The sequence below is a fragment of the Vidua chalybeata genome, chromosome 6 (genome assembly GCF_026979565.1).
Source record: "Vidua chalybeata isolate OUT-0048 chromosome 6, bVidCha1 merged haplotype, whole genome shotgun sequence".
Lineage (NCBI taxonomy): Eukaryota > Metazoa > Chordata > Aves > Passeriformes > Viduidae > Vidua > Vidua chalybeata.
In genome coordinates, this window is record NC_071535.1 from 50,756,106 (window position 1) to 50,959,814 (window position 203,709).

General features: G+C 38.2%; 1 protein-coding gene and 1 long non-coding RNA gene across 7 annotated transcripts; one reads left to right on the top strand and one right to left on the bottom strand.

The window, feature by feature from the left end:
* The first annotated feature begins 8,916 nt into the window (after window positions 1-8,916).
* LOC128789732 (uncharacterized) lies at window positions 8,917-32,057 on the top strand. 2 transcript variants are annotated; one of them, XR_008431503.1, is made up of 6 exons: window positions 8,917-9,114; window positions 10,125-10,221; window positions 11,272-11,437; window positions 13,203-13,281; window positions 25,105-25,327; window positions 31,690-32,057. It is a non-coding gene; the product is annotated as an uncharacterized LOC128789732 (long non-coding RNA). The 2 variants fall into 2 exon arrangements; XR_008431502.1 differs by lacking the exons at window positions 25,105-25,327; window positions 31,690-32,057 and adding an exon at window positions 15,692-15,767.
* Window positions 32,058-61,249: 29,192 nt separating this feature from the next.
* INSC (INSC spindle orientation adaptor protein) lies at window positions 61,250-187,425 on the bottom strand. 5 transcript variants are annotated; one of them, XM_053945834.1, is made up of 13 exons: window positions 187,262-187,425; window positions 147,277-147,370; window positions 116,523-116,868; window positions 115,954-116,006; window positions 114,259-114,382; window positions 111,936-112,049; window positions 106,587-106,712; window positions 78,241-78,412; window positions 75,873-76,051; window positions 65,576-65,642; window positions 63,899-64,054; window positions 63,180-63,256; window positions 61,250-61,839 (listed from the first exon to the last, which is right to left on the bottom strand). In XM_053945834.1, exons 2-13 carry the CDS (start codon window positions 147,327-147,329, stop codon window positions 61,711-61,713), a joined length of 1,596 nt encoding a protein of 531 aa, XP_053801809.1. In that variant the 5' UTR covers window positions 147,330-147,370; window positions 187,262-187,425; the 3' UTR covers window positions 61,250-61,710. The 5 variants fall into 5 exon arrangements, with proteins under 5 accessions (XP_053801809.1, XP_053801807.1, XP_053801810.1 ...); XM_053945832.1 differs by having other exon boundaries at window positions 61,784-62,729; XM_053945835.1 differs by lacking the exon at window positions 187,262-187,425 and adding an exon at window positions 118,252-118,503 and having other exon boundaries at window positions 61,784-62,729; window positions 147,277-147,359.
* Window positions 187,426-203,709: the final 16,284 nt, after the last annotated feature.

Here is a 203,709-nt window from a genome sequence, read left to right on the forward strand (position 1 = left end):
CATCCCACCTCCAGCTGAGTAAGAAAAGTCATTGAAGCACCCATGTAGTGACTCTTGAAGAATGCCACTAGCTGGACCCTGAACGGACAGCTCTTTAAGCCTGTTGGTGCAGCCAGGTTCCCACCCACTTCAGAGCACATCCAGGCAGTTCACATCTCAAAAAAAAAAAAAAAAATTAGAACATTATATTGTGAAAATAATCTGGAATCCTTTCAAGTAGACAGAAACAGATTTGCCAGCCTGAGAAGAAAGGACTATGCTACTCCTAAGGAGACCGGGAGCCTTGGCTGTCCCAGGGGAGAGCCTATCCCTGTGCCAGATGTGCTGCCAGAAGCAGGTGCAGCTGCCAGCTGCCAGCCATAACCACAGTGCACAGCATGTTCTGAACTTCTCTGGCAACATCAGGCAGCCAGAGCATTCTGGGGCCACCTGCCAGTGCCAGGGTGGCAGCAGGGCCGTTTGGTACCCACGCAACTGCTTCCTGCACTGTGGCAGTAGCCAGCCTAGATGCTATTCCTGGTGCAACTTTCCAGCCAAGCAGTCTGTAGCTGTAATGTGCAAACTGCAGGCATGTCAAACAAGTTCTCAAATTTGCCAACATAAGTAAGCATTAAAACTATGATGTGCATGAATTTGAGGTTTACTTTAAGGATACGTATATACATATAAATTCTTATTTATATTATTTTCCAGGTAAAATAATGGCAGTGTTTTCTTGTGGTTTAAGAGAAACATACCACTTTACCAAATGTTAAATAACAAAAGAACCTGCATGTATTGATCCTTCCTTTATTCCCTAGAGATATGAGTTATTGCAGTGTTTTGGGCCAACTGCAAAATATGTTTCCAGTCATTTGCCATTGAAAGCTTACAGTCTACTTTCTAGGACCCATAATAGTGCCTTTTTTCCTAAGGAAAATCATTAGAGATCTTCCTCATCTCCTTTGTGAAATCTGTGTGCTTCCGCTTCACTTCTCAATCGAATTTAACATGTACAGCTGTACTATTTTAGCAGTTGGTATCTTTACCAAACACGGGAAAAAAAATAAAAGTAATATATGATACTTGGTTTTAAACTAAGTTTAAGACATGAATAAAAATACTTTTTCTTCAAAGCTCAAAAAAGACCCCTTCATGACCACTCTTGGCAGATCACAGAAGATGGGACCTAAACATCTTCTAAACAAGAGGTTGCAGATGCCAACTTTATTTCTCAAGTGGCTTAACCAGACATATTAACTCAGATGGAACAAGAAAGAGATGCCTTCCTTGTCCCAACAAACATATTATCATGAGGAATGTGAATACTACGTGTTCAATGTTCTATGTGAAAGAATGAACAGCAAAAGCTTTCAAAATGTAGTCAGCTGTAAATGCATACTGTTCCTTGAACTTAAGATGTAAGCTCCCCTGGAAGTTGGTCTTTTAAAAAGTTAGAGAGCTACGTTTGAAAAATGAAGGAACAGCACATATAAAAATTCCATATTTTTAGAGCAAATACAAAAATTAATACACCATAATCTTGTTAAAATGAGATTTTTCAGTATACTTCTAGTTGTAGTAATTCAGTGTTTAAGGATGATCTGTCAATGCTTTAAATTCTGCATATTTCAAAAAACAAACATTGACTGGTCCCAGTTCTAACAGTTATCTTGAATTTCAATATATTTGTTATTTTTTCCAGAATCACATACTTTGAAAGCAGCATTCATTTCAAAAGTAACAAAGACACAAAACTCTAAATTCATGGTAGGAGAGAAAGGCTGGAAAGCATTAACTAAATACACAGATAAAATTTCGGAAATATATTCCAAATGAAATAAATTGTCTTTCCCACAGTAGTTATTCCAAAGCAAAATGGGGTTTGTTTCATGATAGAGCAGCCACACAGGGACAGCAATTAGGAAATGACATGCCACTTCACATTTTTTGCAAAATACCTTCAGCTCTTTATTCTAATCATGTAGATTAGACCTAGACCTTCCAGACTACACCTGGAAATAATGGAGAAACCTGTCTAGACTCACAGGGGTTTTGGGTTTGTTTTGTTTTTGGTTTTTTTTTTTTTTCCCCAATCAATATTTCTTAGAGGAGGACAATTTTGGCCAGATCTAGGTATAAAGAATTTTGGCCGCTTCCTAGGCTGGCAATCAGCTTGCACATCAAGGATGGCTGCTATCCCTGAACCTATTTTCTTTTCAGTCCTACAAGAGCCCCAGCAGGAACTCTGGGGTGGATCAGGAAACGTGGTCCTCCCACTGCAGCAAGACCTCTGCTGCCCTCATCCTTTCCATCAGTACAGAATCGGGGGGTCCAGCACCTCAGTGTCCCTGCCCAGCCCCTCTCTTTCTCATAGCAGGTCCTTGACCTGCACAGTAATTTCTGTTCCACACCCCTGAGCATCCCTGAGCTGCAGCTGAACACTGTTCTCCACGTGCAACTGCTGACTGTTCTGGGGAGTTCCTCACTGAGGAGCTTTGCAAGGGGGAACTTTTACAACAGGATCCAAGGACTCACTCTAACTATGTGCAACGTGTGAATTACTGCACTTGCCTCACTGAGGGTAAATAATGCAGATCTTTCTGAAGAAAAACACACAGCCCAGCTTAAGCTTTCCCTCCTTAGTTACACAGGCAGCCTGGAGTACATGAAAATAGGCCAGAGTCAAAGTGGACGGTAATAAAGTCAATGGCATTTTATCAGACACCATAGCTAGGGGCAGAATATGATCCAATGTGTACTTTTTGAATAGAATTCTTTTAGAAAGCACTTCAGAGAAATGAAACAAAACCAGTTTGTTTTCCTTGATAATATTCAGTCCATGCAGTACAACTCACAAGAGACCAATAAATGATTGTTACTGGAAACTTTGAAAAATCATGGCAAAAGAAAACATTTATGCAAGTTTATGGAGGCTTCTGAAGTATGGCTGATATGTTCAGGTCCAAAAAGTCTGTAAAGTATCAGGATATTACATAGAGTAATGCTGATGGTCTCTACTCTATTTATATTGAATGCAACTTAGTTTGCTTTTTGTATATAGGAAAGGTTAATTCTATACTGAACAATGTTTTGATTCCACTCTAGTGAATTTCTTATAGAAACACTAAAGATTACTTGGATTAATAACAAGAGTAATAAAAATAGTCCCCACTTTATAATACTAAGATAAACACATGAATTTGTAACGGGAAAACGTGATTTATGGAAAAGATGTAAAATTTAAATCCTGGCAATCAGGCTCAGGGAAAGTAAAAGTAGTCCTGAATGGTCACCCAAAACTGGTTTTAGCCCCTATATTTGCTTATAGCAGAAGTAATTTTCTTAGGCCATTTCTGGTTTAAACTTGCTACTGAAAATATTTAGATAATACTTAGGGTAGGGCTACAGCAAGATTTTAATTATAATGTGATGCCTCTCAGTGCAGCTTCTCAGGCATATTTGAGCCAAGTTTGCAAAGTTCATAAACCTTTTGATAAAACTGGGCCAAGTCTAGAGTGAACACAGATTGATTTATAGCATTGCATGTAAAAAGGAAGCACCTTGTTATCTTCAGAAAGTTCAAAAATGAAATAATAGTCTCAATATTATAAATGAGTGGGATGCCCTCTTGTGAAATAATTTACCATGTTCTGTCTATTCAACTTTGGAAAGAGCACAGAGAAAGACCTGGGCCAATGACAGGACTAAAAACCAGGCAAGAGTTAAGACTGCAGTCATAAAAATACATCTGCAGAAGGAGAGCTTGAAATATTAAAAATTTTGTTTTGAGTGGAAACACAGGAGGAAGCAGGAGGAAACATACTAGAGCTACTGCACTGAACACAGTCTGAGGGATTTCAGATGCTCCCATGTCCACTATCAGAGTATGAGAAATAAAGATTGCAAAAATACTCCTAAACTGCAACACTCTTTTAAACTGTAATTTCAAGTTGTTCTTTTTTATATTTTTTTTAAACAACATATTATAAATAACCTGTAGAATTCATTTTTACAATGAAAAAGTTTAGTTGGTATGGGAAAGTACAAGTGATTAGGTTGAAAATCTCAATTAACATAAACAACAATGATTAGCACAAAAACTGATTGGCTAAAGACATGAACCTGATTCAAGACAAAACAAAACTTACCTCTTGGACAGGTTGCCCTTTGTACCAAATAATACCAGTACTATTACGAATGTAAATTTTCCCATTATTAACTCAACATTTTTATTTCCTTATTATGTTACTAAATTTCCAATTGATTTAAAATTTTTAATTTAATTTTTCATTTTAATTTTTATTGACAAAGGATTGCTCTCAGGTTAATAATCTGCAAAGATACTGTGTGTTCTTCAGCACACAGGTTTCAGAGAGAGGCCTGCAGAACTTGAGAAGGCACTTCATTCATGATTACTAAGTATATCTCCTTGCTTTGGAGCCATCAATAACCTCTTTAAAAATAAAGATATCATAGGCAGATAATTCATTTCATTCTAGCAATAATTGATCTTTGTCACTACATACCACCAGAGCAGTCTGGATACCATCTAGGAGCTTCACTAAAGTATTTACATAAATCATTATCATGGAGCCCCTTTAGGCATTTGTTGGGTTTGAAGTAATTGAGATGCAAAAAATCCTCTTTGACTAATAGTCAAGAGACAGCAACTGACACCAATCAATGTCTGGAACTGAATCAGGTGGAACATATTTCTCCAGAAATCTGGGCAAATACAATCTGGGGACACATAAAGAAATCAGGAATGGCACTGGGAACATGGAAAAGAAGTAAGAATATGTTTGCTGAAAATATTACCAGGGAGTGTAAAATGTATGCGAGAATGCCAAAATAGTATAAATTAACCAGAGGAAGCCAGAAGAGATCAGAATTCAGTTTCTGTGCTCAAAGAAGCTTTTATTCTTTCTTCTCCATCTTCTTCTGATGCATCAGAGATTGGCCACAACTACAAAGAACATCTTAGGTAAAGGTGGACAGCTCTTAGATTCCACAGAATACTAATTTTCCTAGACACATAGCACAAGGTATAAAAACCAATAAACTAAAAGCCTCTGCTATTTAGAGAGTCACTTTAGATCATCAAACCATTTCTCTTCTCCTGATTCTAGATGTTAATCATGTGCTTTAGCCACTTTCCTGTCTGCTTCATTCACTGTGTGTGACACATTGTGTATTGGGTATGGAGAATGGGGGCACTCAGAGCAGAAGCAGCAAGAAACATTAAGGATTTGAATTGCATCTTGTACCAACATCCTTCCATTGAATACTCTTGCAGTGTAAAACAAGTATGCCTCAGGTTTAAGTATGAAGGCTAGAGCATTTAGGTTTACCAAGTATGAACCTGGAGCAGGTATCCTGCACAATACTTGCTTAGTGTTTGTGGCAATCTTTGACAAACACAACCTTGGGTTGTTGTTTCTGTAAAAGGTATTCCCTCCAGGTGCACAAAGCCCACAAAACATTTTTACCTTCCTCCCAGCACAGCAAGGAGTCAGCAACAATCTGAGATGAAAAAAAAAAAAAATAGGGAAGTATTTTTGAGACCTGTATATTTGGGTGTCTCATAAACCACTTGATTAGGAGAGGGTTGGACATCACACTGGCAGATAGTCAGTGAAGACATCAACATGTTGTAGGATCATCCCTCCACTTCAGAAGGGAAGCTCAGCTCACTGTCCTGGGCCACCTCTGGGGAAAGGACGAGCACCAAGCAGTTCTTGCTGTTGCTGGACTTCAAGATGCCAGGCCAGCCCATGGCATTTTTCAAACATTACTATATCAGTTCACATCTGTACAGCAGGTTATCAAGGGAGTTCAATGTGGCCACTGACTGTGAGTGCTGAGATTTGACTTGCAATTCTCTTTCTCTCCACCTGGCCTACCACAGTCTGTCAGCCAAGGAGGGAAGCCTCTCCTGAGAAGCAGTTCTTGGACAGCTCAGATGAACTCAAACTCACTGCAGGTTCCATGTGGCAGAAAGTTAACTCTGCTGGACAACTTGGAACTTGCAGAAATGGCTCAGATTGAAACATACCCAACAACTAAGCCCCACTTCTGTGCATGAACCCAGTAATGTGCCAAACCTCACATGTCTTGTGGGAGCAAGGGGAAGGCACTCAAATGATATTTTTTGGGAGGAGAGAAAAAAAGAAAGTGCAGCTACTTCTGTGATCAGCTTCAGATGACAAAGCTATTGTCACAAGAAGAAAAAAAGCTAGGGAGTTGTTTCTCTTCAAAATATTAAATTTAGATGAACCTTGACGTTTCTAGGTGAGAAACCAAAGTTTAGCTCCAGATAATAGTACATATGCTATGTATGTCACTAATGAAATATATAAAACTAAGACACATTAGTTAAGAGAGGCCCATTAGTCATTTGTGTGTTTAAAATACAGTTCCTGCTACTTGAACGTAGTTCCTCTGACTTGATGAAGTATATGCAGAGCACCATTGTGATTTTTCTACAGAACACTGTAGAGCTGGCATCGAGAAAATGCAAATACCACATAGTGCTGTGAGATCCAGATTCACAGAGTACTGTGGTAGCTGAATTGTTTGAAAAGACATACGGCATCCCAAGTGTAACAGATAGTTGAATCTCAAGGGGGAACCATTGTTCATTCATCTGGACCAAGTGACATTCTTTATGCAAGAATAATTCCTGATTAAAGGGTGAGTTTTAATGGAAACTAATTAGGCAACCTCTTTAGCCTGGGCATAATGATCAAATGAGCTGTCACACAGTACCTGATACAATGATCTCACTTGGTACAAGATTTTATTCCTTAGCAATTACACTCCCACGTTGCACTGCATGTGTTTATTGCCTGGAGCACACATGTCAAATTAAAGAGCAGCTTATGCACCTGATATTTAATTATTGCCTAGCACTACAGACAACCGGGAAATGTCAAAGTGAGCAGTCCTGCACTGGAGCAACTAAAACGGATATCTTCTCTGGCAAAGAAAAAAATAGAGATAAAATATGTATGGATGATTCAGTTGTCTTACAATTCACAGTTACAAAAAATGGCCTCCCCAATCTTAAATAATTTACCATCCTGCTCAATGCAGAGAATACTCCCTGAGCAGAAGGGTATGTGAAACAGGTTCGTCAACTCACATAATTATTTGTATTAGATGCATTTTTGCATGATTAGAGTGTTTAAAAGAAAATGTTGAAATTTGAGCTGGTTTATATCAACTTCAAATACCAAAGGGATCATTTATTTATTCAGGTATGGACTAATTCACAGGTGTTAAAAGAAACATTCATTTCTACAACTCTGTTATCCTGCAGTTAACTAAAAATCATCCTTAGCTTACTGGAAATTTTCCTAAATTCCTTCATAGTCAAATCACTTCCTTAATCCTAGCTGTAATAAGGCTGAAATGAAAAGCCATCAATACTAAAAGAGATGCAAGTGAAGGGTTTCCAGCAAATCAAGACAAGCTAATCAAAAAAGAAAGTTTTATGGCTGCAACAGAGGTGATGACAATAAGGTGAGGAAAAATCCATACCGCCCCAAGTTTTGAGCACAATTTTTAATAAAGGAAAAATGTGCACAATAAAAAAGAGTTTTTCTTAGCCATTGATCTGTAATGGAACACCCAAATAGAGATACGATGGCATCCTGTGGCTAAGAAAGTTGTGTGTGTGTGTGTATCTTGGACAATTCTACTGCCAATAAAGGAATCTAATTACCCTTAGTCTTAATTGCACAGTCTAATACTAAAAAGGCTTAATAAGAGTGCTTTTGTATTTACAAAACTGCACAGCTTGTGAAAGAACCCTCAAAACATTTGGCAGGAATCCCAGCTGAGGTATGACTGACTGGAACCTCTAATGACTACAACATGTAAACAAGCGTTTTGTTTCGACTGATAATCATTAACTTCCAGTGTCAGACTTATCCCACAAGGTTTTGTTCACTCCTTCACCAGGCTGCTTTACAAAGGCATCTGGTGCTAAGGGAAAGGGCAAGGCGAGCAGGTGGGGGGGGAAGAGGGAAGTGCAGAGTGCTATACAGTGTTGTCACTCTTAAACTAAAGTGGCAGTAGGCAAATGAAAGGGTCATGAGGTAAATGCTTCTAACAAGGAGCAAGCTGCTGTGATAATTCCCACCATTCTTTGATGGTCCCTCTTACTGTGTGACTTAGTGACATAACGTGCTAGACCTCCTGGTTATTTTATTGTATTTTATTTTTTAATGAAGAAAGGTCATTAGAAACAGAGCCTCTCTGAAATATTGTTTCACACCAAGGTAGCTTTCAAAATTAAACATGGGCAAAAAGAAAAAAAGTAAAATGGAAATTTGGTTTCCCTTACTACTGTAGTACTGGAACAATCTGCCTCCAAGTGCTGCATTAAAATAAAAGAGGAGCTGCTGAATACAAGTCCTATTAGGACAAATCTGGTTGCACACATAACAGAAGGGAAGCGTGTCAGAAATGACACAAACTGCCCTAGCTAGCTAAGCAACTGTCATTTTAAACATGAATTTCAGACATCCAGACCCTCAGCTAGACCAACTCTGCTAAAATGCAGACACCCTGAGAAGCCTAACCCGGACTTCTCATCATACACTTACTTTATTTTTAAAGTACTTCCCATTCAAATAATTTTATGTAGAAACACTGAACAAGTTGTAAAAAATTATGTCCATTATATATAGCATTTAGTAAAACTTTGCAGTCTATAAACAAAACATTGAATAGCCCATATTTACATTCTCAAGCCTTTCTTAGCCTGAGAAGTGCAGCTAATTTGGTAATTTTTAACCACAGGGCTATAGACAGCCAGTGGTTTCCAAAACAGCAGGAGTAGCTTGCAGCCTGCAGACCTAATACTTCTGTGGCTACCTGCGAGCAAAAGGTCGTTTGTAACACCCGTTTAACTGTCGGTGTCACGGAGGCTCCTTTCAAAGGTTTACACTTATTTCATGCCCTGCTAGGATGCTGCCTGTGAAGGAAGCATTTCCTGCTCAGCCTCAGTAGAGCTCCTCACAGGAGCTCTGTGAGGAGCAGGCTGCTCACAGCTCTCACCACTGCACCAAGAAATTGATGCGTGCATCTCTCCAGCAGTTCTGGTATATACCCCTGCAGAATCAGGTAGGAGCTGTGAAGCAGCCCAGCTAAATTTATTTTAAAAACACTTGGCAAAGCAAGTTTGCAATTGTTTAATTTTCATTATAACTGCTGCCTCACGAGATAATGAGCCCTCATAACAGTGTTTTATATAAAAGCACATTATGCCTTTACCCAGCGCACACAAATGGCCAGTGATTATTAACAATGTTAAAATGTCAGTAGAACCAAACCAGCAGAAAGCATGGATTTAGATGTCATAAAAGCTGCAAATGACTGTTACATTGTTTTAAGAAATCATCTTTAAAAGGCTCTTACAAACAGAGGAAAAGAAATATTTGCTATGCGGAATAAAAATTTATGATGAAATGTCAATCAAATTTGACTTCACGACAAGCATTAGGCACTAGAAGCAGCTAAGCTCATCACTGCTGCCACTTTTCAGTTTTAGGATTAGAGACAAAATGCTCCATAAATAATTGTTGATTTTACCTTTGGCTTGAATTTTTTTCCCTTGCCATTCCAGTATTTCAGTGTTTTGGAATGCTTTAAGAAAACATTCTCAAAATAAAACTTCAGAAAGTCCAAATCTACACATTTGCCACTGATTTAAAGTCAGGAAAAAAAAATCCAACATTTAAATGAAAGTCTAGTAAAGAGTACAAGGTCTAGACAGGATAATCACTATCTAAATTATCACAAATATTTTGGAGGCTTTTAGCCTCAAAATGTCACTCACAGCATCATCTCAGATACAAGTGGGTCTTATTCCCATTCACTGAGGTGAAAATTAGTGTGGTAAAGTCTGATTCACAAAGGATTTATGTTTGGCTGTTGTTGGTTATTTATGTCAATTCTTCAAAGTTATTCACATGAATTTAAACTCAGTAGGCTCTATTTAGGTTAGTTCAATTTTTAAATTAGAAAGAAAGAAGAATTGTGGTGTAGGGTTTTGGGGGTGTTTTTTAATTTGCTTTGGATTTGAAGTTTTTGTGGGGGAGTGGGGGTTTGCTTATTTATTTGTGTTTTTTAAGTTACCTCTACCTGGCAAAGAATATAGTATCATCCAGGATTTGTCAGAAGAATTACTGTGCTTGTCTCCATGTAACTCCAAAAGCTCTACAAATGCATGTAAGTTAAATAATTTTTAATTTTAGCTTGTTCAGTTGCCAGGCCACATGCTGCATTTCAATTCATACATTAACAAAAGGTGTTCAAGAGCAAATGAGTTGTGAATGTCAATGTTTTCCCCACTAAAGATATACTTCTATAAATATAAACCTACAACCTCTTTATTAAATGTGAACACAAACAGAAATGTGAAATCAAGTGTTTCAGACTTGCTCTATGTAATCTATTGCCAATAATATTCTTTTTTTCATTTCCAACTATTATTATTTTATCTTACGCAGACAGTAGCCTTTTCAAATGAGATATTCGATAAATATTTGTACATCCCTCTCACTAACCACAGGCCTAATTTCTTCTCCTCAGTTATTATAAACCAAATACTTTAGAAACTGATTTAGATAGCTCACAGAATAAATTGGTATGTCTGTATAATTAATATAATATAGATTTTTGAACCAGATAGATGGGAGATATTTCAAACATTGCTCTAAAATATTAATATTTCATTGCTTTCATTTGGCCTTCAATTGTGAGTTTAGTTTAAGGCAATAAATTAGTCTTCCTTGAACATGCATTAGATAGACATTGTTTCTCTAAAGCTGGAAATCTATCATTCATCTCCAGTCAGCTTTAACACTTAGAAGGTCTGTAATAAATACACACACAAGCAAGAAAAGCCTGAACATTAGCAGAGATGCTAAGAGGGCTATTAATTAAGCCACATTAGTACAATGTGATCAAAAACAAGGCATCAGTATCCTTAGGGCAAAAACACATTTCAGGTCAAATTTTACACACGTGCATATAGATATAGATATAGATGATATATAGATATAGATATAGATTAGATATAGATAGATATAGATAGATACCCCCACCAATAGGCACACATAAAGAAGTATATACCAGACAGACCCTTCCTTTATGCTAAATGTATTTAAAAAAAAAAAGCATCAAAGTAATTATTTGCACTGGCTGCTTCGTTTATTTGTACTGTGAATTATTTGAGATCAGATTTTAAAGCTCGTTTGATTTCTGGTCTTCTCAAAGCTCAAACCATCGTCTCGTACTGTATATACTGATGGCCTGGCACCACCCTATGGCAGCCGTCAGAAATGCAGACGGAAGCTCTTCCAGATGCATGGAGAGAAACTAGCAACACATAAACATATTAGAGAAAAGAAGCAGTGAGTGTTTTCTCAAAAACAATCAGCAGGTATTTATTCAAAACTAACTAGCTTCTCTTAAATATGCCTTAAAGTTGTTCAACAAGTGTGATTCTTGCTAAGAATTTAGTACTGCCTAAAATCCATAGCAAAGCAATTTTGTTAGTGAATGCTGCATTTGTTTGTTTGTTTGTTTGTTTGTTTTAATACCATTAAAAAAACACAGTTCTTGTGATATCAAAACTCATAACCAGATGGGAATTATTGTCAGGTCTGCTGCGACAGGAAGGCTGACCTACAGTGTGTAACTACAGAGTAAAGGGTAAAAGTTAATTAATTCTAGCAACTGGAGAAAGAGAAATAGGTGGCTTCAAAGCAGACAAGGAAAAAAAAGTCTTCAGTGATTTCCTAGCCAGAGCAAATTTATTCAATCCTTACTTGCTCCATGACATATATTATGGATAATTTAAAAAAGACACAACAAAATGCTAAATTCCTTCCCCCTGCAGAAAAAAACTCTATACACTGACTCCTCAATCAAATGTAAGAGGGTAAACAATGGCTCCTCCATTCCTCAGACAGAATAACAAACATTACTGCACTATCAGGAAAGCTGGCCATTCCCAAAAAGTGGTAAAGTCACAACTTCACCCCCAGACATCCTACTCAGTCACAACCTTTGTGCAACTCCAAATTAGATTTCCAGCACACAGAATTACAACAAAATGTAAAGGCAATATAAGAAGCCGAAAAAGCTTGTTCAAAAATCCTTTGAAACAAGTCAGGTTCTTTTTCTCAGAGAAGATTCTACTAAAATCCTTCTTGGTATTGCAAGTTTAAGCTGTCTTATGCTCTGGTGCATAGTTTGGTCTTCATTGCCTTCATTATAAAGGTTGAGCTTTATCAAGTGTGAAAATAATTTCCTGCCGCTCCCAGAAAATTATAAAAATTATAAAAGAGAGCAAATAGCATTTAGACTTACATTTTCTTTTTTTTTTTTTTTTTTTTGTTTTTTTTTGTTTTGTTTTGTTTTGTTTTTGTTGTTTGTTTGTGGATTTTGGGATTTTTTTTGGGGGGGTTGGTTTTTTTTTTTGGGGGGGGGGTTGTTTTTGTTTAAACACATACATAGGAAACTTGAAAAGGATGAACTGGTGAGGCATATTCTTTAATTGACAGATTGTTTTACAATAGGCTTTGCAGGAAACTGACTGTAACAAGCATCTCTAAATTTAAGACCTCCTGGATTTCACAAACAGAGAGCACCTGCAGGATTCCACAGAAACTAGCAGTGCTTTCACAGGAGAAATTAAGTCTCAAATGCCATCATAGACTAAAAATGCTGTGGCAGCGTTATCCAATTTCAGATAAACAGGATTTTTCAAATGTAAAATGAAGTGACTGGAATAACGTGTAAAATTTTCTTGCTACTGTGTTTAAAGAGATTTTTCAGGACATTTGAGTGCTGGAAAAGGAAATACTTATACAATATATTTTTTCTGCGGCTCAACACTGACAATTAAATCATAGATTCTTGACCACAACTCCCCATAAGGAGAGTGTTTTGCAAGGGAATTTAGAAAACCACAGAACACCTGTGTTCATGAGAGTAGCATTTGTGTTTCTAGAAAAGCTTTCTTAGGACAGAATCAGTTTTCCTCAACAAATTAAGACACAAACAGTGCTCCATAATGAGCAGATCCTACTACATGCCTTTCATAGATAGAATGGAGGTGCACATTCCTCTGGATGAAATGGCAGATCTGAACTATCTTGTATCTTACTCACAGAAACATTCTTTCTCTCTTTATTCTCTAGGCAATAAACACACTAATGACAGAGGTTCACAGAATTCACTGAGAAAAATGGAAAAGACACAGAACATGTTCTTCCTATGGTGAGTTTTAACTCAGAAGACATTATTTGACAGAAATTCCACAGCTTCAAAAGGAAAAGAAAACTAAACAGCAAGAGCAAAGCTTGCAACACTAAATATAATAGTACAATTTATATGTTATTTTCACAAGGATAAGCTGTTTTCTAAGGACAAGACAAAATAATCAACTCTATAGAAGCAGCTTGAGTAGTCTAAATATGTCCCAGTTAAATTTTTTAATGAAGCTGCAGAGTGAATGCAAATCTACAAGTCCCAGAGCTGGTGTAGCACCACATAATTTCTAAGTAGCAGAGCCTGAGAAGTCCCCTAGCAGCACACCACAGCTCCTGCTGAGGAACCAAGTACCCTTGTAACACATTAGGGTCCACACAGCAGCATCCAATCAGTCCCTTTAATCTGAGCAGTGCCTTTTTACTTTGTGAGGAACCTAAGTCTGCTGGGGGGGGTTGTACTGGAGGCTTTGGGATCTTAAAAGCAGCAACATTATCAATGCCAGCAAAGGCAAACCTCCAGGACCTTTTAGGGGGAGTCCTGAGAGGCCTGTAAAAACAGTGAGAGTGTCTCCCTTGCAGGGATACCAGTTATAAAGGATAAACCCCTCAGGCAGGTTTAACTGTAACAAACAGGGCAGGGAGAAAAACCCTCACAGGAAAAAGGGATGCTAAATTACAGAGGAACAGTAGCACATATGTTGTATTCATTCCAGGTCAGAGTTCACAAGGAATTATATCCTGGCAGAGCCTGAGTGCTTTTCAGCTACCATTGGGCCAAATCCTCCCGTCTTTCATGTTTTCTTAAAAAACAGCAAAACTGCCAGGGACTCCCAAATTATTTTTCCCTACTTAGAAGAATAGCTGGAGTGCTAAAATGAGAGGAAGATATGACAGAACTATTCTGGCTTAGTGACAGAGGTTTCTTGGCACATCTTCTTCCCCTTAAAAAGTAGGAAAGTCAGACACATATTAGAACAAGCCAACAGGAGAACAAACATTTCTCAAAAAAAATATCAAGGCAAAAGATTACTTGTTTCCCTGCTTGCTGGGAGGACAGCTTCCCTGGCTGCTGGAAGACTTGGAGACCTTGCACACTCCTTCCCTGGAAAGAGCTGTCCCTTCCCGCACCCTCCTGCTGCTGTCCTTCCAGGTGAGATCAGCAGCTCTGAACCCCAGCACACGGGGCTGACGGGAAAGCTGAAAGGCTTTCCTGGGGTTTTTGGCTCACGACCTCTAACTTTTTGGGATGATGCCAAAGTACAGCTCTTTCTGTGCTTGTTGGCTCAGCAGCCCTAACAGGGTGAACTAAAGCCCAGGCCTCTAAAGGACAATTACTCATTTATGCACATTGAACCTACAACCTTATAACAACCAGGACAAATACAGCACTTCAGGGTCAGACTCTGCTTTTGGGTAAACATGAGGCGAGTAACACAGAGTGCATGTCATTTAGATGGCTTTGAGCAAGTCCACAAAAAGCACGTGCTTGCACAGAGAAGGGAGCCTTACCCCCACTTGACACCACATAGCAAACATGGCTCTGTCGTGCTCTGTTTCTGCATGGAATTTGTTGCATCAAAAGGGAGAAATTTTCACTGCCAGCCAGAGCTCTCCAAGAGACACTCAGGTTCAGAGAACAGAGTTCATGCACTGACAGCCCGATGGCTCCTCGAAACCCCTCTGAAAAGGCTGCACAATAAATAGGGAGCACTTGGACCCAACATTTATGTGGTAATATAAAATATTAACTCCAGCCAGGGTGTGCAGACTTTGCCAAAGCTTGATTGGCGTTAGGTGATTTCGGCATCATTGCTAACAAAGATTTCAATAGAAATCTGGGTGACTGAAAATTAAGTGTAAAAAAATTATAGAGACTAGAATATCTACCTTCAAGTCCTTGTGCAGCAGAAGGGGTCAAGCAGGTAGCTGCTATTCTAAAGGCAAGGAGGTGAATTTAAAAGCAGCTTGAAAGCTTTGAATAAAGAAAATAGTGGTACAGAAAATACCATGAAACCTCACCTGGCTAACAGCTTGTTCTGAAAAGCAAAACCAAAGAAGGGAAAAAGTGTCAGAGGACATGGGAAACCAAGCAAAAAAAAAAAAAAGTAGCTGTAATTTCAGTTAATTTCTGTGTTCGTTATTCATTAAGTCTTTTGTCTACATCTACTGTTAAAAGGCTTTAATCTCTACACTTCAATTCCAAATCTCTATGAATGACAATTTAAGGCATTTTATTTACCCCACATTTTTAAAGATGTGGTAATTAAAATAATCTGTTTTACACTTATTAAAAATAAATTATTGCATATTTTAATGTTTTTCCTCCCTGCAACTTTTTCTTAATTAGTTATTTAAACTGCGTTGAAAATCCCAAGCCAATACATTTCAATATTCATTTTTCTATTTTAATTTTTCAGACAAGAAGAAAAGTTTCCCTCTTTAAGCTGAAAATTCAATTTAAAAAGCAGATTAAATACTCATGGTGTTATTTTACATCGTTCACAGAGAGCTTTCTTTTTCTTCAATATTTATTAATGACGACATTCTTGCATGTACACATTATCTTACATCTATTAGCATCTTTTATCTGGAAGGAACTTGGAGAGCTCTTACCAACAGACACTTTTGTAACTACGATGAGGGACTCATTCATTATTCGAACCCAAACCTCCCTGGAACACAAATCCTTTTACTGTTTAAAAGTCCTCAGCAAAGCTGTAAAAAGCAGCAAAGAGCACCTTAGTGAACATCAGCAGAACTAATGCAGCATAGACCCATTGAATTCTATTGAATCTTACCATAGAACTCACAAGGTAAATAAATCAAATACTGAGGCTGATTGGCGAACTGTTATTAGTTCTGTTGGATATCAGGCCTTGTATCCCTCAATAAAGGATTAGCAAACTGCATATTCCCCAATCAGAAATGGCTGCATATACTTTACATAATTTAGTAGCACATACCTTCAATCATGTTGCTGTTTTACCCTCTAAAGAGCACTGGATTACTTCAGTATTAGTAAATAATAACCAAAAATACAACCAAAATCTGGCTGCTGTCTCAGCCAAGACCCTCAGCAGATATCAGCATGTTCTATCTATACCATGGCCACACAGCAATGCTAGGGAGGAGGCTTCACAGGGATACACATACATATGTACATGGTTTAAATTTAATTGTAATTACAGACTTTGTGAAAACAAAGCTTCAGGGGAAGACAGAGGCTTAATTTCAGCTCAGTTGGAACTGAAGCAATCATTACACAGTGGGGATTGGTACAAAAAATGAACTCAGTAAGCTTATGCAGAAAATTACTGAGTTTAAAGGGTCCCTCTACATCTTAAAAAATAAAACAATTTTGCTCTTTGACTGTGTTTTTCTACCATGACATAGTATAAACCGACTTCTTCCAAAAGTGAGACACACACTGTGTTTGGCTGGAATAGAGTTAATTTTCTTCCATCTGTAGGCACAAATGCTGAATGTGTTTAATTTATTTTCTACAATGCAGAAATACATTTTTTTCATAATATCTGGTTTTCTGAGTAATGTGCTATTAGAACAGCCAGTGTGTCACCACCATGATATTGGTGGTGACTGAAATACTTCTAGTTTGGCCAGCCTGCTTCTAGTTTTTCAGGTAGATGCCCAGGCCAAATTTGGGGAGGAGGGAGGAGGGGAAGGTGAATGGAGTTGGTTTCGGGGTGGTTTTATATTGTTTGGTTTTGAATTTGATTTGGGATTTTTGCCTCTCCTATTCCACTGTTTTCCCTTGTGCAGACTGGTGTTTTATTCATATAGGAAGTAACAAGGTGAAGTATGAAAACATTGCCTTGGCACAAGGTGTTTCCCGACTACAAGCATCATTTTTACTGCCTGCACTGTCTAAAGCTTCCCTAATAAATATTGTCCTGCTTTTTCACAGTAATCATATAATGGGCAGTGTACACCACTCTCTCTTCATCTGGCTTAATCTCTTCAGTGTTTGACTGGTACAGTAGCTTTCCACATCAAATCCAGTTTAATTCAGGGCAAGATGCCACAACTAAAGATGAAACTTTTACATAATTGCTGTGAAGAACAATGCAGAGGTATGTAAATTCAAAGGTTTTGTCTTCCAATGTCTCCTTCCCAGTTTTCATAAAATTTTTTAGGTTGGAAAAGACCTTTAAGATCATTGAGTCCAACCATTAACTCAGCACTGTCAGAGCCACCATTAACCAAGTCCAAGGTGCCACATCTGCATGACTTTTAAATACCTTGAGAGGTGGTGAGCAGTGTCAGAAAGAAGCAGCAGTTTTCTCAAGTTCACTTTAGGAAGGAGAAGCAGAGACAATCCAGTACTTGCATGCACATCTATCTATAGCAATGCAAACTCCACATCAACCTGACACTCAACAGTTCAGCAACAGGAAAATTGGAGCTACACAGCTATGAATTGCAGCTGTTGGGGGTGAGGAGATTTCTTGTCTAGCCTCCCAGAAACTACTGCTATCACCTCCCATATCCTGATTAAGTAATCACAGCAATCCTCTTTGCTCATACTCTGAGCACACAGAATAAATGGCTTTCCTGGTGCCCAGGGCTAAGGTTTAAAGAGCAAGGCAAAAGAACCCTGATTAAGTTTTGTTCAACTTGGGATGCAGTATTCCATGTAATTTTCCAGACGTACACATTGTACTAAAGTGGAACAAAAGCGGAAATAAGAGATTTATAAATTTATTATATTGCCCAGTAAGTGATGTCTTCTCAGTCATCAACCTTATTTCCTCCTAAAAATGCATCAGATTCTTCTTCATTCCTGGGGGTTTTCTTTCTCTGTAGTTGAAGTTTGATGGTCAAGCCACAGGGAAATGATAGAGTACATTATAGCCATAAAAAATAATCTTAAAGTCCAACAGCCTGCCCAAGACATTTATTTTACTTCATATGTTCAACATGTTATTGCTGCTTTTGACTCCAAATTAACCCCCAATAATTTTGCAAATTATCTTTCTATCTGTCTCAAATGTAATACTTATAAGAGAATGGTAGCTAAAAAACTTGGGTTAGAACTGGACCAAAAGTTTCAGTCTGAATGCTGAAGATCTGGGTTTAAAGGTTTTGATATCTGCATTGTGACCAACTGTCTGCTCCAGTAATTTTGTGAATTTACAACTTTGAATGAGAGCAGAGATCTGCAGATTCCATTGCCAAATCAAAGCCAAATATATCAACTGTCAGCATAATGTCTTTATTCACAGAAAGGGGGGCACATTTGTGCACACAGATAGTCTATGCACTGCATGCAAACTCTCTTGCTATAGAAATTACATTGTTGCAAAGCAGAGCTAGGAAAGCTCTAGTATACTAAGGCTACATCCCTGTGGAAATACTGCATGAAAAGGCTTTTCATTTTTAAAGATAATTTTTTTTTTTTTTTTTTTTTTGTATAATTGAGTCACACTTTTCATGTAGCACTCAGCCTAGGGATGTCTGCAGGAGAAAAGAACAATATCTTACTAAATCCCTTTTAGGATCATTAAATTTAGATCACAAAACTCTCACAGGCATGCAATTCCAAACATGTCACAGAAACAAAAGGAACAACAACAAAAAATGACAAGCTTCTCTTACATTATTTTCCTTCTTTACAATGATGTTTAAGGTAGCAAAGTGTTAATGAATTCAGTACAATGTATCATGCATTGTGTTAGAACTTTTATATTGTTGAAAAATTGTCATATTTGGCTAGGCAGCTGCATGGAGAAAAAAGCTCTGACAATATCTAATTGAGTCTATTTTTACTGTCTTTCAGATAACATTGTTAAAATTATGTACTGTACATATTTCTTATTTTTAGTTTCATAGTCCCTCCCCCTCCCTCTTCACAGCCCCTCTCTGCAACAGTATTTTATTACTGCTTATAGGAATCCAGGTCATTTTCACAAAAAAAGAGTGAGTCCTATTCTGTAATATTGAACTGGGGCTACAAGCTGTTATGTAAATCACTATTAATAACAGAGTATTCAGGACATGTGCCTCTAAAAAGCTGGTCCTTCTTTAGAAGTCTGACTGGGACACAAAGGCTTCGAGCTCTGTCTCCTACTTTCCCATGTGCTTCCTGGGCATTTCTGAGCTGAACGTCTCATATCTCACTTGCACTTTTAAGTAAAATGGGAATAGCAGAATATTTCCTTTGCTTTTTTCTGCCTTTGGAAACAAAGTGCTTCAATGCAAAGCCTGCCTCTTCTGTGGATAGATTGTGTCAAATGCAACTGCTCCAACTCGCACACAAAATTTCTGGTATTTCCCTGGGATTCTTCCAGCACAACAACCTTTCATCTCTCATCTTTACCCAATCAGCTTATTCACTTGGGACTTTTCATGAGTTTCCCAAGCCCCCACAGCCTTGTAGGAAAATCAGGTAGGTAGGTTAGTCACACAGACAGAACAGTTTTCTTCAAGGATAGAGAATGTCTTGAGCCTCATCCTTTGCAGTAGCCTCGTTAAGAATGTGGCAGGACACTAAGCAGGGACCATCAGAAAGTCTTTTTAAGAGGAGTCAAATTGTCTAGGGCAGCACACACCAAGCAGCACTGATAAAGTCCAGGAGCAGAAAATTACTCCTCTGCACAGCCAGCCAAGAGGACTGGATCTTCAGCCTTTGCAAATGGAAATACCATAGCCTGCTTCCATGCAGGAGAACAGCACACCAAACTAGATAAAGCAAGCCAGCCAGGGGAAATAGCCTCAGGTCTCCACATAGAAATGCATTTGTTTAGAAATGCTACTGTTGAAGAGAAACTACTTTAAAAATATCCCACATATTAAAAACAACATAAAACTTCACACCAACATCATCCCATTCCCTACAATTGTTGTTTAAACATTATTTTATACCCAAATTTAAATATTATTATTTCTTGAACCCAAGGGCTCAAGAAACAGACTTTTGGGGATAAAACTCTTTATGAAAATTTCAACCAGCCATGATCCAAGAGAGCATTTTGCTATGTGTACAGTAGGGACACTATCAATAACTGGGCTTCACTAGGCTTTGGAGGAAAACATTCTACTGAGAAAAAAAAGAATTATTTCGGTGACAAGGTACAGGAGACGAAAGTAAGCAAACAGGACTTTCAAGATGGGAAAGAAAACTACATCACTAAAAAAACCCCAAAACCACCAAAAAACACTTCTCAGCTTCTTTGGTTAGCTCCTGTTAGCACCACCAAGATTTTCCCCAAAAACTTAGAGAAAAATATCTCCTCTTGAAATCTGAATGACATTGATTCATGTGGGTAAAATGAAACACTGAGCAAAAAGTCAAAATTCCAGAAACTGAAACTAGTACATTTAGTAGAAAAACTAAAATTTTCCTTTCTATTACTTTTTTCCCTCCCAGCAATAGAAACATTGAGTTTAGGATGAAAAGCAAGGTACCATTTTGCAGAAGACTGACAAAGTAAGATACATATTCTCTATACCTTTCCCTTGGCCCTTACCCTCCAATTCTGTCTCTATAAAAACATATTTTATTATTTTTCTGCATGACACCTCAGATTCTCATGATAGGAACCTAATACTGAGACATTGTTGTGAGTGATTTAAGCTTGTGTAAGCATTCAGGTGCCCACAGGGGCACTGATTATTAGAGAAACAGGAGTGAAAAAAAGGAATGAAAATGGAAAGCATGGCATTCTCAGGGAAGAATAGTTGGGATCTAATGAGGAGCTGTACCTGTGAAACCTAAAGGCCAGAACAGAATTGGCCATTCAGGGGGACTTACTCAAAATAGTTCTTAGAGCAGGTTTAACAGAAGAAGCGCTCCAAACCAATATAAAGTGCAGCTGCAGATACAAGTAACAAATGCATGAGTTAGTAGGACCTGCTTCTCTGTTACAGATGCCCAGAGGCTATGGTCAGACATCCAGGATATGAAAATGGATACACCTACACCATATAATCAAGACCATAATGCCCACAGCATTCACTTCCATTTAGCCTGCAGGCTTCTGAAAGTACAGGGAAAAGTCTGGTCGATTATGGGAACTGGTATTATACATGTATGGCCAAAGAGAGCAAAATTCTCTAATATGATAACACCACTTTTCATTTTTCATGAGTTTCCTGATTTACAGTGCATAAGATACTGGTTTGAACAGATGGGTTTATGAATCAATTGGCTTGTGCACAAACTTTTCTGTTATTAAAAAAAAAAAAAAAAATCAGTATAATTTTCATGTGTGGATCTACGCAAAGACTCAAAATGGAATGTCACCAACTTTTCAGGCTGAACTATAACAACCTTAATAAAGACTCTGCCCATGTACCTCTGCCAGTTCCCACCAGAGGTGAGGACTGGGTCTCACATGAAAAGTTCTTAAAAAAAAACCTAATTAAATCTGCTTGACTACTGCCACTTACTGTCTAGAGTTACTATGTGACTGCATATAAAATAACAACTGCTAATGACAAAAACCCAGAAATCTTAGTAAAGAAGGTTTAACTTTCTGAATGCAAGATGAACTGTAGTCTCATAATGATTGCTATGACATTTATTATTAATCACATATTTTTGGAAATAAATTACTATTTTGAGGGGGGGTTTTGTGCAACATTCAATCTAACCCTTACCTGTCTACTGTTCATACTCATGTTTGCAGTTTAACATGGGAAAACAAGTCTAATATGGTTATTTTCTGTTCAGTTCCAAGCTAGACAATGATAACCATATGTACAAACCTCCTGCAGAGACACAGAATATGAGAGTGCTACCTGGACTATCAGATCCTGGCCTCATAGGTGTACACTTCACATAAAGTCTTCCAGAAGAGGCTAAATCTCCATCTTGGAAACTGCACCTTTGGTCCATAGGGCTCGTGGCAGGCAGTTCTAATTTCCCACTGCTCTGATAGTTAGTTTAGTTCCTGACTTTTCAACCTGAATGTTCTCATGGCCAACTCATCCCGTTTGTTCCCGAGTGTTCAGTGTTCTTGAAGCTACACTTCCTCCAGCTAGTCTGCTTCCTCTGCTGTTCAATTTTTCTCCCTCTTCTTTCCTTCCTGTTTCCCTGCTGTCCTTGAGAGTTTCTTGGGTAAATTACTGTTTGCAAGGACCTACTTGACAACAAATTATTCATTTCCATTTTGCACAATTATGCAAGTAATTTATTTAAGGATCCTGTTGAATGTGTGTACATATAACACACACAATTGTTACTAGTTACTGAATTATCAAACAGCTCAACATGACACAAGCCAAAATAGAGACTTTATTTTTGTGTCAGTAAGAACACTTACACTAAAATGGGATTTTTTTTTTGTGTTAGTTCTGTTTATGGCACTCTGTCTTCAGGATGGTTTCTTACCACAGTGGAGTCACAGAAACAAAGACTCTTCTCTGAATTATCTCTACTTCTGGCAATTGTCAAAGAAAATACACTGAAATAACACACCATTCATTTGCTCCAGCAAGTGTCATGCAAGCAGCTCTTACTGCAGTTGCAGTCCTGGGCCAGTGCTCAGATCTGTGAATAAGTTCCTGACACAGGTGTCAGTCCCACATCATCCTTCATTTTGAGAACTACCTTTAATAAAATTAGCAGAGGCTGACTGTACATTCTTCTCTCTCTAAATACTGAAAAATCATTACAAGGAAACAAGGACATCCATAAAGTGGCAAAGGTTCAAAGAAGCATCTATAACAGGATGGAACCATTTCTCTATTGTTGTCCCTGCTTGTAACCCCGGAAACTAACTGGTAGGACATGATGTACTAGAAAGAAACTTAACTTTAAAACATCAGAAGCGAAGTTGAACTTCATTAGCCAATGTACAAGCCATCTTGAAAATATGGAAAAATTAAGCCCTGTGCATGGTTTGAGGCTTTATGAAATTTACACCCTTAATATTTAAAATTATGCAATTGCTTCAAGGCCTCCCTCTATCTCTTTTGGAAAGTCTAAAACAAAACTTTCATTAAAGGAGACTGCAAGCTTGCCTGTGGAGCCAAACAATTTCCTCGTATCCCATTTAAGAAAGCTCTTATTTTACAGGTCAGCTCTGCTTACCACCCATGCCCATTTTGTAAGACGTATAACTCATGCCAGCTAGACTAGTGGATGGGATGCAATAGAATAAAGAGATTATCCTGATAATTTGGGAGAAAGGAATTCATCTGACTGCTCCATCTGATTAGAAAAATGTATATTTACATTTTGAGATTTACTTAATTTCTTCCATTACAGATGTTTTTCCTTTCTCTGTTCTCTCTTCTGTTCACCTTCCTCTCTTCTCATGACTCTGTATTGTCCCCCTTCCTCCTTGACAGGTGCTGTCTCACTGGAGACACTCATTTGCCTGCACTTCTCTCTCTTTAAAGTGATTCCCACACAAGTGAGTCCTCCTTCCAGCAGCTTCTTGTTCCCACCATGTAAGGAAGGGCTTCCCACCCAATAACCACCTTTCATCACACACACAGCACAAAGAACCCCTCTGGATTTCACTCTGACGTTCTCCACACCAGGTGTCTGGATTTGCCCAGCACTGGGGTGTCCCATGCATTGTGAAGGTATCAGCAAGACTTCTTCTCCTACAGGCCAGGTCCTTCCCTGCCAGGATGGAGAGCAAGTATGTCACTGCTGCTTTGATTCACCACAGATTCCCCAGATATGGAGCCAGAAATACAGCCCAGTTGTGTTCTTTGACCAGAGGTCTTACGGCCCACAGAAGGGGCTCCCAAATCACCTTGTTCAGTAGGAGTTTTGGAGTGTATTTTTTAAAACTAGGATTTTTTTCCATGTAGGGCAGCCCAAGAAAGAGAAGGAAAAACCAACACCTTTCCATTGAACCCCAAATCTGCTCCACTGAAGTGAGAACATACTTCAGTCTCAGGCTATTATGTTTGATGCTCCTAGAGATCCTTGGCCAAATACAACTGTTTTGCCATTCTCCCTTCTCATATCCCCTCTTCTCAGCAGAAGACACTCTGTGTACTGGAGCTTACACAGAGTAAAACCCCTCTATGCTCGCTCTCTCCATCTGCATCCAGATGGAGTGGCTTTTGTCCCTTTCTGCTGCTTGAAAACAAAGCAAAGAATCTTCCCCATTTATTGATTTCTAGAACCCTAAAGGTTTTTGAAATAATGCCTTTGCCTTTCAAGCCAGAAGGATTGGAAGCCATGGCATAGGAAACTGGCAACAAAGAAAACATTTTTTTGAAAGCATTCACTCAGCAATTCAGAATCGATCTGCAGAGTGTGTTTCACTTGGGCTTGCTTTTCACAGCCATTAGAGCAAGAAAGCTTTTTTTGCATTCATGCCCTGCCAAAGGGCTGGGAGGCTGCAGGCTGTGGACTCCTGGACTGTGCACACTCCAGCTCGTAGGGCAGCCTGGCAGAGTTGGAGCGATTGCACAGAAAGGAGCCAAGGCCTGGGCGAGAAACCCACCCTGGTTAAAGGGGAGAAGTCTCAAAAAGGTCACATGTTAGGGAATTTCTGTAAATCAGGACCATACTCTCTCAGGTACAAAAAAAAAAACCAGGAAAAGGCAGAGGAACCTTTCCTTACATCACTTGTTGGCTTATACCGGGTACTTCAAACAAAAAAATTACAGCATGGAAACATACAACTGCCCCAGGGTAAGTAAGGGAATAACTATCTGTGTTTAACCTCTAGTCAAGGCCAGCTCAAATTGCTCTATCATGTCTACAGACATGCAATCAACCACAGAAAAGAAGCTATTGCAGAAAAGAAGTTATTTATCTCAATGATCTCTTGTAAACTTCACATTTTCTGTGTAATCTGAAAAGACTGCCAAAATACTGTTTATTTCTTTCCTAACACAGAGGCTGCTTCAATGGACCTTCCACAAGCAGAAGAAAAAACCAAGCAAGCAACCTTTTCCCTGGTCACAGAGCAGACAACTTCCTCACTTCTGGAACCCAGGACCCCAAACTTCCTTGACATATCTCCTGCACATTGAAACAAAACAGCACAGGAAGGAATAGCTGTTTAACCTCTCTCTCTACTGACAATAAGCACAACAAACATATGGGATGCATCTGTGTGGTGAGAAGAGCAAAGTCTTAATTTATTTAATGTTATCAGTGGCTGGAAGCATTCTGTGTCTTAAAGGTCCCCTAAAACTCAGGCTTTTGTTAAGAGTTTATTTTATCACCATGGAAAGAAATGCATTCAGAGATCTGCTGCCCTGAGACTTAGGAGAAGTGTCGGGTAACAATCATCTTTAGGAAATTTGAATCAAAAGGAGCTCAGAAGTACAGCTTCTCAGAATCCATTTCATTACTTAAATGTTTCTAGATAAAAAAAAAAAAAAGCTTGCAGATTTTAATTTTTTTAAAAAATAAATGTAACAGTCCAAGACTCCATGGCAGGAATATTTGACAGCACAATCTCTCATCTTTGCATTGAAGTCTTTATACCACACCCATGGCACATCAGAGACCTTCACCCTTAACAGCTGCCACTTTTTCAGTAACCAGTAATGAAAATACAAGAATATTGTAATAAAAATAAAAGATAATATAATAAGTGTGAAATATAATACAATAATATTGTAATAAACAAAAATCAAGCAATGCAATCACTGGAAAGACCCACTAAAGAGTTGAACATGTGAAATTTCATTGCAGCAACCAGTGTGGAGGCACCTGATCTTCAAGGTGGAATCCATACCCCTAAATTATACCTCTGGGTAATGACTAAGGAAAGTCAATTTTCTCAAAAAGACAATGTCATCTGTTTCCAAACAACTGTCATCTGTGCAGCTGCTGAAGCCATGGAAGGGTGTTTGCTCTCATTTTGCAGCTATTCCACTGTAAGGTGCCAGGAGATGGGGAGAGGCTTCCATCCATGGGGATCCCCTTTGCAGATGGGCTCATTACCCATCCTCAGCCACTATGGGAAATCCTTTCCTGATCCCAATCAGGTATCATTACAGCACACACACACACACACATATATATATACAAAAATCATATTGAGTGTGACATCTATGTATTCTGCTGCCTAATTTGTCATACAGATTCAAGTCAAGTCTCATGTAGTGTTTCTAAATATTCTCCATAGGTTTTTGGCATCCCATTCACACTATTACTTGGTATTTTTCTTTTAAGTTTGTTCCCTCTGTTGGCCTAAGAATCATTAATATGACAAATGAAAAACAAAAAGTAATTTCAAACAGGTTAATTTCTACATTTGCATCTACTCACAAAGCTTCCTCTTTTTACAGAAAAAAAAGTCATCATTAAAATTCCATGGAACAACCACAGTTATGAACTGTAATGGAATTTTAGATGTGCTGTTTCTCAGGAGAGTTGGTCTTAGGCCTAGACTTTGTTATCAGCTCTAGGAGAACAAACCAGAAACCAGTTAAACAAACCTGAATTCATGCTTTCTTTCTGACAAGTTGTGACTGTGCAGAAAGATCTTTTTAATGCTTTGGTGTTACCACCATAATTAAACATCACAGATGTTCACTCAGATTTACAGCAACACAAGTGTCATTTTCACCATGCCAAAAATACAATATTGTACTTCCTATTCATCTTCTGGCCACAGCATGACCACAAATGAAAAAGAAGAGAGGGAAAAAAAAAAAAAAAAACAAACAAAAAAACAAAAACCCATTGAGGGAATTGTCTCCTTGGGAAAAGGCTGGAATTTCAAGTCTTGGCACTATTTATGCATGCTGTGATTTCTTATGCACAGTCTCTATAGCATGAAAAAGCCTACATCAAATATGACCATCTTCTGAAGATTCTGTGTGGGTTTCGAAAAATCACTTTGCACATTCCAGTGCTCGTAGGTACCCACACTGAGTTATGAATAACTCCCAACATGTCTCAAAGCCAGCAAGCCTCTGGCACTACTTCAGGATATTCCTGGCAAGAGAGAGTTTTCTTACAGCCATCATATTAGACTCAGGTAACATTTTGGAAAAGGATATTCTACCTACTGAGCAATTTTTTTTTTTTTTTAGGAAGGGGTCACCCAAAGAACTCTTCTTTGTATATAGAGATATGCAAACAGATTTTTCATTCTGGTTTCCCCAGAAAACAAGGCTGATGCAATCACATTTGTTTATCTGTTTTTCAGCAAAGCTTCCCACATCAGCACATTTGCAAGTAGAACAAGTATCAAAGACATGTTGAGTGAAAACAGGCTGTCAATAGAAGGAAAAGTTCCAGGCTGGGCTTGTGCACTTACTGGTCCCTAGAAAAGTTTACACTCGGGAGACCAAAATAATTTTCTACTGTTGAAAAAAATATGGATGATAACCCTAGAGTAAAACCAGGAGATCCTTCCAAGCCATGGGAAAATGTCAGATTTCACTGTATGCAGTTCCACTGCAAACCAGTCCACAATTATTCTTGTACTCCTGAAATTATTTGGTTTTAGCTTTCATGTTGTTCTTTTGTATCAGAGTAGCTCAGCAATATTAGAGCTCAGAAATAGCCTGTTCTTGGTGTACTTGTGCATATCTGTGCATTTGCAAAGCTACTTCATTGCTTTGTTTTTTGTTTTTTTCCCCAGTTGGAAAGGGAATTTGCACCAGATCCACCAAGAAGCAATCTGGGCAGACAGGTCCTGTGCATCAAGCTCATTTATTACGCAGGCCTCTTAGGAGATAGCCCACATCTTCCAGCTCCTTTATGCATAAACATTTTCTCAAGATTTGTTTTTATAAAACATATTTCAGTGACACTACAAGTGGACAAAGCTCTCAGGCATAGGGTGTGATTACTGGGGAGTCCTGTGCAGGGCCACAAGTTGGGTTCAAACACCCTGATGGGTCCCTTCCAGCTCAGCATATTCTATGATTCTATGACTCTTCTTCTTTCTCGGGCAATGTGGTAAAATCAGTATGACCTGACTTCCAAAAAGCAAGGCCCAACACCAGTATTTTGCAGCATAGAGGAGACATAATCTAGAGCCTTAATTCACTCTTAAATCTAGTTTAGAACTCTGAAAATACATCTATATTTGCACTGTGTTCTCGTTTTGCAGATAAGTGATAAAAACTCAGTTTTCTTCATGCTTTCAGCTGACGGTAGGCAGATTTTACATGGTTTTCTTCATCTGATTCTTACTTTAAATATATATATATATATATCTATATATATCTATATATATACAGGAATGAATGAGAGCATTAGCCTCCACACATTCTGTACTTTATGCTATTTACTACTGGATAGCTCTGGAATATTTGCAGCTGGCTGTACTGTGTTTTGTACAATGTAGCTCTTTATCATGTTTTTTATCAAAGAACTGTGGTTTAGCACAGAATGAGGCAGAACTGCATTGAAGATGTAATGTGGTTCAGGTTACCAGATTGCGTTTTTGATGATTTGGTATTAAAGTGTTCAACATACACACAAAAAAAAAAAAAAAAAAAAATCAACATTTAAGAAATACAAGTGAGAAAAGTTCTAAAGAGAGACCGTATAAACTATACCATTATGGAGATTTTGCCTCACTTTCTATATTAAAACAAGTAGCTTTGAATCAATATGAGCAAATCTCCTTATTATTTTCTTTCTGAGGCAAATCTTACACTAAACTTTTGCTAGTAGAAAGTCAAGGGTGTGAGGACATGGGATTTGCAACCAGCACAGCTGTGCTGGCAAAAGGCCCTAACATAGATGTGGTTTTACTGGCGAAATTGAACTTTTGCCAGCATAGCTAATTTCTCTCTTGGGAGTTAGTTTTGCCAGTACAGCTGCGTCCAGATTCAGGATCAGTGACTTAGAGACATTTACAGAGCTGCCTTCCAAGCAAGGGCACGCTCAGTCTCAGCAGAACACTGGTTTGTCAGCACCTTGGGCTGGTATTGCAACCATGGCTGTCTAACAAGGAAACAACCAACCAAACGAAAGAGTTACCTGGCTCCTCCAATGCTGCCTCCAGGGCCATGAAGCTAACTCTTTTTTTCTTTCCTTTCTTTCTTGTCCTGACTCCTTTCTGTAGGGGTAACACAGAACACTAATCCTATTACCACCTCCCTCTCTGGCAACCTCAAGCACATCACCTTCTCCCCATTCCCTTAATTCTCCATGAAGCCTTTGTGTTTCTCAGCTCAGCTCAGCTCTGATTTCAGTTGATGCCTGTGATAAAAATTGCTATCAGCTGCAGCTCCATCACCTAGTTATGGTCTTTGCACAGCTGCCTGTCTCTCATCCTAAAGGACTCCTGCAGCATGGCGTTTCTTATATGCTGCTGAAAGTGCTGATCTACTACCACCTACACACCCTTATTCAGCTTTTCTGTCTTTCTCAAGCATTATTGCTTCCAGCTTGTAGTCCTCTTTCAAACTGGGATCTCTCCTTTTTCTGTGGGAAACAATTTTGGCTCCTGCATCAGATATCAGGCAGCACTGCTCCCCCTGCACATTTAACACAATATTCTGCTCTAGTCAGAGTGCAACTTTTGTAGTTGGATGATACGGAATATAATTTCCCCTGTGCATCTTCATCACTAAAAATCTGAAGAAGTTGCTCTACATCAGTGCCTGCAGAACAGCGTTTTGATTTTTCAATAAATCCTCTGTCCTTAACCTACAGTTGAAAAAAAAAAAAAATGGTACTATCCCTGCTGGTAAGGGAGAAAGGCCAAGTGTAAAGTAAGGGATTATTTTACACCAAAATAAGTAAAAAAAAAGTGGGAATATTCTGTTTTCTACCACTACTAAGATCAGACTTCAGTGAAAATGGGAAGCTGTCTCAAAAAAAGATTTCAGCATCTCAAGCAGTTGGCAGCAGGAAACAATGACATTAAAACATTGAATGTTTTTCCTTGAAATATTACTTTTAATGCTTCTATATTTAGCTGATTTAAACAACCACAAAATACACTACCTTTTAAAAAACTGTTGTGCTCTTTCTTGTGATTTAAACTGACCCATTTAAATATGTTATTTAACCTGAACTTTTGATAACCAGAGCAGTGTGAAACTATAATTCCTAGCATCCTTTGAGGAACACTTGCTTTTGGGTTTGGTTTCCTACACAAATACACAGGCAGCAATTAAATTCCAGCAGGGCACTTTGTTCTGTGTCACCCACCATTGAGAGTGGCATAGCCAGCATCTTTAAAGAGGCTCCCATACTCAGAAGCTTTAGAGTTGCTCTGCAAACATGCTCAAAGGTTGCTTTGTTATAGTCCCTCAGCACAGCAATCTAATGCCTTGGTTGCTGATGTCCTCAAATAAGCAAAAGCAACAAGTTGCATTGATAAAGAGTAAAAATATTGAGTGAGATTTGAATATATATCAAGTAGTTAATAAATGGCATTTCAGAATTTTTTTTTCCTCCTATCTCAGATATGTCATTGTGTCATTGCAGGTAATTTACAAAATTGTTCCTTAAGAGATCAAATTCAACTTCAGAAATCTCATCAAGAATTTCTGAGGAAATTATTTTCCTCAGAAATAAAGAATAAAATAAAGCATAAAAACATAAAGAAATAAAGAATAAAGTATAAAATAAAGACTAAAGTATAAAAGATAAAGAATTCAGCTCTGATGTCAAGCACCTTGCATCCTTTTTGGCACAGGGGTACAGAGATGACAGAATAGCGCTTGCCCTGACCTTGCAATTTTTATCACCATGACTAGGATAATCTCCCAGGAGACAAGCAATGTGTTTACACATCATCTGCATGTGAAATGGCAAGGAGAGCCAGCCCCTCAGTGAGGCTGTACTTATCCTGAAAGGCAGCTGGAGGCACCACTTTGCAAAGGGGATCCCCATGGATGGAAGCCTCTCCCCAGCTCCTGGGACCTCACAGTGGAATAGCTGCAGAATGAGAGCAAACACCCTTCCATGGCTTCAGCAGCTCCCTGCACAGATGACAGTTATTTTGAAGACTGTATTTTTTTGAGAAAATTGACTTTCCTTAGTCATTACCCAGAGGTATAATTTAGGGTTATGGATTCCACCTTGAAGATCAGGTGCCTACAAATTGATTGCTGCAATGAAATTTCACATGTCCAACTCTTTAGTGGGTCTTTCCAGTGATTGCATTGTTCAATTTTTGTTTATTACAATATTCATATATTACATCTGCCTCTTTCAAATTGCTGACATATAATTTTGACCTTAGCTCTGCCTTTCTGCAGTGTTTTTCAGAGAAGCCCCACAGTTATTTAATATCCAAACAAAAGCAGTAAACAAGCACAAGAAACAAGCTTGCAATGCTTCCAATTATTTGCTATTTAGTATTGGCATTGCAAAATTTTATTCCTTTTGGAGGTCATTAACTAATTTGCTAAACACACCATAGCCAGTTGGTTATCAATGAGGCTTATAGCACTTTTAGATGTTACAGCAAGCACATAAGACTACCACAGTGCACAGGTAAATCTGGCCTTTAAAATGTAAATCTATTTTCTTCTCCCTTTTTTTCAGAGAACATGCACAATGGAATTAGAACAAAGACAGTTCCCCTATCTGATTTTTCCAACTTTTTTTTTTTTTTTTTTTTTTTTTTTTTAATGCTAACAAGCAGTGCTTATGTAGCCTTGAAGACTTAAAAACCAAGGGAAACCATCCAAAAAATCTACCAGGAAAAAACACTGTGTGTTATGTGTATCTTGCCCTCCACACCCTGGAGCTCTTACAGCAAAATGTGATGCTGTATTTCCTTTAGCCCCAGGAAAAGGGCACTGAGAGAGTCACAGAGGTTCAACTTGGGAATCCTCCACTCAGAATTCTCCAGGTTACTGGCCTGGGCTGGGCTGTGAACAGCTTGGCTTTATCACACTTTCTTTTCTCGAGACTTCGTGAAGATGGAAGATGCACAACTGACACCAAGTAACAGTTATTCAGTGTTTTAAATGCTTTCAATTACGCATTGTCAAAACTATTTGAGGAAGTTAAACATATGCTACTGTTGTGTGATTTGGTTTGTTTTGTTGGGTGTTTTATTTTTTTTTTTATAGGGAAGTTTTCATTTCTATTAAGTGCAAAGAAATTAAGACACTGATTTATCAATTCTTAGATATCTATTTCTAACTTAAAGAAAAAAAAAAAAAATACTGCATGTCCAGAGAGGATATTCTGCCTTTTCAGGGGGTAAAATGAAAAGATGATTTCTAGCCTCAAGTTCACCAGTTCATCATTTTATGTTTTTTGGCCATGTGAAAATGCACACTTGATTACATATAGCTTGTCACAGGTAAGGACAGACCTGTATTTCAGACCAACAAATACCAAGAGATTTTTTTATAAATCTAGGACTTTTTACATGCATTTGTGAGAGATTCTCACACGAGACACACCCGCAATAGCAGCCATATATTCCCCAAGTATCTTAAAAGTACAGGCTGCAGATTAAATTTCTCCTGAGCTTTGCACTTCTCAGCTATTGTCAATTTGCATCACAAGCATAAAGTTATTTAATATACAAAAGCTTTAATGCTCTTTCCACATCATATAACAACACATGTTTATCTGAGTGCTAAATAAAAGCTTTCAGAACTTTAAAGTGACTTTATGAATTGTATGTACCATAAAATAAACATTAGAGTATAATAATATTCTGTAATTTGGAAAACAGCAACAGAAACCAGTAGAAGACAAAAGAACAAATGCTTGAATAATTTGCTGCATGTCAGAAACATTAAATTAATTTATGCAATAATGTAAGCACAGTGATGTTAAGGTAATATGGAGGACATAAATTATACATTATTATTGTCAGTTCTAGCACTTATCTTAGTGGTATGTCAAAATAAATCCTGATGTGTTAATATTTATAGAAATGAACAAGTGTTACAGCTCAGGGATTCATCTGTGATATTTTTATATATAATTTGCATTCGCATATATGGGTGTCATTGTCTTTTCTGTAATTTGAGAGGTAAGCATCATGCAATTCATTTCTAATGCATTTTACATTACCATGAAAGCACATTATGTTTCCTCCACTAACACTTTTCAAATAGATGGCCTGCAATGATTTAGAGATTGCACAAAACCACTCAGCAAATGGGTAACAATCTACCTGCGAAATCTGCAGTAACAATGGGTTACGGTGAGCAAAGTGCACCATTTGCTAATAACAGATTGTCTCTGTAGAATAAATACCTCCCAAAGTTCTTGCAGTGGCACATTTGCTAGGAATTAATATCTCCAAAGGATACATCCTTCCATTCTTTATATTTCACACAAATTGGGAGAATAATTCACCCTCCTCCCCGTAAAATATGAGAATCTGTGTTTACCCCCTTTTCATCCAGCAGATCAGTTTCTGGATGAAGATAACTGGACCCCACTTGACTTGGTGTTTGAAGTTGACAGGAGAAGTTTCCAGAAACAAAGTAAAGATTTCCCCCCCGGATTAAGTACAGTCCCATTTGTTGCTACCTCAGAAGCAAGAGGCACACATTCTTCCCTCAGCAAGAGACCTTGAGTAAGGCTGGTTAGGGGTTTTGGCCCTGGGCCACGACTTCTGGGTTCTGGGAACCATGCTTTGAACAAAAAGGTAGCTGTAGAGTTCATATACTGCTGAGTCTACAAGTAAAGCTACTGTTTCTAATTACCCAAGAACTTTTTGGTGTTTTCCAGAAAAGAAGTGTGAAAATACTTATGCTCCCTGATTCAGCAGTAAAACTCTTATTGTGAGCCTTAGGTTCATGTTCTGGTTATCCAAGGACTGCCATGTCAAAATTATTTGGCCAAGTCTGATGATCTTGCCTTTTCCCAATTGCCTCACACACAGCTGAAGTTTTTTCCAAAGTTCATCCATCAAGATTTTCAGTATGGAAGAATTTAAATTCAAATTTTTGTATTTTTATTATGGAGATGGCTATATTTAAGAAACTCAACAACTGTCCCCATTACCAACCCTTATGCTTCATCCTATCTTCTGAAAGAGCTTATCTGGAAAAGCAGCTTCATGTCTTTCTTTGTCCCTCCAAAGGTATTTCTAGGGTCTATCTACAAACCCATGAATATCAGTCTAAGGAGTAGTTTTGATGCCACCATAGGCACAGAAATCAGAGGACTGGAGAAACTTAAATAATAAGCCATAAAAACCCTGTAGGCTGTGGCCTTACACACAACCAAGCTCCACTGGGCACAGTATGAGCATACAAGAAGATTAGCATGAGTATGAGCTGCAAGAGAAAATATGGGGAAGTGTCAGAGAGCAGTTTCAGATCAACACACGCTAAAATCCACCTAATGTTTGAATCAAGAGAAGGGACTGCACAGCCATAAACTGGGAGTATAAATCATCCCTGTAAGCCTTTTGTCAGACATGGCAAATGGACAAAAAGGCCTGCTTGATCTCACCTTTTGACAGGAAACAAAAATAAAAGAATTCAATGACCACATTTTTGCAGAACCCATGTACAATTCAGGAGAGTGAAAAATGACACAAGAAGTACAATCTTTTCACATATGAAAACCATACCTGAAAGAATGCCATAGCAGTACAGGCAGCACACTGTATACACAGAAAATATGTAAGTAAAGCATAGTGTGTGGGTCGAATTTATCACTTGCCTTTTGTTTATAACATTTTATGCTCCACAGAAGTATAGGATTCTCTTCCATCACTGAAATGGAACTCGTGTCAGCACTCCAGTGAAATGAAATACTCTAAAAGGCTGCTTGACGGTTCTGGGAACAGAGAGGAAATAGTCTTGGGGTAAATGTGGGAAAAGCTTCTAAGCATGCAACTTTACAATAGCATTCAGTCTCTATGGGATATGTCTTCAGCTACTGTAAATATTATCACTTCACTGAAATCAGTGGAAGTGTAGCAATCGATATCAGCTGAGGATTTGTCCCACTGACTTCAAAGGACATACTTACAGTGCACACATTTAAAGGAAATGTATAAACCTTTCCAGCACTGGGGACTTCAATGTAAGCACTCCAAATCCTGAAATCCTTACTTAATATTCTAAACTACTTTTATTCAGAAAACTCTCATTGGAATCAATCAGGATAAGTAACAAACAGAGCACTAAAAGGTATTTTCAGACCAAGATAGTACATATAAGATTCTTGCATGTCAAAGCTCTTTAACAGAATAAGGTGCTTAGACTCATGTAAATTTGTACTCTGGAAATAAAGTATTCCTTATGTCTTGGGCTTACAAAAGAAGGGGATTTTTTTATTATTATTTATTATGATTTTCCCAGCGTAGCTGAAGCAGAGAAGAGAGACTGAAAGCAGGAGAGAAGTTGGAGGTAAGCATTTGTAGACAGTATGGATTTTAATGGACTCAGTATCAAAAGGGAAAAATATGAGCAACAGGGAAAAAAACTGATTTGTAAAACAGTAACTGTGTTTTGAAAACAGTATGCATTTTTCAACCTTATAAAACAGAAATTATGTCAAATATTTTATAGTATTCCATAAATTGTTCTTCTACTTTCCAACCAGATCTTATACATATAACCTTATAGATTTTATCTTTACTTTTAGTAGAACTTTAGGAAAACATAAGATAATGTTAAAGGTGTTTAGTGTGGGCCTTTCCTTCTTGAACACTCATAAATCCTGATAAGGGGAATGGAGGTTTTAAGTATAAGAGCATATTGTATATTCCCACTACTTTCTTACTACCTTGGTTTCAGACAGAGTTCTGCTTTATATATTTATATGAATTGTGCAAAGTTACCAGAAAATTCCAATAATGAGCATACAGAAAAACAGAGTAACTGGGACTTGCCAGACAGAAGGGAGGGAGGAAAAGGTCCAACTTATAGTGTGCTGCTAGCGCTAGAACTGCCTCTCTCTCCTAAATCTAAAGGACCCTTTACAAAATGGTCACTACAGCATATTTCATCTTGCTGCCTAGTGGAGTTTAAGTGGCAGCCTGATGCATGCTGCTTGTTTCTTAGGTTTCATTTCAGCTTGCTATCACTGCACTGCAATGTATTTTTTTGACTCATTTCTTCTCCCCTCTGCAATGTCTCTAGCTTTTTGGTTTTCACTGCTGCTTAATATGGCTTCCTTGTTGCCTCTGGCTCTGTCCATCCCACTGGTTCTCTATTTTGTCTTCCTTATCCTCCTAAACACTTTTTTTGTTACTTTCTCACATATGACTTTTCTTCTTGTTTATCAAACAAAGTGTGCATGCTAAAGTACCCCACAGTGTCCAACAGCACTCTTACTCAAAATCTAACAGGACACACCCTCAGCAGTGAGGAAACCAGTAGGGCCTCCCAGGCAAGGTTCCTGCATGGAGACAATCCTTAACTGGCATTAAGCTACTAAATCAATACATAAGCACTGGCTTTTCTTGACCATGGAATACAGAATATGTTTAGTGTAAATGTCCTGACTGTACAATCCTGGTGCAGTATCACTCCTGGAAGAATCTGCAGGCAGTCAGCCAGCCATGAGTTAGCACAGTCTGATGTTATCCTAAATTTTACTGGCTACCAGGAAAGAGCTATGTGATTTGGGATAGGCATACATGCACAAATCTGCTGCTGCTTCAGCAGTGCCAGCTTCTAAAAGCATTTACTTCTGCCTCCCTACACGCAGCCATCACAAATCTGTTCTTTAGTCTGATACAGTGCTCGATCTCCAGAAGAATTCTGTTCTTCTTTCTCTCCACAAAACAGAATACCATGGCTTTCTGTTCTCAAGCACAATTTTCACTACAACAACTTTTACATCTCTTCAGGGTCTCCTGACTGTTCTAGCTTGTCTAGACAAAAGCAGTTTAACACCACAGGGCAGAGAAGCACACGTGTGGCTAGAGAAGAGGATGAGAAGTCAGAAAAACCCAGAAAAAGGTCTAATAACCCAGCTACAAAACAAGCTCTCCTGTAGACAGTATCTACTGTAATACCAAATCTGTATTTAGTGAGTTCTAAAGTGACACATCCCTTTGTGAAGGAGAGCAACATTTCTCAATTTCACATTTATTTATACTCTTCTGCAATGTTCTCTACTCTCACCTGTGACTATGTTGAGAGAAATCAGTTTGCTATTGCTTCAGAGCCTCACAGTTACTTTTCTCTCCATTTTTTTTTGATCTCTCATAAATATGGAGCAGTCCTAACACCACTGGTAAAAAAAAAAAAAAATCAAAAATTAAAGCAGAAATACAAGTTCACACTGAGATTATTTTATACCAGCATGCTTAGTCATGTCACGTGCACCTGTAGCTCTCTCCTTTCCTGTCTTTCACAGGTATCAGGCTTTGATAGTAAACACACACTCCAGACTTTCCCAGGGTGGTATGGGATGGGAAGGGGGTGGTGACATAGCCTGTGGGTGCTGAGAGCAGCCAGGCAGGGTTGTGTGTGTCAGCACCAGCTGTTCTCTGCAAAGAATGCATCTTATCATGCTAAACAGGATGCATCTTTTCTGCATTTGGCTGGTAAAGCTTTGCAACTTTGTCAACCTTTTTAGCATTCAACAAATTCTTTTAAACATATGACTTTTAGTAAGTTAATCCATTCATTGTCTGGAACTGTGCAAAGTGACATAAAAGCACAATGAAGCCTAATTAAACTTGTTCTGTGAAAGCTAATTTGTCAAACCCAGAAGCATAGTTCATAGATAAATGCTAATATTTGAAAGTCAAATTAAAGTTGAAAAGGTTTGTAATAACAGTTAATTAACTCTTGTTTTGTTTTCCTCTCACAAACTTGAACCAGCTGAAATATTGCTCAGTTCATCTTTAACATTTTGGACCACAAAGATAAAATTCAAAGCTTTGAGATAAGCCTTTGATGTTGGTATTCTCTACAGATTATATATTATTTTAAGATCTCTTTGTTTAAAAATTCATTTTTATTATCCCTGCATGAAATGCATGGCAATTCCCCAAATAACTAACCATCAGGGCAATTAACATCTTCGATCGACACCATATTCCTGATAATTAATACAGACTTTGTACCTCCCCTGTGATAGCTGCAAGGGTTTGATTTTTCAGAGCAACTGTTCATTTACAGAATCAGTTTCATCCTAATGAAAATGGATTGTGAAACTTTAATGAACAAGACTTTGCTGTCATAATAATAAAGACTTTGAAACAACATGAAGACCTACATAACAAGCATCTCTCCATGCTTGTGTTGCTATTCTGTATCAAACCAATTAAGCCATACAATGAATATTAACACCAGCGTTTGTCTAAAGTGTGTGACATCAGGTAAGCTCACAAAAACGTGCATTATTTTGCTCTGACAACTTCTGGCATTATGGCTTAATAAACTTAAAGCATCTGTAGAGCAGGATGCTTTGGTCTGCCCTCCTCCCTTTGGTTTAACACGGGTAAACCAAAGTCTGGAAAATCAATTTACACAGATTGAGATTGTGTGTTTGCTGTGACAGGCAGAGGATTGCCTCTTCTGCTTGCTTCCAGCACCTTAGGAAGTACACACAAAAGCAAAAATGCTGTTTCTGGCATGCATCTAAGCACCTTTACCAGCGCCTTGCAGGATAAATAACTGAACTATTAACATGTAGGCTCTCCTGAGGAAGGAGTTTGCTGTTCCAACACTAATCTTGGATAGCCTTGCTGAGGATTCCCTGTTAGCAAAGGCTGAAGGGTTTTCAGCTAGCAGGTGACCCCACTGGAATGAGCCCATCAGCCTGTGGTTCATCTTGAAAACCAACCAACCAAGCAACCACCTGCTGTAAAAATAAAATAACTGGGGGGCAGAGAGGATTAATACTTTCATCTGCTGAACCAAGATGTCAGGGTTTCTTTCCAGCTCATCTGACCCCTGTGCAGGTCTCCCTGGAAAGCTCAGAAAGGAGTCTTATGCAGCCTCTAATATCTTGGTAAAAGGTCTTTCAAAGTTGTGATCTGAGCTATAATATGCTCATAGTTTTCCTTTGGCTAAATCCCCTTAAACATGGAAATAGCTGATAGTTCCCACTTTAAAAAAAATGGTGCACAGGAGAGAAGGGATAGAGTCATTAGTAAATAAATGAATGGGATGATTTTAAAAAAGAATAATTTGCTCAATCAAGAATAATTTGAGCAGCATCTAAGTAGTCATGGAAAATCATAAACTATTACCCTATATAGTGCTCTGTTGACTATTAAATGCCTCCTTTTTCACACCACTGGCCTGAATGAATAACTTGGCAGCACAAAATTAGCCAGGTGGCAAAATGTGCTTGTGTCAGCTATTGGCCAAACAAAACAGCAAAAAGCAAAGCTCATTTTGCAATGTCACATTAACTCCTTCAACACTGGGGGCACGTATTTCATATCTGCTGTTTGGAAGTACCTGGAAGCAGGCCAGGAGAGACCTGCTCACTCCCTGCAGCACAGGTGGCCCTGCTCTTGCTCCATTCGTTGCTGTTGCAGGTTGAGCTGATGTTTGTGGCTGTTTCCAGACGTGGCATTTGAGATTGAATGGAAAGGGCTCCTCTGTAACATCTGTGTCAGCTTAACATCCCAGCTTAGAAAAACTGTATTTTCAAATGCTTTTTACTAGAGGGGATTTTATGCACAACTTCCTTTACCTTTATTAGAGCCATCTCTTCACATTATCATAACACATACCGATATTTCTGTTTTCATACTGCCATTATTTCATGTTTGTCTTTAGCTTCCAAGTGACCTTCAGGAAACTGATGTAAACAGCATTAAGACAAGCAGTAGATGACCAAACTTAACTCTATTATGTTCCTAGTAGCTTCATTGGAATCACCTCAGGGATTAATCTGGAGTTTCACTTACACAGCATTACTAAAATATTATCTATGACAAAAGGACACTTATCTCATTGATGTCAGCAAGATCCTTTTGAGAGATTTCACAGAATTTATCAAGAGAAACCAATGACCTTTTTCATTCTAGAGGTTAATACAGGGGAACAAAACATATCATTTTATAATTAGCAGTCTTTCCCTGCTACAGAAACTCACCTTCCCACTGCACAGCTAATAGTAGATCCCTAAAGTTAAGACTGGGCCTGGTTTTTGTTAGCAGAGAATTTATTTAACCTTAGTATGTAATATTTCCCTGAAGTACCATGGAATCCATTAAGAAAATAAAGGCAGTATTTTATAATTAAGTTGCTGGTTTAATAATTTTTTTACATGAGACATGCTTTATTGATAAAACTGACCATGTCATTCACTGTGAACCCGAAGCAGAGAAGGGTGGGATATTGGCATCTGTATTTTTTACAAAGGATATTTATAGATTTTTTTTTGTCCACAACATATATATCTCATATTTCAGATTCATTTTATTTCCAAAAATTATAAACACATTGTACCTAGCCAAGGGTGATGTCCTGTTCTTATCCAGGCAGTCTCTTTTCCAGAGGGTTGTTTCACATGCCCTCGGAGAAAGACGTGTGAATATTTTCCATTAAAAACAGCAGTGGTGGGAGGAGGGAATCACCAGTACTGTAAGTTAATGAGATGGGGGGCTTTAAATACACTTAATAAACAGTCACTTAGGCTGAGCATAATAAGTCATGGAAATTTATAAACTATTACCCACTATAGTACTTCATTGACTATTAAACATCTATTTTTCACACCACAAGCCTGAGTGAATAGCTTGGCAGGAAAAAAAATTGGCCAGGTGGCAAAACGTGCTCAGTACAACCCATGTCAGATATTGGCCAAACAAAATAGTCCAATAGAGGCTGGTTTTCAAATGCTTTTTAACCCTTGGTAGCCTACAATGAAGATTTCTAGTAGCAAGCACACTTATTTTCCTGGAAAGAGTAATCTGTACAAGAACTGTACACTTCTTTTTCCAGTGTATTGTGGTTTTGCCTATCCTGGATACCTGTTCTCAGTACTGCCCCTCTGTGATCTCCAGTCCTGCTGACGGTCACAGCCTGGGGACAGAGGCACTCTCTGTCACCCAAGGTGTGAGGGTGCACCCAAGAGAAAGTTTTCCTTTCAGGCCTTTAACACTGGGCTTTGGATTGTGCTTCTAATTTCTCTGCTGTTTAATAACAAACTCCAAGCAGGACTGGGGGAATTTCCAGGCTAGTTAAACACATGAGCAAATGGACTTTTTCTGCTGTAGAAGCAAGTGTGGATTTAACCTGTGGATTTAAGACTGTGATGTGCCTGGAGTCACATGGGACAAGGAATGTCTGAGGAAATCTCTGAGCTTGGTTGCATTGCTGTATATTAGCTCTGCTGATCTTTGTGGAGGGATCAAAACCCTCCATTTTTAGAAATTTTCATCACACTTCAGCCACTCCAAGGCTGTTTAAGCATTTTGAGGTATCTCATGCCTGGCTGAAGAGCCCCTCTATAAAAGAGGGTAGAAGGCCTAAAGCTGGGGGCACATAGCACATTGGAAACTATTCAGTCTAGATGAAAAATGAGAGGTTTACACTGTGTCTGACCTTTCATCATCCTTTGTGACTTCAATTAGGCACAGCAGCAGAAAGGCAGCAACCTTGTTTTCCATTATGTCCTCAAATCTGTCAGAGTAGAAGATATAAGATTTTGATTCAGCTTCTAATGCATTTCATGTTCCTCATGTTTCTTCCTTTCTTCCATCTAACACTGTACTTTTGCCTTCAGTTTGCTCATCTCCTCTCTGATGAATTTTGGAAATATCTTACCAGATTACACAGAGAGACAGAATTATCTGTATTTCTTGCTGATACCACCCATCAGTACAAATCCAACTGTGCAGCACACGGAGGGTTACACTCCTGCCACAAGCTGACTTGAGAGTGTTCCTGTGTATAGGGCTAAAAAGCAGTGTCAGAAGAATGGCTCAGCCACCAATGTCCAGTCCCTAACAGATAATCCATTCACCTTTTGAGTTCCTACTGAATATGGCCTTCTAGAAATGTCCCCCTATCAAATATTGCTGGAGAGGTGGTAGAGACACATCTGAAAGCACATCTGAAGAAACTGTGTTAAGCAGTAATTATATTCTTGGGATAAAGGGCTATATGGGAGGGAAAAGAGAGCTTACAGTTGTTTTAGTGCCTGTTTGCATCAGTCTAGTTAAAAAAAAAAAGAGGGCCAATGTGGCAACACTGAACTGAGCCCAGCACACAGAACTAAATGAAACTGCTGAAGGAATGTGTGTAGGTAAATAAAAAAAATTTTAAAAATCCAATTACTGGCACTGGAATTAGGCCAGAACACCTTCACTAACACCTCTATTCATGAAAAAGGAAAAAAAAAGTTATCCTTAATGACCACAAATGATCACAGACTCTGTTTTACATCTCTTACAAAAGACAGCATATTCAGCAGCATTACATTCCCCAGAGCTAGATGGATAAAGGGGGAAATATGTCATTGATTTTTTTTTCCCCCCAGGAAACCCATGATACTGTTTGCGCTAATTTGAACAGTACAGAGATTTTCAAAAAGGGAATCAGTCTTGTTTAACCTGGAAGCTAACAGTATTGAAAACCTACCTTGTCTCACTGCTTTCATTTGCAGAGGCAATCAGGATCTGCTTCTTCTCAAGCTGTATTCATGAAAAGCCTCTTAACTCTTAGACTGTAACACTATTACCTGCAGCAGAAGGGAAACAGCCTCTCTCAAGGTTCCTTGCAACCTCATTCCAACAGGATGATGTCTGCACCGTCCCAAAGCCCACTGAAGTAGATGGATGGGGTTCTATGGGTCTCAGTGTGTTTTACATCCAGGTGTAGATACATGTAGAAAAGACTTCATATTTTTAATTTCTACTAATGAAGAACTGTCAATTTATATCCTTCCTTTCTCCATATATCTATTATTCAGTTCCTTGCTGCCTGAATTTTGGGTACACAAGAACAAGGACTCATTTCCTTTACTTACCCATCCTCTGCTCCACTGGAAACGAGGAATGAAGAATTAGGAGATCACTTTTTCCCTCACTCATTTGCCAGTCTCACTGGGATTCAATGTCTTGCAGGACAATTCTTGGCACTGTGTAATATTTTTCCCAATAATTTACTCATTCTATTGCCTACTAAAACCTCACCTTTGCTTTACATGGAAGTTACTGAATCAAAACTAAGAGAACGGCTCACATGTTTCTACATAAATTCCTTGGATTACTTGTTCAAAGAGATTGATATAATTCTGCTGTCAAACTTACAATTGGCTTAACCCAGCTTGGAGCCTGTAGTGTTGTTCCAACATGTTCTACTGGGAAAGTTTTCTCTTTCTGAAATTTTATTTTCCACTGCCAAAGCACGCAATGATCCAGTGCTCAGCTGTGGAAACATAATGAGTGAAAGGAGAATGCTCCTGAAATCTGAAGAACTTATTTCATATTCCTTTTCAAATTGGTTACTACTCTGAAACACTTCTTCCACTTTAATGGGCAATAAAAAATGGCCAAAATCCTGCTGTCCTTAGACCCTGGTTACATAAAGCAAAGCAGTATTCCAGCCTACATGTTGAAAGGATACACAAGCCTTACTTCCAAAGTAATTTTGCTTACGTGCTTGCAAGGCAAGAGTGTTACGGTACCATCATCATAAGGTTTGGTATTAAGTTTGTCCAGCCTGTTCTCATTTTTAGGCTCACCATTCTTGGGAACAAAATCCTACATCTGGCACCCTAGGCTGGCAGAAGAAGTAAGCATGAGGGCTTCTAGCTTAATTGCTGAGAGGGGTCATCTGCTGCTGCTATACCAGGGCTCCTGTGATGGATCTGAGCAAAATACTGGGGAATTTTTAGAGTGAAGCTCCACTGAACCTCTTCTAGGAAATGGTGCTCTGAAATGGAGGGGTTGCTTTGTATTTAGCTTTTTTATTAGCTTTTTCATTTCACCTTTTATCAAAAGAAATAATTAGTAGCACTGACCAGATATTATTAAATGGAATCATTTCTAACCCTGACCAGGTATTCCTGGTTCTGGCAACATGATCTTTTCCTTACTCTTTATTTACTGTTGTCTTGGAACTCACTGCATTCTGGATTTCATTTAACCAAAATTCAGAAGATTTATGCTCATCTATTATGTTTGTGGTGTTCCTTTTTTTTTTCCCCTTATTGTATGCCATTTGTGGCATCTACACTAATAGTTTCAGCTATGGAACAAATCCATAAGACACCACTGTAGATACAAACCATGTACCCAAATGAGTTGATTTTGGCACCCAGCATGCTGATGAAATTTATGCTTCATTAACAAATGCCTAATGTATATAATGCACATATTTTAGAATTGACCTCAACCTGGCCAGGGAGGCTGGCTGACCCCATGAAAATACAATTACCTAATGAGAGATTAGAGTTTTGCTTATTGTATTTACTATTTATAGGAAATTACTTTTTGTCTCTGTAGCTGCGTCAGCCTTCTTGCTTAAAGTGTATTTTAATGTTACTAGAGCTTGCAAGCTAAACTAGTGGAAAGACAGGGAAAGGCAGCACAATTTCCGTTCAGAAAAGAGTCAATGTTTCTCCAAAACCTTAGCAGGCTGGGTTTGCCACAAGATCAATGCAGCTGAACACTCCACCTGCAGAATGAGCTCACTGTCTGTGCATTACACCAGCCCTCTGCCAGTCCAAGTACTAAGGCTCCTGGGGTTGGTCTTGAACCTGCTACTCGCCACACTGGAGAGCTAAGCTTTGCTGCCAAGACACCAGGCCAGGTATTAAATGCATTCTTGTTCCTATTACTTTCCAGCACTCCAGAGGACCACATTAGAAACACCAGAAAACTTAATTGGAAAGCAAGGAGAATGCAGAATGCTTAAAGACCTTTTACAGACAGAAATATGGTCTTTAAAAAAACCCTACAAAACAAAAAACAACAACACATGGATTTAAGTATTCAGCTCACCCTTCCTTACAGAGGCATCAAAATGATAAATCCTATTTAAAGCAAACAAGAAAAAAAAGTTTCAGGATTAATTTCATCTTCATCACTGTATTAAATTTTGTGTGGTCTGCTCATTTCAGCATTGTAAAGCCTCCATCTTTTGGAGAAGGGGAATCTGTGGACACTGTAGCTCAAATCCCCAGGTGTCGGAGCCCTGGGCTATGGAACCCACCAAGGACCTCCAATTTGGTCTCACTCAGGATTTTGGATGGAGCATGTGCACCTTGTGAATTCCTTGGAAACCACAGTGAAGGGCAGAAGTGCTGCTTTTAATTATTTGGAGTAAAACTAGTGAACAGGAAAGTGAGGTCCCTATAAAAGTGATTTGGCAAGATGGTTTACCTTGGTTTTTATAGCTCTTGCAGGGGAGAAATGAAAAGCCCATTTGTGGTTTTCTAGTTGTGATTATTGGAGGTAAAAACTCAAGCACCTCAGGTTTATCATTGTATAGACTGCAGGCATGGGAAATAATGCACAGTAGAGTTTGACCACTATGTTAAGTAAAGCTTCTTGCACGTTTTCCTAGGATCAAGCTACCAAAAAGAAGCAATTCAAAGATTGTGACATGCCATGAGGAACTCAGAGGCACATAGGCATGAGGATACATTTTTTCAATATAGCAGATTTTTTAAAAACCTGTTTATCTGTTCATAGCAGATTGTTTAATTGTTTAAATTGTAATTTAGTGTTTCTGAATCAGAGTTAGTCTTCCATTTTTTTCACAAGAGAGTTGAAAGTAGCAGTTAGTTTGTTCCTTTTGTTCCCTTGTTACAAGGGATTTCCCTACTATCTGTGCTTCTCTCTTTCCCTACATTTCTCTAGCCAGAGAAGATAAAGAAGTAAAAAAAAGAAAAAAAAAAAAAAAGACAAAGAAGAAAATCCTTCCATTTGTAGTAATAAATCTTAAGAGGAGTATTTCTGTGCTACTTTAAGCTCTCCTAAACATGGCAGTCCCTTTGAATAAGCCACACAAGTCGGGGACTTAAGAGGAAGCAGTTACATAAATTTACATAACTCCCCTCTTAATAAGGGAACTGCATTGGTGTATCTCTTCCTAAACCCTGGGTATGGCAGGGGAGACACTACACTAAAAGTTACTTAGCATGCAAATAACAAACATTTGTGAAACCTATAAACCTTCTTCGAAATACACGTTAACTCCTCTAAACAGCAATTTCAAGTTCTCTATGCCTTGGTTTGGAAGGGTTTTCCACCTTGAACAAGAAATGATTAATGAACAGTAATTAATCAGATGGCTTTGACAGCTGCTACTTATGTTGAAGTTTGATATACAGCCCAGGTCTCTTACTGGTGGCTCCACAATAAGGTAATTGATGTGGATCCAGACTGAAAGGCAACTGTGTCTCATCCCAGTCCTGCCATGTCAGGCCTCAGTGCAGAGGGCAGCAGTAGCTTAGAGAGCCTGTCAATATTTTTGAGTAACTTACTTGAAATGTAAGCTGATAAAGTTTTGCTATTAACCCTAATATATCAACCAATTTTCATCTGGAGGAGAATAATGATTCTGCTTTCCCCATGAGTCAGCGAGGAGCAATGCCAAAGCTTGGGGTGCTTTCAGATTAGTGCAAGGAGAAAAAAGTATTGCAGCACAGCTGCTCTACACACTTGGAAAAACTTTACCATGGAGAGGAACATCTCTCAACAGGATTGATGCTCCTGTCTCCTTGGGTAAGTCAGAAAATACCAAGCAAGAATACCACAGGCACTTTGTTCTCAGACCTGACATTAGTGAGGTCTTTAGATCTAAAACAAGCAAACAAAAAAATCCCACAAAAAAAAAAGATCCCCAAAAAATGCAGAGTGTAAATATTGAAATGGTTAGAAAGTTATAAAAATGTGAAATCAAATGCAAAAGACACACAATGAGAAACACCAGAAGCTTTATCTGTGTCATTCAAAGATTTTGATTACAGCCCAGTCACACTTAGGGAAAGTTCTCCACTAACACAAGGTTCCCTGATGTAGCACGACAAGACCTCAAAGATGATTAACTCCAGCTTTTAGCTGAAAGAAACTCGCATAGGGTTTCTTTTTTTTTTTTTTTTTTTTGAGCATAGATCACCATCAATCACTGAAGCAATTTAAGAAAGTAATCAATTTACTGTTAACCCTACAGTAGTTCAGACAATCTAGGAAGATCCCTCTATACACAACTCAGGACATGCAGAACAGATGCAACTTATTGTCTTCAAGTGGCAAGGCAGACCAAAACATCCTAAAATATCCCTCCAAAATCCATGAAACCAAGCAAAACAAAATCAGTTTAAATCAGTGGAGTTGTGTACTTGATGCCCCTTAAAATATGAGAATCATTAAAGGAAAAAAAAGAAAACAACACAAAAACCCACACAGTCATTGGTTTTGTGTACTTGTGAAAAGAGACACTGAAAAATATTTACAGGGTTACGTGCTAGGCAAGGGACCTCCCATCCTATTCTGACTATTACAGTGTTTGGATGTTGACAAATAAATTACATTAATTGCATTCATTCCAGCAACCACTTAAACACCATTAGGGCTTATGCATACAATAACTGTGCCATTAGTCAAATCTGGATACCTCACTGCTGGTAATCAACATTCTGTCTTCTTCTAGTACAACTATCTTAATTTCTTTTTGCAAGCCTCCTTCAGAACCATTCAGCTTTTGAACATGAAATTAAGGACATTATCATTTTGCCTAATAACATTACATGGTGTTCTCTCAGAGTTACAGCCTACTGAGCTACTTGTAATTATGTGCAGTGAAAAGCTGAGGTTTGCTGACTATTCTACTATTCTTTTTCTTTTTTTTTTTTTTTTTTTTTGCCATGCTGCAAACACCTGCTGCAATACTGTCCTCGGATTACTGCTATAATTGTTGCTTTGCTTCTTTCTTAATCTGGGGGGAAGTAAGAATCCTCTTTTTTCCTATCCCTCTTCCAGAGGACTGAAAGCCTAGGCCAGGAGGAACATGAGATTCAAAGGACCAAATATTGGAAAAATATTTGTCTCTTGTATACACTTTGAAATAAAAAAAAAGTGGACAGTGGAGTGGGTGATTTCTTAAAATCTGTTATCCTTTCTTGCCCTTCAGCTGGCTATAGGAACTGCCACCACAGTCCTGGGATTAGGAAGATGATTCCTTGCCAAAGCTGCTTGTGCATCCTCTCCCAAGGGCTGATCCGGGGACATGTGGTCCCAGCAGTCCCAGAGTACCATCTCCAGGAGTTCCCAGCTTTGTCATCAGTGTAGCTGCTTCTGCACACAATGACCAGGGGACTATGAGCCTTCTTTAAAGAGTAGGCTCTTGGAAATTCACCAGTCCTGTATCAGTCCATAATCACAAGACTAAGCTGATTTATTTTTCATTTTTACACCAAAAACTCATCTATGCACTAGGGAGGAATTCCTTGATTACTTGAGTTAGAGAGCTCCTTTGTATAAATGTGGGAAAAAATTAAAAGGCAGGGTAGGAAGTTATAAAACTGATTATTCAGGTCAGAGAGATCTCTATTTTTATCATTTCATTAATATTTGTTTGTGTTTGATCAAGGCAATAAAGAAAGGGATGAGCACACTCAGCATAGCAAGAAACATTTGGGAGTGTGTCTTGCCCACAGCTTTAAGAGAAGCTCAGCAATAAATCAGCAGACCAGAAGAGATCAATCTTAGGGAAAACATCTCACTATCAGTTCAAACTCTTCATTCCACAGCCAACACCTGGCCAAGATTCCTAAATTCAGCATTGATAGAGCATTGCCTTAAATGTAACAGTTGTTCATTAAAATCAATTTCTTTCATTTATGTTCATTCTCCCCCCTCTTGTGGTTCATTATAAAATCACAATTGTTGCTTTCAGAAACGTTCCATAGTTGGGCTTTTGTGCAGAAAGGACAGAAAATGAGCCACAAAATCTAGCCAGGCAGTACAACTAATAAACTTAACAAAATGCAAATATAGTAAATAATGAGCTTGTTATTCAGGATAATTCTTACAGCTAATTTAAATGTTCTCTGTAATCTCCTATTGAAAGCAACTCTTGCCAGAAATGATATGGAGTCTATTTCAGACATATTTACCACAACTATTAATTGGATATTATGTGCTATTGTCTGAGGAAGATTTTAGTACTTGCACCCTCAATCATTTATTGTCTTACTAGCTTAACATAGGAGTATTTTTACTTTAATGCCTTCAGCCACATCTTCAGCTTGTATAGGTGCATGTAGTACTAAAATACTCTGAATATGTGCCAGAAGCTCTGCCAGCATCAGAGTGCAGGCAGCTTCTGGCATTTCTAACATACAGGTATGTTTCCCCAGCAATTAGCTGATCCACTAAAGTGTAATTATGAAAAGTACTAATTGGAAATATACAATAATTTGCCCCCACATTTTGGATACTGGAGGGTCTACAATAGGAGCAGATTTAAGCCTCAAAAATGGTTAGAAATGGATGTGGATATGCATACAGACTCAGGGAATCTCTTTTTAATTAAAAATGTGTTATTTTGGATAAATTTAGAAAACTTGGGAGCAGCAGGCCAACCAAATGAGACTGATATATTGATAGAAATGTGTCAATTTAGTAAATCAGAGACACAGTGCAGGAAAGTCAACACTTCCTAACAAAACTGGTTGATTAAAACTTATTACTAAAGTCAGAAAACAGTCATGTGAGCATTTCTCACCATAATGCTGACACCCAAACTAATCATAATGAGCAGCAGGTAAGTGAGATTGTCACTTGTGATCTCTTTAACCAGACAGTCTCAGAACCAGAGCACAGTGCAAACTGTGCAAAACAAACCCCATTACTGAGAAAGCTGTGGTGACTGGGATCTCCTTTGATTCCCAGGACCCAGCTGAAGGCTGAAAGAATAGAATATTAAGGGTAAGACTGGAGGTAAATGTGCATTTTGATGAGCAGCAAATGGTTCTCTTTTGTCATCACAGAAAGTTTCTCACAGATCTGACTATTTTTAACGAAAGAGTAGTGTGTATATATATATATAGATAGATAGATACACACACAGTACACACAAACCAATATTTAAAGCAGTTCTTAGTAAGACTAAAAAAGGGTGGTGGGACTTAACAGGAACAACATTCTCCATTTTGTCCGTGGCATTTCTTGTGTCTGTTACTCTAAATATTGCTGAGCAATCATTTAACATTGCCCACCAGAAATCACACCATTTATTTTGCCCATTGTATGCAAAGGTTTACAATGCAAAGAGCCCAGTAAAATAGAGAGTTTGTGAAACTCTGTGGACCAGCCCGTGAAGTACCAATGTACTTCAAACATTGTTAATTTGGCTTTTAGTCTAAGGTGAGTGGGAAAACTCCTGTTTCTCATTTTCAACAACTTTTAATTGCATTACACAATCACATCATACAATCAGGTCATAAACTTTATAAAGTCATAAGGTCTTTGAACTTTAAGGATTAAAATAAGGCATAGACTGAAGGGCATGGGACATGCAAATTGCAGTGGCACACAGATAACACTGGAAAACACCCCTTCAGGCCAATTTTACCTACACCTTCCTTGTCCCAGCAGAAATTATTTATTCACTGGTTCATAGCAGTAAAATTTTGGGAAACCCTGACCCTCATCCAAACCCAGCAAACCGGGACTTCTATATCAAGAGGGATAGCTTCCCCTTCTGCAATCTTATTCCCCTTCCCTTCCCTTTCCCAGGCTTTCTCTGGGGAGAGAAAGGGAGCACATCCAAAGCACTGCTGCTTCTGCAGGCCCAGTCCCAAGGTCCAAGCAACCTACATCAGGATGCAGGAAGAGCCTTCATGCTCTTATTGAGCATGCAGGACACATCACAATCTAGCCCCAAGAAATTAGGAGATTAAAGTTAGAACATGCTTTAAATGGATCTGAATGAATAATTTTTAATGAATGCATTTAATGATGGATGAGTTTCCTTCCTTCTTACCATGAAATGCGGGGAGTGGGTTGCAATTTCCTTCACATATTCCTTCCTCATTGAATTCTTTTTTAATTTCTTTTAAAGTAAGGAGCTGCTACTCCAAGCACAAACTCACTGTTCAATTGCAGTTACTCCCATAAATCACTTATAATATTGTTTCCATCCTCCAGTCTAATGAATGTAACTCATGAAATCAGACAGGCTTACAGAAAGCACATTAGAAATTCACTTTTCATAGTATTCCTGTGTGAGCTTAACATTTATTTTCTGCCAACAGTTATGAGATTAAAGTTTAATAACTGTGAGTGTGTGCAGGAAATGACACCAAAAGCAGCCTCAAGATGGCTGAAGATTTGCTTCCAAATTTGCACAAATATAAGTAGATATTGTTTCTGCATTATTCATCCAACTTTAGACCTAAACCAAATATGTCTCACTAGCAGCCTTGGAAACATATGATGAAGTGTTTTAAAATTCCAGTAGATGTCCCCACTTCTCCCCCAGCAAGTCCTTAAGTACATCTAAAAGCAGCTTTTGAAAACTCAGTTTGCACTTCATCATGAGTTGTGAAAGCACAGAGACTCCTTTTGCTTTGGGTTACATTGTGTTTTGACAGAAAAAGAATATATCCATTTTCCTCATCTGTGCCAATGAATTAATGAGCTTCTAGAACTGCCACTATTGCAAACCAAGGCACGTGCAGATCAGCTGCCAATTGTGATGCTGTTGCTAATACAAAACAGTAACTACTGTTGTATTGATTTTTTTGTTTTTCAGTTGATACTTCATAAATATCAAAGTTTTAAATGATACTTTGATTGTAACTATAACCCTGATTGTGACTACAGTTAGTTTTCCAGCGTTCATAACCATTCCCTGCAACATTTCATTTGCTTTTGTTTCCCAAGTTTCAACAAGCCCCAGTAGTGTCTCCTTCCTAAACATTTGGGTTCAATTCTTTTCAGCTTTTCCTTGCTGTTATCCTCTCCTCTCAGGAAAAATGAGGCCTCGTGCTTCAGTTCACCTGATTTTCATGGCTACATTTTTCTCCACTCCCAATGGGAACAGGACACCCACGAGGCCTTCTGACATCATGGAAGAAGGCTCATGCTTCTGATCAGTCACATCCAGACATTCATTCCCTTCTTCTTTGCACACTAAGTCTCTATGGAAGAAAATATCTTTAAATTAATATCAGATAAAACTCAATTCCAGGTAAAGTCTGCATCTTTGAGAAACAACATCAATGGATATTCATTTGCTTACACTGACCTTGACCCCTCACATCTGATAATTAATACACTTTCTTAATTAATAATTATTATTTTAAATTTAATAAATTAATAAATCCCTTTATATTTCTCTGCATCATGAAATAAAACAAACAAATTTACTCTGCTCTTTTAAAAGCAACTCAGATCCACAGGACATTGTAATGTGAAAAACCACATTAAGAAAACCTTATTCTGCTAGAGAAAAAACTCTTTAGTCTAAACTTAATTTTCTGAAGAGATTTTGATAATCTTTTTCTTTAGCGAAAAATTTTACATTTTCTAAAGAATATTAGAGGACAAAATTAGTTCTCAGCAGTTCCCTGGGCAAGAAAATGTTTTGTGTGACTTTTTTTTGTCACTTTAGCAGGTGGCCCCAAGGGAAGCTGACTTTCTGGCTACATTCACCCCTTAAGACTTGGAAGAGAGTTTGGATGCATAACAGTGTATAATGATCATATATTTCTGAGTTCAGCAGTGGTTTAAAGATTTCAGAAAGGTTCATTTGCAGGTCTCTAGATTACTTGCTCTCATTCAGATTTCACCCAGATTAAAACAGCCAAACTTACTAAAGACATTCCAGATGTAAGGAAAATTGGTTTTTAAGTATTTTAGGAAGCGAGATAAGATTTAAATGCATCCCTTAGACTTTTTAAAATGTCTTTATTCAGGGGATCAGGTCACCAGAACAAGTTAAAAAACTATCAAGCACTTTTAAAGAATATTTAAACCATTATTGTTGCAATTCCTTTCCCACCCAGCTGCAAAAGGGCCTCTAAATTACTCTATTGTCCATGGGATTTGTAGAATAGCAGCCAGAACTAACATGAAACTGAACAATAGCAACACTGTACTCCTTCTCAAGTAAAAGGAAAAATGTAGTCTATGGCAAAACCTTGGGCTGCTACATGACAATTGACTCCTTTTAGGAGATTCTCTAATTGCTTTCTAATTTTTAAAGAAACAAGCTTTCATGTTATACGTTTGAAATTTTTTCCTTGTTTGAAAATAAGTTAAATTTGAAGAGAGATTTTTTTGCTTGAACTGTTAAAAGCAGTTTATTGACAAGAGTATGTAAATGGAGGAGAATAATATGAGCAGCTCTTCCTGACAAAATTGATTAGATTTTCCAGAATAAGCTTCAGTATTACAAAAATAATGCTGTCTTCACACAGAAGAAACATATTAATTATGTGGTGAGTTTGACTGCAGTTTTCTTAGATTTCAGAAAAGCCTGTAACGAGTAAACAAATAGTAAGGAAGATGATTCTTCAGCAAGCGTTACAAATAAAGCAGAAAGAAAGAGGTATGCAGACAAAATCAGAATTATTCACAGGGTTGCAGCACTCAGCTGTCATGATGGGAACAGAGAGAAATTACCACTCAAGGCTTTTTGAAAAAGTAAACAAGCCTAGAGGATACTGAGTGAAGGCAGTGGACATCTGAACTCCACAGGGGCCATGGAGCACTCTCCAAATGATAAGGACGAAGCACCTTCAGCAAGATCTTTGTTTTCGCTTGTATTTCATACATTTCCTGCCCCTTGGCCTCCCACACAGAACACACCTTCAGTCTGCAGCACAGAACTACCATAGTGCTGCAAGTAAAACCAAACACGTGATGTTTGGTCATTTGCTTGGAAAAGTAGCCCCTGGGTGAAACTAGGTTTTTTTTTTTTCTGGTAATACTGTCATTTCTGAACTCAAGGTAAAACAGCACATAAGGCCTTTCTGAAATGTCATTAAAGAAAACAAATTCTAAGAACCTCTTTGGTAAAATCTTTTGCAAAAGTTTTTTTATGGTGTTTTTAATAGAAACGTTTCTAATTAAAAAAAAAAATCCAAATATTTAAGAAAGAATTTTTTCAATAAAAATATATCCATACTTCATTAGTGAAAGACACTCTACCTTAAAAGTACCTTCAAAATACTTAAAGCCTGAGATCCTGGTGTCAATAACACCTCTCTTCCAAAACCATATTTTAATGATTTAATTTCCAGCAGCCTTTTTGATTATTGGTCACACCAACTTGTAGCATTTAAATCTGAATTAAAACAGCTGCAATATTTTATTGATACACATAATGAGAAAAGTGAACAAATTAAAAAGTTAATCAAAGGATAAATGAAGAAGGCAGAACTTCTACTGAGTATGAGAAGCAACAAAAGGGGCTCTTAGATGAGCTTGCAAGCAACAGAAGTGCTGAAATAATTTTCTATAAATGAAAAAAAAAAGTTTGAAATCAGCTGTTTTTAGTGAATGAAAGCTGCAGCTGAACAGGTGTTGGACACAAAAGACATCTCTAGTACAGCCATGTCAGATTATTAACTGCAAAAAAGCTCCAAAGACATTTCCACACAAGGAATAGATAGGGTCACAAACAAAAAGAACCGTACTGGTACTATCAAAGGAATTGGTCTTTGTTTTAATATTTTTCCAAATAAATTCTCTTTAAGAGGCCTCAGATTAAAGGAACAATCTTAGAGACCTCAGTATCATACAAAAGGATGGAAAGGAACACTTCACTCCTGTATTTTTTAGCCTACATAGGCAAGAGAAACAAAAGATGAGAAGAGGAAAAACTCATGAACATTCATCTGGTCTTTGCAGCAGAATCCCAAAATTCTGTCTAAGTGCACTAGCCACTATGTTGGTAACTATAAGTATGATGCTTCAAAAAAAGAAAACTAGATAATATCTGAGGAGAAACAGCTGTGAGATGGTGATAACAGTGCAAGTGAGGAAACAGAAAATTTTAGCCAAGATGTTAGACCAAGAGATTGCCTTGATTAAGATATAAAACAGCAGTGACACAGCACCTGCAAATACCTTCTAAAAAATGTCACTGTCCAGTTTCACAGATGTTGGGTTTGAACTCTCAATAGCTTTCCCTTGTACTGAGCTAATCCTTCAGCTGCCATTCACTCTAAAGGGGAGCATTAATCTGTTGACATCAGCGGGAAAGGCCTAGAGAAAATTAGAGAGAAATGTAGTTTTGAACTACCACACATCTGTCATCAGCAACATTGATGGAAAGCATATTCTTGACTCAAGAAAGGGTTCCCAACATTTGCTAGCTCAAAGATTAAGCCACAGTAGCATAGCAACAGAGACTTCTATGCAAGGGTTTAGCAATGGTCTTGATAGTAAGCAACTTCCAAGCCAGCATGGGATAGCCTACACCACCTGGAAATAGTCCTCAATATTTGTCACTTACCTGTGATGTTGCTTTGTTTCAGGCTCTGCCTTGTAATGAAGTGTCCTTTCTTCTTCGTCCAGCTCAGCTCATTACTTTTGGGAAAGAAGGTGCACTGGGTTTGAATGGATTTGTGTTTGTTTTGTTTTCTGGTGAGGAGTAGCTTTCCTGGCATGAGCAATACTATTGATGCGCTCAGGACAATTTCACATATTGTCCAGGATAGCTCGCTTTGGAGTTCTTATTTAGTGTCTGTTTCTCTTCTCCCTTTTTTTCAAATACAAGATATTTTTCTGTAGTAATAAACCTATAATCTGATACCTTATCATGAGATCAATGAGTTGGTGCAGCTATTCCTTGTTTTAAAACACTGGCGAACAGAATTCATCAGTTAGCACATACCAAACAAGTCAATGATGTCTTTGTCATTTCAAAACAAGAATCTGATCTTGCAAAATCTTCTAGTTTGAGGGAAATTGTTCTTGATATGTAAAACAGCATGCAAAACCCGAGTTGAAAAAGTGCCTCCCCTTTGTCTCCAGACTGAGCCTGGAATTCATTTCCCCTGATTTCAACTAAGAGCCAGATGTCAAGGTGTTTAGACAGCTCCCTCAAAAAAATCATCAGCACCATTTTCCTATATTTCTCTCTGTGGCCTACAGAAAGGACCTAAATTGCTTGTCTGGACTGTATTTGCAGAACTGAACTTCTAACAGTTCACAATTCCCCCCTAGATAAAGCACATGACAATTTCTTCTACTGATAGGATAAACTTCTTAAATCATTGATTTGTGTTAATTGCTGCTCTGAAAAAAAAAGGTGTTTTTTTTTTTTCTTAGTTTCATATTGTAAGACTTTATTTCTATTTATTTGATATGTTAGACCTCTACACATCTAACTCTAGCAAGATTCTGGAAACCTTGGGTTACCTCTGGCTCTTCTTCAGTGCAAGCAAACTGACTTATAGAAGTCAGAAGTGGCATCAAATAAAACTCCCCTAGGTCATTTGGGCCCATAATTATTCTTTTGATGCAAGTGGAAACATACATATCTGTTTCTGGATCCTTTTAGATATACCTTCTTGATTTATCATAATCTTTGTCTCACCTGATAGGCATACATAACAGACAAAAATTGTTAGATTTATCCTTTCAGAACTATTCAAAAAAGGAGATTTTTACAATATGGGGTATTAAATATAAATAAATCAGACTAAGTAGATCACTTAGAAGACATATGCATTATTATATCACGTTCTAAATGTTGCAAGGAATGTAGACAAAAGCTTGCTAAAACCCAGAGGTAATCCAGAAAGCTTAAAGAGGGTATGAGCAGTGATTTGTAGCACAAGTGATCACAGCAGTGATAGATGACTGCGTTATACACACCTCCTTCTTCACATCATTTAAGCCTTTTAATCCTTTTAAATTTCTTTCCAAAGCAAATTAGCAGCATTACCTGCTACTCTTTTTTTGCCCCACTGGTTTCCCATAGGTTTCTTTGGGTTCTAGGCACACTTTAATTATTAAAAAGTCATCAATTGGCTATTGAAAATGAAAGAGGAAAATCTTTGATTTTCCAGCATTCAGGCTGTAGGTCTAGTGGGTTTCTTTTATTTCTCTGATTCAGTGATTATTTGGCTGACAACTGATCAATTCATAAACTCTAAGTCATCAGGTCTGCTTGCAAAAGTACCAAAACATGAAAGTATAAGCTGATATACCTATGCTTTCTCTCAGGCTTTTTGGAGGATATGTTGGTCCTTCCCCTTGTCCTAAGAACAATAAACATTTCTTTCTATTCTAGGTGATCCTTATTACATGTATTTAACAAGGTATTTTTGTTACTTAGTTTCTCAGGAAAAACCTTATCAATATAATAATTAGCAGAACCAGACTTTGGAATGTAACTCTCTTCTGTTAGGTAACTAGCTTAGACAAATATACTCCCAAGAGGAAGACATTTGTCACAGCTGGAAAAAGAAACTCAGATCCAAGAGCAAGCCAGAAAATAGAGATAAGGGTCTCCACAAAGAGCATAAGTATCTAGAATAGATGATCCTGTTTTTTTCTTGTTCCCAGTTCTTGAGCTTGTCAAGGGCTGAAATTATTCACCCACCTTCCCACCAGTTCTGCACTTCCAACTCCAATTAACAAATTCACTCTGGACCTTTTTTTCAATGCTTAATGCCATCTGTATTAAATTACAAGTCCTCCGGGCTTCACCCGGGTGCCCAGCCAGTCCGGGGGAAAACCCTCAGAGGACTGGTCCGCGGGGAGGATGTGGCGGGAACCCGGATAGCTCCACCGTAAGGACGAGAGGGCTCCGAAGTGGCTTTATTCCTAGAGGCTTTATTGTAGGAGAGTCGCAGGAACAGGAGGGGGAGACGAGGGACACAAGCTCTCTGGAAGGGAGCCAGCCCCGGAGCCCCAAGGGAAGGCGGGGCTGGGTATTAAGGGCAAAGGAATAGGAGTGGTTAGGGTACAAAACAATCAATGGATGATGGGTAAAGGGGGGAGACAGAGTGGGGTGACATACAGAGAACTAATCGGGGTACAGAGGAGGAGTGGTATTCTAACAGGGGCCAATGGGGGTAATAGAATAACTGAACTTTCTGGAACTGGGGAGTGTGCTAAACATTGATGGACAGCTCTTCTGGGGTGGAGAGCAGCAGGTGATTGGCAACCTTTTTCTAAACTGTTGCTGCCTCCCAAGGGAGAGCAGGAACCCCTCCCACAGCCATCTTCCCTCCCCTTAAGAATGAGAACACTGGTGAATAATTTACAGTGTCTAGAGTGCTTCTTTAAATACATTAAATTTAATATAAATTTAAACTGAAGATCAAAGCAGATTCCTCAAAATACAAAAGCCAAGGTTATTTTGACTGTTCATTGCTGTTATCTAAAAGGAGATGGTCAACAGAAAAATTTGTAACTAGCCATATGAGAGACCAGAATCAGTCTTGTACAAAGGCAGAACCCTACAAATGAAGTAATCTTTTTGGATATTAGCAGACAAACCCAAAAAATAGTTAAGGTATGCAATTTACAAAGACATTATTTTATCCTTTGTAAATACAAATACTATTTTAAACTGAAAAGGTCAAACAAGTAAAATTCCACATGTACCAAGTACACAATAAACAGAGAATAACCAAACTTTATTCTATGAATGAAATATCTGGGCCCTGAACATCTGTAAAAAATTTGAAACCAAAGCTGAAATTTGAAGACATTGTCCAAAGTTTCTGGAGTGTAAATCAAAATTACAAAGAATCCTGCAGCTCACTGCATGTTTGTTAAGCATTTCTAATCTCCTACAAAACTGAAAATGTTCAGAAGAATTTAAGTGAAACAACATTATTTCTAACAAGTTTGACATTCATTTTCCAGGAAGATTAAACCAATACCTAACCTATATTCAGGCACTGTAAGTCAATGAGTCCACATAAATGAGCTGATTTGTGAATGTATTACATATACTCTCCACTCTCACTCCTACCTATCTATGTATAGACACAGGGAGTGCAAGGATTAAGCCACCAGAATACTTATTTTAGTGAAAATTTCTTTATATTAAATATTGTATTTAATACTAAACTTGAAAGAAAAAATGCTTTTTCTGGCTTAAACTGTTCTTTTTTGTTTGTTTTGTTTAAAAGCTGAAGAGTCACTTTCAAAGCAAACATTTAGAATCAAGAATTCATTCAGAATCCAGAATTCGCATTCAGAAGTAATGAGAAAAATAAATCAATATTTATAATGACTTATTATTTCCAAGTAAATCAAGAAGTAAAATTAGAGGCATGTTTATTTTCCCATAAACTTTAGCATATACAAAAATAAAGTGCACAGCTCCAGGTGAAAAAATCAAAACCTAAAATGGTTTTGAGGACACTTAGGTGACAAGAGGTCTGCTGAAATGGCTTTTTCAAGATATATTTTCTGCTGCAAATATGACTTCCACCTAAACGTACTTTTCTTCAGTAATATAAACAGCCACATCTGTAATATGAACACATTTAAATGGAAAATATGGGCCTAGAATGAAGGACCCAAATTGCAGATTGAGAGTATATGTAGTAAATTCAATCAATGGGGATTCACATTCCTGTATTTGAGAGCAAATTAGTTGTTACCAACCTGCTCACTGAATATTTGATTGATCTGTTAGAAATTACATTAAGACATTATGAGTCATGATGGCATTTTCTTAATAGCTACTTCAGTTCATTATGCATGAGTGGAAAATTTCTTTAAATGAGATCTTAAATTTACCTATTATGTGATAAACCCTACTCCATCTAGAAACTCATATCTCTGGTGTTAGCTGAAGCTGACAGAATGAGGTTCTGTACAGAAATTCCATACAGAATTTGATGTGTTTTATCAGGGTTTTGCCAGGCTATAAGAATGATAACAACAAGATTTTATTTTTGATTCATTTTAAATGAAATTTATTAATTCATTGTTTATACCAAGAAATCCATGGCTCACACATGTATTTCTGCTTAGTGAGGAAACTGTTAAAGTCCATCACTAACACAATGTTATTAAAGCTTTACAGTACCATACATTTTAACAATCTTGGAAACTTAAGAAACTGTCTCAAAGTGAGCAAAAAAACACCAGAATTCATCTCTGTGCTTACTAGAACAATCTGATTCAAGACTTTCCTTTGAATAGCTGCTCATGACAGAGGTCATTGTATGTTTTGTAAGGTTTTAAAATTCAGTCAAGGTAGAGCTGATTATATGAAGAGCTCACAAGAAAGACATTAAGGCAGAGACTTCTTAACCCATACAATCAAGGGAGAAAAAAGTAGCCACCATTGTCTCACTGCTTGATGCAGGACAGATTTCTCATATACAGAAAATGTGGAAGGCAACCACAGGTTCACAATTTCCTGGTGCTTTCCATCTAAAAACCACATAACACTAAAGAAACGTTATTTAATTAAGCTGTTTAATATATCTACAAAGTACAGTAAGGAGGGAATGTGGGGGAGTTTTGGCAGATATCCTAGAACCCTGAAATTGCAGATCATAAAATGATCCAAAGCAATGTTTGGAAGCCATGAAGAAAAAATTACATCATTTTTTTCATAATCTACAGAGTGCTTTGTGAAAAGTTAAGGAAAAAAGAATACCAATATACTGCTGATTGAGTAATTTTCAATAGATGTGGTTTTTCAATGAAAGGAAAAAGAAAGAATTAAGAAGAATGCTAATGAAAAAAAGTTGATTTAAAAATCACATCTGTTATTTAGGTTATCATCCATTTCTCAACTTCCAGAGCTCCTAAGAGTCCCATTTAAGTTTTAAAAATACAGGACTAGTTAGTAAGTCAGAAAAATGAAAATTCAAGTTACAACTAATTAAACTCTTCAGATTATTTAGTATAGGTGTGAACAACTTTTTCACAAAAACAGTAGCTTGAATGTTAAAAACATGTCTGGGCATTAGCATTTCCAGTTCTTGCAAGGCTTTCTCTCCTTGGAAAGGAGAGAAAATTATCACTGTGTAATGATTTTAAAAAATAGGTGGAAAATCTCACATTCTGAGATAAAATACACACACCATCAAAGATTTTTTTCTAGAATTCTATGGATTTCTTTAGGAAATTTCAGTCAATGTAAATAAAGAGCTTTCTGTTAGTGTGTATCCTCTGATGGAGCACATCTTTATACAGCCTAAGAATGTATTCTAGCATAATTTGAAGCCAGTATTTGAAATTTTTTTTGAAATTTTTCTCTCGGTTATATAATTCTATTAAAAAACAACAACAATTAAGAACTGTAACATCCCTTTCATTTCAAAGTATGTACTTGCAGCTTTCAGGACTATTTTTCTCCTACTACAGATGAGGCTAAAACATTTATTAAAAAACCTACAAAATGTCCTAACTATAGAAAAATATCAGTGATAAAACATTATTAGGAGCATTTAACATCAGAACAACAAATTCTTGGCTTCATTACCTTTATTTAACTATATTAAAAAAAACATTTTGTTAGATGGCAATGATAACGTCTTGTGTGTCTTGGCAGGAGAATAAAATAAAAAATTACCTTTGCAAACTACAGTAACAAGTTTTCTTATTCTGTCCCTTTGTTCTGACAAATCCCATGTTCATGGGTTTAGAATAAATAAGTCATAAATAACAATAGGACTAAACCAAAATAAAATTGTACATGTGTTATCTTACTGTGTACCTATCATCTTCCTTATTGTTCAAAGATTTTTGGCTCCCATTTATACAAAGCTCTCTTCCATATTTGTGCACAGCAAAAAAGAATCCACAAGTCTGGGCTTTACCAGCTGCTGAAAATCTGAATCTTCCAGCCCATCAGGACTCATAACTGCCAGTCTCCTCAAGGCTGCCTAGAAAAACAAAACAGCATCCTTGCAATGCAGTCAGGTTTGGCAAAGTCTTCATTCAGGAATCCATAATAACCATACCTAAATAACAAAACTGAACTCTGCAGGTCTATGGGTTCTGCTACCTGGGTAATCTCTCCTCACTGTCTTCATCTGTCAGATGAATCTTCTGTCATGCAAAGTTATTCAATGGCAATTATTTTGGGGCACTTTACTTTTCGACCTGAGCAGCAGGTGTAAGTACAGCGCAAGCCCTCAGACACCAGTGACAATACCTATGAAAGCTTGAAGCAGTTTATGTCTCAAGGACAATATTTTTGCCACATTTTTATCAGAAAACATCTTCAGGTAGTTACTAAAATATCAGGAAAAGCCAAATTTCTAAGACAGGGAGGTAGATAACATCTCAACCAATAGGCATGGATTCAAGGAATGTGCAGCAACAACTTCAGTGAGACAAAAATCATACTCTGGTTTGCTGCCATCGCTCTGTGGTCTATCCTCCAACCACACAAGGTTAACAAGTCTTCTTGGCATGTAGGAAGAATAATCACAGCATTTTCTATGCTCACATTTATAGTTTCTTCATCCTGAATGAGACCCGCTTAATAACCAGGCTGCAATAACTGAGCAATACTTTTACATTTAAAATAACATTAATATCATAAAGCACTGTCAAACAGTATTCTTCAGTTGTCATTCATCAGAGCTTATGCTCCAACCCTAGATCACCCATGTCCACAGAGCCCTTTCACAGAAAGCTCAGTGAAATCATTCAGCTCTGGCATTTGGTTCACAGTCCATGCAGTGCAGGGCCAGGAGATGGTACCTTTCTCCTGAGCAGAGACAGTCTTAAGCTTCTGGTGCCCACTCCTTGCTGGGCACTGTATTGTCTTGGCAACACAAATAGAACAAAAAATTGGATTGGAGTGGAAGCAAGAAATATCTTATCACTTTTTTTGATATTTTACATAAATATTTTCAAATATATGTGTGAGTGCTGATAAAGGGCTATTACCCCCATGACTCAAGGTTCATTTCAACAAACACAGAACCATCACAGAATGGAATTTAGGAATTAATGAATCCTTAAATTCCAAAGTGTTCCAAGGAAATTTTTTGGTGCCCAATAATGTGAAGATGAAGCCATTTTTCCTTATGTGCTTAAGTCTGTAATCCGAGGATGAATAATTGACAGTGTACAGGATTATGCTTAAGGGGAAAAGCAGGAGACCCTAACATGAATTTAAAACATTTTGGCAATACTTATTTTGAAATCTAAAGGGATGTTTTTTCCTTAATTTTCCAGTATAAGCATGAAAGGAAGACTAAAATGTACATACCAGACATGCCACTAAAACAGAATCACTGTTATTTCTTTCTGTTGGTGATCTGCAAAGTTTAATCAGGCGAGGAATACCTGAGAGCAACAAAAGAGTGTCAGGAGAAATCATTTAGAAAACCAACTTCTTATTTTGTAATATTTTTTAGATGCATCATATTTATCTTTTTTTAGTAGATATGATCTCTAATGCAAAGATGATATGCAAATACTTAAAGGACTTTTCATGGAGCTATGCAGTTCAGAGCAGTCATAATTAATAGTTGTAAAGCATAAACAAATAAACTGGCTTTACTTGCTGCTGCAGTTTCAGAGTGGAAATTGTGACCTCCATTTCTTCCCTACCAATCCTCCCACACATCTTAAAAAACTCCTACCCAAAGAACACATTCCCTCCCATTGAATTCATCACATCTGGACCTGCTAGGGTCCCAGTTTTCTGTGCCCTGACAGATCCTGCATAAAGGAATGAGGAGGCAGCAGTGTCAGTTGGCACAACAAGGCACAGATACATGTTGAGTGGATCCTGCACATCAGGCTCCTCTGGGAAACAAGCCAGAGGTTCATTTAGCTCCATCTCCTCAGTCATCCTCTGGACAGACTCTATTGGGAATATCTCTCATAAAGTTCACCAAGTGAGGCTAAAAATTAAAAAGAGCTTCTCCATGACTGGCAGTTCCGCCCTATTTCAGTGCCATTAAGCAGGAGACACATCCTTACAGCTGAGTTTTACAGCTGCATCTGCCACCTCGGGATCTCGGCTGAGCCGTGCCAGGGTAACTGCAGATTTCTGCTGGACTCGCTCACAAGCTGCAGCTTCTGCTGGATTTCCAGAGGAGGATTTCTCAAAGAGCATCTCCATTAAAAGCTGAACACCTACAAGGATGCAAGAGCCGTCATTATCCGCTCTCCAACAAAAAAACTCAGTGCAAAAAAAATAAAGGGGTAAAGGAAATCTGGGTTAATACAGACCAACCACTGCCCAAAAAGGGAGAATGGAGAATACATAAATGAAGTCTGCATTTTTGACTTCAGCACCCAGGCACATCTGATCTATGCATTTTTGTCTTCACTAGAAAGCTACAGAACTTCTGGAACTAGAAAATGCACTAACTCTTTCCTCTTCTAAAAGTTGGTATTTTAAATTTCACTAATTCATTTCAGCCAACCAAATGTAATTTCTTATTTGATTCTAAATTAACCTGAAGGTAATCACTAACTGAAAAACCTGTAGTCACATATTTCAGGTCTCTAAATGAAGTTCCACTCTCAGTTAAAGTAATTTTTTTGTTTGTTTACATATTTTTAAGCAAGCCTTTAAAAGTTTCCTTCTCAAATGTTTAAGGGTATTTTAGAATGAGGAATCCTTTAATGAAGGAAATGATGAAATTCTGTTTCTTGAACTTTACTGTATAACTCTTCACTCCAGAAGAGACAATGTTATCCCTGTCAAAGTGGCTTCATTAACTTATTGTTGCCTGTAGGAGTTGATATTCTTCTTATAGCACCACAAAAAAATAAGATGATTTCTTTTTTCTAGATTATTTTAAGTGTAAAGACAATTATGTGCTATTAAACTCTATATGCTATTAGGCATTCAGATTACATCAGGTAGCATCAGAGGATTTTAACTGTTAGAACATTTGCATAAATAATTCAGAGAATTATCATCAGAACCATGCAGCTAGATAATAATCAATCAACATACAAAAAAGTCAGAGTTGAGAAGAAAGTACCTAAATTCTCCAGCATTCAAAGACCATTTTCAGAATGTGGCCTCTGACTAGCACCTGTTTATTATAACATTAGGCAGACACAAAAAAGGTTTTACACCCAGGATGACTGCCAACCCCTCTCAAAAGCCAGGGGGCAAATACTTCTTGTGAAATTCCATGACAGAGTGTATACACAAATTTTACTTGCTGTCACTGTCCCTGACAATCCACTGCAATACCCAGCATGAGTTAGGCCTACTTGGCCTAGCAAAGCAATATACGTGAATTTTCATTGTAATTTAGTGTACGTTAATATATAATACATACATATATTAAAGGTGTATTAATAAAGCATTTACACCTTCTCACATTACCTGTATTACCACTGTACAGGTTGCTGAAACACATTTTACTACTTTGCTTTGAAGTCACACACACAGAACACCAACAATGTGGTCACAAACGCAGTTTCCTAAAACAGTGGCATTTTATTTCGTTTATGTGGAACCATCCCCAGGGCTCATTTTGCACCCTGCAGCAATGTGCAATATGCAGCAGAGACAAGATGCAAAATGAAGCTTTATTAGTGAAGCCTTTCTCCTTTACCTTGTAAGTACTACATTCCCATCTACTCAGACTCTCCAGAAATAAATATAAAATACAAATCAACTAAAATACATACCATTTCCTTGAATGATTTCTGAAGCACACTGGTCGAACACAGACATGTTTGCCAATATTGTTACCACCTGTTGTTAAAAAGAGAAAGAAATATGAAGTCCAGTCCTTCAATTCAGTAATATTAAATATCATTGTGGTTCATAAAATTAATATGGCAGAAATAAAGCAAATATTTGGAAGTGCTATTATTGCACTGAATCGGTTCAGGTGAAATGCTAAGAAATCCTTGCAAGAGATTTGGAGTTTTGAGCTTTGATTCAAGGGAATATTTAAGGAATATTTTTCAGTTTTATTGAAGTCAAGAATTGTGTGCATGTCAAGACACTGTCTCAAAAGTAACTAGACTTAAAATTCTGTTTATATCTTTCCAGAGGTAAAGGCCATGGTTAGGCTTTGTACCAACACATTCTGTGTTGATATGTGCACAAGGACATTTTGAGATCTAGATTTATAGAATTCCTTATCCCAAATAGCTTTATCTGTTTTTGAGATTAGGTGTAACTCAACTTGCTTAAAGTGATGCAGCAAGCTACTGACAGAGCTGAACCCTGTGGTGCTGTTGGCTTTCAGTCAGCCATTCCCTTCATTGATGTCACATACTTTCTCACACATCCTGCAAGACATTCTTCTCAGTCCTTCAAATAGTTTGCTTTTTGCAGTCAGACACATCCCAATATTAACAGCATATGTGAGAGATCGTCAGAATGCAAACCAGAAATAATTTTCTTTCTTAAGAGATTTTAAATTTTCTCTAATTCAGGAAAACTGACCAGCCTCAAAAATAATGGTCAGTTTTGGAACTGGTTATCAGCTTTTAACAGTACAGTGTCACTTCAGAAACCAGCAAACTTCTTAGATGTAAGGAGGCATGAGATGAAATCACCATTCTGATCTCACTTTGCCTTTTTAAAAACAAGGATGACTCATTTCCGATGCTGTGACATAAAGGTCTTCCACTTTTGAAGGTAGTGTTACAGTGTCATCTCCCTGAATAAATATACTTACTTAGCATGCAAATGAGTTGCTGAAACTCTACAGAGTGACAGGTAGAAATATGGTAACTCAGTGTATGTCTATGTATTTATTCCATATTAATTATTAACTGTGTTGCAGGCAGAATGTATATGTTTTCTCATTCTAAATTATATCCCGTTAATAAAAATTGCTTCCTCTGTGCAGAATCTGTACCCCATGTGGCTCTCTAAGCCACAGATGAAGAATTCAATTAACCACAATTTGAATACATGCCAATTATTCCACTGCTTCAAGTTATTTTGTCTAATAAGTATTTTCATACATAAAAATAGTTTGTGTGCATCTTTTGACACCAAAAAAATTATTTGAGGTTATAGATATATTTCCTTCGTGTTGATTATGTGGCCTCCATATTTTGCAATATTTATGGACTAGATTAGAGGGTTTATATGTAATATTTTCCAGAGGGGTGTAAAAAAGACCCTTATGATCAATGACCATCAAGTTCTGCCTATACTATCTTTTAAAATCTTAGTTGGACTCAAAAGGTAGTTAAGCCATAGATTAGCTCACTCTATATGGATAGATTTTTCTTTCCCCAAGAAAATTTATTTTCCTGTGAGGTAAACAATAGGAATAGGATAACATAAAAATGTAATAGACAAGCAGAATAAAGAGTTGACTTTAAATGCTCTATTTCCCCTACACTTTCCTATTTTAAAGTTCATGCAACTTACATGAAAATTTCCTCTGTAATACAAACAAAATTTCAAGGAAGTTTCCTATTAAGGATGAACTCTCTAGAAGAAAACACAAACAAATGTAGACTCAATTTGCTTCAGAAAGTAACACTTCTGTGATCACTGGTATTAATTAATTCTCATCTCTTCTGGATTTAGAGTTGATCAAAAGTATAAATAGATGTTTTCCAGTAGGTTCTCTCCCACTGTAGATTTTTTTTCTTTTTGTCTAATGATACAGAAGCTTACACTGCAGTCTTTATCTTTGCTTCTCTTCCCATTATCTGGCTCCAAATTTCATAAAGCCTTAGGCAGTCTCCAAATTAACTATGAAGTCCTGTTGAATCAGCAAACCAGTTCAGATGTTACAGTGAGACATGGAGCACACTAACAGATACAGATAAAAGTGACTGTCTAAGCCTTATTTCATACTTGAAAATTACTGGAAAAGAATACATACACAATTTATGATTCTTGCAATTATTTTGGGTTCCTAAACCATGCAATGAACTTGTGGTCAACTCAAAGTGTAATAAAAAAGGCATCCTGAAGACATGGATACATGAGCTCAGGTCATCTGCCATTGCCTTCCTACCATGGAGAAGGAATGTGCTGAAGTCACAAGCCAATTCTTGACCTGTGGGATTTGGAGATGTGCTATGAAGCAAATTTTGTCAGGGAATCAAGCATAATTCCCTACCCCAGCACCTGTATCTCTGCTAAGCAGATCTGCTTTGGAGGTGGATCTTGACCCATGCATTTCCAATATCTGTATTTTAGCAGTGCTCTCCAAAAGACCAACACAGGCTGACCCACACTCCTTTCTCTGATATCCAATCCATCAAGAATTTCAGGTGCCTTTCTCTGCCAAACCTGTGGCTGCAGTTTGTGAACTGGCAGCCCTAAATCTACTGTACTAATGAAGAACACAGAAAAATAGGCTTGATCAACAAATAATCAGCATAGAATCATAGAAAGGCTTGGGTTGGAAGGGACTTTAGAGATCATCTAATTGCAATCCCTGTCATAGGTAGAGATATTTCTCACTTGATCAGGTTGCTCAGAGCTCCATCCAGCCTGGCACTGGACACTTCCAGGGATGGGACATCCTCAGCTTCTCTTGGCAACCTGCTCCTGTGCCTCACCAGCCTCACAGGAAAGAATTTCTCCCTAATATCTAATACAAATCTACTCTTGTTCAGTTTGAAGCCATTCCCCTTGTCCTGTCACTACATGCCCTTGTAAAAGGTCCTTCTCCACCTTACTTGTTGGCTCTCTCAGGTCCTGGAAACCCTATGACATTTGTTTGCCATCAGAAGGGAGCTGGATGGATGATTCAGGTCAGTGTCACGAGTAGCACTGCTAAAAACAGCCCAGACCTCCAGGGCTCCTCCTGTGCTCACCACCTGCCTGCTTCCCTGTGCTCTGCACACCTGAACCACGGGGCACTGATACACAGGGCAAGGCAGAACGTCAGCAAAGGAATTCTCAGGCCAGCTCATGTTTTAGCACCTTTTGAAGGGGCACCAACTTAGCAAAAGAGCAACATGCCGAGATTTCACTGAGAGTAGTAAGATTTTTCACAAGAGCAAGAGATTAAGCAGTTAAAACTGAACTTAAAAACTTAAAATTTTAAGTTAAAATTGAACTTTAAAACTTCAGAACTTAAATAGCACACCCAAAATCAAGAAGCTTTGAAGGTTCATCTTTAAATAGTATGTTGGTGAACTGAGTATACAGGGATATTTGAGGGGCCCCTTAAGACCCATGGAAAATTTCTCTCTTTAATAAATAAACTTAAAAAATAACAGGGTTATTTCATATCTTTCAAATGTCAATACAGCATCATCTTCTTAGTCCTGCAGTTACCATGGAAATTAACCTGAAATCTAATCAAAAGTCTATTTTTATAAGCAAAATAGGTAAACAGATATTAAACACAGATACTAGTGACAATATCATATATTATTATAAAATTGGCAGTGTTGATCTTTTTTGATTATTCTATATATATTTCATAATTTTAAATTTGTTTCTATTCCCACATAGTTTCCTTTCACTCCCTCAGATTTTCACACATATTGAATTTATGAGTGGTGAATCTTCCTTTTAAGTTCTGTAGTCTGTTTTGCCCTGAACTGTAGGAATTTCAGTTGTCAAGAACAATTTAAATTTGAGAAACCATGGTTAATTAAGAATTTTCAAAATAGTTTTCTTCAAACAACAGTCACCTGGGATTTTTTTTTTTTTTTTTGCTAAAATACGTGTTTACTAATACTATAATAAAACTTTTCTAAACAACTAATGGTGACTAATGCTCATCAACCAGTGTACTAAGGTGCTAAATCCTTGTTACAAAAGTAAAAACTAGATACAAATGCTTTGCTATAAATTAAGGTACACTGAGTGTAAATCTGTAATAATCAAAGAGATTTAAACTTAAAGAGCACTTAAGAAACAGAAGGCTTCTCTGAAAACCTTCCCTTAGTGGGAGATTTAAGAAAGTTTTCCCCTTTATTGTGAAATGAACTACTAAGGAAGATGCTCACTTTAGCCCCCTATAGGACCAAAACTTCCACAATTGAGGGTCCCTTATCTCATTTGTGGGAGGGGGAAGTGTCTACAGAGGTGGAAGGTGTGGTGCATATATACCTTAATTGATAGTAAAAGCACACTGCTCAGTAGGCTTTTATCAACAGTCCCAAAATAATAAGAAAGACACAAGCTCAAAAAAAGAATTATCAAGTAATTTAATAGGGTGGCAAAGTAGATCAATATAGAATTGCTAATTCTCTTAGTTAATTACTTCTTTAAGGCTGATTCATTGCTAAGTAATATTAATTTTTGTACATATTATAAGAGCATTTTGTAATTCATTCAAATAAATGAGATAAGCATAAAGCATAGTGTGTCTGCAAAGTTCCAGATAGCCATCTTTAGAAACAAAGTGGCACCAGAATACTACTCAGAAGCAAGACAGAGTCTCTGTTTCTGAAGGTAAGTTAAAATCATCTGAACATCACAAATCAAGATCCATCCACAGGGAGATAGCAAAAGAGTGCATTTAGCAGGCATCAAGAACAGGCATTACAGCAAGCTGAGGTAGAAAAAGCCTTTCAAGATATTATCTATCAGGAAAAAAAACTTCAGTAAGAAATCTCTGGATATTCTCTCTGGGACATTATAATGCTTGAAAATAGAAAATAACTCCAATGGCTTCTGATAGCCATTTTTGTGATTTGGAACTTAGTTTCTCTTCCTGAAAACAGAAAATAAATACAGCTAGATGAGCAGAAGAAGCTAACACCCCCCAAAAATAATAACAAGGCTTGGAGACAGGATCTGCTTGCAAAGTCCAGGTTTATTCTGAGACTGTGCCAGGGAAATGTAATTTTGGCATGCTGAGGCAGAGCAACAGAGACTAAAGCTGTAGGAAACTTACATTTTGGAATGAAGGAAGTCTTTACTACATTTTTATTTACTTTACTTCCTATTGCTGACTAATGTAGATAAGGAATAGGCAGAATAGCCAGGCTCTCACATTATTTGTTTTAAAGAAGCACATAGGACATGCACCCTGAATAGGTCACATTGTGAAAAGACACATCCCATAAACCAGGGCATATAACTAACAGAGTGATCGAGCTAGTGGCCACAGTTTTCTGTCTTTCAGGTTACAACCTGGGGGGGAAAGAATAACCATCTCTCAGACTTCCTTCAAGGCATTGAAAAGCTTCTCATGTTTTTCAAACAGGCTCAAGCAGCCAAAGGCACCTAAGAGATCTGATCTCCCCAGAGCAGAGCACAAATTAGCCTTTCAACACAAATTAGTTTTTCAACTGAGCTGAGATTTTATTCTTCCAACTGAACCCCTTGCTTTGCAAGTAGGAGCACATTGTCTTATCCCACACAGATTCTAAAATATGACTGGCAGAATTGTAATTAAGCAGGAATTCTGTCTCAAAAATCTTAGTGTTTAAGATAGACAGTCAATTTTGGAGCCCTGAAATATAACAATCCATAATATTGACCATATAATGCCAGCCAGTACTGTTATTTATTTGTGCTGGTCGCATGTGCATGAAAAGACAGAGAAAAGCAGTTAAACAGAAAAGCAAAAAACATCAGGAAAATTATTACAATCTTACATAGGAAACTAATTGGAATATCATTAATATAATGGTATGGTTAAAATTCAGATAGTCTGGTGACTTTGGCCTAATTTTCAGTTTTGCATCTGCTACTAGCAGTCATGTTTCTTTCTTGACTTCTTAAGCCTTTTAAAATAACTTAATTTTTAAATTTATCACTTCTCTTTCTAGCTATATTAGTAGAAATCATGTTTTCTCAGTGTGATCTAGCCAATACTGGAAAGGATCCCACTGTTTTAATGTACAGTTTACCACCTACAGTGCACAGTCAGGTCTCTCAGAGGGAAGGGAATTCCAACCACATATCTAGTGATCATGATACCAAAGTCAGAGCTGGATATTAACAGAGACCTGTACAAGAAGACAGTGCAGATACCCTTTTATGACCTTGTCCACATGTAAAGGCTTTGTTAATAAACTCCCCAGTATTAAGGAAGTCAGATTGAGAAGTAGTACTGCAAGTTTCTTTCATACAGACAGGGATTTTCAAAGGAAATCTAAAAGAACTGTTAATACTATTCTCATTAAAAACATTGTTCTCAAAGTCTTTCACTGGGGGTTCAGCAACATTTGGAAATCATAACTTCTTATATTATAGTAACATCTCTCTCTAATCTCTTTTTGGCACTACAGTCTTCATTTAAGGGGGAAAAAATGAGGAAAGACAGTAAAAATAAGCACAAATGCCTGATAAGGGGAAAAAAGGTAAAGAGCAGAGACAAGAATGTGGAACCTAGAGGAAGAATGGTATTAAGGACTTAAAATCTTAAATGACACAGAAGATCTCAGTGTCTAAACCAGCAGCATCTCCCAAATACCAAGAAAACAGGAAAGAATTTATTAAAAAAAAAAAAAACAGCAATCATTTCCAACTTTTCCTTCCAGCTTAAGAGCCTTTCTCCACCACAAACTGTTTTGAAACATAATTCACTGATTTTAGACCTAGGAATAACCACTTTAAAGGGGATGTGTTCACTGCACATTAATTCTTTGTCTTCCTGAATAAGAGAAGATCAGAAGGTGTTAGGCTATACCTCCACAGCTTCACAGGTAAGGTGAGAATATTAAAAACACTGAAGAGACAAGTGGGAATGCAGAGAGAAAAACTGTATTATACATAAACATACTGTGCCCAAACATACATATTTCATATTTTTCTATGTAGAGTCTAAGATGATGGTTAAAGTCAAGAAGACCCTGGATGATAAGGGGTTTAGCTAAACCCCTCTTCTGACAGATCTTAATCTCCATTAAGACTGCATACACAACACTGCTGAATTTAGGCATAAACCCTTCTGAAATGATATTTTGGTGCTTTTTTGAAGTAAAATGCCTTCTCTTCAGAAAACAACTATCTGCAGAAAGAAAAGAGAACATGGGATATTCATATCCATTTTGACCCAAAACTGGGGACTAAGGAATCTGGAAAATATTGTTTTATATCTGTTCTTATACAATGTATTTTGCTATGAAACTAAGAAATCTCAGTATAATGTTACTGGCTACAGAAACAGTCACATGCTTCTGTAAAATGGGCAATGATAATCTTGTTTATCAGTTAATCCAGCTCTCAGTTCTAGATTTCTTTCCTAACCTAATCTAACACTGCCTAGGAAATGAAAGAATAAGGAGGTTGGTTTTTGGATAGCAAATATAGGAAAGGTTTGTTGTTTTTTTTTTTAGTTTAGGTTTTTTTAAAGGTTTTTATTATCTGTAAAAAAAAGCTTTCCAGAAGTCAAAAGGCAAAACAATTTTAAAGCAGTAAAATATTTTTTGCAGCCAGTACACAATCTATCAAATATCCAACACCTGGGCAGAATGTTATTTATTTGTACCATCACAGAGAGTGATAACTAATAATAATTCTATGTCCTATCTAGAAGGACATAGTGTGAATTTAAGATGAGATAAAATGACACAAAGGAAAAAAAAGTTCAGTGTTCCTTCCCAGCATTTTTGCTGTCTTCCTCCCAGTTTTGGCTTACAGTAAAGCACACTTCAGAATTTTCTTAAATCAGCATTAATGCTAAAGTAGCAATATACTCAGAAATATTAGGTAGTTTTCTATAAGTAGCTGTGCTACTTAAATATTTGTATGAAAAACAGAGCATTTACGTTTGAGGGGTCTTTTATATAATTTTATAACATTCAGACCACATTTTGTATCAGCTATAAAACTACTTACTTTGTTTAATCATTTCAACATTTAGTATAATTCAGTTCCAAATCCTCTTTTTTACTGACCAGGATGACTTGATTCTTCAGAATGGACATCAGTGCATGAAAATATATTTCACATTGGCTCCATAATCCAAAATAAAATCTTGAATAAAAAAGTTTTCAAACCTACTCACCTTTAATGTACATCTCCCTAGGCAAATGTCTACTGCCTGGGACATAATACTATACATACCGGGAAAAGATTCTGACTACATTACTTACCTAAAAGGACTTCTTGTCAAAAGCCAAAATTGGAATTTATTATATCATTATAAAATATAGTATTGTAGGGCTGTTTTTCTTTTCAGTTGAGTGTATTTTCCAAAAGGCACAGAGCAAATTAAAAGGCAAAATATTCCATGAGACTGCTGTAATTGGCAGACACCATCCCCACCCCCAAATACAAGACTGAAACAAGGGGAACTTTTCAGTCAAATACACATTTGTTCAGGAATTTGAAGGAAGACTTCTCTCAAGGCTTTTGCATTACCAAAACTGCTTGACTGGCAGCTCTTAAAGACAAGATGACCAGCACTCAGATTCCACCTGGACATTCAGTGCTCAGTAAAAACTCCAAGGTAGGATTTTATGATTCCCATTGCTGCAGGAGCCAAGGAGTCAGCTCAGAAGCTTCCTGCAGCACACCACAGGGAACATCACCCTTGCTGCTCTAGTTTCTCATTCTGAGAAAGAAGGTGAGGTGTTCTGGGGGATGAAATCTCCTCAGTTCTTGGAAGGAAGCCACTCAGTTTGCTGTTCATCTAGCTAGTGAGATGAACTTGCAGCTCACAAACTGCAAAAGGCCTGGAACTAGCCTGTCACCTAAAAAAAAAATCATACATATTCCTTTCAAGATTACCTTCCTTAAAAAAAAAAAAGGGGGCTTGCTGTGCTACCCCCAGAGCAAACAGCAAACTCACTGCTGACAGCAGAATTCAGATGAGGGCATAAGGGAATAAAGAAATCAAAATTTTCCAATGAGAGCATACAGGAGGAATAAAAAAAAAAAAAAAAAGACCGTGAAGGATTGTACATATGTAATAGTACACAGCCATGACAACACCACAATTGATACCTCTGACTTTGCCCAAAGAGCACTACAGTGATTATGGCTTAATTCTATCTTTTTATACACAGACCTGAGCTGAAAAACTAAGTGCTATTAATAGAAGCTAAAGCAGCCCTAGTAATCCCTCTAGAACACAAATAATCCATTTTTAGGGTCCACTATACCTTAATTTCCAAGGCCTGGCTGCTGGTTAAGGATGAGCAAAGCCTTCTGTGGCAATGCAGATCCTAAATCTACCATAAGTCATCTTTGGCTACTTCAGAGCTGTGAAAGGGAAGATTGTGAGGCTTGAATGGTGGACTTCTAATTACAGTCACAAGGTCTCATGAACAGAAGTAGGTTAAGGGAGCTGAGTACCAACCTCCATCCCTCAGCAGCCACCACGGAACCCTCAGGCCTCCTACACATCACTGCTGAGGCAAAATAAATCACTGAGATGCCAAATAAGCAGTGCCTCTGCACCATCCCATTGCATTTGAGTGCCTGAGAGGAGCAAAAGAATTCTCCCTGATTTCATCTGTGCATTATCATAGACCTTTAGTATTCTGTGTCCCTTCACTAAAAAAAAATTTAAAATACTAGTGAGAAGGAAAGGGAAAGGCAAAAGTACATTAGCAGTATTTGCCAATAAAAATTTGCAAACCATCTACCAGGCAGACAGGACTTGGTCCAAAGCCCACCGACGTCAGTGGGCTGGGGATCAGGTCCTTATTCAGCTTTTGGACCGAATTCATCTTTGAATTGACAGCTGTATATTTAGGCTCCATATATATCTTTGCCTCAAAGCTCTGTCTAGTCAAGTTTTAAATTCCTCCAAAGACAGAGATCCTATAACCTGTCTGGATCTCTGTGTCACTATTTGGCCCAATTCATGTTGAAAAACAATAAATTTTACTATCCTAAATATATGGAACTGCAACCTTTTTTTTTTTTTTAAATCAGGTTAAAGTTGTCATATTTTATAATACACATTAAAAAACATAATAAAAAAAACAACCAAAACCAAAGAAGGAACTGAAGGAGATAAAGAGGCATTATAATGAAAAGAACCAAGAAAGGATTGGCTATGTCAAAACAGACACAGTGCTGAAATCTTTTGCCTTTTACACAAATGTGACATTGACTTGCAGAGAAATTCCTCACCTGATCCCGGGAAAACGGAGTATCCACTATGCGTTTGTCTGAGCACGCTTCTAGGAGAATCTTCATTGCATTTAACTGGAGCAATATTTCACAAGCCATGGTATCAAAGAAAGTAATATTGGCAAGAGCTGCTGAAGCCAGCAGGAAGACTTCACCTGATGAGGCTTCTTGGCACAGCTCTAGGAATGCAGAAAATAAGCTGAATAAAAGTCATTCCTTCAATGCAGCTGTTAAAAGAAATATTTAAGCATCTGCAGCTTGCAATAGTGATCTTATTAGCTGATATGAAGTCAATAAATGTGGAGTTAAAAAAAAGGAAACAAAAAATATAAACTTAATTTTGTCAATTATGTAATATCATAGAAGGGTTTAGGATGGACAAGACTTCTAAGATCATCGGCTCCAACCAAGCCCAGCATTGCCAAGTCCACCACTAAACCATGTGCCCAAGTGCCACATCCACACAGATTCTAAATACCTCCAGGGATGGCGACTCAACCACTTTCCTGGCCAGAGTGTTCCAGCACTTATCAACTCTTTCCATGAAGTAATTTTTTTCCTAATATCCAATCTAAAATTCCCCTGGCACAACTTAAGGCCATTTACTCTTGTTCTATCACCTGTTACTTGGAAGAGACCAACACCCATCTCACTACAATCCCTGATGAACAATACGCTCTACCTAATATACCACTCTACTGGGAGTATTTCACTGCATGTTGCTCAAAATAAAGCTTGCTATAACTAAATGAAATCAAATACAGGAGGCAGAAAGCTAAAAGTAAATGATCCATATGAGAATAATTCCATCCTCTTCTTTAGAACACGGCACATGTTGCTTATCTCTAAATCTAATTCTCTGTAGTTGAAAATCATCCTGCATATTTTTCAACTTCAATAAGTGCTGAAGAGACAGCTACCTTTTAATCCCTTGTACATATATACTTTAACTAAGATGTGAATCACCTGGTAATAGGATTTCTGCATGGTTTAAAAATTAAACATATTACAGTAATTCAATTACTGAGTTATAAATATTAGAAGGAAAGTGGTGTGTGATTACCGAAATGGCTCTTGCAAAGTTATACATGTTCTATTTTTAACACTTACATTTCTTGGGCAGAATATGTACACCTAAAATGCCCGTGGAACTTAAAGAGCAACAACTGGGGAATGATCCACCAGCTAATACATTCTGGATAGGCTCTTCAGATTGGGCCTTGACTGCAGTATACTAAAATAACCCAAACAAATCAGGCCAGATACTGCTAGCTACAACAGAACCCAACTCAGCACAGGCTAATTCCGCCCACTGTATTCCGGGCAGTGTCGGGGCACAAGCTTCTCCATTAGTTGCTGGACATCAGGAATAAATTGTTCCCTTGATTTCTGCATCACTAGTTCTGTTTGGACCTATTGAAGAATGCCTAAATACATCTCTGATAATTCCCAACCACAACAGAATCCTCAAGCACTCATAATACTCTTTTTTTCTTCTTTAAAAACAAATAAGCAAACAAACAAGCAAACAAAAAAAAAAAAAAAAAAAAAAAAACCACTGTATTCAAATTGAAGTTCTGCAGTTTGACTGTAACCACAGGGTTCACTAGAAAAAATTCCAAATGTACTGAACTATTATACATGAGAAATCAAACTAGAAAACCCAAACAGTACATTCTGATTTGGAGCTCTGGAAAATTGAATTTCTAGACTAGAGAGAGGAGAATGCTTGAATGAAAGCTTCTGGTATTTGAGAGAGAGGGAGCACACTGCCAGAAATAAGATATTCCTCTCTTTAGAAAGAAATGAGAAATGTCATCTTGTTTTTCTAAAGTATCCTCACTGACCCAGCTTAAGGAAAGTCTTGCTGTTACCTTTGTCTCACTTTACCATGGATCAGGGGCCTAGACAAGAAAGACAGATCTTTCATTTTCTTGCAACAATACCCATAGATTACATGACACTCTATTTCTCCTCTGAATTATCATACAAATGCAGATGTAGTGGTGAGCTTGAGTCCTAGCAAGTTTGGAAAATACAACAGGCATAATGGTTTGCAGCTCTCAATATTCCTCTTTTACAGTCAAAAATCAGACAAGAGGATGCTTTGCTGAGTCCTCCCTGGAGACTCTTAAGATAAACTTTCACACAGACATTATTTTTACAAATATTAATAAATTCTATTCACATGGGGCCTGGAGTAAAAAAATATCATGTAATTGCAGAATTCTCTGGTTCAGAATTTAAAATTGTTATTTTATCTGTTAAGGGAAGGATGGTAAATATTATTTAGGGAATATTTCTAATGAAAGAGTCATACCCTAAGGTGTTACTTTATCTGGACTCAGAAGTCCTGTAGAGAACTTACTGACAAGTGCTGTCACGATTTCTTCCATATTTTCCAGAAAGCTGCTGAGATGCTGAGTGAACGTGAGATGTGGAGATGTGATCTGGGCAATTACTGCTGCTGCTTCTGCATGAGTAGCTTCAGAATGGCTGGTATCAGTGAGGATGTCAGCCAGGCACAGTATCCCATCAACCTATGGAAAAAAAATAGGCAGAAGTTAGAAATATTGTAGGAAATACTTTTGCAACTAAAGATGGTTTTCTATTTGTCTTTTCTTGGCAGTGACTAAACGACTCAATTTAATTTCAAAAATAACTTCAACTTGGTGGCCTTCGTGTCACAGGAAATTTCAGTTTAGCAATTACAAATGAGTTCAGCATATGAGTTTGTTGTCCTGGCAAAAGTCTTGCAGTTCCTTCTCCCTTAATGTTTCTGTGAAATCAATTTTGGTCCAACAAAGCCTTCCCTGACAGACATCTAAAGTTAAATATAAATCCAAAAATAAGCTCTGGTAAGCAAATGTTAATTGTTACTATGCCTCATTTGAGCTCTACTACAAGACTCAAACCTCAATGTGCACTAAGGTCTAAACAGACAATTTTTTTTTTTTTGCCACTTTTGCCTGAAATTGTCACAAAGCCAGCACAAGATCAAAAAGAATACTATTAAGATGACCCTGGCCAAGCTGCTCCTGATGAGCTTGCACAGTACTTCTATTAAAGCCAGGTCCACGCATCCCTTGCTTACTTCAAAGGGAAACAGAAAAATGAAAAGTCACTTAAATGTATGGTTTTAGAGTGTTTGAAGTGTTCTTACATTGTTCAGGCAAATAGATCATATACACATATATTGTTTATATTATAGGAGACCCACTGGCACAACAAAAGACAGCAACAGGGCACATCCATTGGGATCATTGTTAGCAACAAAACACAGCAAGGGAGTGTTCTCTGTGCACAGGGGCATAATCTGTGAACTTTCAAATTAATAGCAATGTGTTTCTCCCCATTTAACATAGCCGTGAATAACTTATTGCGTTGACAAACAAGTAGTTAGACCATAGGATCATTTAGGATGTAAAAGACCCCCAAGATCACTGAGTCCAGCCTATGACTGACCACCTTGTCAAGCAGATATGGCACTCAGTGCTGTTCAGTCATGGCGGCTGCACCACCTCCCTTGGGCAGTACATTCCAAAGCTTGACAACCATTTTCATGTAGGAATTTTCCTGATGTCCAGCCTGAACCTTCCCTGGTGCAGCTTGAGGCCGTTTCTTCTTGTCCTGCCACTGGCTGCCCTGGGAGAAGATGCTGACTCCCACCTTGCTCCACCCTCCTTTCACTGCGTTGCAGAGAGTAATAAGGTCTCCCTTGACCCTCCTTTTCTCCAGGCTAAACACCCCCAGCTCTGGACACTTTAGAGATACAAGGAGGAGTTAAGAAGGCTTAGTACTGAAATATACTTCAACACTCAAAGAAAAAACAAACCCACACACATTTGTATTGTACACCTACTCTTAGCTCTGTTGCTCAGACTGCATTCTCTGTAAACTCAAAGCTTCCTCACAATATCCATGTCAAGTCCTACCCATTATCTTCAAAAAGGGTACTTGGCAAATCTCTTATTCTCTTTTTTTTTTTTTATTTATTAATACAGAATGTTGAGTTATCTTAATTACTTACCCTGCAATGGGCATTAATTAAATTATTTGATAAGTACTGGAGTAAAAATTACCTTCTGTAAGATTATTCACTGGGATGGAGTTTTTAATAGGAAATAGACTATATCATTGAAACTCTAATAACACAGATAAATAGAAAAGAAATTATATCTCTATTTTTCCCCACATCAGAAATGGTATTTATTGTAGAAGCTCTAGCACTGGCAAAAAGAGAAAGAATACATTTTCAATGTTAAACATTTTCTTGACAAGCTTTCAACATTAATCTACCTACAGCAAAATATTTCCTCCTAGTTATGGCAGAATTCTACAGCTTGAAACAGCAGAGTCACATAATTCACTGGGCTTCAAAGGTATATTAATAGATCTCAGTATCAAGAATTAATCTATGTCCTCACAAGATGATTTAGTACCCAAAGTGTGCTAGACAATATCATATGCAAAACCCCACTATTTTGTCACCTTGAAATCTCCCCAGATCACACCTTGTCTGGGGTCCAAAGGATGTTAATAACAACAGGCAGTATAAAAAGTTAAACATATTCCAAGACATTGCAAAAATACTTGACAAGAAAGTTCTTCTAAGATCCACTTCAGTCTTCAGCTCTAAATTTACTGGTTAAAATTCACTTGGCCTACTTATATTCAATGACCTTGACAAATGACTTAAGAGTGCTTTTATGCTGTTTGAGAACAGCTAATGGCTTATGAAAGACAGGTACAAGTACACAGTTAGATTTTTCTATCACCAGTAATTGTGTAAATCTACATTAATGATACAAGCTTCTACTGCTGCACTCAAATTTTAAATCACATATTTGATTTCATTATTTGTTAAGCAATAGTTTTTGGAAATTGGGAGTTGCTGAATTGTGAATAAAAATAGCAGATAGATAAAATTTTATTCAACACAGAGATAAATTACATATTTTGGGTCTAGGAAAGCCAGCACTAGTTATTCTTCTTCCTTTTCAGAAACATGTAAAATACTAACAAATTCAGCCTAAAATTTTCTCCATACACTTTTCCCTGCCATCTTAAATATAGAAAATAAAATAATTCTACTTCAGCAGGCAACCCCATTTATAAGTGTCTAGCAATAAATTTTAAAATGACAGGGGAACAATCTAATAAAAGCACTTTAACATCCAAAAAGAAATTGCTGCTCAAAGCATTTTTATAATTAGGTTTCACACTGAAAGGAACTTTGGATGGCTGCCCTGTTTTCTGTTTAATTTTGGTGAAGTAATCAGCTAAATGTCAAATATGTTCATCACCTTGGCAATACAAAAGAACCAGTTAGCCAGATAATGCAAACAAATGAATTCCATGAATGCAACAAGATGCTGTGAAGCCCTTGCATTTGAGGAATGGCGTTCAGTAAATGCTTGATCACTAATATTTCAGTATTGATAACTGGAAAAATGCCAGGAACTTACATCCTATATGAACATAGCCCTGTTGTAGAAACTTAATCCAAGTGACAAAATAAATGTGTGACCATGTTACTGCATAGATCAAGTCTTCCGAAAGGAAATAATTTCTTTTTTTCTACAACAGGAATGAATGAGTTCTGGGGCAACAGTTTTCTTTCTTCAGTATACCTGCCCTTCCTCCTAATAATATTAAATAAAATTAGGCATCTGTTAAAGATACCAAGAGAGAACTTGGGATGGATGGCATTTATGACTTCATTATTTGAAATATTACACACAACAGCAACCTTAACTCTCTGCTTTCCACAAGGGGGTTTAAGGCAGTTTTTCCATGCCACTCTGGGAACCAAGACCCATTGTCTTCCTTTTAGAAATGTCTATGTTCATTTGTGTAAAATGCTGCTGAAGGCCTTCTCTCGTAGCACGACTTTCCCTACCATTCCTGTTTGCTCACTTAGCATTCAAATGATCCCTACATATTGGTAAAACTTTGGTCAAAACATTTTTTTGCCTTCTCTAAATTGATCTCCAGAGTCATTTGGTGAGACTGGAAAGTCTTACAGGCTTCTGTCAGCAGATTTCCCACTGTCAAATCCACGGATAACACTATCAGCCTAAATCTGGGTGCTTCTGGTAAGAACAACCAGCAGATTTCAAAGCAGTTTTGCAGAAGAATAAAATGGAGATGTTGCGATCCAGAGGTAGGGCAGCAAATGAGGAAACAATATCACAAAGGAGATAGCCCTTTAAACAACCTCAATTTTCCAAGAAGAGAATTTCAATAGCAGAGGCTGCACCCAACAGTCAAGAACTGATAGATCAGAGCTGTGTGTCTTCTCTCCTTTCATTCACACTGTGTAACAACATCTCCTACCTGAAGCCAGGACAGGTTAGCTGTGTAGGTGAAGACATGAACATTAGCAGGGCAAACTAAATACATAAAGGTGTATAAAAACCCAGACACATCAAAATTTATGGGATGAGGAAGAGGGTAACTCACTAAGAAGGCAGGGAGGGAGGAGTATCATATTCATCCAGCAAAACACATGTATTGTTATTTTGATGACTTGTTACTGAGTAATGAGATGATATAGAAAACAAAGTGATGCCATTAAAACATCTCCAAAAATAATCCCAAATAATCCAAACTACTGCAACAATTCCATGGCAGTAGCACTGACCAGTGAACAAAACTGCAATGATTTTTATAACTAATGCTGTACTACAGCAGCCAGGGCACCTAATTTAAAAGCCCTGTTGTGTACACCATGGAAGAGTGTGGGGATGAATAGAGGTTGAACAGTTCCCAACTCAGTAGCTTTGAAACTTCTGTCAATAACTTTAGCTTTGTACCTAAACTGGCAGTGAGTTGTGCTTTGGTTTGCAGCAGCTTTGACTACAGCTTCCCTTTAAAACTCCCCTCCTTCAGATGTGGTCAAGCTGTTGAAGAAGTATTTGTTCTTTCTAACGTTTATCCACCAAGGAGAAGTGTAAAGTTGATCTAGGAATATTGTTATGAGCATAAGAGAAAAGACATTTGGCTGTACCAGCTTGAAGGATGCATTAAATGTGGCAATGCCTGAGTAGCAACCTTACATCAATGCTGCAGGGAGAAACAAAGTGCAGAGCAAGATGAAATAAGAAGTTCCTTACTCTGGACTGTCTAGGAGCCGAAAGATAAACCCTGTGCAAACCCCTTCTCCCTGTGAAACCAAGAGGAAGCAGCCCTGCACCTCAAAATTCATGTTCCTCAGCACTCAGAGGTACTCTAAGCCTGTTGCAGATAAAAAGTACAAGTGGTTTTCAAAGAGATGATAGAGAATAAGTCATTTTACAGAAAGGATGGACAAAATCAGTAAGGTTGATATCCAAGATAAGACTTCTCCTTGTTTTTGCTTCAAGGATAAGAGAATAGCTGGCTTTGAACTCCCTCAATATTGAGGGCTGATATGAAGGGTAAAACAGTCTTTTAAATAATTTTTGTGGTTGATAAAAGAAACCAGGCACTGCACTGCTATTATCCTAGCAATATTCACATATTCCCACTCCCATAAATCACAGCATTACATTGCTTCAAACTACTCCCCACAAATATAAGTGAAATACCCAAGGATAAACTCAGCTTTCCTCCAATGTGATATCTGTCAGATTTCCTCCAATGTGATATCCCTCCATTTCTACAGGATAAACCCTGAGTGGCTACAAAGGGCAGGAGAAGACACTGCAAAGGAATTCCCTTGCAGTTATGCAGAAGTCACTGTAGTGCAGGTAGGTGTTCGCAGAACTGGGTTACATTGATAAAACAGAGGGAAAACCACTGGTCACAAATGAGCACAGTGGCTTAGAGGGGAAAGAAAAGGCATTTGCAATTACCCTTGTTCTCAACAATTGTTACATTTTCTTTCTCCTATTCTGTCAAGCAATCCCAATAATGACTATGTTACCTGTAGAGTCAGAAGCCTGTAAGACTAGGAAGAACTATTTATGTTCACATGTGATAAAGATTAAATTCTTGAAGTTATGTGACACATGACAACAAATGTTTCTCAGGTTCTTGTGCCCTACATTTTTGAGGGCCGGATACACCAGTTTGTTTTTAAGCTGCAAGAACCTATCCCTATTTGTAGGGTTTTCTTGGTATCTGCATCACAAATTCCAGAAAGTACATGCTTGCTTCTTTTAAATAATGGATAAGGCTTTATACATTATATTTTGGGGTCTGAAATCCATTAAAATGAAGCCCCACAGACCCAAAAAGGACTTGTCAACAAGATGAGAGGAACTGTCAAGTGGTGTACAAGAATGCTGAACAAGATACTGGGACATGAAGTCTGAATTAAGGAAAGATCATACATTAGTCATTTTCACATAGCCCTCATTTTTATTTACCCTGGGGGGGTTATAGTCTGAGAAAAGGAAAAACACCCACCTCGACTATGCCTATAAACAAACAGGGGCTCGGGGTTATGTGTAGCAGGGCACTCCAGAAAATGAGATGTACTGCCTGAAAAAAATATACTCCCGTCATCTACTTTTAAATAAATAATGTCACAGACACTTCATGGTGTGAGGGTAAATTCTCCAATACCTGGTGCCTTGCATTTAAAAACAAGAACACTCTTTCAGCATGTTTGATTACTTTGTATAATTTAATTTTGGTGTAGCGCCACAATTTTTATTTTCTAGTGTCTCTTAGTATAGCTCTTCATGAGAAAAAAAATAATCTCATGCACACTGCATTTTTTGAGGACCCTCATTTTGCTACGGTAATGAGAAAGGGTTTCTATCCAAAAAGAGCAGCATGGAGGTGACAGCCACTCATTATCACCTAATCTAACTCTTCATAGTGTCTTTCCTTTCTCAGGAAAACTATCTGATAATCTTCCTGCTAGAATTCTGGATTTGTTCAAGTCAAAAATTGGAAACCTTAATTATGCTGTGGATTTAATTAATAATTTTAATTATCCCTGTTGTTATTATTACTGTAATTCGACATACAACCTCTCTCATTGAATTAAAATTCTTGACCAGGTGTATAGCACTGTACCATGACTTGCATACAAATACAACCCTATTCTATTCTCAAATTACAACAATAGAAACACCACAGTAGAAAGCAGAGTTACATTAGAGAGGTAGAGAAAGTGAGCAATGGACATGTATAGGATGTTGTGCTTTTTTTTAACTCTTATTTTAAATATGAGATTTTTGCAAACTCTTTTAAGAATAAGATCCTTCTGCAAACAATTTTCTTGCATTTCTTATTTCAATGGTGTCAGTTTAGCCTAAAGAAAATCCACTCTCTAAAATGCAAGGCTTCTGCAGTGTTTCAATCATATGTACACTAATCAAATGCACTATACTAGTAGAATATTTGTATAATGTAATGTATTAAATATACACAGTAACTTGCTCAGAAAAATGCTTTTACGTCTAAATTCACATAGTTACCAAAACTGACTCAGTGCTTTACTCATAGTTCTTTTCCCAACATTTCTGTTGTTGTTAAGAACAGTGCTATGAGGCACCAGGCATTAATAGAATTGTTTGCTACATTCATTAATTCACAATGGCTGTTCAAATATTTTAATACATTATTTTAAATAAATTAGCTCCAGAACCAACCTTCGATGTGCCAGATTTTTATTGGCAGAGACTTTTTACAAGCAAGTTATAGCATTTTATGATACCCATTTATAATGAAAACACTCGCAGTACTTTTGCTATAAAACTTTTAGCGAGCAACTCAATAAGAGTTCATTCGTGTTGTAATAACAACAGAGGAAATTGCTCCCTTTATTTAAACAAAAAAATTTTAAAAAGTGAAAAAGGGGTAGTTTTCATCTGGTGAGAAATGATAGAACTTTATTGGCTGCAGCAGACCCAAGTTATTTGGTCCTAAGATTCCTCTCCTGACAGTTAGGTAAATTTCCTTGAGTCTCCTACAAACATTGATTTTGTCTATGATTACAGTGGCAATAAAAAAATTTCAGAATTGCTTTAAGCCTAAGAAATTCAAGTTTAAGATCAGCTGTTCACATACAGTCTTTATGAGAAGTCAGAGGTCTACTAGGAGTCATCAGGTAAAGTGATCTCAGATGTTTTTCTCTCCATTAGCACCTTTGAGTGCTGCTTTTTGGACAAATACGGTTGCTACATTGATTCTATATTAGAAGAAATAAGGACAATCCTAAGACGCTGAGAAAATTGAATATTTTTACAAGCTGAATTTTGATTTTTTTGTCTACTCAATATTCTTTACTGAGTAGAAGAATACTGCCTTAACAGGTCTCAGCATAAAAAACCCCTCTTATGAAAAATTATAAACACATATATTTAAAGTTAAGCTAGTGTTTGAACTAGGAGGAACAAAACCACAAATTTTGTTACATTGCAGTAGAGATTGTTCTTTCAGTATATGAAAATCCAAGGATAAGTACCATACAGCACTTTGATACAGGGGCAGTTACAATCTGCATTCAAAATCATACTTCCAAGTCAGCTTATTTTCATAAACTGATCTCACATCAGAAAAACAGGTCAGAACCGACTGAAATTGAATTTACCTAGTGAGCAGATTCCAGCTTCAATATCCCAGGATCTTCTCAGTGTATTTTGGATAGATAAATGTGGAAATGTTATGTTATGGCAAAGATAAAACCCCAGTTTGCCTTATTTTAGCTGCTTATTTTACATCTGGGAAAACAAATATGTTGTTTAGCAAAATTCCAAACACTGTTCCGATTCTGTCATCCAGCCACTACCTGTTTTTCTAATATTGTCCCTAATCCATAAACCAGTTTTCTCATTCTTAGAAAAATGCAAGGGATGTTATGGCAGAAGGAAGGTAACAGCTCCAAAGTACTAAATATTAGTGTTCCCCAATGACACACAAGGCCCACTTACGAGCAGTAACAACTCTTATTTCATACTCCAAACCAACTGAATCCCCCAGATCTGTAAAGCTCAAGTCTGGACTAGAAATTTCACACGACCAAGCTGCATTCTGCCATCTGCCAGTCCCTAAAGAACAGAAGAAGAGCCACTGCAGGTCTCCACAGAATGGTATTTGGTTTCCCCTGGATCCAGGAGAGCTCCCAGGATTAGGATCTGTTCTGGTTCACAAGGAATCAAAAACAACATAATTGGACATCTAGAAGTGATACTAGAAAAGGGTGACAGGTAGGATTCTGAGTTATATGCACATCATTCTGAAACCAGAGCTACTGAATCCTTAAGGCCAAAGAATGTAACTTTAAATCAAAATCTACCAGACTTTTAGAAAGAACTCAAATTTGAGACATCCAAAAGAAGAAAAATGCTGTTTTGAAGGACAGTGCCTTGCCTAGAATGAAACTATGGTTTACTGGATTTTCTCCTAAGACTTGCCTTCTGTGCACTCCCCATTCCCAAAAGCATTAACAAATAAAATCTATATCATTTGCTAGGCAATCTAATCTAGAATAATTCAGACTGTAAATAAAATATTTCAATGGAAATATTTTTCAAATATTTCATCTCCACAGCTGACAAAGAACAAAAGGAAGAAAGAACTGTGGACATTCTATTTATATTGCCATCACATCTCAGACTACAAGTATGTCCAACTTCACTGGGCAGCAGGCAGAGAGTCCTGGTCACATCCTTCTTGCCCTTGGGAAAGTGTAACAAGCCTGAACTGCTACTGAAAGCAATGATACCAACTGCTAGGGAAAAGCCACTGCAAAGTCTGTGCTATGTCTTTCCCACTATTTTTTACCAAAGATTAATTTAGCATATGAATTTAACTTTTATTTTTTTGAAATTTACTTTGACTGATGTCTGATTAGGAAAGTAAACTATATAAAACAGGATTCAACATAAACTAATTATACCAAATTCAAAGCCAACAAGGATCCTGGAGGAAAAAAAAAAAGAATGATCAGTGCAAATGACTTTTAAAAATATTCCCCATGTTGTTTATAATTAGATTAGTAGCCTCCAAACAAAAAATTCAGGCCAATCTCTCTTACATGTTTTATTTTCCTCTCTACACAAGAGGAAGAGATGTTCTAGAAAAGAACATTCAAAACTGTCTAGAAATGAGTCTCTTGTGTGTTAAGAACTGCTGGCTCTCACACATTCCACAGATAAAGAGCATGCCTCAGGCTTGATTTCACCCAAAATATGCGAAAAGTACCTTGCAATTGAGGCATATTAATGATATGACAAACTGAAGGTTTAGCATTCTTCAGTGTAATTAGGAGCTATCAATAAAAGTCCTTGCACCTAGACCTAGTTAAGCTAAGAACTCTTCCACATCCCATGTTGTCCCAAAAGTAACTACAGGACTTTTCAGGTATGAATACTCTCAGACTGCCTAGGGACTTAGGTGTTCTATTCACAGCATCTGCTCTAAAGTTCTGTATAAAATCTAAATAACAGTTGTTGCGCTGAACACATGGGCTTTTGTTTTCAAAATATTTATAGAATTGCCAGTTTTTGAAGCAACTCTGTACATACAACAGTTAGGATAAACACGAGGGAATACAGGAGGGAGGGCTTGGATAGTTTGGTTTTTTTTTTTAATCTTAATTTGACTAATCTGAATTGCTTGGTAGCCAAGTTTGGGTTTGTTTAAATTACGTTTCTGTCATTAAAAACCCAGTTCAAATTGCACTGATATTTTAATGCACTAGGTGGCATAATGATATTCATATTAGAGAAATTAAATTATTCACCAGCACCCAGATACTTCGTTGGATAAAATTAGCCACCCTTTCTGCCACCCTTCTAGGCGAGGTTTTGTCTGTGACTATGATTTTTACTAACATCCATGTCAAATACCAATAACAGTTATTTCCATATTGCTTCCCATCAAAATAACTTCTATGTTGCCAACAGCAAAGATTCACCATGAACTCTGGAGATTCATTAGTCCCACCACTGAGCAAAGATATTTCTAAAGCAAAGTAGATCCAAACCACCTTCTCAATGGTCCTTGCCATGACAGAAAGTTAATGCTTCCCACTCCTAATACACAAAACCTGCAGGGTAGCTCTGTCCATCCCCATTGCCAACCAGCATGGACAAGTCGCCCAGCAGCAGCAGAGACGTTGACTGGCCTTTTACTGACACTTATGGTTTAGATCTTTAGTTGTTTTAGGGAAGAGCAACTTTAACCAGAAGTAAAATACAGGAGTCACTACAAAGATGAATGGCCAAAGTAAATGGAAGTACTTATTCCAAAATAAGGATTTTTAAGGAAAGGGCAAATGGTTTTGTTCAAAATAACTGGCCACAAACCATTCTTCTTAAAAGAAAAAGAAAAAGACCAAGAGTCTAATCAGTCAGCTTTTAATGAGTTTTAACTGATCGCTCTTAATTCTATTGTAAATCTTAGAATCAATGTTACTGAAAATGTTTTTGACTGTTATATCCTTGCCTATCTCTCTCTCTCTATTATTTTTTCTTTATTTAAACTAAAAAAATACTAATTACTGGTATAGGCTTACTCTTCTTTTTAGGACTAGAAGGATCAGAAATCAGCACTCATAGCTTCTTTAAAAAACAAGAGAGAAAAAGAAGGAAAAAAAGACAGTGTCATCTCAACTTAAAATCACTTCCTTTGCCATTACCACTTTCAGCAATTGTCATTCTTTGTCTTTTGGGGTTTTTTTCTGTAAGAAAAATCAATTGTAATTACATGAGTATGTCTCAATTATCTGTCCTTTTTTTTTTTTTGGCTGAATGTCCTGATCTGATTAATTGGACTTCTCTGTCCTAATGTCTTCTCCAATACCTCGGGTCCTAAGTGCCTTACCTTCTTCATACATTTTGTGGCAAGTGCTTCATTTTTACTGGTTAATACAAGACATAAATTCTTCTAGCAAAGAAATGTGCCAAAAATTAGATGCAAATGTTCTATTTCATGTTTAAGGGAGCTTGAAGGGAAAATGAACCAAAGGAGACCAGTAAACACAGAAGTTTTACTCAGAGTAACACCAATATCATTAATACACTGGCAAAGCTGGTAAAATAAAGATGCAGGGTGTGTTTCTCATCCTCATCTGACACAGCCACACAGAAATCCATGGGCTGGAAAATTCAAACACCACCAGTTCCCTGGGACAAAAGTCATCAAAGATCATTTTCTAAGTGAGGAGAAAAGCAATTTGTCACAGCCTTTAAATACATAAATAAATTTAGCTAACTGGAGCAGGAAGTCAGTCATGTGTCTTCATCCATGAATATTTCTTAGATGAGATCCTGCAACTTGTAACCCAGTTCTTCTTCCAGGATATAGGATGAAACAGGAGCAATCTTTATAAGTAAAAGGTGACTTATGCCTTCTAACTACTTTTCTCAGAACAAATCAATTATATCTTGCTGAAAAATAAATTTCAAACCTATTCTAACTGTTCTGTTGTCTTCCATTTTGTTATAATTACGTCTTCAGCCTAGGCAGTAGTAAAACATCATGTTTGGAGCAGCCATGAGGTTCACATTACATATCTGGGGAAGGTTCTTACTCCTAAGTAACTTCATTTCCCTTTCATAACCTGTGCTATGATTAAAAAAAAAATGAAGATAAAAACTTACTTACCTACAACCACATGGTATGTGGCTATAGACCATTACAAAAATGCTATTTATTATCCTTCAAATGAACTTTCATTTCTCTAGAAATTGAGACTTTCTCAGACTTAATAATAACCAGATCAACAGAAAGTCCTGGAAGGTGTTTTCCTGTATCCAGCCACTCTTTGTAGATCTAGAATAATTCCAGCATGAACAAAAAGCCAAAGCCTGCTGTGCTTATAACAAAATGCTAAAATAAATGCAGAGGGCAGAGAGTGTTAAAGCAGTTAAGGATGGACAATTTCTAGAAACTCAGATCATCATTCTAATTAATAACATTTTGGTGATCTTATGAGTAAGGCCTATATATAACAGGAACTGAAATCTGAGCTCAACAGCACCTTGCGTGTAGGAACATTATTCTAATTCACTCCATTCTCTTTAGCACTACATGTCAGTTGTTCCCAAATCCCTGCTCATCAGAACTATTTGCAACACATGATGCCTGAGAAAGCAATAACCAGAAGATGACAAGTGCAGATAGCCTCATTCCCCATGAAGAAGCATGATGACCACTCCATAGTAAATAATACATTCTTTACAGAAATCTGATAGTCCATTCATTTTGTAGCATAGGTTTTTTTGAGGTTGTTCTGCTTACAGCTTATTCTTAGTGCCCATTTATTTTAGTGGTGCTGCTGTTAGCATTACCTGAATTTAAAGCTTGCAGACATTTTTCCCTTGATAATTCCTTCCCTACCTGACACTCCTGGCATTCCTCCTGTTCTCAGCTCCTCTCTCATGCACCTTACAGCCTTTTCAGACTGAAACTGAGCAAGGAGCCATGCTTTCCTTCTGATCACCCTTTCCCCCATGCACACATCCTGCTCCATTACGGCCTCTCCAAACCTTTCAGGCTGATACTGTCCCTGTCTAGGCAGTACTCTCATGGCAGTAGGAATAGAAAGCATTTTTCCCCACTCCCCCAAGGATGCTCTTGCATTAGATGTTGCTTAAGGATTTTTTTTTTTAATTAATGCAGTTAAGGCAGAGGGTCTGTCCTGCAGGAAAACAGGCCATCCAGGTTGTTGTGATCAGATAAGAGAACCTAAAGTTTTCAGATTAAAAGCCCGTTTGACATGGCTTGCTTTGATTTTGAAGGATGCTTCAGCGATGCATAGCTTTGGTCCCCATAAACCTGTGCTCCCAAATCCTCTGCTGCCTTCCTAAACACAGGATAGTTTTCGGCAGACCATACCTTGGAACAGCACAAACTTTGCTGTGATTCCTGTCTCCACTGGGTGCCACTATTGCATAGCATAATGTGCATTTATTGCGCGGAGCCAACAGCCTGGCAAAACTGACTTTAAACTTGTGCTTTCCTGTTGTGAAGTTTTCAGACCATATATAGGGAATTATCACTTGGTTTTTATGACCCTAAAACACCACGAGATAATCATTTTAGCACAGATATACGAGGATGATTTAATTCTTCCTAGATCACTACAGCTGAAAAGTTCTAATGCAAAAGTGCTCAGATTCTTTCCTGATCTTGTGCTGGAATAAGCCTTTCTGTCCCATGTATGGATCTCTTACTCCATGCTGACTGACAATCATGTAAATCAACTCAACCATCTATTTTGCCCTATCTTTTTTAATCTCACTGCAGAGGGCCTGGATTAGATGACCTTTAAAGGTCCCTTCCAGCCCAAATTATTCTATTGCTGTATGTCTCCATCTGAAGTGCTTTGATGACAGCTTAACCAGCACAAGGGTAAAATTTTACCACAGATCCTGGATACCTTAAAAACACTCACTCGGTGCTCTAAAAGTGCGTGCACATCCCAAGGATAGCAATAACACTGAAAATACATTATCAGCCAACTTTTAAATTAATAGCAATTAAGTGTTAGTTTTATGGAGTGGATTTAATTGTCATTTGATGGTGCATGGATATCCACAACTTGATAGATACCATTCTGGTGATTCAAGCTGTAATCTAAAAAGACTGAAATTTAATGTTACTAATCACTTTTTAAAATCCTGGGCAGAAAATTCAATCACCTCTGGTCTATTTCACATTATCCCTCCTCTTGTATTTTGCTTTATTTCCTTTTCCCAGGCCTCAAATAAGTAACTAACTACATAACTAAGTAATATCAACTAATATTATATGAATAAATACAAATATTTAAATATATACATTATATTAATATATTCAATAATCTATGCAATTAAATAAATATTACCTAATGGATACTTTGAGAGCTTACAGAATACATGCAAAATTCTTCCAGGCAAAGTACTGCTACAAGGAGATTTTCATGCCAGCCTCTCATCCTGGAATGATTTGTTATCCTACTCATTTGGCAGCACTGACATAACCACAATTGTTTCAAGCTGCTGAAGATGGGGGAAGCAGTGTCTCAGTGTTTATGAAGTCTGCTTTTATAACTGGTCTTTCCTCTCACCCTTTTAAATACTTATAGGCAGTGACACTGAGAAGTACAGAAATGTCTGTAGTCACTGGCCTTTGAAAGGATCTCAGCCTTTTCTAGCAGCCTTGAAAATCTGCTATATTTTGACTCAGGCTTTATTGCAAACAGAAGCTTGAGCAACTCTGCTCAATACTGGTTATATTAAAAGAGAGATGGGCAAAAAAAGAACATGTAAGCGTTAATCTGGCAGTCTAGACTTTTCTAAGGCCAGAAGATACAGCAGCAAGAGTGAACAAGACTATCCAATAAAGCAGGGAAATCAACAAAACCAAACAGCAAGTAGACTGAATCTTAATCTGACCCACAGTTACTCAAAGGCATCTAAATCATTGGCACCAGCAGCTAAACACATCTGTGGTGCAGCTCTGGAGGCAGTAGGCAAGACCTGTGCCCTGCAGCCTGGACATTGCTGCATTGCTGGAGACCCAAAAGTGGCTGTTTGTGGCTAAGGAGAAACAGATATTCATCTGGCAAGGTAAACTAATAAGGTCAAAAAATTCATCCAGGGCAGGAAATAGAAACACCTGCAAAAGAAGATTGAGACAGAGGCAGAATTTAACTCAATTAGAGCAGCTCTGCTCTAGGGCTCTCTCAGCATTCCAGCTGCTGTTCATCAGACATGCCAAACTCTGCAGGAGTGACCATCACCCATGTAGTTGGCTCCATTATGCCTACATACTGAAACATGTCAGAAACAGCAACAGGACAAAAGAACTACCTACCTGCTCTTTAAATGGATATGTGTCTATCAGGCATACCCACAAGGATGTGAAGGAAAGGTCACAGATGGAAAGAAGGTCAGGTTTATAAACAAATTTGTGCTATCAAAACCTGGGAAATCCCAATCTTTCTATTAACAGCTGAACTAAAAATTTCTGGGCAGCAGAGCCCAGTCCCACTTTGAGCAATTTAGGACACTTTCAGGAATCTAGGATGTGTATGGTCTTTCCTACCTCATCAACAGCTCAGGAAAGTGCCTGTGCACAGCCACCAGGAATACTTTCCCAAGGGGACTTTTGCTGCCCTCAGAATTAATATGGGCAGTTGTCAGGGTATCAGAAGGCTTTAACCTCAGCATAGGTTTTTTTTGGTTTTTTGTTTTGTTTTGTTTTTGTTTGTTTGTTTTTTTGGGTTTGTTTTTTTTTTTTTTTAGGGTTTGATATGTGTCTTTTTTTTAGGTTTAGTTTCTTTCCCTCATTTTATAAACCATAGATAATCAGGGACTCTGGCCAGTAAAGTTGAGGATTGGTGACCAGGAAATTATGGCAGATCTTTCATGGCTCTTGCTGTACATCATTATGTGGCACAGTACATCTTTATGTGGTATTGGGCTCAGCTTCATAAGCATCCAGCTCTGCACTGCCTTCAGTCAGACGGAGGCTGTCACAAACTCTTCTTAGAAGGGGCTTCTTTGAAAATTCAAGATATATGTAGAAGATGCTTATCTTCTTACAAAATATGGATTTACATATAGGTGAGAGAAAAGGATATAAAGTCCTGAGAGACAGAGGGAGCACCTTTAGCTGGTATATTGACCTCTCTGTTGTAACCAAGAACAGCAGTGTAGGGACTAGTAAAACTAATTAGACACTTTCTGCTCCACTGTCAGATACCACTGTAGTAATGACATCACAGAATTTCGTGGCACATTGAATAGAAAAAAATCAGCTTCTTCAGTGACAGATGTTATAGGTCCCCTGTTGAGTGTCAACAAGTCTTCATGGGATGTATGTAAGAGAAAACTTTAGCCTCCCTTCCAAACCCAATTTTCTGAAGTGTACATGCCAGAAATGCCCATTTTTAGCAATCCAGCTAAGCCCATTTTCAAACAAAAACAGACAGAGACACAGCTCTGGCAGAGACACACAAGTGTGGCATTATGGAGGCACAACAGAAGCTAGAAACAAACATTGGTTACACCAGCTGGCTTGGGATTAGACATGGACTGTTTGTCGGATGATGCATTGGCTGGATTGTCACAACCAGAAAGTAGCAGTCAATTCCTTGGTGTCCAGATGGAGAACAGTGATGAGTGGGGTCCCTCAGGAGCTCATATTTGGACCAGTACTGTTTGATATCTTCCGTCAATATTCTTTTCTTGAGCTTGAAACTAACAGTTTGAAATAAAAAGTGGTGACAACAAAATAAGGTTATCTATCAGTTATATATGAAGCATAAAGAAGTGCACACACATGTCCAGTGTGACAGGATTCTCAGTATGAGGACATCGTGTCAAAAGCCTTACAGAAGTCCAGATAAATTATAACAGTAGATCTTCCCTTGTCCATGAGTGTAGTCCCTCCATCAGAGAAGCCATTCAGTTGGTCAGGCAGGTCTGGTCCTTGGCTAATTTAAGTCACTGAAAACTTTTCCACACCTTCTTTGTGAGAAAAAAGTGACAAAGTTCCTACAAAAACTGGAAAGGCTTTTGTCTTCTTAATTCAACTTGCTGGTCCCATAAAGATTCCTTCTTCATCTCAGCTGAAGATCCTTGTCAGACAAGGATATGAGTATGCCCTGATCCATACAAAACTTTCTGATCCATTCCCAGGGACTGCAAAGGAGCAAACTGAAAGCCCTCATAAAGGAAAAGCTTGAGACAGTACTGCAAGGGAAGGAACAGTCAGTGAAAGAGCTTCTGTCTGGGAACTTAATGATAGGCAAGAGAAGAAAGGTGCAGGTCAGGTAAATATACAAGCAATGCTGTTAGATGTTTAGCTAACAGGATTATTATCTTTACCAGAAAAGGTTGTTTTCCCAACAGCTCTTTAAGTGTTTTCAAAGATGCTTTGTGAAACATGAAAGTTTTAGTGTAAATCAGGCAGTGTGCCAGACCTAAGTGGTTTCCTGCAAACAAGCCTAAGCAAAAAAAATCCAGTGACACACAAACACATCTGCCATTAATTATTGTTTACCCTTCCCTTATTTTAAGAACTACATGGAGACTCTTACATATCATGGGTGAGCTTCAGGTAAGTCACATGGTAGCTCTGAGCTCATTACAAACCTGGAGTAAGAAAAATCTCACACAATTAACTTCCTCTGGTTTGTTAGGAGCACATGCAAGACACTTCACCTGAGTAATGCCAGCCCTGACTTCAAATGTACATCACAAGGAAAGGATACCAGATTTCATCTAGTTAGCCAGCTGGATTACACTGGGTTTAATCTCCTCTATTTCTTTTTTACAATTACCTCTGGGAAACAGTCAGCTCCACTAAGGGCAAGTTTTTGACCCATGTAGCAGAGGTAGAATATTACCCCCAGGAAAACCCTGAGTGAGGTTTTTTTTTTTTTTTTCTATAATGCTGTTTGAGGGGTAAAGTTAAACTGCTAAGCGCACGTTTAAACCAAGCAAGCCTACTGGTAGAATGTTTAATAGTGGCCAGGGCTAGAACTGGTCAATGCTAGTGTTGTAAAAGTTTCCTGCATGTATTTTTTCCCTGTTTTCTAAAGAGTTTTCTGACTTTCTTGCAGTGGTAGGAACTGAAAACAAAGAAGGAGAAAAGGAGGTTTTACCAAATATTTTGACTGTAATTTTGGCAAGCATTGTGTGAAACAAAACAAAAACCACAAGCAACTGTATAAAATTAAAATTTGCAAAATACAAACTTGTGGATTTCCGTCTCAATAACAATATCCAAATTTTTTACATTTTGGGAGCTCTTCTTGGACCTGATTTGCAAAGGTTCCTTATTACCTGCACCTACAAAAGATTCCCAGCTCATAGCTGGACTGAATTGTGTCACAGCAGGACTCTTAGAGCCTCCTTGCCTACGTGTGAACTCTGGAAGGTGCTGTGATGCAAGGGCTTGTCAGTATCACGAGCAGCTGGAGGAAGGGTAGTAGCACTCGTGGGAGTACAAGAGTGGCAGAAGTGGTTTTGGAAAATAGCCAAGTTGTAAGCTGAACATAAGCTGAGGTTTATGTGTTTTGCTAGTTTGAGCTACTACCAAAAAGCAAGCACAAGGAAGTGGTCGAGATGAGAAGCTAATTCAGAATATGGATGCTCTTGTGATGAAAACCAATTTTCTGTAGTGCTCTCACATCCTGTAACCGCAATATGTGACCAATATCTATTTCCAGACCAAGTAAGCCAGTGACTTTGTCTGGCAGCCTCCATCATGTTACCCTCACGTATGACTGAGATCAGCTCATTTATGAACATACAGAGCTATTTGTTTCCAACTGGAATGACCTAAAGAAAATAAAACTAAATCACCTGGAACCAGGAGAAATAATTCCCTATTTTTGAGAGTTTTGCTCATTCAGTACTTCTGTAAGTATAGTTTTATATTAGTAAGGAATCCCATTGCTGCAGTTAGATGAATGAAGAAAGGATTTTCTCCTTCTGCTTTTTGGTAATGTGCATCTGAGAATTCAGTCCTTCAAAATTAAATGTGTATTAACATTTTTGAAAATTGATGTTATGCAAGCAGGAATAGATACAAAAGAAACCATAAAGAGCACTAGAAAACTCTGAGTTAACAAAGGTGGGAAAATAAACATGAGAGAAGGATTAGAAGGAAAAATAATGCTGGTAGTGAATCCTAAGGCTCCAGAGGCATTTAAATCCCTGATGTGTTATCAGATCTCTGTAGGAAGGTACCTGCTCTCCTCCCTGCAGAGGTCTCAGAAACAAGTGAGGTTTTAGGTAAGCTCAGGCATCAGCCAAACAAGAAAGGGAAGCTCTGAGCAGTAAACTCTTTGGACTTTTCTATGATCCAGAAAATTCATCCACAATCCTGAGTCATAAAATCCGCAGCAGGATGGATTGGTTAGATCAGCACAATTTATCATTATTAGAAAAGATTTTTGTAGAGGGGAACTATCTACTTGTGTTTGTCTCTTTTTACAAGCATTTTCACTCCTATCTCTCCTTTATCATGGATACAGCTAAGCTATTTAGAAAGTGCAGCCTAAACACATTCAGTACGTGTGTTTACACCTGGCTACAGAGGTAGATCATATGAGATATGAGAGGCAACAGTTTCCTGCTGAGTGAAGAAAAAAGGATTATCAAAGTTAGTCATCTGTCAGGTCTTTCTGTAAGGCCATCTCTCTCCAGTTTTCTGCCTCTGTCAGGGACAAGGGGAATATTTGAGGTCCAAAATAGCTCTCTGCTTGCACTCCTTTTAAATGCTTCAATTGATTCTCATTAATCTCTGCCTTCAGTTTAGGAGCTGAGTAAGCTGTTTCTTTCATCTTAAAATTAAATTTTCTTGATTTATTATTATTATTAGGTAGGGAAAACCCACCTGTTATTTGATGCACTGGCTTCTGTTCCTTTGGACATCATTCGTGGATAATTCTCTGCCCTGATCACTGTCATCACTTTAGGTAATATTTTAAATTGTTACAGAAAAATCATCATCTGGTGATTTCCAAATTATATTTTCATTTATAAAATTCTCTTAACATCCTGATTTTTGAAACATAAATCTAGAGCTATTTGGAGTGCTTGAAATAAAATACTTAGAGAAAAAAAATCAATAGATAGCATAAAATACTAACAGAACTGACTTCAAAAACCATGTGTAAATTATATGGGAGCCAAACAAGTGCAGAGCTGTAACCTGGCACCAGTCCAAAGATTCAAAATGAAGTTGGAGGGAATGGCTATCCACAGGCGCTGCTCCAAGTTGGTCTTGCTGTTTGAAGTGTGCACCTCAGTAACCTGGCATAGCCTGGGGTCTTTCCTTTTCAGCTTTTAAAATCTATTTTAATGAATTTTATCTTTTTAAAACAAGAAGAAAAAAAGAGATCTGTAGAGTCTCTCCTGCATCTCAATTAATAAAATTGAGGTGTATAAAAAGGCAGAGCTGAGGGATAGATTAGAAGAGTGGTTATTCCTCCTTTCAGTAACTGCATCCTGTATGGAAACCAAATGCCAAAAGTACACCTCATTCTATCAGCTCTCACTTGCTAAACACTGCTCTGGAGCCAAGAAAAAAAACATATAACAGTGGCAAGATTTACTCCCAGCACATCAGTGATAATACCTGAATGCCACTGCAATGCCTTCTTCTGATCAGGTCTTGCTGAAACATGTAAAAAAACCCAGTAACACAGGGTTGCTATGACATTTTTACATGTAGACACATTTTCACAGATCCATGCTTAAGCAATATACCATTTTAAGTACAGGACAAACTTCACAAAGCCTAAATCTGTGGGTCATGTGGAAAGACTCGCACTACAGGGAAAGGACTTCAAGCATTCGTTGTTGGGTTAGAAGATAGCTCACTTGAAACTGGCATACAAATCTATTCCTAAATTGTTAACATTAAGAATTTACAGATAGATTTTTATGTCAACTCATAGATTGCCTGTTGCACTCTATTGAAAAGGCAGACAAAGTTTATCAAAAAGATCTTTTACCTATTTAACTCAAAAAGTTTTCCTTTGTGCCACAGGACTGTGTTCAGTAGTCAACAAATTAATATTTACTTAATGAAATGTATTGCCATCAGAAATCTCAGTCATGAACACACCAACAGATGTGCATGTCTGCTGAAATTTTTAGCAGGTAGTGGTTCTCTTGTTTTTTTCAATTAATTTACTCAGATGTTTAAGGCTGAGTGCACATTTCTATGTTTGCAGAATCTGGGCGAGGCCAGATATCTAAATGAGGATCTGCTGATAAACAGTAGAATCTGTGTCCTCCAAAGCCCAAGGCAGGTATTCACCAGCTCCTTAGCCAAGTCTCACATTGTCCTCCTTCACCGGTATTATCAAAATGCTTAGTGCTACACTTGCTGGCTCCTTTCTTCCTCTTTTAAAATATGTAATATGATTTAAGGGTAGCAAGGTTTGTAAGGAGAGATAATAGCTTTTATCAGAGCAACAAATACATATCTCTTTAGAGCATCAGGACTACAACAACACAACCACCATAATTTCATTAGTCATCTTAACAGAATTGAAATAATGTCCATGACCTCAGCCAAAGCAGTTTGTGAATACTTTTTTTCCTATGGAGATGTGGCAATGTACCATAATCTTGCACCAAGTTGTCTGTCTTTATTCAATTCTATGTCTCTTGAATAAAGCATTAAAAAACTCCTTGCTTTCCTTTTTGCATGATGAAATGGGCACTACCATAAAGTGAACAAACTTTAATCTGCTGCGTAACTGGTAGAAGATTTTCAACATGTTGAATGCTACTTCAGAGATTGGCTCCCAGTTGGTTTTTGGTTATTTTCTTTTGATGTTGTTGTTGTGAGGTTTTTGGGGGAAGGGACGGGGTTTTTTTAAACCTCTTTTCACTCTGTTTTTCAGTATTCACAAATACCACTCCCATGACTTCCTTATTTCTCCTTAGAACTGCAGCCTGTTGCACCTAAGATGGTCAGATTCTGCAGTGACCATTGAAGTCTTGCTGTTCTTGTCTGGGAAGGTGCTGAAAGAGGCTACACTTACTAATTTCATGTACACAGCTGTGTGCCCAGAGGTAAAACTTGAACCACCTAATACACACAAAGCCAGCACTTGAGGAAGGGCAGCTCCTGCACTCTGATATGATTTAGTGAATCTTGCAGGGGCTTTGACAGAAATGTAATTTGCCAAACACTACACATTTTTCACTGCCAATTAATTAAACAGCCTCACTCAGAAGAAGCATCCAGTAAATTAAAGAGCTGCAAGCGTAGAACTTTGCATTATCTAATTGTACCACAAACTCAGCTACTGAAACAGATATGCCTGGTTATCTAAAAGGCTATGTGAAAAGCAGTTTGAATATGTTGTCCCTCCTGCTATTCCTTAAGTTTGACTTATTTCTTATTTCTTTCTCATTGCTCTTCATTCTCATGTGACTTTCACACTTAGCCACTGAGAGCAGTGAGACAATTCCCAGCTCCAGCTATCAATGCCATCAACTTTCAGTGTGCTGTGCTCTGTGTGTCAAAAGTTGCCAAAATTAGTCTTTAAAATGTTATCCTTCTCTCTCAAAATTCAGAAACCTCTTTATCCATCCCTGCTTACTGTTTGTAACTTCATAGGTGTGATTTCAAAGCTTGGCTACAAACAGCCATGGAAGATGAGCCAAAAGAGTGTTCCAGTATGAAAAGAAGTGAATTATGCAGACCAGAAGAGTTGATTCTCCAGCCAAAGGGCTGTAAAAGCAATGCATCACTTGAACCCTATCCACCTAAATCATTTCACATGTTTTCAGCACACAAACCAGTGCTTGTGTGCTTGTGGTTTTGAGTATGCAGAAAGTAAGCTTCTGGGCTCTTCCCAACCATGAAGCTTCACAAGTTTCTCCTGTAAATAAGTACTGCTTTAGGAAACATACAAGAAAGGTATTCCTTTTTATAAAACAGCATTAAGAATGTGTTTGCCAACAGGAGCTGTGAAAAATTCAGAATGGGTTGTAACACTGTGTTACCTGCTTTTGTGGGAAGGAGACAAGGGAAGAGCTCCTTGACACCTTCCAATGACTTCTAAGAATCCTGCATTTTGTTGTTATTACCCAGCTTTATCCTGTCTCCCTCAGGAAACAGAATAATATGAAATTTGACTCTCCACGTATTAAAACTAAACTTTTAAAACTATAGCCATTTTGAATTTTTTTTTTTTAATCTTAATCATTTGAGTTCTTCAACTCAACTCATTTTAGAACAAAATAACCATGCAATTTTTATCATCTTTGAGACCATCTAATCCTTGTTCTGAAACTACTGAAATAGGCCATGAAAATTTTTCATCTAAGAAACAAACACTAACACAAAGCTCTTCTCGGAAGAGTAATAAGGGCTAACAGGCTGAGGCAGAGATATGCATGTTCTGAAATTTTCTCATTGTTGCAAGTAAATAAGCCACCATTTGCCACAATAAAAATCAACATTTCCCTGTTTCTCAAAAAACTTGCTCTTAAAAGAAGCAAACAACCTGCAGACATGCTTTTAGATGTAGCAACCTACCTAAACTAGCAATCTCACATACCTTTTCTTTAAGAGTATTATTAATAATGTCCCTTGCCATTCTGCAATTGGAATAACGAACTATGAAGGCACCTGTATAGTTCATTAAATTGGGAACATTTTCCATCTCTTGCATTGTACAAAGTTACTTCCACTGTATATCAGGTACTATCAAAAGTAAAACATTCACAGTTGTGGAGCATTCCCGTGCTGTGACAATGAAATCCATGGGCCACCAGCTAACTTTTACATTCAGCCTTTGAATTAGTGACTTCACCTTCATACCATCCAAGCTCTCATAATCAAAGTCCTCTCCATAATTCATAGAATAATTTAGGTTGGAAGGGATCTTAAAGATCATCAACTTCCAACCCCCCTGCCATAGGCAGGAGCATCTTCCATTAGACTAGGCTGCTCAAATCCTCATCCAATCTGGCCTTGAACACTTCCAGGGATGAGACATCCACAGCTTCTCCGGGAAACCTCTTCTGGTGCTCTACCACTCTCTCACAGTGAGGAATTTCTTCCTAATACAGAGTTCTCATTTCTGTCTCACCCTACAGTCACATGGACCTCAGTGGCTTTAGTAGCTGAAACTTCACCTGAGACAAAGCTACTGCATGATTTTAACTGAGGTTAACGTTTGAAACTGAAAGTTCAAAGTGGTTAGAGCTGAATTAAGTAATCAACACACATGCACCTGAAAACTATAAGTTGTAGTAGGAGGTTCTGTATTATACATTTTACTTCATTCCCCAGAAAAGTTGGTTTTTTCAGCAGTATCGTGGACAGACTGCATTACCATCATGTAGAAATTATTACAGTGTATAAGAATATGGTTATTCTAAGGCCCAGACTGGGTTCACAGTGACTAATAGATTTTTAGGTCACTCATGTTTTAGAAGTCTTCGTAAAATTCATGTATTGTCCCAGCCACAAATAATGTACACTTCATACTTTCTTTACCCTTCTTCTTCTAGAGGTAATTTGATTTAGTGTGCTTTAAATGAAGGATTCAAAGTAATTTGTAATCTATTCCTGGGCAATTTTGGTTAAAGCAAAGTGATAAAAGCCATGTCATTTGTTAAAAAGGCTTTACTAATGAAAGTAGCAGCTGTTGTCAACAGTGTCTCTGGATTATCTCCTCTTAATGAGCTGATTCCAGGTGTCTGGCTTTCTAGAATAGTTTAAATAATGTAAGTTACCATACTCAGCACACTGTTAAAATTTAGGCAGCTAGCTGTTTGTATAATCATCCTATTTTTGTGGCAGTTAACCCTTGATCTAGGTCCCACCTAAGCTGCATTTTTTTAATGTGATAACATTTCACATGTACAGTTTAAAAAAATGCAGTACATAGCACTGTTTGCTATTTATTTCTGAACCAGCTCTGCAGTTCTTTTATTGCAACAGGAAGTTTATTGCCACAGAAGCCTCAGTGAAAAACCAGACAACTGAGCTTTACTGGGGCAAAAATTGGAAAGCCATGCTTTTTAGTACCACCACCAACAACTTTTGTACAGACAGCCCTGAAGCAGAGAAATTGCCACCGTTTTTAAACTTTAATGAGGCTACATGTCGCCAAATGTGTGGGAGACATTTTGTTCAGACAGCTCTGCAAAACAAGGACCTAATGTACCTCAGAGGGGTAAGGCCTGAAGAATTGCTTTAGAAAAAAAAAAAAAATCTAAACACAAACCCCATTTCCAGGCAAGGTTGCTCCATGTTGAAAACCAGATCTGTTAGATTTTGTGTGTGTCTTCATAACAAAAGCATTACTTGAAGTACAGTTATTCCTAAGGCAATTTACAAGATATATGTCACCAAGATCGCAATTTTTACTTTTTCTGAACCTTAAGTGTCACTAAATACACACAATAATCTATCCCAACTCTGTGCCTCCAACTCTCCTTGCTACACTGAGGTGAATTAAGTTTGCAAAACACATTCATGAAGGTTCAGATACTCTTCTCTCCAGAACCCTCAACAATTCTTAAGAACCAATCTCCCACTACATCACTGCATTTCTGTCCTAAACCTCACAGCAGGGCACACCAGCAGATCTGTCTGCATGTGCAGTACTAACATTGTTCTTCAGTTTCATTTATGCTCAGATCTCACAGACTCCTTTCAGTTTGGGGTTTAGGGATTTTATCTATTTTTCTCTATTCCCAGCTACCTGTATTACTTACTGTGTCTGTATAAACTCTGGAATTCCCACATCAAGAAAAACCAACTTTTCTGCTGCAGTGAGCTTTCCCCTAAAAATGCTTGAGTGCCACAAGACACAGATGACAAAGTTCTCTTGGCTACAGGGACAAACAGCTAAGGAATAATATGTTCTGGTTGCTTTTCCAGGGTCTCTCCACTCCACTCTAAAGCAGGACTGGTGACTGGTCAGGAAGCTCAGACCAAATAATGATCCCAAATAATAATTTCTGCTGGTGTCATACTGGATTACAAAATTAAAGTGTATCAAACAACCAAACACCCACAAGTAGCTTGAAGTACCTTGAAGCACAAAAAAATACCACTTGTTGAGCACAGCTTACAGAGAACATTTATTTATGCAGTCCTCAGGCACACATTGAGACTATTTCTTCACCATTTTTCTACTTTAATTGCCTAACTTGTCACTCTTGAGTTCCTGGAGCTCTGCACTTCAATGTACAGCAAAGTAAGAGTACTAGTATATTATCAAAATTCAGTAAAGTACTTGCAAATGAAATAATTGCTCCAAACTCACATTTTAACCAAGTGATTTTACATCACTGCACACAGACCCAACTAGATTCACCTACAAGAGGAAAAGTTAATCATTGAACAACTACCTTATCATTGCAATTATAGTAAAGATCAACTCGTTTATCAAGCTGATAAAAAGGTGATAATGGCTTTTTCTAGTGTGATATATTTATAGATGTGTCAATGGGAAGAGCAAGAATTGTTTTTAAAAAAATTAAATAAATGCTTTTTATTAAAATAGGCAATTTTCTACATCTTTAGAAATGAGCACTGAATTGGCAAGATCAAAGAGCATTGGATAAATAAATAATATTCCTGATGTCTTTAGTAATTAACCACTGCAATTACTGCAGAAAGCATACCACCCCCTTTTAGGTCACCTCTCAGATAAGGGTTTCATAAGAAATTATAGCACTTGCTGCTTTCTTTTAAATGGTCTTTTAAACACTGCAATGGCTGTGCAATCTAATAAAAAAATACAGGGGGGAATGCTTGCATAGGGTTTTTTGGGGTTTTTTTTTGGGTTTTTTTTTTATCTTGATTTGCCTAATCTGAATTGCTTGGTAGCCAAGTTTGGGTTTTTTTAAGTGAGGTTTCTGTCATTAAAAATCCAATTCAAATTGCACTGATATTTTAATACACTAGGTGACATAATGATTCACCAGCACCCAGATACTTTGTTGGATAAAAGAAGCCACCCTTTCTGCCACATAAGAAGTCCTATGATAACTTCTGTAATTATAGGATTGCTAATACTTTTAACTCTTTTATGTTCTTCAGAAGAGTACTTCAAATTTTGAAAGAAAAAACTATTCATATTTAAAGACGATGATTTAAGAATTGAAAGCTGTTGAAGGTGGGAATTTCAGTTAAAAATCCTTTAAACCCTGCTCCAGTCGTGATTGTGACTGAGTGTACCCTGAACAATTTTACTTGTGGCCAACATTAAAGCAGATCAAAGAAACATGAGCTTGAGCTGGGACTCCTGCTCCCTCAGCTTTGATATGAGCCACGTTAAACACGTGTTGATGCTGCCAGGGATTGGACCTGGTGACTTGAATCAATCTTTTTCATTTCTAACTCTATTAACTGCACCATTATAATGGACATAATGAAAGATACTTTTAGACTGATTCTGGTGTTAGTCTGAACCAGCATGATGTCAAAAAAATTTAAGTCATCTTCATTTACTGTAAACTCAGAGACTTGCTTTTTGCTGCAGGTGTTCTGTCACAGTTTGCTTGAATTCAGGGAAGTAAATTACCAGATATGTCAGTGTAAAGGGGCAGTGAAATCATTTATCATTAACTTCAAGAGGCCATTATTCAGCTGAGGAAGATGACTCTTTTATGAAATACAAAGGATGAGATCATGATTTAGTGACTAGAGGTGTTCATCTTCCAAAACATAGCAGTATGTAGTGAATGTGAGAAAGGAAAAGAGCCTAAGAAGTTGATATAATTTTCTCTGGATAATGTTTTGATGTTGGCCATCGCAGTTAAAAGTGACTTTTATGAAAGCTGCTGCTGATTAGCAGACACATTTTTTGATTGACTAATGACTGTATCTGTCCCACTTCTTTCTGTGCAACTACAACTCTCACAAGCTGCAGCACTGCCACAAGCAGGAGCCCTATCAGACCATCAGGAAAGGATTTAAAGAGGTATAAAGCCTTCTGTCTGTTAAGGACAATTTGAAATAGTGGAGTTTTTAAATGCTTTAGAAACTCCAGAAAACATAATATCTCTAGTTTTTGTTCTCCTTTTTTGATGTAGTTGCTAACAGGCTTACCTGTTTTACAGAATTATTCCCACTTATAAAGCTTATTTGTGCAAGGATTATAGGATAATGCTGTTGCTGAGACTAATTTTTTGAAGACTGAAGATGTGTTCACAGAAAAGGTGAGCACAGTATGGAACACAGTATCAAACACCACCAAATCGTCAATTTCTGGAAGAGATTAAAGACAGGGCTTCTCTGTTTTATGACACAGTCAGTAAGGAGCCCAGGAGTGCTTACCTTCTCCAGCTGGTGCATCCCTTCCTCTACACAGCAAATTGATGCCAGGGTTCTCAGGGTCTGGGGATAAAGGCACCTGAAACAATCCTGGCGACAGATCTTAAAGAGAGCAACAACACCTCCTTCCTGTAGGGGAAAAACAGCCATCAGGACAGTAGTACCAGAGGTTTCCCTAGTACTTAATCAAGATTGGGATGGGGAGCAGATTCCTTTAGCAGTTTATCCAAAACAGCTGTTGTAACAACACCAACAAAGAGGGTGTTAAGCTCCCACAGAGAACTCAAGTAGATTAATACTTGTACACTAAGTGATGAAAAAGTAATACAACCTCAGTAGGAGGTTCGGTTAAGTGATTGACTCCTACCACTTACAAGCTCCATTTAAATTAAACCTGACATTCCTGCAAATATTACAAAGAGCCATCAATAGGTGGCAATTCGAGTGACATTTAACTGACCCTTCAGCCATATTATTAGTATAAAACAGATTTTTGTTGCCTGTATATTTCCTGTTCCTCTACATTTCTGAGCTCCACACAAAATTCAATTAATGATAAAGTTATGAACGGGAAGGTCATATGTTTGAAGAGGTGCTGAAAATCAGGTGGAAATAGGCATCAAATTCTAAACAGATACAATCCAAATCTTCATCCTCTAACAAATAAAATCTGCATTCCTAAAATTTTTTCTTTAAATATTATAGTGGCAAAGACTTGAGTACATATTGGAGTAGCTATCCTTAATTAATTCCCAACACAGCTTGTAAACATATGCTTTAGCAAATTTCATATAACAAATGTAAATATATAAATAAATGCCAACAATGTTGCACTTCGTGTGGTGGGGTTTTTAAAATTATTTTTCATTTCAAAATGTGCTATCAGGTAGACTACATATGTCTTTTATGATGTAGGATCAGACATATGATGACGACAAAAGCATTTAAATTATTAATGACAGGTGAAAGCATTCAGCCTAAAGTGTTCAGATTACAGCAGTAAATTAAAAATAGTCGAAATCATGGACAAAGTGAAAAGTACAGCCCTTTTTAAAGGCTGTTTCCTTAGAGTCTGTTAAAAAATATTTTTAGATTCACAGAAATAATCTATTTTTTCCTCAGCCATTTTCTTCTCAATCATTATTTGAAAGCTCAACAGGTTATACTGACTTAAAACCCTGGGCTACCATTCTGATTCTGATCATACTTTATTCATTTTCAGAATTCTATATTTTTGTACTAGTTTTGCTTGAATACAGTAGAGAATAATAGAGGAAGCAAAGCCTTCTGTTCAGTTTAACAAAAAATTTATACCAAGTCATATAGAATTAGACAAAATTAACTCTTCAACATATTTTCTAGATAGAAGTTTTAGTTCACGTCTTTGCAGAGATATATGGAATATATCTCTGGATATATGAACATATGGCATCAGTGAAAAAAATAAGCTCACTGAAGTTTTTTAGGAGTAAAACTTATTTCTGGAATTGTAAAAAGCACTCGTGTCTGTTAATTTATATCTCGTACTGCTAGGTATAGCCTAATGCAGAAAGATATTTCTGAGCCTTTAAATTAAAAAAAGAGGCAGTACACTAACAAAATGTTTCAGTCATATTTATCCTTCTACAAAAGGATACTGATATTTCATCCAAGCAGTAATTAAATTATCTATTAAAAATATAGGGAAAAATATTTGAAAATTATTTATGTCATTCCTAAGCCAAAGGTAACAGTTTTGTTGGGGTTTTTTTTGCTTAAATTTCATTATCAATTTGAATTTTCCCACAGTTCAATTGAATCAGGGATGATCTGATCCTCTGTTTTAGCCATAATAAGCAGAGGTTTGTGGACAAATCTAGTAATGCTCAAGAGATGTTGGCATATTGTTTTAAGCATTTTCTGTGCCAAATGGGTGCCCTGATTTTGCCTTTGATGGACAGGAAGTGATTTATCACTGTATTTGTCAGGAGGAGATCTGTACTCTTTATTTTGTGCCTCGTGTGCCATTACTAAGCTGTAAAATATTGACCATGAGTAATGAACCAAGAGATCTGTAAGTGAAATATTGGATGGGAGGAAAATACTCAGCCTGATTCCATGGCTTGTCAAAACCAGTCCCCTCACTGGGATCAGAGCATTTCTCAGAATTTATTCACCTTTTTCAAGATTCATCCCCTGTATCTTTTGCAGTGATGTCAAACCATTCCATCTGACAGGGACATAGATAAATTGGTCAAGTGGGTAAACACTCAGAGGAGGAGAGGGACACTTGCTTTACTACGTGATGAGCTACTTCTATCCTATATTGGATTAACAGGAATTCAGTTTTGTGGGATGCTGTTCAGAAGGGCTAGTTTTAGGTAATAAAATCACCTGAAATACAATCACCAAAACTATGTGGATTGAGTGAATAAAGAGGGGAAGCAAAAAGGCAACTACTTCTAAGGTGGAATATTTTGTGGTTTCAGCCTGAAATGACAAGTGCAGTAAATACTCATCAAGGCTTTGACAACATTTACAATTATCTTGACATATGATCTCCAAAGATATCTTCATCATAAATAGTTGCTAGAAAAGGAGCTGGCATATAAAGAAGGTAAGGCAAGATGCATTAGAAGCTGCTCGGAGCAAATGACCTGCTGTACGGCCATAAGAAATTCCAATAGTCAAGTATTCTCCAGGGGAGCTGCTATGAGGTATGAATATCTTCATTTTTGTTCCTTTCTCTTTTACAAGCCTATTATCACAGCACTCTGTTCAGTACAGTTGGTATTGGACTCTATCATCAGTATTTTTTTTTAATTCTATATTCTTTATCATTCTATGACTTATTTATTGTAACTCGTAAACAGATTTTTACCAAGTCTTCTGGTTGTTACAAATTCAAATCTATTTATAACCCATTTGCTCCAAGTAATGCTAATTTTTTTATCCTGTCCATGCTACTACTCATTTTTGTTAGAGACCTTAGGCTTTATGTCTCTGACAGCTAGTGAGAACTACTACTGGCTGCCAGGGTGAGTCAGCAACATGATTTTTTCACAGCAGATTACAAAGTTACATGTAAAAAAGAAAGTGTCAAAGAATGCCTGTGGGTGGAATTAAATTACGGGTGATGCTTTATCATAGAGGGGAGTGTTTGATAGCCTTTTTTAATTTCTGTAAAATATTAGCAGGGGATGGGGGAGAAGGAGAGAAATGACTGAAACCCTTACCAAACTGTAAAATGAGAGACCAGCTCCTGTAATATTGTAGCTTTACAACACTATCCTGGTTCTTTTTTTTGCACCTCCAAGATGGGTGTGCTTTAGAGTTGTACCCTACAGCTTGGGACAGGAAAAAACCTAACAGCAGTGTTCCACAAGATCACACTTTGTCATGGAGAGTAAGACTTCAAGGTTACATGGACAAATTTGTTGAATTTCACTTTCACGGTAAGCAAATAATCAATCTCTCTGGCTACTTTTTATCAAGGATATTATGACAGCTCTTGAGGGAACTATAGATTCTATAAAAGATTTTGAGATCTTTGCATAACTTCAATCCTTTTTCACCCTTATAATGACTGAGAACAATTTCAGATTTTGTTGTTGTTGTTGTTGTTTATTTTTTGCTTGGAAATCACTCTGAATTTTTACTGTCGTAGGTAACCATTCATGTCATAGCTAACTTGAGCCAGTGCCCCTCTCTTCCTTTGTGCTTCAGAGATTGTGAAACCTGACACAAATGAAACTAGAATGACAGCACAAGCAACATTTATGTGTTATTTGGTCAAAAACTGCAAACTCCAAAAAGTCTGCAAACAATAAATAAAAGCATATTTTATTCATATTGGGAGCTTTTGGAAAGGTGCCAGTTAACCTCCAAAGCAAGCAAATCGCAGTGCTGTTAAGTTCCTTTGCCTGAACAGAGCTCTTTACCCATTTGACCCATTTGAAATTCTGGTCTGTTACAGAGCCTCTGCCCCCTTGGTCACTGATGCAGGTAACTGAGGCAGTGCAGAGGGTGAAGGATAATGGTCAGGCTGGACAAATGCACTTCCCAGTGCACAGGGCAGGCAGAGGCACAGGACAAGTGATGCAATCACCACGGTAATTTGGCAGCCAAACACCACTTAGGGTTCTTTGCATAAGGGGATGCATTTCCTCAGCTGTAAACCTGTGACACACCCAGGTTTTAGCAATATATTAACTTAGTGATTTATGAAAGGTCAGACTTCCCTTCTGCTAAGTTAAACTGTTATGGAAGTCAAAATTATAAAAAGCCCAAGACCAATTTTCTTTACTTTGTTAATTCTGCACTACCTCAATACTCAGCATTTTAACATTGGTTTTGGGCACCACTAAGTGGAGCTCAAATACCAGTTTAGAAAAAAATAAACCTCTCAGGCTGTTGAGACAAAATCCACTACAGGTTTCTGAGTCTGGCTCATTCTCAACCTTCAGAACAGAGGAGTACCTTTTATGGTATAAATATCCATCTAAAGGCACATCAGAAGTAATTAAATGCTGCTGTCTAACCCTGTGTCTGAGTGGGACAAGGAACTGGCATAGCACTCTACAAGTAGTTGCTGGGGGAGGGAGGTTTTCCTCTTTCTGCATGCCCCGTGGCTGTGATTATCCTATCCTCAACAAGACACATATTCCACAGTTCTCACTTCTTCAAGACCCAAGTGTCCTCAAAGGTGCAAAGTCTGCAGGGATTTCCAGTATCATGGATCTTGACAGAATGACTCATTTATACCAAAAGTTAGCACCAATGACTCAGTAAATGACAACACACACTGACAGAAGTAAATGCAATGATGAGTCTTTTGTAAAAGGATAATAATTAAGGCAAAGTATTTATAAATTTACATCTTTAGTAATATCTCTAACCCTCCTGTATATACAGCCGAAGAGGTCTTACTGTTTCTCTGCACAGTCGGCCACAGCAAAGTAAAGTTTCCATTGTAAAGTTTCTCTCCATTTACATGACTGGTATTTTAAAAGTACTGTCAGGAGAGACACTAAAAAAGTTACCGAAATTATGGAGTAATAATACCTCAGATAGCACAAAGACAACTGCAGCTGCAGCAATGATGAGAGCAGTGCCTGTTGGAGCAGACCATCCTACTGAAGCTGCTTGCACAGGCATTGGGCATTATTAAATTAAAAATCAGAGGGATGTGATCCTCTTTAGGAAAAAAACCTCTAATGTGATAGTTGTGGTGGTAAACTCTGTAGAGTACGACTTGCAAAAGCACCACAAGAAGAGAAAAAAGTGGTTTCTCTGAGTAAATTTTGTTTCTCTTTAGTGAAATTAGTTTCTTGTATTGCTAGTTTGCTTTGGATTACTCCATGCATCCCTTACCTTGGCTATGATGCGGCAGAGGTGAGCTCCTTCCTGGGCAAGGCTGAATAAACTGCCGATGGCCGACTCTGTGACATACAGACTGCCTGAGAGCTCTATCTGCCTCAGCAGGTTCTGGGGGATACAGGACAAAAAGTGGGGGAGTCAGACTGACAACACACATTTATCATTGCATTTGAGTAGATGGAACCAAGGACAGGGAGATTTAAAAATAAATATTAACAGGGTAAGACAATGGGTACGTGCATGAGAAAGGGCAGTATGGAACCCTTCTATTTAGTAAATATTAATAATATTTAGTTATTGTGCTTGGTCTGGGATTGAACCAGAATTTTCAGAAGGCAACCTATTTAGTTAGTATAGAGGCTGAATCACATGGTGATACAAGATTTCCACCTTATTTATAAGCAATATTGCTACACCCTGTCTTACACTACCTTCTAAGGCTCTGGGTTCATCACTACTCAGTCAAAACGTCATTGACAAATAGACATTCTTATAAAGAAATATAGTTTATTTCTCCAGTGTAGGAAAAAGATTAAATATTTTTAATCATTGCAAATAACTGTCTTGCCTTTGCACTTATGTCACTGCAGCTTTAGAGAAGCACAGCTGTGAAAAGAACATGAAGTCTATTTCATTTTATGTTTCTGAAAAAAGACACAGAATCACTAGAGTAATTAATTCTATTTCCTAGGAGGAGGAAGGTAAGCATTTTTGTATTTAATCCAACTTTGAAAGAAATGCAAGGAAGCATCCCATGTTTTACACTGTTATTTATACAAAATTCAATTACCTTGCCTTTAGAGGCTCTGTTCTTCCACCTTTAGCATTAGAAAAATGCTCCATAATAATGCATTAGAAAAATGCTCCATAAAAGACATAGCTTGAGAGTTCACCATTTGATATGGACCTATCCTGAATTAAATCCTGATACACTGATTAGAAAAAAAAAGCTCTTTACACAATTTAAGCTGAAATTTCTCACAGAGACACTTAGTCTGCTTCAGAGCAGCAAACTATCCCCAGACATGGGGTTTTATGGCAGAAATGTGAACAGAGCCTGACCAAATGGCTCAGAAAACTGTTCATAAAATAATTTTTAGTAATGAGTTCTACATCCTTCAGTCACACAAATACACGCAAGATGATGTGGCATCAATAATTCCACTCCCTTAAAAGAAAAAGGGAGTAAGATTTCAGGTGTGTCAGTAGGTGCTCAAAGGCAGAAATATCAGCAGTGAAGAACTGCTCTTCAGACTGAAAAGAATAAACATCTTAACGATGGTAACCTACTCACTGAATTTGAAATATGCAAAGTTATTTACACACTTCAACTCATACATTTCATGGAGTTCTCATAAATACCAACCAAAGAGCATTAGGAGGTAGCTTGTTACTTTGACTGTAATTCTGCAAATATATTTAGGGTAGTCTTACCTCCTGTTAATAACGCTGCAAAACTAGAAGGGATTTTTCTGAAACCACCACAACTTTTTTATTGCCATCTTAACACATCAGGGTATGTTAGAGTTTAACCAATAGCATGCATTAATTTTGTTTTGTCACTGTAATAAATACTTTTTAACCATTTTTGTTCACTAAGCCTCTCGTTTCCTCTTTTTCTGCTGCAACAACACAAAATCACAGCATAACATCATCTCTAAAACATGGGCAAATTATTTCAGCAGAATTACATTTGAGGTTTTTATATGTGAGAAAGGGGAGGGAGGGAGGGAGGGAGGGAGGGAGGGAGGGAGGGTAAGAGGTTGGCTAGACTTGCAAATTGCTATTATTACAATAGTGATCTAATGGAAAAAAACTAATGAATTTGCCACCTCAAAAATAATTACTCAGTGTATTTCACAGAACCAGAATCACAGAATGGGTAAGGCTGGAAGGGACAATCAGAAGCCATCATTTAGATGCCTTGCAAGAAAGAGACATCAAGAAAAATAAGTAATATGTTGAGCCAAAATATAATTTTGTTTGGGATTTGAGGTTATTTGAGAATACAAACATCTAAGTCACATTATAACATATTTCAGTTAACTGATGATAAGTTTGTTGAAAATTAAGAGCTATAATTCTAATTCTCCTCCTAATCACAGAATTATAGAATGGCTTGGGTTGGAAGGGGCCTCTAAAATAATTTAGTTGCCATCTCCCTGCCATGAGCAGGGACACCTTCCACTAGATCAGGTTCCTCAGAAGCCCCATCCAACCCAGCCTTGAATCCTTAATGGATGGTTGCCCTCAAGAGCCAACAATTTTGGAAGATTTTTTTTTTTTCTTTTTGAGCTTTTTTTAACTACAAACTAACCTGTGCTTCTTGTGTTAAAACCAGCTCTATCAATTGGCCAAAATATTGGGCCACGGTTGTGAGTGTTTCGTTAACACAAGATTTCATGGACTTCAGTATCTCTTCATCTTCAGTCTGTAAGCACCTGAAAAGAAAGAGATGAGAAAGGGATGAAGGAAAAAAAGATGCAAAAGACCTGGATTGTCAGAGGTGAGCCCCATGTTAATCACAGGAATTGGAATTCAGCTGTTCACAAGGACTTTGTGTCATTAGCATCATTCCAGACTTCAATCAAAGCTTTGTCTATACAGAGTAAATACACCATGAAAGGATGGACACTACTGAATAATTTTGGGATCACAATTTACCTCACCGACTGCAGGCCAAATTTTGCCGCAGATGCTGTGTTTTTATACAGTGCAGCACTGCTCTTTTCCTCTTATGCTGATAGTTTCGCTCTTGGATGCCTGCATTTCAACTGCAGCTGTGAATATCCTCCTATCTTTCATAATCAATATTTCAGTGATTTTTATTTCTTTACCTTGTCATAGTTTAATGATATCAGGATAAGGATGAACAAAGAAATGTGTGCCCAGATGAGTTAAATAGCATAATCAAAAATAAAATTTGGCCCTCTCTACAGAAAGATACGTAAAGCACCTTTACAGAGTTAGTACAGTTATCCTGTAACCAGTGATGTTTGGCTATAATTGAAGAAATGAGATAAAGATGGAAAACTTTATGCAATTCAAATGAAATAAATACTTCCTCACAGCAACACATTCATTTGTATTGTCAAAATATCCTCCACTCAAGCAGGCCATTTTAAAGGAAGATATAGTTTGGGTGATCAGGTTTCAGCTTTACCTGTCAGACACCTATATCAATTTTTTGTCAAAAAAGACAAGAAGGGAGATGGCTGATTTAGGGCAGACACTTTGAGATTGGAGCTCATTATTAAATCCATGTGTCTTATAGTAAAATATAAAATACAAATGTGAGCTCTGTGGGTTTGGCATAAAGCAATAGTGCTCCAAAAAAATGTTATTTCCTGGTAATTAGATGGTGCTTTTTTCCCTGATGATATCCTCAAAACAGAATGACTTACACAATGTTTAAAGTAAACCAAAAAAGAGTGATTGAACTGTGCTGGGGGAAACGGGTAACTTATGTTAGAAAGCGGAAATAGCATGAGAATTACAGAGATTTTTATTTTCCAGTCTCAGCATTCCAGAGTACAGGGAGATGAGTAGACCTACAACTACAATTTAAAGGAATGTGTATTTACTTCCTTTTGATTTACAATACATGGATATGTTCATACAGGAACACGTAGTAACAGTCTCAAAATCCAAGTTTTCACACCAGCTGAAATCCTGACTCAACAGAACTAGAAGGGAACTTCGTCACCAATCTCTGTCACAGCCAGACTTTCTCCTTTGATGTCTAAAAGTCCTGAAAAATCCACTTGTGTGTAACTTTGCATCCATGTCAGATTCTTTGTGCAACAGCAGATCCCATCTTTCATGAGGATGCATTTCAGGTAAAAGCAACTCATTTCATCCACCAGAAATTAACATTTAGAAAGGCTTGCAGAGTTACAGCAGCCTAGTTCAAACAATTGAGGAGGTGCCTATGGATTTGTGCTTCTCATTAGGAGTTCTACAACACAATAAAACAGCAAAATTAATATTTCAACTACAAAATTCAAGTTACCTTTCTGTGAATGCTGTAAATTCTGAACACTTGTCTATTAAGAGTTTTTCAAGCTGTAGAGAGAACAAGAGAAAGTGGTTTTAAAGTTATATCCATACATACAATTGCTTTACAAAAATAGATAATCCTTGTTTGTTAATTGAAAACTCTCTCAAAACATAGTATTTCATATGAACATCCTTCATCTACTTTTCTGAATAAAACTGGCAGAGATAAAACTGAGGTTTACAAAAAAAAAAAAAAAGTAGCATTTTCTACATTTTAAATGCAAAGAAACTCACAGATGGGGTGTCAAAATACTTTAGTTCTGTAGTCCTCAAAAGCAAAACATTTTTTCTATGCAATTTGTCAACATTATTAACATTCAGAATAGCCTATGATAAAATAGGATCCAAAGTAAGTCAAGAAGATTTCCATTGCTGAAAAGGGATTGGAAAGTCTTAAACAATGGACCAGTACCAGTATGTAAGAATTTCTTACAGATTGCTTAAAGCAAGTTTTAATTATTACAATAAAATAAAAATTCAAAAAGAGAGAGAAGCGTGACATCAGGTAAGGCATTCTCTCACCTGGTGCATTTCTTCTGAAGAACTCCTGGTGAAGGTGTTGTACTCATTTATCATGGAATGTACATGGCAGTTGACTCTCACTGTCATGCTGTGGACCCTCTGCCACCTGTTCTTCTCCAGCTTCTGAGTAATCCTGGTCAACTCAGTGCTGATGATCCAAGCTCTCTTTAGCAAGAGCTGCAAGTTATCACAAGTGCTGTACTGTGAGGAGAGAATGAGTTCATTTTGTTCATCCTTCTCAATGCTGATGGGCTTGGACTGGAGAATGCACATACATTCGCAGTCTGTCATCAGCTTCAAGTCTTCCATCCATCGCTGAACAGAGTCCACCTGGATTAGGTGCATGCTGGAAGGCAGAGAGAGGGAAGAATGAGGTAAAGCAAAACAACCTTAGAATAACCACCAGCAGCACCACACAGCTGGTGGTAACCAGCTGTAACCACACACACCCCAACTACTAGATTGCAATTGATTGACCAAAGGCAAATAATTGAACAAACAACTTGCTTGCAGTAACACAGTGACATGTTTAGCTCTTTATTCCAAAAACAAGTTCTGGATTTCTAATAATTTTTATACAACATACCCCGCTATAAAATTATGTCTGAAAAATCAGTGGGTATTAGAAATAAATAAAAAGGTTTTGGTTGTGGTTTTGGGGGGAAATGTTTCTTGTACATTCAGAGTTTTATATGGGAGAAGGAGCAAAATTATGGGTGTGTTTGCCTGTTGTTTATGGGACTATCAGGTTTTCCTAGACACTTGGCCTATCAAGTGCTTAAAATGAAATTTTACCTTGCAGCATCTCTCCAAAGCCCTTCCAAACTTATGCAGCCAAAAAAGACAGTGAACAATACTGCAATATTTGTTCTATGTCATAAACCCTAGAACTAGAGCTGGATTCTACTTCCTGACCAGACCTTTACCTTCCCCCTTATTTCTCATTGTTCTCTGTACATTTTGCACACTGACTTCCAAAGTACATTTTTTACATGACAACAAACATAATGTGAACCAGCAAGGCTGAAAAGCTCCTTGACAAGTGTACCCTGACACAAGGGCAGTGAACCTGCATTTTGTGCCCTTGCACCCTCCAGCCAGTAAAATGTGGTACCTGAGGCAGAAGTTGCACTGATTCGGAACTCATTTTTTGAGGGATCACAAATTTCATCGAGTCTCAAGATGAAGATGCCTAAATTTTTTTCTTATAAGGCACCCAGATCCTAATAAAAATATCTTAATCCTCACCCCAACCTTGCTAAAATTTTCCAAAGAATTGAAAATAAAAGGTAAAGAAGAGATTAGATTAAGTGAAAGCAAGAGAAAATGGATTTAACTATTTTTTTTCAAACTTCTATTGGTATCCTACAGTTAATGTGACAGATTAGTCATAGTAGATTGTTGTCTACCTTCTGGATACAAGTGCAGATTTTATTATACTATACCAGAAAGGACAAAAAGAAAGTCCCTATTCTTTTAATTCAGATACTGATTTATTGCAACTCAGCAGTAACATTCTATGCTGTTATATAAAGCCTTCCTGCTAGAATAAAATCTGCAATCACATTAGCTAAGCTAAGGAGGACCAGGTGGAAGCCTTTTTCAAATCTTGTGCTTCCATTTATATCGTGAGTACCAGCTGAACTCAAGAAATCTCCTGCCAGACCACTCCAGTAATATTCCATAAATAAACAAAATGTATTTACATATACAGGAAAAAGAGGCTCACCTCAAGTATCATTTCATGTAAACTGACAGCAAACAAGATACAAGAGATCAGTTTCATTGATCCAATCTCCCTTTTCACAATATACGATGAAACTACTTTTAATTTTGAACTTTACAGGCTACTGCTATTTAAGGTCTTTATTTCACTCAGCTCTGAATATTGTGTAATTGCATTTCATGATCGATTGAGGCCCATTTTCTTCTTGCTATGTGTAGTCTCCTTATTGCCTTTTTGGATCTGAAGCAAGGTTTCCTAATAAACAAAAACAACAACTTTAGAAGTTTGAGACCATGATTTATAACAATATGCGTAGTTTGCATGCAGAACAGGATAAACTCATTTGACACAGAGTAATGTATCTTTCATTTTCAAAGTGCACTGTGATGATTAATTAAATTTCTGTTTAGTAAGTAGAAATAAACTTCTACATTCTAAATACATATGGACAAAAAGCTAGAATAGAAAGTTAGTGAGGAAAAAAAAAACAACAAGAAAAAAAGTAATTAATATTTCCTTTAGTCCCAAAAAGCCATTCTTCACTCTAAGGAGAAAAAAAAAGAGGTAATAAGAATTGCACAAGGAAAAAAAAATAGATGTTAAAGAAACTCTCCTTGTTCTATTCCTACTAATTGCCATAAGTACAACTGTAGAATGTAGGATATTTTTTCACTGAAACTTAATATTCCTTAACTGACAAGAGCAAAAAATGATACCATTCATCTCCTTCTAGAGGACCACAGAAAACTCCCCCTGCTTACTGTTAGCTTTTATGACACATTGTCCTTTAAATTAGACACACATCATTATCACTCAAATGAAACGCATAAATTATTCACCTTCATCCAAGTCTCACTGCATGTGGAGAAAATTTTCTTAAGCATTCTGCAGATGAATTTGTAGACTCATTTTTTACATATTAAAATGAGGAAAGCAAAAAATTGTGATCATCCCTAATTAGCTATTAAGAATCATATTCCAGATGGCATTTACTGAGCTCAAAAACAAGTTGGAAATTTCCATTTTGTCTCCCCATTACTGAAAAAAAAATCTTATGCCTACAAAATAAAAACAACCATAATGGTTCAGACAAAAAAAAAAAACCCAAACAAACTCTGTTTAGCCCATTATCCTGGTCCCAACATGCCATTAGGAGATGCATAAGGAAAGATTATAAGAAGTGTGGCAAGAGCTGAGCAACCCCTCCTTCCCATCTTCTGGCAATTAGTGGTTTAGAAACTTCCTCAGCCAGAAGTTGCGTCTGAGTAGGATGTTTTTACAGTTCAGGAAACAAAAGCAGCCATTAATCCCTTTTTGAACTCAGTTAAACTTTTGGCCTTTGCAACATCTAATGGCAGTGTCTCACATTGTGTATTTTTTTATATGAAAAAAAGTGTTTCTTAGTGTTTATTTTAAACTTGCTGCCCAGAGATATGAACACAAATACTTTACTTACTATATTCTAAGAGATACTGTAAATGAAATTATGGTTCTGTATTCACTCTCTTCACGCAATACATTATTTTGTTTGCTCTACCCAATCTTCTCTAGGTTATTTTATTTTCATGGTGTCGAAACTCATTCTATCTAGTCTGTCCCCCTATAGACAGTATTTCAGCCTTCTGATAATTCACTTACTCTTCCCACCTTTTCAAAAAGCTTTTTCTGTTTCCCTATGTCCCAAAATGTGATGGGGAAAACAGGACACAATATACAAGATTCAGGTAAATTTATACATTTGAAACACATTTTTTTTACAGTCCCTATTTTCCACCAATTCATAAAATAATTTTTTTTTACTAAAGTTTTTTCCAGAGAGCTGTTTCATTTTTTACCTTTCTGAAAATACACTTATTTTGATTTCAGAATCTTTTCCATGACTGTTAATACATAATGTAGTGTTCACTATACATGTGAAGAAAGAAATTGTGTTTCAGTTCCCTTTACCTCCTCACATGTACTGCTTTATGTTCATTAACGCATAATTTCTTCTAGCATTTTACAGTCCTGTATTGTCCTGCTTTTATAACAATTTTTCAGGTCATTAAATACATTAAACAAGATTTGCTCAAGCGTAAGAGACCTCACTGGTGTGATTTCCCACAGATCTCTCTAATTTAGCAAAAGTATCTGGTTAACTGGCTCAGACCCTGATGTTTATAGAATCATAGAATCATTTAGGTTGGAAAATCATCAGGTCCAACCATTAACCCAGCACTGCCAGATCCATCACTTAATCCTGTCTTTAAGTGCCATTTCTACATAGCCTTTAAATACCTCCAGGGACGGTGACTCAAGCACATCCATGAGGAGTCCATTCCAGTGCTTGACAACACTTCCAGTGAAGAAATTTTCCCTAATTTTCAATCTAAACCTCCCCTGGGTTACTTTAGGGCCATTTCTTCTTGTCCTATCACTGGTTATTTGGGAGAAGAGATCAGCCCCCACCTTGCTCCATCCTTCTTCCAGATAGTAATAAAAAGAGAACTGTTCCTCCTCAGCCTCCTCCTCTCCAGGCTGAACACCCCCAGCTCCCTCAGCTGCTCATCACAGGACTTGTGCTCCAGACCCTTCCCCAGCTCTACTGCCCTTCTCTGGACAAGCTCCAGCCCCTCAATGTCTTTCTTACAGTGAGGGGCCCAGAACTGGACACAGCACTTGAGGTGTGGCCTCACCAGTGCCCAGCACAGGGGACAATCCCTGCCCTGCTCCTGCAGGACACAATATTCATCCACGCCATGAGCAGCCAGTTTCTCCAGCAGAATGCTGTGGGAAACAGCTTCAAGGTCTTTCCTGCAGTTCAGGCAGACAGACAACAGCTACAACCTTTCCCTCATCTGCTAAGTGGGTCACCTTGTCAGAGGAGGTCAGGTTGGTCAAGCAGGACCTGCCTTGTCTGAACCCCTGTCTGAACCCCTGGTTGCCCAGTTGTGCTGCATGATGGCACCCAGGATGACCTGCTCCATGACTTCCCTGGTTCTGAGGTCAAGCTGACAGGTCTGTAGCTCTCTGGATGCACCTTGTGGCTCTTCTGGAAGACAAGCGTCACATTGACTAAAAAGCAGCCACCTGGGACCTCTCCATACAGAGAGGTGTGCTGGTAAATGATGGAAAGTGGCCCAGTGAGCACTCCTACCAGGACCCTCAGTATCTTTTGGTAGATCCCATCCATCCCATAGACTTTTGTGATTATTTCCCCTTGGAATATGGTGGCTTCATTCTGTTCCCTGCCCATCTTCCATCTCAGGGGGCTGAGAAGCTGCAGAACAGCTGATCTTACTATGAAAGATTGAGGCAAGAAGGCATTGGATGCCCTGAGCCTTTTCTCGTCCTGTCACCATGCTTTTCCCCCACAGCCAATAGATGGGCAGGTCCTCCTTAGCCTCCCTTTTGTTGCCAATGTATTTATAGAAACATTTTTTATTGTTTTTTACAGCAGTAGCCAGATTAATTCTGGTTGGGCTTAACCAATCTAATTTTCTCCCTGCATAACCCCATGGCATCCTTGTAGCTCACACAAGTGGCTCTCCCTTTCTTCCAAAGCCTTTTTTTTCCCTGAATTCCAGACAAGGCTTTCTGTTCAGCCAGGCCAGACTTCTTCCCCATGGGCTCATCTTTTGGCAGCACATGGTCACAGACTGCTCCTGTGCCTTTAGGATTTCCTTCTTGAAAAGGAGATGTATACATACATAGATGGATAGTAGTTACCCACTAGTTAAAATTAGTATGCCATGGTATATTGGCAAAAAAAAGCAATTTATTTAGACTGTACATTATAAAAGTGGTATTTAATGTAAAAACAGTTGTAAAAATAATTCAGTGCAAAAAGAAAATTCAAGAGAAAGTCTCCAACATTCCTTAAAAACCATTCTGGTTTACTTGAGGTTGTAAAGTATTTGACACAGTTTTCAAGAGCACTCAACTGAACTTGACTAAGAAGCAATTTGAATACTCTGAATTCTAGTGTGCTTTCCAAAAAACATAGTCTTTAAAAAATTGTGTCATTTGGAAAAAATCCTCTGGTGTCAGTGGCTGGGGCCAGCTTAGAGCAACAGCCTGTTGCTCTAAAAGTGTTACTTCAAAAGATGTTTGGCCTTGTTTAATATAGATGTTTCTGCACTACATAACACATTGCAGGTAAATTTCATCCTGGGTAAAGACATTAAAAATATACTCCTAATTTAAATATCTATGATATTCAAAGTTCTCTTACCAGCATTTCTCTTCCCCCTCCCTCCCCCTTTTTTTTTTTTTTTTGTTATTTTCTATCATCTCTTAAGTAGTTTGTTAACTAACAAATCAAGATTTTTAGGATAGACAAGGTAGATTGATATCAAAATGATTGATCTCTCTCATGTTGGTGTTACAGGAACACAAAAGTCAGGAGTTAATGACTAGATCATTTGTTTAATATTTCCATCTTGAAGCTCTTTACCACCATTTTACTGGCAGCACATATACTTCTGTTTTAAATTGCAAATGTTATAATGAAAAAGAGTTATACCTCCAATTTAGCACTGAGTTTCACTAAGTGCAAAAGTTTCATGTTTTATAACATTGTGTCAAAGTCGGAGCTGATCAATTCATGTGAATAATTCCAGTGGTCATATTTATAAAGTGTAGAGACTTCTGCTCAGTCAAATTATGTTTCCAAGGCTTCTTAGCCTTTTTATGCATTTTCACCTAATATGACAGATTTATTACCAATCCCAATGATAGCATTTAGTACTGCTTCCAGATAAGCCTATGGTGAAAGTCAATGCCAAATCTTACAACTGTATGCAAATTTATTATTCTAATTAGTGGTAGGTAGTTAATTGGCAACAAACAACCTATTGAATGAATTTCACCCCTCTTTGAACATAAATAATCTCTATTTTTTTTCTAATTCATCTTTTCAGAATTATTCATGGGTATGCAATATAAACAGGGCCAATTTCCACATCAGTACAATGGCCAGCAGAACTCATCTCTCACTGGAAGGAAAGAGTGAAGAGCCATAGAGACAGTGCTCATTTTTCTTCAATTGCTTTACATGATACTAATCACATAAAAGAGCCCTGTAGATACACAATATTGTATTTGCACTGATTTGGGCAAAATTTCATAGAGCTAGCTAGAGAGGTAACTTAAAACACACAGAGTACCTTCAAGGTAGATAAGAATCAGATTTCTGTTTTTTGAGTGCACTTACTGTGTAGACCATTCCTAAGGTAATAGAATCCTACAAATATTTAAGTTTGGTACTCGATGCGGCATGATAAAAGTACAGCCAGATGGTTTGCAGGGTACTCTTTTTTTTCTCCTCTTATTTTTACCTACTTCTCCAATGGAACACTAGCAACAACTTCACTGTGACAAAAGATGACTTCAGTATGAATTATTTAAACCTTTAGAACACAAGGATAAAATCTAGTTTCTAGGTTTTTAAACAAGTGAACAGGTATATTGAAAGGGTTCTTTTAATTAGCCTCAATGATTACTCAATTGTTACAGTTACCAAAATCTAACAGCTTCTCCTAAATTAAGTCAGTAATGGCTAATGCAGAATTACCCAAAGATTACCATTGTAGAAAAGTCTATAAAAAAAGTAAAAACCCAGTAATCACTTGTAATATATAAGATATGATGTGTGAACTTACAGTTGCTCCATCACGCCTCTTTAAAAGGCCATATAAATAATTTAGTGTTAAATGCTGCACCACTGTTCTCCTCAGATCTTTACGTTTTTCTGAGAAATGCTCACTGTAAGTTGTCCCTCTGAAGATGTCTGGAAATATTATACCAGCCTGGAATTGCTGGCATACTGCAGAACTTAGGGAAGTCACTGTGTAAAATGAAAGACTAACTAAGCCTGATGATTAGTTTATGTAAAGTCTAGGACTAACTTCTCATACACTAATTTTCTGGACATGGGAATAGTTTAAGTACGTCCCGTCCTATCCAGCCTTCATAAGCTGAAGGGACATTGAGGCACTGTTCCAGCTGGTTTCGAGGAGTTTTACTTCCTGCCTAGCACATTGAATTGCTAAAACACAAGCCACTGAGTTCACAGAAGTTAAAGACCACGGTAAAAGAATGCAATTTCCTGAGAGAAAGGAGGAAAATGCAAAAAAGCCCCACTATCAGCAAGTTAATGACATTATAAGGCTGTTAATTGGCCTCTTTCCAGACAAAGCTGAACAAAGAATATGCTATTATTGTCACAATGCTTACCAAACAAAATGTCTGTTGATTTGTATTTGTATAGTATCATTAAATCATACTAACAATGAATATTATTGCATTTGCAGTGTTGTTATAAGATAGTAAACCAAGGAAAGCTTTCAAAACCACTAAGTTTGTTGAACCCCGTGATATTGGCATATTCAGATTTAACAAACTGTTATGGACTCAAATCAGACTTAATGAGTTTTGATCCAACTTAAGGAATCCACCAGACTTAGAAACAGGCAATTTTAGCCACTCTAAAATTTGGATATGAGGGATGGGTCAAAAAATAATCTGCTGACCCAGCTTTGTGAAGGAGATAGGTTCTTTTGTTCAGCATGTTACCTGATGATTTGTAACAAACTTCTCCAGTGCACAGACTAAAGCAGCGATGAAGATGAAGGATTCCATGACTCAATCTCTTTGCAAATGGCAGCCTGGGTCTTGCAAAAAAAGTGCAACAATTATAGATTTCCTGAGAGATGAGACAGCAGAGGTGAGCGAGCTTAGCTTTGTGCACAAGGGCAGAATCCATGACTTTTGACTTCATTTAGCCCAAAGTAAAAGAAATATGCCTCATGAAACACTGCATGACAAATCTACTCAGAACTTCCTTGCAGATTCTTCCAGGAGTTTAAAATCTGACATGGTGACTGAAGCATGTTGATAATATTGAAGGGATATTGCCATCAGCACATGTTTAAATTGTAGGTTCCTGAGTACACACACAGTTCTCGCTCCCATAATTAACAGGGTATATTTCCTGCATTGTGGAGGAGAAAAGTGAACAAGACCAGCAACAGGAAAGAATGTGCTCAAGAGAGCTCACCCTGGTTCACTGCTTCCCAATGCTTAGGCTATACTTGTAATTGAAGGGGACAATATTCCTCATGGCCTTATAAGAATATGCTGCAAGAGAGAGACACTTGGCAGGGAGGGAGAACTAGAAATGAAAGTGAAAAGGAGAAAAACAACTCTGGACATAATTTGGGGCCATAGGCAGTGAAAGTGCTCAGACAATCACAAGCAATGACTAATTTGGAGACTAACATGAGAGTCCATGAAAATAGCACTAGTGCCTCATTGAACATTGTTTTTTTTCTTCCTCCAAATCTGCCTTAATTTGTAGTTTAATAACAAACACTACAGCTCTCTGTGCCTTATTCAAAGGAGTTATGACATGCATTATGAGCCGTAGCATTAGCCTTTCACCTTCTACTATTTACTCATTTAAGGTCCTAACCCTACTGATTAAGTAAAGCCTGGATTACTTAATGAAGGGAGCAACAAGCATTTTACAGGGAGCTATGAGATCAGTATCACTCAGGAGACTAGAGAAATTTGGAGACCCTTGTTCACATCTATTACACAGCAGCTCCAGCTAAAACTGTCAAAAAAAGAGGTGAGAAGAGGATGTTAGCTTTTCTAAGATTCCCATCAGAATATTAACCCTTCAACAGACAAATTTAAAAGACTAAAAGTAGCAACACAGTGTCACAAATACTGGAATTAGATGGCAAAAATACTTTAGGTGGTCTCATTCAAATAAGAAAGCAGTTTCCAATCAAACAAATTCAATATTTGTGCACAGGTTTATATGTTTCTGTAGAAGTCAGAAGATGGAAAAGGAAATCTACGCCATCAAACCTACACATTTGATACTAGAAGCAACCAGATCAGACAACTTGCTCATAAATGGCTTAAAAATCACTCTAAAAATAATTCAGAGGGCTCAAATGTGTTCTATTAAATTACTATTCTAGAATTTCAGTGGAAGTTTGGCTGAAAGTTTCTTATTTTTAATATGAATTTCTTAAAAGCCAGTTAATTCCCATTTGGTTTCATCTTTCCTTTTAAACAAGATTTTATCTTTGAATGCCTTTCTAGAAAGCAAACACATGTTCTCAACTTCTAATTTGCAAGACTTGACAAGCAAAATTCTTCAGATTCCTTTCATGAAACTATGTCCTCTCCAGACCCCTGCTTTGAATAGATTTGTAGTTCCTCTAAAATTAATTTTTTACTGAAAGACTTGATATCATGCTTGATAGAAAACAAAGTCTAACAGCAATTTTGAGTGATATTAGTACAACCTTATCTCCACCAGAAATCTCATTTCATACAGCCTAGGACTGAGCTTCCTGCTTTCATCACCACATCTTACAGGCAAATGCAGTCACAGTCATCTCAATCAACCAGCATACATAGGTCCTCCTCCTATTTTTTTTCCATAGAATAAACTACAGGTTGTTGCAGACTTTCTTGTCCCCAGCCCCCAAATGCATAACATTGAGATTTCAATTGTTCCTTCCTTTTCTTCATACTTAAAGTTCACTTCTAATTGTCTAATTTCAAAAGTACCCTTTGTCTAATCACTAGTTTTATGTACCTTATAGTAAATACCATTCATAGAATCACTAAACTTCCTTTGTTCAGAGGGCAGGGAATAAAGTAATTTTGTTTGCCCTAGAGAATGATAGATTATTCATTATTATGCATCTTTCGTAGGCTCATGTATTGGCATCTCATTTCCTGTTTCATTCCAAACCTTTAACTACTCCTTCCTAGAAGGTCTTCCTTTTCCTTTCCAATTAAATCTTATTCCACCCTTTCTCACTTCTTAGACACAAACATTTTATGTTGCTGTTTCACGCTTGGAGTCAATACAAATTTTTTTTTAGTAAGTTCAGCAGCCTAAATAGAGTAATTTTCCTGCCTCTTGAATATTGTGTTTTGCTTCTGTCTCAGATGCATGTCCTTCTCTTTCCATTCACATTGCAGAGTCAAAACTAGGTACTTAGTGTTCCTGGATGCTTTCCTTTTCCTTTGGGCAGATGTTGAACGTAAGAAAGCCACGTTAACTGAAGGTTTAAATGCAAACAAAGCAGGTTCAATAATTACAACCAACAGGAAAAGCCAAACTCAAACCATATTTCCTTTTCAATCCACCTCTTGTAACAGCAAAGACTCAGGCTATACTATCATTTTTTCCATCATGCTTTGCTCATGATGGCATTGTGCTTTATCATAAAACACGAATGGTAAAATTTTTTTCACAAGACAGTCCTGTATTTTTCAACTGAAAATGGGAATTCTGAGCCACCTTTCTGTAAAGTATATATATTTCTGCGGAAAAGATGAAATGTAATATAGCATCAGCTTCTGGGTGATAATCATGGATACCTGAGGATTGTAACATAAGCAGTAAATGTGAACCACCAACTTAAAATGAAGAAATGTAGTTCCAGCACTCCTTAAAACTGAAATTAAATTCCTCCTCTTGTCTTTGGTGGACTTTGGATAAGGCTTGAGTGTGTGGCACTCATGATTCTTTTCATGATACTTATAGTAAATTCCCCAAGGGAAAGAATCAAGGGTAAAGAATTTTAAGAACAACATAATCCCACATTGATATTGAGAAGAGATGAGCAATTGACTGAAAATGAAATTAATGGAGAATGCTCTTGGGAACCTGATGGCTTAGCATCATCTCAAAGTTAAAAAATCAGCATCAGAATCTGTGGCTCCTTAGGATTCCAGGATTGAGCAACTCTAGGATTCCACAACCCTGGAACCCAACTGCTCCAGGAGTGTCTCCAAGGCAACAAGAGGTTGGGTCAGAGGGAGGTGCTGCAGCACAGCTGCACCCACTGTTCAGAGGCACCTGCTGGGAAATGACCTCCTACCAGCCCCTCAGGTTCAGTCAAGGTCTTGCCATCATCTCTAGGCCTTCAGTAATAGAGGGAGAGCCTGACAAACTCTCTCTTTTGAGACTTAAAATTAATGTGAACAAGTGACAGTGTGTGACTTCCGTAGCAGCAGCTCCTTCACAGCACTTCATCGTTCCTTGCCTCCTAGCAGAGAGTCCTGCTGTATCCAGCCTGTCCTGAGCCCCCCTGGCAGAGCAGCTGGGGAATGTCTCCCTCATTGGCCTGCACCAGCTTGTTACGCCTCTGCTTGCCTCCTCCTGCTTGGGGAACTTTGTTTCCCCTTTCATCTAAAATCCTGGACTTCTCTCTCCTCAAACATGGCCATTTCTGTTTTGCACCAAGGAGCTCCTCTGGCCTGCAGCTTTTTTCAGGGCTAGAAAGGATGTGAAAGCTTTTATTTCCAGCGAGAAGCTTCTTTTCCTTCTTGAGAATCTGAATCTTGGGTTATTCCACCTTTCTTTCTCTTCCAAGGAAGGATCTGCCATGGCAATCTTCTGGGTGCTCCTTTTGCTGATGGCAGCTGTTGACATCAACCAGCTGCTCTTCTCCTCTGAAGGGAAGGGAATTGCTCATGAGAAGGAAAGAAGGGAAGAAATCCTTCAGAAGCTGAAGGAGCAGGAGGTGAGTCTTCGGCTGCTATACTCACACTTGAAGGAAATTGCAAACCAGGAAGCCGGGCAGGAGGCTGTGACAAAACCTGCATTGGCACTGGAGAGAAAGATCCAACAGTGCATATGCAAAGTCCTTTTCTTGGCTGCTCAAGCTCTGGGGATAGCATTTGCAGGAAGTAATTTGTCAGCACAGTGGAGAAGAGACTGACACAGTATTCCTGGGGAAAGCATGGAAAGGAGTGGCCTTCCCTGACAACACTCTTTGTTCTAACTAGGGGAATTCACATCCACGTGGACAGAACTCTAGCAAATCTTTGTTTAGTTACAAGGAGACTGGTTCCACTACTTTTGAAATTACTTTGTTTCACTAACAAAAGTAATTTCAATTTTGGTTCACTACTTTGTGCTTTAATGTATTAAGAATTTACTCTTTTTTGTATCAATTGTTATAAATCCTATGGTTCAGTTAATGAAATAAAACAAATTAAAGCAAAGTAATAACCTTATCAGAATTGTTTGCTTGCAAACAAACAACTTCATCTTTTGACTCTGGCATTTTCCTTGCATTGTACATTGCTGTTACAGGCCAAACCAAACACCATAGAAATAAAGACCGTGTTTGCAAAACAATACTATGGATGTGCAACACAACTTTACTATGCTAAATGATTGGGAACTTAGAGGAAGATGGTTCAGAAAGAGGCTATATATATTTTGACTGGAAAGGAGGGGAAAAGCAGTTTAGCCCTCTTTCCTCCAGCAATAATGTAGAGGCGTTTGTTTAGAATGAAGTCTTCTACTGGAATCCAATGCTGGCAAGGAAGATAAGAGTAAATAATAAAAAAGCTTACATATGTATAAAGCTGATGACTTAAACAATAATAACAAACCGTTCCTAAAATGAGCATTAAATCTCAAAACCATACCATTTTAGGAAGGAATTGTAGGAAATACTTTCTTCACTGGTATCAATAGATTTTCCTACACACAGTTAAGAAAGGATTTCACTCCTTGAATGTATTAATGGACATTTGAATGCAAAGTGAATTGCTTTGAACTTCCAAGGTTTGGAGTGTGCACTGTGGGATGCAAGGAAACACTGCCCAGGGAAGGTGTAGATTCTACATCTGTTTAAACAAAAGATATTTAATAGGATTATTTCCAACTTTAATTTCTTTCCATCTATAAGCAACACTCTTCACAGAATTCATTTTTCCAGAACAAATACCATCATTGTACCAAGGTGGCCAGAATGGTGCAAGAACCACCACCCAACAGACAGAGGCACCCAGGCAAATCCCTTTTCCATGGGTCTGCACTGACCACACAGGTTCAGTAACATAATATGCCCTTCCCACAATGTTTTCTGAGTAACTCTTGTTTAAGGTTGTAAGCCTTATGCTTAATTTCATATGAGAAAGAGCAATGCAATATTTTTCTCTTTTTGCCCTACTTATCTATACAGTCTTGATGGGCGACTGTGCACAGATGGACTTTTATTTGCTGAATATCTTAAAACTTGTGTGGCTTTCCAGCCACATTAATGTTACTCAGAGCAAAAGACCAATCTAGCAGATACATTGAAGAAGAAATTTCAAAAGTTGAGCTCCACTCTTTGCTTTCCTACTAATATCCTGAGAAGTTTAATTGCCTCCTGCCATGCTTCTCTCCTGCTAAACTCTCTTCTCTACTTAGCCTAAGTGACCCTTCCTTGGTTTTGCACTGAGCATCGCACAGAGTGTTCTCATCTTGATTGGAGCTTCCAAATGCTACTGTAACACAATAGTGGAGAAAGGCAAAAAACTAAAATTTTTCCAAGCAAAAGAAAACTCTCCTGAGAAGAGTTCTGAGGGCCAAATTGGAAAAGCAAAAAGGAAATGAATGGTTATTTTTACTACTGTAGAATTGCTTTTGAATGATAGACAACAGCTGAAGTGTGAAGAATGCCTGAACTAGAACACTCTCATTAAAATATAAAATCCAAAGCAATTGGATTCCAAGACCTGAAATAGACAAGAGTTCAGAAGACTGAATGAGGTGAAGAAACAAACACAGCCTGGTTTCCTGGCAAAAGTAAAGATGAGTGGGTTAGGAATCCCACAGATTGCTCCTTCCTGGGGAATAATTCATTAGTGAGGACTTTTCACCTCACTGCTGTTCACAGCAGCTCCTAATATGAGGTGTAAAAGAGGAGCAAGAGAGGGAGCAAATCTGGCTGACATTGTCCAGGTGTCAATCTCCAGCTTCACAAGGGAGCAAGTGAAAAGAACTACAAACCCCTGAGGATAGAACTCAGTGGCTTTTACACAGACACAGAGAATATTACAAATGATGACAAAAAGAAAAGACAGAATAAGGATTCCTTCTTTTTCCCCCTTCTTAATGAGTAGAATGAAACACAATATCTATTTATTCCTCTTCATTAAGGAAGAGCAGGGTTTGGATCACTGTCAGTGACTCTCTGGCACAAATGAGCTATCCATGATTGATAAGGGCACGCAGGCTCCACTTTCTGCAGTGCATTAAAAACAGAACAATGATGTTTTCCAAAAAAAAAGTGCACATCATTCTGGTATAATTGCACAAAAATAAGCCAATTATCCTTCCTTAATTATTTATTTAGCAATAATAAATGCTTAGTGGCCATCAAAGAACCTGGAAGACAGCTAACAGAGCATAGAAGTGTAGTGAACACCATTGTTTTGCAATAATACATCCCAGGTTCATGAATTGGCCTCTGGCACCAAATATTAATAAATGGATGTTTATGGGAGTACAGTCTTTTGCATTAAAAAAAACAATAAAAGGATGAGTGGAACTAAGTTTTTGTCCTTTTATAGTTCCTTATGGCACCCCACAGCACATCAAGCAAATCAGATTTGAAAATATATCAGAAATGGAAGCAAGGAAATATTGCATCATATTAAGTCTGTTATTGTCATCAGCTTAGCTAAAGGAATTTATTTCATACAAATTACTGTGAGATAACAATTTCCTCACAAATGGAAAACACGTGTGAAAAACACTCGAAGTTACTTATTCACCGAATATTCTCTTTTAGTTTTCCTTTTGCAGCCTGTATTATGCGAGTAATGTCTTCATGGGAAAGAAAAAAGTTCTGTGTTTGTCGGAATAAAAATCCTCTTCTGCTGCCATCATGTAAACATTAAATAAGATAACTGATTTCATTGTATAGAGAAGCAAATAAAGTAGATCCAGTTTTCTATGAGATTTCTATGTTCTACTGTTATCCAGAGTGCGAGGATAAATCAATTTAGCTTCATTAAAGGCTTTTCATCACTTCATAAAATTTTCAAAGCACCTGCTCAACAGCTTTTCAAGCTTCAATTTTCAAGCAAGATGTATTTTTCTATAGCCGCCACTAATACAAAAAATTTAGGCAGCAATCTCAGCACTAACTTGGCACTGATTACAAGCAAAAAGATGTGTAATTTAATCCATTTCTCACCTGACACCTGTTTCTGGAAGGACTCAAACAATGTCCTGAAACCCAAATACTAAACTTTAACAATCTAACAGGCTTAACACTGTGTATTTTGAGCCATATCTAACTTGGAGGGAAATGTAGTTTTTCTCTAGTGTCCCTCTCCCCACAATTTTATTTCACTAAATTCATTCTTAGACTGGACATTATCCAACTAAAAGAAAAGGAGCTGAACCTTCCTTCTGAATACAGGAGACAAGATCGTGCAATCATGCAATCCCTACCCGGGGAAAGATTCATCATTCCTCTTTAATATACTGCAGAAATTAATAATTTGAGTAGACACACTCTTCAAAAGGCACTGATAGGTACCTCTGTTCCTCAAACCAGACAAGATAATGTCTCTGATTTCCTACCTCTCAATACTGCTGTGTACTGAAGGCAAAGACCACCTATTTTCAGTGGAGAGCAGAAAAGAAATACTAATGAACTTATTTAAGGCTGATCAAAAAACACACACTGAGAACTATAAAGAAAGCCTGAGCAAAACAAGAGCAGTTCACCACAATTTTACACTTTAAAGTCACATTGAATTCTCTATGTAGGATGCAGGGGTGGAGGGTAATCAATGCTACATGCTGCAAACTTACTTCAACTGGATCAGTAAAAACATCATTAAATATCTTCTGCCTGTGTTTTGTCAGATGTGTACTGACAACCAAAGTTGTATGCTTATGTTTTTTCCCTTCTCACCCTTTTTTACACTACTGCAACCCCACAGACCTGAACTTGGAAGTTTTGAGGGCTTGAGATATTCCAGACTGCACTATTCAGGCGAAAGTCTCATAGTGAGGCTTTGAAGAGCAATATGGATAAAAGTGTCATTGGTTCCATGAGACTGGAGAAAGATGAGACTATCCTCTTTCTCTACTCATGAAATATCATCTTGGTATCACAGCACCCTTGATCTGTTAAATATATGGTTGGATTTTGCACCAAACATAAACTTACTGGAATTAGATTTCCCTGTACTTCACAGCTGCCTGGAATGATAGCTGGTGATAGCAGGAGTGAAACCATGACAGGGTGCAAATGAAGTCATTATGTTATTTGTGTCCATACACACATAGCTGAAATCAAACCATGAAACTTCACAGAAAAAAAGTAACTACCAGATGCATGAGACTACAAATCACATACCAAAATGCTTTTTAATATTTCAGATATATAAGTGGCTGGCTATTTTATAAGCAATTTTATTGCTTCTCTCTTTCTCTATCCCAATCCCCTCATCTTTTTTTTTTTTTAATCAGATCCGTTTTTTATGTATCAGACTTAATTTGTAGTCCCAATTAAGGAAGAACATATATGCATACATGTATACCCGTGGGTTAATATGTGACCATTTATCTCCTCATTCAGATCATTAAGTTGTGTTCCTAACATATTTTAACTTCATATTTCAATTGCTAGATATTTGCTGTTCCAACATTTGTCTCATGCAATAAATTCAGCTGGAACAATTTGCCTATCAATACACATATACATATTTATCCAGGAAAAAATTAGGGCATTTATAATGAACTTGGGCTCAAGTCCCCACTTTGAGGGATATTCTTACAGATAGAAGCTCTCAGTGGAACATCTTCCTCTGCTGGTTTCAAATTACTTAGTAGAATGAGTAAGAAACATCTTTATGCAGAGGTAAAACAAATATATTTACAATCACAACTACTCAAACAGAAGAACCATTTCTCAGCCAACTGTATTCAGAACTCCATTTAATTTGTTCTGCAGCTTCAGCTTTGGCAAAAACAAATGCAATACCTTGATAACCAATCCTAGAAACCTTATCTCCCTTTTACTTAATTTGCAGACCTAATTGAGAAATAATCTCCCTGCACAGGCATACAAAATTCATTAAACTTTCTGATTTTGTATTTCCTGAAAACTGATTAGTTTCTCAAAGGAATGCTCTGGGTCACGCTGAATCATCTGTGTCACTCTACCATTGGTCAGGATATCCTTTCATAACTTTTTTGCAGGTGGGTCAGTGAACCACTTGGTTACCCCTTGCACAGGTGCCTAACAGTGACAGCATTCTGAGCTTTCAGCTTCCTAACAACCAGAGAAAAAAGTTTTGAGAACAGTGTTAAAGCAAATATCAGCAGCATTTTGCTGCCTATTAGCAAAAAGTCTTACTATTTCTGACATAAAAGAATGCCTGAAATCCTAACGTATCTTCTCTTATACAACTGTAGTAAATAAGCTCATCTATACCACATTTATCTGATTGAAGTAGAAAACTCTGTCCTAACGAGCTGTAGGGATGTACACAGAGCTGCTAATGGGCTCCTTTCACCACTGATGCTCTTTGACATATAAAGCTAAACTCACTTCTAGTTATAGATTAACTTAAGGACCTAAATTGAGAAGTAGCACTGTTTTACTCTGGGGGCAGGAGTGATTGGAGGCTCTTTATAGGTTCAAATAAAACTCAGGTTAATATACCTGCAGGAAGCAGGTACAGTTCCTGTATCACATTTGTGAAATATTATGCATGTTCCAGCATATCCATTTCCTCTTTCCTGATTCATTTAATGCTGAGGTGATGATATTTGGCAAAGGCATTTCTTCAGAGTATGAAACAGGTAGAGGCATATGAAAAGTGCAAAAGGTGGCTTTGCCTGGCCTTCGTACAGGGCCTCCACATAAGCATCATTTTACAACACGAGCATAGGTCCAAGTGCAAGCACACAGTGAGGGAGATCCAAATGAAATGCTGAAGAGGGGGAGGAAAGAGATGCAACACTCAAGGCTGTGTGACCTAATTGTGGACTTGCAATACATAAAGGGAACCCACAAGAAAGATGGAGAGAAATTATTTACAATAGCATGACAGGATAAGGGGAACTGCTTCAAACTCAAAGAGAGTTTTAAATTAGATATTAGGAAAAACAATTCTTTACTGTGAGGGTGGTGAGGCACTGGCACAGGTTGCCCAAAGAAGCATTGGATGCCCCCTCCCTTGCAGTGTTCAAAGCCAGGCCAGATGGAGCTTTGAGCAACCTGGCCTAGACGAACATGTTCAGGGGATTGAAACTAGATCTTTAAGGTCCCTTCCAATTCAAGCCATTCTATGATTCCAACAGGGACACAACCTCCCCCATAGCTTTGGTTTTCTTTGCAACCTGTCTTTGTAAGCAATTTTAAGAAAATCTAATCTCAAGTGTCATTGTCAAAAGCATGGTGTATACAAAGTGGAAAGAGCAATAATGCTAAAACATTTCATGAGACACACTGGGGAGAGAAAGAAAGTTATATGTAAAAAATAAGTTCTACTACTCAAAGAGGATGGATCACTGAACAAATGCCTACAAAAGACAGAGGTAAGCAGAACACAGAGAAAGTCCATAAGTTTCTGAAATGTATGGAGCCCATTTTACTTCTTCCAAATATAGTTTTAGGCTTCTTTCTGGAACCACAAAACCCTGCACAGATTTGCTAGAAGAGTAAGCTGAAATCATATTTTCTGTGCTTTTGTACTATAACCAATATATTAAATGTATGTCATATATATCCCTATTCTGTGTCAAATTAAAAAGGATAGACAAATGCTGACCTAAATTTTAATTGAAAGAATATCAGAACTGTCCAAAATCCTTCCCTGTTTCTTCCACAAACTCGTACACACACTGAAATTTAATTGGTGAGCAAAAAGCAGTATCACTTTTGAGATGGCGGAAAATTCATCAAGATTGTTGTGGAATCTGTGGAGGTATTTAAATTGATATCAAGCTGTTAACTTAAGTAGCAAAAAATCTTCAATTTAAAATTTACTGAGCACCTTGCAACCAGAACTGCAGTAGAACAATGCTGGGACCAATGTGCACCTTAAAATACCTCCTCTTTCACAGCAGGGCAGCTGTGCAGCAGTTCTGTCAGTTGGACTGTTTGTACATTTTACCAAGGAAAAAAAATACATTTTCAAATTTACTGAGATCAACCTCTCATCCAGAAGTTAAAAAGAGAATGTTCAGTACAATTCCAGCCCTTTGGAGCAGGACAAAATATTTTATTTTCCCCTGGCAGTAGCAGCTGATTGCTTTCCAGATTGCTCCTGACACTTTAGCCAAGAGCAATAGGGGGTTAGATTATTAATAGGGGGTTAGCCAGGAGTGTTCCCATCTGATGGCTTCCTGATTCACTCTCACGACATAAACACAGCCCTCACGCCTCCACATGGGGACTGTGCTTGAGAAAAGTTTGTTTGCTTCTAAATGAGATGGAAGAAATTAGCTTTGTGCCTGAACCACTATTGAGAGAAGTTTCTGTCAAAACAACATAAAAATAAAATTATGCAGATATATGGCTCTTCCATAATGCTCCCTCCTGGCTTCCCGTTGGGTGCACTGGACTATAAGAAAGCATTAAACAATAGTAGCTGTAAAGGATTGTTACTTGAAGTCTGGGAGCCTGAGGACCTCAGTGATAGTCTCAAGACTGAGAAACCAACTCAAACACCTGTGAATAAAGGACTCTTCACTGTTGCAGACTGGACACTTGCAATATTCAGAAGGCCACTTCCTTTAAGCCTCAAAGACAGGCCAGCATAACAGATTTTATGCTTGAAATATTAACTTAAAATACTAAAGTGAATTCATTTTGAAACTTGGAATTTAAACTTAAAGTTTCAAAAATAAAGTAAAAAGAGGCATTTTGCATCAATGGCACAAAACATAGGAATCTCTGGCCCAGAATTCAAGTCAGCCTGCAAACAAATGAAGGCTCCCTTACTCTGGGATCCTGGCAAGCAAGGTTAACAACCTGAATACACATCATTAGTGGATTTCACTGCTTTCCAATTAGAGTATTTGCCTGCCCTTTGCTTTCATCCCTTCCCACTACCACAGTTATCCCAGAGTTAAGTTGCATAACACATAATACATCAAAATGCTGATTTGTGCACAGCTGATACTGAACAAGATATTTTTTTGCTCTATAGCACTTCCCAAAAGTTTGCTTTCACCTATTGTGTCATCCATTGAACAGCTTCAGTTACTCAGGTACCATTGCCTAGTTCTTCCTTTTTTCCTTCAATAATTTTCTCAGCTTTTCTCTGGTTTGCTCTTGTTTAATCTTTATCCAGACACCAGTGCTTCTGACATTTAAGATATTGAAAAAATATTTCCATAACTTTTATTGAAGAGAATATTATATTCTTGATGTAGATGTTTTCTATATTTCCACGATAGCCTGGGACCAAATTCAACAATAAAGTATCAACAATTAACAAAAGCAAAATTCAAATACCTGAAGCGTAGTTTACATGTGCAGGATAATTAAAAGTTGTTTCTTTAGAAACAAGTAAAATATTACATATAGACCTTTGTGTATATTGCCCTAAATAAAACAATATGTATGTCTATGTGTGTATATATTTTTTCATTTTACCATGTTCTCTGAAATACTGTGAGAAGCAAAACAAAACAACTGGAATTGTTAACAGTCGCACTTCAGCTTAATATTAAGCTCCTGTTTGCACTCCAAATCCCTCAGGGTTAATATGAGCTCATAAACCCAACCACTAACAGACACGAGCCAATTTAATGAGACCAGAAATGGGGTCACACCAACCAGCACATTTTTTAAGATCATTATATTATTTGTCAAAAAGGGAAAATAACAAAGAAAAATATTTACAAAGTTGAAACATTGTCCTTATAGTTTTTTTTAAATTTGCTCATTACAGGCCACTGAACAACTGATTACAAGATCCTCCCAACCATCCTCAGGCAACAGTGAACCAGATTAAGAGAGACCAGGCAATTAAATAAGGAAGAAATTCCCAGGAAACGTGAACTGAAGAGAAAAATACTGTATTTAATGCAGTATGGTACTAGTATTTGTCCTAAACAGCTGAAAAGACAAGTCATAGTTAAACTATTGAAATATCTTTAATGAAGGAATCAATTCTTTAAAAATTAATTGTGGAAAAACACCTCAAAAATATCAAGGTATGGGTACTTATTCAGTCTCTGTTATGGCCATGGTTGTAAAGAGAGTTTAATGAACTCACCACTGTGAAAATGATGACAAAATTTAACATACGGAAGGAACAAGCTGGGTTTTGTGAACAGAAACATTCTTTGCATTTACTGGATGCAGTTTCTAGGTAATATTCAACATCTCCCATTTGCCACATTTCAGGAGGATGCTGCACCCACAGCAGGCATAACAAGGCACATGAGCTTATAACATAGTGCTGTGTAAGAACCACTGAAATAGAAATATATGGAGACACGCTAGTAAGGACTTCCTTTGTGTTTCCCCAGCTGAGGTGGAACACAAAGACAAGGGAAGGTAAAGTGGTTTTCCTAAGGCAAGAAGATTAATCAGCATTACAACCAGAAGAGAATCAGGAGGAATGGTATCTAGCACTAAATCAAAGTTTCAAAAAACCATACTGCCCTTTTGAAGGCACACACAACACCATCTTTTCTCAGAATAAGTCAAGAATTAATTCAGTGAACCTGAGTCCTTGAGTTTGAGGATCCCTTCATTAGTCTGATCGTTATTTTCACGTTTCCTGAAGAGTTGTATTTCTGTTAAGCAGGACAACTTGGTTTTTTCCCCTGTCTTAGCACAGTAAAGGGGAAGGTCCCTAGAATGCTTCAAAGCAGCTTGAATGTTGTACAGGAAAGATATATTGGATACACTAAGCAAAAATACAGGATTTCATCCTTGAGTTCCTTCCAGGGCTAACTAGAATAATTCCAGCTTACATTACCAATGTGATAACAACAGCAATATGGCCTAACTGCTAAAAGGAGAGAAAATTATGGAACTTTTGGTTCCATAACATGCCATTTGATTTGAGCATAGTCTACCTATTACGATAATAATTTACACTTTTTAACTCCCTTAGCATTAACATTTTTTTTTAGTTCACAGGTGGTATCCTGTGAACTAAAGGTGGCTTCCCTTCCAAAAAAAAAAAAAAAAAAGCAACCCAAAACAAACGATACCATTTTTTCCTATATTATGTCAGTAAGAATACTAAATTCAGATTACCTAACATATATATAGTTGCATAGGAAGTCAAAGTGTCTCAGTAAAACAAGTACTTAATAATTTAATATTGCAAAAGGAAAAGTAAATACAGTCTTTACTATAATTTGCAAAGTTCACAAAGACTTGGAAAGTAAAGAAGTCAAAGATTAGACACTGCAGGCTCTGTGTTCTTCTTGTAAAACGCACTGTTTACAGAGAATACTACTTAACCTTGCCATCCTGAAGACTCTAACTTGCAAGTTCTTCACTGCATGACCAAATTATCAGAGCAGGACATGGTAACTTGATATGGATTTTTGCTGGGAGAGGTTCCTTTTGCACGTCCCTCCCCCACAGCAAATACACTCTGGTTCAGAAAGTGCACACTTGGTGTTCTGGATTATTTAATACCAGGAAGCTCACAAAGACAATGCAGAAGTCAACACTGTGGTTTCTAGAAGCTACCCATGGCTGAAATATTATGATGTAAAAGTATAACATGACTGCATTGCAACTCAACTAAAAGAGGGGTTATAGTAGGATTTTGGAAGCTTTTTTTCAAAGGTTGTAGGGCAAATAAGCAAGATACCTATGTACTTCACTTAACATTGCACCAAAATTAAACAGATTCAGGTTTTGACTTTTGCCCCCCCCCCTTTTTTTTTTGCTTTTTGCTTTTTTTTGATAGAGAGAGAATTTATGGGACACCATCTGTGAACCAAAAATGAAAACTGTTAAATGCTAAGTGAAATATAAAGTATATACCATTATCATAATAGAAAATAGCAAAATAAAATTCTGAGTAAAAGTACTAACATGACAGTGTGAATAAAATTACAGTTTTAAAAATTCCATGAGATTCTCATAGCACATTTAAAATATCCTAAACTTCTAAGAATCCCTCTACCTGGTTAGAAAGCTTCATAAAGCAGAAAAGTTTCAAATTGCAATAAAAATACTTGGTAGACTAAAGGAAATCAGGGCATTTGTGTCAATGCATCATTCACATTGTGAGATTAACAAACTGGAAAAAAGGCTCCCTTGTTCAAGGTAAAGTCTTAAATTTAACACAGAAATAACCAGCAAGTCTGTCTTCTGAAAACAGAGAACTCAAAGAGGAGTGGTGCCAGATGTTTAACTTGCTCAGCATCTGTTCTGAAAGGCGCTACTGAAAAATAATTATGATAAAGATTAAAATTCATGTAAACAAAGACCATAAACAACATCTGAATAGTTTGAAAATTTTTTGTTTCAGTGAAAGCAGAGAAACACAAACCATGGAGTCAAAGCCATAAACCATAGAAGAGCAAGATAGTAATCCTGTCAACTTTACACTTTCTATCTTGGTGTCACAATAAAAACTTCATGCAACACTTGTGAAGATGCAATCAGAACCTATCATCTATGTCTGGCAAATAAGGTAACCTAACACTCAGGCACAGCTCTGTCACTGTGATTTCAAAGACATTCATTTATGGGTTCATTAAAATTAATTTCTGAAAAGAACACCAAAGCCCAAACACAAGATATTTACTGTGCAGACAGCAACTGCTTTTTCTCTAATAAAAAGAGAAGAGCCCCCTCAATAAAATCCCACATTTCAAAAGTATGCATTCTCAAAATAATAGGCAGAGTTTCTTCCATAATAAAGACTACACCAGCACTGCCTTGAGCTCTTTAGAGTGCTCATGCGCCACATGCTATGAAACGTTACTGACCCTTATAAAGGATTCAGAATGAACTCTTAATTGTCTTTAAGGGTGAAAGATGGTCCTTGATCTTTTAAAATTATTTTCCAACTTGCAGCAAGCCACAAATATGAAATATCAAGTAAATGAAGGAAAGGTCTAGTGAGTCCAGTTGGACAGATTGTTTAAATTCATCAATTTGTTCACATTTCAAAGTCACCGTAACTTGACAATTATTATAGTGGACAAACTCAGATCTCTTTTAGTCTAAAAGCTAAAATTCTCTTGCAACTTCTGCAGTTCAACAGACAATATTTTACAGCATAGCTCTGGGAAGTAGTATAACACATTTCTACAGAACATTATATAACTAAATATAAAGATTTAATGATAAAACTATCAGAAGGAAAAGGTTAGGAAATATCTGGAATTCTGGCAGACTTACAGACCCCAAAAATGCCCAAAGTACAAGTGAAATGCAATTATTTTTGCTGCTTGCTAGCTAAACCACTGACCTACACTTTAACATCCTGAATAGAGGAACAGAGATATTTTACCCATGGATTCAAAGGAAAAGAAAAAAATCTGTTGAGATCATACTCCTCATGAATGCCTCCAAATGATGGCAAATCAATAGTTGCTGTTTTACTAACATCACCCTTTGAACTTAGTCAGCTAGCATGCCTGAAAATCCTTCCCAGAAGAACCATACAGATTCACAAATCTGTTTTACAACCACCATCAAGACTCCATGCAAACAACTCAGCTTTCAGTTTGGTGACAGGTATGATATAAATCACTAAAGTCAAAAATGCTTCATAGTAAGCATTCCATTTCTGAAGCTATAAAATTATTTGCTGAATTCTTGTAGGGTAAACTGAGTGAAAGGAAAGGAATATAAGGTCATTAAATGAGATATCATTAGTGCCTTGAGCTATGCAATAATTGATTTTATTTCTTGTCACTAGAAGGTAATTTTATTGCATAATTTGCAAAGCACCCTCCTTTCTCCTGTCATAATCTGTTCCTACAGCCTGTTGCAAAAGGAAGTTTTTCAAAACACATTTTCAGTTCCCCAGCAAGCCTTCAATTCTCAAATGTTTTTTAAAAAACTCAAAGCAGCAATTCATAGAGCCAAGTAAGAACACTGAATTTAAAACTCTGAAAATTTTCTGCTCTAGCTCCTATATTAAAAATAGCTTGCTTTTTTTTCTTCTAGAATTTCTTCCAGTCTTTATCTGATGAATTTCAAGGAGCCACAACAACAAAGTTCTTGACGGAATCCAAATAAAACTGATCATAGGGAATGTAGGATTCTAATTAACACAGCAAGACCTATGCACAGCACGTAGCTTGTACAATACAAAAACCAGAAATAGAGATGTTGTTTTCTGCTTTTCATGGAGTTCTTGTCAGACAGGAAGTTCAGTTTGCAGACACAGGTGGGAAAAGCCAGAAATACAGAACAAGCCCCTCATTATCAGCAGCAAACACTGTAGGAAAGTGAAACAGAAAGTATTCAGCCCTTACAGAAGACATCCCTGATCAGACAAAGTATTTAAAGTAATTTACTTAAACACAATTTCATGATTAATTATAACTGGAGCACAGTCTTATAATTGAAGACTAAAAGAAGTGCTATTAAAAAAAAAAAAAAAAAAGAGGGAAATCTTGTGAGAACAAGCACTCAGAGATGTGGCTACAAACTACAAAAGCCACACAGATTTGAAATAGAAAGGTAAGAAGAACTGAGGTGTTTTAAAGAAAAAATAGACCAGAAAGAGAAAAAAAGAGAACAACCTTTATTTGTATTTATTCACAGAATTCACATCCCTAAAAATCCTTCACCTGGGGACTCATATCTAAGAAAATAGGTAGATAATGAAACAGCAAACATTTCCATGAGCTGCCATGAAACCAAACAACTCACTGCTCAGAATTCAGGGCCAGGAGAACAATGGCATCAAAACCTACAGATTCCAATCACCCACAGAATACAAAGGGCAAGATATCATTGGCAAGCTCAAGGGAAAAAAAAAAAAAAAAACAGATGCCATTTTAGTCAGAATTCACTTTCTATGACAGGATAACCAAATGTCACTGCCTTTGATTCAGAGCACTACATCATATATTGAGTACTGAGACATTTTAGACACTACAGAGAGACCAATGGATGGATCCATTCTTTTCCTAACAGCCCCATAAGAACAAAATATTAAACACATTGAAGGATTCTGCCCATGTCTTACCCCTCAAAATACCTCTTTTCAGCTGTATAGAGGTCACATGAACTCTAAAAGTAGAAGCAAAATGCAATGTGAATGATCCCTGAAATTATTCAGCTCCTGATCAGGTAGAAATCCTCTTACTTTATAAAGGGTTTTTTTTACCCTTTTTCTTTCTTTTTTTTTTTTTTTTTTAAACAATATTCATTTCTGGGACTTTTTATCTCATATGTCCATATGTTTTTATCTCATATGTCCATATGTTCCATAACGTTCTACAAATTTGTCATTCTGATTAGGCAGAGAAACAAGCAGAATCAATGCAGCTCCTGCAGTGTAAAATCCTGAATTTTTCTTGCTTCTCTTTCAAGTTACAGCTTGCAAAAAACATTATCCAAATGCCAATTAATACCAAATATAGAGAATTATTTTTTCTTCTATTTCCATAAAGGTTTCTACATCACTTCAAGTAGTACTTCTATACCCACTGGGCACACAGCAATATACTGAACAGAGTTGTGAAAAAAAAAAAAAAAAACCATTGTTCCCAGCCCTTCATGGATGCTCCTGGAGTCCTGGAAATAGCTTTAGTTTGCTACCTGAAAACCAGCAAGGTATTTTAATCAATTCATGGAATCATGGAATGGTTTGGGTTGGAAGGGTCTTAAAAGATGATCTGGTTCCATCCCACCTGCCATGGGCAGGGACATCTTCCGCCAGACCAGGTTGCTTAAAGCCCCATCCTGCTTCTTTTGATGTAGCCCAAGATACAACTGGTTTTATAAGATGCTAGCGCATGCTTCTGACTCATATTCAGGATTAGGTTGTTCTTCAGTTTGTTTTGTTAATTTTATTCTGGTTTTATTTGGTTGCTGTTTTGGAGTTGGAAGGTTTTTATGAAGAAGAGGGGAAACTGGGGATGACAATTGTGGTTGGTTTTTTTTAACCTAATTTTGATTAAAGATTTTTTTTTTTTTTTTTTTTACAAATTCTAATTATACCGTGTTTCTCCAGTTGCAGCCCTGAACTGAACACATAATTCCAGAAGCCAAAACAGCATTTTATTTCACTTTTGGTGATGAGAGCTCTCTCTTTAGTTGAATGACTTCAGATTCAGCACTGTCTTATGTTTAGTTTACCATGCAATATGGAAAGTATAAAAAACGCCATGTCTACAATGAAAAAGCCTGTTTAAACTACAATTTTAACTCACAGAAAACAAGCAGGCCAATGAACATTCATTACACAGGATGAAGGGCAGGGGCATAAGTGAAAGGTAGGTTTTATTCTAGATGGAAAAGCCAATGTTAAAGCTCATTATCTCTTATAAAGAGAAGAATATCTTATAATTATATCTTGCAAAGATAAGGAAATTTTCCCAAGGCTACACTAAAAATAGCTATTTCAGCATGGGGTTATGTGCTTCTCTAAGGAATATACACACACCTCACATGCTATAGTGAACTGACCCTCCCTGGTGAAAACAGGTAATTTTTATGGTCCTGTAAGGTGCTTTACATGGGAATACAACTTTTGGAGAGTAAATAAATTGCTCCTTTATAAAAGTGGTCTATTTCCAATTGTTTTCTCTCCTAAGAGACAAAATCATCACTTAAGTTCCTAACTCACTGAAATAGAAAAAAAAATTTCTGCAACAATAATTTGTTTTTCCTCAGGATACTTCATAGTTTTAAATACTGTATCCATAGAAGTCTAGATATCAATTAGAGATAGCAGCTCTGACAGTGTGTTAGAAAACCATTAACACCATGACTCAGTACTCTAGAGACTCCAGCACAAGTTGTGATTTTTTCATAAAATCTAAGGAAAGTATGTAAACAACAATTCATGAAGCACTGAGACTTGGTTTAAGGCCCCTGTTTCAAATTCCTTATACAGCCAAAATAACTGTTGACTCCAGTGACCACTGTAGAAACACTTGGAATCTGTTTGCATATTTATGGTACATTTTTCTTATGGAGACAGGTATTCTTGCTGAGGGACCTGCCTGTTTTTACTCATGAATGATTATGACCTCAACATGAAGCAAGGCATGGTTGTGGTCCTACACAGGATTTACCTCGGTTGGATTTGAGCTACCTTTCCCCTGTGACAAGACCCAAGAAGTTAATTCAAGCCACTCTCACAAAGAGCAGGAACATGAACTGGAATCCTGAGACAGTCATAAATCCTAGCCGGATACAGGAACAATAAAGAATTAAGAATATTTGAATCTTGTTATTTTGAAAATTCCCTTAATGCTTTTAAATGCTCTATAGGAGCCATATCATTCATTTCTATAACCCAGAGAAATTACTTAATCTCATAAAAATTCAATTTCTTTGGAAAAGCTAATATGTTGGGTGGGTTTTTTGGTTTTTTTGACAATCAAAAAGAGCATTTTGTACAGTTCCTGAACTTCATCTAGTCTATTCTGTGTTCTTTCTGCTGAATTCTTACTATAAAAACACCTTTTCTTATTTTCAGTTCCAATGCTCTCTGAGCCTTCACCTTTCTTACCATTGAAAACTTCAGTCTGCCTGTTTCTTACAGAGACTTGATCTGAAATAACCCTAATCTGTAGTGGGGAAAAAATATTAGTTCTCAAAATAAAAACAAACAAACAAAAAAAATAGGAGCTTTATATTTTATTGTGGGTAAGGGAGAGTATTTATTTATTTTTAGATTTCTCTATAGAGAATTGCCCTGCTGAGTCCAGCTCTTTGTCAAAACATAATGCTTGCTATCTAAGACTTTTCCAAATCCCTTCTTGTGCTAAGATACAGTTCAGAGTGCTTGTAGAGTGGTTGTGTTCACATAACATGGCAGAGCTTTGCTCTTCTCAACTCTGCACACCTGACTCACAGGCATTTTCCTTTTCTAGAAGCCACCAGCCTACAAAATTCAGTGCTTTTCAGTTCTGTGCTGCTGTTACCTCTAAAGTGCATTTCTCCTACTCCACATTTCCAGCTGCTAACATGGAGAGACTCAAGCTAACTTCCCCATTTATGTATTATAAACAAATCTTGCCACCACCAGCCTGGATCAGCCTTTGGCCACCCCCAGGACCTGTTCCCTCAGCTCTGTTTGCAGCTAGTTTTCTACAGCTAGAAGTCTTAACTACCCCATTGCTCTTGGAATACTTCTATACATTGCTTCTCACAGAAAAGAATATGTTTAGATGGTGTTAGTGACTCTGAGTTTAATGGTAATATCAAAGTATCTGCTGGAAGACTGAGGAAAGGAAAGGTAGAAAAATATCAAACTACCCATGAAGAAAAGCATAGTATTTTGAGATTGTATGTCAATAACAATTGTAAGTTAATTACAATAAGGAATTGCAGTCTGACCTGAAGAAAGAAGATTAGGGAAAAGATTGAAAGTTAATTCCTTTTTATTTCTGATTTTATTCCTGGGTTCAGCAGACCTCACCCTCCTTTCCCTAGACAAAACCAAAACAAACCCTGTTGGGACACATGACTGTAGGTTATTGTAAATTTTTTTTTTCTTTTCATGGAAGCTCTATTAGGCTAGAAGCAAAACTATATTATACAGAGACAGTTACTAGATGGCAACCAAAAGATAGATTTTTTAAAAATCTTTTGGTTAGCAGAGTCACCAATGTCTCCATTCCCAACAGGGCACCACAGACATTATACCATACATTATACCATAGCCTTCATATTGTTACCATACCTACACCAGAACAAAGTCAACCATGCTAAACAAATTCTTATTTATAGCTTTCAGCAGTCTTTACAGAGTGCAGAGGTTTCCAGTCATTTCCATCATGACTAAGAAGCAGTCCAGTAAGCACAGTCACAGTGCTACTGCAAACATGGTCATCCATTTAAAATGATGGCTGCAGAAACACTGCCATGATTTACCACACTGCAGATATACAAATTTACAAATGCCTCCAGAAATATATCTCAAATTTCCACATTCATTCTACAAATTCCATAGGAATACGAGCTGGGTTTAAAAATGAGCCTTTAAGTATCTTCAGAGCCTCAAAGGAAAGTGCAGCTGCTGCCTCAGAACCATTTAATCACTCAAATGTGGATGATAGAGTGCACCACTTACCGCTGAACTGGTAAGGAAAGGGAATCTAAGTGATCCTCGCCCTTAAAAGCCATATTTATCCTGTTCCTATGTGCACTTCTCCATAGGCTGGAATCTAGAAAGAAAAGAGTCATTTAGTAAACCTAGGAAAACTCAGGTATCTTCAGCCCAGGCTGGCATGGCCTTTTCCTACTCTTCTGTGGAGACAGCTCATTAAAACAAATAAAAGGTCTCCTTTTCCACAACTCCAGCAGTTAACAAAGGCCATTAAGTACATTTCATAGCATAAACATAGGGTTTGCATATTCCTGAAGATCCTGGACTACTGCACAAGTTAGAGCCATCTGGGTTGAACATTTCTGAGTTAGTATTGAGGTATTATTTAGCCTCATTTATTTTATATTAACTTGAATGCTAGAGAAAATCTAATGAGTATTATAGTAATTCTTCATGTTATTGTGAGAAAGATTGCAAGTGAGGCCCCTTCCAGCCCTAATTATTCTGCAATAGGATTTCAGGATTGTTAAGTACTACATTTACAGAAAGGTCCTTGATGACTAAATTGCTGAAGTATTTGACCCTCCCATGTGAGACAATTTCATTTTTAGTACATTTTAAAAGCTGCGCACATCTTTCTCCTCCATGATTTCCCTTTATACCTACTGACCAAGAGATGGATCCAAGCTTTATTGCACTATAAAGAAAACAAGAAAGGAGAAGGATTCCTCATTTTCACAAAAGGAAGAGTTCTGCCTCTTTCCCCTCTTCCTTTAATTAGCCCCTCTTACATTAGAGCACTACCTACTATAGGTCAAACTATATTCACAACAAAAATCATAGAGGATTTATTGTACAAAAAAGGTGAAGTCATTTTCACTCACACACATGGCTAGAATAAAACTAAGGCAAAATGTTTGAAGGAAAAGACTAATCCATGACTCCAGAAGAAGGAGGAAATGGATTCATTTGGACAAGGAGACAGGAACAGTGGCAAAATTATGCTTTCTTAGATGTGAAAAAAAACTGGGATCAATGGATCTCACTCCTAGAGAAAATACTTTACACAGGAAATTACTGTTGTTTGTGTCACCGAGGCAGAGTGTTTTTGATGTAGCTGCTTGTGAAATTCTGCTATTTGGTTATTAGCTGCATTGTGGGAGCTGAGTCAGCCAGCATTCAAGATCTTTGCCACCCCAAATTGCTCTTAATTGACACAGAGTGATCCTCACTCCCTTTCCTAGCAAACTGATCTCATTACTAATGCATGTCCTTGTTTTTTCCCCAAGATCTCACAAACATGTCCTGAGCACATAAAAGTATTACATCCAGTGTAATAGGTTCACATGCTCTGTCCACTGTTAGCACCAGATTGCTCTGGTGATGGTGTCATCCTGTGTTCCTCCCTACACCCTAGGTTTTTCTGGAAATAACAAACTTAATTTAATCCTTCTTTAGATGCATAGACTAAGAAGATTGAAATATAAGAGAAGAATCAATTAAAAAAAGCCAAAACCAACACAAAAAAAAAAAAAAAAAAAAAAAAAAAACCAAAAAAACCCACATTAAAAATAGTTTAATTGGTACTGAAGTCTCTGGTTTAAAAAGATTGCAGATATTTCACAGGTTTTGACTGGAGGCTCATATGCCCAAGTATGAAAATATTAGTATGTATTTTTCTGCTCCTGTGACACTAAGATTTGAAAAACAAGCTTATTTTGGGGGGCAGGAGGAGGGGGAATTTAGATCATTTAGTGTATGATCTACAGATTTCACTAACAAATTGAATAAATGAGCTATCTTCATTTCCACTAGTAGAATATTTTCTCTTTTTTAAAGACATTTAAGATTACCAGATACAGACAATTGTACAATCACATTTACTGGAAACAGCCAAATATCACAATAATCACCGTCTTCATTTGGAGGAGATACACTTAAAGCTGAACATATCCACATAAAACCTTAATCTCCAAAATTAATTTCACCCCCCCTAAATCTTGTCATTTAAAGGACAAAAAAAAACCAATATTTTAGCCTGCAGAATTACAGATTCCATGGACACTAAGCCTCTCTTTCTGCTCAGCATTAGACCTGGATTTACCTTCTCGCACTACCAACACTAAATCAAATCTAAAGCTTCAGCTTCCTCTGGCAAGCTACATCTACTTCACCATTAGCTCAGCCTACTACCAATTTCTGCACATACAAATCAAAGCACCTTCTTGTATGCCAATTCCTGCAATCAGTGACATAATGTACACAGACATAAATTAGATTATTGCATGTCCTTGTTCCCCATAAATTAGAAACCTGACAAAAATGCAAGTTTTTATATGCTGTCTTCCCACAAAGCACACTTTTATATTATGTCTGAGAGCCTTTAAAAACATTATCAACTCCTACTTAGAGGTTGCTTATGCTCCAGGAACAATAACAAAATGCCACAACAATATCTTAACCAAACTGTCTGGCTCAAGACTATGATTAGATATTAGCTTAAATATTTAATCCCAAATTAATGTTGGCAACATGAGGAAATTCCTGGCACTTTGCCAGAGAATCCACTGTACTCCCAGGATCACAAGAGAGGTTGGAGCACCAGTGATTTGTGGCACAGGCTTCTGGTCCTGCTTGGAATGCCACCTGCACCTGCTGGCAATTATAGAGCTCCATGGCAGATATTGTTCAGTTTCCAGTGCTCTCATTCTCCTTTCCAAGTAAGACCAAGACAATTGTGCTTCCTAGTAAAGGCTAGGAGAGAGCTGATGAGTCCTTCTCTTTGGTTGAGGTCTGCTTTTTATTCAAGTCACAACACAGTGCTGAGCTCCAGTCAGCACTCCTAAAAGCAAAGTCCTCTGCTCCAGCTGACTATGGAGATGTTACACATGCACTCACTTTTATTAAGTATATATATAATAATAGATAACATCAGTAGACTTCTGTAGGAGAGACTAATATTTTTTTTTCCACTGAAAATATTTCTTTCCATGACCAATGATTAGGCCCACAGCTCACTGGAGATGCTGTCCAGGTAAATTTGTACAAAAAAACCAAATCAAAACAAGCCAAAAAACCCACTGCTTGTAGTTTGCAATATTGGTCATTTTGGTAGAAACCCGAGTGACACACTGAAATGATCAAGTTGTATTTCTGGACTACTGTGAAGCCTTTTATTTAACACTTTATACAAGGCTTTACATCTGCACACAGCCTTGTATCACAATGTAAATGCTGACTTACAATTTGACTCCTCTGGTAGGTAGCACATGCATGTGGAATGACATATATTCAAGGCAGCAGGCTCTGTGTCCTGCATTTTTCTGTGATTTCAACACTGAATTAGGTTTTGAGATGTTATTTCCTTGAGGAATAGATGTAGATAAGCAGAGCACAAACTACATTTCAATCCCATCCAATACAGTCAGGCAAAAGCTTTTTTCAGAGAACAGGAGTTCAGAAGAGAATAAAGCATCACACCTGAAAGAGCATGAAAGCACTGCCCTCAGAAATCAGCAAAGTGCCAGTAAAAGACATGACCTTCATGGCCAAAATCCCCAAAACCACATAAGCAGGAAGAGGGATCTTGCTCATAGACAGGCACCAGGCACTGCCAGCAACTGACAGAGAACTAAAAACATCTCAAAAAACTGTCAAATAGCCCACCTGTAAAATAGAGGAGAAGTCTCATCCCAACTTAGACCAGGCTTGGCAGCACAGGGGAAACCTGTGCAGCATCTCATTAGCAGAGTGATGCAGCTGGCAGCTGTTATCCCACTGCTCCAGGACAAACCCCTCCTGCCTTACGAGAACTCCCTGCTGGGAGCCTCCTGTTGCTCCAGCCTGTTTAGCAATGGAGAGCAGCTTCTACAGAGCCAGTGCTTTTTAGCACCCTGCAAAACATGTTACTTATGCTAGGAAAACAAATTGCAACTCGTAGAATCTCCCAGTTTAAATTTCTTCTCCATCATTCAATGTGTTACCTTATATTTAACAAATTAGATATTAGGAGGGTTTTAGCATAAGGATTCTTTTAGGAACAACATCCACCCCTAAAAGTATCATGGTAACAGCATGTTTTCCAGGTGAACTCTGTGTGACTCAGTTCCTTCTACTACTGATGGCCCTAAAGTTCTCTATAACAAAATTATGTCCTTTATAATTAAGCTCTGAAACTTCAGACAATTAAATTCACATTTTTGAGCTCATTCATGTCACACATGTTCACCCTTGCAAAGGCTCAAATCAAAAGGCAAATCTGTGAACTTCCACCATGCACTTTCTAACCCCTAACATCATAATTTCAACACTAAAAATGTCTTAAAATAAGGTCAATCAAGAGCATAATTTCTCTTTCAGAAAGAGACAGAAATCCACACATCTAGCTTCTGACTATTAATAATCACCTGAATTAGAAGAGCATGTTACCTATAAGCAATATGGTTAACCTGAGAATAAGAAGTTATTAGCTAAAAGTCATTTCAGACCAGATATCCCTTGATTAATATGAACGGTTCCTGTCTGTACTAAAGTACAATCTCTTTTCTGCCAAACAGTGCTTGCCCTTATTTTACAATTCTGGGAGTCTGGGAATCATTAGTTATTCTCCTATATACAGAATAACTGTTAATGGAATGCCACAAATCAAAATAAGAGTAAAATTCTGACAGCATTTATGTGAGAGGTCAGAAAGTAAATACATACATTCTGTCCTTCAGCAACACATCCAGCCCATCAGACGTTTTTCCACACTAACCATTTAAGGAGTCTAGATCCTGTGTCATTCTGCATTATGAGACTTACATGGGCATGAATTAATTACAATTGTAAGAGCCAACTCAAAATTAAGCTGGGTGTCACAAATCTAAGAAACCATAAAACCAGGAGCAAAAATAATGAAGAGCCCTTCAAGCGGTGCGTTAAAATGGGTTGTATTAGCATGGGATCATATACACAGATCTATGGACCACACTCCTGGAATGCAAAATTAAAACTAGGAGGGAGAGGTGGGAAAAGACACTACCTATGACATTCATTCATGGCAGTGTCTCTTGCAGAACCAATAAGAGAAGAAGCTCTGCTGAATAGTTTATGCCTTACACTTCAAGTACAATCTGAAGCATACATTCATTTTCAGTCACAGGGGGGTTTTATTTTTATTGCATATTTCTTCCCCTCTTTTCTCTCTGCTTTCTGCAGAGAGAGGATCTCATTTTAAATCTGCATTTGAAAACATTCCTTCTAATATATCATAAAAGAAATTGTTTTGGAAGGGACCTTAAAGATCACCTAGTAGTTCCAACCCCTCTCCAGGTTTCTGTAGGGTTACCTTCCACTAGATCAGGTTGCCCACAACCTCTTCCAACCTGTCCTTGACTATATACACATATTAAAAATATATATATACATATTTATTGGCATCTGTTTATTTAAATATTTTCTTAATATTTCACTTATATCTTCATAATTGCAAAAATATGTCATATATTCATTATAAATTTATATTACATTAAATATTTTTGAAGTACATATTATCATATATATGGAGGTTTGGAGTGTGTGTATATATACACATACATCTGATGTAGTTATTCATGCAAACTGAAGTTTGTGCTATTTTTTCTTCTGTATACTTCCCATTTTAGTCTTGCTTTACACATCTATACCTTGGAAATAATCAGGGGGATGGAGAGGGAGAAACAAAGATCTATCTCAGTCAAATAAGCCATCCTGAAAACTACAGACAATGAATATTATTGTGTAGACCCTTGAGGGTGGAAGAAAAAAACAAATCTGAAGCCAGTACCATTTCCCTGTATATAGAGGAATTGCTTAATTAACTTCCTGTTTTTTTTTTTAATCTCCTTGAACATTAAAAAAAAAAATAATTTATGATCTCCACAAGGCAAAATCCTGCTTTGAAAGCAAGATGTATGCTCCTTCCATTTCTTTATTTTATATAGTGGAGCATATGAAACACACTAAGTAGAACATATTTATCCAGGTAATTCAGCTTTCTCCAAGTTTAAAAATGGAGGAGATCAATCATCACATGTACCACAGAAAGTCTTTTTGCCAAGACATGGGTTTTCTTACAATGCATCTTTAACAAATTTTCCCATTCAAATACAAAATATCAAGAAAAATGGAGCTTCCATCATCATTGATTATATTATGAAAATATTTAAAATAATGAGATAAAGAAGGGCATAACAGATTTGATGACTTCTTTTCACCCACTCCCCATCAAAATGATTTTAGGTAACAGGCCACTGGAACAGCCACGTGTCATCTTTTGGGTTTTTTTAAATCTTACTAAGGTCTCTAAAATCTCCCCTTATGCAAGGGGCACACCAATTTCTATAGCTGGCAGTATTATGGGAGCAAACTGACTAGTGGTCACATTTCTAGCAATTAGCATTTCAGAGGCAGTTTCACTGGAAAAGAATTTAATTTTGAGGTTCAGGAGCCGATTAAGAAATGTCAGGTTGGGGAACTCTGGAGCTATATTTTACCTTTTATGTGGTGCAAAATAATCACCATATAAAAACATTTACTGGTTCTCAGGGCAGCAGTAATGCCAGCTGCTACCATGTAATTCTGGGGGCCCAATAGACCAGGCTGCTCAGAGCCCCATCCAGCCTGGCCTTGAACACTTCCAGGGGTGAGCCATCCACAACTCCGGGCAACATCTCCTGGCGCCTCACCGCCCTCACAGTAAAGAATTTTATCCCAATATTTAATCTAAACTTGTTCTCAGTTTAAAGCCCTCATCCTGGTACCTACCATGTGCCTTTGTAGAAAGTCCCTCTACAACTCTTTTAGGCTCCCTTCCAGTATTGGAAGGCTGCTTCAAGTTCTCCCCAGGGCCTTCTCTCCTCCAGGCTGAAAAATTCCAATTCTCTCAGCCTCTCCTAACAGGAGAGGTGTTCCCATTCCTGTAAAAGTCTTTGTGGTCCTCCTCTGGATTCACTCCAGCAGGTATCCTTCCTGTGCTGGGGATCCCAGTGTGGTTAGAGGTCAGAGGTTTGTGCTGACAATAAATGACCTCAAGTGAAATTGCCCTGCTTTGGTCTCATTTACGCCTGACACCATAGCCAGGATTTCATCTGGTCTCCATGTAGAGAGATCAGAAATAAAAGGGCTGTTCTTTCAACCAGCCACTGTACAGGGCATAAGGGAAAATAGGAGATTTTTGCACCTTAGAGTGTACAAATGCAGAAGCGTAGACTGTGCTGCTCAGAGGAAATGCCTATAGAATATCAGTTTTCTGTTATTAGATAACACAACTCTCCTAAGTGTAATGAAATTGGAGCTAAGATTCATTATTTCCCCTACAAACACACAAAAATTCCAAAAGGCTCTTAACATTAAGAGAAATTTTTAAAAGTCCTTTCCCTACTGAGGCATAAAATAAAGAAAAAATAATTGATTAACCCAAAGTTAAATATAATGCAAGTAAAAATTGAAACAAAATATTCCAGAGTTTAATCCTGTAAACAAGTACATAGAGAAGATAACACTGTATTTAATCACTTCAAAGGGAAAAGAATAGAAACCTACACAAATAACTCACTGCAAGGAAATGACAATATTTGCACATCTCTGTGTACAAACTATTACCTGTAATGAAAGGATTTCATCTTAATAGCCATTCCTGTTAGTCAGACAGGAAGTCTAAAAGACATCTTTATTTACATTGATATTCCTCAAAAAGAAAAACAAATCTGGCATTTTAACAGAGAGGAGCAAAGCAATATTATTAATTCAGGTAGTAGCCCACACTAGCCAAAGCTGTATTGGGCTAGCATCACAAGGCATTGCAGGGTAAACAGTGGTCATATTTTCATATTATTTGCCAGTGGTGATTGAGTTTATCATTTTACAAAGTTAATATCAAATTGCTCTTTTTTGGTCATAATTCTGAAAAACTTTAGACCAGCTTTAGACCAGTGCAGATAAACACACATTTATCTAAAAATTAGCTGTTCTCGGCCTTCTACGACTGTTATCTCTAGTCCTTATATCATTTCTCTATTTGAATTACTAATAAACATCCTGCTTCTTTCAATCAACTTCAGCATAATTTTTTCACCTTTCTAAAACATATTGGGAAAAAAAAAGAAAAAAGAAAAAAACAAGGACATCAGAGAACTACAGAAAAGTTAAAAGGGAAGTAGCTGAGAGATCAAAGTTATTGCCTGCCTATAAGGTAACTCAACAGAATGCAAGAGCAGGAGATCCAGTTGGGAAACAAGCACAAGAGATGAACTAACACACCAAAGAAAACACAATACACATGTGGTTGAGCTACATATTTTCAAGGATCCCAGCTCTCTTCATGCTCATTGCAAGTTTTACTTTCAAGTCTGCATTTTCTAGATAGAGCAAATCCAGCAAACTTCCTGAAAGCTGAAAACAATCAAAGTATGCTGTGAAATTACCTATACGCTAAAAAACAAGAACACAGAGCCTACAGTAAAATTTGAGCATAGTTTCTATTTCTTGCTTTTTTTTGTTTAATTAACTCCAATTAGCACTTCCAGACAGCCTGTCAGCAAACTATGCTACCTAGTCATTATAATTCTACACAAAGAATAAGTCATAAAGCAGCAACGAGCTTTTTCTGTTTGTAAGGAGAAAATACTTCATTTATAATTTTGAACCACTGCCAAAGAGGATCCAATCACCAGATATTTTCTTCTTCCTCTGCCCTTTGCACAAAAGAAAAGTGGAGGAGCCAAAAAGTTGTAACAATATCAAAGAGGGGGAATCCTCATCAGGGCTAGAGGCAAAACTGCTCTGCAGGATTATTCCCAGATCCGGTGTCTCAGGGTGGGTGTAACATGAGCAGAGCACATTCAGAAACTCCAAGAAAACCCAAAGGCTCAGGGGGACTTTCCAGCCTGCTCACATTGCTATTGCACCAGAGGTCAAGTTGGGTGTAGAGCAGAAAATGCAAATCCTACTTCAAGTCAGAGAGCTGCACTCAGCCTGCATGCCCCAAGTTCTCCTGAGCCTCTGGCTGCAGAGTTCTGGAAGGCCAAACAAAAAAAAAAGTCCAGGTGGTATTACCTGATGGAATGGCAGTTTTTGTAAGGATCACAGAATATCCTGGTTTTGAAGGGACCTCAAGGATTACCAAAGTCCAACTTTAGGCCCTCCACAGGACAATCCCCAAGAGTCACACCATATGCCAAGAGCATTGTCCAAATTTTTCATTAACTTTGGCAGGTTTGATTCTGCAAGCACTTCCCTGGGCAGCTGTTCCAGTGCCCAGCCACCCTCTGGTGAAGAACCTTTTCCTGATATCCAACCTGAACTCCTCTGACAACTTCAGGCCATTCCCTCAGGTACTGTCAGAGGTTACCAGAGAGATCAGTGCCTGCCCCTCCTCTTGCCCTCATGAGGAAGCTGTAGACTGTAATGAGGTTCATAGAACCACAGACTATGATGAGTTGGAAGGGACCATCAGGATCAGAAAGCCCAGCTTTTGGCCCTGCACAGCTTTCTTTGGAGCCTTTTGAGTCTGGGTTTTGTTGGTTTTTTTTGTTGACATTGTTGCTGGTTGTGTTTTTTTAATCTTTCCCCCCTTGCCAATTCACAGGCTGAAGCTTTAGTATGGAAGAGCCAGGGAAGAGACCACAGGCAAAATAATAATAAGAAATATAAGGAGAGGAATACTGTTCATAAGGAAGTGAAGTTTGCATTTTGATAAGTGTGTGAACAACCATGTTACACATGAAAATATTGTAGCTCAGTAGGGACCTGTGCAGTTTCAATTAAATAGTGACTATATTTCACAGTACTTTTAATTACTAAGCCCCCAGATTTGGCAGGTATACAAGTCTGTATCTTCTTTTGCACTGGTAACTCCCAGATAGGCAGCAAATTACCAAAGTCCAACAACTTCACATCTATCAGCTGACGTGCAGTAGCCCATTATGCAAGGATCTGGCGCACAAGTTCTGAGTACACGATTAATTGCTATACAGTCTGTTCCAGGATGGCTGCATTGTTTGTTCTGATGATTTTCTAAAAATGGATATTTAAAAAAATATATTTTTTTTAAACTGTACAAATCTCCTTGCAGAACAGGCCTAGTGTTTTGATAAATATTTCCCATTATTATCATGAGGTTTGTGATGGCACAAGTAGAGACACATACCAGAATTAGGTGGAAGGAAAAGTCCTAGAGTCAATTTTGCTATTAGCAGCTAAATTCAATGAATTTGTAATCATGATGTTTAGGAGTACTCAGATTCCAAACTTTATTTTTCCTCCCCACAGAAAAAAAAATAACAGTGACTATAGGGGGCTTTATCCATAATATTAGCTTGAGCTTTGCAGTTATTTATGACTATGCCACAGAACTTTGTTTCCCTGCAAGTCAAAGGCACATTAGACTCACATTTGGAAAGCAGTCTGTTCACTCATTTCCAATGCAGGTCTCTGCACTATTAACCCTCCAGACACTTGAGACTAGTAAAAACAAAGAAGTGTAAAAGTTCTCCATGAACTTCCATTTCCAGAAATTTGGCACTGACTGTTTTGGTTGCAAATGCACCAAAAGTTAGAAGTCACACTGCTGCTCTACTGCCCTGAAAGTTTCAGTCTTCTGACCTGTTTCTTTCTGTTACCTGTGATATGTGGGCAGTAGATCAGCCCATCTCCCATTTGCAAGAGTAGCTAAGAGAGCTCAAAATCCCTCCAGATTTCACTAATTCACTCATTAAAATATCAGCACTTTTCTAGAGGTACTTTCATGATCAAGAGTTTCCTTCGTCTCCATTTTCCATTATCAGCCTCAAAAAACTCTACCAATCTTCAAACACCCATCATCTCCAATATTTCTGGTGCGACCTAAGGCAATAAATTGGCCTCAGCATGAAAACAGACACCTTCCTAACCCCTCAGGGTGACAGAGTGTACATTCCACCTGCAACTGTGGCTTTCATCATTTTCAGTGTGCCTAAGTTTAGAGATGCTATCAACAATCCAGTTTTTACACCAGCTGGATCCAAGGTACTTCCTGTGCCAATTACACTTACATTATACCAGTAAATATCTGAGGGTCAGGCATGTCAAATATCTCTCTAGATATTGCAAATGCCCACCCACTGATGTGCCAGTGCCTGGGCATCCCACAGGAAGGATCTGTCATCTCAGCAGTCAGGCACAGTCTGCCCCAATAGCAGTAGAGGATGCACACAGAAGTTTTTCTTTAGATTCACATTATCTGGATAAGACACAGAGCAGAGGGTTCAGAGAAATAGCCCATGACCTCTGTCAGTTAGTGCTCAGATGAAAGAACAGGATCCTGAAGCCACATATCATCTGTACTCATTACCACAACTTGAATGTCACATAGGCAATTTGAAGCTCATGTGCACGGCCCAGCTTTCCTAGCTTCTGTCAGTACAGACCTCAGTGAGAAAACTGCCCCCAAAAGCACAACCAGCACTTGCACAGCAGGCCCAAAACCTAAAATATCTTTATTTATTTAAAGATAGAGTGCTGTGACCAGCAACATGGACATGCAAGGAAAAAAGTTACATCCTTAAACTGTAGGAAAAAAAATTTAAATTACTGCAGTGGTAAATGTAAATCAGTTCTGAGACCCAGCCACCTAATTGTCCATTAAGATATCAAAAAACAGATTCTTCTTTTAATTTAATAGTCTTCTGAAAGAGAACCCAAGAAAATGTTAGGCATTACTCATGGTAGAACTACAGGACAGAGCTTTCAACTCATGACTCATTCCAATAAAAGGGAAAGCAGTTCATAAGCAAATTCTGAAAAGTTTCAAAGCACAAGATGAATTTACCTTTAAAAAAAAGTATTTCAGTAAGATGGGGTGGAAAAAGAAATCAGTTACAGGAAACCTAGGGCAGTGATTATATCCAGGGAATGAAAATACAGAAATCATCCTGCTTTACACAACAAGGTGCATCACCATCCTCTCACAGCTATGCAGAAACTTATTTAGCCTCTCTCCGTATTCTGATAATGAAGTGATAATGTTCCAGATTCTTCTACTCTCTTTAGTGCAATGACAAATTATGCCTGCAAAGGTGGGGGCTGGAAGTGCCTTCTTGCAGCCCTTGAGCCTCAACTTGATTCTAAAGCATCAGCTCAAATCTAATTCCAGGAACTGTAGATCTCACACATGTGAGAGTGAAATGCATAAGGCACAAAAATAGAATTTAGTAAAAATGTGAAATGGTTGAGTCCTGACAGAAGGTGACTAAGAAGGGAATCCAGTAGGGAGTAAACATGGAAAAATAAGTCAGGAAGTTTAACATCTTAGACCCCATAAAAAATTAGAAGAATAAAACTGCAAAGTCAAAACTCTGATGGGCAATGCTCTTTTTGTAGCACATTTGCCACTTGCTCCCTCAAAGTCACTGTGGTCCAGAATCTGGCATCCCACTGCCACGGAATCATTGACGTTGAAGAGACTTCAGCTTCAAAGGGGAAATTCTTATGGCTAATATAAACTATCAAAGTTTAAATTATTTATAATCACTTTTAAGTTCATTTTCACACCTCAAGAAAATTGCTAGTTGTATTACATCCTCCTCTTGGGACACCCTTGAAAGTCTGGCTTCTGGTTTAACTTTCGAAGGCCAGCATTTTCCAGGATAACAGAAAACTGAATGGAAGAACTAGATGGGGTCAGGAGAAGACAATGAGAGGAAAAAATGCATTCAAGTTCCCAACAGCCTTGCCACTGATTTCAGTGGTGAAAGCAGCCAAAAACTTATTGTACATTTAGGAGTTAAGATTGACTGGGACCTTTCTAAAATTACATATACAAAACACCAGCTTCTGCAAATAATTATCAGGTCATATACCCATAAAAGTCAAGAAAATATATTTTATTACCTGCTCATCTTACTTATTCAAAGAGTAGAGCCAATATTAGTCAGCACAAGTAGCTGCTTGTGAGCAGGAAGGCTTCAATCATTAAGGAAGGGATGTAATTAAAAGGAGGGAAATCCAAAACAGTTATACCTACCAATCATGTCATCTATAATGTAGTATTTTAGTAATCAAAAATAAAGCTTTGAAACAAAGATACCATATTTTATGCAAGTTCTTGATTATCTTTCTTCTGAGGGAGTATGTAATTTACAAGAAAGAGGACTTAAAGCTTTAAGTGCCTCTGACTTAATTCAGCATTGCTGTATTGATGGTCCCATTTAGATGATTCCATTTCAGGCCCCTCTAACGCATTAAAGGCATGACTTACTCACATCCATTTGGCTAATGATCCCCTACTGCTCCAAAGTAAATGACAGCTATTTACAGTAAATTATTCAATTAGATAGAGGGAAGTGCAGTATTCATTTTATATTGTTTGACATGGCAAAACAGAAGTGTGCAAGAAGGCAGGTAGGGCATTTTAATCTTCCAGAATCAATTGTTTAATCCACAGCAGGAGAATAAATACACTCCACAATACTTGTCAGCATCAGGTTTTTATTGTAAACATTCTAAGAGAGACTGAAGTATTGCAGCTCCAGTTAATATAATTCTGTGCATTTCAAAAGTAAGTCATCATACCACACAAGGAATACCAGTATCTAACAGGACTGCTTTATTTTAGGCACAATTACAAGGAGCACACAAAGTGACCATATGCTAGCAGGAGACCAAATTTCCATTTAAATAAAAGAATAGGCATGAGCAAGCCTGAATCCCATTTATCTGTAATGGGATTTACACTACTAAGTGACTTCCTCACTCTTCAAAACAAGAACTCAATGTCCCAAGACATTTGGAGAGTGGGATATTTTTAATTTATGAAATCCCAGGACAGGACAGCCCCTTTCACAAATTAAGAGGGAGATGCAGAAGGCTAATCAAATAAAGAACAATTTGGGGCTAAAACAGAGCCCAGAAAAAAGAGGGAATGCTCGCACTGCAATAACTCTGAACTAGTCCTTGATTTGAGAATCTTTTAATACATTCATCTGTTCTTTTCCAGGAGTTGAAGGGGATGTGTGAGTACATACACATTACAATCCCCACTGTATACACACTTGTCTGGCCATGACACATGGAGGAAAAAAAAGTTGTGACTTTGCTGTCCCCTTTCAAACCTTTCCCTTATAAAAGAGAAAATTAACAAGTACTTCTCATTATTATAGACTGGAACATGAAGTCCAAGGTGCAAGACAGGCCACCATGTGTGCTGAGCCTGCCAGTGACCATGCTTGTGCCGCTCTCAGGCCTCCCAGAATTTATCTGAGGGAAAAGAGGAATAGGTAATTTGTCTAAGTCCTCCTGGCTAGCCCTAATTTTGGAGAATTTCTCTCTTCCACAAGCCCAGAATGCCTCAGAACAAGTGCCAAGCAACCCAAATAGAAGAACATTTTCCTCTGGCTAACCTGCCAACACATTTAATTTTCTACACGCAGAGGGCCAAGTTCAGCAAGCACAGCTCCTGCTAAGCTTAATGGGAGCTGCACTTGCCTGTGCCAGGAAGTGAAGGTTTGCTGGGGGACTGCGAGGAACACACCACAGAAAATACAACTGCTGCCAGTGTCTCTATTCAGAGGCTGCATTTGAATGGACTACTCTCTTTTTTTTTTTTTTTTCCCAATTTTATTCAATTCTTCTAAAGCTGCTGGCACAATGAAACCCTTTCTACTCTTAGCATGTGTTCACTCGCTTCTACGAGCAAGGAATCCAGACTGGCTGTTTGCGGTGATGAATTTTGTCCAAAGACCAGCTTACCACAGCTAGGCTGCACAAATTTAACAGTCATTTGGTGCCTTATAGCCAACAGTGCTGGCCAGATTATTCAAAAGGCCTCCTACACACAACTCCTGAATTCCTAGGGAAGGTCTGCATTTCAATGGCTCCAGATCCTATTTTCTGCAATCAGTTCTTATTGCTGATTTTTCAAGCTACCTTCCTCCTCTTATGAATTATGTCTTAATTTCTAGCTCTACACATTAAGAAAATTTTAGTCAACATTCTCAGCGGCTCTAAGCTACACCAGTTTTTACTAGGCAAAGATTTCTCCATTGTTATTTGCAGAAAATCCCCTCCCCTTTAAATATTTTCAGATGCTATACAAGTAATAGGAATAACAGTTCTAGACCTTAAAAAGCAACACTCTGGTCTTCCAGTCGCTGGTGGCTACCTCTGCTCGATCTACACATCTTCATACAATGTCTTCCTTGTTCACCCTCCTGCTCTCAGACTAAACATATCTGCTGACATTCTCTCTGGTGTAAAAGGAAGTGGCTTGGACTTAAATCTTTTTAACCTGTGATGAACCTCTGAAACATTCCCCAGTTAATTTCCACTAAAAATCACCTGCCTGAATGGCACTGAGTTAAAATAAACTTCAAGAGAGTCCTTCATCCAGTAGATAAGAGGAGTGAAAACAATTTGTGTGGCACTTAAAATCACACAGGAAGGTTAAATTATTAAAAGGAAATGTTAAAAAATCACAGATGACAAAACGCAAGGATGATCCAAGAACTTGTATCCACATTTTAAAAAATTTAATTCACCTAAATAGACTTTTATACACCACATAGTGAACTTTTATATTTTTGTAGTTACAAAATGCCCCCAGACAGCCAAATAGGAAAGTTCAGATGAATTGAGACATTCAAGTTATATTGCCAGTAAAATTGCTACACATCAAAACTACACCAAGTAGTACTGAAAACTGAATATTGAGTGTACAGAATTTCTGCTCAGCTGCTCAGATTATGAGTAGCTGCTCAAAATAGGCTGCTTGGAGTAGCAAAAATTAGAAGACACTGAAGTGGAGGATGCAGGGGGAGCCAATCTTGCAGATGAGTTTTCCCTAAGCTCTTCAGGGAGAAATCTTCCCTTCCCTTGGGGCAGACAGTAGCTGGAGCACAGCTCCTTGGGCCAATCCCACCAGCAGTGACAGCGCAGCCAAGTTGGCCAGATAACATAGCCATACTGCTGCCAAAAAAACACAAGAGCAACGACTGGAAGAAATGATGTGGCCTAGGATGAGTCACTGGGCATCATCTCCTGTCAGATGGTGCAGGCAGGAATGCTGATGCTCACAGCTCGTGTCCTCATCCCCACTCACTGCCAGTCCCTTCTGTCCCAAACAGGGGCCCTGTCCACGCTGTGCACAGCTTTGTCCAGCACAGGGACACAAACTGCTACAAATTGACAAGATTTGCAAGTATTATTTACAAATCACTTGAGTTTAAGTGAGATTGTACCAAAATACAGTGTACAAGTTCACTCCACCTTAGGCAGGTGTGCTGTATTTGCATCAACATCACAATTCACAGACATTAAGGGTCAGGCACACACATCAGCTGGAAAACAGCACCAGGAAAAGTGACATGAACAGCCCATCTCTGCTCACATAACATCAAGCTTTGCTTAGTTTTGTTTTGAGCCTTTTTTCCTCCTCTCAAAACCCTTGACATTGTTTTCTAGCTATAGTAATACTTAGATAAATAGAAACAAGCAACATTTCCACATGTAATATTGAGTATGTCACCCTACAACAGCCCTTAATTTCATAATTCATACATATTTAGATTTAAACAATTATATGCAGAGTATTTTTAATATAACAAAACACAGGGTAGAACAACTCCCTGAGGGTTTCCAGGTCTCAGGAGCTGTTTAATATAACTCCATAGAAGTCCAGAAACTTTTTTTTTTTTTTCATTTTAACAGCAACCAAAGGTCACCATTTCAGAAGTCCTACAAATGTTCTCCAAAGGAAAGGAGTTAGAAATGGGAGAGGCAAAGGCATTCAAATACAAAAAGAATGCAAGAAAATAGATATAAAAGAAAAAGCTGCTCTGGGGAGGCACATTCCATGATAATGACTACGAAAATAAAGATGTGCCATGAAAAATGCCATTGCATCTCATGCTTAGGACATCAGTCTGTGCTGGAGACAGTAAGTCCCTGGCATGGGGAAATGTCTCAGCAATGATGAGAGCACGTTTCAGACACAGCACAGTTTTATATTTTGCAATTTATGTTGGCTGCATTTTTCTTTTGTAAATCAACATAATTTGGCTCTCAACATTCCTCTTACTTTTCCTTCATTTAGTGATTTTTCCAGAAATGCTTAAAATCAGGGTGTTCTGAACACTAAATTATAAAAACTGGCATATAAAGACTCAAATTCCTATAAATAGATGAATAACCCATTTTTTTTTTAATTCTAATCAGCTTCCACTTTTTATTTCACCTCTATTAGATGGCAATCTCAAGAGCATTTTTACAACTGCTGAATATTCATCATTGCTTTTTTCCTTTAAAGAAAATCTATTGATTAATTGATTTTGTAGCTTACATCAAAGGTCCCAGGTAAAAAAAACAATGTGGGTATAGAAGTAGTAAAGTTTATACCTTATAAGTTAGAATGATGACAGAACTTCAATAGCAAATCTCAGTTTGAGAGATAAGTGTAAAGCTCTGCCCCTCATTGACTCTACACTGGTGCTTAACAGTGCCATGCATCATGACCTTATCCCAATATTTCTAGGGAAATCCACCTCTAGCTTTTCATCCACTTCATGTTCCCAGCTCTACATTTCCCCAGGATGAGAACCAATGTTTATGTTACATAGCTGCTCTGGCTCAGGGCTGGCAAGGAGGTCCCTGCTGGACAACTGGGACACTTGGAGAAGGCAGAGAGGATGTAGCTCTGCAGATACCAACACCCCACAGTCTTCAGAATTTTGTCTCCCACACACCACTGTAGCCCTTTCAGGGAGTGAGCAGCACCAACTCAGGGCTGAAGGCAGCACTGGGAGCCCTGTCCCAAGCTCAGTTGTCAAAGCATGCACTCACCTTTTCAGTAGCAACTCCATGAAAATGTGAAATCAGACAAGACTTGCTCTTTGTTCACAGCAGTGTTCATACTAGAACTTATATAAAAATCAAAGGGGCAAAAAGCTCTCGCACAACACACACCTAAAATAACCTTACTTCAGCTGTGCCTTGGCAAAAAGCCTAGGCAGCAAAGAGATCTTTCCCTTCAGCTAGCAAACAGAGTCCATTTTCCTTTTTCCAGGGCCCACATCCGTATAATCAACTATAGTTTTGGTATCGCCATTTATAGGTTTCATATGGTCACCATTTATAAGCAAACCACTTCCTCAGTACAAACACAGTTAGTATATTTTCTCATTTTCATTTGGCAGAATAGTTGTGGACTGCGGGAGAGAGTAAGGAGAAACCGTAAGGGACAGAAATCAGATCTCAAAAAATCAAAGTGTGTTCCTTGAGACACAATAGATCAAATATGCCAAAATCACTACTCAGAGTGTTTCAAGCTCACTTTCTGCCTTCCTTTTCTCAGAGAAGCTATTGCAGCCACTCAGACCTTTCTGGTGGGATTTCTTGTATAATGCAAGCATTGTGTGTAGAGGGGCTAAAGCAGCCACATCACAATCTTCACTACTACTAAATGCCATCACTAGCACATCCACACCCTGATGTAGTGTGTCCTGGTGGCTAGCTAACAGAAGCAGCCAGGGAAACCAAAGTTTCCAGCTCAGGTTAGACACTCTAGCTTCATTTTTCTTCTGTTAGAGACAAAAAAATAATAAAAAAAAATTAAAAAAATAAATTAAAAAAAACTCACTTAGAAACAAACCAAAACTAAAGCCTCTTGCAACAGGAAAGAGATAAAATTATCATTTCAGTGCTATCTTTGAAACAGGAGTTCCAGAATCCAATACACAAACTCTTCAGGCTCCAAGATAAAGACTGACATTAAACACCACATCTCTATAAGAAAATATAACCACAGCCCTCAGCCTGCCCTGGGATTACTGGCTGCAGACTCCCAGGAGCTGGCTTTTGCCTCTAACAGTTTACACATCAATATGTTGAACTGGTACTGATAAAGACACAAGTGCAAAAAGAGCAAGAGCACACATTTCAGTCTGTCACTGCTGTGGCATCAACCTTTTCATCTGCCTACTCCATCACACAACAGCAAAATGATTTTTTGTGACACATAATAAATACTGCTTTTTAAAGAAAACAATCAACCACCCATCCTGAAACACCTTACCTGGCCTGTGGCAAACAGGAGGCAGAAAAAATGAAATAGCAAAAGGTCAGTCCACTGTTGGCACAATCAAACTCCCAACTCCCTTGCACTTGGGCTGAAAAAGCATGCTCAAATCCTATATGCAGTGCATCTCTGGCAGTGAAGTTTCTTTATATGAAGAAAGTTCATGCTTCAAAATCACTCAGATCATGGTCTTTGAGAACAAATTGACCTAATTTTAATTATTCATGCACTTGACTCTTAACAGCTTGGCTTTCCCAATTACAATGCCTGGGGAAGTGTATAACCCAGCCATCCCTCGAAGACTTCCACACAATATTTTATGCTGTTTTTTTCTGATTACAGTGAAGTTCTTGTGAAGATATTTTCTACCTGTTTAATCTGTTGGTGGAATTCCAGCTAATTATCAACGTGCCCTTCCATTCTAGTGAACAAGTCTTCAAATATGTTTTTCTTCCACATGCCATTAGGTCTCATGAAGCAGATACTGAAGAACAAAAGCCTCAAGAGATCAGATCAGATTCCATGGATCAGATTTTCAAATTAAGAAGCATCACCAAAAAAAAAAAAAAATCAGAAATATTTTCCAAATTTGACAAACACTCATTTTCTGGGTGAAATGGGGATTCCAGAATAAATACAAAGCTCACATCTGACATAGGAACTCGAAAAACTAATTTTTTGAAGTAAAACAATGTTCTAATATAGATTCATTATGAATATAAAACCTACAGCAAATCAACAGCTTCTGTTTGCGTGGTGGACAATAGGGATATCAACAAGAGACAGCAATCATGGAGCAGTGCCATGTTATACCAGCTGAAAATATGGCTCACTCCCCTTGCTACAGAGATTTGGAAACTAAAAATACTATGCTATAGCCCATTATTTTAATGTAAGTTTACAGCTAGTCTACTTTCTCTGAAATTTTTACACTCTGCCCTGAAGTAGGCAATGAACTAGAATTCAGCATATGGAAGGCAGAAAACTGCAGGGAAAATGCAGCATCTCTGAGTACCACTGCCCCACACAGAAAACTCAGTGTACTCAAGCTACACTTCCTTTGTACACTGGTTTATTTTGCAGAATTAGACCACTAAGGGAAAAAGAAAAGCTGCTTTCCTGTAGGATTAGCATAGCCTAAAAGTATATGACCCAGAAGGATAGAATTTATGTTCCACCAATATTAAGAATTTATCAATACCAAGCTAGTTAAAAACCCCATTTGTTTTCACTATTAAATAAGGTATATTAAGAATAATATTAAAATCAAAATTATTTTAAGATATCTCATAAAGCAGAAAAGCATTTGGATGCTCCTATAAAACTTTTGCAACTTTATCCATAACCTTTAGGAACAATTTATTGTGAGCTGAGTACTAAAAGAACTTTGATCACAGAAAATGTCTAATTAAAATAAACTGATATTTCATTAGTAAAAAAAAAAATATTAATTAATTAAAAAAATATTAATTAATTAAAAATTAATTAATTATCAGAATTAAAATAATCTGACTTCAGGAAAACAAAGAACAGATATCCTTATCACTGTGAATGAAGGCAATGTTCATTTCCAAAGACTGAGATTTTTATTCAAGCATTCACTTTGCCCTGTAACAGTTACAAATTTAAGTGCATAAAATTTAAAAAGTAATTATATGAACCAAAAGGTGAATTATAAAAAAATCCCTTCCTTTTAAACCATAAACTGTTCCTGCAAATTATGTCATTAAAGAAATGCTCATATTAGGTCTTGAAAGTATTTTTCAAAACTATAAATTGTAAACAGCAAAGAAGACAGTGCACTAATGCAATGTAGATGTAAAGTTCAATTTGTTTTACACAGCACAGCAGCACATCTTAGTACTTAGACATGACATTTACTTTTCTGTCTTTTAATCCAGCCCAATAAACAAGCAGACATTTATCCCACAAGCCACTTTTTCAAGTTCTCTGTAGAAGCGTTTGAGTGCATTCGTGCCTGCTGCAGGTCTGCAGAGCAGGAAATGCTTTAGCCCTGTGTAGATACTTTGCACTCATACTGCACTGAGTGCAAAAAACTTCTCCCGAGAGGAAAAAAAACAACAAAAAACCAAACAAAAATAATTTTTTAAAAACCCACATACATATTGCCCAAGATATTGCTACCTCTTCCCCATGCTCCCCCCTCCAGTAACCTGAACAAAGACAAACTAGCAGATCTAAGGTCAAAGAATTGCTCCAAGAGACAGTTACCATTTCACAGTGATAAGTATATCTGTTCTTTGTTTTCCTTAAGTCAGATTATTTTAATTCTGATAGTAATTAAATTTTTATTAATGAAATATCAGTTAACTTTAATTAGACACTTTCTGTGATCAAAGTTCTTTTCATGCTCAGCTCACAGTAAATTGTTCCTAAACATTATGGATAAAGTTGCAAAAGTTTTGGTTTTAACAGTCTTGCCAGGAAGGGCATAGATGGTACAGGGTTCTACATATTTCACAGTTCCTGTGAATACTGGCCTACCTGCAAATTTAGATACCACCACAGATTCAGATAATAAAGCAAGGTCTTGACCAGCAGCTAACATAATGCTGAAAGTAGACTTAATTACTTTTTCTTCCACTAGAACAAGGAAGGAAAGATGAGATCACATTTCATTACTAAAATGGTGTATTTGGGATAGAAATGAAAGGGCAAATTCATCCCTTTGGAAAACCTTTGCAACCTCAAAATAATAGTCAGGTTTGTGACTGAGGCAAGTAGTATCATATTTTGGGGGACAGCTTATTTGGTATGCTTCTGTAATTACAAGTTTAAATCTATCCAGCTGGAGAAACAGCAGTAATGGTGTTCATTTCCAAAAGATCTGCATTTAAAAGACTTTTTTTTTCTATTAAGTAAAATTATTTATGAAATCATGTCCTCTATGTTTTCTTGCTTGGCCTGGTTTTCAGTACTGAAAACTGCTGAAGTCCATCTACTTCAGGCAGTCTGATTGTCTGGGCAGACAGAGAACCTACAGCTGCAACACACCCCTTATGCACTGCAAAACTGCTGTATTCTCCGTCCCTTAAAGCCAAAAGAGACCTTCAATCAGCATGCAAAAATCTGGTTTAGAAGAACAACAGGAAACCTGCAAGCCACAATAGCACAAACTGGGCAAGTACAGTCCAGGTCCTGCTGCCTGAATCATGAGAGCTCTCCCAGCCTTGCTTCAGCTTTCTTCTCACCAGCCAAAAGAAACATATGCAGTTCTATGCTGAAAAGTCATTTAATTCAGCTAGTTTTGGCAAACAACACCTCTTGAAAAATGCATTCCATTCGTTATTTGCCACCCAGTCTCCCAATTCCTTCCTCAATAATACACAAAAACAGCATGAAGAAACTTCACAAAAGAGAAAGGTGTCACCACGAGACAGGCACAAAGGTGTGTAATGCAATCATGAAACATAAGCAGAATCAAGCTCAACAGCACTCATTCTGTAGAGGAATTAATCCATCATTTATGATGGTTTGCTGTTAAGTGTGAGTTCTCTACAGCTCAGATAAGCTGAGCTCAGCTGAGCTGCTGCTAGATGTGCTTCATCTTTGCCTCCACACTAAGTGCAAATACAGCTCTCAAAATCACTTTTTTTTTTTTTGGCAGGCCAGAAAACAAGTACTGCTCTGTGATGGTTTGCTTGACAAGACTGCAATTTTTTTCTATGGACAGCCTCAAAGTTCTACAAGAGATGTATTTTTTCATCAGTATTAGTTTTGTGGGGCTTATTGATTGATTTCTTTTTATTTTTTTTTTCAAACTCTTTAAATGGGATTGCATACCTAATAGGAATAAAATGTAGACTCTTAAATTTTATAAAATCCAATTAATTCTTTCAGGCTCTTAAAGAAGCAGGAGCTACCAACAGGGAAACAATAAAACTATGTTACAGAATTTAAGGAAAAGCTGCAAATCCGAAGAAATTCTTGCTATAACTTATGCTGCTTAATGGGCAAAGATATTTAAGGTTTCAGTCCTGCTAGGATCCCAATCCAGCAAACTACTTAAGGACGCTCATATGAAACAAAATGAAAAATCTCACATGTTTGAAACTTGACACTTGCTGAAATGCTTTGCTACATTAGGGCAGGCAACCTCAGCACTTCTCAGACAAGCTGCTTGTGAATCTTCACTGAAATCAGCTGTGTTGTCTTTTGGCACTTGCCTTCAACCCTGTCAAACACCCCATGGTTGGTGCATGTGCCACCTCTGGCTTGTCTCACCATTTAGATGCTTAGAGTACCAATGGTTTCTAAGGCTTTGATACAACTCTTGAAGATAATTCAAGAGAAATCTGGCACAGAAACTCCCAGTACCAGCAACTCTGAGTAGAACATGGCCTTCATGCAAGAGGTTAGATTCAGAAGATTGTTCTAATGTCTCACAAGGGATGTCTGCATAACCCACCTACCTGAAATTCTACATGGAAGCTGTTGCCCCTGGTAGTTCATTTGGAAGTGACACATTTTCCCATGACAGATGTGGTGCTCCTGCTTAGAGCACCAGTCCCATTCTGTTCCTGGGCCTTGTGAAGCCCAGTGAGTCATTCACACCCTGATTCTGCAAAATGCACCTCCAGCCAGGAAGGTACAGAGAGTGTGCTTAAAGCCAAATCATTTCATTAAGGTTTGAGCATGTTTTTTGTCAAATAAAGCAAGGTTCTGCCTTGTAGAAATAATCACATTTCTCGCTTTGCACTATTCCTTTATCTTCCAATAACCTCAAGCAATCTAGCTCTTGCTTGCCAGATTTGATAGCGATACTGGACAAACTCAAAAACCTGTATTTTCTGGACTAGATGGGGACTCATCAAGTTCAAAAATTTAATAGCTCTGAGAAAAAATTTCAGTCTATTTTATCCTCTACTGTGTGAGCATAACTCTCAGTTAAAGACCATTAGGGTAAATTGAATCACTCTAAAATGTGAAAATTTGGCCAACACATTTTTTAGACAAATTAAATACACACAGCTTGTAGCTGGCAATCTATTTCCAATGACAAAGTAAGAGACACAGTAATAGGCTGTACAGACCTTCACGGATTTCATACTAGAAATAAAATGCACAGCCACCAGGTCTTTAGATGTGTGTCTCAATGAAGAAACAGTACCAAAAATATATCGTTGTAGGCAAAGGATGGTCTTGCAAAAAAAACCCCATGGATTCATGTAGAAAAAATAGCACAAGTGGAGAAGATCTTGTGAACAATAAGTTGAACAAGGAACAATGAACTCACAACTCAAGCTCAGATAAAACTTAGCTTATCACTTAGGAAAAAAGAAAGAAGAAACAAGAACGAAAAATAAAGGCTTCTTTTGGTTATATGCAAGTTTGTTTCATTCTTTACCAATATCCTAAAGCATCTGTGTGCATACTGTCCTGTTCTGGTAAAAAGAGGTGATTCAAGGGCTGCATAACTGTGGGAAAAGACAGTGTCCAAACACACGAACACTGTGTCAGCACACTGTGGGGGTGACACAGCATGGTGCCTCACAAGCATCTGCAATTTAATTAGTCAGTTTCTGCTCCCCTCCACAGAAATTACTGGCACAAGTGGGTATTTTGAACATTAAAATTGAAAACTTACACTGTGATGTGAAAGTCAGATTACAAGGAAAAAAATATGGTAGTAAGATTTTATCCCTCCTTTTAAATTAAATACAAAGAAAACAATTATTTATCCAGTGAACCTAACAACTTCTTGTCAGAACAAGCAATTCATTCACCACCAATGTTTTGTTGGAGCAGGGAATATTCCTTTGATGCTGTAGTGTTAAAAAATCTACCTTGATCCAATAACAATACTGCCTATAATTTCTAGTGACACTTCAAAGGCTGAACTTTCAAGGTGCTGTGGCAGAAAAGTCTAAGTTACAGCTACATTCAGTGAGACACAAGAGGTTTTATACCAGTATTTTCAGCTTGTGAACCAATATTGATCAGCTCTGAATTGCGATGGATCCCTGTCAAAAGAGTTGACTTGCACTGAACTTTGGCCAACTGCTTAACATTCTAACAACCTCACTGAAGAACCTTTCTGCATCACTTTTGTTACTTCAGAAGAGTATTTTGGACAAACCATAAATATCAAGAGTTCTATTGTTTCCTTGTATTTTAATGTATTTGTGTACTGGCTTTGATCCATTTGCACAATATTTGAGGGCAATATTAAAAATTAGCGCTCACAGTCCAAGGAGAGACTGCACCCAGCTGCCATTAAAATCAGAGCAACATCTGGCTGCTTTTTGTTTTAAAGGGTTATGAGAATGGGCATAGCTATTTCTTGGGCTCATTAAAGGTAATTCCCCCTCTTTCTTAGCAGTCTAAACTGAGAGTAAAAGGCAGAGGAGGTCTTTGTTCATTCCCCACACACTGTGTACTTGTACAGAAAGGCAAAAACTGATTGTTTTAGTAACACATTGAAGGCTATTGGCCTTCCTGGCACCACACTGCCTGCTCAGACAAGGAAGATTACTGTAAAACTGAGACACTAGACACTCAGTGCTAAGTTTATCAAGCAAAGAAACCTTTCTGATGGCTCCAAGAGAGCTTTTATCTATCCAAGATATCAAAGGGACAACATATTTCATAGACCCATAGAATCATCAAGGTTGGAAGGGACCTCCAAGATCATGAAGTCCAACCCTTGACCAATCACCACATAGCCAACTAAACCACAGCACTAAGTGCCACATCCAGTCATCTCTTCAACAATTCCAGGGATGGCAATTCCACCCATTCCAAATGTTTAGCCATTTCAGTGAAGAAATTCTCCTGATGTCCAATTTGAACCTCCCCCGCTGCAGCCTGAGGCCATTTCATCCCATCCTGTCATTATTTGCCTGAGGGAAGCTGCCAACCTCACATCTCTTCTCAGGTGGTTGTAAAGAGCAATAAGGACTCCCCTGAGCCTCCTCTTCTCCAGCTCCCTCAGCCATTCCTCACAGGACTTGTGCTCCAGACCATCCACAAGCTCTGCTGCTCACATCCACAGAACTGACTCTATTTTCACTCATGGTTAGATTTCTATTAGACTTTTCATCATTTTGTGATTAATTTATCTTTGTTTGCCATCCACTGTATTTTTATTAATACGTGAAGAAACCACTGTGCATTTAGCCACTTCTCATGTAAGCATATCATTAATTGCACAAATTAAAATGCAGAGCAAATCTCTCTTTTCAAAGTATCATCAGCTTCTATGGCAATGCTTAAATGGACAACATTTAAAATAAAAGTCTTAAATTGCATCCCAATTTTCTATTTCTCCTATTAATATCTGACAGGTGCACAGAGTACCAGCACTACTCAGACCACCACTGAGACAAAACAAAGTCAGCTTTTACAAGCCCTGTATGAGTGGCTGCTTTATGCAATTTATTACAGCAGAAGCCACATAAAACTCAGTGTGAGGTCTTTGGGACAGAAGGCCTTAGGCAGTGATGCTGCAGCAGGAAGGGGCTGCAGCCTCCCCTCCATTAGATGAGAGCAGAGCCGGACAAGCAGGCTGAACACAAGACAGTCCTGAACTCCAAATCACTTTGAGGAGGAGACAAGACTGTCTATATTAAACAGGCTGCCAAACAATGATATCAACCAAGCTTTAGGATTGCATTTCCCTGTTTGTTTTAATCTCTTCATCAAATCAAAACTATATTGTTCAACAATAAACAACACTGATTCTGCCCTTTATGCAGAATGAAGCGTTTACCAGCTGTCTCAAAGTCATGAAAGAGCAAAAGGTATTTGGCCATCCAAATACCAAACTATCAAAGCATTTGAACATGGTTACACTTACTTCTGTGTTAACATTAAAGAAAAATAAACTAACAGTGATCTTGTACTACATTTGTATAATAAACAATCTACATACTTGTAAAAGGTTACTGATTAAAAAATTAAATTGACAGATTAACTGCACAAGAATAGAAAGCTGTCATACTTAAAGGCTGTAGCATAATTCTCCCCCACAGCTCCTGGCTAAGGAGAGATTGACATCACTTTTCAACATCCCTAGCTAATACACTGGCAAAAGGCAGAAGAATTTATATGCCTCTTGTGAAAGGTTTTGTTAAAATTGCATCTATTTTTGGAGCAGATCTTATAAATCTAAATCCATCTGCAAATATCCCTCAGCTTCCAGAGCACTGAAGCCATCAGGAACCCAGCTCATCCGAGATCAATGATGAAATCCCTGCCTTCCCACGTGCTCTGTGTCATATGCAGATTGCATATTGCCTGAAAAATAAATAGCAAATCCCTGACAAAAAGGCAAGGTAGGGATTTATTCTTGCTTTTCTTTTAGGGACCACATATTTGAGCTTTAACCCTAAAAGTTCCAGGAAGCCAAAGGGGAAATCAGAACAAACAAATCAAGCACAGCACAGTTTTTCCAGGTTTGCCACAGCCAATCTGCTCTTTTAGCAGTTCCAGTAGGAAGTGGCCTCCTTGCACATTGGTTTTAAAATGTTTGAGACCATTGCCTACTTAGAAGCACTTTTTGGTCCTTCTTGTGCCCTGGATCATGTTCTCAAGTGTGCCTAAGACTAAATGAGACTTTGGGTATTCACCAGTTTATTTTTGCTACAGTCTACTTCATATTTACTTTTCCTAGATATATCCTTAAATCACTTGAGAACTAATAGCCTCAAATCTTCCTAGGAAAAAGCATTACAGTATGTGCTCTGAACTAACCCTTCTCATCAGACACTTAAGAAAACCTGGCTCCGCAAGAACACTTATCACAAAAATCCCCAAAATTCATTTCCCTGCCCTCACCACACCACAGTATGTGATGTGCCACAGCCATTTCCTCCTCCTGAGGGTGCACATAATTGTGGCATCTGAGATAATGCTGCAAGCATGGAGAAATGCTAACTTTTGAAATGGAAAAATGATAACTTGCACAGTAATTGCAGGCTATCATAAATGCCAGAGTTACTTAACTGCAAGACAGAACAAAGGCTGGCCCCAGTTTGAGGCAGTTAAACTCCACAGAAATCAAAATAAAAATAAAAAGTCTTTGACACAAATGTACTTTTTTTTGGTTTTTACTGGAAATTGTAAAGCATCTCAGCCTCAGTAAATCAGAGGTTGAGCCAGCCAAACTACAGGTCTCCCATCCATGAAGACGCTGGCCTGGGGCCTTTGGGCTTTCTGGGAAGGAAAGGAAGAAAAAAAATAAAAAAAGAGGAACATCCACAAACTTGAAGTATTCTTTTCAAAAATACCAGCCATCAGGCAGGTCAAAGGGAGGCAGGCACTGCAGAGTCAGGCATTGCTTTGCAGAGACCTGGAGCCATGACAGAGTTTGCCTGGTATTTCAGATATGATCTCATCTCCACCCATGGGCACTTTGGTTATGGAATCAAATCCCTAACAACTAATGAACATATTGATTTGGCACATAAAGTTCACTTCATTATTTCTCAAAAATCTAGAGTTATATTTACTTATATTTATTATATAGATATATTATAGAGTTATATTTACTTCTATTTAGCGTATGCAACAACTAATAAAGCAATTGAGGTAGTACAGGCTGAAAACTCAAATTATACGTTTACAACAATGTGATGGGCCAGTTGGCTCCTTTAAGCAGCCCCCTCTTTAGCAATATTATTCAATTTTTGCCTCCCCATCTCCTTTTCTTCAAACCAATTACCTCTGTGCCCATTCCTTCAATTTATTTTGGAGGCACCTAGGCTGTGAGAAAGGAGATAGAAAAAAAAAAGTATTTCAAATTGAAAAAAATCTTTATAAATCTTGAACTTATTTTTAACAAAAAAAAAAAAAAAAACTTGAGGCAGTGTGAAAAACTCTTTATGTATTATTCTTTCATAGGAACTTTTCTCCCCAGGCTAGTTCACTGTTATTGCTAATAAAGAGTTCTAGCTCCTTACTCTTTGCCCCTTCTTCTTTCCTTTCTGACACACTGTATTCACTTTTGAAAGGAATTAGGAATTTTGAGCCCCTTCCATACCTGGGGTGTTAGCTGCTACAGAGGCCTCTCATTAGTAGACTACATAAATGATACTTGAAGCCATAATAGTGCAAAACAATTTTCTAAAGGAACTATTTATACGTGCAATAAGAAGTGCCTCACTTGTTTTCCATAGAAATATATCTGATTAATTTAATTTTTCTATTTTGAAAGCCCATTAAACTGTAGTCTGCCTTTGACAAAATGGTACAGAGATTCACAATATTATACAAAGTTTTTGTTTGGTATATAGTAAGTTCTATTTACTATTATTTTGTGATGTAGTTTGTTGTGCTCAGATTTTGAGAATGACAGTCAAAATTCTGCTGAAAATGGAAACATATGAGACTTCCTATCTGGGTCTAAAAAAATGCAAGATTCAAGAGAAAAACCAAAATTATCTTGCACTATTAAGTGTAAGAGCTGTCGATTAGGATCATAAAGGCAGAAACCATGAAGAGAAACTCAAGGCATAGGCAACCTGATTAAATCTCAAACTATTCTTCTGTCTGTCCTCGAGGCATGATTGCCAGCTTCTACACAGAAATAACTCCAAATCTGCCACCAGGAGCTGGTGAAAAAACCTCACTCCAGGAAGATGCACACCTCATTTACATGGTACTTTTATTCATGGAAACCACCAAGGAACCATGACAAAGAAAAGAATATTCTTGAGACCAACAACATTATCTGGATTACATCTGGCCACCAGGTCATTTTCCTGTGCATGTGGGGTTTTAATGGGTTATGGATCAGAGCAGTAGTCCGTGAGTTCTGCCTCTGCTCTTGAGCACTGCACAGTGAGCACCTGCATTCTCACCAAAAGTTATAATTCAAAAGAAAGTTACAAACTCAAAAGAATAGTGTTCACCTTATGCAGTTTATGAGAAGGATCATTTTTAGAAAGCAATTGATAGGATTCTGAAGTCCCACTGTTCCTTTCACCTCTAGAACAAGCCTTTTGCTTTTTTATTTTTGTCTTCAAATAGCTCCCTATAGACAATGGAATGAAGCTACTTCATAAAGAAATTAAATTCCTCTCTCATCTATTAGTGCAGTAACAGAACACAATCCTTAACGTCCAGAGAGCAGCCTTTGATTTTAGTTTGGACAAGGACCTGTGCTGCAATAGAACATTTCTGTCTATCTTCATCAAACCTCACCTTGATTATTACCATGCTCAAACCAGCATTAAAATTAAGGTAGTGGTTTGACTTCCATTCATCACTATGAAGCGAGTATGGAGGATCCAAAAGCATTAGAACTTTAAATTATCCAATTGAAAGAGATACACCTTTGTCCTCCCTATTTTTTTGTATCGGCCCAATTTTTGTCTAAATAAAAATGCAGCAGAGGCACATTCATTACTGTGACCAGACTGTTTTGCCACTTTTATCCCTTATTAGGAACACTAACAGGAAAGCAAAGGACTTGATAGTAGTCCTGGTAATTTACAACATTTCCTCTCTCTGCTTTCCCATCTGCACAAAACCCTCTCCATAACACTCAGACCAAGACAATGACTATTTTTGTCACACTGCCACCCTTCAAACCAACCAGACACTTACCAGCACTACAATTTACTGTTGCATCGTGTAGGACCTGTGAGTAGTACCCAGGCCTCTTTCAGCATTGACCTTTCTGCAACATGTGCTAGGTCCTGCAGGCCATCATGAAAATAATTGTACAAATCACAGCTTTGGCTGGAGATTAACAGATCCAACAGGAGAGAAGTTCTGCTGCACACAGCTGTTCCAAAGGTCTCAGTAGCAAGTTGTACTCTTTTCTGGATCAACACACAGAGTGAGGGCTTGGGGATCATTTTAGAGACAGAAAAAAAAAGCAGACCTGAGGGGCTTAAAAGAAGGAAGGGGTGGATAGGACTGATTTATACACTCAGAGGAAGAATACTAGCTCCAAATTATTTACTAAGGAATTTACAGCATCCGCTCTTTGACTGAAAAAGGTTCTCACAGGTGCTGGTTGTATTAATCCTAACACACACTTGGGAACACATTTTCTACTCACACAGTAATTATGAGCCAAGTTACTTTTTTCATAACTCCATTCCCCCAAAAATAAACCCAGTTAACATGAACACCTATTTCTAATTGAGCAGAGGAAAAAATAATTAACAAGCCACCCCACCTTCAAAAGCACAGAAAACCAACTGTTAAGTGGGAATCAATGCAAATATTCATGCTTAGTTATGGTAAGAGGCATTCATTACAAGCTCAGTTGCAGCTTGTAAATGCAGAGCTAGGCTTGCACATATAGTACATAATCACAATTTTCTCTCCAAGTCCTGCATTTCACAGGCAGTTAATTGCCTCTCCATTTGCAGAGGGGAAAAAAAATAGCAATGAAAACTTAGAGAACACTTTACCAGAAAGCCTATTTAAGATTTATCCCAGCTTCAAACACATTACTAATTTCGGAATGACACTAGATTAAAAAAAGCAGTGATTTAGATTCCCTAACCAGATCACCCAATGTTGACTGTCCAGCCAGTTGAGGCTTCATGTTTTTTCTTTTCTTCTGGTAACTAATTTTCCAAGAGCTTGACTCCTTTGCACAGGTGGTGCCTCTGCAGCAGGGCACTCAGGACCTGTGTGATTGCTATGGATTCCTACCTACAGCATTTTTTTGAGGAATACAGTTAGGAAAGGGAAATACAGTCCTAATGTTACTAAGCCACTTAATCCTTAACATATGGAACAGAGAAAGGCAGTTTTCCTGGCCAGGAAAGCTTTCTCACAACTGCCTTGTAGAAAGGCTAATGTAAATGATGGGAGTAAGGTGGTGTTCAAGCCAAAAACAAGGAGAATGTTTTAAATGAGATAATTTGAGGATGCTGATGTTTTAAATCTGCTCCTCTAAGGTGTTTTTTTAACATCCAAGATTATATGGCCCTAAACCCACATCTAGACCACAAGTTGCTAAGAAGAACACCTATATTTTTATTAATTCATGTATGCAGACTACAAATAGTAAAATTCCTACATCTAGGATAGGGCAAAGTTCTGCAGTAGATAGGCTCACTCTATGAAAAATGTGCCATATCACATCAAAATGGGCTTCTTGTTCTAGGGAAGAACCTGTCACTTAGACAGGCTCTAAGTAATATAAAATTCAGAAAGAAGTCTGAGTCCATAAATCACAATTTGATTAAACATCAACAAGTGTTCAGTGGCCCAGTTTCAGCACTCTCAGAGCATACTGAATTAACTGTCTTCAGAGCCCTGTAGCTACACAAGGAAGCATTTCACTTTCCTAATTAGCAACTGCTCCTGCATCCACAGGGAGTGACATGGACCAAGTTTTATCAAAGATAAAGAGTCTAAACTATGCTTAGAATTGTGAATTGCCTATTTTCCAACTATAACAGCAAGGAACTACACCAAGTCTAGCAATTACTTAACTTCTCTTACATGATGAGATCTAACCATAAAAGAATCTGATTTGTTTCCCTAGGTTTACATCCAAGTAGCACATGCTGAAAGACATCTGTTGCTTACACATTTTTCAGGCTGATTATCTGTTGTTGGTTCCATATATAAGTTTGTACAGTCACACACTTATATACACACTTTTATTTAAAATAAATTCAATCCTAGATCTCTTGAAAACGAAGCTATCCTTTATATTTTATATATATAGACATTTTTGGCTCATTACCCAGCACCCCTTCTCACCTGGGCAATAACTTGGACAGAAAATGATTCTGTGGGCTCCAGTTCCATTCACTTGAAAAGCCACAAACTTCAGCTGTTGTTGAGAAAGTCAATCATTCAAAGCTGAGTGGCTTAATGGCTGTTGGGTACTTTGTTCAAGGTGCAGTATTGCTATGGCCAGAAGTTTTGGGGAGAGGGGGGAGATCTAAAGATCAGGCCCTCTGTAGTTGTTTGAAGTAGACCAAGGGGGACCAAAAAAAAAAAACAAAACAAAACAAAAAAAAAAAAAAAAAACACCAAACAGACTGCTATTAAATATCAGATTCACCACACTCTGCAAGTCATAGCCGTATGAACACATCCAAGAAAAAATCCAACACAAAATCTGAACAAACAAAGCCAGAACCTTCTCTTTGCAGTTTGCTTAATGCAGAGTCCAGGGCTGAGCACGGGGTTCTAGACTTGAAATTTCTAAAGCCTTTCCCCACACCTGGGAAGGCACAGAGAAGCCAGGTGTATATTTGTCATACATACACAGTTTCAAAGTTCACTCAGGCTGAGGGATGGTATACTGGATACTTAACTAGATTTAAATATCCTGAAATCAGATATCTATTTCAGTTACTGCCAACATTTCATTTAGAGTATAAATTAGTGTGCTAACAAAGAAAAAGTTTGGCCCTAAGCCTCCAGCCTATGCAGATGAGACAAGGACAAATTAAATGTCCAGAGGAGCAAGAGGCAAGTTGCCCTCCCCACTGCTGCAGCCAGGAAGGAGAAAGGATCATCCCCAGGGTAAAGCTTGGACAGCCTCCTGTAACATGCACTGAGAAGCTTGCTGTCCCTTAGGTTCTGTTGGCAAAGGAACAGCAGTGACAGGAGAAGTTTGAAGAGCCCCTGGGAGGTTGCCCACAGGGAGAGCAAGCCTGTGGGATATTGCTCCAATACTGTGAAGGTACCTCCAAACAGTACTGAGCAAAAGGTTCTGAGCTGCCCCAAGGAGCATGGCTGAGTGGCCTCACCTTTCCTGAGAAGGGAGACTGGCTTCACAGAGCTATGGGAGTAGCATTTCACAATCTTCATCTGACTCCACATTCAGCCCTCTTCTCAGCGGCAAAATCCCCACCACAGAGTCAAATCCCCAGAAGCAGCCATACTTACACAACCTCCAGATCCACAGAACAAAACCATGGCCTTCATCTCACACGCCGGAGCTGCCACTTTCTTTTCCTGTCTCAAGGTGCTCACCAGTGGTGGCCAGTCAGTGACCTGCACTGATTTCACATTTGTCAAACACCATTCAAAACCTGCACTCCACAAGCTGCTGAATTCAGCCACCAACTACTGTGGGAAAGGCACACAGATATAGTGCTCCCCCTTCACTTCCACTCTCAAATACTTTCCATGCTTAGTGGTGTAAATATAACCCACCTGTGCAAGCTGGTGGAGGAGCACAGGTTGTGCTTGTCAGCACCAAAAAGCAGTAGAAGGGGAGCAATAAATAAACAGCTGTGATAGAGAAAAGCTGTCCTGCTCGCAATCAAGTCAATGGCAAAATTCCCAACAAGAAGCAGTGTTGCACCCTGCATCGGCAGCCAAGAGCTCAGTGTAACAATCTTACTTTTCCTGTGTCTTCCTGCGCAGCTTTCTAAAGGAAAGAAATTCCCAGTGTGTCCCTTGCACGGCGTATCCCTTATCCTCTGGCTAGAAACACAAGAAAACTCTTTGTGCCCAGACCCTGCACTGTAACTCTGATCGTGTTTCAACACAGCTGATAAATAAAGAAAAGCCTTACACGGCAGTCTTCACTCAAGACACTTAAATCTGCAGCTTCGAATCCGCTTTATGCACTTTCCGTCACATCAAAGTAAAACACTTTCCCCTAGGAAAAAAAAAAAACGAGGATGGTAGAAAAAGCCTCTGGGTTCTCCGGGCCCATTTAACAAATGGAACATTTACTTTCTGTTTGGTGTAAAGTGACAGCTGGCTTATTAGAGCTGACACTGATCCTCCCGAGAGGATTTCAGGGAGCGAGTCACACAGGTGAAGGTCAACACAGCAAAGGAATTAAATGAAGAGAGGAAGGGAGCCACTTCCTCCTAAGGACAGAAATTAGCTAATAGAAAAGCTATTACTAAAGCAACCCTTTCTGGCTAGAAACGCACTACTTGCAATAGGTTTTGTTCTCGAGAAATGCTTCCAAGACACTTTTTGAATGTAAGTTTTTATGCCTTGTAACCAGCTCAGTGTGCTGCAGTCAGGACCCCAGTGCAGTCTCCACCTGCAGTAAGGGTTCAGTGAGCACAGCTTGCAACACTGTCACCGTCTGACTGACACAGCACCAAAGGCAACACCTGAAATACCCTCATTTATTAATCATCACTTCTGACATATGTGAAAAGGATCATTAACGCGGGATGACATATTTTAGAGTGAATAAGACACCAGACACAGCTACACTGCCTGAGTGAGTTTTAACTCCTGCTGCAGGCATACACAGCTGGCTGCAGAGCTGCATGAGTTCTCTGGCTCCCTCAGCAGACCTTCAGCAGGCCAGAGGAATAAAGACTGTAGCCAAGGCATGATCAGCTTTTGTCAAGGTTTGTTCAGCACTCTTGCTTTTGCCTCTCTGGGTCTAGCCCTGGAAATTACCTCCCTGCAGCACCAGGACCTTGGCAGCTGCTGCCCCACAGCAAAACCTGAAGAAGGAAGATTTCATCCTCACAAGGCTGGTGAGAGAGGGTGTAGCTGGTGCATAGCTATGGAAAGAAATGAGGTTTAAACTCTGGCCAGAGGCAGAATTCCTGCCTCAGACGAGGTGCACTCTCTTCTTGTGTGCAAACCCCTAATGGGAGACAGAGCTCGTGCTGCTCTGATGGTCTGATTTTTATTTCTTTTCATGTTTGCTCTGCTGAAGTTACAGCAGAAACAGAAATGTTTCACTGAAACATTTATTACCCCTGCTCCACTGCACTGAGTAGGGCAGCATATCTGTGTCCCAGCTAACACACTCAGTCAAATCAAGCATGTGGGTGCTGTTCCCCAGGGACCTGACCTGGACAGCTTGGCATGGGCACTGCAGGACAGCTCTCAGCCACCTGGGACTGTGCTCCAGCTCAAAGCCAGGCTTGACCTTTTTTTGAGAATGCTTGAACGAGGCCAATACCAAATTACTTTGCTGTGAGCCATTCCTTGGGAGCCCCCACAGCCGGTGGGTTTGTTACACATTGCACAATTTAAGGGAGCAGGAGAACAGCAGAAAGTGCAAAGTCCACCCTCAGTCAGCACAGCCTCCTCTGGAAAACTCTTACTCTGAATATTTCAGCTCACTTCCAGAACTGGTTTTAACTCCTTCCTAATCAAGAACACAAAAGGCATCAGAACTCTCAGTGACCCACCACCATTCTGGGTTTCTCTAACAATTCTAGAAGTCAGTGAGTTTGGGGTTGCACAGAGAGGTCACTAACTTAATCTGACAGGTACCAGCACCTCTGGATTTACTCTCATCCCTCTCTAGGTATTCTTGTATGATACAAATTCACAGATTTTATTATTATTTCAGGTGGATATGACTGACTTAAAATTATGAGGGCTTTTCCTGGCCAGAGACAAATTAATGTGTCTCTACTGACTACACTGGGACTCTGCCAGGGTGCAGAGTCTGGGGATGTGAGGGTATCAAAACAGCATCATTTCTCTAGAAGTAGGTTTTCCCAGGTCTCTCTTAGATCTGAAAAAAGAAAAATTCTCAGTAACTCTGAATTATTGCAAATAAGTTGGAATTCTGATATCAGAAGTTTTCATGTGAAGCTCCATGTGACAAATCTCAGGACCACCAAAACAAGATTTTTGTCCCTTCAGCCAACTGAGGATGAAGGTGAAAAAATAAGCATGCTTGAGATGTAGATTTGATTCTATAGGGTTTTCCTGTATGACAGGAGAGCTGGGCAGGTTTAAATTCACAAAATATTCTGAATTTCCTAGATGACTTAGAGTGGCACAGAGCAGGTGTGTTATCCCAATATGTCTCAATTTTCTCAGAAAAACATGAGTGAGAAATCCATCTTTCCAATTCTCAGTCCTCATGAGAGCAACTGGATTTCGAGGATATTCAGAAATATACAAAGGAAGGCAGGATCTGAGAAGTTTGGCTCAGCTCTAAATGTTTGCAGAGTCCCAGTGATCTACTCCAGTTTCAATCAATAGTTTCAGTTCTGAGGCTCTGGATAATACCCTGAGATTGAGCACATCTCCGTGGAAGACCCCAAGGAATAGTTATAGATAATCAAATACATTCCTTAGCTCTAAAAAATTTCTATGAAATACCACTTGCATACTATATATGTATATATTCCGATAATATAGAACACACACTCAAAGAACTTTGGAAGTACACATGAACTAATAGCTAGCTCTAATCTCTTTTAAAGGTCACAAGCCTGCTAAAATGTTTTCAAGCATGAGCCTACCCAAAGGCTGTGGATTTCTTGTCTTCTCCTGGGATTACAGCTTTCCCTTCACCTGCAGAAGTTCAGGCCTTCCTAGGGCTTTTTCTTTGGAATCTGAAGTCTGTGGAATGAATATTTTTCACCAGACCATCTGCCCCCTGCCACCTCCCACCCCGTGAACCTCTGCAGATGGAGGATTGAAGTCCAGGAAGCACAGGGGCTGTGGCAGGGAAAGAACTGAGCTGCTGGACTTGTAACTAAGCACAATCCATTTACAAGCCCAATTAGAAAAGTTATGGTTAATCCCCACTTGGGAGGGAGGCAGGCAGGCAGAAGCACAGAAGAAATCTTGTTTAAGAGATAAGAACAACAGTGTCTAATCCCAGCTGAAGTCTTCTCTCTGTGCTTAGCTGAAGTTTCTCCACTGGGTCCTCTGTGCAGCTCTCCCAGACAAATCCAGCCTTCATGTCATGACCTACATTACCCAAAGAGACTCTTCCAGTATTCAGGAAGAGGGCACAGGTACATCCTCTGGGTTTCTTTTTGGACAGCACTGCTGCCTCTGACACTCTCAGAGACCCCTACAAAGGGCTAAGACAGCCCCTACACCCCAAAATATTTCCATATGGATTGGTGCCATGCATTTTATGGCCCATTAAGAGCAGGTAGCTACCTGGGGAGATGACTGAAGAATGAAGAATGGAGTTAATTGGGCCAGGTACACAGGAGGAAAAAGAAGTTTGGCAAGCGGTTGCTCACGCCACTCTAGCTGATTATCCTGCTAGTAAACCTTGCACTCTGTGACCACATTTGCTTTCCAGGCCCAGGAAAATATGTGCTTCCTCCTGTGTTCATTAAGTTGGTTTGAGGACTGGTACTCAACTCCTGCAGGAAAATGTGTGCCATCCCATGTGTGCCTTTCCAGCAACCTGCTTCAAGCCCGTTTTGTTTCCCCTTTGATCACCAGAGCTTTCTGCCAGAAATGACACATTAACTATTTGGCATTCAAGAAAATAAATAAAAAAGGTCAATGGGTGAAAAACATGTCCACGCACAGAATGGCAGTCCTAAAGAAACCAGGAGAAATGTCAGTGCCCTTTGGAAAAAAATCACACAGGCCAAAGGATGACTGCCAAAAAATACTAATTTCTTTTATTAGACAGTGCAGGTCTTAACCCCATTTTCCTTAATGCTCTAATACACATTTTACCTTATATGACACAGATGAAAATTTAATGCCACCTCAAAGAGTACAAGGGTGTATAAAAGAAGCAAAGAAACACATGGATTTCCTCTTTACCAAAGGGAAGGAAACAAACCCTTGTCTGTTACAGATAGTAAAATGCTAAAAATGCATAATCTATTTTTCAGTCTTCCAAGTATTCTCCCTACATACAGCTATGTTGACCTACCAAACCCATAAAATATTTCATTTTTGTCTCTTTCTATACATGCAGCACAATTTCAACATCCAGTACAATGTACATTGTTTTGGGTGTGATTTTCAGGAAACAAATTAAAATCCAACTGTCCAAGAACTGGAATCCTGAAACATAAAACTGCAAACATTTTTGAAGTAAATATTATATTCTTGTGTCAGTCAGCTCCAGTGAGATCCATCATACATATTTACCCATAGGCATTGATTTCTGGAATATCAAACCCCAGATAGGTGGGGGGTTTTTACACAATGTTATGAAAATCAAATTAGAATTGATGTTATTCTAGTATCTATCAGCCTTGACTTTAAGGCTATTTCATTTAAAGAGAGGAAGGAGAGAAAAAGCAGGGAACAAAAAGGTTTCCATGAAAATGGCCCTGTTTCAGGAGGAACCTGGCTACATCTGTCTTTTCACTACCTGGACATAGACCACTTTAAACAAAAACCATAGATATACTATTACGGGTTTTTTTCAGTCTGTCTGTAGAAACTGCCACATGTGCAACTGAGAAAAAGCACCTAACCCAGTAATAGCTTTCCCTTTCCAAGAGGAAATAACTTGCCTCAGCATTTCTAAACCATGCCACGTTTAGAAATACAGAAAAAAGTTCCTAAAGGCTGAGCTGTGCTTGCTTTCCACAGGCATCAGATAAGACCCTTCATATAAAATGAAGCTATGGCTCAAAATAAAGTAGCAACACAAAAAGGAATGCTGCGATACAGAAACACAAGCCCTGAACAGCAACAGAAATCATTCAAAAAAGCTGTTATCACATACACATTCACCTCCTTTCTTACATTCAAAGTGTATGAAAGTTCCAGTCCAAAATGCACTGACAGAAAAAGTTGCTCAACTGTTTAAACTTCACATTTAACATACTCACCGCCCTTGCAAAGTGCCTGTATAGATTTCATCTCACAGACATCTCAGAAGACTATGGACAGATCCTATCACCCAACAGCCATTACCGTTTGTCCTCATTTTCTTTCTGTATATACCAACAAATATCCTTTTTCTGCTTTTCCTACTGAAGCAGCCAATTACCTGCTGTGCTTTGTAAGCTCCCATCCACATTCCCCAGGAAACGGATAACATGAAGTGCAGCACGGTGAGGAGAGCTCACTCAGATGCAAAATAATTCCCAACTTACTCAAGTAAAGTCTTTCCACTGCATTCACAGGCTGAGCTATGTGTTAACTGTATTTATTCACCAGTGAAAGACTACACTTTACAGTTATAACCCTGGCAAATACTGAGCATTTCAATAATTCTGCTTTTTCCTTATCTGCACAAAGGGGTTTTATTTCTCTACCACAGCTGTACACAAAAGAATAGAGTGCCATTTCAACCCAAAACTCTCTGAAGTTACTACTTACCAGCTTGTGATTATATATTCAGCAAGCCTGAAGAGCTGAAAAGATTTTGTAGCAGGAGACAAAAGTTACAAAAAGGCAGGCAGAGTTAACAAAAATTGAGGGAAACTAGCATAAATCCTCTCTTCATTCATCTTCTTAAATGTTCCTGAAGACTAAAAAGGACCTTAAAGAAAGCCCTCTCAGCAAAGACTACATCCTCTTGTCAGTCGAACCCTGCATAGTTTCAGCTAGGCATCCATCCAAAAAAGACATGGAATTATTCTATTTTTGTCTCCCAATGCAAGTGGAAACATTTTACAGATTTGTGGTGATTTCTGTAGTGGTCAGCTAGTAAAGGAATGTAATTAAAGACCCTGATAAATGAAAGATAGTCCAGAAAGGAGGAACTGGATAAATCTGGAGATAAATACCAATTCCATTACAATACAGTCTGATATAAAAACACATTAAAAACTTTCAATGAAGTTAAAAATCCAGATGTGGTTTACTGGAAGAAAGTTGTAAAAACCTTTTGTTTTAAAAGAGAATTGTTGTCACCAGCACAGTTTCAACAAATGTAGGCTAATATTTTTTAATTAAATAATTTTAGTAAAAAAAAATTGAGGGTAATATGCAGAGCACTAAAAGTTTGGTTTACCACCCATGTTATGTCTGGTATGTTACTGGTTTTACACAACACAGGTGCTTCCTTAGAAGTACTTCATATGTTGCCTGTTGCTGTCTTACAAAATAAACCTCCTAAACTTCTGGCTTTGCAAAGTAGGAAAATACTTTGGAAATTATGTTTGGCTTCTATTGCATTTAATTTTTGCTCCTATTCTGTCAGTAAGAAAGTATGGCCATTTCCTCTGTACATTCAGTCTGGAAGCTGACTCTGAAACTCAGTGTACATCATTACTGATCTGCGAAGCTCTTCAGATCTAAGACTTCCCTCAGAAGGGAAGCTTTTAGTTCAATTCCCCAAAATTTTGTCATCATTGAAGAGAATGAACTTTTGTCCTTGCTGCCTTCTCCTCTCTGCTCAAACTTCCTCTTCTCCCAAGTTCCTCATTGTGCCTTTCACAGTGGCTGCTATTCTGCTCTCATCCATCCTCCCCTGATGTGGTCCAAGGCTGCCCTTTCCCATTATGCACTGATTTTTACTCCTTTTTGCAGCTCTGGGTCCCTGTCTCCAGGTCCTGCCCAGCCTCACTCTTAGGGCATCTCCAGCCACTGCAGCCTGCTGGGCAGCCTTCCACATTGCTCCTAAAGCTGTAGAAATCTCCCTCCTAATTTAGTCCAAGAGGTGCTGGCTGTCATCATCCCTCAGGTCAAAACCTTCATCCACATGCACTAGAAGACATGAAAGAACTGCAAGCTGGAGGGTTTCAAGGAACAAAGAATACATATTTTAACAGAGAAGAAAAGAAGCACTTGTCCCCCTGTTCCCTGGTTCTTAACTTACATGTTGCTTTTTTGCTTGGATTTTTTACATTCCCTTACAGTGGAAATGTCCTTGGGGTAGGAATGTTCTCACACTACATTTTGAATTAGTCTCTGGAGTAGCAGGATCCAGTCTTCTCACACTGCAACGCAAACAAGAAATAAGCTCTTTCTTTAATATCTTGTAACTTATTATCTTCTTCCTCAAATCACAGCTCTTCTGAGATGCAGCTTTCCACTAACTGTAGAGATTTGTTTTAGTTTTAGGGATGAAAAAGGGAGTTTAAAAAAAAACCCTGCGTGGATGGGTGCAGATTGTAGATTGCTACCCATGCATTACTAGGAATGACAGTGGGCTACTAAATCTTCAGCAGGACAAGGAAGTGCTTCCCTTTGAAACACCTCAGGCATATTACAGTGCTGGTTTCTGTAACCAGGAGCATGACATGCTATCATTCCATGCTTGAATTCTCACATTTGCTGAGAGTGGGACACGAAAATGTGAAGGAGAGGAGCACAAGCTAGAGCACAGGGGTGCAGAAGAAGGGCAAAACAAACTTTAAATGCCAAGGAGCATTTCTGCTTGGATTACATCTGGGAAGGCAGGATAAGGACAAGGCAGGATTTGTCTCTATTAAATTTGTCAGCCTTTTTTTTGTTGGCATAGGAGTTGAATTTCTCCATTTACTCCTTTTCTACAGGATACCTAGAAATCCTTCATTGATGATGTGTAGAAAAGCATCTACCTCAGGAAGTGCCAAAGGGATACCCAGGAAACCACAAACCTTCAGCCTCATTTTTACCTCAAACTTTATGAATAAGCACAGCTTCATCCATTTCATGTCCCACAAGCCTGCCCATATCTGCTCTGGAACCTACAGATTAACTATTCCCAGACCTCTTCTTCCAAGATTCCATCTAATTCCAACCTTTAGTTCAATCCCCTGCCATCCTCTCACATAGTAAAACTGTGGCTGTTTTTACAGCTTGCTCCTTCCTGGGCAGCCTTTCTCTCCAGCCTCCTGTGATTGTGCTGGGAAAAGCAATCCAGTCCTTGCACCCACAGCAGCTCCAGCTGCACCTTCTGGGCAGAGGACAGTGCCTGGGCCAGTACAGAGGGTTTGATTTTAATTCTACTTACCCCAGTGTGATGCTGGTCACCTAGAGGATGAGTGGTGCTTTAAAGATGAGCAAAACACTATAATTTAGGGAGTTTGCAATTTACCGAAAGACCTGTGAATTATGTGCTCAGAGCAGCTCCTAAGTAATAAAAGACTTGTGGTGACACAACCTAGAAAGGAAGGCTCTCAAACCTTATGTTCCTCACAGCAGAGAAAGGCTGCCAGCATTCCCATGCCTTCTCCCTGCAATGGAAAACCCAAACAGACACCTGGCACTGATGCAGATCACTGTTAAGCTCCACCACCTGATGTTGAATACAATTCCCAATCATTCTGATAGCCAAAATACAGGAAAATCATCAAGGCATTGCACAGTTAATGTCTAATTAACATCACATTTCTTGCTGGCTGGCCGTCAGCCACTATTACACTAGTATGACATTGACTTTTAAAATGGAGATGTTTTATGGCACTGATTGCTTAACTGTCTTGTTCTAAAATTGCCTGGTCTCCAAAACCGATCCATTTTAAACAGTTCCTAAGAGGCAAAAAGCACTGGATTAAGATTACTGTTCTGTTATTGGTCAGAGTATTAATTTCCTTCCTGTGATACCAGGCTGCTTATCATCTTTGACAACACACCTAATTGCTGTTACAACCCCCACAGCTTTTTCATAGGTGCTGTCAAGATTATTTTAATTAAAATAATATCTATTCAGAGGTTAATGAAAATAGAGAGAAAAAAATCCAACAGGAATTTGTCATTTGCCACACTTCATTCCCTATGATTCGTGGAGACAAGTGGGACAAGGAAAACACCCCTGCATGGCTTCCACAAAGATGTGGCTCCATCTCACTTTGTTTGTCATGCAGATCCAGCACACTTTCCACAGAGAAACCATCAAAGTCCTTGTCACTCTCCCCAGAAACACCAATGACCGTGGGGCATGTAAAATCTCCTTCATTAAGTCAAATGCTACTTTGATAGCACCGTAGACATAACCTGGGGTCACCAATACTTTTTCAAAGATACGATAATTTGGTATCAAAAAAGCATTTATTTTTATACATTTTAAAACCAAATAAGCAATACCACATGTGGGAAGCCCATGCTTCCAACAATAAATGCACTGAGCACATAATACATTTACTCAATGCAACTTTTTTTTTTTAATGCAGATTAATCTCCACTTTAAATAAGCCCTGCATATAATTAGACAAATCAATATCTATTTCTCTTTTTTTTTCAGTTAGCAACCCTCACTTAGTGCTAAATTCTATCTCTACAAACTGCTAATCTAACAAATTACAGGTTTTCAGTCAAACCAGCACATTTTGTTCACTGCTTATGGTTACAGTCCACAGACTTTGGAGACTGTTTCAGTAAAGTTTCTGAAGTAATGCTCGTGAGTGTAGAGCTCACTGACTCCTCTATTTTAAACACAATTTACAAGCTGCTGGTGTATCTTTGTGTGTAGGTGACAGCAGGCCCAGCAGTCACCTTCTGCAGCTCAAAGCAATGCCTTTGAGGGAGGCTGGCCATAATTCCAGGCTCCCCTTCTTGCTCAGCCACTTGTTTGCTCCGTGATCTCATTTTCTGTCCCATGATAAAGTCACTACTAGAGCTTGCTTTTCATTCTGGAAAAATGGTCACTTCCCCAGGACACCTGTTCTCACTGAGGAGACACTGCAAAGTCCACATCTCTGTACAGGCAGCGGAACTAGCAGAGGTTGTCTTCCCACAGATTTCCATGGTGTTTATTAAACTTTCTGTTCTCAGTTCCTTGCCATGTGCCATATTACACCCATTATGGCTCCCCTGCTTCTTTCTCAAGCTCATTTCCAGATGACAGGCAATTCCTGAAAAAACCAAGAGCAGCTAATTCCTCAATTTTCCCCTAGAAGGAAACTGATTTTGATACAACTTGTAGACACCTAGTACCTATGACAGGTTGGAATTTTTCAGATTTTCCTGGTTACACAGCTGCCAGGTGTGTCCCACTCCCTCCTGAAAAGTCACCATCCCAGTGTCAGGGTACTGAGGCCAGCTGACAAAAACTTGTTCTCCATTCTGGAAAGCAGAATGCTGCAGCATAACACAGCACAGCTGGTGGAAATTTCTTATGGATTTACTGTTGTGTTACATACTGCTCATGCAAAAAAACATACAGTTGTTAAAAAAACTATGTATGAGTACCTAAAAAACTTGGGAAACAAACTGGAAGGAATCCCTTATGAGGTCAATGTTGCTGCTCTTCATCAAGGGGAGACAGAAAACCTACTGCAAATAAGGAAAAATCTGTCTGCACAGGCAGTGTCAGAGAGATTTTCTTGGCCAAATCACTGCCTCACATTGCATCTGAACACATCATATTCCCCCCATCCTGCCTGCAAACATGTGTTATTCTGTTAAAGGGAACGCCTCCTAACATAAAGTTGCCAAACATAAATCAGCCTTGAATAGGAATAATTAGAGTAAGTAAGAAGATTAAAACCATGGGAACAAACTGAAATATACAACAACTCCTCTGTAGCTGTGATTTTCTGCGGGGGAGGCAGAGGATTCTTGTTCTCACTCACACTCCATCGGGGCATTTGCTGGTAAAGGGGCAGCATTGTCACTCGCTCTCAGATTTCCTCATGCCTTTTTTGTGACTATGATGATGCCTCAAAGCCTTTTCTATTAGCCTTTCCCATTATTAACTTTCTTTAACTCACAAGAGTTCATATGCTTTCTGCTGTAAGAATAAAGGGGCTCTTCACTCCTCACACGCTGCAGAGATTCTGATTACTGGAAGGACATTTGAAATGTAATATTGTGAGGAGAGGTGTAATTATGTCTGCATTTGAATGGATCTATTCTAAGGAGCTTTGCAAAGGCAGACTGTCATGGCTGCTATAGGCCCTTGGGGTCAAGCAGTTCACCAGGAAATAATCAGGACCTGAAAATGGTCTGGTTGTTTTTTGGATGCTTGGCAAATTCCACCACCTTCTCAGGAAACTGATATTAATTATTCTCATTGTAGGTGCTTAAACTGTTCAGTGAGCACTGGCATTGATACCAGTGTTCCTTAACACTCCTAATGGTACCACCAATATTCTTTTCTTTTCCTGGCTACTGGATGTGGTTGCATCCTGCATCGCTTGTTTTGTGTATTTTACTTCTTTTATCATCATTATTATTGCTGTTATTTCGCCTTCCATTTCTCTCCTACTTTTTATCTCAAACCACAAATTTCACACATTTTTTTCCAGCTGTCTCCCCCATCCCACTGGTGGTGGGGGAAGAAGGCATGATTGGCTGTGTGGTGTTTATCTGCCTGCCAGGTTAAACCACCACAACCCAATTCAGATTAAATAGCATCCCCAATTGTTAAGATTAGGGTAGATTTCTTCCTCCACACACCTTTTAGTCAAAACTGACCCCCCAAAAACTTAAAAGGGGGAGAAACTGAATAATCTTCCCTCTTTGAATTTAAGGTTTGGATTTCAGCCCTTTCCAGTTTATCTTTTCTCATTTTACTTTTTTCACATTCTCCCTTTGCCATGCTCTCGGTCTCTGCTCAGCTTTGGTTCCGTGTTGCCCCCAGCAGTAACTGGGCAGTGCCTACAGCAAGGCACGCACCAAAGCCCCCACACAATCACCACTCAAGTTTGTTCTTAATATTTTGACTAGAAAACATGAACTTCCTTTCTCCTCTTCTGCCTCCCTTGTGGATTTATTCCAGCAATGCAATAATGTAAAATGTGTTGTATAAGCCATAGGGGAAGTCAGAGAAAACCCAGCTTTTCATGTCCCAGACAGCCTAACCTAGGCCAAGAGCTCTGTGAGGAAGGCCAGGTTTCCACAAACTCTTTCCACCCATAAAAGCACTGTGGCCCAAAACAAGAAGTTTAATCAGCATCTTGCCAAGATAGCCCAAAGTCAGCTTTTCTGAGAAATATGCCTTCAAAATTTTGTCTTGTTTCTGGCTGCAGCATTCAGCCAGGCTCTGTCATCCTAGGGAGATGAGCTTGGGGCAGAGCTAGTTTAGAAATCTGGCCTGAAGAGTGATCAACCAGTTTTTCACATAACCTTTTTTTAGAAATACTACAAGTCAACATATACTTCAAGGGAGGGAAAGAGCCAAATTCGGGCTGAAAACATCAAGGTCCCTTGGGAGTACAGGCTGCAGGCAGCATCAGTCAAGCACAGGCTGAGAAGAGGGCCAGTGATCCCAAGGACCATTCCTGTGGGATTTCCATGAGCTCAAACAGTCTCAGGCACCCAAAACAGGCCAAAGGAACACTACAGAAATCACACAGTCTCTGCCACAGCCAGCTTTGGAGCAGTAGTAACCACATCTGATCATGCAAGAATGCCAAAACCACTGGAGTCCTTCCACAAAAAATGGGTACTCTCCACATTCTAATGCTGTCGTCCACCACAGGACAAAATCAAGGCTTTGCCTTCAAAAAAAAAACAAGCTGAATGAGTGGGTGGCTCATATGCAGAAACATCTGGACTGCATGGGGAATAGCATACAGAAAACAGCCAGCAAGAGTGTCAAAAGTTCAGAGAAGCAGGAACTGAACATCATCCTGTTTCAGCTCTATAGGCAAAGATATCACAAAAAATCAAGTCAAAAACTGCAAGCCTGTTTTGCAGGAGAAATCATGAGTATTTAACTTTTTAGAGTGAATGGTTTCCCATTACTTTCCCTGCTCCCTATAAATTATGATCTCTTACAAGTCAAGCACAGGGACTAAAGTGCCAAACCCAGTAGATAGCCTCAGTCACCAGGCAGGAACGGGGAGGCCTCTGTCAGTGGCAGCACATAAATATGTACAGTTTCAGGGAAACAACACTAGAAGTTTTCTAAGCCTCTGTCTAGCAACACAGTCCCACCAAATGGAGTTGTCAAAGGTGGGATGCACATCTGCTATAGGAAAGGCAAAGACTGCTTTACACTGCATGAAGTTTATAATACTGTTCTAAATTTCAATCTGCACTGTTGGGACAAGCCATGTCTCAGTCTCCCACAAATTACTATCAGGAAAATAATGCCTTTAAGCAGAGCCCCATTCTCAAGCAGACCTATGCTTTAATATCCAGTAGCAAAGCAAATAACTTTTTGGATCCTTACAATAACAAATCAGATTAATTTGCTACATTTTAGTCCAAGATTACAAGATATCCTAATAAGCTGTATTTCGTCTTTAATGAAGAAAAACATTGTAAAAACCTGTAAATTATATTTTTAAAACATTACAGGTAGAAAAAAGAAATTATTCTATGATACTTGATGATGAAGCAAACTCTGCACCTTGTTCTTGATAAATTTCAACTTGTATGAAAGCTCTTAACAGTAAACACCACTAGAAGCAAGCCAGACATCTAAAAGGGGACATCAGCTGAGATAAATTATTCTGTGTATTACTATACACTAGGATTTTATATTAATATAATGTTAAAATACATTATATTAGATGCAAAGTCACTTAGGGAAAGGTTGAGTGCACCAGCTTTTCCTTGGATCATTATTGCCCAGTCCAAAATGCTGCTCTGCTTATATGTTCATACTCTTTCTTTTTTCTACTTCTTCGTTCTTTTTTTTTTTTTTTTTTGCAGGGTTCTGTCTCACTGAGCAGACAGTACAGATGGCACCCAATGAAAAGCATTTTATAACTCATGTTTCTCAAACCCTGTGGTATTACCCACTGTTTTGCTCTTGGATTTTCTCATAGCACTTGTCATCACTACCCCGTTCGAGCCCAGCACAAATCTGAATTGACAGCATGATTCTCCTTGCCAGTGCTTGTCTGCCACGAGTGGACACCAGCAACCAGATTATCATGACCTAATGCTGCACATTTGATTCCTTCCACCAAAGTTTATAGTGGGGTTTTGGAAAACCAATTTGCTTTTGGGAAGGTGGGAGGTTTGGATTCTAAATACATTCTACAGAGGGGTTTCTTCCTTCCCCCACCCCCAATGTAATCTTTCCTCCAGAGCTGTGAGTGAAACACTGCTTCACTCACCATCACTATTGGCAGGCTTCAGCAGACACTGCCTCTCAGCACTATCCAAAACTAAACCTCCAGATATTTTTTATTGGAAAGACCAGTTCAGTTTTATAGACACAGTTGGCCTCACCATCATAATTTTCTCCAGTCCAGCTTCTCTGCCCATGCTGGACACCCTCCTTTAAATTTCCTGCTCACATTAACACATCCCTGGTCATTCTTAAACCATGACAGCAGTGGGAGTAATGTACCTCGAGGTACCTACTTTGGGATGAGGCTGTGCTGCTCCTCATCTTCCAAAGGCCAGCTGGGAATATGCTTCATGGGCTAAAATTGTGTTGCTGGTACACACTATTTTTTTGGAATCCGGCTGATGTATTCTGTATTCTTGTGGCTCTGAGAGACATTTACTATGAGGCATCATCAGATTTCAGCCAACAAGCTTGAAGATGTGCTTCTCTTTGAAGATGTGCTTCCTTTAAAAATGTGTAGAAGTCCATTGCTTTGTAGCAAAGTGCTTGAACGTGCTTTCAATGCTATGTCCATGGCACTAGAACCTACACTTAAGTGGGTTTTTTTGGAATTAGATTGACTATTCCAAGATGAGTCATAAATTTCAAGATGAGTTTGGTTGACAGCTACCAAACATGGTTGTTCCAGTCCTTTTATGTAAAGACATGAATTTTGCAGATGTTTACCTGAGAATACAGGCCAGGTGCACAGCACAGGCACAGGGCTGTGCCTGGCACTGCTCTCATCTTCAGGGCTGTTCACTATGAAAACTCTCTCTGCATCATTCAGGACCCAATGAATAATTCAGCAGAGTTTCATTACTCCACCAGTGCTGTTTTGTTTACTAGAATATCATACTGTGGTTCAGCACCCATCTGACTTTAGGCATAAAGCCTGTGGAAAATGTTGAATTCCCAAAGGCTGGAGGGAATTCTTTCTGTGATGCAGGAGTCCTACAAACTCACAGTACCTCTGATTTTCTGCTTGAGAGAGAAAGCCAACTGCCCTGAGAAACTCAGCATAAATTAATCCATACATACATCTTGTATACTTTGCAGACTGGCAAAGTTCTCTTCTCTCACTGGCTTACTTGGAACTGAAAACAAAATATGCTGGAATTTGGGGAGGTCTTCAAAAGAACAGGTCAGGATATTCTGTTCCACTTACACACTTAGGGTAAGGTCTGTGAACTTCATTTCAAAATGCAAACAAAATAAAGATTGTTCTCTACCAAAAAGTTTCCCAATGTCCTTCTCACACAGGTATTACACTGGTAAGACAAGTGGCTTGTAACATGAAACACACCAGGACTATCACAGAAATACTCTGTAAGGGTGAGGAAAAGTTCTCAAATACTTCCACTGGACCAGCTAGACAGGTGAAAAACTGAAATCTGTGGTTGTTAGGCTTGATAGCAACACTTCTTCGCCCAGGATCTTACCTTTGACCTTTTCCATTAAAAAAGTTTTCAGTTGTTCTCCATAAATGGTTAATGATATGAGCTCCTGCAGAAAACCATATTATTACTGAACTAATCTGGATTAAAAATGGGAAGCATATATTGGCAACTTCATTTATATGAATAGCAATATGAATAATTTATTTTCTTTTAGACCATCAGCAAAAATGATAGAAATCTGGAAGGACAATTCTGATTTTCAGTCACTTCTCTTCAGAAAGAGAAAAAAAATCTGTTTGAGCTTGAGTAGCAAGTGCCATTTTATGTGAAAAGAAGCAAAAGTTACTCTGGCTCACTCATACCTCCTGATAACTGAGTTATACCAGAGGCTTTCTGTGGCTCCTGTGCCCTCTAGCTTCTAGAAGATGTATTTACCAATCACTCCCTTAACTTGAGCAGGTTTATAGAGTTTTCATTTCTATGCAGTCACTAAAAACCTGCTAAAACAGAAATTGACAACTTTCCCTCTCTTCCTCCCAGATATAACTTTAACCTGAGACTGAAATGAAGATTTTTGTTTAGTCTAGACTTTTGTTTACCTTACAGGCACTCCATATTTTTGTGGTGATATAAATAGGCTTTATATGTACACATTATATTAATATCAATTTAGAGTCCTCTGTGAGGGCTGTAAAGGAGATTCACTGAATTCACAGAACTTACAGGACTCCCAGAATGACCAGGTTGGAAGAGACCTTAAAGATCATCGAGTCCAAGTCATGCCCTAACACCTCAACTAAGCCATGGCACCAAGTGCCACATCCAGTCTTTGTTTAAATGCATCCAGGGATGGTGACTCCACCACCTCCCCAGGCAGACCACTCCAGAACTTTATCACTCTTTCTGCAAAAAACTTTTTCCTAATATCCAACCTGCATTTCCCTTGGTGCAGCTTGAGACTCACCAGATTCAGTTCACCAGAGAAATGCCAACTAAATTGGAAATAGCAAGGTTGAGAAAAAAGTGACTTGTGAGACATAAGGGATACCAAATCAGGTCATTATATGGTACACAGCAAAAAGCACCTGATGCACAAGTGGCAGGCTGAAGGCTGTACTTTGTGATACCCAGCAGGTTTTAGGTTGAACTTCTGATATGAGAGCAACACCTGGCCGGGGAGGGGAATTGACCATAAGAAAAGATAATCCTGGTGTCCATAGCTAGAGAACCCGCAAAAAACCTGATGAAGAAAACAGTTTTCTTGGAGTTTAAGAGGCTGATGAAGCATGATCAGCTTAAAGCTGGCTGGCTGTGATCATCAAAAGCACCTGAACTAGAAAGGTTCTTCACCTGTCAGAGTACAGGTCTTTGTAAGAGTAGAGGCTTCACCTCCAATCCTACCTGCCACATCACTGCAGTGGCAGCAGTGGCAGCCTATGAAGTGCAGCTTCTGCAAATCTAACAAGCAATAATAAATAAGCAATGAAACTTTTGTTTAGGAGAAAGTCACCAGAATAACAGAATAGGGACACAATCCTATCAAAACCTTCAGTCACAAAGGCGCTTCATTAAGTTAAATATTAAATGTGTGTGGTTTTAAAATACACAGTTACAAATCCAGTGCTCTGCTACTCTGTATTAGGAAAAGGTGCAAAAAAGACATTTTGTTTCTTCTGAGAACCAAAGCCAAGAAGAAGCAAAGGGCATCTTCACATAATGCAAACAAACCTTTTGTCTACTGAAGTGTTCAACCTTACCAAGACTAAGCTTAAACTAGAGATAGCTAAAGCATAAAGTTTATGAAAAAGAATCTTTGAGTTCACTTTCAATGTATATAAAGTGTTTCAAATGTTTCTCATCTGCTTATCTGTAAGCCTTAATAAAAAAAAAAAAAAAAAAACTATGGCAGTTTTCATTTAAACTCTATATTTCCAGTATTTGAAGGTCAGAACCATTTCCTTTTTCTATGTAATTCTCTACTTCTATTGCATTAAGAACAACAATCAATATTAATTTTCCTATCTAATTTAACTCTTAGATTGTATCTTTAACTACAGAATGATAAAGAAGGACTGCATTAACTAGGAGTGAAACTTTCCTTGGAAAATGTACACACTCAAGAATGACTCTGGCAACGTTGTCTCCTTCAGCCTGTCTAGCAGGATTGATATGCTAAAAAGTTCCCCTAAGCTACTAAGACTGTTCCATAAATAAAATCTGCCTGTCCACATGGAATTCACTGAACTACAAGGATTGTCATTCTTCCCCTGATGCACTTTCCTGGAATTCATTCCCAGTAACAGGCCATTCCTACCCACTTCAAATAACAACTTTGATATGGTTCCATATAAAATCATGGTCATTTCATGAGCTAAAAATGGAATTATAAACTATTTATTCAACTATTTTAGGAACAGATGGTAACCAGAATAATTGGCTCCTTTCACAAAACAAAAGACAGTGAAGACCTGTAACAGTCCTTCAAGCATGTCAGCAGAATAATATGCAAATTAATGTGTCTGTTACAATATATTTGGACATTCAAAGTGTTTGCAAAGCTACAAAAAAACTATAAAGGCTCCAAATAGCCATGTGATTATGTTCCTTTAGTGTGGTAGGTTGATCCTGGCTAGACTCCAGGTACCCACCAAATTCTCTCCGTCACTCTCCACCCTCAGCTAGACATGGGAGGGAAAATATAATGAAAGGTTCATGGGACAAGATAAGAACAGGGAGAGGTCACTCAGCACTCACTGTCATGGGCAAAGCAGACTAAGCTTGTGGAAATCAATTTAATTTATTACAATCACATCACAGTTAAATGATAATAAGTAAAACCAAGTCTTACAAACACCTCCCCCCCACATCTCTTTTTCCCAGGTGTAACTTTACTCCCAATTTCTCTTCCTTGTCCCTGCCCCCAGCAGTGCAGGGAGATGGAGAATGAGAGCTGTGCTCAGTTCATCACAGGCTGCTTCTGCAGCTCCTTTCTCCACCTGGGGAGGACTCCTCACACTCCTCCCATGCTCCAGAGAGGGTGCCCTCCCACAGGAGAAAGTCCTCCACCAACTTTTCCAGTGTGAGTCTTTCCCATGGCTGCACTTCACGAACTGCTCCAGCATTGATCCAATTCCACAGTGTGCAGTCCTTCAGGAACAGGCTGCTCCAGCACAGGTCCTTCACGGGGTCACACATCCTGCCAACAAATCTGCTCCAGCATGAGCTCCTCTTTCCATGCCTCCAGAGCCTGCTGTCTCCATCAGCCCTGGCGGAGGAGGATGAGGAGGAAGCACTTTCCATCATGCCCAGAGTCTGGGTCACACTGCTGGGGGAGGAGAGGAGCTAGTGACTGCAAACCTGGCTGTCCTGTCCCCCTTCTGTGCCCTGGGAGGATAGGTGGCCTCTCAGGGAGACACTTGGGAGGGTCTGGCAGGCAGTTCCCAGACAGCGCTGCCTCAGCACCCACCATTGGTAATCACACAAATTGTTCAGTGCTTAAAGCCCTTGAGCTCCACATTCAGACTGCAAGGCAATTCTTTGCTTTCGTGGAGGTGACACTAATAATTTAGCTGGGATCACAGCTCAGCCCCAGCCAAAAGAGTAATTGGTGAAAATAAGAGCTGTGGTGAAGCCAAGAATAGAAAGAAAAGATAAATGTTGCAATGATTCTGATTACTCCATTGAATCAGAAATCTCACAGAGATTGGAAAGTTCACAGAGAAAGTGTGACAATGTTAGGTGTAATTTGGAAATGGGAATTATTTCCTTTCTGGGGAAAAAAAAAAAAAAGAAAAAAAGAGGGGTACTACACTCCTTGGACATTTTCTACAGAAAAGAAGAATTTTAGAAGGCATGAGGCACATCCAAAGTGGAGAATAGTAAAGAGACAGAAAAGGTGTGCATCATGCAGAGCCTTTAAGCTGCCAGGGCAGCTTTCAGCTGACTGCCAGAGGCAGTGATTGTGACCAATTTGGAACTAAGCTGCCAGTGCTCAACCTGGGTGAAGCCAGGCTTGAAGCACCCAGTTTATCTCTAATGAGTATTCACCTGTTCTGAGACAGTTCAGTCTAGAAAAATGCACAGATCCAAACTCTCCAGCATGTTTTAAACTCTTCACCTCTTAGAGATGTTCAATCTGCTAATTAGACATGACAATGCTGGATTAGATAACCAATACCAAAATTTACTACTGCCTGATATAAGTTGCCTTTGGCAGTGTTCAGTGTCAGAAGCAATAACATTAGCTCTGCTCCTTTCTCACACTGCAGATAATGGAAGCTTTCAGGAAGATGAATTAAATTTCACTAACAGAAGGAGAAAAAAAAAATTGCCACAGTGGAAGTCCACTTGGGTTATTTCAAAATGATGCTCTATCAGTGTGGACAGCAATGTCCTGGTCAATGATCCTGAATCAAAAACTGAGTCAGCTCTAGGAGCAGATGACCACCTGTCCCCTTTCTTTCTGAGAAATTTCTTCTGTTTTTGCCTTTGCTTGCAAAGTACTCTCCCAAAACTTCATTTGCACTCAGATTAAAAAAAACCTTAAAGGAAACATACACAAACAGACATCTAAAAATATCTGAACCAAACTACAGTCAGGCTGATACTGCCTCATAAACAACATAGACACTCGTGCATGAATACTGAATGCTAAGTAACTTGGGTTTGGTGCCACTCACATATACTGCACCAACGTTATACTTCCCGCCAGTTTCAAGTATTCTTAGAATGGCAATGTATTAAATTGGAAAAAAAAGTACATTAGAAACCACACTTTTCCTTTTCAAATGCTAACTCCAAAATAGATTTTCTCCTGGAGTAGAAGTTTGGGGTTTACTTGAGAGCTGGTAAGTTTGGGTAATATTACCCAGAACATTACCTTTTAAAAATGGAAGCAATTTCTTCCACTTGTTCACAGTCAGTCAAAGCCATTGACAACCTTCTAGCAGCAGCTTTGCAATTCCTTCTACCATGTTTACTGCCTTAAAACTGCAAAATTTTTACTTAAAGTATTACTGCTTACAACTCTGCTTTTCTCTAGTTTCAGTAACAGTCTGCTTTTTCTAAAGTTCTGAGCATCTCAGTTTTTTTGGTGAAGGGCTTCTATCCCTTCACATCATGGAAAAGTTTTTTGTATTCCCCCTTGATTCCATAGTGCTTAACCCTCTTTCCTTTACAGGGATATGTACTGCTAAGTGTATTGCATTGATGTTCAGACAGCCATCCTAAAGAGAAATGAGACAGAAGATACAACAGGAATAGATCTTGAGGTGGGAAAGTAGCTAGTTCTTCCTAAGGAAAAAGAAAACAACAATCAGCAAGAAAACCATGTATCAAAAGTTTCACCCGAATTTCCTATACACAGGACAAAGTAAAAGCCAGCACCAAGGCTACTTGATTGTTTTATGTGTCAGGTTTATGCTGTGCAATGTTGGTCTGAGGAAATCCCCTGCATAACTTTGTTAAACTGAAAAGAGGGACTAATAGTTCTTAGATTACTGACATTCAATTATACAGAGCCTCAGGTGTCTCTCAGCAGAGAATGGCTGTAAATGGGAAAAAATAAACTGTCTGACCATTTAGACTTTAAAGCCAGAAGGGGCCTATGGGCATTGCCTGGCTTCTTATTGAATATGAATCATTAAAATACATGTATTCATCCCAATAATTGTACTTAGCATTCTATCTTGGAGAAGATTAAACTGCTGAGTGCTGTATTAGGAAATAAAAGAAATAAGCCCTGTCACCTGTGCCCAAAGGATCTGCAGTGACAGGGAAAGGTGTTGCTGAGGTTGCCAGGCAATCCCAGATTATGACCCCCACTTTGTGTAAAAGAAAAATGGGGGGAAATACCTGAAACATAGCAACAAACACTTACAGGCTCCAAAACTGGCAGTTTGGTCTATCCCAAGCAGATCCTTGCACAAACCCAGTGCAGTGGCTTGTCTCCTACAAGGCCTGCTTTGTACACTGACTTACCAGGGCTGGCGCTCCCCAAGGAGTGAACCTGCAGCCGGGAATGAGCACGGACTGGAAGTCACTGGGTGGCCTCACTGTCCACACCGGGCTGGCCAAGCTCCCCTTTGTGACACCTGCAGCAGAGACACACAGAGACAGCCTGAGAACCTTCACCCCTGCTTTGCACAACAAGGTGGAGTCTCCCTCACTGGAGATAATCCAGAGCCCTCTGGATGCAATCCTGTGCTGTGTGCTGTAGGATGACCCTGCTGAAGCAGGGAGGTGGGACCACATGATACCCTATGGCCTCTTCCCTCACCCACTCTGGGATTCATCTGAATTGATGAAGCAGATTTTAGGGTCAGGCTGTAAAGCACAAAACAAATCTAAATAAATATCTGACTCAGCTACTAAACTGAAACAGCAGCAGCTTTGAGAAGGAAGTTGGCAGCACCACTTAGAAGTCCATGGAATGGATCCAGCTACCCTCTTCTCCACTCACTCTAATTATTTATCCCTGATCCCTAAAT

Excerpts from the sequence above, each read along its gene's own strand:
- INSC (XM_053945832.1), bottom strand. The coding sequence starts at position 147,329 with ATGGCTTTTAAGGGCGAGGATCACTTAGATTCCCTTTCCTTACCAGTT. Across the intron at positions 114,383-115,953 it reads TTTACAGCATTCACAGAAAG|GTGCTTACAGACTGAAGATG; the intron begins GTAACTTGAATT and ends CTTTCTTTTCAG. Across the intron at positions 112,050-114,258 it reads TTTTAACACAAGAAGCACAG|AACCTGCTGAGGCAGATAGA; the intron begins GTTAGTTTGTAG and ends TGTATCCCCCAG.